We start from the raw sequence: 288,358 nt of genomic DNA, 5'->3' as shown, positions 1-288,358 counted from the left end.
AATTATAGACGAGTATAATTTTGAAAAAAGTAAAGTTTGTTCACAATGTAAGCCTTTTTTCTAATAGAAAGGAAACATACACTAACAAATAGGTAGTCGAATGACAGGTGGTACAAACATGAGGTACAAAGATCATAGATATTCGTGCAATTAACCAACCAAAAACTTAACTCATTCTTCTAGATCAATGACAAGTTTTCCAACTTTGTTACAGGTAAACCCATTTTGAAAGCGACTGTTGAAAGTCGCAAAGATTTATACAACATCATCACTCGATCTGTGCAGTGAAATAAAAATATTAAAATTGTTTTTGTGCCTTAAGATCTAAATTTATAAGCTAAGGGTGTGTTTCGGCGATGACACAAATTGGCTAAATTCCAAGCGATGTAGAAACGACCGAGATTAAAAGGATTAGGCTGAAAGGTTGGAAATCCACTTTACAGCGGGTAACATTTTAATTTTTGTTTTACTTGGTTAGCCTGTAACAATGAACTAGACTGCAATACAGTACCGTAAGTAAGTTTTCAAATGATTAAAAATTTCCACGTTTGTAAGTATTTAATATGAAATAAATTCATCAAATTGGGCCATATTGTACGTTTGATCACGTTTGGCTTTTGATTTTATTGATTTTTAATTGTTATATTTTTGTTGTTGTGGTTCAAAATGTTATTATATTGTTTGCTAAAGGTTGCCGTTTCAATTTTTTGACGTTATCTCATGCTTTATTTAAATTTTGTCACTTTATTATAGATAATTTGTTATCCATCCACTTAGTTAATTTGTTCTTTGTTACCGATCTTATCATGTTATAATTTAATTTAATAGTCATCATTGATACCAATTGTTACTATTGTGAATCTTGTCAATTTGACCGTCAATTATATTTTTTTTTTGCCATGTCATAACTCAAAAGATTTATTGTGAATTTGTATAAATTTTAGTACAGTATAGTATGTATATGTTATTGTAAAAAGGTGTTGTCCGTGCGTATGAATAAAATAAACCCCTGATATATTAAAAAAATATTGTCCTTTACAAAACAATATCAAACAGTTGGACGGTTAATTAGTGCAAGGAATTGGGAAACGGTGGCTGCAAAGTCGTGGGTTCATGACCCGGTAAAACGTAAGATTTATTTATCAGTACGAGTCTCTCTCGTACTACACAAGGCCTTGTATTGCTTGATAAGTTCCATGAGCAGGCCTTGTTGTTATTTTGTTACAAGGATATGTTGATGTTAATCTCATATGATCTCCTCTCTGTGTGCTGAGTCCAAGGCTAAGCCAGGATAAGACAGTGCTGCAGCTGCTAGGCCGGCCTCTTAGTAACATTCCACGTACGTCGTCTCCTGACCACAAGATCCAAGAGATTAAGAATCTTGCTAACCCAGCCAAGTAAAACTACCCTTGCTTAATCTTAGCTATCTTAGAGGATCCTGGCCCTAACTGTTGATTGAATCACTAATACCTAATTATTCTCTAGGGGATTCCAAGATTGTATACAGCACCAATTTTTTTTTTTTTTTAGAGGTTTGTGGCCTTTTATTCTTACATTTGCCCGTCCACATAGACTAAGCACCCGTGCGTGGATCGTTTACAGCAAAGCAAGGAGTGAGCCGGTACAGTACAATGGTGAACTGTACTGATAGATTTTAGTGGCAGTGACCAGGATCCGAACCCACGACATCGCTGCCTTGGGCCCGAAGTCCGCGACGCTACCGACTGAGCCACCAACTCACATTAAATGTTGGATAGCTCGAGTTTCTTAATCTTTGTAATGTTTTTATTCGGACGAGATAACAATAATTTCTACGTTTAATCAAATTTAAAAGCTATGCTAGGCGAAGTGGCACTTTTATCTAAGTAATTGGATGTTGGACGAGATAACACTGGGGCGAGACAAAACTGTAACGTGCAATCTAGCCAGCCAAGCAATATAATATTTATTTGTTTTACCTGGAATACAGGGTGTTTCGTAACTTTCTACTAATCTTTTGATGTATTAGTCCTGGGTTCATAACAATTTAAAAATCACATTTAAATCATCTGTAAATCAATGTTTAATCTACAAAGCTATAAGTTAACACTTTTCAATCATTGCGTTTTATGTCAAAAACCGTAATAAATTTACTTAGAACTTTAAAATATTGCACATATCTCAATAATAGGGTCGCTAACTTATTTAATAACAAAATAATCCTACTTATAGACATTTTAGAGACAAACTTAAAAACACCTCAACACCGGATATCCAAAAAGAAACCCCGAGGTATGATATTTATAGTGGTACACTCCTATTAATGTGAGTCAATTACATCTAAATTTAATGCAATGTGTAAATTAACTTTGCAAACAACTTTAATCAAGGACTGAAATTGATATTATAAAATCACTATTATAACCGTCATTCATCCGAAATTTGTCATACATAGCAACAGAACTTTTAACAATTTAATAGTAAACACCTGTTAAGTAAAGCTTGCTATATCAATTCCATTTGCAACAACAAACACAATTCACTCAGCTTGTCAGCTACAGCCCTAGAGACATATCGTGGCGATATGTAGCTTGTATGTGGATAAGTAATACGAATTTTTGTATACTCGTTCGTTACATTTTTTCCTTAGACCTCTATATTCTATAGTTTGACTGTTTAAGTTACACCATTAAATGAAATGAACAACACTAAATGGGGTCGTTAATTAATTGAAGATAATATTTAAAAAAAAACTAAAGAGACGAAAAATGCATTTTTCATTCTCTTCTGGAAGTGCATATAATTTATAATATTTACTATCGTTGGTATAAACTGTACGATATCATTGTTTAAACATTTATTGTAGTTTGAGCGTTTTGAGCCATCCGTTGATTTTGAACACTGAGAAAAACTTGAATACCACCCTATAGAGTTAAGTTACCAAAGTTCACTTTTTATTGCAGATTTGAGTTTCAAGCCACGTTCCAATTGCTTGGACAACTCCTGAATAACACAAACGTTTACATTTGTTATGCCCAAGAAGTTCTTAAAGCTCCTCGTTCAATGCTTTCAATTACTTAAGGTATATTTATTTCCTACTTGATCTATTCTAAGGGGAAGGTAATCAAAATTAATATAGCACCTAATTGCACCTCTTTTATTGTAAGATACGTGTTAAGGATTAGATTACGTGATTACAAATCGCAATGAATTTTAAGGATCCATTCTTCAGTTTTATTGAAGATGCATTTACAATAAATAAACCCTCAGACTACTTAATGAAATCGGGAAATATAGATTTACTAATAAGTATTTATTTATAGGTTTACTTTAACAAAGTACCTGTCTATCGTGATATCTTTAACCAACTGTTTCCTTGACTCTTGATATAATCAACGGATTGCCATCTGGATTGTGCAGCTGTCCGTAAAATTGTGTTCTTTGACGCGTTGGATGACCGAGCGAGCCACACGCTGAAATGTACTGCAGAAATTCGAGCTTGGACTTGTTTAAACTTGAGCATGAAGTATTTAGCTGACAACTAACAAAGATTTGTTATACTTATTCAAGTCTCAACCAATAAAAAAGTCCTTTATATATTATCCAACTAATCGTGTAATGACATTCATTATTTGGGTTCAATGAATGAAAAATCATTTTTGATCATTTTCACAAGCTTAAATAGCTCAGATTGGTCGATTATATTGTCCGAGACCTGTAACAATCATTCTCTTAGAATATGAGGAAGTTGATATTGTCAGGTTGTAAAGATAATATTATTAGCCTAATTTCCATGTAAAAGTCTATTATAATCTGACATTGTTTTCACTGAAAAAGCTACCTATTCAAAGCGAATATGACAGGTAAGATAGTAATGATGGATGTGTTTTATCAGCCCTTCGGCTTAGCTGTCTACCCTTATCATTATCTATTTTATACCGTTATTGATTATTCTGACCAAAAGTGAAATAGACTAACATTAAAAATACCCCTAATTCATGTTTAAAGAATATATTTTCCAAAATTAGAGTATTGACAACGTCCTATATAAAAGCGATTATCGACATTTATAACACATTTTTACTCTAACGTGGGTACAATTGTCCATTTTCTCATATAATCTCATATTGGACCACGCAATAAAACGTACTGAAGAAGCGTGTTTTTTTATCCTTATATAAATGCATATTGTTTTCACGTAAAATATTAAATGGAACATCAAATGAAACTCACTCGGCCCGCCATAAACCCTGGAGACCATTGCCAATATGAGTGAAAATGTCAATTAAATTTATATAAGTCTGTCTGGCCTACATATATCCTTTCTACAAACCACAATCCATCTTAAATATAAACAAATGTTAGTTTAACATCAATTAAAGGCAGTTTTGAATATGATACAGGTGTGTTTATTAAATTTTGTTAACGATATGTGTACATAAAGTTGTGCTTAAATATTTGGAAAAGGGGAATGAAAAAGCAATTAATTGTGTTTACATATCAAACGACATCAGTTAATGAAGAAACCCGATGGTGGTTTTTGAATGACACGCGGATGTGATTTATTTTTGAAATCGTAATAATTACTAAAGAATAATGCCACTTTTATATATTTAAAACAATATAGGTAATTGTTAAACTGAAACTTCTCTAAGCTTTCAGTGATTTAGAGATTTTTTTTAAGTTTTGACATAACACAAACGTAGAATTTAAGGGAATTTTTTTACACTTTTCACTATTTTAGTGATGGTTTTAAAAGGGAATGGAAGCCAATAAATCCATACCCTATGTATGGATACACACATAGGTTTACATATGTTTACATTTATAACAGTCATTTTAACTAAAATAAATTATTAAGGTGAAAATTGAGGAACTACTGACATGATGCCAGGTTGAAAACATGTCAACTATATGGCTAAAGATCCATCTCTATATACATGATAGAACCCCAAGATAAGTGAGAGTGATGTGAGATTTAAGTGAGATAATATTGGTCGGTTATACATGTTTAAACTTATCGTAATTGTCAAATAAGGATTTGTTTGAAATAAATAATAAAACCATGGATTGTTGCTAATTAGAAAGTGTCGAATCAGTATTCTAATTAATTTTTAAACTTAATGACCACCTTATTTCGTTTGGCTATGTATTATTAGAATATTAGACGATTAGTCACTGACCTTAAACGTATGCTGAAATCCTAAAAGCTAAAGAAATCATCTTAAACTAAAATGGTTATTTCTAATGTGATATTGTAGCACTGTAAGTAAAGGTGTAATTGGATAGGTTACCAGAGTCATGCTGCTGAGGCAACTACTGTCGTAGTTCGTAGTCATCAATGAACCTTTTGTACGCGAGTTGAAACTACATGGTCTGAAAGTTGCCAACTTGTCTTTACTTAAATGAGTCAATCTTTGTTCTATTCTTTGGATATCATAATTAAATTTAAATAAAATTATATATTACTGTTTGCAGTGCCCTAGAGTTTGCAGTATACATTTTTACCTTTGTCTAAGGTTATCGTGCATGGTATTTTATATTTATTCATAAGTAAGTCATAAGTCGTTTATTCAGCAAAATTACCATAAAATGGATTAGCTACGTCAAAACATAATAAAATACTGTATTTACATTAAAAAAATCTCTTTACCTTACAATATCCTTGGTGTTGGTAAAAAACTACATGTTTCGTGACAACTGCCACATTATCATGTAGTTTGTTTGAAACATGTAGTTTGTCTAACAACACCAAACAAGGATATTGTAAGGTAAAGAATTTATTTTATTAACTTAAAGAAATATCCAGAAGTAGGGTGATGAATTCTAGTTTTATAAATTTATGCGTGGTAAATTATACACAAAGCAAAAATGCCAGATTTGTATAATACAATGCTAAGGTACAAATTCCGTTATAATGCTGAAATATACATATTAAAATTAAGTGTAAACAAACAGCCCTTTATTCCGTACGCGTCTGTAGGTAGGTAGAGAACTAGAGGTCAAACAATTACGATTAGAATCGATCAACTTGTTCACGAAACCCAACTGACCGAATTTGTTTATTAATGAAAATAATATTCAGGAACTTAAACATTATTAGATTCACATGAACAAAAATAGGCTACATGAAACGACTTTCAGAATCTTTTATTTTATTTGTCTTGATTTTGTTTTATTGCCATCTGATAGAATCAAATGTCGTACCATCGTAAGTCTTTAGTTTAGATTCATGTTCTCTAAATCTTAGAAGTAACTGTGAAAGAGTTTGGATTTCTATAGAGACAAACTGATGCACCTTACAGCCAAAGTTTAACATTTTATCACTAACTTTCTGTGTCTGGGGAAAACTTGAGAGTTTTACACAGATTTACGCTATAACGAATTTTAATTTTTACTCAAAATGTCATGGATGACGTGCTTAGTCGAATTATATAATAAAAATGCGCTATGTAATATTTTCCCTTATTTAAGAAGTTTTTTTTTCTCGTAAGTTAAAAACAAAGCACGCCATTACAATTATTACATTTTACATATAAAAGTTTATATAGTATAGGTGTTATGTCCTTGCCAGATAAATGTTTACTAAAATCACATTGTTGAGAAACGTAATTAAGTGTTTTTTAATGAATAGATTATTTTATAAACTAAAAGATTACACTCCCAACAATAGTTTTATTTATTTTGTTACATAAAATCAACCAATACCGTTGGTAGGTCACCGATACGTGATTTGCTTGGTCTAAAGACATGTCGAATCAATATTACCAAATCCCTTGTATCTGACCCAATCTCCTAGAGTAAATATATTCTGGCAGTAACTTACATTGTATTGGATTGATTGGCAATGATTGTGAAGGTGTGGTTGGTTTCGGACTTTACAGTAATGTCTAATTTACAAATCTCTATTACTATCATATTATACATCAAGTTTGCCTTTTCCTACCAAGACGATGTAATACCTACTAACAGATCGAAATAAATTCCAAACCTCAAATCAAACAATCCCTCAAAATTATCTATGTTTTTCCTTTAAACTATTTATTTCGTATGAGCCTTGCTTGTAATTTAGGTTTCAATCCCGTTTCAGGTGACGTTGGTAAAACAAAATTTGGTCAGTAGCAAATGATTAATTCTTTGGTCAAGAATCCCTTTGCTATGGATTTATAAATCCTCTGACAGAGCTGGTAGAGTGGATTTATATATAATCGGTTGCAAATCTTTTGTTACAAAAAAATAAATAACCAACAAGTAACTGTAAACTTGTTCACTAACCAAAAAAATGTTATTGCATGAGACTTCAATCGCGTCATATGTGGTTGTGGCTCCGTTGAATATGCTTTGGGGCTTCACCTGACCACGAACATGTGGTAAGCCCGGTGTTATTTACCTACTCGAATAGAGATGTCGGTTATATATAAATACCAATACTTTTTATTACTGTGACATCAAAGCTAAGTAGGTTTTTGATGTATATGTTTCTATAAACGCTTTTGAAAATGTATAATCATTAGTAGGCTACCCAGCTCTTGCGGGGACCAATCAGAGAGCAGCATTTCATCCCCACCCCTCCCCCTAGGCCACGCCCCCTTTTGCCCCACGTGGTCTAACCTCTGGTGTCCCACGTGGTCTAACCTCACTTTTGTTTTCGCGCCAAACATCTAACCTCACTTTACGTATTGCATACGTAGGTTCCCGCCAAACGAAAAAAACTTCACCTTCCCGCCAAGTAACATAACCTCACTTTCGTGCCAAACGAAAAAAACTTCACCTTCCCGCCAAGTAACATAACCTCACATTTATTTTCGCGCCAAACGAAAAAAATCACCTTCCCGCCAAGTAACATAACCTCACTTTTGTTTTCGCGCCAAACGAAAAAAAATCACCTTCCCGCCAAGTAACATAACCTCACTTTTATTTTCGCGCCAAACAACATAACCTTACTTTCCCGCCAAACGAAAAAAAAACACTCACCTTCCCGCCAAGTAACATAACCTAACTTTTGCACCGAACGAAAAAAATCACCTTCCCGCCAAGTGACATAACCTCACTTTCGCGCCAATTTCCGTTAAGTAACATAACCTCACTTTCGCGCCAAACAAAAAAACCTCACCTTCTCGCCAAACGAAAAAACTTCTCTCCATGTCCCTAGCAAAGAAAACTTGTTGTGCACCCTTTAGGACAGGGTTTGGGACTGTCCGAGTGTCTGAAGGACACCCCCAGGTTCAGGTATTATATCGTATCGTACTTGTATCCAGAGGAACTGGCTTAGTATTATACCATATAATACCCCCCTCCCTTATTTTGAGGGTGCATATGGAATTGAAAACGCAGTTATAATGTTACAAATATTTATTCTACAAGCAAGACACATTACTAATTTATAAAGAATTGAGTGAAGTGTTAAAACTACTGACCACTACTACTACTGAACTACATGCCAAAAACTAATGTTTATAAATAAGCACATTTGGGGAATTCCCCACCATCCCCGTACATTTAACACTATACAATTTAGAGTTTGTGAAACATTCTAGATCTTCGTCTGTGAGGAGGCTGGTGAACCTCGAGGGTAAAAATGTCACCCTCTCCTCGCCGGCAGATGTGGTGATGTGTAGTACGATCACCATAGTTCCGAATCTCGTGTTGATTCGTCTAGCAGACTGAATTTTTGCCGGCTCGGTCAGATCTTTGATGGGGAAGAGAGCACCTCGCAAGACGACAGCTTTGCAGAAAGATCCATCTAAAACCAAATAATATTGTCCTAATAATATTTGTCTGGATAGCCGAGTGGTTATAGTGTTTGCCTTCAAATCTGGAGGTTGCTGGTTCGATCCCCAGTCGATCCCTAAAAACTATGGGAACTATGTAAATATGATAGCAAAGAGGACCCATGCTGTTATTTTTATACTACAAGCTACATTAGTAAACCACAGCAGCGATATTTACCTTGTTGTAGGGGATGTGAAGAGTGTCTACCCCTCGTCAGATGCCTCTGGTTTTATACCGGGGTAGTGGGGAGCGCAAGGGCGGGGCTTAGAAAAATAATTCTTTCCTGCCGAGGACGGCCTTTCTACAGAATGGACACCTAACAATACGATTAGCACAATTTTTACAAAGAGTGTGCCAGCAAGTCATTAATACTATAGTCGGTAGATTTTCAAAACAAATACGACAACTGATTGTTCCTGCAGAGGGTAATTCTTCATTAGAACTGGTATCGCTATCGATATCTCTGGTTCTGTTTATTCGCTCTCCAGTGGAAACTAGTATTGCTTCCAACGAGTCTCGGATGTCTTCCCAAATTGCGGGTGCTGTACGGATCATTTCTGGGACATTTGTATCCTCCATAAAGTGGTTAGTTAGCCATAGTGTGTCCTGCAATTCCACTCTGACAGTCTGAACTACTGTCAAGATATCAATTAGATCGTAACCTTCCGGTCGGCTACCACTCCATCTTTGTAAAAAGTCGGCCAGCCTAAACTCTCGAATTTGTTGACGGTCGGCTTCAACTTGGCACGATACACACCGAGCAGCAGACCGTCGCATCTGGAAACATAGGTAAGTGTTTATTGTATGCCTAAATGTATACTTATATGTATTTTCCCCAATCCCGATCTCCTTACCCTAGTTCTTCCTGTGGATGTTGATGGTTCAGGGTGAGCTCGCATCCATTGTGGAAGGACTCTTGGCACCCCTAAAGATGTTGATGGTTGGGGTTCTTGAGATCTTTGTACAGGGGTCAACGTAATGTAGACTGGTGGAGGCTGGTCTAAGCTCACGCGTGAATTATTAGCCGCATCCTCGGCTTCCACAAGAGCTCTGTCAATCGGAGATGTACGGTCTTCAGCTATCTAAATAAAAACATGGACATGTTGTAAATGCAGCTTAAATGGTGAATAAAAGTTTAACAAAAATCATACAAATAAACCCACCGCTTGGATAACGGATGTAGCTCGCTCGTCACTTAAAAATGTTGTACTTGTTAAAATATAATTTCTGTCTCTTGTCCTAGGAGGGGTTTCTTCCTGAAAAGAAACTCAAATCAGTTTACATTTTAATGTGTGTTTTGTTTAGTACTTTATGTTACTAGTACTTACTCTTGGGCGTTTTTCTGGAGCAGCGTCAGAAGTGAACACTAGCATCAGTAGGAAAACACATACGTTGAGACGAGCCATGGCTTTGAGAAGCTTGCACGTGTTTTGTGCTTAAATAGGCACCCTTGTTCTAAATATAAAATCACAAGGGGAGATCCCCCCTTAGGTACTTTTGACAGGAGGGAGAGAACCCTCTAGGTACTTCCGCCGCGTGGACTATGGAGTACGGACAGTGTTTAGTGAAATTCTGGTACTATCCGATATTCAATAGATTCATTTGCTGTAGAGTGTGTAATTCTTTTTTGATTGATGGTGCTGATGAAGAATGTGGTTGGTTTGTTACAAATATCTGTGATTTGGACTTTGACAAACTCAAATGTTTTGTTTGTGGAGAGATTCTACCTGTTCTTTGGAGTTTAGACAAGTGACCCAGTTTCCACACCACGGTAAGCTGTTAGGCTAGGCCGTAGGGTCCCAGCGCGTTCTTTTTGTTAACCCAGAGCTTCACCAAGAGTCCTAACCTCTGGGGTAGGCTGCCCCAACCATCGCAGCCTACGGTGATGGCCACTCCATAACAGATTTGCCACCTCCCATTTTTTTGGTCCTTTGACAAATGTAAAGGGTTATTTACTCGGTGAAGCCTTTCAATTAACCCTTTTTTACCATTGACAAAGGATATTTTACTTTTATATGTTTTTTTTGTCTCTGTCAACCCGTTCATTTTGAAAGTCATCAGGCCATTTACTAGGCGAACCGTTCATTTTAGCCTACGACATTTTATTTACTAAGAATGACAGAGATTTTAAAGTTTTTGTTATTTTTTTTGTCAGATTATAGTCCGAGGTGAGAGGGAAATTAGGTGACATGGAGGATAACGCAATGTTTTAAGGTTTTTAGGCCAACCTCCGGCCCCTGGACTTATGGGTTTTAAGCCTGCCTGTTGGGCATCACACACACACACACACATGGAGAGGATAACGCAATGTTTTACGGTTTTTAGGCCAACCTCTGGCCCCTGGACTTATGGATTTTAAGCCTGCCTGTTGGGCGCACATACTCACACACACACACACACACAAGGAAACACCTCGAACTATAATCTGTTTTTTAATAAGGAACATCTCTATCCATGTACATTAAATGATTATCTACAAAATTACTACTTACATCTTGATATAAAACTACATTGTCCCAATCTACTTTATTTGCAAAGTCGTGGATAAAAGATTCCGACAACTTTTGATATTTACATACAATACTCCAACATCCGTCAAAGTTTACAGCCATTTCCCGAAGAAAGTATTCGGGGAATTTCTGGCGCTTTAAAATTGGAGCCCAGTTCACTCTGTGAAAGTATATTCTGAGCATTTCAATGGAAAAATCATAATGGGACGATAAAATTTCCCAATCTAAAAATCTACTAAATTTCATGACAAATTTGTCTGTTAGAACCCCGTGGGGCTCTTTGCTCTCCTGAGACAACAGTGACCAGGCGTTCTCCATCTCCAAGCTCATACTGACCGTTTTCATGGAGGGACAGGTTTAAGTAGTACTGTAGAGTGTAGGCTGCGCTGAAAGCGCACCTTTTATGGTCACCGGTGACACAGCTTATTCCTGGTAGGCAGAAATTGTAAATAGACGGGCCAGAGATTTCCCGTACGTTGGGATGAAAACCTCGCAAAAACTCTGCCTTTTCCCTGCCTTTTGTGTAAATAATTTTAAAAGGAATGCAAAGTGCTGTAATTAAACCTTCATTGTATGGTACAGACCCTTCATTCCAACGGATACCATGATGCCGAGTTAACCAGCGAGCGGTTCTTTGCATTTTTTCATTTAAATTTGTGATACTATAAGGTGGTTTGAAAATAATTTGGCAGTTCAAAGAGCCACCGACAACGGCCAACTCTTTAATTATAAATTTGTTATCGTTATCTGTGAAGGCTTGAAACTCAACTACTGCAAACGCCATTTGGCCACCTTTTGTACAGTGATATCTCGTTAAACAAACGTTCGGCTATTAAAGTAGGCAACTGATCTGTACACTCGTTCACACCGGAAAGGACTTGATTGATACACTCTTTGATTAAATCGTCCCGGTAAAAAAGCTCCCTAAGTGAAATGTAAATTAGAGGGAGGTTATTAATAAACATGCACCATTCATTCTGGTTGAGAGTTATAGAGTGCTCGCCGTCAGAGACGTAAGCATACTGATGCCCAAAGACCATGTTTATCCTAATATCCTCCCCCGTATCTACTTTGAACGAGTATTGGTTCTTACCCTCGAGTGCTAGGGTGACGTCATTAAAGTGAGTTGCAAGCTGACAAAATGCATCGTACGACCAATAAACGCAACCTTTTCTACCTTTAAATAATATTCCGAGCCCTCTATTTAGAAAAATCCCCGTCACGACACATTTTGTTAGGTCATTATCCAAATGATAGTCTGATTTCAAGAAAACCCCGGTTAGTAAATTTATAGGTTCCTTGCTCTTGGGAATGAGCATCGGCTCTATACTTACATCCGCTCCCTGCGACGTCATCGCTCATACTAAATTTTCTTTAAACGGTTACTTTATTAACAGTACCTGTCAGTAATGAATATGTCATGTGAGTATCATGTAAAAGTAAACAGTACGCGGACGTATTTGCTGTAAAGGCTGTACCCGACTCAAACTCTACTCGCACATCAATAGGGCCTGATTTTATAGAATCATTTTGCTTTGAACAGTCAATAACGTACAGGGGTGCTTTGTCTTTGTATTTTTCTTTGTCCACTGCTGGATAGCTTTGTTTCCCGTAGTACGAAGAATGGAAACGGAAAAACATTTCATAGAAGATAGACCAATCACCGTGAATGTTATCATATGGATAGTACTGCGAATTTAAATAAACTTTAATATTTTTTAGATCGCAAGCATCAAAACATGACATGTCCTTTTTTATATCATTTTTGCGACTAGTCTGAAATCCTACTATTACGTAACGGGGTTTTTCAAGCTGACTGGAGGTCTTTACAGTCCACGATTGTAAAGTGGTCTGTGGTACTGATGGATACTCGTGTAGTTCCCACGATCTAAACGGTAAATGTACCTTTGTATCTTTTTCAATCATCTTTAGTAGTTTCAAACGGTAAGGATCAGATACGGTAACGTGTGGCACCCTCCAGTATACCCCTGTAATTTCTAAAACTACTTCAGAAGCATTTGTACTGTGCACTGCGTTTAAATCGGTCGATGACCGCAAAAGAATCAATTCTTGTCTGACATTAGCAATTACACGCTTATAGTCCTCGGCAAAACCCAGCAACATGTGCAAAGGAACACTGAATGAAAACTCTGTAATTTTCTCCGTTTTCCCAGAACCTAACCAACAAGCGTTTTTTAAACTTTCCAGTTCACCCTGTTGTACCGATAACAGGTTTTTAATGGTGGTTGTTATACCTACATTTTTTATTCGATCGACCTCGACACCCCCGATTTCATATCTAATATCGTCAAAAAGAAACGCCACAGCATTATTGACAAAATGAACTTCTGCAGCGGTTCCATCCTGTTTCTTTCCGCTAACCCTGCCCACGATATGGAGAGTACTGTCAAACGGTGCAGTTATTATGTCCTGTTGACTGATTGGTATACGTATTTCATCGTTATTCTTAAAGGTCGATGAAGCGTACGGTTTATGAGTGTGAAACTCAATACCTGTGATTACATCACTGTACTCTGCTTTATTTTCTATGTCCAGCATTTTGAACTTTAAATCCTAATGAACGCAAAAACTTTGTGTTGGTTGATGTTAACCGTACAATGTCTTGACGCTTACTGATGGGTAAAGATTTTGTGACCTCCCTAAATACCAAACCCATTTTTCCTCCTTATATGCAGTCTGATGGATATATTTTCGTTTCTCAAGTTGATTCTCTCACCGTTTTGATCTTTGAGAGTGATTGTAACGTTGTTTATCCTCTTGACGTTCACAGGCAAATAAATGATTGTGTTGGGTACCTCCACTATTTTATAGCCCGGACCCACGTTTGGGTAGAACTCGTGTATAACATGGCCCTCAGCTCCATTGTCATACGAACCTCGAACTATATTACACTCTACGCGTATTACGTTTACATTAATGATGCTTACTGTTCTGTCGGAAGCGTGTTTTTCACCTGCTTTCAAAATTTTACTATCAAAACCCAGTAGAGGAGCAAGCGTGTTACTTTGTGTAAAATCAATAGCTTGGCTACACTTTATTTCCGATTTTAGCGTATTGTTATTTGCTTTTAATTCCAATTCCACATCCTTCCCTACTTTTTCTTTTAGAGCAGTTTCTAAATCTTCAATCTCATATGCCCCTTCAGCTATTTCAATCATTCTACCATCGCCGTAATAAAATTTATTATTTTTACCCGCTTCAATATTTGGGATCGAGTGAAACGTCATCAAGTCTATAAGACCAATCTCCCATTCTCCTTCACTAACGTCAACAGGTGGGAAGTAATCTTTTGAAACATAGGAACCCCTTCCACTCAAGCTAAACATTGTTGAGAAACTGTAAGCACAAGTGTCCGCATACAACTGAATTGAAAGTTTGCTTCCGCTCGTAGTTATAGTAGATGTCGCAGCTACCAAAATACTGTAAAAGTTCACGTGGTGGCTTGAGATTACCAAAACTATCGAAATAGTACACGATATCTTTTACCTTTTTATAACACACCCAGTGAGTGCCGTTGCCGAAACTAGAATCCAAGTTTACAATAGCCGATTCATTTTCTTTTGGTGCGCTAGGGAGAGTGTCTCTCATATAAACTCCTCTAAAGTGTGGTATACGTAGTTCTTTTGCATAGTGTAATAAATCGTAATTTGTCAAAGGCCTTATCGGGATCGAGCTTTTTTTTTACCAACTCTTTTCTTTGTCTTTTTCTTACCGGCCCCTTGTTTTGGGTAAGGTCTTAGGTACAAACCTTTACCCTTTGGGTACGGTCTAAGGTACAACCCGTTTCCCTTGGTGGGAGATTTACGCTTAACTGGGCTTTTCTTCTTCTTTTTACCACCCCCTAACTTTGTTTTAGTCTTCATGGCTGTAGTAACAGCCCAAGCAGCTGCTTTTTCAGCCAAAGATGCGTCTGAGGATTTAAATCGTCGCCACGCGCGCTCGGCCAACTCAGCGTCGGCCTGCCGTCTGTTCTCGGAATCTTTGTATTGCGAGTACGCAATGTCGTGCTGTTTGCAAGCTTCGTCTAATCCGTTGATTCCTTTGTCACCTCTAGCTAATCTTTTGGCTAATTTTGTACCTGGCCCACAGTAATTATAACCAGGTAAGTGAGCTTCAAATGGTAACAAATCTACAGCCTTGTTTACAACGGAGGATATAATACCTCTTCCTGTGACTGCTCGTCTGCGTCTAACCGATGTTTTCCTCTTCCCTGCCATTTTATAACTGATGACTGACACGTACTACAATGTTTTAAATAGATCGTCCCATGTAGACTGCTCTCGGACAACCTGTGTATTCCAATCTTCAAAACTAGGGTAACTAGCCCTCCCCCTGTTTATCTGTTTGTACAGTGTAAAGGCCAGATCTGCCACCACTTCCTTGACGTACTCTTTATTTACGGCATCGTTTAACCACCGTGGTTTACCTACGTTTGTCAGCCGTTTACTTTTAACGTCCCAATGTTTATCTTTATCGGGTAAAATTGAATTATTTTGTAGATATTGCAAGGTAACTGCATCGTGAATGTGGGAAGGATCGGAGACCTGTCCTAACCGTTTATTCTTGAAATTCCATGCTAGTCCGCCTTGTAAAGGTGTGTGATTGTCCAAGTATTGTTTATTTACGGCATCTCCCCCTTTACTGGGGGGTGCTACATTCTGAATAACTGTATTTTTAACATCAAAAGCTCCATTTTTATTTTTTTGCAACGTGTTTTTATTGAAATACTCGAGATTTACAGCGTCTTTGTTGCCAACTGGGGAGGCAACATTCTGTATGATCAACTGTTTTGCATCAAAAGACCCCACACCTCGTGTTATAGTGTTTTCCTTGAGAAATGATAGGTTAACGGCATCTCCATCTGCCTTTGGTGGAGCAACATCTTGCAGCCGGTAATGGTGTATCGAGTATGCGGTGGCGTCAGAGAACTTAAGCGGGGTATGAAGATCCATATATTGTTTTGTTACCGCATCTTTAACATCAACTGGATCAGCTATATTACATACACGTGTGTTTTGAGCATCAAAATGACCACTTTGCAGTGTCATACAGTTTAAAAGTGAATTCGCATGCGATCTAAAATTCATCGCATCAAGATTGTCTTTTGGATCGTCGACATTGCACAGACGTTTACCTTGCATATCATAGCTACCATCCTGTGACAATGCAAAGCCTACGCCTTTGGGTCCAACAAGACCCTTCTCCTTCTTAGTATAACGTCCAAACTTGTCTATGCCCATCGTGAGACTGACTTGTATCGACTGTTTCCGCTACCTTTTATGTATCCTGCTTCGTGCAGTTCCTCTACAATGTTTACAATCTCGTTACCGTGTGAAGTATTTCCCGTTTCAGCTGATGCTACCAACAGTTTTAGTCTATCGACCAACTCGTTGGGATTATCCCAATGCACTATATCGCGAGACTTTGTACTTTTCCACGACATTCCTCTACCCTGTCTGACGGGAAACAGATCTTTGATCACGTGTCTGTATTTCAAACTACTATCACGTCTGATTTGATTGTCAAAATTATAACCCTTTTTGTGAGCATTTGACGCAATCAATATACTTTTGTAAGCATTTAGATCGTCCTCTGCATACACATCGCTGTTTGGCAGTCTTTTAAATATAAGCTCATAGAGCCCCTCGGAAGGTGGGTATCTCGTGTTGTTAACAATAATGGTACCGTCAGTGTCAAATTCCATCACCTTGTTTCCAATCATTAAAGTTTTTCCTCTTTCATCAAACCTTGGACCATAGTCGTGGTCAATAGTTCTATGTTTTCCACCGGCGTCTCGTATAAACTGGGTCATGTATTTTCTAGTTAAAGGGTTCTCAAACTGTTCTTCAATGTACTTAGATGCTGTTTGAAAGCCTAATGGAGACGAAACAACCTCTTCCAATTGACTAGTTTCAGCTCTAGGTGTTGATATGGCCTCTGGTTTAAACGGTTGACCAATGTTATCATCGTCATCGGTCTCATAGTCCATTGGCTCTTCTTTAGAAAGCTGTTCAATTTTAACATCTGTTTTTGGTTCGCCTTTTTTCAGTTCTCTAATTAACGGTTTGTATTGCTGCTCCAGAAGTTTTTCACTCTCCACACTACCATCTTTAAACTGTCTAAATTTACGCCTAACTGCTTCTTTCAACTCTGCTATTTGCAGAGTGAGATGTTTATTCTTCCGCGTCATCTTTGATAATGAGCCTGAAACACCACAGCTAGCCTCTTAAGGCAATTCAATCTGTCGAAAAAATAGTGCACGTTTCTTATGTTTACGTAGGTAGTGCACTACTTCTTTCAAAGATATGCCCGAGGTAATATCTATATCTCGGTAGTATCTTTTTGTCACTAGATCAAATTGCGGAATAGTGTACCTTTTTGACCAATTCCGAAAACCAAACGTTCTTTTCCAATTATCTCTCCATTTTGGTATTTCCGCTACGGTATACCGCTCACTAACGTCACTTTTTTCCATATACCTCTGCAAAAAAGACATTGGACGCTTCATCTCATTGTGGTGTAACAGAAACGAGTTCAATAACCAAAATTCACTTGGATTCGCTCCAGTGAACTCACGCCATTGGTCAAACAGTTGACGATCAGTTATCGTATACACGCCATTATTGAAACCTATTCCAAAACTTTCGCTATATTGTTGTAAAGTTGGCAACGCAGCCTTTAGAAATTCTGTTGTAAACAGTCCTTGGCACAAGTTGTTTACCCCGGCATAAGGTTTACCACGAGATCTCGGTAATCCCGGAGGTACCGGACCATATGCTACATTATAACTCACATCGATATGGCATTTCGACGCCATCGCAGTTTTATAAATCGTCAGAGGTGATCTTATTGGTAGAGTCCGTTCAGTCAATACTATACATCTTGCTGCATAGGGAATATTGCAACCATATTCGAGCATTCGGAGGTAGATCTGGGTAAAGTTTATGCTACCATGAAGGTTGCGCAATGGTAAAACCTTACCAAAAATATCCGGAAACGGTCTAAATCTCGAAATAATATTATGGGACTCTCTAACTGTGCAGTTGTTCATATCTTCGTGATAGACCACCAGTTCAAGTGGAACTTTCTTTTCTTCGCATTTTTCCAAAAATCTAATCCAAATTTCACGGTTGTATGTACGTTCACTCGCAGATATCATTAACAAGATAACCGGGGGTAGTACAGCGCTCTGTTTTGGCACTTTATGTCTCCAACACCGCCTATTGCACTTGTGACCATGACGTCCTTTTCTGCTACAGTAGTTTCCACAAAACTTTTTCTTATCGGAATAGTAATATGTGCAAAGATTAGATTTAACATTATGAAGTTTGGTATCGTAACCTCTAAGGTCGTTGTAGGTGTAGATGTTAACCATTATAACTCCTCAATGAAACTGTCAAATCCTATACGGTATCTTCCTTTATTAGTGTCTCGAGTCTTGTCGATAACTAAGAACCCATGATTGTCTTTCCACGCCAGTGAACACAACTGTTTGAATTTATCAAATGGCATGTCGGTAGTGACATGGTCGCTATATACATGTCGTAAATTCATATCATCCTGTTTGAATAGTATTAAAAGGTTTGCGTTGTCTCTAATAAGCTGCTTTGGTATAGCACTATACGTCTGACCCAAATAAAAGGTGTCAATATTGTTATGCCTACCCATAGTGAAATAGTTTGTAATGTTGTTGTGTTTCTCACAGGATATATCGTCAAATATCATTATTGAATGTTGTTTGGCCTTATTTGGATGAACTACCAAGTTGTTGTCACCATATGCAAAATAACCAATTTCCTTAGGTAGAGCCAATGGTAAATACCCCCGCCGCAGCAAACCTGCAGACTAAGCGAATTTCAACTTGTCTGATTACATTTTTACTAAAATATTTCCATAAATAAGACATATTTATTCCCTATTTAAATAACATTATATTTAACGAGTGCTTAGGTTTGCTGCTACGGGGAAGGTAAAAAGTGTTTTTTGACTATACGTCAATAGTATAGGATGAAATAAATAAATTTGCCAAATTTTATCAATATATATCCATAAACAAGTAAACTACAACGATTTTCATTTTCTCCATAAGAATAACATGGGAATTTTAAATTACACTATATTTGAATTTTCTCCGTGACCGTTAGGCGTACAACAGCGCTTCAATATACTAAATTATTTCTTTTTTTAAGCTCTACAAAACGGTTTAGGAAGAAATTGTAAAATGTTTTGTTTTTAGGGTCAAAAATGGGAAAAACCCATTTTTACCCCATAAAACCCCCCATAAACCCCCGTTCCCATGGTCCGATTATGCTGGATCGCGAACTCGTTCGAATAAACGTAGGATTACACGTTTGTACCAAATTTCATCAAAATCGGATCATTTTTGCTCGAGTTATCGCGCTAACGGACACATATATAAATATATATATATATATATATATATATATATATATAAATATTTATATATATATGAATTTAAACGGATGGTGTTTTTGGTCTCTAGGGACCTCAAAACGAAAAAGTAAATCGGTCCCGGGTCCAGGTCTTACCATGAGTACTACGGTAATAGCTTATTCCCTATATGGGAAATTCGCTAAAACTGGTATTTGGGCTGATTCAGGGATTTACAGAAAATGTAGATATTTTCAAAAACAAGACCATTTGGATCGAATAATAAATTAAACACAACATTTGTTTTACCCGAGTTGCTGGGGCCTGAAAGGATGCCGCGAATTGAGTCTGGTAGCAGATGGCCATGTTTATTTTTAGATGCCAGACCCTCGCCGAGATACTCGTCATAGTTTTTTACCGTCAAAGGGGGACTCTGCTGCGCCACACGCATCGTAGTCGACTGATTGTAGCACACTCACCCTATCGTTTATAAATACGCCCGGATGCAGCTGCTTGATCCACACGTAGCCGTCACCGGATGCTCTAAATAAGAATGTCGCTTTTACTAAGCCACGTGTCGCTTCTCTTGTCAAAGCCAAGCCATCTGACTTTTATTTTATCTCCTTTCCGCTGTAACACTCTTTCAACTAAATATACATCTCCGGTCTTTGATTTATTTAGCTCCTGTTCATAAAACCCTCCCTTTAGTATTTCACCGTTATGGTCTTTGAGTACATATGTAGGTGGTTTTGTCGGTTTGATGGCGTAAATGGTGAAAACCTCGTTTGTCCAGTTTGGCAGATAGCCTTTAGTAAAAACTCTTTTGTACTTGCTAATCCTAACACTATCCCCCAGTTTAAATTTTGGTGTCACCCTTTTCCCCTTCTTGTTTATCCTTTTTAATATTTCCTTTACATTCTTTTGTTTCACGTCTTTTGGTTTCATACCAATTGTTTTATGTACCGAGTTATTATATCGTTTGAGAATATCAGGAAGTAATGACAACCATTCATATGTACCCTTTGCGGTAAACTCTTTCCACATCCACTGTTTCAAAGTTCTGTTATATCTTTCCACGATACTAGCTTTTAAATCAGAAAACGTAGAATAATGGTTAATTTTATACTTTTTCATGAGAGCACCAATATGTTTATTAAACCATTCGGTTCCTTGATCGGTTTGAAAGTGTTTCATCTAATGTTTTATCAAAATAGGTTCAAGTGCCTTGGCAACTGCCGGACCTGTCTTATCTTTTAACGGGACTGCAAACCCGAGTTTTGAAAAACAATTGATCATAGTCATGATGTACCGATTACCTTTATTTAGCTTTGCATAAGGCTGCATCTCTACGAGATCGGCCTGGTACAAATCATTCAACCCTTTAAGAGTCACTTTCCGTCTAGTGTAATTTTTTCTAGCAGGTTTGTGTAGCTCTTCAGCTATAGCACGTCTGACATCCATTGTTAAAATGATACAACTTGACAGTGTATTGATAATTTATTAGGTTTTTAGAAATGCTGCGGCCCCTCCACCGCCGCAGCTCGTGATGGCCTCCAAAAACAAACTAGTTGCCACCTCCGTTTATTTTTTTTGTTTTACAAACATTTAGTTTTTACAATATTTACAAGTTACTTTATGGAAGATAAATAAAGGAGCCATGCAAATGCTGCATGTTTCTTTAGGGACTTTAAACTTTGGATACATGTAGTTACCTCTTCGCTTTAAGCGAGAAGGAAGATCAACCATTCTTCCACAGTCAATACATAACCTACTAGAGCCTCTAAAAGACTCGTAGTAGTTTAGGGTTACATAACCACAGTTTTCTCTATGACAGTTCAAAATGTCCTGCCTTAGCGTTGATGGAAGATCAACACTTTCTTTTACATAAGGGAAAAGGATAACGTTTGTGCAAATTTCCCTAATTGAAAGCTCAGACAAGGACAACATGATGGCAAGAAGGTTCCAAATAGAATAGTCTTTTTATTTGCCCCCCAGAAAAGCTGCGGCCCCTCCGACGCCGCAGCTCGTGACGGCCTCCAAAAACAAACTAGTTGCCGTCTCCGATCCCCAAAATTTTTCTTACCACCTTCTCAAGGATGGGATCAAAGATTGTAGACAGGAACATCTTCTCAATCTGGTCCAATTGTATAGACCATATGGTGCATCTATCTCTTGGAGTCTTAAATTTTGCTACACATACAATTGTTCCAAACCGTCGAAAAGAAATATTCGCTGCCTCTCCACAATCCTTACAAAACTCTTCATTGTCGAGAAAACAAATATGGTAGTAGACATAGCCACAGTTTTCATGGTGGTAATTGAATATGTAATCTTTAATCACAGGTGGGATTGCTGCTTGCTTTACAGCATTTAAAAGAAACATGTTATCAGTAATTGTTCTAGTTGAGAGCTCAAGTAGGGACAACATGGTGGCGAGAAGGTTCCAAGTGGAATGACACTCACCCCTCCACACATGGTTTACGGGCCTTTCGGCCGCGCCAGTGACCTTCATACATGGTTTACAGGCTTTTTAGTCAGCCGTGCCAGTGACCTTCACACATGGTTTACGGGCTTTTTAGTCAGCCGCGCCAGTGACCATCATTCACACATGCACAAAGAGTAGCTCAAGTCCCTCCAGATTTGAGCGCCTCAATGTACAAACACATTCAAAAATAGCCCCACTCCATTTGGATCTCAGCCACCATGTGTTTCGCATCGTGTTTCGGCTGGATATTCTCCATCAAGCGCGACGAGCCGTCGCCATTTATCGTCAAGACAAGGGTGGTATTTCTTAAACCAGTGGAGCCAATCTACGAAGAACTTCGACCCTTGGATCTCAGGCCACCACCGTTACCACCAAGAAACACAGAATATGCCACTATAAAGGTATGTAGTGATAGTAGAGAGGGGAGCGCAACACATGTGCAGCATGTGCAACATGTGTTCAGTGTCCAACATGATCTCTCTGATGCTGTTTAGTGATTTTGTTCAACATTATTTATATCGCAGAGTATGTGAATTTTTAAATTTGATTGAAGAAGACAACGATTCAGACACAGATTCGGAATTTGAGGTCAATTGGGGACCGGGAGGGTGGAACGGGTGGAACGAGGTGGATATTGGGGACTGGGAGGAGTTAAGTGACAGTGATAGTAGTGATTCAGGAGTTGAGATTTTGGTGAGTTTTTTGAATTTTAAACCCATATGGAAGTGTATCATAATTGCTACCATGTTTCCTTTTTGGTCCAGTAATTTTAAACTGTTTGACCTCACTGATTGTAACTATATTCCTATCCTTTGTTCGTCTGATTCTATTTTCCTCAATGTCCATTGTTTGTGCAGCATCACCAAGGACCATCTCTTTCAAACTGTCAAATCCAATCTTTTTAGAAGTTTTCATGTTTAATGTAAGCCCTTTTACTTTACAAACGGGAATCAATTTTTGTTTGTTTGTTGACCACACGAGGTATGCATAGGTTTTTGGCCCTCCAGATACAAACTCTGTTATGTATGAACCTGGTCCATACTCGGCCAACTCATCGGTCATTTCCCCTAGATAATCTCCCGTGGGAACTCTGTACAAACCACCCTTGTATACATACAATACAGAATCAGTATCATAATACAACACTTGACCACCCAAAGCATCTAGATGCTCATAGAGCTTCAATCTCGCTTGGGCAGTAGTGTAAGCTGCCAACACAACATTTACATTTTGCAATGGTTCCCCAACCTCCTCAATGTACTCCCAGCTAACAACAAGAACCTCATCATTGACAATCTGTACTCTATTTACATCAATTTCAGAGCTAGTTAACATTTTGAAAAGTGTTTTTGGGTCCCTGACAATTGTAGCTTTGGTCTGATTTTCACGCTGTCCAAATTTTCCCCAAAACGAGTTCAACATCAGTTTAGCCAACGACCTCAAACCACCATTCTTGATAATTTTGTCTTTTTCTAGTTGGACACCCTCTTTCTTAAAATAGTCGTCAATGTACTTGTTTTTGTCCTCGTCTGTTTCACACCAACCCGGGTACCCAGATGCTTCCTGTTTCATTTTTAAAAATTTATTTATAAAATCAGTAAACAATCCCCCATTTTCATATGTGGCTACCTTATACTCCCAAAGTTCATACATGTCGAGTACAACATAACCCTTTTCTACAGCTTTACGAACTTCGTCCATGGTCCAGGTCCCAATAAGTGCTCTGTCACCACTTTCGTGGTCGCAATCATTTTGAATCTGACCATCTCCACAAGTCGCGCACAAAACAAACATTAACTTGTCATTCATTTTGGCTGGGAGAACGGGGTGATAGAGGTCACGAGGTGGAAGTATTTTACACTTTAATAGACCCTCAACATTGAGACCTCTCTGTCTACACTCTTTGTCTCCTACATAGATCGTTGGATGGCCTACAGGGTACTTGCCATATTTACATACCCAGGGATAGAGAGAGCATACATCCACGTACTCAATGGTTTCCCCTTCGGCGCATTTGTGATAGGTTTTGGCATTCCCGGTTCGGCCCCCAAAAAATGCTTGCCTCGGATTCAGAGGTAAATTGTTGAGGATCGGCAACTTTTCTAGGTGTTTCAGGTTTTCTGTCTTTTTTAACTTTCTAAACTCACATTCCCACATTTGTACAACGTTATCACCCAACTTTGCTATTTTAGATTTAGTCCGTTCATATCGCAAATGGAGTGAGTCAGAGGGGTCCTCTTTCAAAGCAAGTTCACGGTCATAGAGAAAGCATTTAGGGCATCCGTGCCAGTAACAGCCTTGAAATTCGTAAATATTCTGACCGTCAAACCCATCTACTTTCAGTTTATTGATCCTAACTTCTTTTCCACGACCAGCGTGTTCAATTCTAACTCCACGTTTCTCCTCTTCCCATGATAGCCACTGTAACGCGATTGCCGATTGAGCGTCTGTAAGCCTATATCCGTTTTTAGGAACGATGCCGATGGTATTTTTCTTCAAAAAGTTCCGACGGAAGGCCAAATTGCATGCGCTGGCAATGGTTACAGCTTCAAGAAACGGGTCAACATTACACTCTTGCAGGAAAATTGAACGGAACTTTAAGCAAGCTTGGGCCAAGATATCAACGTCCGACATACAGTACTCTAGGATTTCTTTTTTAAAGTCAAATGTGAAGTGGTTTGCAACCTGATCATTATACCAATTTTCAAAATCTTTGTGTGATTTTTTAAACATAGATTCTGGACAGTAAAACTCCTTTGGCGGCATAGGGCCCACATAATTTTGATTCTTAAGGGTGTTGAAGAGGTGGGGGAAATAGCCTTTCTTCTTTTCCGGGGGCAAGTCAAAGGCTTTGGGCAGTGCAGCAAGAGGCATAGGGAAATAACTAAGTGAATCAACAAACCTCACATTGTCAATCTCCATCAAAATGACCTTAGTTCCCCGCATTACAAGTTTCGGAGTGAACTTTGTATCCTCCAGCACATATTTGAGCAAAAACTGGAAATCAAAGCCCTGCCCATTGTGTGCAATGACACAGACATCTTTAAAATTTCTACGGACTTGCATCACATAGTCCATGAACTGAGTGACTGGTTCAGAACTAAACACTCGTGTACGATTTTTACAAGCCATACAAAATTCAGCCTCAATACACTGATAGCAAAACTGTTGTGACACACACAAGTTCACTTGATGCAATTTAGACTCAGGATCTGAGGGCAGGGACTCGTCTTGACGGGTTTCCAAGTCAAAGAAAATAAACAAAAAGTCTTTGGATTTAGGCTTTCTTGTGTCTGGTTTCATATAGCATTTGTGGTTAGGTTCTTCAAATGAACTGCAAGGTTTGCAATATACTTCACCACATTTATGAGGCTTAGATCGATCTCTAATCCAAACCAATTTCCCACAGTCTAGACATTTCTTTACATTTTTACATCTATCAGCTTGATGCGCGATAAAACATCTCTGATTTTTATAAGTCATGTTACATTTAAGGCACAGAACACCACCACTCTCCACTACACAGGGAGGTGAGATAGTTTGACACTGTGGGCAAATGTTTGAGCAACGATGCTCTCTTTTATGGTCGTAGGGTACATGACAGGCTTCACAGAAATAATTACAAACAAAAGCAGCAGTCAAGCAATTAATCACATTGTAGTGTCCATTGTGAAACAACAAGTTAATTTTGAACTTTGGGTTCTCTACATTTCCCTCAAAGTAGACATCACGTCCTTTCCTGTCATAGTTATACACAACAATTTTGTAGTCCCTCAAAAACCCCTGAAATTTTTCAAGTTCTGGGATGCCAGCTCCACCTTCTGGCATTTCAACCCTAGCTCGACACACAAGTTCTTGAGCCCTAACAGTCTGTCTTTTTCCATCATCTTTCCTTACTGCGTTGTAAAGGGGGTCTTTGGTTACATTGGCCATAGCCACTACAATTGCACGGGGAAGACACAATTTATCTTTATTATTAATGACAACAATTCCCCGTCTTGCCTTGCATTCCTCGTCAAACGTATTGTAAAACCCTGGTCTTACCCTTCCAGAACCTACAGGAAGGTTAATTCTAGTGCATTCTACTTTAAAGGTGTCGGTAGATTTGATGGATTCAGAGTTTGATTGCACAATACCGCCAAAGATTTGCTACAAAACGTTTTCATCAATTTCAGTAGCCGGACGAAAATTTACATAGCCTGGTGCTTTTGATTTCAAGTTGAGACTCTCCAAAGTAAACCCAAGTTGATCATTTTCAAAAGCTTGTTCTTTCATACTATTTACAATTTGTGCAAACCCCTGTCTCAACCAATCAATCTCATTAGTCTCTGGAGGCGGATTGGTGAATTTAAATACAGTTTTACTCCCATACAATCTAAATTTATTTACATAAGTTTGATCAGTACTAATCAAATTAACAGGCTCAACTACTTTTACGGGTTCAACTACTTCATCAGATACGTTATCAGCCATACTAACATCCATCGTCGTCAAACGCCTAGAGCAAAGTAAAAGGGACGCGGAGACACAAGATCTAGAGGGGGCACAGTCTGCGCGCGCACACAGCTAAATATAGCACACCGATTGCACACTACAACACAGAGACACAAGATGTGGTGGGGACAAAGCTGCGCGCACACAAAGCTAAATATAGCACACCGATTGCGCAATACGTTACACTAAAGAAACAAAGTTCACTTACCACTGATTCTCCTCTTCCCATGATAGCCACTGTAACGCGATTGCCGATTGAGCGTCTGTAAGCCTATATCCGTTTTTAGGAACGATGCCGATGGTATTTTTCTTCAAAAAGTTCCGACGGAAGGCCAAATTGCATGCGCTGGCAATGGTTACAGCTTCAAGAAACGGGTCAACATTACACCCTAGGGCTAGTTTGAAAGCTAATAACAAAACATGTCTAGTATGTAGCTTCTTTAATTATCATTAATTATGTGTAAATAAAACCTTTTTACGTTTTAAATATGTAACCATTGAATTTTTTTTTTATTTGTTTCATGTCACTAGGTTATACAAGTTATTCTATTGGTAATCATTATGCAATACAGTATTAGATCATAGTTAGATGTATATCTAGAGACTTAAATTGTATCACAAACTACTATTGTGGGTTTAATGTATGTATGGAGTTTGTTGGATATATGTTGGGATTGGGTCAAATTACCAACAGTTCTAGTCCTAACTATGCAAATATTATGTATTGTAACGTTATTTTTGTACTGCGTTAATTGGTAATTTTTTTTTTGCAGTGAAATATGTTAAGGAATAGTATTATTATAATGTTTTATTTAAAGGGAACAGTGTTCAATCACTTTTTCACTTGTTCCTTTTTGTCCTGAATACAGCGTTAGGCCACATCTAACTCAAATCTCACTGTCACAGCAATAATTCACATATGACTAAAAACGATTAAAAATTTATAATTATCACTTTAATTACCAAATTAAAACGGTTTTCGTTTCGGTCCAGCTCTTACCATAAGACCTACGGTAGATGCTTATTTCTTATATGGGAAATTCGCAAAAACTAGGTTTAGCAGAAAAAACATCGGCAATTAATTCTAACTAGTAATGAAAATATTATAACGAATTGTTTAACGTAAAACTTTTCTTAAAGGTAGGTGAGCTTAAAATTAAAAGAATACAATTTTAAAAGGGTTATCAGCAATAGTCCATATTACACCCTTCGTCATGTTAATGAGTGGTAAAGGAAGCATCAGTGTGACCGTAATACTGTTAATGGTTAACGCTTTGCCAGACGCCATTCCATTCTCACCCGGACATTGGCAGGAGGAAATTAACACAACATGTAAAGAAATTTTGGCTAAGTAATTTTTCACTAGATCCTTTATAAGGCACATTAACTACCATATAAAGCATATATAGGCATATATAGGATATGGTAGGCATTTGACTACCAGTGACTTTAAGACTTTTAGTGGCATGGAAAAAATTTCTATTTCAATTGGTTAAACAAATATATTAAAAAATACTGCTTTCTTCGTTCCACACTTTACTGAGATAAAACTGTTGAAATTCCACTATTTAAAGGAACTATCCAGTTTAAATTAAAATATTACAAAAACCATAGATACAAGCATCTATTATAATAACATAAAAATAAATGTTATAAACTTTACCTTACCTTACTTTTCAAACAAAAACGGGTAAATATAAAAGTAAAAAAAAACAATTTGAACAATTGATTTTTTAAGCCACACCTAGTAGCACCTACTAGTTTCGGTCATACCATAAAGAATCCATCGAAGATACATGGTATACAACAAGTTTAATATAAAATATAATGCGAGGGTTTCATTGGAGCGACTGAACATCAAAAGGGATTTCGCTCTTTTATAACATAGATGGATATAACTCAAATAGCTCTCTGGCTTAAAAATACAATAACGCTATATGAATTTCTCTATAAACCAATTTGCACTGTGTATAAGGATATGTCTAAATTGCTTAATGCAGTAATCTACTGAAATAGTATCAAATTCGTTCAAACCTAAAAAGTTGGTTAAATTTAAAAGATATATTAAAAAGATATATTTAAGATGCTTGATTTTATATTACCTTTTAAGGACAATGAAATATAAATAAATACTTATGGTCAAAAAGTACTTTTTAACCATAAGTATTTATTTATATTTCATTGTCCTTAAAAGGTAATATAAAATCAAGCATCTCTTGAGCCTCACTTATTGAAGCTATTTAGAAATAAGCTCGGAGCTAAATGTAAGTTAAAAGGCTCTTCCGCGCCATTAGCAAAATGGGTGAATTGGAAAAGGTTTAAATTGAACTGATAACGAGTGAATTGGCTTACTTTAAATACTTTTGTTGCTTTACACTGTTGGAGTTTGTCTTATTTATTAAATTATCTTGTCAAGTGTATTAGTAAATATACTTCCATAAATGTGGTAACTACTAATTTTAAACTCTATTGAAAGAGTGTAGTTCTAGTGTAACTCTAGTGAAAGATAGTACAATTTGTATTTAGTTATATAAGAAAGCAGATACTACCTTATAATTATGAACAAGTAGTCGAACTTAAAATAGTTCTCTATTTGAATTTACTACTTACAGTATTCTGTCGAGGACAAATATTTGTATTCTAGTAAATCAGCATCTTTAAGGTTGTGTGAAAAACTATTTTATTCATTTTATAACATATTTCATATCTGAGCGTTATTTTCCAGTTTTACAGCCCGCATCAAAATCCTATATTTCATATTTGATTTCACTTAGCTTTATTTAAGGTTATTTCCAAAACTCTATATTTAACGTATTGTTAAATATTATCAATATTTAACAGTTTAAATATTATATATAGTGCACTGTTTAAATATTATCAATATTTAGACAGTGCATGAGGTCATCGGTCAATGGCACTTTGAATGAAGAGCTTACCTTGCTTAACTTAGATGCGGTTTGCGTAGATGTTGACTTTAACTTGTACAGCCGGTTCTTATGTTCAGTTATATTTAAATGCGACTTTGATATCTGTTTGAAAATACAATTTTGTAAAACTTATAAAAACCGTATAAGTTTTCAAAAATAACGTCAAGGTTTTAAACACTTAATTCATATTTAGATAATACACATAATCGTAATAATTAATTAATTAAGGCTATTAATTAACATCTGTGTCTAAGGAATGTCGGCCTTAGTCACTAACAAGACTACAAGATCGCAACACTCATCCCCATTCATTATGTATGGTCGCCATTTCATCAAACAGTATTAACAGTATTAAAAGTACTTACCTTTGTTTGCATATGATACTGAAGTGGTGTTAGGTGAATGCCCTTTTATAGACATACTTATCCAAAGATTACTCATTTTTCAAAGACAAATATTATACATTTTCAAAGGCGTTTATAAAAACATATACATCAAAAACCTACTTAGCTTTGATGAAACAGTAACAAAAAGTATTGGTATTTATATATAACCGACATCTCTATTCGAGTAGGTAAATAACACCGGGCTTACCACATGTTCGTGGTCACGTGAAGCCCCAAAGCATATTCAACGGAGCCACAACCACATATGACGCGATTGAAGTCTCATGCAATAACATATGTTTGGTTAGTGAACAAGTTTACAGTTACTTGTTGGTTATTTATTTTTTGTAACAAAAAATTTGTAACCGATTATATAAAAATTTACCCTACCAGCTCTGTCAGAGGATTTATAAATACATAGCAAGGGATACAAAGAATTGATCCAACAAGTCCAACCTCAGGAGAGGAAAAACGACAGATAGGAGGCAGTCTTTTAAGTTCCTAATAAAAAACGTCTTTTTTAAGAGGTTAGCGGTCTCTTTTAACCTTGCATTTGCCCGTCCACATAGACTAGGCGCCCGTGAGTGGATCGTTTACAGAAAAGCAAGGAGTGAGCCGGTACAATACAAGGGTGAACACTGTACTGATAAAATGTTATCGGCAGTGACCAGGATCCGAACCCACAACATCGCTGCCTTGTCTGAAGTCCGCGACGCTACCAACTGAGCCACCGACTCACTACTGAGCCATCGACTCACTAACCGGTCTAATACCGGTCATACATTTTCATACATTTTAGGATAGTAAGAGAGGGCATGGATGTACACCATCAAGTAGGACAGAATATTGGTGGTCATGGTTGTAATTAAAGATCAAAACGAGTTAAGATTATTCGTTTCTTTATTGTAACTGTTTGTCCTAGGTATTAACGTAGGAAGTATTCACGTAAATAACCTGTGAGGTATGATGACTTCATGCGTGATGAGCGTAGGTTTCATGTTGACATAAACTTAAGGAAGGTGACAAAATACCTGGGGTGTTTTCAACAGACGGGGGTAGGATTTTAGTGGGTTATCTGAAAAACACGAGTCTCCCGTTATAAGCTCCTTGAGTGCGGAAGTGCATATTTTTTACTTCTCTTATCAATAAGAAAAATCAAAGCTGATGGATTGTTAATTGCTTTTTGACTTAACCGATAAAAGTGATGCGAAAAGGACTTGTTTGCCCAAGGGCAAAGTTCTAAAGATTTTTCGAATGATAATAGAATTTCCTTACCTTATGTAAAATGTCTGAGGAGAGTTGTTTGAAACTATTGTTAAGGATACATGTTAAAGAAGGGCGTGTTCACTGGATGCAATTCAAAGTCCAACTTTATGTCACATCTTTATGTTTAATTATAACGTATGTTGAACTGAGCTAGAATATAATAAAATGTAGAACGTAGGGAACATTATAAAATGTGTGCACTCTAAATTAATGAGTTCAATATGGATGCATTTGGTTACAAAAGTGTCTGTCGATATGGAACAGAAATTAAAGATAAAATATAAAACAAATTATAAAAACCGGTACAAACTGAATTTGCAATGGAATTAGTTTTAGTCAGAGCTTTAGAAAGTTTGTTACCGACTCACGCTGAAATTGAATTATATTCCAAAACAATTAGCAAAGCGGGTTTATTTTAGTAAACTTTTTGGATTAAATACGTAGGTATTACAGAAGTTGAAATATACGTCTATAAGCTTTGGTCGTGAGGGTTAAAATGTTTATATTTATTTTATCAATAAAAAGGCTTCATTCTTTCATGTAAAATAATAATTAAAGCAGTATAGAATTACAATCACTCAGTTTTCCCTGCTGTTGAAGAACAACTGCACACGTGGTCAGATTACAATTCTTTCGTTTAGTTTTTATTTAATCAGTTGTTTTAGTAAACAAAATTTGCCCTTAAAAAAAATCATCTCCAAGTGTAAAACGTGGTCTGATAAGTATCTAAATTTTCTGCAACAAGAAGCAACAAACAATTTTTTTTTAAATTTGGACAGAAAAGATAGCATATAAAAATAAATGTTCTAAGTAATAATCTATTTTTAATAGAATATATTATATATTTTAAACTATAGAGCAAAATAGGGATATCTACAAAGACAAAGCTGTATGTGACAGCCAAATTGTATAATATTTAAATATAAAATATGTAGAAAATATTTTATTTCAGGTCTCTCACTGCCTCCTTTAAGAACCACAGTTTGCAAATCTGGATATAGCTGGTTTACAAACTCATTACGTTTGTATTTTATCTCATGACAAATTACGGTACAAATACAAATTGTAGGTTATTAGAAAGGGGCTCCAAATGGAGGTTAGAGGTACCTGGTTAGAATTTTTCTAAATGTTCAAAAAACCATTCTTTAATATTAATGTGAATGCCTATTGGTATTTTATTTTAATATAATTGGTCATTTCATACTTAATACGGCTTCTCCGAGGATCAAAATACTCCACGGAATCTTAAAATTAAAATAAAAGCTTTAAAAATCGCTTACAATTGTATATGCTGTCAGAAAAGGTAATCTAAAATTTCATAATCCTCCTGTTTGAAGTAAACGTGAAAACCATTTTAAATAACGGTATTAAAATGCACAAAACGCAGTATTCAAAATGGTGTCAAGAAGTTAAAGAAATCTGTCACGTCAAATGAAATACTGTTTCTACAAATCCATAATGTGTTATACAAGCAAGGCAGAAGAAGTCAGTTGAAACCTAATATTATCATTCAAATTAATGTAAGTTAGATTGTCAAGAGACAATAGAAATGCTGGATTATCCTTAATTACATTGTCTGCGTAATAACACAAGGCACTAATGTTGAGAATTTATGCAAGATTTGTTTACGCATTATTGCATTTTTCTAATCAGTGAGCTCATATTTAAAGATTGTTTCAATAGGGATCAATTTGAAAGAAAAAGTTAGGTAATAGTTTTCCAATCCTCTTTGGTGCATTTGCATTTATAAAATTTTTCATCGTTGGATGAAATATTGTAAAATTTAGTACTACGAGAATAATGCTATTTATACCGAATTGTGGTGGGCATGAAGTTCCTTTAGTCATTCGATTTTGAACCAGTATGAATTCCGGTTTAGTAGTGTTCCTGGCAATTATTATGCCTTTTGGTGTAAAAGGAGTATTGTTTTACATAGTTTTTTTACACAGAACGGTGTTCACAATAAACATGTATAAAATTAAAAGAGGACATTATAAGTTTAAAAGTTAACGATTCAATTTGATCAGAGGTAAACTTTCAAAAATCTTGTTTTTAGTCCCAACAAGTTTAATTAGTTTAGGAATAACAAGCCGGGAACAGGGATTACCTTTAACCAGTAGAAAGTTTTTTGTTAATTATAAAACCAAATTAATTAAAAACTTCCCTTGATAAATAAAATGTCATTCTGTAAAATAAGTTGTATTTGTTATACATTTTTGGCTATTTTATTTTAATCAATCAAAATAATAAAACATTTTTCTACAGTTACCTGACAAAGCAGGCTCTCTTGCACTGAATATAGCACGCAAAGTAGCTAATTGCTCCATTTACTTACTTTTACCGCACTCATTTTATTTTTCTGTACTCCCTTAATCAGGTCAAACAACACACAACTTTTTGTTCTTATTAGGCACGTAATACGTGTACGCTTGAAAATAAGTTTGCAAAACTTTATTAAAACTTGTATACTACGACTACAATCAGCCGGTGCATAGTTTCATAGCATTTTCAAAGAATTATTCAATGAATAATACTACGACTTAACCTTTTGTTTCCTTATAATATTCTATTTTAGTTCAATGCCTTGATTTTACCTAACCTAAAACGTGTTGTACAGTGCTTTGAAAGACTAATTATTTATGTACGTCTTATAACATCCGTAGGACAAATATAAAGTGTAACCTGAGCGCAAAGTGCCATTTCCCGCATTAGTTACACCTACAACTATTTAAATACATAAATTGACATTTACAAGTTAAATATTATAAACGATCAACTTTATTGTAACATTAATCGGATTACTATGTTATTGTAAAAGCCCAACTGGATGCCTTATGTTTGGCTCAGGCATCATAGGGTCATAGGTCACCGGTCTTTAATTATTGCATACTAATTTTCACATGCGAAAATAAATAGCATTTTGTGAAAATTTACAACCTTAAACAGTCATTTAAAATAATTTATTGTAAACAAAGGTTTCTATTTTGAGGTCAGATTAACTTTAATATTCAATAATGATTTTATTTGATCTGTTGTCATCATCACATCGCCTGATAGATTACACCGATTAAAAAACTTATAGATTAAAAATATATATATAGGCCTATATATAATATAACTTATCCACGTCTTTCTGTTAATCGTTTAGGTAGCACTTTTACCTTATTGTGCGGGAATCTTCCGTGTGAGTGTAAGTTATCAGTTTCAATTTAGTCTTAATACAGTGTTTTTTTTACTATTTTTTTAAATTACATAATTCACTTTTACATTTATATACGTCAACCAAGCATGTACAAAATTTGTACACACAACTTTTGAAAAGAAATCTAAATTACTTGAGTTGTAAAGGACTAATCCCGAGATTCTATTGAAACTTTGTAAGTAAATTAGGCTTACTATGAAATTTAATTACAGTATTTTGGGTTTTTAAAACTAAACTTTGATTTTAAAACTAAAAATAGAAATGCGAGTTTTTAAACACAATGAGTGTTAATTCCTTTCCAACTTTATAATTCTCTTGGATATTCTCCGAGTACCAAACATCCGCTTGAGGTAAGTAGCTTATATCCCGCTGGCTTAGCTAAGTTACGATCTCCATATCCCTTTCATTTAGCATCATAGGGTACCCCGACAAAATTATTGCACTTAAAATTGTGTACCTCATTTTAAAATTACATACATTTATTTCGTACCCCTTCTTTAAAATATATTCACTCAAAACAAGAGCCGGGACTCAGGAAACCAAACACACAAGTTGTATATTTACCAAACAAACTATATAATCATTTTGTACTATTATTTCACTGAGATGTAAAAAAAAGTTGAGCCTATAGTATTTCTTTGATGGCATTTCTGAGTGGTACAAAGGTTCTGAGGTTGAGGTGATTTAGCAAGTCTCTGAGGTGATACAGTTAATGACGTAAGCATCTTCGCCTTGGTGTCTGGTCCAGGGTAGAGGTTAGCAACAAAGGAAAGTTTAATTCAAGCTTGTCCTAGGTTACACCAAGGAAAAACAGCTGATACCCTTGCAATAAGAAATAAACATTACAACAATATAGCTGACACCAATGGTATTGACGGTTTAAGAAAAGCTTTAGAACTTCGCCATTTTGGATAGTCAACCTTCAGAGGTAGGGTTTGTGGCGCTGTATAAAGTAAGTCAAGTCTAAAGTCAGTTATGTTAACTGCCAGAACCCGTACATGAATTAGGAAGTATTGCTTTAACCTTTTATTTACTAAGTAGGGGGGTTCGATCAGGATACTTTTTATCTTGACACAAATAAGTAAGAGTAAAGAATTTTGTAGAAATAATCCACAATATGTACCAATGAATTACTTTAAATTAGTATGGGATGCGTTAAAAAGGGTGTTTTATTATATAAAACAGTCCGCCACGTAATTGAAGTATCCCAAGGCATTGAGGCTAGATAAGCGTTCTTTGATACATAAGTAGCTCTTTTGTAAGAGAGAAGATTACATCTGCCGTATGAAGTCAACAGGCTGTTCTCGCTTATTAATTTCAAGCTCTATAGCTTTTTTCATTCGTGTGCCCACTGCATAATATGTTAATAAGGAAAAACACAATTTCGTTATATTTTAAAAACCATATTAGCTTCATGAATTTTTCATTTTGGTTTAGAGGTTTTTTTTCTGAAGGTTTAGTTTTTCAGCAAAAAAAAAAAAAAAAACACGGATTGGCAGTTGTAATCCAAAATGGTTACTTCTACCATTGACTATTAGATACAGAAGTAGACATCCATTTATATGTACGATCTGTCACCAATTTGTTACAAGAAAATGATGTTGTGTGAGCCAGTCACAGAATGCGCTTTTGTCTAAAATTACATTATCTACCTAATTTATTGTTGCTGACGTAGTTGATGGGTCATAACAGTTGATATAACTCATAATAAGTCGTTCCATCAGTGTGACTTGGTAAAAAACATTATGTATTTGACTGAAATTAGTAATTTAGATCAGTGCAATCTGTTGGTGGCTCACATCAACTACGACATATTTGATAAAAATTGGTAATTTCACATGTGAATGGAATGGAATGTCAAGTTGAAGTCATTGCTTATACTTAGGGCTAAGTATTTATTTTTGTTATGGGTGTCTCTAAATGTGTTGATTAATTTATTTAACTATTAAAATTACGGATATCAATGATATTTAATTGGTCAGTGTCGTAATCAATTGTGGTAGCTAATTACTACGAATATAAAGTAATTTAACTGATAAACGAAGATGTCCAATTGAAATTAACTATTCAAGTCAATCAACACTGCAGTTGTAAAGATGCAAACAACTTGCTGCAGAGTTTACTCTTTGGACTTGGAAACAACGAAACTGATTGCATAACTTGCAGAAACAATATTCTGCTTAATGACTGAGAGACTAAGAGTACCATCTCGTGTTTTAATGAAAAATCTAAATAACATTTTTAAAGTTGTGTTTGCATTTTTTATTAGTGTGTGTTATTATGTTTAAAATAATGTTTAAATCCATAAGAAACTTTTACACATAAATTAGTAGAGTTTATCACATTTAGTATAGTATCATCACATATAATTTGTTATGTTGGATGATTAATACATATCCTCAGTAAAATGTATGTGCTTAACTACCGCTTAATTCAAAGATGGTTACATCAAATGTAACTATAGGAGTTGCTGAGCAAGAATAAAATATTACATTTACTCATAATTTATAAAGTCGTATTCCAATAATATATGTATACGAGATGAATATAAACATTTTATCTTTTTATAACTAGTTTTGTATGCTATATAAATCCTTTTATTACCTTATTCTTGTCTAAAAAATTTGTTGTAAATAATATACTCTTTCAATATTGATCTCCAACGGCAAGCTAATTCAAGTTCATTGTCGTTTGTTTCGTATGTATATTAATAAATTCACACAGGATAGTTTGCCATTGCTAATTTTAACTACTAAACTCCATTTCTTACATTTTTAAACTATCAATAAACTATTAATTATTGCAAACATTAATATTTTTACAATTTTGGACAATACAATTTACTATTCTTACCAAATATGTAAGCCAAAAGCTTGAAAGTACATGTTTATTTTTTTTTTTTTTACCGGTAACAATTACTTATAATGTTAGTAGATTGCTCAGACAAATCGTGTTTGCCAAAACATTCAAATCATAAAAGGGACGTCATTTTAGCTTATCATTGACAGTTGCATCATCAGTTTATGCAGTCTATTGTTAGGTTTCCATTGTAGCCAATTGAATGTAAAGGTAAATGTCAATAGTTTCAAATGTGCTTGTAGATAAAAGCTTTAGGATTTCCTTAACTTATCTTCGCTACCAAAATACATAGATAAATTAATCATTTTGTGGAAATTTACAATTAATTACTTGCATTAACATTACTTTAAATTAAATCAGAGAACAAACCTATGGCTGATGATATAGGGATACATTGCATGACGTCCAACGATATGTCAGTGTCACGACGTCCAATATCAAATATTTGACCAATTGCTTCACGTCCAAATCCCATCATGTTCAAAACTACAGTAACTGTAATAAATATAGTCTTTCTACAAGCTCTGGACGTAAAGAGATTGGTCATCATGAAATATTTCCTTTTGCACTTTTAAAAAAGTGGCAGTTGCACAAAAGCGTCCAAAGCCGCTGCCAATTGCACGACGTCCAATAGCTTAGCGCAGCCTCTTGACGTCCAGAGCACCTGCAGACGGTGAATACTGTTTTACCGACAGTAGTGCATTACGTTACCTAACCTACTAGTTCCACATGTATTAGCTCTGCACGTCATGCAACAGCTGAGCTATCAATTGGACGTTTTACTACTAGCATTTATTGCTTATAACTTGCATTTATTTGTGAATCAAGAGATGGACTATTTATTATTTACTTTGTATTGTAAGTGACTCAGCCTATTGCTAATAATAAATGTATGTACCTATATTATAATCTTTAGATTATAATTCCATTTATGTACCAATATGCAAAAATATTCTTGAGTAAAATAGAAGAAAACTCAAAAATTTGATTCAAAATGTGTAACAAAACTAATCTTTATTGGAATATGCTTATATTTTAACCTTCCGTCATACTGTAGGTATTTCAAATTTTAGGTTTTTAAAGCGTATTTTTTACTTTTACCTTCAAAAATATATCTTACAAATAATTAACAAATTGATGAACATCATTAGGATACAATTCTTATATAATATGAAGAATAAATTACTTCTACGTCATTTCATTAATCAATAAATAAATTAAACTAGTTTTAGTTACTTCAAGAGCTAACCATATAAATAAATTTGCTGTTTTGAAAGTGTTATGACATTTCCAGAAGAATATTGAATTTCTATATTAATATTTTCATATCGTAGCATCATTTAGCAATATTCACGCCTATAAAGTATAAATTTACGACACTAGGGTATGCAGATAAGCAATATAAGGTATTAAAGTAATGTGCCCCTGAACTGTCATTTTAACACAAGCTCGTCACAAAGTCATGTTATGTTATTGTTAGTGTTATTGCTAACAGTTAAAGTAGCTGAAACAGCTATAACAATAAACATGTGTTTAGATTAATACATTTAATTTTAAAGGGTTACTACGAATCTCCTGTAGGCATATTAATCAAAACAAATTACAAGCACACAACAGTATTTAGGTATCCCTTCTGTATTCTTGAAATTGATTACAGTATTTCAGATAGTACTGCTGTTAGGTTTCAGTATATTTTTCCACGAAAAAATAAATGCTGGAAAAACGAAACAGTTAAATCTAATGTTTTATGATTCAAGAATATTTAGATACGTTTCATATTTAAAAATGTTGTATGTAAAGAGGCCAGTGTGATAATCCTTTTTTTATCATATTTTGTTAATCCACTAAACCAAGGATAAATCACATTGGATATGATAAACTGTGGTCTCATGAAACTAAGAGAAGACTCATTACTCCCAAAGATCTTGATTTAAATAGTTTATATTGTATATCTGGTTTTTGCCGAGAAATGAGTTTTAAATAAAATAATAAATTAAATAGCAAATAGAGCTCACGTGGTGCTCTATATTCAGAATACGAAAATAAACCATGCCAATAATACAATGATAATCAATTACAAATTGTAAATAACAGTAAAACAAGGGTATTGATACCTAGTGTACTACTTGATTAAACACATTCAAATCAATATAACTTCAATAACAAAACCATGCTAAATGAAAAACTACACTAGTCCTAATGTTAAATTGCTTATACCACTTTAACGGTATGATAACGTATAATTATGGAATTGAATTATAGAGATTCATAAAAACATATGCAACATAAATCATTTCGTGTGGCAATGCAGATTACAAATTTCTTTTACAATATATAAGACATATGTAAATTAAAACTTGTATCTTTTCATGAGAACCAAGATACATGATGATACAAAAATGAAATTATATCATTATAAATGTTTATTACAAATCTTGTTCAAGGAGAACAAGAGAACATGGAGTACAATTATCATTTAGCTATAATTAAGTCTGAGGGACAATCCACGCTCACAACAATGAGACAATCAGTGATTCCGTTGTCAAGTATGCAGTCTTTGAATATTTGCTAGTTAGTCAGTAATTTATACTTCAACTGTAATTGCATTATTATAATATGTTTTGTCATGGCGTCATATAAATCCATTCCATACTTTTAAGAGGTGTTGTATGATGTGGGATAGGTTATAATTTGTTTAAAATATAAAAAACTATATATTGGTGATTTACTAAACAAGATTATGTGCTTCACCGGTATCAATTATCAATTATCAATTATCAATCATTAAGATGGGGACGCCACTTAGGTGCGTATTTTAACCCAAATATGAGTGAAGGATGAGTGTAGAATGGTGTGAGATGATCTGTGTAGCTTTGTTAGTGACTAAGATCAGCTGTTTCATTAGCCAGGATCATTTATTTAAAGCCCAATGATCAGGAAAAGCTGGGTCCAGTTTCGATCTATCAAGAAGCTACTGACTTTTCTCAGGATCGAACCGGCGACCTTTTGATTAGTAGGCGAGCACTATAACCACTCAGCTACCCAGCCAGTTTTATATTTTAATAATTTGAAAGGTATCCTTGAAGGGGATTTTGTACCAATATAATGTCTTCAATTATTATATTTGAATTGTTTTAGGTCTTGTGTTTGTGTTTAGTTATTTCTCATATGTTTATTGGTGGATAATTTTTTACGAGGATTGATATTAAATAATGTTTTATAAGGCTAACTTCATAAAACTAGTAATTTGAACTCGTGGAGAGGAGGATATTTAAGCTGTAATACAATTACACAAAATTCTTTTTAAAGATGTTTTAGTTAGTTTTTTGACACATGCGCGTTTTTAAATAGCGCATGTCACATGTTTACAGATACAGTTACATGCTACTTTACACTGCAAAGATAATTTTTATTTAACCTTAACAAGATAAACACTTTTTTTTAGGTATTTTAATGAAATTCAAGGAAGTAAGGTGCTTAGAATTTTCAGCTATCAATAATATGTAAAATGTTGAATTTTATACAATAATTAGTATTAAATATGTTTTATTAAGACCAAATTTTATAATACTAAAAAGTTAAATTCTCTAAGAAGAGGATGCATAAGTGGGCTAAGCGAATATTCTATCGTACCAGGAGTCAGGAAAGTTATTAGATATAAATATGAGAAAAGGCAAGACTATCAGAACACATAAAATTTTAAAAATACGTTTACTGTAAGGAAGTAAAATGCTCGCATGGACTAATGCAGTTTGCTAAAAATAATTTATGACAGATACAATAATGGGTCTGAATGTTAAAATGAATAAATACACTTATCTGTTATGCATTACAATCAATGATACTGCTTTACATTAAAAGCACTAATGCACTGTCTGTGTCTAGGAATCGGTTTATTCACCAATAAATGCGAATGGTCATGTTTGATTGAGAACGAAAATTACCCTGCTAAGGGATTTTTATTTTATTTAGGAAGAGGAAGTAGTAGGCATCATTATGGTAATACAATTCAAAATATTACCCTTACTTTGATTGTATGAGGGCTTTAAGCGATAAAGAAATTATGAATTTGTAAATGTAAACACTTCCAAGTCCTAATTTGGAGCTAGATAAGGCTGGGGGATGATATAAGTACAGTATAACCAAAGGTAAACTGATTTTCCATTTATACGGTTCTAAGTGCAGATGCGATAAGGGCCATTGACGTAATGGATGGCCATTCGGAAGCTGTTTTGTTCTTTGTAGAGTAAATTTTGTGTAGGATGGAAAACTTTATTTAGAATTATTATAAATATTTCACAGTTAGCAAAGTATCTTCAGTCAGGATCATCATTAATTAAACAATGTAAAATGTTTTTACTAGTTAATATAAAAGGAAATTGTTTTGGGGTTTCATCAGTATAAATAAGCCCATACTACTTTTTCAGGGATTTAAATAGGCCTAAATAATATTATAACATTGGTTGTTTCGCCTTTAGTTTTATAATTTATGAGAGTGTTACAGTAACGAAATGCCTCTAAATAATTGTTCAATAAGTATAATTGTAAATAATAATTGTTGCAAATAAACTTTGTCACAAATGTTACAAATTGTTAAAAATAAGGCAAACCTGAGTATCTTAGCTTTGTCAAGCATCATTTACAACTAAAAAATGTGATATTTCAGTTATTTTTTATTCGATCTTTTCGAAATTGGTGTCGTTTGATAGGCAATTTTAAATTCTTATAAAAGTGTTCTTGGACTTTTTTTACATTAGCAATTTTTTTTGCAATTTCATAAAAAAAATAAGTTGGCTCCCATTTTATTCTTTTTTAATGGAGACAACATTTTTTTTTGGGTGGTTCTGCTTTAATTTATCATCCATACCAAGTTTCATAATGATTGGTTAAAAAACTTCAAAGATTAAAATGTTTATGCGAAAAAAATGTGGACATGTGGTTAACGAAGAGATTATGGAAAAAATGTTATTCTTGATTTTCTCTTTATTTTGACCCATAGATTCATTTCCCGTAGTTTCTTACGTGACACCGTGTATAACCTAAAGTAGATTCTCGTCGAAAAATAAGCTAATAATGAAAAAAAAAACAGACACAAAAACCTAATGATACTAATGACATGAAGTTTGCGAATGAGAAGACCAGGTGTGGATACCGAGATGATGTTGATGATATGAGTGGACATGAAACCTCGCTCTGACACTTTACTTTATGAAATTGCAACTCAGTTACGCTATAGTACCATCATTGCGTTTTGTAATGTGTAGCCACATAGAATAAGTATCGTTTTAGTAAATACTAGGCTACTTCTTTTGAAAAGTCTCTAAGCATTTTAGCATACTTTTTCCACAAAGATTAAATATAGATTCCTCCATGTCCAGCTGTATAATTTGTGTAAGAAATATATTTTACAAGTCAATGTAATGAATGTCATTAATAAATTAAGCAATGAAAATGCTACTTACATTTCACAATTTTAATGTTCCAGGTATAGCACGTAATAAAATAATTACAACAATAAATATCCAAGATTTATTTTATTATGTTGTATAAATAGTAAGAAAAGTCTGACGTTGTAGCCGTTAATGGGTTAAATATGTAGGTTTCTATCATAAAACAACCAGTAGGCTATTTTGTGGTTATTTATTTAATTTATGAAAAATGACATTATTAAATAAATAAACCAAAATGAACCATTTATTTGTAAACAACAATGAGGTTTGCCGGATGTCAAAGTCACCGGGTGGAAGAGATAACAAGTACAATGTCGTCGCTCAGTCAGGTGTGGGACTAACAACAATGACATTGTGTCACTTTCTGGGGCAACAGATAAAGTGACCCTTAGACATCTTCTGAAAAGATACTTGTAACAATATACAGAAGTCATTTTGAATTTTCAGTAAACAAACTGTGACATTAATTTTCTTAAAATTTTCTTATCGAATGTTAGGTTATATAATTGACTTTTGGATACCTACTGAAGTAGACATCCCATCTTTATGGACCAGCTGTAGCCATTTTTATGTTAATTTTATGTTGTTTAATTTTTTTGTTTTGTTTTAATTTTTATGTTGTTTTTATGTTAACTGTAGTTTCTACTTAATTTTTTGTTGCTGGCCAAGTTGATGGGTCATAACAGTTGCTATAGCTCATAATAAGTCATTACATTAGTTTGAATTGGTAAAAAAGATTGTGTATTTAACAGTAATCAGTAATTTAGATCATCACAATCTGTTCGTGGCTAACATCAACTACGACGATTTTGGTAAAACTGGCAACAACTTTAACCTGAGATGGAATGTCTAGTTGTCAATGGTTTTGTTCTACAGGATTTTGTAGTAATCTCTATTTTAGTAATATATTTTTTATACAGTCATTAAGTTCACTGTTTATATAATTCGAGCGAAATCTAAGCTAAGCATATTTTTTAGAATCCTCCTTAAATTATTTTGGACAGTGATAAAGTTAAATCATTTCTGTTGATATCCAGCTATAGTAGTTTATTGCCAAAATTGCAACAAGATCCGCAGATAAAAATTAACAGTCATCGACTTCAAACAACGATTTCAACTGTTAAAGTTTGCCTTCCAATGTTGGCTGTTGCGAATCGTTCTACCGGTAAGCGATTCAGCTTTCAGTTTATGTTGCTATAATGGAATATTCCTAGCCCCTTCAATTGTAAGTCAGCAAAATGTAAACGCAACTGATATATTTTGGTATCACAAAACTACAGGCGAGTGCGTCTGAGGAATATTCGTCCACAAACAGGTTACACATCTGTATATTATCTAATAGCCTAATTTGAATCCGTTGTAAACAATATATTTTAACAGTTTCTTTAAATATTCTAAAATTAATTTAACAAGCTGTAAATTTTAAACGTGCTCTGTTAAAAAGAGTCATATTGATGATCATATTTTGAACAGGTAAAAAGATACTACTATACTTCAAATGGAATTTCACGATACCTTTGAAATGACATACGGTATAATGAAAATAGCCCTACATCTGGCCAAAGTAATTCATTCTGATTTATTTGATTTGCGTTTTTTTTCCATTCAAAGGGATCCAAGAATAATCAATCATTGGACAGATGTAGTCGAATAAAGATAGTCTAAAAGTAATTATTCATTTTATTTTTTCAGTTTTTTTTTATGGAAATTCGCTAAGTCTGCAGGTTTGCTGCAGCGGGGGTATTATTTTTTCAGTTATTTTTTGTCAGGTATCTCCTGTTGGGGACGAATGAAATAAAATACGTTTATTGTGCTTGTTTTATTTAAATACTTATTCCCTTTATGGAAAATTCGATAAAAATTTTAAGAATAACAGAAAGTTGTACGATACATCTGAAATGTAGCAATTTATTTGCGATGCTTCAAGAAATGTAGGCGATCGGGAGAAGTTGATGTATGCACTGGCAAGGTGACAAGGAATACAATAACTGGGTTGAACCACATTCGCACAAGTTTAATTGGATATGCAAAGCTATCCAGACACCACTGCCACCAGGATCAGCTGGGAGAACATAGAGGAATCAAAACTTTGTATATTGTATCCATTTATAACATAAATTAAGGTTTTATCATTATAGTTATGGTTCAGTAAACATGTGTAGAGGTTATTATAAATGATTACATAGTTTTAAGTTTTCAATAATGTAATTTCTGTATTCCTATAAAATAATGTTCAAAATTACCTAAACCGATTACAATTTAAATTCCTAAGAGGTGATAAAAAACTAAAAACTAAATATTTTTTTATATAATCGTACTCAATGTAAGAAGGAATGGAGTATTTTATTTGATTAGAAGAATTTCCATCTGTGCTATGCAACATGAGTATGAATCCTGATTGGAAAGTTATTTTTAGTAGAAAGTGAAAGTTATTACCATTGACTAAAGGACATTACTTGTTTTCCGTAATCACTCTTTAATGATTCGCATAACATTTGGACATCATTTTGTTAGGCAAAATTGCTTATGTATTTGGTCGTTTTTAAATCTTAAGGTTTGATTTTTTATTGCTACTTCTACAGAAACTGAAACAAATTCTCATTACAAATCTCTGTCTAAAATCATTGATCAGAACATCATTGGCCATTAAGTACAATATATATATACAAACATTTAGTATTACCACACACTAGGCGTCCTATTTTTTTCTTTAATAGCCTACAACAGAATATATTTATATCTTATAACGTAAAAAGCAACAATATAAAACAAGACCGGATTGATGTATCACAAAAAATATATTTTTCAACGGAAAACAATACATTGCATTTTAGGCAATATGACTAACCAAGTTTTGAAATATTTTGAAATTAATATTCTTATGTGTGATGGTAACTTATTGAACAACATGTATTGCTGGTATTGGTTTTGCACGATTTTGTAGTAGAATATAAGATGTTGCAGATTTTTGATGCCTATAAAAAATATTTAAAAAATATTAAAACTGCAATTAAGTGAACAAAGTGTAGGTTTATTGCTAACAATAAATGTTTTTTACACATTTTATTCGGTAAATCTGTTGTGCAACATTTAAGATTATAGGGTATATTTCTTTATTTTGCACGTTGGAAAGGGAAACATTGCAAGTTATTGTTAAGGATATTCCAGATTATTTATAAAAAAAAAAAAAACATTCCCCACAAAATACACGTTTGTTTTAGTGGCGCAGTAAAAAGTAAATTAATCAGTAACATTGCCATAAATGTGAACTAAGTTTGTATAACCATTTAATTGTACAAACCCTGATTGGTTGGAGGGTTGCATGAGTCTAAAGGAGCCCTAAGATATACAAGAGGGTAGGAAGGTGCACAGCTCTTGTACTAAACTAATTGACTCAAGTTCATTAATTATTGAAGCTGCCTCTTTCGTTGAAGCCCCACGTGGTTAATGATTCAACCACTTGACTTAACGTCTGCTGTATACATTGGTAAGAAGTCGTCTGTTTCTTAGGATATCAGAAAATAAAATGTACGGGATGAATTTATATTTAAACCCCTAATAAAACTATCATTGGTTTAAACAATGTTATCTGTGTTACCCTATTCATACACATGATTTAATGTTTGAATTGAATAAACACCCATAAGCCTATACAATAAAAATCCATACAGCATGTTTAAGTCGCTAATGTTTAATATTATATGATAGAACGATAGGCCAATATTTACATATTTTAATTGCTAAGCACAAACAATACTGTTGTTATACAGAATTGACGGTACATTAATAAACAGCTTGACAACACGATAAACGATGGATTTAATTTCCATTGGAGTTTAGGATGAACAAATTTATAACTTATATATCAATTCAAACTAAAGTAATTTTTGGCTCACTTTACGTTACCTACAGCGAAAGGATAAATTTATCCAGCGACAGTAGGCAGAAATAATCTTTCTTTAAATAGCAATATAATTTGATAGATGTCATGGACTATGCTTTAAACCTTGAGGGATAATGTGTGCAATATAGCACATAACTGAGTATTTATAGTTATAATTTTACTAAGAAATAAGAAGGTTTAAATATGCAAGTTAAATCCCAACAGTTCGGTTAACAGGATTTTTTTGTTATTAAGGGAGTCCAATTACGTCAATAGAGCCAGCAACGTAAATAGCCATATTGGGTGTCACCACCGACACACAAGTAAATAGACAAACAGCCAAACATGAAAATAAAACTTCTATCGACCTTACTTGGATAAATGAGTTTAAACTCATAAAAAACATCCTGATTCCACTCAATTTAAGGGAAACTCTATTTTATTATTTATATTAAGTCTCCATACCGGTTATTAATCGATAAGTGCAAAGTCATTATTTATTTTATGAGCCAGCACACAAATGAAGTTAATCCACAGCACACAGTAGTTAGTGTGGTGGGCGTGTCGTGGCAGAGAAGTTTGTGTCTGCGGTTTAACCGCATTCACTCTGCTGTAATTGGATTTGTGACACACTGACACTCCTCCAACAGTTCAGTGGCATCTTCCATCTTATGATAGGCCTACCTAGAGACGTGGCCTGTCATGCGAGGTAAGAGAGGTTTTACCACACATGTTATTAGTTAGCTGTTACGTGATGCAGGGTTGTTCGGAAAACTAACAAACAGTTCTCAGTTCAAAGGTTAGGTCAAGTAGTCGAGCATGTCCTAGCTTTGCCTCGTTCATATGAGTGATATTTTTAGTTGTTTTGATTTATTCGCCTAAATAGAATTTTATTTAATTTCAGAACCAATCGTGTAGGTAATTTCAAATCACTACAAACCAGGTAAGCAATTAATTACCTTTGAGTAGGTAATTTAAAGTTTTTGATAAGTCAACAATAAAATGATACAGAAAATTTGACTTGAAACACTAAGGGTAGAAAACCTTTTGCAGAGGGATTTAGTGTTAGAATTTTTGAAGGGGTAGAGACTTTAAAATATTCTGATGGTGGGACCCAGTAGGAGTATACGATAGATGAAGTAGGTCTTGAGATGGGATGAAAGGGGAAGTGAAAGTAAAATAAGGATGATTTAAACCAGAATCTGGGTGGTAATTATTTCTTGATTTTATATACCTACTTACTTTGGAATGATTTATTTCAGGCATAACTAAACTTATAGGTGATTTTGTTTTGAATTACACTTTAGGAATATCATATGATTAAATATAATATTGATAATGTACTTGTATCATGATTTTTTTCATAAGTGTCATTTTCAAATAATTTTCTTTCTATTCAATTTTACTACTGTACTAGAATTCTACTCAAAGTATTTTTTACTTAACCTATACCTTGGTAAGTAGAAGGGTTTAATGGTCTAATGGTATTTTAATGGTGGCTGATGGAATATACCATACCTTCCTCTTGAAGATCAATAAGCTTCCAGCTTACAAGCTGCTCCAACTCAAACCCCAAACTTCATACAAACCTATCCAGTTCTTTCTTATACCACCTCTGTTATCCTATCTTATTTCATTCTAGATTCACTTTAGGCCTTGGCCAACCTTTTTTTGTAGTGATGGTAGCAGGCCTCCAGTTCACAATGGGTTCTTAAGTTTTCAGCACTGTGATTCCTACCAGTATCAGAGAACTGAATACAGAATCAGTTTTTCTCTGAGTTACAAATCAGAGAACTAAATATGGATGGCTAAGGAGGAATAATTATTTCAGTAAATGAATTATTCAAGTAGAAATAATTTATATGTTGTTTTCACTTATATGGTAGTAAATCCACTTTAAAAAACAAATGTAACTAAAAAAGCTTGTGATATGTTCAATTTTAGACCTTTAATTTTTAGTACTGAAAATTACAGCCTACTTTTTGTACCCAACAAACATAATATGAATTCTACACCAAATATAACAACTGTTATCTGTAAAGGATTGGAGAGTTTAACAAGTTTGATGTAACAGGGATGAAGTTACATTGGACTGATAATACCAGACCAGGTCGAGTAGGGGATTGTATTGAAGGGGTGTTATTGGAAGAGGTGGGAGAATGTTGGTGTGGTCTGATCATGTTCTGTTCTCTTCAACTTTAATTGAATTGGTGGTCAGATACACTGCGAACCATCTGTTTACCTCCCTTGTTTGTCTCTGTCTGATTTCACCATCAATTTTAAATTCATAAACAAATTCAAAATAACTAAGAAACTGTTTTTCCTGAAAGGTTCTGTACTGTGAGTTCAAATATATGTTTTTTGATCAGCTTACATAAAATTTTTTTTTTTTCATAGTACCTAAAACCACAATGAAAAAAAGTGCCTGTTCATGGTACTTTTGAATTGTACCGTAAAATATGTTTTGTTTCAGTAGTATCCGAAGTTATAATTTATTTTCATTTGGTTCTGCTGGTGAATTAACAGTACAAACTATTAGAAAATAATATAGTTAAGTTGTTTGATAGAACCACATTTTAAAAATAAACTGGCTTTAAATCCTAAAATGTCTATTATATTTACTACAGTTATTGATCTACATTTTAAATATAAATATATGTTTAACTAGCTGTACCCGCGGGCTTTGCCCCGTTTAACTTCTTAATTTTCAAGATGAGCTCGTTCGCATGACTCAAACGCGAACGTCCTGGTTGAAGTGCGTTCGCTATGCTCACTCACCTTTAGGTTGGAGCTCGTTCGCTGCGCTCACTTGCCTTCAGGTTAGCTCGTTCGCTACGCTAACTCGCCTCCAGGTTGAAGTTCGTTCGCTACGCTCACTCACCTTTTGGTTGCAAATTAGCTGTTGTCATAAATTAAAAAAATAATAATAGTGCTGCACCCTGTTGGCAATCCTTGTAACTTTAAAGCTATTGAACATCATAGAACAGAACCAACTTGTTTAATTGAAACAGCTGATAAGATTCATTAATTCCTTTTAAATATGAAAAATCATAAGGTTAACATGGGAAACTCCAGAGCCACTGGGGCGGAGCCCGAGAGTCCGATCAGAATAAAAACAACTTAGTTTTCCTATTTAATGCCTAAAGAATCGGTGTACCAAATTTCAGCCTCCTAGGTAAATGGGAAGTGGGAGAATTAGTGATGAGTGAGTGAGTGAGTGTGTCAGTGAGGGCTTTGCCTTTTATATATTTAGATTATTTTGTTTTTAATTGACAGCGTGGGAGGTACTCCAATTAAAACTAATTGTAATTATCTTACATCTACTTAAAAGATAGATTTTTTTGAATCCTAGTCAAATTGACCAAAAGTTCAAAGTGGCTCAGAACTTGTTGATTGTGGCATTAATTCAGAGGTGAAATATTTTGGAGTCTACAGGAATTTGTACCTTGGCCTCAACAACAAGGAGGGTTCTCTACAACTAGTATATCAGCCCAACCCAATAATTAAATACAAATACATGTCAATAATTATTATTAATCAAATGTAGGATTAGAAGTTAGCAAAAAACTTAATATTACTATGAAATTTTGTGTGGACTAGATATATTTTAAATATGAAAATAATTTTTCAGTTCAGTAAAAAGTGCTATACATACTAGTAGCTAAAAACTAACTTAGAAGTAGTGCATTATATTGTTTAGAGAATAACTAATCTGAGGAAAAACATACACTGTCTGATAGAGTTCCATATTTATTACAAATTCAAGACATTTTCAACATTAAAAAACAAATGTTTCAAAATATAAATCTAAAACAAGAAGACAGTAAAGTATTTACAGAAATATATTTATTGATCACAACATACTGTATATTACATAATCGATACAAAATGGGCCGTGTTTGCGAATGATCGCATCATCATCAAGTCTGTACATACACAATATACGATCATTCGTACAATAATTTTGTACAGGAGTACATTAATCAGTTCTTTAAACTGTTGATCCCTGTACAGGAAGTATTTAACACACAATTGTATGTACAATGTACATAGATACAAATAAACCTTTGACATTTAAGCAAAACTAAATCATTTTTCTAACAGTCTAAGTACTAAAGTTTACCTTAAAACTAAATTATATATTCCATGTATTATGTGAGCAGGTGAAACATCTTCAATTTAAGTGTTTTTGAGCTTAAACTCTTTATGTGACTACATGGACAGTGGAAGTTAACTATAAAGAAATCTTTGAAATCAGCGAGAAGATTTGCAAATTTTTTTTAAACAAAGTAAAATTTTACCACTGAAGGAATTGCTGGTAAAATATGTTTCTAAATAAAACCTGTTTAAAAGATATATTTAAATGTAAGATGTTCCATGAAATTAGTCAACCATTACCATGCTAAGGTATGACTTTGTATTTTTATTAGTTTTTTACTTTCAGAAAATGTAATATTTCACATGTTTAATGTTTTAAAAGTCTAATTACACGTAAATATTTTAGTCAACAACACAAATAAAAGTTTTAATAAGCATAACCAATAACAAAACAGTGTCTATAATCTCATTGTGCCTTTATTTACATTTGATAATAAAAATCATATTCATCTTTTTCATTGAAAATAGAAGTATTATAACTTATCACATAAATATTTTGAGATTTAAAACTTTTTAACAGTGATATAGCAACAATTTCTACGAAAACATTTACTTTTATCATAATAACTTTATGGTAACAAATACTTACAATAAATCATCTATGAAACTAAGTTTAGTTCTATGTTTTTAAAAATAAATACAAATTTACAAAATAATATACAGTTGTGTCAAGCATGCTCACTAAGGCAATTCATATAAACAATTTCAATTTGAGTATTTACAAATAATAAGTTAATATACAAATATCATTGTGTGTAGATTCATTTTTTAGAATTTAGCAAAGCATACAAGAGAACCAAATGCAGTAGGCCTACAGTATTGTGGTTAGGAATATTATGTTTTTTATGACTAATTTTTCTCAATATTATTTTTTACCAATTAACTGTTAGTTGAATTATCGCAGTTGAAAGAATACATTTTATTCCTGGACTCTTAAAAGTATTAGGTAACATTTTGATCAAAAACTGAGATCGAAAAACCTAAAATCACATCAACAAACATTACTCGTATCATATTTCAGCCTTATCAATGCTATGAGGCTGGTACTGGTAGTGTCTTAAAGGCATGGTCCTAGGAGTGAACAGGTCACGGTGAGGTCGCACCAACACAGTGTTGCAATCATGGTACGACCTTTGGTCACCTCGGCCACTGTCCAGGTCGAACCTGTGTTTGAGGTTGGGCGCCGGACAGAAGTAGGACGGGGGGGTTGTGTCCGTAGGGAACGCCTTGTTGTAGTAGGACATTCTGTTGATAGTGGCCCCATGAGCGCTCACACTCGGCACCTGCAGCTCCTTGAAAGTGTCCTCCTTGGACCTGCGTCTGGCGCCCGTACTGCGCCGGTGACTATGGCTCGCACCTCGCTAGCCCCACACACATACATCACTACAACATCAACTGTCTGCCTAGCTTAGCAAAATCACGCGGTGGCATTCAAGTGCGCTTGGTAATTCTGAAAACAAACATCCTGTCACCACCCCAGTGCTAAAGGTGCTATGCAGTTGTGAGATTTGGAAAATGTAAGTTTGAGAAAGAATTTAGAAAAGTTAGAGAATCCTTTAGTGAATATAAGAAGATGTTTAGGTATTATGTGTATTTAGTTAAAATTTACAGAAATTATCATGTTTTTAAATAATTAAACTGAGATATTTCTCTTGCCATAGAAGGACTACTTTGGCTAATCTTAAGAGTTACAACTTAATTTAATACAAGAAATACAACAGTCAAACGTATAACAGTAATGCAGTGAGGCAGTGCTTAAACGTGCTAGATGCAGGTGCTTGAGCTTTACCCGAGTGCTTGTCGATCATGCAGCCTTTGTAAAAAAGTATGAAAACTAAAGTGGAAATATTTACAAAAATATACATTAACTATCGCTTTATTGTCTTAATTATTGTCAATGTCTTTGGTGATGACTAGCGAAATCATAAGTGCTAAGACTAATCTACAGATTCAGTCCGGTGCAGTGCAATCGCTAGTGTCCATATCACATGCTGGAGATCACACACAGTCACTGATGCAAACACTGATGCATGGCGCGGCGGTTTACACTCTGGTGGGGGGCTGCAGAACCATGGCGGCAAGCCTCACCTTCATGGCCTCTGGCGAGCCCCCCGCAGTGATGGTGTGGGGGGGCCGTCTTGTGGGGGTGCTGCAGTACATAGCCTCCGCTGCATTGTGCAGCACACTGTGTCCGTCTATCTTGGGCGTCTTCCTCCCTGTGCTGTCCAACTCGGACTTCTCGCTGTAAAAGATCACACTGGGGATGGTTATTGAGACACAAACGTTGGGGACTGATACACAACTACTGTTACAGCCAGAGGCGGATCCAGGGCATGATTTTGGGGGGGGAGTTGGATTGTAAGGGTAAACTTCCGGGGTGTATGAAGTAAAAGAAGGGTCTGAGGGCCCACCCCCTAGAAATATTGGAAAATTTGAACTGAAAACTCGGGTTTTTAGACAATCTAGATAAAAAAACTTGTCATCATTTTTTGTAATTTAAAACTATAGTATTTCAACTAGATTTATTTACCAAAGTCTCGGGGTGGGGGGGGAATTGCCTCTTTGCAACCCCCCCCCCCTTGGATCTGCCACTGATTACAGCTAAGGATTTGCTTTTGATTAGATTAGATTTATATGACACTGATCAGTGGTGTAGTCGTAAATTTTCCGGTGCAGGAACGCTACGGAAAAATATCATAGGTACTACCATTCTCACGGGAAAATACAGGCCGTTTAACAATATAAAAGATCTTTGGGAAACCCAGTGGGATACTCCTGTCCTGCTACTCTACTGATACTGGGACACATCAATGTGCATATTATAAGGCGAAGAAGAGTGCAGAATAAGTGTTGAATGAAAGATATAGCAGCTTTGTTCTGACTATGATCCACTGATTCTCTAGCCTCAACCATATGTAGCAAAAGCCTAATGATTAAGAACTAAACTGCTAAGTCAACTTTTGAACTATCAAAATATGTACTTGTCTCAGGATCAAACCAGCAAACTTATGATTACTATAGCCAAGCACTAACCGCACAAATCTAAATCAAACAATCTGGGACTAAAGAAAATGCATTTTAAAAACTATCAGAACCACACCTCTACAATGATTGGATCCAAGGGAGGGAAACAAGTGCAAGACACATGGGAGAATAAGAACTGAAACTTGTAAGAGCTGCCAACTAATTACCGAAATTTACCAAGGTTTATCTACTTTCTATCTACAGTTTTATTTTGTATTTAAATGATAACCAGTTTCAGGTCATTTGACCCACTATTCAATTAACTGCTAAAAAGAAGGGTGTGATGGATCTTATAACCTGATAAAAGCTATTCTTTGAGTACACTATAATATAACACTATATTAACACTAATATAATGTAACACTATATTATGTAATGGCAGATAGAGATGAAAGATTAACCTTTATACATTTTAATATCTCAGTACTGGTGGCAGAATATTTAAAGAATTCACATACTGTTAACTTTTTCAATCGGCCTTAGTCACTAACAAGACTACAAGATCCTACACTCATTTTCATTCATACTTGGCTTAAAATACCTACTATGTATGGTTGCCATTTCATTGAACAGTATCTAACAGTATCAAAAAATCATACGTTTAAACCCTTATGTTGATAAGATAACCGTAAATATTCAAAATCAGTAACCAAAAACAATTTTTTTTACATTTCACTGTAATTACGACATAATGTTGAGTTTGAACATATGAAACATGGTAAGCACAGCCTCGTGTATCTAATAACCGAGTTGCAATGGAGTTTAAAACAATATTGAGTATGCAGTTCTCTGGAAACATATTGTGTTTCTCTCTATTTTTTTTATTTTTTTTTACTGAAAGCATTGCATGGTCATTTGTGCACCTGAGCAAACAGTAAACCTATATATAATAATGTATCTGACAAATAATAATATATATTTAACTTCTTATAAATTTTAAGTATAATGTATTTTCATGACTAACAGTAACATGTTAATCTTCATATTCCTCATTGAATGGTTATCTAGATTGAAATAAAATTTACTATTTATATTTACCTTTCCAAATCTGTTGGTCTAAAGTCACCTCTTCCTGAAAAAACAACACACACTGATTATGAATCAAATTTCTATTTATCAACAGTTAACCAGTTTTTTTCTCAAATCTTTTGGAATATTTCTTGATTGTGTTTAGTTGTCTAAAACATTGAACCCGATCTTAATGAGCATCTTAATGACTCAGTTCATTTGAAAAAAACCTCATTTAGGAAACTTTCTGCAGACAAAGATTGTTCTAATAGGGGGGTTGCACTTTGTTAAAGACATCAAATTTTTCTATACATATTGTTTTTTTATCTTTAATTTGTAATATTACCTTTTTTCCTGTAGACTAACACCTTTGACTATAAATACAAATTCAGTATCCAATAGTCGAGTCTCTCCGCCTGCTACTTCTGATAGATCAATTCTTGCTCTTGTGAGGTACTATATTGAGTTGTTCAGGATAGGATAGTGTACAAGTACAATCATGCTATCCTTGGGGGTTGACACCATTACATTTTAGACTGGTCCCTTTGCAAACTGGTATTATTGGATAAGACCCTCTTAGGAAGAGCCTTGGAGGATTCATGGAAAACTCCTTTAGAAAAAAATTTTTCATGTCCATCCATGCCTTAGCTACCCAAGGTTGCCCTACTATTTTAATATGACTGAAAATCCAATTGATGATGCTTATTTGTGATTGTCCCCCCATAAAATGTTAATTACCCCATCTTAATATCTAATTGTTCTTCTATATTTTACAATTACTCTGCCATAGTCTCATCTGATACAAGGCTGTGGCGTTGATGTCAGGGCCGCTTATGTAAAAGGGCCCAGACCCAGGGGCACAAGAGTGTTTAGGTTTCTTAGAAGTGTAAGGAAGAGAAAAATTCCCCCACAATGTAAGTGGAGAGAGGCACAATTAATTATCTCTTGGGCCCATGTTGCATCACATGCCAACCGCAGTTCTGGCTGGTGTGCCACAAGGTCGCACAGGGCGATTTTTGCCATATGGTTGAAAGAAGGGAATTTATGTATTTATTTATTTTTAGTAGTAACACAAACTTGTAAACATAAACAGTGGATAGCGCATCACATGCAAACCACAGGTATGGTTGGTGTGCGGCAAGGTCTCTCGGGGGGGCTCATTGCTATGGTTGAAAGCAGGGAAATGTATTTACTTACTTTGAATAGCAACAACAAACTTGTAAACATAAACATTGCGCAGATGTAATCAGTGGAACAGCTGTTTCGGTAGGCCGTTACTGTGGCATTGCCACTTATTAGAGAAGGTAATGCCTCCGTGGTATTTCTCGATAAAAGTTTTCATTTGTCTGTAACACACTGTAGTTTGAAAACTTAAATTTATTAGCGACTTTAGTATACTTACTATTGAAGCAGCACTTTTCTGCTCTGACACAATAGACAGCACAGAGTATACACAGGAGGAAGACTACGAAACAAGCTCCAGCTAGGCTGATCAAGGTAGTCATGGCAATAGGTTCTGTGACAGAATAAATTGTGAGAACAATGGTAACATATGACATTTTCTGAGGAACTACTTAAGATCTCTTAGGAGCCGCAATGCAGTACCAGTATGTGTAGTAAAAGTTAATAGGGTTTGTTGGTTATTTTGCTGGTTTTGAATTTACGACACGTAAATAGCTTTCAGAAAAATGCGTAACTGTTACTGTGAATGAATTCAGATGATAGTGAAAATTAATAAAACAATCCCAAAACAAACATAATTAATTATTGTTTAATCAGTTATGAAATTCCAAAGTAAATTGTTTCCTCCCAAATATTTAATATTAATAATAATGTACTAATTAAAGTTTGCAAGTTCGTATGCAATTCATTGTATCTCAAAATAAATTTTATATTGCTTATTGTGTATATAAGAATGTAATTGGATGATCATAAATTACTATAGTTGGGTATTTTCAAAATACACTATTTAAATGAAAACTGAAATTTAATTACAAAATTCATTAATATAATATTTCAAACATTTACAAGAACTTTTCATGACTCCCACATTTCATGAATTCTATTTTTACTTGACTATAAGTAATATGTTAACTAGCTTATCCCTTGAAACAAAGGTATATTTAAATCACAACACTTGAAAGCTTTTTTTATTTCCAAGTACAAGTAAGCTTTCCATCTACTAAAATGTCTTTTCAACAATCTAAGCTGATGTATTCAGGCTGGAAAATATACCAGAGCAGGCAGGTTATCCGCCTCTAGTGTGCGTAGCCTGCCTACCAACTGAATTCATGGATACAGGCTTTAAACAACTCAGAGGTCGTCCAAGCCTTCATGGCTTTTCTCTGCCATCCAGATTCATTTGAAAGTAAGTGTAATTATTCATCTTTGATTACTTATATTAACTTACTGACTAAGCAGAACCAAACAAAACTACATGCAGTGCTAGTGTTAGTAAGCCTTATGCTAGGGTGAGCAAAACAAAAGGTGAAAGACTTGCCAGCATACGAACCACGGACGGCCAGCCGCACAGAGTGCCGGTCGTTGCCGCGGTCATTCTCTACGAACATGAAGTAGTTCCTGGAGTCCGCGGGTTCCACATCCTGAATCACAAGACGAGCCTCATAGCAGTCCTCCCTCTCATCCTGGGAACAGGAATAAAAGTTGGTGATGAGTGACAGAAAATTGGAAGACATTTATCTTGAAGAAATAGTCATAAATAGTGTTTTATTTCATTGGAAAACCTTATGTGAGAAAGTTTTCCAACAGAGTTAGTTCTACTTGAATTAGAGACTAATTTAATTAACTTCATAAAACTTACATCTTACCTAAATGTTCAATTAGACCCTCAATCCATCACAATACCGTAAGGCACGAACGGAGACTCGTATTGCAAATAAACAAGGAAACTTTTAAAGTTCATCTAGATTGAAATAAAGGTAACATTTATGACTGAGTTCCTCCTATCAACTAAGCTATTTAGCAGCTTGTTTATTACTTCAAAGTCTTTGGTTCAGCTTACCAACCAGGGATGAGTATGAATTAGGTGTTTAGAAAAAATGAAGAACATAATTTGAGTGCAGTACTGTAAGGTTTAAAATAATAAGGAATTTTTAAGTTGTAATGTTTTTTTTTATATTTTAAATCAGTAATTTCTGTTCCATTAAATGTAGATTAATTCTTGTAACAGAGTTTCATCAAAACAATTTTGAATGGGAATTGATATCAAACATGAACTTCTAGACTTCTTTTTTACCTCACTTTGCCAAAATAAAATAAAACATCAGTCAATACCATAAGTAAAATAAAACAGAAGCATCAAGAAAAACAATTTTAAAGTTGTATTTTTTTACTGGAAAAGGTATGCAAAATTACAGTATATGCCTGACCACAAATTTCTAGGACACCTACCAGATCTTTACATTTGTAAAAAGGCTACTATAACTATGCAAGAGTAATAAGTGTAAGTTAAGTATGCTGGAATTATATTCATTATAAAACAAAGGTTTAAGTTTCCCTTATAGGAAGAACCATTTTAACTGATATGCATTAGAAGAATTTATCATAGAGAAAAATATTGCATACATGCCTAGAAATTGTCTGGAAATTTATTATTGTAAGAAGAAAATGTTAACACAAAGTAATATTATGAGTGGGAACTGTCTTATTAAGACAGTTTACCTATTTAAAGGAATTATTTGGCCTAAGCTTATTAAATGAGACACGTTGAACAATGAACTTTGAAGATAAGCCTCTGTTGTGGACACCTGTTGATGTTTAAGTTTGCTGCTTTGGTAACAGATATTGATTGTGACATCAAGTTCTCCCATAAAGGTTACAACTTTGCAAGTTTACTGAAAGATAATGGCTACCCAGAGTAATTTAATGATGATGAGATAATTAAGAATGCTTTATACAAATTGAAAAGTTCCAGCTGATAAGTGAAAACATCAAATGAAAAGCACTGACAAAGAATGTGTCACTGGTTGTTGCAACTTAAATGTGTTTTTCTTTAACTTCATGGTAGTTTTGTTTATTCAACAAGTTTTTTTTTATTTATTTATTCAATAACAATTGAATTTAAACAAAATCTTTGAGGATAAGTCAAAAATCTTGTCTTGCAACCAATGACCTTTTGTTATTTAGTTAGCATTAATTCGGCCAATTTTAATCACATTGACAAATAGGATAACCTAGGTTCTGTATTGATTGTTATGACTTTTTCCATAGTTTTTTGAAAATGGATTTTAAAAATCATACATCTGGAATATGAACCTTACCTAATTGTTTACGACTTTTTGTTCCCTTCTATTTAATTGGTTTCATTTTGCAAGTGGATTTTGCTCATAACCCTTAGGCCCCTCGCCCACTATACGATTTCGGTCGTACGACACTGTGTCGGAACGACAACATTTCAACAGTGAACCATTGGATCTTATGAGAGCTCGCCCACTATACGATAATCTCACGACTACGACAAACTGTCGTGAAGCAGTCGTCCACTGCCACTGTGATACACGACTGTCGTACGACTGTCTAACTCGCAGTGGCGTGTACGATCAAATGGGCGCTCGCCCACTATACGATTTTTATCGTATGTCGTGCGTTCTCCCCAAGTCCTCCTAATCCTAGTTCTAGTTGAGCCTTCTCGCTGTTCACTTCCCATGACTTTTGCTAATTTAAGTTTTGTCATTTAAAATGGTGTTTTCGTCTATTTAAATCGTTTTTTGCATAATTTTGATCATGCATATATTTTTTACAATTATTTCATAGGTACTTGTTTATTATAATGTTTGATATATCGCTTAGTTTTTGTCTTTTTCAACTAACATTTTGCGTGATTTTGATCTTGTCTGTATTTCTGACAGTTCGTTCATATTTTTTCTTCACAATATTTTAATGTACTGCATTACTTATAAGTAAATATTAAAAAAATAATAATAAAACAATGTGACTTGTATTATTCCTTAATTTTTGTATACCGGTAACCATTGTTATTAATTAAGTTATATTGTGTTAAATAGTTTGTCTAAAATACCTAAGTATTACTTTTTGCAGATTATATACAAATAGTATTAAAATTTAAAAACAATACAAAACATGTTCGAACATACAAACCTTTGACCAAGACCATCCTAAGACCTATGAAAGTTATATAACAAACATTAGTAAAGTTAAAAACTTGTTAAATGGCACGGACTCGTATAATTTTAAAATGTCTTTAAATACTGTAGGAACATTAACATAACAATAACCTACATTAACTTAAGAAATAATCCACACATAAAAAATAATTACTTTTTTAATGATGTAGCCCCACATTGACCACTTAAAGTACGCAGCAGACATTCTGAAGTAATTTAAAAACTTGTTATCATCAAGCCGAAGTTCATCAAAAAGAGTTTGAAATGATCCTGTGTGTTCCCTACTTTAATTAATAGGGTGAATCCAATACTTCCGCTTAATCCTACGACGCTTAATTCTGCGCCATAGCAGAAACATAGCGTCCACACGTAACTGATTCATTGATTGACACAAAAAACCATTGTTAAGATATTGCGCAACACACTCACTCCTCCACGGCTACCGAGCAACTGGTCATTTATCCGATAAAGTGTCGTATAGTGGGCGAGGACCACACATACGATAAGAATATCGTACGACACAGTGTCGTACGACTGAAATCGTATAGTGGGCGAGAGGCCTTATCTGCAAATACTCTGTTCCCTTCTTTATTCTTTTCCTCTTGCCTCTTCAGAAAAAACCAGAATTTATCCTAGGTAATCTGTGTATTCTCTCTGCCCTCCTCAAGGCATTCTCTCTTGCCTCCATTTCGCATCTTCCCCCTGCCTTCCCTTGCCGCTCACCTGTATAAGGTCCTCCGCATGGTATCTGCCCAGCCCCTGTCCAGCTGATAGCTGCAGACTGCCCCACTCCCACATTAGTCGCCGAGGTCGAGGGTCAGCACACACTACCTGCCTCAGCACTGCAGTCTGCCCTCGCATCATCACCACCTCTACCAGCGCATCATCCCCGCCTTCTCTGAGGATCTGTGGCGCTCCTGTAACGAAATAAGTGTAGTATAAGAAAATTTAGTAATCTGAAAACTTAAAAATAGGATATTCATGGACCTGGAAGATCAGGGAAAGTATTTTAGTCAGGAGAAATTTTTCAAATAATGTAAGTCCGGAAAAAATATGAAAATCTTATATGTACATCCTGTTAATTATTTGAATGATTTACTATGTTGAAATGAGATAGTTGCTAAAGAGTTTAGTAAAGTTATGAAAAACCTTCTGTTAAAATGGCAAGAAGCAAGTTTGTACATTATTGGGGGAAACAAAAAGAATAAGTCTAAAGATAAAGACTCTTCTTAAGAAAGCCAAATCGAGAGCTGACTTCAACAAACTTCAAAATGTAAGAAAAGTATCAAGAATGAAACAGCAAATTGAAGCATTCAAGCATTAATATATGCAAAAGGTCATAGCATTAAAAACTGCAAGCTGGTAGAAGCATTAAAGTTAATGTTTTTGTTTGAGTATAATATAGATAAGTTATAGCAAACTACAAAAAGTTTAAATTTATCTCTTGTAGTGTGTGGTATTTATATTAGTTTTATCTCTGGTAAACATAACATTGTATCTTCAACACAAATCCAATTGTATTGTTAACTCAATACTGACTCAAACAAACGAAGCCATTGTAAGAAAAGTCTTTATGTTTTTAAAAACTACAGTTATTATTGGACATGATATTTCTTAGAATGAACATTATTAACATTAATCATTTGTGCAATTGATATTTATAATGACAAACCCCTCATTTTACAGGCAAGCTGAAATTATACTGCACATTAGCTTTGGATATTGATACAACTATACATTCCATCCCATTATATAAATTTGTCACCATTTTTAAAATCATAATCATAGTAGTTGATATGAGCTACTGATCGTGCTGATCTAAATTACAATTTTCTGTCAAATACACAAACCTTTTTTACCAAGTTAAGCCAATGGATTGCGTTATTAAGAGCTTTAGCAACTGTTATGACACATAACATATGCCAGCAAAAAAAGGTATAAAATATAATTTTATACTCCATGGCATTATGTGGCTGGCTCACAGAACTATTTTCTTTTTGAATAAGAAATTTTCTGACAGCTGGTCCGTATGGATGGGGCTTTAATATCCTGGAATTAGTAGTTCTGGATGGTGCTGATCAAGAAGTTATTTATCCAAAAGTCTAATGATATTAGTTTTTCAAATCTACACTTGCAGTATAGGCAAAAACTACACGTTTTCTAAGATACAAGTGAAAATCACCAATACACAGTAAAACGAATACCAGGTTCATCTAATAACATTTTACATAACTAAACTTACCGACAACTTGCAAACTGACTGCCTCGCTCTGAGTCATCCTCTCCTTGCCTCCGATGAAGTTGACTACTCTACAGACGTACTCTCCCTGGTGGTCGTAGGTGACGTTACGCAGCAGAAGTTGACGCTCCGAGCCCCGGACCATGGCGTCCTGGGATGCAGTGGCCGACAGTTTCTGTAGCCACTGGTACTGCGGGGGAGGATGACTCTCGGCCTCACAGTTGAACAGAGCCTGGGAGTAGAGGGAGGCTGTGGTCAAACGGTCAGGACCCACGGACTTGACCACTGGGGCATCTGGAGAAGAAATGTGTGAAATAGATTAATAATGTGTTATATAATGTAAGATGTATATTTTCAAAACTAAATTCTTCTGGTAGGACAGACGACTTCTTTTATGAATATTCAGTCTACCTCACCCCATATTTCTAAATTTCTTCAAAGAGTATAGGTGAAATCAAAACATACCACAACTATGTTGCTTTTAAAATGATCAAGTGTTTTGGTTGGTATATCCTCAGTTACAGCATTGAATCTGATGATGAACACTATTTAAAACACATTGAGCATGGTTCTTTAGTGCCAATAACTAAAATTTCCAAAATGAGAACAAGACTATTCACTCTTTAACTTCCTAACTCACAACCAAACCGAATATCACCATTGATATTGATATAAAAATACAACATAAATGGTAACTGGCACTTTACATGATGAAGTTGGATGGACAAAGAGCTATGTAGAAGAAGGCCCAAGTAAAGAAATGTGAATTCTGTAAAAGAAAGTTTGGTGTTACAAAGGAAATAAAATACATTTTGAGGAAGATGTTGCTGAAGTGAAGTGATTAGCTACAGAAGTACAAAATACAAAGAACAGGAATTTGTCTTTGTGATAGTTACCCATATGGACAGGCAACTATCTCGGACGAGTGAAAAATGATTAGTTAAAGGATTATGAGTGGTTTTAGCACAAGGATGTATAAACATAGCCCTGTGATATTTGAAAAGGATTTGGTTTAGGAATGTTGAATAAATTAAAATTATTGCCCTAGAGATAGAGATTGTACAAGGCTAAGCGTATGATAATTTCTGTAAAAGGAATTGAGAGAGAATAACAAGAACTTATAACATAGTACATAGTTGGTATCCTACAAAGAGAATCATGAGGAGAGCATGAAACATAGTGTAAATTTTAGTAAAAAAGCTAGATATTCAATATTTATATTATGTTTAAATCTCTTGTGAAGAGTTGGAGATTTATGTTTAGATCTCCAAACATTTGCAAACTTGTAATAAACAGGGGATCCCTGTTTTTTTTAAGAATCAGTGGTATTAATATTAGGTCTGATGCAAAACTTACAAATTAACTTAAAAATAAACTCTTGGAATTAATTTATTTGAAGAGCATAAGGGAACTGCTTAGACAAAAGGTGTATTGACAGTGGAAACTGTACAACTCATATGCTACTGTGAACCAAATGTTGGTATGAATACTGGTATTCATAATCTATGTTAATTAACTTCTTATAGTAACAAGTAAACATGGGGTAATAAAGGTCAACAGCAATATCGCAATAAAAAGCTTGAAGCAGTCAAATAAAAGAGTAAACAGTTATAATTTTCTGGAGGTGAGTTTTAATTAAACAATTATGATTCCACCTTCAAATGGAAATTCACTGTTTTATTTCCCACTTTAATATATCTGGGGCTTTAAGATGGCGATAAAACATTTAATGGAAGCCTGCAAAGTTAATAATAAACACAATCAACCAGTTCTCATCAAGTTAGGAGTTCTTAGTCGTAAAGTTATCTTTATTTGTGATTTCTCTGATATTTAATTTCTTAATGCATAATCCAACTGTCTTTTTAACAGTTATAATTTACTTAGTAAACTAACTTTTATTAGTGGTAATTAAACACTTATTGTTCTTGGCTATGCTAAATTTAAGGCGCTACATTATATTTATGTTTAGTATAATTTTGGTCTTTTCACAACGCTTGCTGTTCTCATATGCCTTTCCTTGTAACAATATGCTTAATCTGACCAGGGTGGAAATATAGTCTTTACCTAATAACAACCACATTTTTATTTTTTATCTTCCAAACCTGATGGATTTGTTGTCAACACAAAACCATGGAACCCAACAAGTTTGTGGTTTAAAACAATTCCAAACCATTATAACCAATATTATTAAAAATATGATTCGATACTGCCAAAAACATAGAAAAAAATTAAGTTTGTCGTTATGATGACCTGACTAAAATTCAATACTAAAAGACTTGCGAATTTCCAAAGACCAGATTTTGCAGTGTCATGATCTGGTGAAACCTTTTGGCAAAGACTAGAAGCGGTCTCGAGGCATTGACCTAACACCATAAGTAAGGGTGAGTGTGAATTCAAGCCTTTGTATATTATAGTAATTGCTTTGACTGTATAGGTGAAAACCATGGCAATAATTGGCAATCGTTAAGTGAGAGATAGGACTGTCAAAACCATGATAATCAGTAATAGTAATTAATTGTGATTACGATCTTTGACTTGACTATAGACTAAAGACAGACCCTCCATAAAAGACATGGCCAGTATTTTTTTTTTTTACCAGAACCCTAGTGAATTTCCAAAGGTACTTTGGTATTATACCGACCAAACTGATAAATCTACTTCCAAATAAGATTTTAATTATTTTAATTTTTTTAACATAGTTTTATTTACAATCTGTTTTACATTAAACAATAAGTAAATATGATGGCATTTTTAACAATCAAATACAAATTGGAAAGCATGAGTTAGCAGCTAAACAGCTTTAGCATAAAAAAAAACAAAAAAAAAACAAAGAAAATACATTTCAGAGCTGCTGTACAAATCGAGTCGGAAGGTCTAAAACATTTTTCTTTTTAGTCTGTAGACATGTTGACTGTTGTCTAGGAGGTTGAGGGCCAAATGGTTCGGATGATAACCAAGCTTAAAGATGTATTTTTTACTGCAGCTCGTAGCTTCTTCAGTAAGGAATTTTGCAATCATTGTGAATGGTGACGTTGGATACATACCAAGGGGCTTTCAGGATAGCAAAATATTCCTAGACTAACCAAACCTAAAACGTAGTCCACCCTTAGGTTAGGTTAGGTTATAATTATTAGGTGTGGTCGGTACCAAAATCCTTTCCAAATACTACATTTGGCGCTCACCCCACTTACAACTAGCAGAAGTGTACAAACAAATAGGTACTCACACTTGACGTCTAACTGGACGGTAAGAGGGTCGCTAGAACCCCATTTGTTGCTAGCTTGACACGTGTAAGTCCCAGAATCTCTTCTGGTGACTGGACGGAACTGGAGCGACTCCTCGGCACTGACGACCTCCTGGCGGTCCGAGCGTCGCCAGGTGATGGTCGCCGGGGGGTTGGCATCCGTCACGCACCTCAGGACCACCGTGTCTACCCCCTCCTCCACGTCTGACCCGGGGGTGCCGACCAACCGCGTCTCTGGAGGATCTGCAACAAATGTTGAGTTAGGAGCTGGGTCTTTGCTAATAAGTACCTGCTAATAAGCGATTTTATTTCAATGCAGTAGGTGGTATTAGGGTGCTAACCACCGTTTATCCATAAAACTATGAAATATATTTCTTTTTTTTTAATAACTCAAATGGGGCTGACAAAAATTTACAAAGTTAATAATAACAAGAAACTAACGAAAAATCGTAGTTTGAATGTAAGGAAGATTTTACTTCTAGTTAATTTGTAATTGAATTTTAATTTAAGTACTTATAGCCTACATAAATTGATGTTTGGATAGTTTCTAGGTGTATAAAAATTTATTTTAATATATTTTTTTATTTTTGTTTTTGTTTTTTTTTTTAAGTTAAATAACAGTCAAAATATCTTATAATCTATCATCAACCTTTTGTTACAAGCCATCATTTATTGGTAGTTAAATAACAATGAGGTCTGGGTACATAACTGATTAACTGAGGATGGAACCATCGACTCACAGGGTCGGAGACTACCATTTGGTCAGACAATTATTGTCAACATACCTACTTCATTGATTTGTTTGGTAGATTGCGTCGAATAACTGAATATGTACCGAATTGAAATCCATCTACAATGATCACACATATACCCACACTTCACATAATGCTCATTGTATGCTTCGACTGCACATCATGCTTATGCACCGCATGCTTCATTCAGCTGCACAACACATGCACCGCCTCCAGTGCGAGACAAATCGATAAAGACCGGTCTGCATAATCCAGCTATTAGGCTGCCATCATCGCTATTAAATGTATATCGGGTTCCACCTCAGACATTAATTATACTGTCTTCGTAAGAAATTGATTTCGGTATAATACGCTAATTTAATTTTTATCGTTGCATATTCAACAGGCCATTACGTTTTGGATATTGTAAACATTTGGGCGAATTAGGCAAATTCGCAAATTGTTCCCGAAGTAGGCGGGCTGGCGGTCTGACTGGTTTTTGTGGCAGCCTGAACCCTCTTGCGTTCTTCGTCTCTTCGGCTCATTCCCATTCCTCTCTCGGTATCACAATTCTGTGGGCAATTTGTGCAAATTAACCGTGGGATGTTTTGTGGACGCGGGAAAATATTTGGTTTAATTTCGTTCCGAGTAACCACTGCTGCCCAAATTAAACTTTGTGGTTGAACATTTAAAAACTAATATTCTCAGAATGTTTTACCTTTGCTCCAATATGTAAAGTTTGCGTTACAAAATCAATAATTCATTATTCCTCTTAATATGAGAATCTAAATAAATAGCTACTAGAGGACCCATGCTGTTCCTCAGCGTTAAATCAGTTATAATATCTGAGCAATAATCAAATTTATGATTTTTGATTGAGTAATATCTTTAGCTTGACTGATTCAAACGATCAACACTCAAATTAAAGCCTAATTTACCGCTTTTTTTAAGTCTAAATAGAAAAACATTAACAATACTGGAGCTATTGATTTTTAATCATAGAAAAACCTTATGAAAAATAATGTTTATTTTGGTTGTTGAACTTGCGCTTACTTGAAACTCGTCCGATATGAATAACAAATAGGCCTAGCTTAAATGAAAGCCGGTATTTCGCTGGAGGTTCTTAGACTAAAATATATAGGATTATATAATTATAAATGGTGAAATACATCTTAAATTGATGTAAGAATTCGAAAATAAATCAAATTATGTGTTTTGGTCGGGTAATACAGTAGGTAAATATTTGCCGATGCTTGATGTGAAATCTTGGCCTTCAATTTGAGACCTCAATCATGAAAATCGGTCAAGTAGAAGAGCCAAAGGAATTCGGAAACGAAATACCAAATTTAAATATTTAAGATTATGTGAGCCCTGTTATAGGCCTAATTTAGGAGATTACCTAGTACACGTTTTGGGATAAGGTACCATAATTTCAATAAAAATTAAACACAATGCCTTACCTAAATTCATGTTTCTTCTAAATGCCATGCTTATTAGTCCCATATCATTAAATACCACCCCACCCTCACAATATTTATTATGCTTGTATTTGTAGTTTATGTATTGTGTTTAAAGTTAACGTATTAACAAGTAAAGCAAACCCTTTGAATATTCTACATGTTAATTCGTAAAGTTACCTTAATTTTACTTCCACAACAATGTACAACATAATGTAAAAGATAACTTTAAGCACAAAAAATAAAGAATTGGACCCTCGTTAGTTTTTCAATGTTTCTGAACTGTGTAGTAATATTTAGTGTAAATTATTATCGATTGTTAAATTTCATCGATAACTAAATGATTTAAAAACTAGCTTTTCCCCCCTTTGTAGGACATCTTATTAGCAATGTATTATTTTAATAACACAGCAAAACAGGACTTATTCTGTATCGAACATTACATTTAATAAAAGTCACACCGCTCTGCTTGAAAAATACGTTACGTATTTGGAACAAAAAAACCTTCTATGAAAAGCTTCAAAGCAATTACCAAAAATAATATTAACGAAAACGAGGCAAAATTCCGAGAAGAAATGCGTCCAGATTTCCATCACCATTAAAATCTTATTAAGCCTGTTTTTATCGGATCGAAATTAATACAGTTTTAACACTTGTAATTAGTTTAAACGCTTTTAGATTTATTTATAGAGAATGATTATTAGAAGTAAATTATAGCGATATTCAATTAATATTTATTCGGTGTAAAACTTTAACAGATCGCTCTTCTGTGAGTTCTTCACTTCAAAAGCGATCTTAATTATATCAATTTCCAGTCTCAAACTTGTGGGATTAGACGGGTATATTTTGAAAGATCTTTTTCTCGGTAGGTCGTCATCGGTTTAAGGTTATAAAAGTGTTAGCTACAAACAAAAAATAAAACTTATGCTTATAAAGTATCTTACGCTATTACTGTTGTTTATGTTTATTAAAGCAACTGTCCTAAACCTTTTTTTGTTGCCATTGTAACGTCGACCATTAATTAGATTGAATTAATTGATCGTCCATTTATGAAAATGGTATCTAGGTCTTAAATTGAACCCACTTGGAACCATCGTCCCCAAATGTAAAGCCTATAAAATGAAAAGCTTTCTTTGTTTCTTACAGAAAATCATATTTTTAAATTTAGGCTCTTAGTAAAATAAAATAGTTTGTTACGACCTGATTATTTTCATTATTGTAATTGTATTGTGTTGTCGTGCATCACAAATTTTTTTGTATGCATACTATTTATTTATATAACTAGGTAATTTTTTTACCCGGGTGTATAAATAGTTACACGATTGCCACCTGGTTCTGTAGGATGGTAAAATGTTGCATTTTATTTATTTGTTAGTTTGGATTTAATTTAAATATCTAATCTTTAAATTTATTTTGTAAAATATTTATTTTTGTCATCAGTTTATTTACTCTTTTATTTCTACGTTCATTTGCTCATTCCTTTATTTGTTCTTTCAAAAGTTCGTGTTCATAGGAAATTAAACTTTTGACCTAGTTTTGTTAACGCTTGTTCATTCCTTGTACGTTTATGATTTATTTTTTATTAGTCCATTAGTCAAATTATTGAAAATTTGTTTGAACCATTAATTTATCTACCCAGGGATAGCGCCATAATCTGTATTTCCATACTCAAGCTTATGAGGCACTCGTACCTAGTAGTTTCCCAATCACACTCAGGTAGGACAGGCTTTATAGCCAATTAAAGGCCATTAGCTGCTATTCAGTGCTTAGGGCGAGGAGTTGAAACCGCTGAAATGGCCTGCAACTGAGTTATGAGATGGGCCAAACTATCATTACAAACTATTAAAAGCGATTGTAGTGTGTGTACGGAAATAAAAACTGTTTTAATTTTAGATTTTTTAATTTTTAAAGAATTTAATTGGTTATTATATAAAAGATTTACTACTTCATTCGAGAGGGTGATTTAACACCCAGAATAAATTGTTTTGCATTCGTATAGTTTTCTAGTTCAATTTTGTATACATTTCTAAATGACACGGAACTGATAATGTATGCTTAAAACACAGACCATTAGGTATTAAAATTTGTACTTCATCTTATTTAAAAGGTAGATAAACTAAGTCATTTCCTAAGTAAAACTAAGGTACAGTAAATTAGTTCATGCATGATGCTTTTCTATATAACTATAGATAAATCGTAGCAAATTTATTCGAGTATACTTCATAAAGCGATATATAATTTGACATGTGACACATTTCAACTACATATGACACAACACGGTTGAAATGTGGTATACGTACTATTTGATGCATTGTCCTAGTTCTACTGCTGTATAATAGCAATAATAGTCGAGCTGCTGAATACAAATCATATTGTACAATGTTCCAATTTAGATGCCACATTCTGTTGAGTTTTCGTTTGCATACTAAATGAAGCAATGTCTTCGTTAAACGTAGAGTATACGTATATTAAATGAAGCAATCTCTCTTTTAGCTACTTCGCAGGGGAAACGTTCACGGTCACCTCTGTTTATGAACAGGTCCATTTAGCGGTCTCCTGATGTGTTTTAAAGCTCTCATAATGTCTCTCATATGATACTGCAGAGGCATTAGAGCGAGACGATGTGTTGCACTGTAACAGCTGTGCGACTGAATCGGCAATTAGTGTTGGGGAAAGACAGAGAGGGTGGCAATCGTATTTTGGCTTTAAACGTTATTACCAAATATTTATTTGGTGTAAGATTGATTTGTATAATTACTTTATGTCAAATTAGGAGGAATATAATTTAAATGAGTGTGTAGGCTTATATATCGGTGAATTTATTTTTAAATGGCTTGAAATAAATGCTAGCATAGAAGGGGTTTTTACTGTAAGTGAAAACGTTTAATTGATTTTTATATTCCAGTAACTACCTTACTGAACTACACTTTCTCATGTCTCACTTTTAGTTTTAGGTCGCAATGCTCTAGTTGTGGAAACTTTTTACAGATAAATTCATCTAAAATTGGCGACAGGCTGGATTTGAACCCGGGGCCTCGGGTAAAAGTCCCACGCAAGACCATTTGACCAACTCACTACAATTATTAAGTTACACTAACAATCGTCATCATATTCTGTCATCAGTTTTTATGCTGTTGTATCTTTTACCATTATTTACAATTGTATTTTAGGTAATGTTTCTATTTCAACGTAAACTTACAAAATTCCTTATGTCATTTACGTAATACCTCATCGTATTAGAATTGAAGAATAGTTAGGAACTAAAAGCTTGCCTGATACATTGTGCAGCCGATGTTGGTTTCTTGGAACTGGTAATCTTCTACTTCAAAGACTCTTCTGTTAAGAAAATGAATTAAAAGGGGATTCTTTTTAATTCTTTTCGTTTGTAACTGATGTAATTAAGAACCCTTTGGAAGATGCGGATTCGAGTGCAGAAAAGCAGTCATCCGTTATATCTTCTTAGTCCTAGTTTTAGAAAGCTGTGAGTGGTATTTTTTGTATTAAAACTTATTTCGTTATTTATGGACGTGTCATTCAAAATATAAAAGTAATAAAATGTTAAATCCATAATATTAAATTTATAACAGAACTCAATATTATTATTCATATTTTCAAATGGTTAGAAACAATTTGGTTGAACTTTACATTAGTATTATTGATTGTTCATAATTTATTAAGCCTTGCATCCGCAATGAGAAAGTATAGGAATTAATATAAAACACATTACATTGGAAACTTATAATTGGCCTAAACTAAATTTCTAATCCTCATAGAGACAGTTTAAAAACACAGCTAAACAGTTCTCTTTTGATAGCTGAGCTTTGTGAAAAGCGTGGCTCGCGATTTGGCACTGAATGTTTTTTATGTAAAAAAAAACTTACTGTATGATTTCTAAAGGACTTAAATTTTCCACTGACCAAGCTTTTTAATACATATGCTTGCTATGTTATGCTAACTAGTTATTTATTAACACGGGAACACAAATGGGAATTTAGGTTAATTGTTAAATACGATTTGTAATTTTTAATCACAATCAATGGCCGACAAAACATATTTGAGTAAATAGTATCATAGATAAAACATAAGTATCTATATTAATCATTAATTTGTGAGACAATTTCCTGATTATTTATTTGCAAGTATTATGGTTTATAGACGAACTGCCATCCGAATATCATGTAACACACAATATAAAATAATACATTCTCATCCAAAATAAAGCAGTTAACTGTTACTTAACATACATAATTAATATTAATTCACAAATGTCATGTTTATAAATTATTATAAAACAACATGATTATTACTTACAATGAAAACCTTAATTAAAATAAGCTAAGTAGGTGTTGACGAAACCCCTAAATGAACATTAGTCCCAATAATTTCCATCCAATTTTGTGTTTGATGCGTATAAGCTTCTTACAATATAATGCAAGATTGTTGAGATTTCAATTAGTTTATCCAGGTACAGTATAAAGTAAAAGGTGGTGCATATATTGGCCTTGATATTACCACCCGTATTGGCCCATCATCAGCCGTGTGAGCAACAGATTATAAACGTACATCTAGTATGGTAGCCAGCAGGTTGTCTTTAACTGTAGTAATTTTATCGAATTTTTAATTTATTGCGTAACTTAATTTATTGTAGTTACGTTGAACAATTTTTTTTTCATATATCCCCTGCACAACTAAGTAGCATTGTCTTTTAAACGCATTTATTTAATGTTTTGTTCATAAATTAATGGAAAACACTTTATATTAGAAACACAATCTTGACCATATATAGTAGTATATCTAAGGCTCAAAACTGGAGCCAGCTATTCTTGATTATTGGGAATTCAATAGGTTATTCTAAAGGAAAAACCACCGCTAGTTTTATACATTTACAAGGCTCATTAAAAAAAATCATGTTAATCTCATAATTCACTTTTCACTCAGTTCCATAAAAATATGCACCCTAATTTGAATACATCTGATGAATCCAAAACAAAATAATTTTAAGATTATATGGTATTTTCATTTCCTTGCAAGCCCTAGTAAAGCGGTCAACTTACATAATATCTCTGAAAAAGATATAAAAGTTGAAACAAGTACCATCGATGAATACGCTTCAATTACCATATATTTTCTCCTTTAATTTAAGATTCTCAGTTAAGTCTCGCAGTTTTATTTAGCAAGATGTAATTAAGCTCGTCTTTGAAGCAGCGGCGCCGATCTCTCAAGAGCTCTGATAATGACGAGAACTGATTACTTCAACTCTCGACTGAGAACTGCTCTTGCTAATAGTCTTTATTGAATATCGTTTACATTTTATTGTTAATTAATTTTCTCTTTGATTTCGATATCGTTAGCTTGAAAATTAAAGAGATCCAGTAACTTGTTAGGTTTGCGAAATTGTTAATAATTCTTTTATTTCAACGCTTGGATACGTTTTTAAAACAATTTACATTCTTATAGCAGAAACTCCAGTGGAACCTACTGACGCACAGCTGACGGTCTACATTTTATTCTTTTTACCTATGCTATTATGTATGTGCTGTGTTATGACATCTATAATCTATTTGCGTCGTGCGATTTGCGTTGGATTTAAAAGTAATCTTTATTATTATTCGCAGCGAGAAAGTTAGGACACAATATACTATTCCTTTCAATATTATTAAATTTCATCCATTTATTTTGGCAATACTAGCTGATAACTATGTAAAACCTGTTAAACATATGGTGTAAAGTTAACTTTGATGTGCTCAAAATGTTTAAAATGGTCAGCATTCATAAAAAATCTTAAAAACTGTATACATTCAAAAATATCAATGGATTGTGTTGTTCTTTGTGTGCTTTTTCATTAGAAAGGATAATATTAGTTAACTCGTTTTCCATTGAAAATTTGTTTTTGTTCCACTTCCAAGCAACAATTCGGTCATTAAACAATATCCACTCTTTAATTTAAGATTCGCAGTTAAGTCTCGCAGTTTTATTTAGCAAGATGTAATTAAGCTCGCCTTTGAAGCAGCGGCGCCGATCTCTCAAGAGCTCTGATAATGACGAGAACTGATTACTTCAACTCACTGCTCTTGCTAATAGTCTTTATTGAATATCGTTTACATCTTATTGTCAATTAATTTTCTCTTTGATTTCGATATTCGTTGTTAGCTTGAAAATTAAGAGAAAGCTTGTAAATAAGTGAGCTTGAGATTTCTTTACGAGTCTTTGATATCTTTTTCTTTCAATATTCGGAATGTTACATTAATGATTTGACGATTACAGTTCGTAAACGAAAAGAAAAACTAAGACAATTTTTAATATGTGAAAAGAATCAACTCAATAAGGCTCTTTATTGTTCTAGGCTCATGCCATTGATTTAAAACCCTACATTGAGTATATTTTCAATTTCTGTGTTAGATTTTCCCCCGTTTTTAAATAATGTAATCATCAACGTTAATTATTTAATCAATGTAAATATAATTTGTTGATACTGAAGCAAAGAGTCATTTGACAGTACTACAGTATTTTTATTTCTCAACTAATAATGTGTTTTATAATAATGTTTGTGGAATTTCAACAGTCGCACCATTTTTTTGTGTAGAAGTTTGTATGTTAATATTTGTATGTTTGTATGTTGTAAGTTTGTATGTATGATAAAAGTGATCAAGTATAAAAAAGCTATAAACAATTTTTAATCGCAAAAAGTAACTTCATTTGCCACAATATTGTTTATTCGATGGGGCGAAGCGATAAGTAATTTGATAAGCAATAAAACGCAAGCAATATGCAGTAAACATTATTATCAGATCTTAAATTTTAGCCAAGTCTTTAACAAAGAGTTCTATTTGAAATTCTAATACCACTTTAACACAGTGATTAGTGTAAGATAAAAATGTTTATCGTCATATTAGAATGAGTATTGTATCCGCTCATAAAATGTTGTTAAATTAAGTAATATTTTGTCATTTTGTGTAATTTAGCAATATAGTGAGAGTATCTGTATTTTAACTGTCGTAATTTTATAAATTAAGAGTTTATCATGATTTGTTTTTATAGGAACTAATTTGAGATCTACTGCCTTAGCCGAACTTAATTTCTTCAAGTAAGAATGCGACTTAGTTTGAATCAAAATAAACGTAACAGTTTATTATGATGACTTTATGACATAGACGCTCTTTACTAGGAGGTTAGACCCTATTATATCTTCATGTGCCTAAATGCGTTTGTAGTGTTGACCCTTTATTTCAAAGACCAGAGTTCTGATGATTTTCATTTTAGATTACAACAGCAACCATCCTTTACTTCGTATCTGCGTAAACAGAATGAGCTTAGTAGGTTCCATTGGATTTTCGGTTATAAGACTGTAAATTGTTCTAAAAACCTTTCCAAACGTTGAAATAAAATAATAAACAATTTCGCAAACACAACAACTTACTTGATCTCTTTAATTTTCAAGCTAACGATATCGAAATCAAAGGGTAAATTAATTAACAATAAAATGTAAACGATATTCAATAAAGACTATTAGCAAGAGCAGTTCTCAGTCGAGAGTTGAAGTAATCAGTTCTCGTCATTATCAGAGCTCTTGAGAGATCGGCGCCGCTGCTTCAAAGGCGAGCTTAATTACATCTTGCTAAATAAAACTGCGAATCTTAAATTAAAGAGTGGATATTGTTTAATGACCGAATTGTTGCTTGGAAGTGGAACAAAAATACATTTGCAACGTTTCAAGGGAAAACGAGTTAACTAATATTATCCTACATAAAGAACAACACAAACCTTTGATATTTTGGAATGCACATAGTTTAAGATTTGTTTTATGAAAGCTGACCGGTTTGAACATGTTGAGCTTATCAAAGTTAACTTATGTTCAACAGGTTTTATATAGTTATCAGCTGGTATTGCCAAAATAAATTGAAGAAATGTAATAACATTGAAAGAAACAGTATATCGTGTTCTAATTAGCATATCTCGCAGTGAATAATAATACGGATTGGTTTAAAATATAACGTTAATCACACGACGCATATAGATTATTGATGTCAGAACACAGTACATACATAGTACCATATGCAAAACGAATTAAATATAGACCGTCAGCTGTGTTGTGGTTACCATACGTTCTGGCGCACACCGCTGGGAGCGCCATGTGATTGCGGCGTACGCGCTACGTAACTACACGGCGCTCCCAGCGGTTTGCGCAAGAACCTATGGTAACCGCAGCACGGCTGACAGTCTATATTTAATTATTTTTGTCTATGATAATACCTAGATAAATAAAACCCACTTTGCAGTATTATGATATGAAGATCTATAATTGTAATGTATAATTGTAATCCATTGCACACACGGCTGATAATGGCCTAATATAGGCGGTAATATCAGGGCCAATAAATGAACCGCCTTGTACTTTATACCTGGATTAACCTAATTGAAATCTCAACAGTCTTACATTATATTGTAAGAAGCTTATACGCATCGAACGCGAAATTGGCAGGAACTGATTGGGACTGATGTTCATTATTTAGGGGTTTCGTTCAGACTTTGCTGACTATAATCAAGACTTTCATTAAAAGGAAATAAATCTTTTTGTACTTAATGAAAGAGCCGTATAATTTGGACTTGAAATTGAATCTGCAAGTAAATCTTTAACTACATAACCATATATACATAATTTGACGTTATGTAGTAACAAAATTAGCGTTGGATATTAAAAAAAAAACCGTAAATAATGGTGTAAAATCTCAGACCTTTAAATATAATTTTAAACAGTTAGTTTTCCGCGAGTTTATTATTTTTAAAATAATATATTTACAGGAACTAATTAATTTCTAAAAATTGACAAACATTTGATTAACAAGTTAGATAATCCAACAAGTAGGTTTACAGCATGTCTTAAAAGCATTTTATTTGCTCGAAAGTTTAAGTTTTATTAATATTACTTAAATTAAATGTATTAATCACATTAGACCTCAACCATCCTCAATTGTCATTCTCTTTGCTGCTTTTGCCATCTCAGATAAGGAAATATGAACTACAGGGTTTTAGAAGCTACTCAATTGTATCCTATCATTGTAGTAAGAAATAGAATAGAACATGAAATGTTGGTTTGTGTCAAACAAATCCTTGAAACTGTATTTTCGTACTAAGGTGGATTAAGGAATCACTTCTTTATTCGAATTTTACTTATTAATCAGCGCTCCTACACAAATATCAATTTTTTTCTTCTGACACTTTTCTATTTACATTTACTAATAATTAAAACATTTACGGAACCTCAAATTGGGGCTGATGATGACTGATTGTTCGTAATCAGTCACCATTGTAAACTGTAAGGCCTAGACGAATATACCGTTATGTAAATTGTATAGATGTATACATGTAGTCGTACACCTATACATTTTTTCTCAAAGACGAATTGTATTACTAACCTTTTACGGTAGAAAACTGTCAAACTGGAAATAAAGCTGTTTAGTTATATTTTTATTATTTATAAAATATAAAATCCTAGATTTAAATTAATTTTCGCAAAAAATACTGCAATTTCATTACATTTTCAAAGACCAGTAATTTTTCAAGTAATCTTTAATGGTGACACTGCACGAAAATATTGTCAAAAATGCGTGGTGTATGCCTTGGTCACAAAGAAACCCAAAGAGTATCCATTTATGGACAACAATCCCTAAGAAGGGAAGTAGGCCTTATCGAAATGAAAATCTAGGCCAGCGCCCGAGGGCTAAGACATAAGTCACTTCAATATCAACCACTTTAGCCCATTCAATGGACGGCGCTCGTTCGCTCCGCTCTTTCCATTGTTCAGGTGGTGCATCGCTCACTATCAGGGCCCTTCGCCTACAATCTGGCCCTTTCATTGTGGAATGCTTTCTACAGGACTACGCCCATTGTGACTGGGACGGTTTGGAACCTTTTGAGATGTTTATAGACTCGCCAGAGTTGTGGTGTGAGAAGTCAAGCTTAACAAGGGTGTAATGTCTTGACCCTTTTCAAATGGGCACCACATGTTTACCTTCGAAAGTTAAAGTATTCTGTTTTTAAGGTATTTTATTTCTAAAAAAAGGAAACTCTTTGATTACGGATGCTGACATAGCAAATCAAGTTTTAGTAAAATATGCATGTATTAGTTTGAGGATACAAATATATGTATAATGATTAAATTATTCATTTGAAGATTAGTTTTTCGCCACAATAACATGAAAGATAATATTATATTTTCATATCATACTGTATTAAATCCTCTAATTATTTCGGAGGAAAATTAAGTGTACAACGCCTATTTATTTAAATAACAAGCAAAAACGTGGCGTTATCGTTTCACACAAAATACATTTATGTGCTTGTATCACAATATGCATTACATATTTAAGACTTCGTAGGTAATACTTTTTTAATTATACATAATTTTCTATGTTAGATCAACGGGGAAAATGTTTCGTCAATATACATTTACTAAAACATACCCAACATGAAACATTGGTAAAACGAAGCTTTAGTTTGCTACTGGATGATAAGTTTGAATTGATGTTGATTGTACATTAGATAATTATATACTAAGCCAGCTCAACAGAGTGCGTATTTTAATCTAAGTAAATAACGAAAGAGTGTTGAAAAAACGAGTCGACAGCTTTAAGAAATAAGTCAGTTCTTTTTCCAAAGCCATTTATTACACTATGATGATCAAGGACGCCCCGTTTCAATTCGTAGCCTTCAAAAAACTTCTTAATTTGTTTTAAATTCAAATCAACAACCTTTTAATTATGTGAGGACTAAATCCAGCTACCTATTACTGTGAAACATTCAGGATAAGGTACTCACAGGTGATGTCCAGGCGAACCTCGGCACTCTGACTCTTGGCAGGATAGCTCTCATGCACCGCGACACACCGAAGACTCCTCTGGTGGTGGTCCTTGTCCAAGGATATCTCCAGGACAGAGCTGGCCACCCAGGTCCTCGGATTGTCCATCTCAGGACTGTTGCTCTGACTGCTCATGTTGGTGACGTCAACTTCACCTGGAACAACAGTGACGTAATGACAACGCAAATGTTAGCCACATCCACGAGTAACGTCAATATTTTTTTGTCCTAGGACGCTAGGAGTCCAGAATTGTTTTTCACATTACTTCAGGCTAGACCTAGGGGTTACGGCATTATCAGATAAAATCCATTGGTGATTTGGCGGGATTTGAACCCGGGACCCCAGGAACCGGAGTCCCGCACTCTAACCACTAGACCAGCTCGCTCCCCATTGTAGTAACGTCAACATTTAACGTGTGGAAGTTATAACAGATGTTAGCCAAATATGAGTGACGTCATGCAAGTGTAAATATACAATGCATGGTGGTTACATCTGTGAATGACGTCATAGTAGGTCTAACAATCAGAAGAACACGTGGTATATAAGAGGTGTCATAGTTACACGTCTGAAATGAATAGTAATCGGTGCTGTTTAAAATAAATGAACAATAGGCAACAGTGTCTTAAAAGTACATCTTTAGAAGTGAGGCACGATAAAAACGTCAATCAATTACAGTTACTATATAAATGACACAGAACTTGACACTTTCAACTTTTTTAGCTATAACTGGGATTTATTTACACATCAAATATATCAAGAAATGCATTCAATTTAACCACTATCAATAAATACATTGTCTTTATGTACAGTACATCAATCGCTATTATAATCCACACAACGCAGGGAAGAATAAAGCTATACCCAAAACAAATTTAAGAAATGCTACATAAAGTTACCTCACAAAAGTAAATGTACACAATCACTACTAATAACAAGAAACGACTCAGCGATTCTGCTTCTTTATGCGCCCTTAAATGCTTGGCGCCCGTTTCCTTTCTTTTATTTTACTTAAAACGTATTTTCTGCCTTAAACGGATTTTGGATCTAAAACGGGTTAGTTAGAAACAAATATTATAGATGGAATATATTTCTTAATATTTAATGTATAAAATTATAATAGTTTGATTGTTTGCAAAACAGAGTGCAATATGGGGTATAGATTGGTGGAGATTGCAAAGAAATTATTTTAAAATAAATTTAAATATTTTCATCAAACCGTTTACGAAAACGGTAGACAAGTTCGTTCAATAATGAACCAAAAATGTCAATACGTTTTTATAGTATCACTCTTTTTATTTTTCACTATATTATTATTATTACTGTTTTAAAAATGTATTTACAAGAAAGTACAGTTGAGCATACGTTTCATTAAGCATTAATCTACACACGGAAAGCGTTCCTGATACAACTAATCAACGAACACTTAACTCCTCTACGATATCAAGTTAATGAGAAATTTCTAAGTAGAACAAACTATTTAAAACTCTTCAAAGTTTCTTGAGGACATGAGATAAAGTGGATTGATAGAGACACTCTTGTATATCTTGAGTAGTTTAGTCTCGGACTGTACAATAACTTAGCTGATAACCCAGCTCAGCGACACACAACCCTGATAACAGGGTGGCATTACCCTTATCAATGGACTGGCACCAGGGTCCGACGCCAGTACTTTTAAACTTCCTGTTAGTGGGTAGTGGGTTAAATGGGGCTGTAAACATTTATGTTTTACACGATTTTGTAGTTTTATTTTTGGGTAAAGAATGATAGTATAGTATTCTTTTCTGTTATAGCTGGGGATTTAGTTTGTTACAATATATGTACAACATTTAGAATATATGGATGCAAACATGAACGATATATTTTTTGAGAAACTATTTTGATTTTTCGATTGCATGAAATTGAGTTTCTTTTGTATTATGTATTATATTTAAGAAAGAGTTGGTGTGTGTATTTGTCTGTTTGTTCCTACTGAATGCTAACACCACAATGTGATTTATGGTATTAGCCCCCCCCCCCCCCAAAGGGGAAATGCGTAAAAAGAGCATATAGATTTGTAAGGTATTTATTTTTTAAAGATTTTTAAACGCAGGAGAATTATTCAATCCACCCCTCACGTTTGAGTGCATGCTATGTGTTTTGAAAAGCGTTTACCGCGATTATCAACTTACACATAAGATATTTCTAGCCAAAAGTAAGATATTTCTAAAATCAGACTACTTACCCAAAAACCACATAAGCTTTGCTGGAGGGTTTCCATACTTGCTGAGGCACTTGACCGTGGCTTTGTCCCCAGACTTGACCGTGACGTTGTGTCCAGGCAGGACGACGTTGCTGCGGTGTTCTATCCTGGGCCGCTGTGGTTGGACTGAAAAGGAGACAAAGACTTTACTTTAGTGATACAGCAAAGCAGTTAGGAAATAAAAAGATTCGCGTATAGAATCAGTTAAATGTATCACTAAAAGAAGACACGCTAAACATACCATAAACAATCATCCCTAACAATCCTTTAGGACGTTTTTCGCGCCACTCAGTAGCGTTAAAAGCATTCCGTTGGCGTAGAAGATTGAAGCGTCCCAAAATGTGGGAGACTGGAGAAAAGTGATAACAATCTACCACTTGAGCCGCAGCGGGACGTCCGCAGGTCTCGTACATTGGCCTGACGCCTGACAGACGACGGGCGACGGGGAAGACCAGTGTCGCCGGAATGTGGAGAATCGCGGAGAGGTGACGGAACGAAACGTGTCTACAGTCGCCATAACTTGGAACTAATTGGGGTTGTGACAAGGGCTCTTACACATAGCGAATCGGAAATTCAAATGTGGAATAAGAAAAGGGAAATCTGGATTGGAGAAACCGATGCTGATATATCCTGCGTATCCTGATTCGGAAAAGTTTGCCTTGGCAGAATCCTTAACTCTCGGAGCCTAGAGTCTAAATTTTCCATCTTAACTTAACTATATAAAATTGACACATTCCAAGGACATCCAAGTAATTTTCATTTAATCCACCAAGCATTCCTCAGAGAAGATATACTTGGCTAAATCTCGAGATCCTCGAGCATAGGACCCATACTACTAACACTGGGCCCCACTACCTCCCCCATGCTCGCTTCGCTCTTAAAACTTGTCTAGTGCTTTACCTCTCACCTTCAAAAATAATTTAATCCCCCTTCTTCAATCTTCCTGCTACAAAAATTTAGTTTCTATTCCTCTGCTCCTCCCCGATACAGTTTTTCTCCATTTGATATTTTTTCTAGGTGTCGCTTGATTATTTTAATTACATATTTTTCAAAGGCGAAATAGTGTTGTTTCGTGTAAAGAACTATATGTTTCAAACCTCAAAGTTGTATTTATTTGTATAATTGTAACTATAAGGAGTGCCCTAATTTGAGGACTTATTTATTAAGTCCTAAGTTTCTAAGTCCTAGTTTATTAAGTGAGGAGTTATTTATTAAGTTTATTAAGTCGTTATATGGTATTTATTAAGGACTTAATATTAATTCTTATATTTAAACATTTTATTAATAAAGTATTGTTTAATAAATCGTTATTACTGTCATGCAAAATGTACCTGGAAAAAATCTTTTAAATAGTAAATGTAAAAACTTTTTTCTGCGTTTCATATTACATGTATCACTAAGGTAATCAATTGTTAATAAAAGTAATCAAAATAACTATATCTTTACTAATTCAAATTTTACATTGCTCTTCGTTAGGTGGATATTTTGTTATATAATTCTGTTACAATATTTTAGAGGAGAGAAAAGGTTAAATTTAATCCATGACATGTATGATTGCCGATGTTTTCTAATCATATTAATTTATGTTATTTAAATAAATTAGAATCACACTTCGCCTACTGCAGATCCAAATCAACGAAACATGAATTTTTATTATTTTTGGATGAAGTTAGGGTAATATATCAACAGAAGCGACGTTATTAAACTCTAATTCACGACCGAAGGTAATTCCCATCTCACCGAGTGACTCACTCAGGCGATTTCTGGTTATTATTTTCCACCCTGCTACGCATTATGTCCCTCCTACGGCTCACTATCTTCGCCTGTTCTAGTGAAGCGTGAAGAACAATTCCAAGAGATTTCCAAGTCGAATTGAAAAATTACTCTTCCATTAAAATGCTCTTTGTAATTTTTACATTTATGCAAACAGTTATAAGAAATCGAACAGCCGAAGTGCAAAAGTTATTTTGTTATTTCAACATTAATTTGCTAGAAGAAAAGTGTATTAAAAATTTTAAAAATGTGGATTTCTAGAGTTAAGTATTTACTTGAGCATTAACGTTGATTTAATGTGCATGTAAGCATAAATTGTTTTATATACGTTTCAATTCAACTCCCTATTGTAAATGTATTAAAACAGCACATCAATACATACTAGTAGACGCACACCATATTTAGATTTAGAACGTATTTATTGAGATCACCGTTTATTTATTTTATATTTAGATCACAACTATCAATATAAATAAAATTTTTGTGAGCACCCCTAAAAAAAGAAATTCTATAGTTAAACTTCGAGTACAATTTTATGGGGTATAAAAGTATCACATGGATTTAAATTATCATATATCACATACTGAAAACAAATGCTTTTACATTTTGATTTACATGTGCTAATATTTCAAATGTAGATTTGCTTTTATTATAATGCAGTTATAGTACAAATATTACATTACATATGCAAACATTAGACAAATGTTTAAGCCATTATGATAAAAACTAGTATTGTTAAAATGTTAAATATATTATGTACTTTTGTCTGATTTTGAGACCTATCCAGCATAAATTTATACTGTAAGTTTTACAGATGAAACTAGTGTCTTATGATGGTTACTACAGGAAAACTTCCTATATGGCTAGATCAAAAGTTGCATTTTTCTTTCGACTTAAGTGTTTTGTTAGACAACTGTTAATATTTTAACACAATAAAAGGAAATAATACATACATTCCATAAAGCTCAAACTGGGATGGGGAGGGATGGAAAAACTTTCATAGGAATCATATATATTAAAAATATACGATGAGGAAAATAATATACGTCATAGAGTTTAGTACTTAGGAAGTAGTTTTTTTTTTCTTAGGACGCTAGGCAGGAGTTTGGAATTTTTTTCACATTACTTCACGCTAGACCTAGGGGTTGCGGCATTATCACATAGATCAAATCAAATCAAATCAAATCAAATCATTTATTTAGTCAAAATTTTAACAAAACAAGTTGCATTAGCTAAGTCACATTATTTTTAAAAGATGCCTTACATAGATCTACAATATATACAGGTATTTACAAAATGGCTTACATTATACTACAAATTGCATCAAAGACTTATAAATCAACATTTACAATGGCATTCCTAGAGCTGATATGATTTATGAATTCCTGGACGCTGTAAGAGGTAAAATTTATCAAAAGAGATTTTAATCGTTTTTTTAAATTTTGGAAGGTTTGGTTCTAGCTTAAGAGAAAGTGGAAGAGAATTGAAAAGTTTTATTCCATTGTACTGTAAGTGTCTTTTGAAAAATGTCGTAGAATGTTTAGGGATTGGTAATGTGTGTGAGTTTCGCAGATAAGATCCATTGGTGATTTGGCGGGATTTGAACCCTCTGGAACCGAAGTCACGCGCTCTAACCACTAGGCCAGCTCGGTCCCCCAACTTAGGATATAGTAGGCAGGACATAAGTTACACGATATATATTATACGTATACATAGTCTACTGTCAGCACTGACCTCTAACCACAAGTCGTACAGGTGAACTTGTCAGCGCGTCCTGAGTGGTGAAGTCACTCGCTGTCACCTGACACTCCCACTCGCCGTCGTCGAATTCGAGCGTCGCTGCTCGAATCCAGAGACTGCAGTCGCCGCTCTCCTGGTTGCCCGCCCACTCGTACTTTTTGAGGTAGATGCCGACGGGCTGCAACAGAAAAAGAAGTTGTAAGTTTCCAAAAAAATCCTAATGAGTTGTGTTCTATGGAAGTATGTACAGTAATCGTTTCACTGAATAAAGGAAAACTTATAAAATACAGGAATAGTTTATCCATTCGAGCTCGATTATCATAACAGTGGTGTTATTTTAGGTGTAAGCTATACCTTATGGTAAAATATCCACAGTAAAAGGGTTACAGTGATTTAAGACACATAGACTAGTTGAATAGAATAATTGAACTTGAAACAAGATTTTTCCCTATAAAAGCTGTGTTATCTTCAGTTACAGGTAATTCTGTAAGTTAAAGTAGCAATCTGTTGTAGCATTGGCTATATAGTCAATCGTAGTAGTCATTATTGTTCAATTGTTGTGGTCTGTAACCCAAACTACCCCTATAACTATAATAGTCACTGGTAACGTAATGTGGGTTGTACTAATAGATACGTACAGCATAACCGTTGAAAGCTTTATTATTCTCTAGTAAAATTAGTTCGAAAAAAATTTGATTTTTATGATAAATTATGGTATTGAATTAACTTTTCAACAATTGAATATACATAGTGGGTGAATATGTAGGATCTAGAACATCGGATGGAATAGAATTGGATGTTGCTATTACCAGCATTTAAACCATACAATCTCAAAATAAACTACGACTGTAATTTGTTTGTTGTAGTGCTGAAACGTAACACTATCAATTAGGTGTTGAACATTGCGTACAAACTAACAAAAATTCTCCAGAGAATTCGCCTTACCTTTGGTACAAATAAATAAAAAAAAAAAATTTATATGCTGCATTTCCAACTAAGCTACCTAAAAATGATCAAACTGTACATTCCACAATTGGCGAACTATTACGAAACCAGCGTTTGGATAATCTCAAAATATTAAATTAACTAAAACTACTGAAACACCCAAAATAGTTGTATTTTCGCACATAAAACAGCCGAGCCTAAAAGAACCGTCTTAGCCTTAAGTTAATGAAATCAGATAGCCCAGCTCCCCGTAGTTTTTAATTAGGAAGATTTAGAGGTAGTGCGGTTGTTGTTTATTTCAAGCAGGATCTACGCTGTTCTGACACGGCACCCGGGGCTCGACCTGGGAAATAGAGCCATTTGGATTCTTCTCGGGAACAAACGACGTGTACAACGTAGCTCGTGTCATGTTTGCTACGCGTGTGTGCTTGTGTGCGTCTGTGTGTGATCATACGTGTTGTGCCCCCTGTATCACATATCTACCGTCCCCCAGCGCACGCCCCCCTCTAATTACGAGTTGTCCCCCGTTGAGCCAAATGACGCCACATTTCTCCTAGAAGCACCTAGCTTCGTTACGCGAGAGACAGACTGAGATCGTTATCGTTATCGTTTAATCTGCCTGAGGAGCAACGTTAATTTTATCGTTAACGGCGAGGAAGGCGCTTAGAAGATTATGGTGAGAGTGGTGATGTTAGTTTGCAGTTGATGTTTTAATTTAAATGAAAATAGTGAGGCAAAGTAAATGTTTCTGATTGTATTACAACGTAAAAACTATTTGGAGTCTATATAGCTGACTATTTGGTGTGAATAGTATTTTACATTTAAATATCAAAGGTGAGGGGGAGAGGATTTGAGAGAATGTCTGTGCGTTAAAGTCAATAGATTATATCTGGGCACCTAAGTGGTCATTGCACTCGTCAGATAATCTAAAGGTCACTGGTTCGTTCCTGAAAAAGTCAGTTGCTTTCAATGTTAAAAAAACGTCCGGTATTAGACAGTGACAAAGGTAAAAACGAATCTTGTTAGGTTGTACAGATATCATTCATTCTCATGGTGAGGTAGCCTCTGGATCACTAAATTTAAGCTAAATGGTTTATGTTACATGGCTTCGTCAAGTGATCCTGCTTCAGTAGTGTACTACTATAGTTTCTACTACTATAGTACTACTATAGTGTACAACTATAGTCATGACTCATCTTCCGGCGTCGCCACACGTGTCTCCCGTGATTAATTACACTGGCCAGTTATACAGTATTATATTCGTTTTCTGTGTTTTTCGTGTTCGCCTATGTGTTCTCAGTGTTAACGCCGAATCTAACCAAATTGGTTAGATGACTTATTGATGTTTTTGTATTTTACCTGAAGGTGGCCTTTAAGTCCGGAACAATAGTAGTACACTACTGAAGCAGGATCACTTGACGAAGCCAGGTAACATAGACCATTTAACCTATAATTCATTGATAGTGTCATTGTTATAATTATTATAATGGTTTTTATATGCCATAATGTGATGTTTTGGTACCCATATGTCTATACAACAAAAGTATAGATCCCAGAGTTCAGGAAAAACTTAATCTTAATTTTAGAGCGACTCCAGCTAAAAGCCATACTATAGTTACCAAAAACGATTCATCTTATACATTTTTACCAAATTTACTATTAAAAAACGACGAACTCCGATTTTATCCATGGACAGTGTTCGCAAATTCAAAAATGCAACGTAAATTTCGATACTACTGGAGATTATATCCGATAAGATCACTGGGTAATGTCAGCTCTACGGCAATGAACCAATGAACGGGTGGGATCACGACTCTTCATGTCGACTCAAATGATTCGAATCATATCCGTCACACTCCATTGGGCTGGAGATTAAGCCTGTTTGATTTTTCGAATAATCGGAAGCGGTGGGGCCTGACGAATCATTCGCCGCTGAGGGATTCCACATTCTCTACACCTGAACTTAAAACTTGCAAAACTTGAAAGTTGTGGAACCAGATTGGAAATTACTTTTGGGTTTGACATCGGCCTGGTAGTAGGGTTCATGACAGACAACAAAAGTAGTGTTAAGATATACTTCTTAAAGTCTACTTTGTGTACAAAGGGCTGATCTACTGTTTAGAGCCCAGAACTTCATTCTAGGAGGCTCAGGTTTAAATCTTAGCGATAACCAATATAGATTTGTGTCAGAGCCCATGAAAATCAAAAAGGTGCCTTTAGGAGAAAGCTCTCTGCAATAATGATATCCTACTAAAGTTTATCTTTAGTGGAGCTATTTGAAATTTTTATTTTTTGTGTGCAATACATTTTTGAATCAAATGATAAAAATATGTAAACAAAATGTATAGTTTAAACTGGTTGTTTCAAACATCCTTCACTATTAAAATTGTAACCATGTTTGTTATATAAAATATTATAATATAAAGTACTACAAAAACTACCTGGCTCATGGTTTTCTTTCAAAGCATGATAATTTGTTTGAGGGAAAATAAAAATATATAAACAATTGGCTTACTTTGGTTAAAAACCTAATTGTTTCCATTGCCCTTACTGAGAACTCATTAGTATATTTTGTAATTATCTAGTAAAATAGGAAACTAGACAAACTCAACAAAATCAATTCAGCTAATTAACAATTATTACTGAAGTGTCATTACTTTTATAGACGAATCAATGGTTCAGTCACCCAGGAAAAGTACTTAGATAAAGATTTTTTAATCGCCAATGTTAATGAAACCGTATGTTTGTGCTAGCTTAGTTTTTTACATGTTGGAGTACTTCATTATTCCTTGTTGCAAGCTCGTTTGTTGTATTATATTAATTTGATTTTATTTACACATGCTTTTTGTGGATTATATACATCACAAAGTTTCAAGGTTGGTTTTGATATAGAAACTATGTTTTATATAACACTGTTTTTTACCTTCCATTACATCGTTTTGTATATACATTTTCTGGCGTCGTTGGCCATTAGAACTACAATTCGTGAACACCAATATAGTTTGTAATTTAAAAATAGAACATTAATATTACAAATAAATAATCATCCAATGTCAGTAATGAAAATATTACAGGAAAATATGTCTTTATACAAATATTTCCAGATTTAACAATTAAAACAATGAGTGTTGCTTTAGTCAACATTAATTTGACCAACATCAACAGTAAACAAATGTGTAGTTTATTCATAACTGCACAAATATCTCTTTCCGCCTATTTTTGTTCTGACCTAACCAAATACTACATCTTGATTTTGGGACTATGTAATATTCCACGATTACAGGCTGTGCCAAAATTAATTTTGTTCTTGGAAAGTAAGTTTTCCACTTTCACACCCTACCAAAAGCTCCACTGAATCTTATCGTTGACGCAATATCAGGGGGATAAGCCAGTTTATGTGTCTCATCAGGTGACGAACACCGCCACAAATCCTGTATAACGTGGCACAGACACAACGCTAACTGAGTTAGAAGATTGGGATTTGGAGAGGCAACTTTGGTCTGAGATGTTGGCAACTTGGGCAACAAAACTAACCTAACTCCGGCGTCGAATTGGATTGACTTCACAGTAAAAGTTGTCTGATGGAGTTTGCACAAACAGAAGGTCTGATGAATCTCGGCATTGGTTGAGGAAAGTCGTTACAGCATTAGAACTGCGGTAGATCGGTCGATACTATGTGGCGCTTTCAATTCAATCGGATAACTATTGAAATGCCACTTTGAAATACAGCGCTATTGAAATATTGATTTGAAATATTGCTTGTGGTTACGGTTTGGACTTGCACGTTTAAGGAATATCTGTGTTGTAGAATAGGTATTTTACAGTGTTGAACATACATGAAAATGTGTACAAATATGTAGGTAGTTTTTTGTAAACATCTAACCTACTCAAGATATAAATCATGTGTTATTACTAAATATCAGTGTATTATTTAGACTGGGTGGCCTCAGAGAATCTAGTATAGCATTTAAGGTGAAACACTTCTGCTCCATCTACAGTACTAATGGATTTTGCTGAATCCCACAACCCATTAGTTGGTAGCCGACCTTTAGCTGTAGACTCGCAAAAAAAAACGCCTATGTATCAGGCGTAGACATCAAGGAAGAGAAGGTTTTAGTGAATAGTCTGCTTAGCTGTGGTCTCACTGCAGGCTAACACCTGTGTGCTTAGAACATTTTCATCCTCTCTGTAAACATTATCGTTCCTAACACTTCAATGCACAAAGATAATTTCCTCCTGATATAACAGCAGGATTTAAGATATTTTTTATTGCAGGATTTTATCTCCTGAACCATAATAATGATCAAGGTATGACCCCATCTTTGTAATTTACACAATTATGAGAGTATCACTTGTGTTTACATTGGTGGAAACTTGTCCTCGGCCACATATCAGAATCAGTTCCCAACAATCGCTTCGGTCGTTGAACTTGGGTTAAAACATTTTCTCTTGAGGCCCTAGCGACTTTTCCCTTCATATTCCAAAAAGAATTCCATCCACTTGGATGGATACAGATTGTGATTCATACAAAGTAATACCAGTTTGTCAACATTATTTTTCACTAATGTTTTCATAGCTAAAGTTGTTCTTCAACCTCATCCGTGGTAAAGGTTTAGTTTCTAGCCAGCACCGTATATAACTACTAATGTGGGAAGTTGCTCCACGAATCACAAATTTTAAATAACATTACTATACCAATTTGATGGTTTTATGAATACTATTTTCGCCCCATGCTGTAAATAGAACATGCGATTGGAATTTCTTCCATTTATTTTGATTTATGTTTACATTTAGTTGTTATTTCGTCACCAGCATGACAACCCATTAGACCCATGTTAATTCTTTTAAATTTAAAATTCATTTTTTGTGCTTATTTTTTAGCCTATTTTAATTTATAAAGTCATTCTGCACATCTACAGGAAAATATCTTTCTAACAGTATGCGTAGATTTTCATGTGATGCACACGAGCTGAGAAAACAAGGTTTTAAAGAAACATGCTTGCCTATAAATATATAGATATTACTTATGTTTCCATATCTCAAACCGTTCCTCAACCGTTCCGTGGTGAAGGTATACTCGTAGCCCAGCACCGTATGCTAAGGTCGGTTTGCATGATGCTCTATTACCCAACCACATAATAACACAGAAGCCAGACTACCCTGGGGCCACACTCGCTGTTCAGGCCGAGGCATTCTGGGCTAATTGTTGTCCTCTACCTCACTCGAGTCACGCACTTTATTTCTGTAAATTGGATTTCCAAATGACGGCCGTCGCTGGCGGTTACTCCACGGCTGTCTGTAGCGGTTATGCAGCGGCTAGCGGCTAGCGGACGAGTGCGGTCATTGTAATCAGTCGTCACGCTGATGATTTTTACTAGCTAATGTTTTCTTTGTCCTGCTTTCCCTATTTCCTGTCCCCGTTGTGGAGATTGCGGTAAGTATTTATTTCCCTTATTTTATTGTAATTAAATCCACTTTAAGGGAAAGCTGGAATAGTTGAAAATTTGTTGCGGTGGTAAAATAAACCATTGTGAAATGTAAATAAAATGTATTGGAGAAGACATAGCTTTACGATGTCAATTTTTTGTGACCACATTTATAACAATTATATTAGTGCTCATAATATACGGTATTCACCTACATTCCATTTTTAAATTGAACCACTTGGATGGAGCTGCCTGTCAGCTAAACTAACAAATCGTAAATATTTGAATATGTAAAGTTATTAGTTTAAACAAAATAATCTATGGTTGAGGTGCCTGTTCTTTGAGTAATGTTATGAGTAAATTTTTTAGTTTCATCAGTTTATTTGTTCTCTTGTTACGCCACTAAGTAAAATAAATACTTAAAACTCTGCAAACATTTTTATAATGCTAAAAAAGTTTTTAGAAGCTCCTAAGGGCGCTAGAAGCTCATTTGTGTTACATGATGGTCATGCCCCGTTGCACAGCACAAGTAACCATTTACTACTTAACTAATTAGCCACTAAACAATACTGTGATCACTGTTGTGACTGACCTTATTGTCCTTCTGCCAAGAGCACGTGCCTCTCTTGTTGAATATCTTACAGTCAAGTCTGATGTCTTCCCCGGGGTTGACCTCGGAGTAATGAGGCTGCTTGTCAAACTTCTGCAACGTTGCCGCATCTGGAACAATGACACCACCTTCAGTTACTTCATAAATAGTTTAAAATAACACTCTATCTGTGAATTGGCCATAACATCGTCTAGAGACACTTCTGTTTGTGTTGGAGATGTCATGAATCGGCGTCCTCTAGCGAAATGGACAAGGTTTGTAAGAATGTACACATAATGATTGCAGATTGCAAAAAAATCTTCTGTTATCAATGCATGAGTTGCCTCAGGCTGCAAGGTGTCAGCTAGAGTCAAAGATATAATATGTCCATCTATGCAAACTTCGATTGTAAATATTCGAATGTAACGAGGGTAGTTAATTGTTGGTGAATATCCGAATTGTTCATTGTTGTATTAGCTCCTATTGTGGATTGAATATTTGAAACAATGTTATAACTGACTTAGGAATCGTTATTAGTTGGATATTTCGCTTCCTGGGTAACGGCTGCTTATTAGGTAATGATGAAGAATGTTTCCCGAATGTATAAATGCATTCACTCAATGTTCTTTTATTAATTATAGTTTTTGGTTGAGCTAGGCCTTTTGACCCACTCTAAAAAACTTTTTACCGTAACATTTTTATGGTAAAATTTTACTAGGACTATTAATTGCATATACATGTTTACATGTAGCATGGGTAAAATATTTTCCGTTAGTACAGAGGTAAAAGGGAGATTGTGGAACAGAGTTTTACCTATGCAACCCATTTAGCTTACCTTCTACTTGAAAAAGTACCAAGAAAAATCTAACCTCTTTGAGTACTGAGCACTAATTATGTCCCTTCACACACAAATTATGTAAGTACTCTGACACAATAGGTAACGTATCATGTTTACAGCTTAAGAGGTAAATTTCAATTAGATTAACGTCCTAATTCCGTAAGGCGGGTCAGCGATGTCCTGAGGGAATTACCGGGACAATGGGCAATCAACCCGACTAATCGGTTTATGGGCAATCTACGCATGTTGGGCAAGCAGGAAGGGGGGTTAAGTGATTTGTATTAGTCTTGATAGCTTCCGTGTAGTTGGAAGCGGTCTTAATGACATCGATGGCAGATCCGATGCGATTACTCGATCTACTCATTCGAAGTGATACGTAATTGAATCTTCCGTGTCGGTAGAAGCTGTCAAAATGACTTCGGTGGTAGACAATTGAATCTTAAGTTTCGGTGAAAGTGGTTGTGACGACAACGATAGATCGATAACACTCAATGTACTCGTCCTAAGTGACACGTAATCAAAGGTAGAGGTATCTATAGTAAGATAAATAGGAAATCCTTTGTGATTACTCGATGTACTCATTCTAAGTCATTAACGATATAATCTTCAGTGCTGGTAAAATTGGTCATAATGATTTAGATAGCAAATTCGATGCGATTAATCGATGTTCTCGTGTTGCTAATATAATTTTAATATTATAAATTTTTTATAGATGTCTAGCTGAGTGGTTATAGTAGGTATCTAAGCTAGACCTAGTTGACCCAAAAGATGTTTGGGCTCTAATATATGCTTGTGGCTAAATCATCAGCTGGTCGTAGTCAATTAAAAACTTTCTTAACCAATGTTCGTGGCAAATGTAATGTACCTATCGGCACAAATAAATCAGGCAGATACATAATTTTGTGAGGCTAGAAGGAAGGTTTTAATATCCAAAACAAAAGATTTTAATTTAAAAAATCTTTTTTTTTAAAGTAACTCGTTTGACTTTTGATACTGGATTAGACATTATAAAGACCAGCTGTAGAAAATTCTTGAAATTAGATTTTACCTAAGGAATACATAGTGATTAAGAATGAGCCGCTCATATAGATGGCTCTGATTGTTCCATTTTGATTTTCTATTTTGTTTATAGTATTATTCAATAATGATTTCATTTCAATATTAAAATCAAACAATCATAATTAAATATTGTTAATCAAAAGTGACACAGTAAATCCTATCAACACTTATCCATCAAAAACAAAAAGTTGTAATATCTCATAAAAATATCGAATGTCAGCCGGTGTCAAAAGCTGAAGTAGTGAAAGATTCGTTAAATGTTGCCATCAAGTGTCAAACGCAGTGAAAAATTAATCTCGTTACTGATTTTATCAATCGCTCTTGCATCAGCGTTCACCCGCTTCGAACACCACGTCACTAACAATTCATTCGATTGTTTACCTAATCGAATGGGCCTTTGGAAAATATAATGTGAAACGTTACATGAATGACATGTTGACGTGTTTTCGCTTCTTTCAAAGCTTCAACTGAAAAACAGTTTTTGCAGTCATTTCAGAAACGCGGATTATGAAATTAGATATTCAAAAGATATTTTTCATTCTCTTTGTCTTCTTATACTTTTATAATTGACAAGAAATATAAAACCTTTGATATGCACTCAGATGTTTTGTGCTCTATTAAATTACATTATCAGGCTTTGTTTTGCAATTGATATTTTTCAAACATTTGTAACAATTACAGTATGTGTAATATGTCAGAAATGTTATAAGTAATTTTATTTTCTAAGTTATACAAAATATGATCGATTACCCGAAAGATTCAGGTTTTTTTTGCGAGACCCAAATAAAATACTGACACTAATTTAAACAATACATAGTAATATGATGGCACCTCATGGCAGTTATAACAAATCTGGACCACACTCATATCTGATGTGTTACTATGTCCAAAAAGCCATGTAAATACATTTTAAATCATGAAAATATGTTCCGGAGCAGCCATATGTTAATGCAGTTGAACCAATAATTGTTTAATAATATGTTTTGACTTAACAATAACTCACAAATATTTTGCTCCAACATCAACAGTATTGGATTTCATTTAGATGTCAGATAAGATTGCAATCAACAGAGCTAAATCATCTTCCACAAAAAACACTACTCACAAACTCTTAGCCGATTAGCTGAGAATAATTGACCATTGTTTTGTTAATTCTCTCAAACCATCCGCCACGCCCAGAGAATGAGGTTGTTAAATTAATTGATGCTCATTTACAGCTTGGATGTTCTTTGCACAGGTTGGATATTCCAAAGTCATATGGGGTAGTATGAGGAGATTTCTGTTATCATTAAGGTAAATACATTCGTTGATTGCTTCATTGGTTGATTTTATTGGTTAGTTGAAGAAAAGAAAGCGATATTAAGGTGGTCGTTTAAACAAATCTGAACAAAGACCAAAAGTTCATCATTTTAGTTACACAGTGATTTAAATTTATGTGAATTTAGCGGACACAATTAATTTGTTAACAAATCTATGTTAGGTTTTGTTACGTTTTTATATTACCTAAGTAATAGCATAATAGGGAATAGTTAAGAGTAGGAGGTTGAGATGGATGGGCCATATTAACCGTAGAAGTGAGAGAGAGATGGTAAAGATGGTACTCAGAGGTATACCAGAAGGAAGGAGACCATTAGGTAGACCAAGAATGAGATGGGTTGATGAGGTGACGAAGTACTTGAGAGGAATGGGAGCAGACTTGGAGCTGGCAGAGGATAGAAGAGCTTGGAGGCACATGGTTGGCGAGGCCAAAAACCACCTAGGACCACAGGAGTAAAAGTAAGTAAGTAATAGCATAAAAAACTATATTTCAACCAATATTACAGACAAATTGATAAAAATAAAGCATCATTAACAAGTTAAAAAGGATTGTTGACCATTCTTTCAACAAACCTGGGACAGTAAATATATTGCTGAAACTAATTCGTAAATTTATTGCGTAAAAATCAGTTTTAATTATGTATTGATAGAAAAATTAGGTACATACAATAGATTAAACCTAGAGGGTTCATTAATATTTATGAATAAAAAATATCTCCAATACCCATTACAGATAGGTAAAATCATAAACACGATAGGTAGGCCTACATGAACACATAAATAGTATGAAATTACCCTACCTCACTCACGAATAAAATAACCGTACCTTTGTACAACTGTGGGATAAATTAAATTACATGGAACTTTCAAGAGTGAAATGAATGAAACTGACATGAGCCTGAGTGTTCAGTAGTTATTGTTTGAAAAGTTGTTAAAACGTGTTGACAGAGGATATTTAAGTTAAGATAGCTTTGCCATCAGAATCGATCATTGGATTAAGGTCCTACCTGTCAGAAGTCGTTGGGACTTAGCCGCGCGAAACTGTCAAAGCTCCAGCTGTTCGGGGATTTTCACTTGACAATGAACTACTCTGTGAACTACGACTTTATTTAATATTATGTTATTACAGATATTTTTGTAATTTCAATTTTTTTTACATTATTCAAGTGAAAAATATTTGTTGTTTGGCGTTCGCCCATCAATACAGTGGTCAAATTTTTTTGACCTTATACATAATAATCAATAGTTTGGATTTTCAGCATTTTGATGTAGTTGTTGATGAGTATAAATAAATAATATATGTATTTTTATTTTAGTACAACTTAAAACTAAAACTGTAGACTGATATTATTTTCAAATATTTTTCGGATTGTATTTAGGTTTACAATAAATCAATATTATTGTTAGTTATTCAAGGTTATAGGTTCGACAATTATTCATTGAAAATTGATATAGTGAAAAGTTCCGAAGTTTATATAGGCTATCATTACATTATGCATTAGTAGACAAAATATAATTCCATTGAATACAATATGAATTACAGCATACTATAAAAACTCATTAAATGGTCACTTAAACAATCTTAAATGAAATCGTGATTTTAAATCGTAGTGCATAATTTTAAAAATTTCCAGATCTGGATGAAAGGAATTATTGTTTCAACTAAATAGTCGTTGAACTGTTTTGTTTTGTTTTATTCTTTACACATAAGTTTTCAATTCATCAACTCCAGTACAATACAAAACAAAGTGGTGTATTTAACAAATACATGTGTTTAAGAGACCGACATCAGCAATATTCGCACCAAAACAAACATCCCGCTATGAAAAGCCTTACCAAAGCCTGAATCCCGAAACTCGTTTCGACGATATAAAGCCGTAATCCACATACATTTTGGATCAGGCGAGGCCATAGAGACAATACGGCTTTGGCGTTGTCCACTTTCGATAAATATGGAAATGGCCTTTGCCACCCGTACACATAAATTCACTCTCGATTTCGACCGAATACAAGGGTTTTCTTGTCTGGTGCGTGAGTGTGAGACTCGTGATAGGATACATATGCATGAGGTCGAGTAAGCCCACCCGGGCTGACCGTGGGTGGTCTGGACAAGTCAATCTACCTTTGTCTTGCGCGCTCACACACACACACACACGTGTACTGTACACACCCACACACACACACACGCACACCTGCCAAACTTGTAGATAGCTGCTACCGTGGCACGCACCGACCCCACGGAGATGATCTTTTTATGATCCCATCTCACAGTCTGATGCCTCTGGAAAGAGAAAGGGACCGAGAAGTGATCCTTGGGGACACCCAAAGTGTTTGTGCTCAACGTCATCCTTGAGGGGAACAGGTTTTGAATTCAATGCTTTTTGTTTTGCGCTTGGTTTTTTTTTCATTTGTGCAATTGAACATTTATGTTATGATTGATTTGTTGGATTTTATAGAATTATTTAGTCTGAAGAGGATGATTATTATTTGAAATAATTTTACATTACTCAGCTTTGCTGGGTTTGCGTACTTAACTTGTTACGTTTTAGATTTTTGCTCACTTGAGGATGAATACGATCGTATTTTTCATCTCAAAACTTATGTGTTTGTACTTATCATGCGTCGGAATAGAACTTGTGCCAATTAAATAATAATATCACTGTCCTTCCAAAAGTTCTGCAACTGACTAATAAACTACTATATAAAGTAAACAAAAACTGAAGTAAAATCAAAATCAATTTTTACAATTAAAATATTTAGTTTCAAAGGAAGGGTAAGTAATAATTGTGGTATATTGTACGAGGATTAACCAGCAAACAGGTGAAAATAATCTATCCGGTACTAATAAAATCTGAGGGACACAATGCATTTCAACGTGATAGGTGGGACACTAATTTTGCTTTTGTAATAAAAACAATCTCACCTCCACCCACTTTTGTGAAATTCCAATCGAGGAATGTGGAAATAATCAAATAACAAACCCATCAAACGGCTGATTAGAATCGTTGACGAAACAGGAATTCAATTTTGCAGCGGTCAGACCGGTGATGTTGAGGTTAGGGTGCAATATTGGCGGGAACGAACACTCAGCAACCAATCACAGTGCTGGAATCGCGCGCCAATTTGAGACAGTTGGAAGCGTCGCGGCCTGGAACATGGCATATAGTCACGTGATATATGTCTTGTTATGGGTCGTTTACAAAGGTTTATGATCACTTTGGAGTAAATACAAGTCTGTAAACTGAAGTTCTGTTTGTCCTTCTAGCAGCTTTACATCTTTTCCCAAGCTCTTAAACATTGTTAAATCATTAAATCACTATACCATTTTTAAAGATGTCATTGCTCATAACCTTTCATACGAAGTAGATTTTTTAACATACTCCAACGTTGCCGTGTGATTCATCTAATGTAAACATTATATAGCATAAAGATTTTCCAGTTTAAGGATTCGTAAAATTTTAAGACTAGTTTAGTTCTCAAACAGCTTATCTCCACGTTAAATTCTTATCACCAGGTAAATGATTGATTCTAAAATAATTAGGTACTAAAGACTATGATTTTTACCAGTCCCTTGAAAAATCCTAAAAGCGCTTATGAGGTAAGTTGCACTAAAACATATTCAGTTTGCAAATATTTAATACTAGCAGAGTACCCGTCCTTCATACGGGGTTAGCATATAAGTATAAAATGATAATTGCAGTTATGGTAGAGAATACGGTTTAAGAAAATTTGGTTCTTTTAATTTATATGGTATGCTATAGTATAGCATATCTACCATAGCCATAATGGTCTACCACTGCACCAGAGTGCACCTATATCATAGAAAAAAGTAAAGTTCTCATTGTGTACCACAGCTTTTTGTTGCTAGTTGGTTCAAATTAGCTGTTGTCATAAATGCAAAAAAATCGTGCTGCATCCTTTAGTTAACTCTTTAGTGCTCTTTATCATAGAACCAACTTGTGCAATTGAAACAGCAAAAAAATGCTTTAATTCATTTTAAATATGAATATTCATAAGGTTAACATGGGAAACTCCAGAGCCACTGGGGCGGAACCCGACAATTTTTGAGATAAGAGTATGTCTATATGTTAATCGGGAATGTGAACTATCATCATACAACATTTCAACCCTGTCGGTTTAGTATTTTTCACGTTTACTTGTCACAAACATACATACATCCATCCATCCATCCATCCATCCATTCATCCATCCATCCATACATCCAAACTTTCTCACTTATAATATTAGTAGGATTATTGTGCGCAAGTTAATTTTTAAGTTAGCAAAAATACATCACCTATCCAACAAAGTGTTTTTATTCAAATAAATACACATATACTAAATACAAAATGCAACGTAGGTCAGCATATAAAGGATGTAATTCTGTGCTTGGGGAGCTGACACGAAAGGATGATTACGAAATTATCATATTAATGACGTCAACACCTGGTATGAGACAGAAGAGTTTCTAGGTGAATTTCGATGAATCAGGAGTCTTAAACCTACAGGAATAACAGTATTCATCACATGGCATTTTTGTCTTTTCTATTAACAACTCTCTTGTACGTGTATTGAAACAGGTATATTTTGTCTGCAAAGTAAAATTACTTGATTTAATCATAAATCTAACTTTGGTAGCTTCATTTTGACCGTTTCCGTTAAATTTAATGACTCTAGAATTATTTAAACTAGTCTCGTGTATAGATAAGCTTTTGATTGGTTTATAAAGTAACATAATATAGTATAACCAACTTTCATTACATTGGCAGAATAAATGTTAGAAACTGTAAAATTATAATAATTAAACTTTTATTTAATAGACCAACAGAATATCTGCTGAAGTAACATGTAAAGAGAAGCCATTCAGTGCAACGTAATAATAAAAAAATTAAGAAATGATTACGTCAATTTGCGGTTTCCTAAAAGTTACGTCACTGTCCATCGCAGTTGTTTTAATTCAGTGAAACCCATATGCAATTAAAGTGTCAACCACAAAAACTACTCTCTCCGCTCTTATCAAATCTTTCGTAACCGTTTCAAAATTAAAGCTAGGTCCAGAAACTTATTTTATAATTATAGTGGCGAAGATTGTTCAATATGCCTGATTGCTTTATTACTCGAGAAAACACAGGAATTAATAAAAGGTAAACAACCTACGACCCTGACCTGGCCTGTAATGACCCATGATTGGACCATCCAACCGGTCCACTAATGGACTAATGGGGCCCAGTAATCAATCTGTTATGGGGCGTCGCTGTCTTAGAGGATAATCAAACGGGGAACTGGACATGGTAAACATTGTAAAATGCAAATCACTACAGCGGTTTCGTAATTTCAATCAAGAATTCACTTGCCAGAGTCGGGTTCATGCACATGTAACAGTAATAGATGCAAACGCGATATAAGACTGGAGTTAGTGAAGGATGAATTGATTTGTAAGAACAAAATACTTCGGTCTCAAGCTCTAGATTTGCTTAATCTAAAAGACGCCAAAAAGTTATGTTTTCATTCTTCAACAAATATACAGGGTGTTGAAAATGTCTGGAACCAACATTATATCTGGTGAGTGGTTAAAGAAAAACAACTAATATTTTGTGTACGGATATACTATAGTTTTACCTATCTTTTGGTGCCTTATGAAATTTTTTACCACTTATAGGGAACGTCCTGTGGAGGATGCAGTAAAAAGTTTTAATGGAAGCCTATGGTAAATGATACATCATTTTAAAGGCCATGTTTTTCTGAGTAGGGAGCCACAAGTTTCATCTCAAAAGGACCACCCTAGCAAAAATGGCGACTGTTTGAAATTTAAAAAACCCACTTATAGGGAACGTCCTGAGGAGGATGCAGTAAAAAGTTTTAATGGAAGCCTATGGTAAATGATACATCATTTTAAAGGCCATTTTTTTCTGAGTAAGGAGCCACAATTTTCATCTCAAAAGGACCACCCTAGCAAAAATGGCGACTGTTTGAAGTTTTTGAAAATAGAAAGCTTAATTGGTATTTCGGTTAAAAATAAGTTTAGTAAAACAACACAAACAATTTAGTTAAATGTGTTTTTTTTAGTAAGTGTTTAGTAAATGTACAGCAAGACAATTATGTTTTATAACTGTATTATTTGTTTAAAAATACTTTTTACATTAACACTTTTTACTGCATCCTCCACAGGACGTTCCATATGAGTGGGGTTTTAAATTTCAAACAGTCGCCATTTTTGCTAGGGTGGTCCTTTTGAGATGAAACTTGTGGCTCCTTACTCAGAAAAACATGGCCTTTAAAATGATGTATCGTTTACCATAGGCTTCCATTAAAACTTTTTACTGCATCCTCCACAGGACGTTCCCTATAAGTGGTAAAAAATTTCATAAGGCACCAAAAGATAGGTAAAACCATAGTATATCCGTACACAAAATATCATTTGTTTTTCTTTAACCACTCACCAGATATAATGTTGGTTCCAGACATTTTCAACACCCTGTATAATATTCTTTATCTTTAGCTATAGTCTGAGCGTCAGCTAGGGGGGCCTGGAAATTTGGGTGGACAAAGGTGTTTTGACTGATTTTAACTGATAAAACTATGAGGTCTACGAAAATTACTGTAGACATATTTTATGTGTAACATTTTACGCTCTTTATATCACGTCTCTTCACAAAAATCTCTAAAACTAACGGTTTTCAAGTATTTAGAGAAAAACCAGTTTTGGCATTTGCGCCAAAGTGCCACCCGGCATATTCGTTGACAACGCAAAAAACCGAGTCAGAATAAGTTAAAAAACCTTTGTCCAGCCTAATTTCCAGGTCATCGTAAATTATAATGGGTCGGCATCCAGACTACTGAGGGAGTTTTTCTAAATCTAACTTTTACTAAGTGCACAGTTACTGGACGTACATTAAAACCAAACACATATGTCATAATGAGGCTAATAATTTATAGTCTATGATTTTGACACCAATTCGGTAAAATAAATCTGAAATCTCACAAGGTAATCTTAGGAGGTACTAGAGTATGTTTTGGGTTTTTATCTCGTGAATGTTTCTTGAATTAACCAAATATATTCTGTTTTCGTTAATTTAAAATTTCCTGGATATTTTTACTTATTTTTATGTTTCGCACACCTACAACATACTAAAACGCATAGACTAATTTTAGTATTAATCAACTTAAATGGTAGTTGGTTCGAACACCCAACTGCTAAAAAAAATACCAATAACTAGAATCATAATAATATTAATGCAAAGCTATCAAGGCTAACATGATATAAAATTTAATATAGTATGAAATAAAAAATCATAACTCCTCTCCTAATAATCTATTCTACAACAATCCACGATGATAACGTTGCTCATGAATACATACAGTAGCGTCGTACTTATACAATTCCAACAGTCACACAATAGTATTTCAATTGGCGCACTGATTATGGTGTTCAGGTGGGAATGATTCCGATAATGTGTTACCACTGCGGTCGCTTGGTCACGTGGTCGTATTATCTGTAATGCTATTGGTCGGTCGTCCTAACAGCTTCCACCCGTCGTTTGGCCCCTTTCACCCTTGAAACACGTACCTTAATAAATCGGTTGGTCGTTTTACACACTAAGTGCAGGTTTGGCTGATATAGTTGAGAGGCTGATTGGATAGAACGTTTTCCAACATTTCGAAAGTTTATCATAATTTAATTAATCTCGAATCTGTATCGTAAAATCGATAGGCAATAAAACACCGTTTTTGTTATTAATATAATAAGTAAGTTTTTTTTGCTATTCTCCATGTTTAAGTTTTAATTTTGTTTTTAAACGACACCTAAGACAATTATAGGTTATTTCATTGTCTGAAACTCACTATTGCTTAGTTCGTTAAAATGTTGTTTATTATTTAATTCAGTCTCTGAGCAGACATCACCAGAAGTTGGTCGAAGTAACAATGATTTTGGCGGTAGTTTTAATAATCAGTGTCAACTAAAAAATATCAAACATACTTCCTTTGCTATTCATCATCTCTATGAATCCCGTGAAGAACATTTTGAGGTTAGTTCCAAGTTTATGGAATTGCCGTTTTGCTGTTTACAATATGTTTTTTGTGACCTAACCAATTATTAGAACTGAATATGCCAATATAATTGTAAACTGTGTTTGTGCTCTATTGAATAATTTATTAATTGTTTAACCAACGATCAAAGTGTAAATATTAAAAATACAAACCTACAGTAACAGAGCAAATGTCAACAACAGTGCACTCAAACATTATCACCACAAATCATACGGGTTACAAATTTAACAATAGGTAAAACTCCGAGTATTATTCAAATGCATTATTGATTCTCAAATTGAAAATTCATGTTTTAATAGGTACTGTAATAAAAAATCCATTGTGTAAACCAATCAATTTTAAGTACTACCAATGCAAAAACGGGTGGTTAGGAAATAGATTTTCGTAACAAGACAAGATTTCCCCGTGGTGATAAAGGGAGACTAAGTGTAGTCAACAAGTGTAGGGAAGGCAGTCATATGTCAGTCTACAAGGACATTATAACAAGAATGTCGCTATGTCCTCCAACCGGCGAATAACTCCAACTCTCCTCAGGGACCGTAATTTAGTACTTCCCCGAGCATTACCTGTCATGCCTGTCCATGTATGTAATATAGAATATCTAAAACTGTTCAAAAATATATTGTTATCCTAATATTATTATTTATTCTTCCAATAGCCAAATGCCAGTGCATACAAAAATACAGATATAGAGTTGTGTTACAAATATAATGTTTTAGGAAAAAAGATTTTTACTCGTAGTGTTATTTTTCTTGATAAAATAAAATTATTACCTAATGCAACCACAGTAGTTGGTATGACGACTAGTTTTTTCTCTTAGAACTTCATCAGGTCATTTTGTATTCAACCACATCATTTATGTATTAACAAATTGTGGCATGTCTTTAAGAACATGTCACAACCAAAAAATTGAAACTTTTCTTGTTAAAATTGTTAAAATGAAATAAAAATTGATAACACTATTAAAACTGTGTGGGCTGGACAGCACTGTGTTATCACTGTCACTGGCTAAATAAAACTGACTGAATCATGATTCTTCTTCTTCTCTCCAGTGCCACCTGCATTTCAGCACAGAAAACATATTACTATAACCTTAGATTATTATTATAGTATGGTTATTGTAATATGTTATAGTATGGTTATAGTAATATGTTTTCTGTGATTTCAGTTCGTTTCGTTATTCATATTTTATACTTATTTATTTTGATCTTGTTAATACGGGACAGTTATTTTTCTGTATGTTTTAACGTGTTTGTTTGACAATTACAGAAACAATATTTTAGAGTAATAAGGGATTAAATAAAATAGTAATATAACTTTTAGATACGATATAGGCCTACGACTAAAACGACGATGGTTGACGATGGGTTTACACTGTTATAGGAAAACACATATTTCAACACGAATTTATATACAGTATTAACGTCTTCAATACAGGCCACTAGTATTTCATAATGTATGTTTCTTGTTGTAAAAATATATGTAATGGCTACCAATTTTGACCAGTACTACCAAAGTAATTGAACAATTTATTCAGCATTGCCTCCAGGATTGATTTAAGACAATATAAAATAGGTTACTTTGGTTAGTGTTAATTGGTAGTGTTTGGTTAGGTTACACGTTAGTGTGGCTTTTGAAATCTTTGCCATTGCCCCATCTTACTTAGAAGCTGGAACCTTGGTTCCAAGTTGTGTTAGGTAAATAATTCGTACTTATGATTCAAAACCAAACTTAAACGATACCATTTGGTTAGTTAAATTTTCAAACCTAACATTGTTAAAACTTGGAAATGCAATAGTTGAATTGAAATATATATTTTAATAAAATGAAAAGCATTATTTAAAATTAGAAGTAGTTGGTTTAGGCAATCATTCATACTTTCGATCTTAACCGAAAATCCACCTAAGTAAGCTATTTCGACGAAACAGGTTCAAAACTTCGACCACAGTCGTTAGAGGAGAAATATCGAATCGTAAAAGTGAAAAACACGGCCCAAGATGGGTAGACTGATTAGACCGGTTAGAACACGACCAATTATGTGGATAGAATGTCTTCATCCTCCAATTAGTCAGACCTGAAAAACCAAGACCTTCTTAATCATCGTCTCTTTGGTCCAAACAAAAAACATCTTTTGATATCTCGTTGAAAAGCTTCCCGATGTTCAAAGGGCACAGAAAACATCAATCGCGACAAAAAAAATACCTTGAAATAAAAACATTTAATTATCTTTATTTGATAAGGTATTAATTTATTGCCACATGTGTTCATAACTTTAAAGTTTTATGTAATTAATGATACATCATGTTAGTATTTACACGAAATGATTAATGGATTTTTAAAATTTTACAGTTATGCGCATTTACATTGATTAGAATGAATTTAGATAGTTCAATGTAAACCAAAACATCGTGTTTTTATCATCCTAAAAGTTAGACAATATATATACGACGATTTGTATTTTACAGAGTAATATTTGCTGAAACATTGTGTTTGTAAATCTTAATTAAAATGTCAGTTTTCATTAACGTTCCACCTGTTTACGCAATGATTAAAATTAACTTTGCAAACATTGGTCTACTGATTGGCAACCATGTAAGAGTGGGGGAATATAATTAACGATTTATCCATTGTAAAATAACTGAAAAATCAAATAATTCTTGCGATTTATAACTATTGATTATTTAACCGTTGTAAAATAATTCCATAAAGCATCAAAACTGCTGTCTTGATAAAGTAGGTAAAATTATACATTTCACAAAAATAAATAAACGTATAATTTATGGTACTATTTTGTAAAATCTATAAGCTATAAATAATATTAACTATACTTGGATAAAATTAAGTTAGTTGGCGTCTAATATCCAAAATTAAACAAAACTCGTTATCAACCTCTTTAAAATTTCCTACTAATTTTACAAATTACTGCGCAGCATTCCAATTAAATCCATTTTGAAACAGTAATAATGATTGTATCCTAAGTCCCCCGTTATAATCTAAATTTCAAACGTAGTTATAAACTAAACTAATAACAAAATCGATAATAAGTTGTAATGTAATCACTGCACTAATAACTGTAGTTTTGCTAATAAACTAAATTGCAATATTTATATTTTAGTGATATTAACCAATTGAATAACGCATAATAACAGGTCTACCAACATTTCGAAGCACGTACTCTTGTGGTGGAACAAGCCACATCCCATCACGAACCTATCAATTTTCGAATCTTGAGGTTGGTATGATTGATTTGATTTTAATCGGATTCTTGTCACCCTTTGCAATTGCATTTGGTAAGCTTCGGGTAATATTTTATGCTGAATAAACTACATAGTTTGAGAATTAAGATCAACAAGATTTCGTTAGTGTTTAAAGAATAATTGAAGAGAATATTATACATACAATTTTAGTTTATTATAATCTAGAATAATATTTAGTTTAAATATTTTTATTTCGTTTAGTTTTATATTTAAAGATGTAGTTTACAAGAGTTATTAATCTATTCAGGAACTTTAATTTTATCATCTTAAATCACAGTTAAATTATATTATTTTATAGTTTACAAGGAAACGTATACTAGATACTTATATTTATGTTTATTCCAATTCTCATGCACAATGTAACAATTGTATTTTGATAATTAATAATCCCTGATAATGTGGGTTGGATTACTTTTCACTTACAGTATTCCGGCTTTTATCAAAAGCATCAAATATTAAAAACCTTTAACTGTCCCAGCTCTTCTAAATACAAGTTAGGCCTGGAACGAGTTGGGGCAAGGTTAATTATTTGTTATTAATAAAATTTTTGTAAAATTAGGTAATTAAATGTTCAAGATATAAAACAATTTTTATTAAAATACATACAAAACTAAATCAATATAATAACTTAATCCATCCAAATGCAATTTGCAATAAAGTGAGCTACAAAAAAATCTACACATTACTAATTGTATAACGTAAAATAAATTTATTCTGCTCTAGTATCAATCAATATAGTTCAAAATATATGTTCGACATTCCGAATAATTCGTACCATAATTGATTATCTATTACATAATAAATAAAGTAACAAGAAAATAATAATATACTCATGCTATACGCAGACAAATACTCTAATTGGTTAACAAAGGGGCTTCTAAAGACAAGTGAATAGTAATGGAAGTGCATTAAGGCAGGTACAACTTTGTGTAATGTAGCTTTTAACCTAAACCCTTGATGTACGTTGCAGTCAACCGTGCAGCTGTAGCCAATGCGGATCATGTTTTGCAGTCTAAGTTGTTGCAAAATAGTTGCAAACATAGTATAGCTTGCAGTCTACTCTACGTCTTCTGATGTATTTCTTAAACGTTTGGGTAAAATGTGGTAAGTATCATTTTAGAAGCAGTTCTCTTTGGTTTTATTAGGGTACAGAATTTTAAAACAGAAGAAAACTACTCTATTTCTTCAACGTTGATTCCTTGTTTAGCTTGGTTTCGAACCACAGCTTATTTTTATATAACCACATTATGGGGTGTAAACGTACATTGTATAAAGAAGTAGTTTTTCCCCAATTTAATTAGGTTTATCACTTACTGAAATATTTTTGAATATTATGTTTTGTGTTCTGTAAAATAGGTGACATTGGATATTGCATTTCATGAGTATAATTATTACAAGTAAAATTTCTTGATTTCAATTGCCCATGTAGGGGCTAGTCTTCCAACACAGTTTGATTAAGTTAAAAATACACCAAGTCACCCAAAATTGAATCTGATATAAAACTGGCGTAACTTCAGAATCGCTCACCATCGAAATAAAATAATTATAACATAATTATAACATTTGGCCCACAGTACATGGAGTTGTTTTAAAGAAGTATGTTATCCGTATATAATATTCTGATAAAGTTTTTATGAAACTTAAATGTTTAGGGCACAAAATTCATAATGAATAGGGACGCAACCAAATACTATGGTGATTCAAATGCCTTTTAATTTCAAAAGATAACGATGAACAAAAGGAAGAAAGCGTTTTCTCGCATTAATGAAGAGGGAATCATTTAATTATTCCAGCCTATAGTACTTAGGTAAGCGACTCATTTAGCAGAAACCCAACCGTAATAAAGAGTCTAAATAATGTTCATTCATTACACTGATAGTCACTACCTCCCTACACAATCCCTTTCAATATCTCTCGGTTAAAATTGTAAACATTTTCTCCAAATTAGGATTCTGAAAGTAACAAAGCGGCTGTAGGCGTTACATATTTGCCTGAAATTAATTAAAATGAGCTTAATGTGTCAGAACACCGATATGCTGTCTACAGAGAAAATAAATTGCAAAGCTGTTATATAATCAAGTAGCTGTATTCCCAAATGATTTACTTGTCTTTACCAACGTAAAAACGACAATTAAAGTTTTTTCGAAATTTTCGGGTTGTGTTTTTTAGAATAAGTTTCTATTTGAAATGTTAAACATATTATGCGATTGAGTTTTATTTATATGATTGCATGAACAACCTTTACTAGTATTTACAAAAACATTGCTAGAGAATACATAAAACTCAATTATCATTTATAGTGTGTATATGTATTTATAAAAATATTCTAATTTCCTATCATTATTACCGGTGGCAATTTTACATTGCGAACACTAAATGCTTTGAACTGAGGTCTAAACTGTTTTCAAAAACAGATATGATTTAAATGTTGTTTGTTTGCCGGGGATTGAACCTGTATCTCTCACACCAAAGTTCCATCACGATAAAAATATTGGCGACCAATAAACTATTTCATAGTGCATGAATCTTTCTTTAATCTCAAATAATTAAACATGAAAATATATTATCAATCATCAAACATGCATAAGCCCATTTACTTTATACTGCTTACTTTTACAAAAACACATCTATAGCAAACCTAACAATGCTAAACAGGTAAACTGTTAGGCTTCAAAAATATTTACAAGAACTCAGTAGCATTTCCATAGTAATTGTGCGTTCAAACACTTCTACTTGTTTCAACAACTGTGGTTACCGCAATTTACTAGTTTGCCTGCATCCGTACGTAAACAAGTTTTATGTTGTGTTGTAACTTACACAGTCTATCTCACTCAGTTGAGGTGTGAAAATTGCAGTGGTAAAGGTAATTTGGAGAGTTTAGGTATGGCTGGTATGAGCAGCCGGCAATACCATAACGTAAACAAACTAAAGTATGATTTACATAATACCTCAGTGCAAAGAGAAACTCAATGCCTGTTAACATTAGTACATTTTTTGTAACCCTGAGGATTTTTGCTGCATGTAATTGAGATCTTTAATTAAATCGAAGTCTCATTTTACATCTGAGAAAATCACATAAAAAAAATACATCAGTAAAATCGTTTAACACCCAAAATTTACTTTTACAGTACAAACATTGTCACGGCTATTACTATTTGATTTTTGTATAGAGCCAAATTACTCTAACCTATCAACCGATGGAAGTAAGCACAAAATGTGAGATTGCAGAAACTAGAATTATGAATAAATTGGTTTATTGCGTTTTAGGATGGATTCAAACAACTCTTCATCAGTTATTCTTAAAGTATATAAAGAGTATAAGGTTTCTCAATTGTGTCTTCGAGAAGGTAGTAAAATAAGTTATTAGGCCACTTTTAACATTTATTAAATACCTATAAGCTAATTAGAAATAATAATAAGCCAATAAGCCTTTTACCTAAACCACACAGAACCAACCTCAAAACAATCTTTAGCTGATAAGAATGATACACTTATACAGAAATGTAATAAACGAATTAGAAGAACTAAAAAAACCCCAGATGAACAGCTGCAAGTTTTACACAAATAAACGATTAAATTTGGATCATGTTTCGTGAATCAAGTCGTAATTACATTAGTAATGAATTAAACATGAAAATGGTTCTGAATAATTGAAATGTAGGAACCGGTCAGTAACAAAGAAGCAGGAAGCTACCTTCCTCGCGGCGACGCTAGGGCGATGAATGTTCTCAAATGATGTACAACTGAAACTACTCAAGCCAACTATATGTAGCAAAAAAATAACATCTATTGAAGATACAGTATTAGGAAATATCAAAAGAAAACATTATATTGGTCTATTACTAAGCTGTTCAAATTTGTGCTTTGAAAAGTAGTACAGTTTTCAATTGCCTTTTTTTATAATTTGTAAGTTTAAACACATTTTTTATTTGGAACTAAATTGCTCACGGGTCGAGGTAGTGTAACGTAGAGATGAGCTGGTTTCTGTTTAAGGATACCCTGTATTGATAAAATTAAGAGGTTGAAAGGGCGCGAACCATACCAAATCGCTGTCAAGTACTTATAATATTCAATGAACTCGTAACTCAACTCTTAGGTATAAATTGGGGTTTAATTTAATTTAATTTAAGCAGTGTAAATCACGCCTGTAAAAATGCAAATTCAAATAACAAAATCATAACAACATTTTGTTACTAAATTTTTGTAACATAATTTTTAATTAAAAAAAACACTTATATTTGTAGAAATAAACTGTAACATAGAATACATTCTCTGAGATTGGTCAAGGTCCAATTGTCCAACTAAATACGGAATGAGATCTTGACTGCTAATTGTGTTAGGAATACCAAGAACAGGGACAACCCTGACTATGCTGACTTAATGTTTAATTTTGAACGAATGCGAGGATCATTTATTCAAACGGAGGGTCTACATCGGGCAGTACGACATTATTCTGAGGGATAAACAAGTTTCATACAAAGTTTTATATTACTGTGTAAATATTTTTCCTACGACAAAAAGACTTTTTGTGGAGGATAAAACTCGAGAAATAAATATGAAGAGTATTTTATTAATATTTACAGCTTGGTTCCAAAATAATTTAAATTAATTTTAACTTATGTGAATTTTCATTGACAGTTTTATTTGTCTTTAAAATGGTTGTAGTTCTAAAAATACACACAACACGATAGTTAATGGAGAAGAACAAGTTTTCAATGCGATGCTTCAAGGAAAGTACAAGAATAATGTGCGACATACATATCAACATAATGACAACCTTGTTACTGTTATTATGCTTTGTTGCAACAAGGAAAATATTTCAGTTTTTTTTTTTTTAAGATGCAAATTGAAGATTCAGAACAAGCACTTGGCATATGAAGCAGTTATTATTCCGAAGAAACAATGTTCTGTTACCTGAAAGAATTGTATTTAAATAAAAATTTAAAGTTTTGGTGGATCATTTGTAAAATCACATGGTCCTAAAAGATTACAGTCTGATTTAGATTTTATGTTACTGTGAATTCATCCCTATAACATCTCCTAATTTTTTTTTTTTTTTGTAGGTCCCAAAATAAAACAGGTCTTAACGAAAAGCTAGTAATACCAAGTTTTAATGAATTTCTGTTTAAGCTCTGTATATTATGAGGTGGAAATATATCTAAGCCTAATGGCATTGCATCCAATCATTCAAAAAAAAATTCTAATAAAAAAATTACTAATACATTGGTTACAAAAGTGCAAAATCCACAAATGGTTTGTCTACTTAAAAATAGTGTTACTTATATACAGTTTTGTTAGTTTAAAGCATACAGTTTATGATTTATTCGCCGTATCCTGAGAATATTAGGATAATAAGAAGGAAAAACACAAGACTGACATAAACCTCTTTAACAATTTAACGATGACAATAATAAATTCCGGATATGAATATATGTCAATAATAAACCTAATACAATAAACCAAAGAACAATAAATACCAGAAACCTGCTAGTTTCCAGTAATGGGCAGAAAGCCCCGGCCCTAGTTACGGAGTTGTGCAGATTGTTAAGCTACAATTTTCTCGGAATCCCTTCTAACAACCTCTATACAGCCTGACACTCATCCGCTGACAAGGATCGGATAAAACAGCAAAGGAAACAAGTGAGCAGTTGAAATGGATACACGTTGACAAAGATTTAGGATATACACAAGTCTCTGTTAGGCAACGAAGAATAATCGAAAGATTTTAGGTGCTTATACTCATTTAAAAATATTGATACTAATTTACATAGCAAAGAAATTATGACAGTTTACACACAATACAATTTTATTTAATGATAAATATTTTGGCGTGACAACTTTGTGACAAAATAAGTTGTAAAATTACTGAAAGAGTATGCCTGATTTATTCTAAAATGTGAACTTATAAAACATAGCAAACATTACTTTTTTGAGGTAATTTAGCAATGAGATGAATAAAATTAGCTACCTGAGAGAAATCGGAAAATCGTTAGAATTAAAAATAATCCCAAATAAATTGATGGTTTTATACCAGCTTTTTTAAAATTTTCATTTAAGAGATAATTGCAAACTTAAAGAAATTTAATGTGATGTGTTTGAATTACAAAAAACCAATCGAATAAGGTACATCGAATAACTGTGTAATAGTTTTTGACACGTAATAGTGTAACGCACAAAATATATCGTATTTTAAGATTCGTTCCAAAAATTGAAAAGACAATACAAAAATAGACCCATAATATCATGATGGTCATGATTCGTGTTTACTTTGGCAAATCGAATGTGTATTGACGATGTCAGATACTTTTTTAAAACTACTTTAGCTTATATATTTCTCCAAAACAAACTAATCACAATAATGTTTTCTTTAGTTCTAGAGCCATGGTGTACTAGCAATCCGTGAATTGCACTGAGAAATCTTTAATTACACCGCGTTTTACCTGCTACAGTTCATTCCCATTGTTCGTTATACGCTTATTACCTTGCGATGATTTTCACGCACCAATTTCACAGCCGATTTACTTCAATTTGCCTCGTTTCTACTGCTACAATTGCAGACGTCTTGTGCGGTACGTGGACGGTTGACCCCTACGCTCTACTGACTTTAACTGGCAACTGTTTCAGACTCAGGGAATTCTTAGAAAAGAAAAAATCTATTATGTGTTAGAATTATTTTCTGGATATTTTCGAAACTCAAGCAGCTCCTACTATACCGTAGGTCTTGGGGCGTCACAAAAGGAGTTAGATTTAGTCAGCTTGGTTCTATGACGAGTTTTTAAGATGAAGGCGACGATCACCTAATTGTCTGAATGTAGAATTTGACTTGAGTTATTTCATTATAACTCGAGGAGAAAGAGGGAAATGACAAAACAGAGACATTTTGGAAGACCTCGGAAGGAATTGAATTACGTACGAAAGATTGGAACCGGTTTTACTTAGCCCTTGTGTGGTAAAAAACTAGAATTTGTAAAGCGAACAAAATTTAACTTTGTAATGTCACATTTTCATAAATTCTTTTTCGCCGCAACCTTATAAGTACATGAAGAAATAATGTAAAACATTAAACCATTCGTTAAGCAAAATGTAGGCTACCAACCTGCATGGACATTGCATGTTTGTAAAAATAGTATGAAACAAATATATTAGGCATTTGTTGGCCATGGTAGTAAGTAGCTAAGGTTGCCAATACTCATATTAGTTATATATTTTAGTCATGCGAATAGAACCAGTAAATCTTTTCAAAACTTGTTTGAGTAAATTCCAGTAATGCATCTACTATTGATAAAATACCTTCAACTCTGTTGTATTAGGGCAGGTAATGGAAATTTACACGTAAAATTAAATTTTAAGTTACATATTTTATCCAGTGACAGTACTAATTTATTATTATGTTGAAATTGTTACTTCAACTTATGGAAAACTAATATTTTAATTCTGTTACTAAATGTAAAGACTTAAAACATATCTTAGAGTTATACGCATATTGTTGTATGTTAATTGATGAAATAACATAATAAAAAAAAAAATCTTAATGTGCTATATAAGAGTGATACAAGTTATTTTCAGAGATTAAATCATAGATACTACCCTAAAATAAATCAAATCGTTTACTCACTCATACAGTAGTTGTGGCATACTTTACCTAAAATAAAAACAACAAATTAACACAAAATGCTTTATAAACACAAATAAAACATACCCTTGAAGCTACACATATCTATCATTTTAATAAGTATCATCTTACAACTCTTTGTAAATAAATACTTCTTTATCAAAACGTCGAACATTTTTTTCAAGTGGACAAATATTTGAAAGCCCTTCAGTATAATTCTGAAATCAAATCGAAATGACAAAAACGATTTGTAAGTGTTTGCCAAGCAGACTGTTTATTTCAATTTTAAACGGGTTTTTACAGCGTTTTACTAAAATAGGGAGAGATTTTATCCAGGATCTGAAGTGCTGTGCAAACTAACAGCAAGTTAATTGGTTTCGGTTTAGAATCTGTTTCATTCACGCTCATGCTCCATCGCGTTGAACAATGGACCACCAAACTTGAACAAACGGTTGGCAAATAATGAACTTCTTCTATCTGTCTATGTACTCTCACTTTCCTTGCCCTTTGATTTTTGAAAGATTTTTGTTGTTGATAAAATACCTAAGTTGATTATTTTGTTGATAAATTTGGACATCAAATTAAAACAAAGGATGAATTTAAGAATTCCCCTCGGTGAGTAAGCCTTAATAGTACAACAAATAAGATTCGTCAAGTTATTTTATCAAAAAGCTTGGACATGTCAATGAAGTGAGGATGTACTCTAGTCAAAAATGTGTCAAAAGGCATCTAGGATACAAAAAAAAAAAAAAAAAAACTGTTTTAGAGGTTCTATATTTTTTACCGTGAAGTTTTTTTACCTGCATTGCTTTGCTTATAAAGCAGAAAAACTTGTTATTTTAACAAATTATGTATTTTTATGCAAGAAAATAAGAAAATTAGACCTTTTTGAAAAGAGGAATAATTTATGGTATAGTCATAATCTTCATTACAAAAAAGAACAGTTACTAGAAAATCTCATTTATACGAGCAAGTTAGTTACATTTATTTTATTTTAGGAATATAATATTTTTGTTTTACCACTACCTGTTTTTACTGAGAAATAAAGACAGATTTTTAATACGCCCAATCAAAAGAGGTTTGGTGTCATAAAAATATGAATTTATATCTTAAAAAATATTATTATTAATGTATCTGGCATTTTCACGTTGACACCATATGAAGCAGATTGACTATTTATTTATTTGACCCGAATGTAACTAGTTCATTAAAATAAATGAGGTAAAGTATTTCAATAAATCCTAATCACATACTGCCAAGCGCAAAAGCCTTTTTTGTTTAATGAGAGAGTTGAAAAATCTATAAAACGCTCCCTTTGATGTACCGGAGGCCAATATTGCTTTGGCTGTCCTTTTTACAGCCCGGCAACTCCACACATGCATCCTAAAATCATACCTTGTATGCCGTAGGCTAGGATAGTGTTGTACATGCTGAAATATCTTAACCGTTAGGGATGATTTACATAGAATAGAAATGTTTCCCAATTGTAAGCATGGAGTCTCTGTATATTTTATTTATTGTGCACACTGTAGCCAAAATGAAGAACCGTGCAAATTTATTCTCGAAGGTAAAAGGTTGTACAAAGTATTGACCCATTTTAAGTTTTGTAATCCATAGACACATAAAAGACATTAACACAAAAATAACATTTAGAATAAACATTTTAAATGATATTGCTGCAATTTTTAGAACATAATAGTAGAAAAATAGCATTTTTATAAATATTGTAAGTTACTGTATTTGATCTGACATTTTTTAAATATTTAAAGGAGGTGTATAAACATGATAGAATATGTGCACTAAATGGTTATTTAAGAAATACTACATTGGAAATAAACGTTTTTTCACACAATTATTTTCAGTTTAACATTTATCGTTTTTATATAAAATATTTTTTTAATAATACTTTCATAGACATTTGTTTAAGTTAATATTTAAATTGCATCTAGCTTAGGCTGTCCTGAATATTTTTATCCTTTGAATCAAATGAATTCATAATTTTGTTTATTACTTACATCAAATATAGCCTTGACTAAATATAATAAAAAATACAATTATTTTTCAGGTTTTCTAACACATTATTTTGTTTTAAGACCGCTTTCACTGATTATCAATCAAATTTTACTTCAACAAACAAGAATTCAGAGCGTCAATATTATTTTGAATTGCTTGTTCAAATATTACCACGAAGACTCGTATAGCATGCGTAAGTAACTAAAATTAAAACAAATGAACTGAATTATCTACATTAATCAAAACCTTTTTATTTCATATAAAACATCTATAACAAGAAAAGTAATTGTTCGATTGACACTCATTACCATATTGAGTGTAAACATGCAATCCAAAGTGTAGCCCCATTGTGTGCCAGGTGAAAGGCTGTTGGAAATATTTGGAATTGGCAAAGCAAAAAAGGCTAACACAGGTAGTTCGGCCCGTTATAAATTCAGGGAAAGTAATAAAGCCAATGGACTGGACAGTGCACGGCTGGTCCGATGTGGACTTTTCCAATTTCGTGTGTTTATGGCTAACGTTGGCCCTCTGATGCACCCTTTTGATCAAATATAGGCAGTAGAAATTCAAAAGCATACGTAAAATTAAATTGAACATTATTACTGAAATGAGCAATGAGATATGACATTAAAACACATCAAGGTAGTATTTAGGAGGTTTAAGTTTCGCTATATAGCTTTTTATTATCTTCCCTGTAAAGCCGGGTTGATGTTTTATGTTTTGTGTATTGTGTACAATTTCTTCTTTTGTAAAATTGCAATATTATGAAATCGAACATTTATAAGCTAAGGTTAGTGATTTTTTTTATATTACTTTATACATCGTGCGATGTTCAATGTAGTTTTTTCTCAGTGCCAACACAAAGTTTAAGAAAACCTTAAGTTGAATACTTTCGCGTGATTAAAAATTTTTATCAAAAGACATGATTTATTACATTGCCTAGCCATTATTCGAACCATTACTTATAAAAATGATAACAGGAGTTAAGAGTTACTCCATTGCACCTATACCTTCTATTTTGTTTGTTTTATCATATAATTAAGATAATTCATTATAGTATTAACATATCAGTGTAAAATTGAATTGAAAAATACAGGAGCTTTTTGCGGTAGTTCAGATCCATAAATGATTGTTTTACCATACTCCCTTTCTCTACTTAAAACATGTAGCGACCCCAAGATATTGGTCTAGTGGTTAGAGCACGAGACTTCGGTTCCAGAGGTCCCGGGTTCAAATCCCGCTAAATCACCAATGCATTTTATCTATATCTATGTGATAATGCCGCAACCCCTAGGTCTAGCCTGAAGTAATATGAAAAACAACTCCGGATCATGCCTAACATCCTAAGACAAAAAAATATACCTATTACATCTACATCCCGATACAAACTCATTTCTTTACACCCAAACTCACTAACTATTACAATTCATTTTTATATTCTCAAAATAATGTTAACAGATATTTTTAGAAAACTATTATCTGATGACAATTTAATGAACCCCAAGTACGAAGCACCCGCTGTGCCAGCAGACGACAGGATTGGTGTAATAGCATTATGATGCTTCCTGTCGCCAAGTAATTTCCCTAGTGGCTTTATTAGTGTTGTCCCTAAATTACTCTCCTAGTAGTAAACAAATTTAATTTTTCATTATTTGATACCCTTATAACTGTATTATGTTTAACTTCTACAATATTTACAAATTTTATTTGTACCATTGGGATGTTTAAAAACATTAACTGAAACATGAAATAGGCTCTTAAAATTAAGTATATGACTTGTTCATTAGTCGAATACTCTTATTTTACATTTTCTTATGTTACGAAATTAGTATTTTATTTTACTCATGACATGTATTATTATTATTATTACAATTATTATTATATAGAGGTTAACTGTAAGAAAGGATCATGTGGGCCTAAGTTCACCTCAATAAAGAATCATTTTAATTTTCATTACATTTCATATTTTATTTAGTCTGGCACAGTGGGTCAGTTAAATGGTGGGTATATAATGTAGAATCACTAAAAACGACCTAAAGAATTTCATTAATCATAAATGGTACTGAAAACTAGCAAGTATACTCTACTATCGATCAATTTAATATAGGGTATCAGAAGTGGTTTTAAAATAGGTTTTATACAATTTCTTTTTTTAATGGATATTTCAAAACACTTATATTGTTATAGTGAATGGAAAATAGAAATTCGTAATATTAAAAAAGATTTACACTTATTTCTTACACCAATATTCATTAATAATTCTTTTTCTATGTGTTTATCAAAACTTTTAATAAAACGAAGATTTTCATATTTTCTCGTCTTACAAACCCCTCTATTAAGATGCAGAATAGCTTTATGTAGGGTTTAAAAGAAGCGTATTATGATAGCTAGCTAGCATATCGGCGAGTGCACAAGTTTAATTTCAGTCCCCAAACTTCACCGGAAATATTTAAAAACTAATGTTAAAGATGGAATCTTAAATGGAACTTAGTTATTGCATGAACTACAGTGTATGGTTAATACAACTAAATAAAGTATAAGAAATGAAATCCAACAACTTTTAAATTTTGAAACCAATAAATATACGCCTCTGAAACCACATAAAAAACTTACATTTCCTGTTACAGAATTGTACGTGTTAAGAGAGCCCAGATCTGGTTCTACCCACTCCAAGGTGGGTAATGATTATAGATGCCCGGGCGAACATGTGCGTATTTTCCATAATCTACATCATGTCCAGCCCATGTAGGTTGAATTATAATCAAGTTTATCTAAATTAAGTTCTTGTAAAGTGGGTTTGTCCGGTGATTGTCGTTTGGAAATTAGTGATATTAATCTATTTTTACCTACAACATTAAATTATACAAGTGTATCAATAAACGACAGAGTTGTATTAAACGAAAGGAAAAGACAAACTAATTTGTATGTGTATGTGTTGTATGTGTGGTGTATGTGTTGTATGTGTAGTTTGTTGTATTGTGTTACGGTTATTTATTATTAACGATTTATTTTACTAACCATTACAATTGTGAAATACATGTGGATAATAAAATAATTGATATTAAAAGGATGTAACTTCTATAATATGAGGTGAAACATGCATTTAATGGTTCAGTTGAATAGAGATTGAAGTTATTTGCTGTCAACAAACAGATTGATTACTTATTAGTTTATTAAATGATATTTTAACAAATAGTCCTTATTTGTATTGGCTATCATAGTATACAGTATACTATGTTTATGTGTACCAAGGCTATGTCATACTAAGTTAAAAATTACTTTCGTTTGATATAGAAAGGGATTATAGAGGAATACCAATCCTAAAACCGTAAATTAACTTGTTAAAATTAAATTTGTAAGTGTTTCGAAATTAAAATTGAAAGATAAATCCATCTCTAGTGAGATGGTTACCGGTAATGTATTTCTGTACAATATATAAAAAAACGACATTATTAGTTAACTTTTTATCTTCCATATGGATGTTTCAACCAAGATTATAAGATATGGATCTCAACGTGTGTCTCGTATTCTAGCAGTGAGTAAAAGCAAACCCAGAAGGAGGATATGAGTAGAATAACAAATCGCAGCATCCCTGCTTGGAGAAGGGTGAACAAAAACGTTCCTTCCACTGTGTGCTTTGGATTGAATGGTTTGAGATTTTATTATTTCGGCTGAGAAAATCTTGAGAATCCTAAGGGATAAAAATTCCTAATACTCAAAATTTTATTGGTGTGTATTTTATAAATTAAGTGCTTCAATAACAACCATCAAAACGAATGTAACGTAGTGTGTAAAGATGCAACCTCTTTATGTATATTTTTTCCAGTATACATAAAGAAAGTTTTGGCACTTTCAAAGACCTTTGGCCAGCTTATCGTTACTTAAATCAACAATGTTGAAACAAAAGGTGATTAACCTACTCAAATCCTTCTGGTAAATCCTATAGTCTTTGTTTATAGAGTAACATCACTGAAAATACAGGGTAGCATAGTAGATGAAAAAAATACCACTTATGTATTGATATAAACGAAAACCTCTAGAAAGAACAAGGCGTAATAATTTTAATCTCATACAAAATGAAAATTTAAAAATGTAATTTTCAATTAACTCCCCCGTGTTTCTAATTAAAAACGGCGTATGAAAAAACCCAGAACGGTATAACAAGTAGAGAACAGAAGGCCGTTATTCACTGGTAGCCGATTCTAATACTGGTGGAATTCGCAACTCATAAATCCTTGGGTAGATATATTTTTGGAACTAAATCGTTCGACGAAGCGAAATGAACTCTTTTATCCGGTTTATAGAATTATGGCCCGATTTATCGTTTCGATATCAACTTTTTCTTTTAATTTATGTGTTGCGTAAATTGTACATGAACATGTTTAAAACACAAGAAAGTTACATACAACTTCTTTACACCAATTAATAGTTTATTTACTATTCTATACCCAAAAGAACAAATAATAGTATAGTAGTAGTGACGATGTCAGGATTTGACGTTGACACAAGTACAATATGTAGGATATGTATAAAAACCCATCACAAATAGCTTAACATCCAAATTATATTATAATATGGTCCCCATTAATACTTAAATACTTACTTTATTTGGTACCAAACCGTAAATCAAGTTTTCGAGCCAACCATAGGCGAGAGAGAGGGAAGTGATTATCTAACAAGTATTTTTTTTTGTCCGGTGGAATTACTTGAGCTATGTTTAAATTGAGTTGTGTATAATCAAATAATAATAAGGATTGTTCTATTATATGTATATTCAAGAAAAAGAAATTAACATTAAAAATTAAAATTTTAAATATATTATTTACTACCTACAAATAAATACACGAATTATAATCTAAATTCAAAATACATATTGTACACGTCTGAAAACAAAACCTTACAAGTGTATTGAAATATCAAGTTGAACACTAAGCATCCGAGAAATAAAATAAAATAACTTGAACTAACTGATTAACTAATAACTTCATTAGCAGGATATAACAACACAAAAGATACTCATGACAAGTAATTAAAATAACACACCCACCACTGGTATCAATGTTAATTAAAAGAGCATTATCCCTCTTGTTTGCTGGCACTTGAATGATCATTAATGAAGAAGTGAATAGCTCTTGGATGGTGTTTGAATTACAGTCAACGCCTCCTCATTCACTTTATTCAATAACGAAAATGCTTTCGTTAAATAAACTCGACTGCAACGAAACTCTTGCTTTCTTCACCTCATTAACCCTTCTCAAATGTAATTCAGGATGAAAACACTCGACACAACTTTCCCATTCATTTTATTCATTAAATTTTGATACAATGTTGTGAAAGTTAAATCTAAGAGCTCTAGTTCAAGCAGGATGAACAAGAAAATGTTTTTCGTAATACTCCAGTGAGAGAAAATGTTTTTCGTAATGCCCCAGCGAGAAAATGTTTTTATTGAAGAACATCTGAAGTTAAATGAACTATTTTTACCCCTAGCGTTCGTAGGAGTCGAGGAGATTGGCTGCATATTTTTCCTATTGAACTTTTTTCCCACATACTTGTTTTACCAAAAACCAAAACACTTGTTTGCATTTTCTAGATTTTTTAAGTTTTACACAAAATATATTTTCTATTTTACTATTGCATGCTGTTCCTTTGAATTATTTTAGTCAATTTGGTATATTGGCACTTCAATAGCTGAGTATTCAACAAATACATAATGCAATTGTAACCATATTATTGAATAATTCGCGCGTTACAGCATCGTTACTAATGCCAAATTCGCACTCGTAATCAAATGATCAAATATAATGGCAGGAATAGTACAATAGACAAAAGGCCATTGTTCAATTCATCCATTGTAACCCATACAATCATATGAATTGTAAGTTTGCGCTGTCACCTGGCTCCATACATTTGTCTTAGGTTGGGACTCAACTCCTTACGTAAACAATAGAGTTTATTGAGTATGTCTAAGGACTTACGCAATTGGAGGAAAAACTTTATTTTCAAATAATAGATTTCGATTGATTCACAATAATAAGAAATTATGTTATTTATTGCTCTATATGGAGCGAGTAGTGGTGCTGCTTTCTGAATAGTGGTTACGCTTTCTAAAGAAACAAATTTTTAAAAATGTGTCTATTCCACACAATTTTATAATCAATTTCAATGCCAATTCAAGACATTTTAGTTTTGATTGACAGTAAGAAGTATACATAAAGTTTTACAATTCTTATCGCTTTTTAAGGAAACTTCACGGAAACAATTTCAATCTAGAACCTATTCTATAGTAGAATTTTAAAAACTATTGTTGAATAGGAAAGTATGAATTATACCTAATGTCATACATTCGCAGCAGCATAACTTATAAATGTTTCCATTACTTAAGATAGCCTATGTTGCGTCTAGTGTTAAATTGAATTAAGTTATTATCGTACTACCTCAATAGGGTGGATGCCTTTAAACGGTTATCTAGCCTTTTTGATAATTATAATGTGATAATCGTGTATGTATATTTTGATATTTAGGAGGTCTAAAAAGAATTTATTCCAAAAATAGAGATTTTAGTATTCCAAAAGTGTCTTTTGTGTACACTATTATAGCACATAGAGACTCTTAAACTTAGGGATTTCTCTACAATGAAAAAACACACTTCCTGGGAAGAAAAAAAGTGAAATGAACTACTATTATGTTGAAAGAGCTAGGATTTCTTTAGTTTCGTAAATCGTACCGTTTTGTCACGTCAGACTGGTGATTCTTCCGATTAAACGGAACAAACAGAATTAAATCGAGGGTAAAATCCTCAGAGAGGCTGTGAAGCATCAACCTGTCGCCTGGAATTGAACTCTTCTTCGGTGTTTAATTTGAACCGAAATGAGCCTTAGATATGTAGAGCATACATACCGTGGCCAACATATATGTCAGACAGGATTGTAAAATATTTCACGCAATTTTGACGAAATTTTGGAGATTGTTAGGTATTGAAATAGACTTTCTATTTCGGAATTCTTTAGACACTTCAAAAATAAATGCAACTTATAATTATTTTTGTAAAATAACTAGAGTAGAGAACTTATTTTACCGTAAATGTAACGCTTCAACTAAAGTTTTATCTTTAAAAAGTCAAAATTTAATGATGATTTCAAGAGGGAGAAATATATTAAATTATATTAAATTGAATTCATTAATATTAATTTCCGAATAATGATAATAATAGTATTGGCAAAATAGTATAAAATTATAGTTTAGTAATAGTAGGTAATGATCGAATATCATTTTAAGAAAAATATTAATTAAAAAAAAATCAGGCAAATTTACTTTTTAACATAAAACTTTATAACTCAGTATGAAATCGGTAAATTTAACCTCTGTAATTCAACTTAAGTTAAAACAAGTGAAATGTTTGCAATATTTGTAGAGTAAGAATGTCTGATATGTTTAACGAGGCAACATGTTTGCAAAACATTGCATGGATTCCGTGCATACATTCACCTGTCGTTTTGAGTATCAAAATTGGCCAAGAAATGTAAAATTTAATTTTTGCAATGTTTTGTCTATTGAAAAATTAATTTAATTTACGAAATATAAATGTTGTTAATGAATGTAAATTTACACCTGTAGTTAGATTAACTACGTAGTTTGAGATAATGGTTAATTATAGAATAGTATGATTTTTTTAGTAACGAACCTTTTCTGAAGGTTTTAATATAGCGTTTTTTCTCTAAGATAACAAAATATTTCACTATATTACGACAAATGTAATGACAATGTACTATATATTTGTCTTAACCTTATACTATAATTTCTAAAAATTACATTCAAGAAAGACAGTTTCTAATGATTGGTGATTGACTGCATATTTATGAAAACTGGTAAAACTTGAAAACAAAACCATTTGAACAATCCCAAATGTAGGCGTACTGCCTTGACGAGCTACTTAATATAAGCCATAACTTAATAAGCCGTAGCTTAGTATATAAGTTAACCTGGTAAAGTATTTCCTGTTAAGTGCCTCGAAGCAAAAGTTGAGTTTAGTTTGTCTGGAATGTTGACTTTGAACAAGTTAAGAAACTTTGAAATTAAATCCAAGTTCCGCACCAACCCCTGGATTACATAGTTTTCACCTTTACCTACTTTAGGTTAACTTTGTCACTGCACAGCATCTGTAAACTTTTCTTTTTTAAGTTAAAGTTTTAAAATTGTTTGTACAAATTATTGGCAAATTTGAGTTAAACGTTAGATTTAGGTTGAGGATTTCATAAAAAGGTTTTCTTTGGTATTCAAAATTTAAAGAATATCAGGTCTTCGATAGGGCTTTTCGCGAGTTTGTATATGTTAAATTAGCTTACAATGATTCAATGATAAGCATTTAAGAGAGCATAACATTTAAGTCAAATTGATTTATTGTTTTCTTTTAACCCTTAAATGTTTCTTTACGGGTAAAAATGCAAGTTGTTACGTATCAAATATTTATACATTTGACAGTCCATATCTATACTTATAAAAGGCAAAGCCCTCACTGACTCACTCACTCACTCACTCACTAATCACTAATTCTCCCACTTCCCATTTACCAAGGAGGCTGAAATTTGGCACATTGATTCTTTAGGCATTAAATAGGAAAACTAAGTTGTTTTTATTCTGATCGGACTCTCTGGCTCCACCCCAGTGGCTCTGGAGGTTTCCATGTTAACCTTATGATTTTTCATATTTAAAAGGAATTAATGAATCTTAACAGCTGTTTCAATTAAACAAGTTGGTTTTGTTCTATGATGTTCAATAGCATTTAAGTTACAAGGATTACCAACAGGGTGCAGCACTATTATTTTTTTTTATTTGTGACAAGAGCTAATTTGCAACTAAAAGGTGAGTGAGCGTAGCGAACGAACTTCAACCAGGACGTGATTGAGCCATGCGAACGAGATAATCTTAAAAATTAAGAAGTTAAACTGGGCAAAGCCCGCGGGTACAGCTGGTTTATTTATAAATCGTTTTCTAGTTTGAATAAACCTGTGTATGGTAGAGTTATTTTTACTGTGTAAATATCTTAATTCCATCAGTAAAATCAAGATAATTCTAAGTTAAACCCTTTATTCATGCAAGAGTTGGAAATAGGAAACAAAAGGCCTACAAATTAGAATATTTTTGATGCCACAAAGAGAGCAAAAAATAGGCCTAGTCACAAAATTGAGTTTAATTATCGTCAACAAACTAATTAGCTCCCCTTTCCATTAAGTGGACAATTAACTGGGCGGATACAATAACTGCTTAATATGGCCCGGCAATGTAATTAATATTATGAAAAGCCTCATTCCTAGTTAGTTAATGGTAATAGTTATTTTAATGTCCAACGATAATTTAGAGAATGATTAAAGTATTGATTACCAAGTTACTATTTCTAATGCTGAATATTGTATGAACGATTTAGGAATTATTCGAGTAGAAAGCATATTACTTTATTAATTTTTGTACTAAATTTTTATTTTTCCTCTTTGTGTGGCTGGTAGTTTATTTGAAACTTATTCTAGTAAAAAGCATATTACTTAAATAATTATTAAACTAACTTTGTTTATTTTTCTCCATGGGTGGCTGGTAGGTATTTGAAAACACACTCCTTATGTTTGTTGAAGTATTACTTGAAGGAAAATTTTTATTTACTAGTAAAATATCACTAATGTTAAGTATAGAAATTTCATAACTATCCAATCTACATTGTGTTGTGTTTCTAAATTTTATGTGACTTTATAGATTCATACATAACTTTTTGTGTTTAAATTAAACAATGTTTTAAATATTTTTTTTTAAATAGTTGAATAAATTCATTTAAAAATGTACACTGTTTATTGCTAGAGATCATAATTTAATTTTAACGTTAATTTAAAACATCGCTATCATAAAAACCCTAATTGATTAGAAAAATAAAACTACAGTAATAGCCTTACATTTAAGACAATGTTTGTCTTTTTATTAAAATTATACTGTGAAAGAACATAATAGACTAAACGTTACATCGTGCTATAAGTTTTCTTCTCCTAAAAGAAGTAATTCCAGTTTTGACGCTATCTTCTAACAAATAACCGTTTGAGGGAAATGAAAGAACCCGTTTCATAGCGATAAGCATTTAAAAAGGACGAGAAATACAGTAAGAGATGAAATAGTGAGTGAAGATAAGTTTGTGATGAATGAAGTCGAAGAAGTACATTAAAACATGATAGCTTGGTCTAGATACATTAAGTACTATCATTCTTGAAAATCTAATTATACAAAACCAATAGTAATCGCTAGTTTGGCTATTCTTTCTCACAATATAGGCCTAACCACTTAAATAAAATCTTGTATTTAAAGTACATTTATTACGATTTATAACTAATAAGATTAATATAAATTTTTTGGTATAACATTTTCATGAATATTCTATAATAATAATGTTTAGGATATCAGCATCACTGTTTATCAAAAAGTAAAAAATAACAATCCACAAAATGGTCTCTGCAGGAATGCCAATATTCTAGTGTTATATTAGGAAAAAAAATCCAGGACAAAATGAAAAGTGGTTTACTCTGCCTTTTCTTTATAACAATGATTCATAAAACTATTCCTATACTACTGGAATGACATCTAATTCATATAATATATAAATAAATACGAACTTATACACATATTTGGTATTTCTAGCATAACCGGCGGTGTGTCATAAAGAAAACATGTGATTAAAACCTATGATTCCCGGTAAAAGAAAATAATGTAATAATATGAAACAAACATTTTGTTATAATTTTTATTTCTCCTGCTATAACCCTTGTTTTTTACGGTTTCCAAGGAATCAACCAGAATTCTATTTAGGGGTTTCTTTTGTTGGATAGTATTATAAAATGATAGCCTATCGACATATATATCTGGATCTAGATCAATCTTGATTGCGATTAAATCTTCTAAACCAACCCCTAGAGGCCTAGAATGAACCATTCGAACCAAAGGCGAGCACTATAACCACTAAACTAACTAGTCAATCAATCTTTCAAATATGTTCAAGCCAATATTAGAGTATTGACCTTTGTGTTCATCAGTCAATATTTTGCGGATAAAAGTTTAGAATTCTTCAAATAATTTTGCGATTGGACATGACGACAAATGAAAACTAGCCAACATGTGTCACATTCAGAACTTTTCTCTTTGGCTAATTAAATTTATTTCCAGTTAATGAAACCGTCAAAGTAAGTGGAGTTGTCACAGATTGTTGTGTTATTACAGTTGAGCCTAATTACTTCTGTAACATTTCGTTTGCACAAAGTCCATTATTGTTGTCAGGTTATTTGGTATTAATAATTATTCAGTGGCACCTGAGGGTAATTATTGTAGTAAATAAGGTTTGTCGAAATGATTTGACCCTGATGTCATATAATGTTGGATACATTAATTACTTAATGCACAGAATAGGCCTCAGAACTGCAACTTAAAGAGAAAATCAATCCGTGAACTAGGACAGCGACAAAATAACTTAATTGATTGGTTTTAAGTGTCCTCATTAGGAAACGAGCTAATGACACGTTGGTTTTAAGTTCCGTTTATCTACTGAGTTTTGACTCACCAATGGTTTGTAAGAGCAGATAATTATGTTGTTTTAATGGTTCACATGCAGCAACAGAAATAACATTTTATCGGATTTTACTATAATATTTCACACAAAAATACGTTAAACTTAAGTCTCTCAATATAGCAGATAACACAAACCAATGCAATGACATGACTGAATATATCTAGTATGAGTAGTGTATTAGTATGTGATAGTGATATTTAAATGCAATAATAACACTTCACAGTTTTTGTGAGCATAATTAACTTAAGTTATTGGACCTTTTTACATGTTGCGTTTGTGTAATAAAATAACTGGGTTAGTAAAACAATGAATATTGGTAATCGAGTAGTTACGGTGCTCACCTTCAAATATATAAACCGCTGGTTCGACTCCAAGAGATATCGTTTCCTAATCAATAATAATGGTCAACGTAATTTAAGAACAAGACCAGGGTTTGAACCATTCAATTACAAAGAACTTAAATACTTTTCCGTATGGTGCGAAAACAGAAACAGAAAACTGATCAGAGCATGATTATTATATAACCGAATGACAAATGGTTTCTTGGTCTAGAGTTAAGCCAACAATTTCAGATTTGAAGGCGACCACTACAACCACTCAAAGTATAAAGCTTTTATTTCACAAACTCTACTGACGTTATAAAACCAAACTGGATGAAATCCAAATAGAAATTCAAACTTTCCAAAAAGAAAATGCTATAAAAGGCAGTTATATACAAAATCAACATTTCCCTGGTACGATGACGTATGAAACAATTCCAACGTTCGTAGATCTCACCAATCCACTGAATCAACCACTGATAGAAAACTGCCAATTGCTGGATGTGTACCTGATTAGGACATTTGACTGATTTGATTGCCCAAACGCTATGCACTTATTGCTTGGATAAATTGGTGGAATGGTTTATGAAATTGCCTAATCGGCATTGAAACAAGCCTGTCGTAGGTTTGTAATGAAATACTATTTCGATTTTGCATCACCAATGTGTATGAAGATTGTGTGAAAATATTACATTGCATGAAAGACGAACAACGGCTGCCTTTCTAACTATTAGATGCGTTTATACTGTAATTAATTGTAAACTGGTTTGGTTTAGATGTTTATGATATAGTTTATCATGCGTTATGATTTCCTAATTTACTTCCTGTGTTTGTATAAATGGCGATTTTAGAAAGGTCGTGCTCCTAGTGCTCAACAATTGCATATATCTGTATGCATATGAATAACCCCAATATTAATTTAACTCAACAAATTCTTCCTCAGCTAGTACTAAAAAGGAAACTTTTTAGAAATTGCAAGCAATATGATGATTAACTTATTATTTTAGCTTAGCCTTTTCCTAAAGGCCAACATTTGAGAGCTAAACTCAAAGTAAACAAATTCAAATTAATAAAGTTATTTGTAAACATTACCTGAATCGTCCACCGGATTTTCCACCCTCAGCCATCCGATAGCGGAATTTAATCTAAAAGTTTCAAAAGTCTGATAAAAGTCAATATCAACAAACAACTTCCGTTTAGATTGGTTCAAATTTGCTGGACAAACAACATTTCAAGAGATTCCAGCATGAATATATACATATATTTATATAACAATAACTGCTTTTAATTTAAGGTTAAGGTGTTCAGTTTAAGGGACTTATCTAAATCACTTAAATGTTCATGCAATTTCATATCTTAAACTTCTGTAATCTTTGTGGTAATATTTATCGTCTAATATGATTGTGTATTCTGTTATCTATTTCCCGGAATAATTGGTTTCACATTTTCAATGAGTTCTGTTGGGGAGATTCCCACGAGTTTTGTCACTATAATGTTATAAATTGATAATTACATTAACTGAATCCAAATAATAATTATTGACATCCGTCTCCAGGGTGGACCATGCTTGGGACCGAACCAGCAACCTTTAGGGTTTAGAGGTGAGCTCTATACAGCCTTTTGGCCAACCTAACAAAATTACGTGAACATACCGTAAAGTCCAAATTATGTAATTAAATTTAAACATTTGACATTTTTATAAACAATTGTGAACACATTTAAGGTAATGTTAATTTCGTTACAATTAATTTGACATACTTGAAATGGTTATACAGTACATATTAAAACTATCAAAATAATCACTAAACAATATCCTATATTATTACAAGACACTGTTGGAAAAATACGACAAAAAAGCTGTAAATGTGAATAGTTTTATTACAAAATACTCCTAATCCATCACAATCCAAATCAGAAATTATTGTTATAGCATTTAAAGCGAAATGCCCTTAGTTTAACTGGGCTGTTTAGGTTCTGGTGTACAAACTTTACCATAATTTATACATGTAATACTCGAAACTGTAGCCCCTAATTACCAAGTTTTGGTCTGATAGTACGTTATGATACTCATATAACAGGCTTTGCCCTGGAGTTTCAGTAACTATGGTCACATTCTCTTGTTTATTTGACTCGCTAAACTACACTGCAATTTCGTTTTGTCATAATATTTTATGTTACTAGTGATATAAATTTTTTTAACAGCCTATTTATATAAGTTGAACTATTTTTAAATGTTTATTTTATTTCGTCATACAAGTTTCAAGCCTTTTAATTACCAAACTGACAACATTAAATTTTGAACTCTAATTATAACGATTTTTAATATTTATAGAGATTTTTTAGTTTGCTGTTTATCTTTGGAAATATCATGATTCTTGGTTCAAACTCTGATCAATAATATTTACTCTAAACTCACTAAATACCAACTTTTTCATCAGCTGGAAATCTTTAGTTAAATTACAAGTGATATGCCTACACATAGACATAGTATTAAATAATCTGGTATATTCAAGAATATTTTTAAATACTGCATCATATAATTAACTAATTATATTTATTAGATTATAACATTTAAACCAAATTATAAATATTCAAATACACTTATTTTGTACACACACAGCAATCTAGTGTAGTAATAGTGTGAATTAAAATCTATCAATACCAAAGCATTGATAGCATTGATCTCTTAAGTCCTAGATTCAAATCCCGCATATGACCAATTGTTTACAACCACGTGAAAATATCACAGTCCTCATTTAGCTTGAAGTAAATCGTAAAACTGTTTTGGACTAGAGCATAGAGTGACGGAAAGTGTATGTAGGACAAAGAACATTTTCGTACTTATTATACACTTCTGATAATTTTATTTTAAATTCAAAGCTAAACCTCTAACTGTCTCGATTTTAGGACGTCTGGCAGTCCACCAGTGACACCCTGCTGTCCGGAATGTCCTGACCTAGCGTTTGTTTTAAGGTCAAGTGACGACGAAAGTGGAAAGTGTGACGACTGCTAAGTGCGTGATGGTCATCAGCTGTCTCGCCACGTACAACGGTCAGCAGCACACTTGGAGGAGTAGCCGGTATCGCACCAGGATCGGGGCCACTTTCATGGCTCATTTGGAGCTAACCGATCATGGCCGATGTCGGTGACCGCTGTATGAAACGATACTTCCGAGAGCCTCGGGGGAACTTTGTCGAATGTTGGTGTAAAATAGTGTTTTGTAAGGAATTATATTGGTCACACATAAATGTTTAAAGCATCATGTTTAGTGTGTTCTAGTCTTTAATGTATTTAGAATATAAGTATAGCAATATTAGGTGACAAAACCTTCAGAAGTAACAATAATTGAAGGATAAGCATTTATTATGAGAATATCTACCTGTCCTTTCTAGTCGAATAAAAAGAAAGTGTGATCATATACTATAAATATAATTGGTGGAACAGTTTCTTGTAAAATTTTAACTTAACTTAACGTATAATTCGTTGAATTTAACTTACGAATTACGTTGGATATTCTCATATAAAATTATATCATCGACAAGGTGCAAATAAAATTTAAATTTAAAGTGTGCCAAGTGAGGATACAGAGGTATTACCGTAAATTAGTAATGTTATCAGAAACTCGTTAACATCAGGGAAATGTAAATATATAGCTTTAGATTGGTGGCATAAAACTGTTGAAATACTGGAGCTTTATGCATTGCTCATAGGTAAGGATAAGCGGGTCTGAAATATGGGTATGACCTTCGTCAAAACTTAAAATGACAAAGTGTACCGTCTCTTATAATATTGATTCAATTCAATGTCAATGTAATAAATGAAACAACAATATTTCAAAAGGGTCCCTTCAACAAACCACAAAATATCAAAATTTGATTAACATGTCAATATAATAGAGTATAACTTAATATTTTAGCTGATCAGAGTGTGTTGTATTCTTCAGTGGTTGGTTAGTTAGCTGCAAAGTTAACGTAAAGCCAACATCTCTTTACTTCTGTTTTATTTTTGTGTTTACCTACACCAATACCTTTATATCGAAAGGAGCTTTTTTTAAGTAAAATACACCCAGGAACCATGACAACAACATAAGATTTATATTCGAAATTTTAATAATTCCAATAATACATTGCATTTTATCAATACCAATGCAGTAAATTTAATCGTATTTCTTCCACACCGATTGCGTTATTTATGGTTTTATAAGGAACCAATCAAATACTCGTCTTGCTACTAAATATCGCCAAATTTGTAAATAGCACTATTTAACTAACCTAACGACAAATTGCATTTCGATCTAGAATCAATCATATTTTACGTGACCTTCAGGATTCAAAAAGAGCACAATAATCAACAGATAATTTCCAGTCGCGTTGTACACCACTTGAAAAGAATTTTAACTAAGTTTAAAAAATTGCACATCACCTCGAGCTATTTTCTAGATCGTTAGCCATCCGGTAGTTTCTAGTAATTGACAAGACACATCAGTGACGAACGTTAATCAGGATAGCTAAGGTACGATCTTTGCTTCGACTGCATTCTATGGCAAACAAGAGTAAATTGGCGGCGTTTTTCACTTTGCAAAATAATGATCGCATTATCTCAAAGCAACCACCTGTCGAGGAAGGAACTGGAGATTCTAGAGATTCATCTTATTTGACGGTTGAAAGATCTTCTGGTTTAAAGTGTGTAATAACTTTAAGTATAGTGAACATAGACAATTACCGAATTAATTAAATATGACGGTGAAGTATACCGGTATCATATTTCATAATATTTTGCCTCTTGAACTATCTAAGTTAGATTATGTATTTACTGTCTACAAGATACTTTTCAAATACCTGAAAGGATCTAATTAATTATAGACGACTTTAATATTGTAAATTAAATAATTAACACATGTTAGCAATAAGAAAGATAAAATTTATTCTATGGAAGTCGAATTTGTATTTCCAACGTACATCTATTTACGCTTTTTGCTCTATAACTAAAAAATACATCGAAGTGTTTTTTAAATAGTACGAATAGTTAAACGAGTTGTTTGTTTCTTTAAATTACACGCTTACCTACTGAATTTTAAACAAGTAATGGACTAAATTAATTAAAACTAAAAAGATGTATCTACTATTTTAAGGATTAAACCAATAAAACCCAAGATAACTGAGGTAGCCAAATGTTATATCACTTTCGTGCTAAAAACTATGTATAACATCACACATAGGTTATCGTATTTTTTACTGTTACTCAGATTATGAAAATGCTATATATAAAAAGTTTTCTCCTTTGAATCTTCAGTAAATATAAATACAGCCAATAATAATCGACTCAGATGATTAGTTCAATATCAATACCCACATAACGACCGAAGACAGGCAATATATTATTTAGAATCCATTGCCTCATATAAAACGAATCACAAATTCAAATCATGGCCTCAGCCTATTTGTAAGTTAAATACGGACCCGTTTAATTTGAATAAAAGAGTGATTATAGAAGACATTGGCCACAGAAGTGGGGGAAGGAGAGAGCGGGGGGAGAGGAGAGAATAATGGAATATTAGGTTATTCGGTATGTTTATTCGTTTACTGTGCCGAAATAAATATAACTTGTATTCTTTCTTCAAAACATTGTACTAAATAACCTAAAGTCTACTGGTTTACAATAAAGAAATATAAATTTGATTCACCTGCGTCTTATAATATATCCGTGAAAATCTAAAATCAATGTTTGTTTATTAGCAAATGTTTTTCAATTCGTTTTATTATTTGCTGTTTATTCACAACTATGACAAAAATTTGTAAAGAAACTAGTCAATCTTTATAATAACATTTAAATATACATTTAAAATGGTGTATTTTCTCTTCAAAATAGAATATTTCACAAACTACAGAAATGATATAAATACAGTGAATACTATTTAACATTCATTGTAAAACGATTTTATACTTATAGTAGATTATTTTTATACTAGTTTATGTTGACGATTTTGCCTAAGCGTTTAATAATAGCCCAAAAAACATTTGTATACCTTTAATCATGTATCATGGAGCAGTTTCCGCATGTTAAAAAAACTATAAACTTCAATTAACATTTCTATTAAGAAAAAAATCAATAAAAAACCATCCAGACTTTTTACAATTGTAAACATCGAAAAAATAAGTGCTCAAGCTTAATGTCACATAATAAATTCCACCTAGCAAACAACTAAAGAAAATCGATCAGCCTTTGTTTGATCAGGCTATAACTCAAAATACGATAACTGCAACTCAACCCTATTCCATTAAACCTAAACATAGATTTGTTGACATTTAATCCCCAAACCTGCCAAAGTGTCGAATATAAAACGGCATTAATTGACAGGTGTTTCATTTTAGATTATAGAAACGATCTCCTTGGATGTGATCCCTTCCGCGGCGAGGAATCAAGAAACCTACTTAGTTAGGCCATTCCGCTGTAATCGGCTTACTGGCTAGCTGAGCCGAAGGCCTTGGGCTTAGACACATACCTTGCCTCGCTTGGATGTATTTTATCCTATAGGACACTCTTTTAAGATTAGGATGAATGTCTTACAAAAAATATCCTACATAGGGATCACCAAGGTAGTGAAGTAGGCTTAAGAAAATGCTAGAAAAAAGTAGTGTTGAAAAAGTCTTGCTCTAAATTGCAGTGAATTAAATTTTTACTCCTGATAGTGGTTATCGAAATTAGTTTGCATCTTGACTCGGTGATTGAAAATCAACAGCAGTTTATGGTATAAGGTACAATAACTATTGGTCCAATTGAATTTTCAGTTTTCCCAGAAAGCAGGCCTAAAATATAAAAACTCTTGATAGCTCGTCATATAAAAATATAAAAGTTGTGACAAGTATGGTTTAAGTGTCTTTCCGGAGTGTAGACAGATTTTACGTATCTAGACGTTTTTTATTGCATAGAAGTTGTTTACGAGATGTTTGTGTAATGATTGTGAACACAATCTTACAATGGGCCTTTACAATTCATTTACCTTAGTTATTATATGAATTATTATAAAAATCATCCTAAAACCTATTCAAATAAGAACCTTTATCAAACTGAACTTTTTCGTTCAATTACACATTATTTGTGAAATAAAGTATGTGTTGCCATTGCAGACTAAGAGTAAGCGGTACATCAGCTGTCTACGTATCATGGTGTTATGTAGGCACAGGCCTTTGCGACTAAAATCTATATTTTTACACTATCAACAAGAGCAGCTTTGCCGAGGTAAACATATAAATATATATTATAAAAGTGGATTTATATTAGTTCGAATCAGAATTTACCCACACACACTTTATCAACTCGACTACTTTTATAAATAACTCATAACTCGAAACAATCCCACACCGGCCAAATTCATCAAACGTCCAACAATCGAGCGTAGATTAAGCGTATAAACGACCGGTGACGTGTTATAAGCGATAAATCGAGCAAAATAAACAACTGTGATAAACGCCGTTGTCAATTACAGCTGCGACGAGCTCCAGTCAGCTGATATTTATCGCACTCGTCACCTAATCCTCGTATGGAGATTTCTATAATGAAGACACAGATGCCAGCTGATATATCTTTGTGTCTCTGTAATAGGCGTACATTCGTCTTCCATTCTGAAACGCTCGCTATCCTCTCTCACACGTAGGGGGTTCTGTTTTATTGTTGCTATTGTGTTCTTGTAGTTATGTAGAGTCTAGGATTCTTACAGAATGGTTTTGAGTATAAGGTTCTGTATTTTAACGTCAACAAGTTGATTTACCTTAATACTTTGTTAAAACATTTTTTTTTAATTTTCCTTTCATTATGATATTAATTTAGAACCTTCGATCTCGCTAATACAATTGACAAAAGGGGGGCGAGCTGATAATAATTAAAGCATGGGACTTTGGTCCAAGAGGTCCCCGGTTCAAATCCCGCCAAATCAATGGATTTTATATGAGTGATAATAATCAATTATATAGTGATACAATAATCAATTATCTATTCATTTTTCAACCATCGTAAAGAATTTTTAAAGTTCTCATATATATTCGGATAATGGATTTATGTAGCTTAGGTAATGAGGGCCAAGAATAAATTATAAAGGAATTTCTATGTGATTTTAGAGACTGTTAGAGTATAAAGTAATAAATTTCTAAAAAAGCTTAAATAGCTACTAACTGTATTCTGAGTGTAAAAAAGTAAAATACTGAAACACTGTGAACTGTACTACCAATCCACGTAGTTTTTAGTGGCAAGCTATGTGTATAAAACTTGTACAAATAGCTGTCAAATGGTTGTCCGGAAATAGTGATGTCTGTGTTATTCCTATCTGGATTAGTTGGTAGTTATTGATATCTGTATTGGTTGGTAGTAATTGCTATCTGTATTGGTTGGTAGTTATTGAAATCTGTATTGGTTGGTAGTTATTGTTATCTGTATTGGTTGGTAGTTATTGTTATCTGTATTGGTTGGTAGTTATTGCTATATGTATTGGTTGGTAGTTATTGCTATCTGTATTGGTTGGTAGTTATTGTTATCTGTATTGGTTGGTAGTTATTGCTATATGTATTGGTTGGTAGTTATTGCTATCTGTAATCGTTGGTAGTTATTGCCATCTGAATTGGTTGGTAGTTATTGCTATATGTATTGGTTGGTAGTTATTGCTATCTGTAATCGTTGGTAGTTATTGCCATCTGAATTGGTTGGTAGTTATTGCTATATGTATTGGTTGGTAGTTATTGCTATCTGTAATCGTTGGTAGTTATTGCCATCTGTATTGATTGGTAGTTATTTCGTAATTCTTTTTCACGTCTAGGAACTATACAGCAAACACTCCAATGCTAATATACTCTGAGAAAACTTTTATATAAAATCGTGTAAACAACTTGGTATTGTGGACTTAAAATGAGTTGAATGAAAAATCAAATAAGACTTTGCTTTTTTATATAAAACTGCCATTGAACCTGATTTTTCTTTCACCAAAAATGCCTACGGACGAAATAAACATTATGAATTTGTAATCAATGCTATAAGTTGGTGAAGCCAACTCTCGTATTAGCATACGAAGGCTTCTGCATCATTTGCATTTATATGAGGGTGGTCATAGATCTGATTGCATGAGATTAAAATATCAGTGTGAAGTTGTGATTTGATTAACTAATATATTTTTGAACAGCTGGTACTTCTGAAGGGTGTCTCTATTATAACGTCCAAGATATAAAACGGGTTATTGTTTATTTTTCGTAGTGTTATAGAGCACAGAATTACATTAAACTAGTAGTAATCTGGCTATGGTGATCCAAATATGGTACTTTGCAACTAGTTTTTGGGTAAAGTTTAGGCTATTTTAATGCAGTATTTTGAGATAATCATCCCCAAATTAAAAGTGAATCTTTATTTCTCAATCCCAGGATCGCACATTTGTATTCTCATACAAGCTATTTGACAAGAGTTTGACACTAATAATGTCCCAGAACCAGATAAAATATGTGTATTTCTAGACCTGTGATTTGTAGACCAAGATAACCAAATAAATGATTTATTTTACATTTTAATCCTTTTTTTGAATATAGCTGTCCAATGATAAATTATCTGCAGGAAAAATGAATCTATATCCTCAAACCATTTCATATACCTTCTTCAGTCCTATAGTATTTTGTGATAGAAAACATAGTTTTTCATAAGAAAAACGACAGAAATACATTTTTACTGTGATATCCAAAACCCGTGGGTTCCTATTACAAACTAATACGACTAATTGTTTGAGCAATTTCCCTTGGGGAAACGCACAGCAAAGACAATTTTGGCCCTAAGCAGAGAGGCAAGATTCACAAACTGTTTGCATTATATTCCAAGTCATTGTTCGTATTAATCGAAGCACATCAAAGTGATCGTGTTCTGTAAATGATTTTGGATACACAATGAGCCCCACTCTGGGGGAATCAAGTTACAACTGTTGGAAGCTGTTAATGGGTCTTCTAAGACGCCAGAGGATTAGGTGTTTCACTAAATACAATCCTGTTACAAGCCTGCGAATGGCATTGTGTTCAATATGGTACATAATCCATGGTGTGAACTGACAGAGCGGGTTTCTTATTATATTATAAGATTTTGTATTTTAATTTTACTTAATGTGACTCTCAAAATGTTTTGTGAGAAAAGTATACAAGGTCATCTCCTAAATTCTACAAAACGTTACTTCACCTATAACAACTCACTAAATATAAACTTTTCTTAAGCACAAGATGATACATATTGATCCCAATGAAAACTCAAAACTCCAGCCCGGATTTACTCAAGGAAATTTTAATTCAACCCTTCAAACAAAGTCAGCATTTATGTTCTGAAAATAAAATGTTTCTAAAGTTGTCATTAAAATGACAAATCTTTTCTTAACAATGTCTTTGAAGTAATCCAAAGAAATATCATTCTAAGAAAGATTAAACCTTTGATCTGGGGAAAACATAAAGAAGAATAAGAATAATAATGACGGTAGGATTGTAGGAGTTCAAGAGTCAAAGGGTTTTAAACTAAACCTGATCTTTAAACAAAGATTTTTTTCTGTATAACGAGCTCTACAATTGTATCGTGATCTTTAGAATGTATAATTATGTGTAGACATTCTTTAGCTTATAAGACGAATACTTATTTTGACAAATAACAATTTTTATATCCGCCCATCTGTAATCTTGAGTTCATAGACAACATTCTGACTCCATTGAAACTTAAGCATTATGGTATTATCAAAGCTTTCAACCCTCAAAAAGTCCAAAAAACGAGAAATGAAACGAACAACTGACACGTTATCGTAATGAACGGTCCCGGAGGCCACGGTGGGGTGACATTATGGTCTGCGGGCGGGAATAAGAAAGCCTATTTCGTAACATTATGATTTTTGGGGCTACAAAATAAATCTAAACTTATTATTATTTTTTTTAGTTTGGCGACTCATGTACCTTGAATGTAATCGTCCATATGAGCGTCAGTAGTCTTAGCTTAGATGAATTTAGCTACGTAAGATGAGAGCCGATACAGTTCAAGAATAAACCTTATGGGTAAGTTTTAAGTTGAGCCCCAAAGACGCAAACCCAAGAGACATCGTTACCTTGGTTTCCCAGTTCTCGCTTTACCAACCGAGCCAGGTATTCTTAAAAATTTAAATCTATTTATATAGTATATTACGAGGACCCAGCCGCACTTAATTTACATAACGCTTCAGTGAGGTCTAATAGACTTTAGAAAAGTAACAAACAAATTGTAAAATGTTCTTTATCCGTTCTTAATTTTAAATGTATATACTTAAAACTAATGATATATGTAGAAATCCCCTCATATAATTTTTATTTTACATTCTAATTCGCACCGAATAAATGTAATGAAGACAAAAAACAACGAATAACTATAAAAGTGTAGCTGGAATGTTAGATAAAATTTGTTTTGTAGCTAGAGGTCATGTAATACACAAAACAAGGTTGCACGGTGAATTAAGGAGAGAGCACGATACAAACAAGCTCGAATGTTGCCAATTTGTAAAATGTTCCTGGGATGAAAAACCTGATAAACCACGATTAGATTACCTTCGTCGTGAATTCTGCTTTACTATCTAGCTTTCCCGCTCTCTTGACCAGTTTCGTTAATCCGATATTTAACGTTAAATTGCATTTGATGTAATGTTGTCAATTCAATTTATTTTGTGAGCAGTTATGCTATTAAATATTATAATTTGATTGCTGAAAAAGTTTAAATACCAATGTAGCTGTCAGAATTTTTAGAATTTAGGAGTGATAGTTTAGTACAATGAAAATTAAGTACACAATTTTATCAACTATTACATTTAGTCACAGTAAAAATAAATCAATAATATCGCAGCTTTATATCTTTTTACCTTAACTCACTTTTAATTGCAGTCCACGAATAATTTACAGAAAAATGTAGTCGTTCTCGTAGCCGTTTTTTTTGCCGTGTTCATGTCCATAGTAGTCCATAGTAACACATAGTAGTCCATAGTAATAATTTTCTAAGTAATGAATTAACTAAGCGACTAAAACGGTACCTAAATTAAACACATTATGAATACGTTAAGCATAACAATTCCACCCAAACAAGTTTCGAAAGAGTTTAGTTTTATATCAGGTTAATTAGGATAGCAAATGTATCTTTTCACGATGGTTTACATCACAGTGGCGAAAGAATGAAACCCAATCGTACATTCAAACAGTACGAGAATGAATATTGTTTTCAATCATACAATAGGGGGAAGTTGTTGGAGGCCAGAATCAACATGTTTCATTGAGGACAATAGACAATAAAACCGTTCAATCCGTCAGAGAAAGGTTCAAAAGAGTGTTTTCAGATCGACAACGAACCGAAGGTTCATTTTATGTACACAACAGATGCAAAGTTTGCACCTCTTTTTTATTACGTTGGTAGTTAAGTAATTGTATTATGAATTGTCAACATTTTATATCAATCACCCTCTAAACAAATTCGCATAGTTTGATTATGAAGTGTTTTCATTAATAAACAATAACAAGAAAAACTAATTTCTACTCCTAGGTTTTAATCTTTAAGCTAGTTTCCACTTTGGAACAAAATAAAACATTCATTCTGATTTCGCAGTTATTGTAAATTATACAATAGGAGAATTATACATCTAATTATGCTTATAAGTTTTTTATCTGATTTTCTAATTAATAACTTTTAGTTTTAAAACTTTTATTATTAGCTAAGTCAAGTAAGAAATGAAAAAAAAACATTTATTTATTCTTCTATAGATATAAACATGGAGATTCATAGTTATATATAAGAAAAACTGTTTAACACTTTGAATCTCATAAACAGTTTGTATTTTTATGGAAAATGTTCGATTCTGATTAATCTAACAAGAAAAAATAAACAATTTATAATGACGACTATTTCATATGAATTTGCAGCAACCAAACAAAAATTAGGTCAGATAGAACAGATGCATTTTAAGTAAGAAAGCGCCTAATAAAATAGGAGGTTGTAGTATGGCCTAGTAACTGTTCCGAATTCTTAAATATAACAAACTTAAATTACTGTATCTTTTATGCAATTCAAGATCAATTATCTATACAAACCTAAAGAATAATCATACAAATCAAACTAACCACGGAAAGTGTATCAATTCACTAGTTAATTAAATGGGTCGAGACCTATAAGAGGTAATTCAATTCCAGCTAGTTAAAAAGCTAGCTAATTAAATGGTTCAGGAGTCATGCGTTCGTAATTAAAAGTGAATAATGATTGGACTCTAGCAATGGCTTAGAACATGCGATGGCATTGCATGGCAGGAATTAACACACGGCAAATGTGATTAAAACGGGTTGACGCTGAATATAATGGTGGTAATTAATTAGACCATTTTCCCGTTAAGAGCTTCTTTCAAACGAGAGGTGAAATAATATGTGTTTAAATATCCTGCTGGTAAATTAGTAAGGGTTGTACATCAAATAGCTTTTGCAACAAACAAACACAACTAAATACCCTAATTTCAGAAACTATTTAAACTAAGTGAATTTTAAATGTGTTTTGTGTATTTACAATGGAAAAAACCGTAAGAAATGCATTATAGTTCTAGTAACTGCTAGCAGATGGTAGAAATATATTTTTAGATTCACGTCAAGTATAAATAAAATTGGTAAAGTGAGTAATTCAGTCATTTGTTGCAAGGGACCATAAAAAATAGGCTTTTACAAAATTTCAAGTCGTTGCTATATATAGGTATTATCTTTTAATGTATTCCAATTAATTTTACCATAAAAAGTTCTTCCCAGAAGCAACTTACTGTTTCAGAGATTAATATATCTTAATATCCAGATGGAGTAAATACTTATGTATTACTAAATCTTTCGTGGTTAAAAACAATTTGAGCAGGGACAGAAATTTTTGAAACATTGAACACTTGAACGTTTAACTAAAACAGACTTCTGCTATACACAAACACTAGGTGCAAATTGATTTTATTTTCAATATCATGTTTATATAAGTTTTTATTTTAAATATTGAAAATAATTAACATGAGTTCATAATGGTTGAAATTAGATGGAACATGGGAGGACGAGAGACCAGCCCCTCTCTAACATAGGGGTAATTTACATCTGTTCCGAACTATCATAATTAAGATCTACAGGAGGTTAATGGGGCTGTAGTAGTCAGTTATGGGCCATTAGTGGACCACGCTAATTAAGTGGAATATAATACTTTTCTCTAATATTTTATTTATAACACATGCTAGGACATTTCATTTTATATAGCCTATTAAAAAATTGGTTTTTCTTTTCTGAGTTCGTTTGGCTGTTCTACTTGACAGATTTTAAAGATTGAGGTCTCAAATTGAAGGTATGCACGCAGATTTCACATCAAGTATCGGCGTATATTTATCTGTAGACCCACTCGGATGATACGTAAACGAAATTTGCTCCCCATGTATTACTCATGGGAGTTAAATTTGGTTTTCTTTTCTGAGTTCGTTTAGCTCTTCTACCCAACCAATTTTTAAGATTGAGGTCTCAAATTGAAGGTATGCACGCACAGATTTTACTCAGCATATATTTATCTACTGTATAACTCAACAAAAATTAAAAATCAATAGCTCGGGGTATTGTTATTGTTATTTTATACGTGTTAGGCTAAAAATAATCAAGAAGTTATAGGCTTTGATTTCAGCTTTTGATTGTTTGAATCAATTAAGTTCAAAATACTGTATAACTCAATCAAAAATCACAAATTTGTTTATTTCTCGGATATGATATTTATATCTACGGAGCAGCATGGGTCCTCAAGGTTTGTATTATTAGTTGTGTAAATAAAAAACTTTATTAACCATACTATTTGTTTGAATAACTATCAGCTATAATACTCCACCTAGTAGTCACCAATGAAGCTAAGTATTTGGACCGACTAACTATTGATTTTATTGCATGAACCTTCACTGTAATATTTCATCTTATTAGTAAATGCATTATAAGAATAATAAAAAAAAATATTCTTGAACTATTTAGCATTTTCCTCTATATTATCCTAAACCAATAATTCAATGATTACTTATCTGCTTTATTTTTAATTTTTTTTTTATAAAACTTAAATCTTTTATACCTAACCTCAGTTGACGCACAGGCCCATGTTGGTTGGCTTATTTCAGCTATTGTACATATTGTGTTAAACCACAAAGTCTTTTACTGTTATTGAAAACATGTATGTTATGATTCAGGCCAAATCTTAATTATTTTTAGTTTACTTGCATGTACATGTGTATTAAATATATTTCTGTGATTTTTTCCATTCGTATCTCTTGCGCAAAAATACATTTTATTAGATTATATGATGTGTCTTTCATCTAGTAAGTTCATTAGGATTTGGATTAACTCCAAGAAGCTCCGGTTCCAACTCTAGTCCCTTACCCTTGGCAAACTCATTAGTAAGATATGCGAGATACGCCCTGGCAAATAGAACAACCCTATGGTTATTTTAATGAATTTAGAAAATACCATATAAATTCATAAAATAACTTGTATAAAACATTGATGAAAAAATTAAAAGTGCCTTATTCGAGATGTTGTGTATTAATATTACGATAATATTTGTTTGAATATTTAACAAACTTATTTTACGTAGTCCTCCCTATGACCTCTAGGGAATAATAGTATTATGTTGAATGTAAAATGATTTCCAAATTTGCAATTATCAAAGCTATGATCAAACATAAATACTTACGATTACAGATGAATCAGACAATTACCTATAACAAAATACAAATGCATTAAAATAAAATAAAAAATGACATAAATTAAAAAAAATAAAAAATTATATCGTAATAAAACGTAAATAAACTTACAATAATTCGTATGATCAATTATAGCAAACATATTATACATATTATTATAGCAAACATAGCAAACATATATAGGCCTACATTGTTGGCAGTAAACGTCAAATAGTTGATATTGTGTTATAAAAAAAATAATATGAGTAATAAATATAGAAATTAAAAGAAAAAAATGTATTTCTACATTTTCCCCTCTTTTGCTATGCTTAGCATGAATTTTATTATTTATCCGTCTATAAAGGGGAGAAGAATTAAAAAAATACATTAATCCAAAATTGTTTTATTAGGAACTTTATAACTTAAGTTAACTTCCACCATACCATGTACAAGCAATTCAATTTTAGTCGTGCTTTTTTTATGAAAAATAAAATGTTAAGTTTCTACGTCATACATGGAATTAATTAGTTGTGTTGAAAAATCAAGTTGATGCAACTAAAGGAGAAAACTCATTTAGGTTATTAATAGCATTTTAAAAGGAATTACATAAATTTGAAGAACAAGCAAAACAATCTGAACAGGATTAATTTAATAAAATCCAATCTTCATTATCTGTAATTGGAAGCTCGGAATTCTCCTTTTTTTAATTACAACTTGTCATGTCTAATTTGCAACTAATTAACGTCAATCTGTATTTAATTAAAACAGTCTGCCTTTCATAATAATTTATTGAAGAAGGCCAAATAAAAAGATAAATGGTTTATAAAAAATAAAACATGTAAGTGAAGAAAGCTATGTACAATTAATTTTTAAAAATCTGCATTTTCCTTCGATTAGAAAAACACGGTCAAGTTTTCTCTATATAGAATAAAATAAGTATATCATATTTGCCATAACCGAAAATAAAATTATATAAATAAGATATTAAATAGCATTAATACAGCTGGTCGTTTTTTTATAGATATAATTAAATTCGGATTTCATCACCGTACGATAATTACCCAACATTAATCACATTTTCACCCTCACTATATGGTCTCAATATGTTTTACATTTTCTTTAGCACCTACGAAAAAAGTTTCAATATAGTTGCAAATACATAAAGTTGCGTCAAAAGGCTTATTATATTACACGTATATTAATTTGTCCTGTTGTAAAAATAGCCTCTGTAAAAGCAAAAGAACGTTAACAATTCAGACAAAATATCATATAAACTAAGGTCAATAAAATTTAAATAAAAATTAATAAATTAATAAATAATTTAATAAAAATAACCTGTATTAAAATTTAATACAGGTTTGCTAATTAACTATTTTTTAACAAGCGAATCGCTCTGTTTGAAAGATCACAGTCAATTTACAAGGTTGTAAATCCTATCGACGAACTCGGACCGTCTAGACAGCTGTGACAGTAGATAAATTTCCCGAATAATAAAATGCCATCGAACAAATTTACCCGGTTCCGGACAACATCGATTGAAACGGACTTCAACCCAATTTGGTGTCGTGAAATGTATCCCAGCCCACTCACGGAATAAATTTGAATTTTACAATCTTACAAAACCTTTGTAAAAATAAACATGTTAACGTTGTTTTAACAGTTTTTATAACGTCTCAATGTACTCAATAATGCTATAGAATGTAATTGAGTACACTAATGGCCGTTGTACTCCATTGTAGTTTGGTTTGTTTGATTAGAGTGTTTTTTTTTCTTGTAAGCTGATGACGTCTGATAGTTCTGAGCCCAATTTTCCTCCAAAAAGGCGGACAGAGCGAGTAAAAATGTGATTTTATTATAGATTTAATTTATATTCAGGCAAAGATTAATTTATTACCACAATGTCACGTAAAATAAAACAAAAATTCGTCAAATAAAACTCTTGAAACATATAATTACACCTATACTGTTAAGACGTAATACATACAATAGTAAGTGGTGATCGATTTCGATAGGCGCACCAACTATCAGCAGATGGGCGAATGATACGTCCGATCGAAATGTATCACCATTTATATTTTTTTATGTATTTATAGTCTAGTGAGTTAACATTATTAGTCAAAATACATTTGTTAAGAGTTTTGGTGGATTTATTTTTATTCATTTCCCATAACTGATCAAGAAGTTATTTGATAAAATGTTCCATCTACTTTTCCAGATTTAAACATAAAAATAAATAATCTTCTCGAAAATTTGTACGTATATTTATTTGTTCCTTAGGAAACGATTGAACTGTTGTTTACTCGACTCGGGTAATTATCTTCTCATTATCCGGGATATAAAAAAATTGATTTTGAAACGTTGACAAATATAATACCTGCGCTTATTTTGAACTGACTTGAAAAGGGAGGGATGGAGATGTAAAGTGTATACCAATCTTGAGAGGCGATTAGGAAAACGAGCTGCAATCCATCGTATAATCCCCAATCGGCTCTCACCCTACGTAAAAATACGTATCAATCTGAAAATCACCTTTAGCGAGTTGCTTTCTATATTCGTCCACGATGTCGATAAGAACTTTCAGTTTTTTTACGTTAATTGTATTGTATAATTTGTTAATTTTTTTGTCCTAGGACTCTAGGCACTAGCTTGGAATTGTTTTTCCCATTACTTCAGGCTAGGGTATACCTACGGGTACGACATTATCACTTAGATTAAATCCATTAGTGATTTGGCGGGATTTGAAACTGGGACCTCAGTTACTGAAGTCCCGCGCTCTAACCGCTACTAGTAGTCCAGCTCGTTCCCCTATAGTTTGTTCGTGGGCATAATGTATTTACAACAAGGACATTAACAAGGACAATTTATTAGGAGTCCAATGATAAAAGACATAACGTCAATACCTCACTAGTCATTAATGTCCGTGTAAATCTTAGACATATTTGAAATCCACTTCTGCCTTGATCATTTAAAAGTCTACTACCCTTCTTTCAGTAAGTAAATATCAAAGAATAGTTTTTTTTAATTCTCAATTTTACTTTTGAACTTTCAAATGTATTGTTTTTTTTATGAGGAATTTGGAATTTGAGGAATGAAATATTCGTCGGAAAAAGATATTTTCTATTACTACCGATGTTATCTAGTTACAAGAACACAAGGAAAATTTTCCCACTACAGAGTATCAAAGTGACTTGTTAGAGTTTCGATTTCCAATTCAAGTTTAACGAAGAACTATTTCTAAGACAAAAGGTGTTATGTTTCCAATAGGAGTTTCGTTAATGTACTTGATGTAGCGTCATGTATTGCCGTGTCATTATGTTTAGATTGTTTTTTAACTAATAGCAAATATTTTAATTATTTAATTATCAAAATTCTAATACATTTTGAGTGCAGGCTTAAAACATAAATTTCAATCACAAGGTTTAGCTACTTCTAATAGACGGAATAAAATTCCAATGGAAGAAGTTAATTACAATTCCAACTCTGATTTAGAGAATTAAAGTTTCAAACTCAGATTAACCCGGATGTTGGCAACTTATAACGAGTTTCTATTAGATCAGGAGTCGGTTAAACATCAAATCTGCTACAACTGGATAAGTGAGTTTGTTTGGGTACATAATTGTTATTAACTGCTCCTCAAACTCAAATTTAAGTTTAGTTGTCTAACTTGAAATGTCACATTTGTCAGTTTATGAACAAAGACAATCCAATGTTGGTTTTTACATAAATATGTTTTTCTGGTTTGGCAGCAGATCGGATTATGTAATTAAAAATGTTTTGGAATGATGTTTATTGGAGTAATTTGATAACAGGGAGGTCAATATTGTGTTCAAACTGTAACTTATAAAGGACATTACAAAAAATAATTTGTTGTGTGGATATAGCCTATTCCTTATCCATTAATTTAAACTGCTTATGTACAGCAACCTTTTCCTATGAGTGAGGTGCCATACTTAATGCAATAACCTTTTCAAATACAAATATGTTATATGAATCACCAAGGGAGTGTGTTTACATTTGCGACATTTCTGTTCTTAAAAGCATATTAAAAATGTATTTTCGTTCTTCACCGAATTTGGTTTTAACGTTTGTTGAAAAACAACACAGAGATCCAAGTAAAAAATTATTAATCATCATCTAAATTAGATTGTGTTAGATAATTGACTGAAAATTGATAATAAATTGGTTAGGTTAAAACGTGTTTGTTATAACCAGTATTCCTCAATCAGCGATGCTCTCGCTAATTAGGTACAAACCCGGTGTTTTGTAGGAACGAACTCCTCAATGTTCCAGCGGTCCCGCTTAGTTCCTTTCCTTAGGTATTTGCATTTTAATTGCATTTACATAAAAATAGCGTCGTAATACATGATTCTTGAATATGCAACATCATTCATACATCTTTATTGCAAAATAAAACTTTGTAAAAACTACTTTTCTGTCATATTCATTTTATACTGTGTGTCTCCGAAATTTATACTGACCTCTTAAAGTACAAATCTAGAACCAAGAGACATAGAAATATTTTAAACATTTCTTTAGGTCAATAGTAACCTATAAAGCAGTTTTTTTTTTGTTTACAAAACTATTTGTTATTTTGTCAACGGCTTTGTGTAGTAAATTGACACTTCGTACACCGATTATTAATACAAAGACCTAATTGGAGATTACGTTAAAAAATCAGCTTTTTTTTATTTACACATTGAGCGCAAACTATTTTTGTACACGATATATTAAAAATAAGTTTTCTCTCATAATTATGAACCAATTCCCTTATGTTTGAGAGATGTTTTAATTTTGTTCTACAAGATACCTTGCAACAAAAGTATCGTGTACAGCGAAGTTCACTTGTGCATTACTACAAATAGAACCGATCGGATGGGTGATTCTGGTTATCTGACATGTGAAAGAACAGCTGTTTTGGGGGAAACCACGAAGCGCTGAACAAAACCACCCTGTCCGATCACTGACTGCTGATTTATATTTTCTATACACACGCAAACTTTAATGGTATAAAAACCATTTTTAGCTGAGGATGCGGTTGTTTTTGTTCCACATATGTCGAGGTTGGGTTAGGGTTTGTATTGCCAATATTACTTAATAAATAAAGTCACATACATTGGTTACGTATTTTAAGTTAAATATTAGTGTAGTTTGAATGTAGATTGGGGAGATGATAAGTAGCTTTTTTAGAGGCTACGATTGTATTTTCTTCAGGTTTAGGACCATTTTTACTACACAGTGATTTTTTGATTGGCAACCTTAAAGAAGAACTTCCCTTTTGTGAGATTCAAACTTGTGAGTGGATCCCTTAGAACAAGGGAAGATCCTATGGGGCGCGAGAATGAACTGATAAGTTTTATGTGAAGACACTAGGGCGCTATTGGACCTTGAGAAATCGGGAGCTAAACATGTATTTCCACGTAAGAAAGACAATACATTTTTTTCGGGTTTCAGCTTCCATTAATTAAATTTAAGTACACTTTTTTCTACAAAAACTTAATACAACTTGACTCTTGGTTTTCTTATAAATATTTCTGGAATAAACTAAGTTTAGGTAAATATTTACGTTCAAGATGGTTCGTGATCTATGTAAGTAAGGTCAATAAGTGCCTAATTACTCTTGAACACGATCTTAAGGCTCTTATCAACTTTGTTTTACCTTACTGCATTATATTTTATAAAGCCCCTTGTCATGCAAAGCTTGTTTTGAACTTAATTTATCTTTTATTATCAAAAATATGTGAAATTCCAAAATATTAAGCTAGTTATTTGATTTGCTATCGTAAAAGTAAGATAGTGGTTATTTTTATTATTGTGTTTACGTAATGGTTTGTTAAAAAATAATAAACAACTCCACAATCACGTTATATAATTTAATTTACAATTAAATAAATATATAAGCAGAGATTTTAACTGAAACTACAATATGCTGTTTTAAAGGTTTATGCTTAAAACGCTAATATGTAAAAACTGTATTCAAGAGTTAAGGGATTGCAATAATCTTTTACAATTTAGATAAGGGCTAAAATTAATTATTTGCAAACTTCTTTTTTTTAATGTTATATTTTCGTTAGAAATATTTTCAGTACATAGATATCTAGTATTTGTTGCTAATTGTTTACTTTAACTATCTAAATTGCTCATTAACATCTCTGTTGTGTTTTAAAAGTGGGGACTTAACACAATCCCAAGTAAGTCGTGTTTTCTTGAAACTCAATACAGAAGTTTATAGATAGCATCCATCACAAACAACGTTAGTTTTTTATAGTTGAACATCTTATTAAACATAGTCCAAACAGTTTGGAAACTCGGTGAAGCTAATTGGTCGAGAAGTTTTCTGTTAGTCTAGAGTTGAAAGGAAGAGCTAAAGTTCAAACAAAGTTGGTTAAGATCCAAGCTTAAGAAGTAAAGCAGCCATTGTTAAAACAACAATGCTTTTCTGGACGTTTGTAAACTGTTTCTGAGGTCGAACTTTTAGGCTTCATTAATTTACTAAAAGGAAACGTCGGAAAGGTCATTGAAGTCAGAAGGTTTTCGAAACATGTGTCCTGTAGATAGATGTAAGGTTATATTGTACTCCAGTGGTAGGGAGGGGGTTGTCTAAGATGTGGCGGGTGAGGGGGGGGGGCTGAAAGAGAGAAGGAAAAGACAAATGTGACACTTCATTTCAAAGTAGATCCAACTCGACATCGAGATGCGTGTAATAAATTTGTTTGCCATCGGCCAAACTTCTACGAGTGTCGTTAACACTATTTACGTGAGTTGCGTACACTACTTTACCTACGACGGTGTTTTAATTACTAAATATCACTACTCATAACTTTTAAGAGAGGTTATGTTTTTGTTTATAACCTCTAATTGCCACTGCCATTGATGCAACGAAACATTGTATCAAATCCTAATTGCACCAATCAACAATTAAATTGGCCTGAACAGCTGATTAGTTGAATTTCGAATCATTAGGCTACAATTTTTTGCTTCTCCTCTCTCAATCCTTGAACCGCATTGGTCCGTTACCCTTTGTTATGAGAAAAACTATGCTGTTATAAATGTAAACAATGCTGTTATGAGATACTTTTTAATTCTAAGAACTGTACTGAAACGGCTACTTTAAAAAACGGTCGTAGGTAAACTAATTAATGCTAGATTATGACTCGTATTACTTCATAGTATAGTAGAGGGCCTAATGTTTGATATTGAAAAATTGGTAGAGAAATATTTATTAAGACAAATTAGGTTTTGTAATTTACTCGTAAACACATGGCTTTTCTGTACCTTTACCAGACCAAGCTAGTTCAAATCAAAAACATTGGAGTCACGATTATCTGATTAGGTTAAGGTATAGGTGTTTTTTTTTCTAAAAAATATATTTCTTAACGATTGGAATAATTAGGTTTATAAACCTAACCTCGACTGTTCAAAACTGGATGGGTTGGGACAACTAATCGCATATTTCCCTCATTTAGGTAAGAATATTGACAGTTTGGAATTGTTTTTTTATAATCCAAACATAAAAATGTAGGTTAGCTTCTTAGTAAAGTATAATTTAAATTGTATACATAAAAATGTGAATCACTATACAGCTATAGTACAAAATATAGCTTTGACGATCTTCAACCCTTAATCTTTCTGAGTAAGTTAAAATGTGAATCAATATAAAATAACTTAATACAATAGGCTACAATACGATAGTAAATTACCAATTTACTGAGCTTAGCGTGAAACCATTATTCGGGGAAAAGCATTCTATAACATCAAAAATCTGTATTTGAATATTTAGGCATACACAGCTGCGACACCAAAACAGTGTATAAACAACGTTGAAGTATCATGACGCAGTAATTAAGTACAACATTGGCTGCAAACCTGTTACAGCAAAGTCACGCACCCTAGCGACACAAACATTTATCAAAATATGATTTAACTTTTAATAACATTCTCTCCAAGGCAAAACAATATTTATCAACTGTTGTTTCGATGCCTATTTACGCAACGGTCTCTACTAAAGTTTAACAAACAAAACAAAAAAAACACATGTAAAATGACCCGGCCTACACACACCTAGTATCAAAGTCCATGCATAAATTGCGTCAAAAAGTTACTTAATTGCACCAAGCCCTCAAAAAGTCCCTAAAAATGTTCCTCAGATGCGCTAAGCCCAAGCCAGGTAGGGGTGAGTTGCCGGCAGAAGGAATGACCTTGCTTACGTGTCATCCTAACATATCCTAACCTTACCTATCCTAACCTTACCTAACCTAACCTAGCCTAACCTACTCAATCATACAGTCAAAGAAGACCGCACATTGCTGCAGTTAATGAACGTATCGGGTGGCTCCCTAGAGTAGTTGGCGCAATTAAGGAATCTGAGACTACCTACCTGACTCAGGTCAGTTGGCGCAGTTAATGCCCGTCCTTATCAAACACCTAACAGCTATACATTCTCAGAAGACACTTATTGATCACGCTATTGTCATGGATTAAATCTCTTGATCGTTTTCAATTGTTTCAAGCCTCTAAACCAAATTTATGTGACAACACATTTGAACATCGTTATATATTTTATTTAACCCCAAAACATCTCTTTTATCTCTTAAATATCTCTTAAAAAGTCTTTCACTCTGAATATACTAATGTTAACAGATTCCATTTTCCTAAGCAATGTTTATAGAGAGCAAAGCAGTATATTCTAATCAGCAACCAGCCCGGCAATAAATTCTCCGTTTAGATTTGGCTGCATTCTCGTTTCTCTGATGAATTTATGGTTGGCTGAATCCCATGCTCGACAACAAAATATTCATCGGAAACATAGTGTTTATTACTTCTTTTGTGGATGTATGGATATAATCGAGAAAATGATCAATTAGATTCCATGATTCGTGAGTTGTCATTATGTTGGTAATGATGCTTAAAAAAAAAACCTAATACACCCTTCTGCTTGCCTAGCCATTAGAAGATTCATAATGCTTTTTGTTCAATCCTGAGGAGTTTTGAAGAGTTTAATGGTTTGAAATTGGTTTTAACTGTCACTGTTTACCAGAAATAAAAAAGGGTCTGGCTCAAGCACCCGCTGATCTTAGTATGTAAAGCTTTTATCAAATTCATAGAACTCACCTTAAATTAAGCATCTTAACGATTCAGCGTCGTGTGAATCTAACTACTTAAAATATTAAATACTATTACTAAATAATAGATCTTTCGAGCGAGGAGAACCTTCTCAGCATTAAACGACATTCTTTGGATAATAAATTATATTAATGTAATAAAAATTACTTTCGCGCCGAAACAGTGAGTATTAGCATGAACGCTGGTATTTTTTTTTTTTAAATTATAAAATACTTTCCATAATTTTGCTAAGGTAACGACGTTTGGCTGGATTGCTGGTTATAGCGCAGGACCTCTGTCCTAAGGGTGCGGGTTCGAATCCCACAATTTGCGAATCACTCTTAGCAACGGTATGTGAAAAAGCGTAACCCGATCGGTTGTAGCCACGTCAAGTTGTAGGTTAACTTCAATAATTGTAGGGTAGTATTGTTTCAATGATCTAGTGTTCAGCTCAAAAATAAACTCACATGCTTGAAACCAGTGAAGGAAAACAGAATCACTTAGTAAACAAGGGACATAGTTTTTGTCGATTACACGTGATCCAGAGGCCAATGTTTGAACAAAAAACTAATTTCAGTGTGAACATTTGAGAAATTATGAACGTTTGGAACAGCAATTACCAGTTACATTTCAATTCAGAAGATCTTTTGGAGCGACTCGGCTAGCCTGTAACGTGAGATCCGTCGCGCATTTGTAAGGCTCCGGTTCACATTACTCCTCCACCGGCTTCTCACATCGGCTTCCTTCCTTAGAAGGATAAGACAACACTGGATACACTGTGAACATACCTAGAGAGTCAGGGGCTTCCGTTTAATACTGTGTGAAAACGGTTACAGGAGTGGATACTTGATAGGTCAGTCGATAGGTTGGCGACCATGTTTATGAGAAATGTGTCGGTGCAAAAAGTAACCTTTAAACTTTATTTATAAATTTTTATTTGCACCCTAGACAGTTTTTGTTGTTATAAACCTAAAACTTCTATATTGATATCAAGGTCCTTACAAAAAAAATAAAACAACGTCACAGAAAGGTTTTAATCCGTCTTTTTTATGTGCTTACAAATAATAAGTTGGGTTAGGAATATTTATTGAAGGGGGAGGGAAACTGATAGTTACAGAATAAAACCAGATATTACCCAAGAATCAACAATTTACTTGTTACTTACTTAGAACATCCAAAGCATTGATATTATACAAAAAATATGGAGAAATTTGTACAATGTTTTTTGTACGTTGACCATTGTGAGCAATTTAATTAAAATAACACTTCCGTGCAAAACCTCGTGATCTGGCCTGATGTTCTCCAGTATAAGGATTTCACCTTTAATATCAATATTATTTGCGCATAATTAAATCAAAATTGAAGGAAATGTTAAACGGGAAATTTATTTCAGTGTATAATTTTAGTGAACAATACAACTCTATAGGGTTAAACCTTAAATTTAAAAAAAATGTTTCTCTACTAAGGTCTATGAGTTATTATATTTCAAATAAAAACATAAAACAACGTATTTACAACCAAATATCTTGACGTATACAAATAAACAGGATATATCCTGCAAAGGCGAGGAAATGGCAGCGAACACAATTAGAGGAAGATCGAGGCAGAGGAGGATAGTTTCTCTCACTTCGACTCGCAAGGGACCAAGTTGGTGTTTAATTAATTGTAAAGCTTTGAAACTTCACTCATTCCCAAGTCAATATGTTCCTACCTTCTCCATTCTCATGTAATAGTTAACTAGTGGGTTTATGTTTAATTTAAGCTTAGTACTGTGTGAGTAAAACTGTAATTTAAATTAGTATATTTTTTATTTTATGCCTATTAGGCTTTCTAATTTTTAATTGCATACAACAAAGATTTAATTCGTTTAACTTTGTAAAGATTTATAATCCTAACTAGTAATAGTGGCTTAAGAATTAGTTAAGTTATTTATGGTTTTTCCAAAAATGTTAATAACATCAGGAGAACAACATGCGTTAATAAAACCTTTGACTCCTTATTTTTCACTGACGAACAATACTAATAAAAAGAATGCATCAGATAACTAAGATTAATATAGTATGCATATGTATGGAATACAGTATGGATATGTATCCATTGCTGAATGGCGTAGAGGAAATCATTTTGAATATTTTGTTACCTAGGACTTACCTAGTTATCTAAACCATTAAAATATCTTAAGCGCAAACAAATATTGTTGTGAAATGACATCAATGTATTTTATCATTGTTTGACATAACCTATATAGTGGGGTCGTATAGCTGCATATAGTGGCAGAATAATTCAGTTCTGGCAGACAGGCTGCAATTTTAGGTGGTTATAGTATACAAGTTTCTGAACCTAAAACCGCCCAGACCCCAATTTTTAAGGACCTCGGTCGTCCGTAATGACGTCATCAAAATGGCGGCCGTAAGAGGATGCTGGGTCCCCATGAATTGGCTATAACGACCGAATGCCTAAACCGATTTTCATGAAATTTGGCACACAAGTGCTTGAATACATTATCTCGGCCTGGGTTGAAAATGGTCAAGTTTCATCAAGTCATTTCAAAATGGCGGCTGATCAAAACTATAAAAAATTATGAGGAAAATAATTGTGAATTGTTTTATACAGGGAGAGTTTTAAAAGAGTTCCCCCCCTACTTTTTTATACATTTCTTAAGATATGAACTTTGAACCATGTCAGATCATTGTAGAGTAGCAAGAACTTCATTTTGACTGGGTTTACATTTTTGGCCGCCATCTTGGATCCACCATTTTGGAAACAAAGTTATTTTTTCAACTGTAAAGATAGGGTTGTGACCCACCGTTTCAAACAAAACCTTTACGCTGAATACGATGTTGCAATCCGTTTAAAAAAATGTTGATCCATTCTAAAGTTATGAGAACTTTTTATAACTTTATTTTTAGTCCATTATAACATTGTGCATTTACAAACTAAGGCCATAATATCAAAATAGTGCTAGATAAAGATAAGTGGACACCACCATTCATTGTTGACCTATTTTAACTCGGTTATGACGGATGTATTTTTTTCAGCCGCCATCTTGGATCCACCATTTTGAAATGTGATAAATTATTTTAAATATGAAGGTGGTGTTGTGACCCATCATTTTGAACTACATTTTTATGTTGAATTCAATGCCGCAATCCGTTTTTCATTGTCATGTTTGGTTTTTGAAATATTGACATTTTAAATAAAAATAATTGTTATATTTTATCAAGAAAGCTTGATAACAAAAAAACGGATACAATAAAAACTAGTCGAAATGAAGTAATCGCTACTCTACAATTATCTGACGTGGTTTGGAGTTGATATCTTCAGAAAAGTGTAAAAAAGTAGGAGGGGGAACTCATTTAATACTCACCCTGTATAAAACAATTCACAATTATTTTCCTCATATTTTTTTAGTTTTGAATGGCCGCCATTTTGAAATGACTTGATGAAACTTGACCATTTTCAACCCAGGCTGACATAATGTATTCAAGCACTTGTGTGCCAAATTTCATGAAAATCGGTTCAGGCATTCGGTCGTTATAGCCAATTCATGGGGACCCAGCATCCTCTTATGGCCGCCATTTTGATGACGTCATTACGGACGACCGAGGTCCTTAAAAATTGGGGTCTGGGCGGTTTTAGGTTCAGAAACTTGTATACTATAACCACCTAAAATTGCAGCCTGTCTGCCAGAACTGAAATATTTTCCTGCTACCCAACCTGACTATAATACAATTAATTGTTCATATATCACCCACCTCGTTTTCAGTCAAAGCATATCTAAGTAATAACCAAATGGAAAATAAAACTTCTTTAGAAACATAAATGGAAACACATTTGCAAATTAACAGCAGAACAAAGCAAACGTACTCAAACTCTTTGACCGTAATATATTTCTATTTCACTCATTTTCTCGTGTATTTTTAGAGGAAACAACATGATTCAACATCGAGTCTTCGAGCAACAAGTGCAAGGCAGCGTGGTCACTCATCAGAGGAAGCGTTCGTAAACCAGATACCAGCCCCTCCCATAGTATTTCTCCGGATGACTTCAACAACTTCTTCATCTCTTCAGTGGAACGGACGGCGACCTCGGTGTCGGCATCAGCAGCAGCATCCAGCAGACTCGTGGGGAATAGGCCTGCCCCTCCAGCTTCATTTGTGTTCAGTGAAGTTTCATGTGATGATGTCTTCCATGTGGTGCAAAGGATGAAACCTTCTACGAGTGTCGATGCTTATGGTATGTCATCTCACCTACTTAAGATAATATTAGCACATATCCTGTTACCACTCACTGATTGTATCAACTACTGTCTGCTTTCTGGCATCTTTCCTCCAAATTTAAAGCTTTCAAAAGTTGTCCCCGTTTATAAGAAGGGCCCGAGGGACAGTCCTGGTAGTTACCGCCCTATATCTCTGGTTTCTGTTGTGGGAAAAGTGCTCGAGTCAGTTGTCAAAGTGCAATTAATGAATTATTTAGAATCGTTTGGGTTACTTTCAAATTGGCAATTTGGGTTTAGAGCCGGCAGATGCGCCACGGATGCCGTTAGGTGTCTAGTACAGTCTGTCTTAAACTCATTTGAAGGAGGAGCCCTTACTCAGGCGACCTTAGTTGACTTGAGTAAGGCATTTGATTGTGTTCCACACTCCTTACTCTTCAACAAGCTTGACTACTACGGTATTCGTGGCGCAGAGCTGGAATTTTTCAGGTCATATATGTCAGAGCGCAGACAGTTCGTTGAGATTGGAGGGATGAAGTCCTCTGTGAGGAATGTCACCTCAGGAGTTCCTCAGGGCTCGGTCCTGGGACCTGTGCTCTTCCTAATAATGATAAATGATCTGGACGATAACTTGAGCTGTAGATCCCTGATGTATGCTGATGATTCAACTTTCATAACTAGTCATTGTAGTATAAAGGAACTCACTCAATTATCTTCATTAGTTTTGAATGACGCAAAGCACTGGTTTAATGTAAATGGGTTTAACATGAACTCAGACAAAACACAGTCAATTGTTTTTAGGCTAGGTGCAATTCCCGACAATGAGAAACCAATGTCTGTAAGCGTCAACCTTTTAGGTATAGATCTAGATTGTGGTTTAACTTGGGAGAATCACATAAAAAGTGTCAGTCGTAAGTTGTCCAGAGTATTGTTTCTGATTAGGAGGCTAAGAGATTTTGTACCACCGCAGTATGTAAGATGTGCCTATTTTGCATTTTTTCAAAGCCATTTGCTGTATGGAATATTGCTGTGGGGAAATTCAACTCATATTAATAGTGTATTAAAGATTCAGAAGAAGGCAATTAGGCTTTTAACTAACTCTAGGCGGCACGCACATTGTAAACCTCTTTTTAGGTCAAAACAAATCCTTACAGTTGTAAATCTGTACATACTTGAATGTGTAATGTTTGTAACGAGCAACCCAAATCTGTTTGCACAAAGAGGTGTTTTTCATACTCATCAGACAAGAGGCAGGATGGCACTTGATAGGCCCTATACTAGATTAGCAACTGTTCAGAGGAGTTTCTGCAGTGTATCTATTAAAATTGTAAACGCCCTTCCTAACACCTGGCTAGGCCTATCAAGCAAACAAATCAAACATAAGTTGTTAGAATGGCTTATGGACCATCCCTGTTATGACTTGAATGAGTTTTTTGTAGAAAGTGCCAACATGATATTCTAGTCATTATATTTATTCTGACTGTCATTATATTTATTTAGTATTACTGTAATCTTATAACTCTATGCATGTTTTTTTCTATCTATTTAACTGTACAGCTTTTTATTTATTGTAGCGTCTGTGATATGCAAGCCTTTCTATTTTGTATGCTAAAATGTGACTGTGATAATGTATCGCTATTGTTTTATATATGTGTCTCTGACGAGGTCTATTGTAATCAATGATTATTTAATGACCAATAAAGTACTTGATTACTTGATTACTTGATTACTTGATTTGTTTTAATACATTGTGCAGTTCTGAAGGAAATATTTCATGGCCTGATTTTGTGGTTTGATCATTTATGTACTAGAAACTTATGAATCATTTTACTTACAACTATCAAAGAAACTCAAGTCCCTGTCGCTGATACGTAGTAAAGCAATTAATTGTATTATAACCTTGTAGTAGTAACTTAATTAAACTTCATAAAATTTATTTTCAGATAAATTTGTGTGTCGTTTTCTTTATTCTACCTAAACATGATTGTATCCAATACGCAATTAGTAGCCCTTTCAAGCCACAGTAATTTAAATTCATCAAATCGCATTTATCAATTTTATATTCATGCTTCGTTTCATAGAATAGTGGAAAGCACCAGAAGCTTCTAAGCTTAATGGAATGTTTATTTATTTACTTACTGACATTACTGATACTTTCTATTTATCTACTGCTAATTGGACTGTATACAACGAATTAAGCAGATACAGTATTTAAATGTTGGTAATTAATTATCAATTTTTGACTGAACGTAGTTTAACATAAGCGTTTTCCTCTATGAACTCATTATTTTTATCCATGAGCGATACATTAGGGATTACACAAACCTTATTAATTTTAATTAAATTATTTTATTTACATTATCTATGTACATATAAATCGTATGCGCATATCTAGATAGCTGAAATGTAGTCCGTATCTAAATCTGGTATGGACTCCGATAAACCATTGAAAAGATCAATTAAGAATTAGTTTATCCGTCTTTCATTAAGCACGGAGATTTATAAATAGAAAACAATAATAATCCATGTGTTAACATTAATCTGTATCTGCCCGGTTTGCATGTTTTGTGATTAACTGTCACAATATATCAAGAGGGATCTTTTGTTCTGCTTTTGTTTTAGAGGTTTGCCAGCCTGATTGAGGTCATGTGTCACAAAAACAATGACAGCTGATCGACATTTGCATATAGAAACAGCTGACGAGTTAGGTTGGAAAACATACTCTTTTAGTGGGATTATAACAATAATATATAGGGAGTTTAACAATAAATTTAAAATTTTACATAGGATGGTTGTATGCCTGTTTTTGCTATTTTTTGTCAAAATATGTAAGTTTATTTGTTTATTGCTGCACAGTAAACTAATTTTGTAAAACCAGTTTTGTTCTTTTCCAATTTAAATATTACTTTTTTACATTGCTGTTGATTTGACAAAATAATGTTACAAAATTTCTATTCATATCAAATTCAGTTTCAGACCCATTCCATTATCAGTTTGCAGTTTAGGGAGGTTTTTGTGGTTTTGTGGCAGTATTAATAAATACAGTGAGGAGGAAATAAGATATTGTAAAAAAAACTGTGGAACTTATGAGGAAAATAAAATTTAATCATTAAATCTATCTTAGTTATATACATGTTTAATACATGGGCCAATAATGAAAAGAAAAATGTTTTAAAATGTTGTTTTAGCAATAAAGTTATTTTTTTCATTAATAATTTAATTATGCTTTAATTTTTTAACATATTTTTAAAAGGTATTATCATGCAATACTTTACGTCAGCTTATTTCCACTTAGTCCATTCACCTGAAAAAAAACACAACAAATAATTAATAGAGCACTTTTAGCAAAATTACCAAGAGTAAAAACGTACTTTAGTAAAAAATTACATTATAAATACATTTTTTAAAGTTGAGAATAAAAATAAGCTTTATCGATACATATTTCGTACTGTTCAAATACAGATTTAACAACCACCTTAGCACCGAGTTTCATTGCTACATTCACGTAGCCATTATATGGAAATTGCCCTTCTAACTGGCCTTTCTAAGCGTAGAAACTATTTGATATTCTGTAGGTAATACCATATTGAGGCCATAATCCATGCTATTGTAACTGCAGGATAGTAATTGAAAAGTGTTAAACGTTACGTACTAAAATTTTAATAAAAGTTATAATAGGCATAGAGGTTGTTACAGTGTTCAAATGATTTCTGAAAAATAGCTCGTCAGAAATTTGTGTCATTCATAATTTAAATCACGATATTCTTATAAAATTTGCACATGTAAGAGGCTTTAAATTATTACGTAATGATTACACCAAAGTAATCAAATTTAAAGTGGATTTAATTGAGACAGTTGTTATTACAAAAAATGTTCTCTACACCTCAAAAACTTTTTAAGATAGCAAAATATTTTGCTTAATGTAGACTCTGAGCATTTAGTTGATTATCACGTCATGACTTCAAATCACATGTGGTTGGTTGGACTCGAACCTGTACTTTCAGGACAAAAGTATCGTGCTTCAACTAAAGACTAGTCGTATCCCTGTTTTACGAAAATAGCCTAAATCTAGGAAACTAAAGACTACAACCCCTATAAATGTCTATCGTAAAACATTCCAATAAAAAGAACGATTTTTGTAAATTCCGAATGCTTGCGGCGTGCTTTCGTAAAATTAATTATTCCCTGATTGCACAAAGGGTTTGAGTTCCAAAGTGTAAAACCCTTCCAACCTCCAGGCATTGTTAGGAGGATAGGAGCTTACTCAACTTTTATATAAAAAAAAATGTTTCATAATCTTTCCCATCAACACCAAACACTAAAAAATGTTTAAGTATTGTAAAAAATTACACTTATGATACCGGTACAATGGTGGGAGATTTTGTGCAGTATTTAGTGAATGTTTAATTTCATATAGGGGTTGTAATATTCCACTCAATTTAATACAAAACTACAAAAAAACTACACGTTAAAGTACAATCCGTGAATTAAAATAAATATAAAAATCTTTATTTACTAACCAAACTTATAGTAAATCATTTTCTGGTTTAGGAGTTATTTTATCAACAATAATTAATTATTCGTACGTCATTTTTTTATAGTTACCGAAATTGTAAATTATACCTATTTTATTACTGTACCTAATATAACAAAGTTGTCAACTAGATAATAATTAAACTACAACCAAAACCGTATTTATACATACACTATATATACTAAGATACTTTCATCCGATTTTACTAGATTCTCTAATAATAAGCAAAAAAAAAGAAAAAATAACTGTATAAACGGGGATTTCATTGTAAGTGAAACTAAAAAATATATTAAAATTAAAACCCTGTAAGCTACGCATAACTGCATTTTAGTGATGGGATTCAGTAAGGTTAGGAAGGTAAAACTAAAATCTATTTGGTTAAAATTTGCATCTCTTTTATGTCGATTTTCAGACAACATGATTCTCAATGTAGCTTTTAGTTGAACAAGTTCTTCAGTTCAGATAAATTTATCGTCATTTGGGGGTCTTCTGTTTTCATAAGTATGCCTGGTTAAAGTGAGCTACAAGCAAGTAAGTCAGTGTATTGTAATGGGTCAAAACTATAGAGGGGTTAAGTTTTTATATTTATTATTTAATTATCAGTAGGCCTATTCCTTACCTGGTTGGTGATAGTGGTAAACCTATCATGGTAAGGTAAATAGGCTGTTCTAGGCCTATCCTAGGGTTGAAGTAGGGATAACCTCACTTTTGGCAAAATCACTAACGACACTATTTTTGAGATTCACAAGTCACAGTATTGCATCGTTGTGTACAAAACGAGTGATAAACCGTTTCCGGGTAACCCCCATACCTAATATACACCTTTGGGAAGTACGGTCAAAGTTGTTGTTTAGGTTAGGGTGGTGAACCGCGATCACGAATACAATATCACGTACATAACATGCATACACTTTGTCGCACACTAAGCTACACGTCACGGGTGGAAATTATACTTTTTGTTTAAACCAGCAATGATATTAAAGTTCCGCGTATAATTTCACAGTCGGCGTAGGTAAATAACAACATAACCTGTACCACTAGTCGGCTGTCTTGGCGTTGTGTTGCAACAGCGCCAAGTTTGAACTCGTGACGTCACCGATCAGCTGGGAGTCGAATCAGCTGATTCTCCATCCCTAGAGGATTAGGGAGGGGGGAAAGAGGAGATCCCTTGTGGGCTAGGGATGCGACGACCATTCTAATCCTGCGATTGCGAGAGTTAGGACGTTAGAGTGATTACTTTAGTGATTTTGCTAAACGCGTTACTTAGTGTATCAGTGAAGATCCCTGGAGTATACAGGTAATTCTTCGGCTTTATCTTAATAGTGTGTACTATTATTTTTTATTATTTAGCGGTAAACCCTCATTTTATTCTTTTAGACGTAAAACTCACGGTAGGATCTTTGTCGGGTGTTAGAACTTGTATAAGTCCGCTTTAGCGTATGCTAGGGCTCCCGTGGGTGGCAATAAAGAGTTTTAGGGATACAAATTTCGTTTAATATTGTGTTTACAATATATATTGAGGGTGACGGGGTTATAGCGGATATTTTGCCGGGATATCCAGTAGGTGTTGAACTGCTGCGGCAAAGCGGGCAAAGTTGAACCCGTCTCTGCAGGTCGTGCAAACACGAGGTCGGGTGGAGCACGCTAAGTATATTCAGAAGTAACATTCTAAGTGTTGAGGTTGACGAAACTGCAATATTAAGTTGTTACAAAATTTCGTTGAATGGTTTTTTTCATTATTTTTAAATTTAATTTAATTAGCTGTTCCCAGGTGTGAACGATGATGATGGTACAGTAGCGTTGTTGATTACCGGTACTGAGTTCACACCTGATTCACACTACATTTTTGCGTAAATACAAATCTGTACCTGTGCTAGGTTGTTGAGTTAATTAATTAAATTATTTTTATCTGAACCCTGGAAACTTCCCAGCACGCCGACTTGAGCGATCCGCTGGCGAGAGTTGGTGACGTCTTTCCCGCTTTAACTACGGAATAGCGCATATATTCCGAGCGGGAAAAACGGCACGTTACAGTATTATTGGTGATATAGCCAATTATGTACCAATAAGGCAGACCAATAAGAAATAAGTCCAGCTGTCTAGTCAAAGCCCCTCAAGGTATTGCAAAACTACAGTCCTACATAGAACGACAACCTTAAACCTAGCTAAGCTTTTAGGGATTGAGTTTTCAATTAAGTTGGAAACGTACAACTACAAATTAATGTTTGAAGGCAACCGAACACCATTGGATTATCGAAACAGTGTTGCTACACGAGTAACCAAATCTACGCCGGTCAGTTTATTACAACCGGAGATTTACGAAGGTTCAGGCTGTCCGCACAAATTAAACCCCCTCCAGACCCCCCTCCACCAGTTGAGATTTATTGACTGGAAACCCCGTTTCTGTAGATTTGACGGCCTGACTTTTTATGAGTTTTAGTTTAAAAGTGTTGGTTCGAGAATCAGACCTTATCTATTGATGAGGTATAAATCGGACTTATCTTTACGTTTCCTTCTGGCTGGTTCGCTTTTCATTTGGTTTATACAGTGTACAATGCTTGTATGTTTCTATATACAAATAGCATCGAAAATCAGTTTATAGTAGTAAAAAAACATGGTTAAGGAAACACCGCTTAGTCATTACTTTTTAATTTAATTAGGGAAAATTAATTGTGATAGATGATACTTGTGGTAAAATGGAAGCACCTTAAATTTAGATGGAATAGTGAATTTAATGGATAAGTTTTGAATACAAAATGGCAAAAATTAAAATTAATAATAATTTCAAACTAATGAAATTCTGTACGTGTAAAAAACATGTTCTAGATAAGACTCTATATAGTATTTTACAATTCTTGATTCTATGGATTAGTTTTTTAAATGATTAAAGGAACATAATCTAATTACAAGAGAAGGAGGAGAAGAGTTTGCAACTATAAACTTGGACTGTAACTGGAAACGTGTGATGGGTTCCTCTAGCTCTCCATTTCATCTCATTTTGTAATTAAAGGTAGTGCAAACGTGGGGTATGTGATACTTTTGTAAGAAGGATACGGCTTCTAAAAATATTACTTAATTTATACTTCATTTATAAAAATAATCAAGTCTGATGCATGCACAAAAACTATAAGTAAGCATTCACAAATACAATCACACATTCAGCAAATAAAAAATTCAAACCGTAACAGTACTTAATACTTATAAGAAATTGTTATATAGGCCTAATAACTATTACTGTTTTTTAATCAACTAATGCTAACACTTACATCTTAATGGAATGGTTTTTTTTATTGCCATCATCTTAAACCCCCTTAATTCCAGTGGTAATTTTATGAGTACTATTTACAAACCTTAAAGTTATACTTCACACTTAACGTCAACAAAAAAAAAACACACAAATACTTTATAAACGATTGCAAAACATTGGAATTACGAATGAAACCGGGAAAGGTTGGACATATGTTAGGCGGTCCAATGTACATCTTCACAACAACGTACGAAGCTGATATATTCCTCCCAAAGGGACGTTTACCAACCCTGTTACAAACGGTTTTTTTAAACACATTGTTACTTGGTTTTACGCTTTTGAACATGTTTATATAAAAACCGTTTACTCATTATTAATCATTATTGAATGATTATAGGTCTGTATTAATACAAAAAAGCTTTACTTCATTCGAATCAACAAAGCAGTTTTATTTCATTGCTGTATTTAAACAATTAAATATCAATCGTGCAAGTTAAACACTTCGAAATTTTTATTCATCGTTCGGTAAAAGCAAATAACTGTAAACAACGCAAGTCAAATACAGCTATTGTTTCAATTGAAGCATTGAAACAAACAAATATCAGCAAGGGAAACACCACTATAGTTTGTTTACTGAACAATTCAAACAAAAAAAATACACGTAACATAAGTGATACACCAAAACTGTTTGATTTTATTGTATACAAAACTGGATAGAGCCAAAACATACATGATACAACGATTATTTTATTGTTGGAACAAATATAAAAAAAAACTTCAGGGAATTCCACAAGGACCATTTAGTTGTTACATTGAAGGATATAAATATAAAAAATGTAAGTTTAAAACACATAAGTTGTTTTTAAATGCATTTAAAAGTCATAACAACCAACAAATCTTAGAGAATATCATTATTTTTTAATCGTTATAATATGACTAGGGCACAGTTGTATCCTTGCCACTTCCCACAATAGATTGTCGTCAGGATCTGAGGTTTCATTCAATAAATCTCCGGGTTCGGTGTTGAGTTTAATTTGCGTTGACAGTTCGGACATCGGTAAATCTCCAATGACAGGTGACAGACCGGTCCCAAATACGGGAACTCGCCCACGGCCTTTGTAATAGACATGTTCCACAGCCTTCGAATAAAACACTTTACATTCGGTCTGAACAATAGAAATTGGTTTGTTTATCATGATTAATTCTGGATTTTCAACAAACGAAGAAAAATACATTAAACTTAACAATCTGTGTTGTAAAAAAAGGTAACAAACAATCAATTGTTGTAGTAGGCTAACACAACTGAAAAATATAATAAGCCAGAGGATTAAAAAATTAATTTGTTAGAAAATAGTCAGTTTTGCTTGCATTTAAATTTATGCTTGAACTTAGTTGCACTTGTATTTAATACGTTTAAAACAATGCCTTAAAAGTAGGTTAACTCATCCACTAGGGTTTTTTTACGGTTTAAGCTCATACGAATATTTACAGTATGTTAAACCTCAGGTCGGATTTTTCAACCACATTATTGTAACACTTTTCGAAAAATTACTTGGTGTAATTCCAATAAAATACTTCGGTGTTGTAGTGTTACTAATAACTCCGACCTTCTAACTGCCAAGATGAATTTGTTAAAAAACCGTAGCATTGTTTGTAATAGTTCTTGAGTACAGTTATGCATGAGATGTTAAACTTCCGATCAGAGGCTTTTTAAACCCTCAAGTTTTGTTTTCGGGGTATTATAAAATTATTATGATCATAATTATTGTGATAATAAGAGATTGAAACTGATACACATTCTAGGTAGTCAAAAGGTATTAACCTAACAACCACATTTGTAAAGTATATATAAGAACAATATTAACGTTCTTCGCAAACAATTAAGCATTTAATGCTTAGCGAAACTGTTAATTAATTATCAGCAGCAGGAGCGAGAGGGAAATTCGCAAGAACAATATTGACTCCAGAAACAGTTAGGGGTTTTACATTAGGAATGAATGACGCAGATCTTTCAACAGTGTCTTTAGAGCAGTGTCGTGTTTTGCCACCAGGTTAATATGCTTGCTGAGTGCACTTTCAATATCCATTATGCAGTTTAGTGACAGTAATTCTTTGTCGTATAAACGACAAACAAGTCTTTCTTCTCTGTGCTTTTGTGAAATTTGTGACCTGTTATTTGGGATACCATTTTATATAAAATTTAAATACAACTATTTTACATAATGTATGTACAGTACTGTATAAAAAATATGTTTCACAAAACATAGCCTAACCCATATTTGTCCGTGTCTAATTTTCATTTTTTTTTAAATATTTTTTATTGCTATTGTTTATTTTTTTACAAAATCTGTTGAGTAATTGTTTAAATCTTACAAAAACTTGTTTTCAAAACCACGAAGTATACTTTTAAAATACCATGTCAAACTCATTGGTATCCTATCAACCCAGAAATATAAAACACGGGATTAAATTTGGATATTAAACTCAAGCTTTATACTGCAATTTTATGAAACACATATTTTGTAATTTCTAGGCAAACAATTTTGTAGAGTTTAAAACACAAACTAATTAGTATATTGAAAAACTGTAGTGGCTATGAAGAAAGCCCTTAACAACTGTATATTTAAATATTTAAAAATATTAAATCTATAAACTGGGGCAGTTTTCGTGTTTGTATTACCTTCCATGAAGCAGCAAAACAAAGGCTACTGAATTAAATCTTATTTTATTTAAAAAGGGAATAAATCTAAAATGCTTGTGGAAATATTTAAGTTAAAATACAAACAGACAAATATGAATTCACCTACCCTGAAGGATGGAGAAATGCTGCGGCGGTGTATTTTTTATATGTTTCTAGATAATTTTGATAGGCGTTGGTAAGTAGCTTTAAATTAGCTAGATCTCACTCAAGATTTCCAGGTTCCAGTACTAGGCCTCTACCATCTAGTCTAGCATCACTTTATAAGTGCAACCCTTTAAGAGGATAAGTTAAAAATAAATTTAGGCCACTGTAAACAAACAGAGGAAGGGGAATTTGACTAAGGTACGTAGGGACCTACACGTTCAAATTAAACTCTAACTTCCTCCCCGAAACATCTGCACAACTTCCCTTATGTATTCCGCTTCTCTAATTTGGCGAAACTACCGAGCCTTTGACATAGTCCCGGCCTAGCGTGTTTGTTTAAATTACCTGATGTTAGAAAGTCTAGACTTTATTGAAACTATCTTACTTGAATACTATAGAAAATGAAGTTATTTACATTCTGTAAAGGATTGTTTAGGATGGAAGTGCTTATCGTTGAAATTGATAAAGAAAATTAATTATTTTTCTATATAGATCATTTTTGGGTTGCATTGAGGAGATTTAGTCCAAGTAACTTTAAAAATCACAAGTTTTTTGCTTGGTTTGTCAAATTACAAACAAATTGGGAAACGGTTATTTTTGTGAAAATCTTCTGTAAGCATTTATTTCGAACGATTACAGGCTGAATAAAAATTATGAGTACCAACGTTTTTGTTTAATCCTCTTACTTAGCTTGCACCGGCCACCGAGACTCTAAATAAAGTAAAATTTAAAGATACCTATATGACATTAAACTAATTTAAACATCTTAAATCAAAATAAAGTTTTTTTAATATTCTAGATTTTAAATAGTATTGCTTAAAATTGTAATTGATATGATAAACGTGGTAAATATTTTAAAACCAATTCAAATAGTAGAATATTTAATAACAAACCTTAATTAATGTATTATTTTACCACATTTATTTTCCTTATCACCAAATGATCACTAGATCTTATAAGCTTGCTCATGTCTCACCAGGAACAAACACAAGAACAGATGTATATCGATCAGCTAAATTACACCCATACACCCTGTGTTATGATGAAATGCAAATGCGACTGGCTGCATGTAAAGGAAGTACTTGATATTCTATAAGCAAACCTCTGACAAGTACAATCAGCCCATCCTTCGCACCAAATATGTTGTAAAATTTATCGTTCCTAACAAACTCAAATAGAAAAGATTTTTCTGTCATTTTCATAAGCTAACAACATTTAATGAGAGAACTATCCAATTTAAGTCAGAAGAAGATAACCCAGCTTAAAGTAAAATTTATGTTTTATTGGTTTAAATTTTTTTGGCATGGTTCAAAACCACCAAAAATTAAGAAATATATTTAATTCTACAGTCTACGTCAGAGAGGTTTTAACAAAAACTTTACCAGAATGTAAGCATACTGCATGTATCATTCAAGACTCTTCTTCCTATTAATTTTAAAAACAATATTTACGCTATAACCTTTATTGTCATCCAGTTTCACATTTTGTATAAACCTTTTCTTCAAGACATAATCCCTAAAAAAACTTCTTAAAGCTTAGGTATGTTTTCAATCTAACTATCCTTTATGAGAGTAAAAGAACTTTGAAGTGATTAGAGGATTTAAAAGCTTTCAAGGAACATTAAACTAGGCAATAATAAGCAGCTAGCACGAGGCTGCTTAATGGCATATTAAAAAGCACCGCTTCAACTATTACGTCGGCGTTGCGTTTGAAAATACTCTCATTTGATTTTACACAGAGATTAGTCAAGCTTTGATATTTTCTAGTTAATAACGTATTTAGGTTAGTATTTATACAGTAAAGTACTCTAAATAATTTATTTTCCGTTTTCAACGGATTTAGATTTCCAACACGATATTTTCAAAGCAGCTCCTGGAATTTCTAAAATCGGTTATTCCAAAGCTGCTTGAGTACTGATTGCATCGGTTCAGGCCTGAACACTAATCTCCAGCGTTTATGTTTCATGAAAAATCATGTTTTGTAAAGAGTTGAAATATTGCAACTAAAATACTAAACCAAATCTTTTAACGAGCAATTTTGTTGTGGATTATGTAACCTTGGAGGCAATAAGTGTGTGTGAATTTATAACCAGCATAAATTCGTATGCAAAGAAATCGTATCCGTATGTAATAATCGTAATTTTAACATAAGATAGGTATGAAAACATTATTTACTTTATATTGATGGTAAATAGTAGATTAGCTACTTAAAAGTGAAGTAACAGATGTTTATAATGTTGTCTTCTAATAAGTAAATTTTAAATCTGACCCTGAGACAACCGTAGCATTTTGATAGATCAATCAGATTGTTCCAGATCCTACAAGTGATACACAATCTTGTCTCAGTCAGTAACAAAGCTACACACAATATTCTACTGCATTGCACTTTAGCCTTATTTATATTTTACAACATGTATACACACATTGCATTGCTGTCTTGAAGCGAAGTGATTAAAAATGTTCAGTAATAACTGAATGTGTCTTCAAAGGTTTATGTGAAGGATTTGAAACAGATTTGTATCCGGAATCGAAATAATGACCACATGTTTATGTTTTAGGTTGTCAAAGGCAGTGACTGTGCCGGCTACACTTAAAACAGTTTTTATTTATTTTAGGAAACCTTTGAATATAAAATAATTGATTGAATACCAAACTAAACAAGATGGTATAAATATTGGCAAGCTTTGAATACATTACAGGTTACATATTCAGTTTAACTTTCCTCCTGGGATGTTAGTAGTGTTGATCTTTTGAATTGTAGAAGTTTCGTGGATAATTAATTGACTGAACACATAACTCTGCTTCCATCAGTCATTTACTAAGCTATAGGTTTTGGAAACTGCAAAATTTGCATACAGTTCTGAACCCTGAAGGAAGGAATATTTGGAATTTAAGTAAAGGGTTTTACGTTAGATATAAAACTAATCAACTTAAGGAAATCAGGATGTATACAAATCAGTCACGGTGTAACATCTTTAGTATTCTAACATGAAAAATCAAATATGTTGAACGTAGAAAAGTATGATTTTTTGTTATATTAGTAGGTTAGGGTATAAATATTTCCAATGTGAATTCAGATTTTATCTAAAGCTATTGTAAAAATCTTCCAATTATTATATCATTTAAATACAACAATAATGTTTTTTTTATAAACATATTTCCATTATTCTATTTGAAAAGAGTACAATGTGTAGGCCTAATATTATTTTATATCCTATTTAATAGCATATCCCTAAAAGTATATTAAGAAACTTATTGACAAATATCTTTTGCACTTTGCTGAGATGTATTTTTATATTATTTTTTACACAATTTTTATAAAAAAATAAAGTGTAAAAATATGTCAGTACCATTACGCAACGAATCATACATTCACTTTTCACAAACACTCCACTAATTTTCAACCAAGGAGATAAATCCAAATACAAATCCCAGCAAGAGCTTTCTGTGGAATTTTCATAAAGTAATACCTTTTCTCATCAAAAGAGTTAGAAGCAGTTGCAATCTGCAAAAGTTTTTGAGACGGGGATTTCACAGAAGTGAACCCCGCGCTTGATTGCACAAAGGCTGTAAAGTTCCCAACACCTGACCATTGTGAGTGAAGTGCCCTCCAGGGAGAGGCTTTGAAGAGGGAAAAGGATCCAAATCAGGCCCACCTCTGTTTATATACCTAATCAATTGTTTTTGATCATGATCATATTTTATGAAAAGGTTTTCTCACAAAGTTTTATTGAACCTCATACGGAGAAAGATGAAAACTATGTTCATATTGTATTAAAAAGTATCTTTAATAAAATAGGAATAAATATTCACTATCATTTACCATCTTATTTTGGATATTATGGTTAATAGGCCTGATTCACAGCAAATTACGTATGTCATTGTATTTATGCTTGAAAACACATCAAGTGTCGTAGATATATGTGTTTAGTGAGGTAGATTACTAAACGTTTTTTTTAATTAGTTTGAGATTGATTTGTTTTGTTTATACAGACTTTTATTTGGTTATACAGTATCTGGGTTAATTATTTATCATTGTTATCGCTTGTTAGGGGTCTGGTGTTACATTGCACACAGATGCCTTTAATATTTTTTTTTTTTTTAATAATTATTCTGGTTACAGAAACAACCGGTTTTATATTGAAAATTTACATTACCATACGGATAATATAACTTAACAGTACACTCAGCTATGACCGAAATCGTTACAAAAAATTGCATTTACTAAGGGCATGTTTTAATGTAATAAACTAACGATAGTGATCTTATTTAGAAATATATAATTATTAAAACGCAATGTTTTTTCTGCTGTGTCTCTTAGCTATATATTGGATAGCAGTAGGGCCTACGTATTATTTTAATCTGTTCCATAAAATAGCCAACTTTAAAAATAATATATTTCAATTGATTAAATAAAAAACACATTATCTCAATAACCCACCCAACGAACTAGATATTCCCTAGTTCATGAATACTGTGTACATATAATATTATGAAGAAGAAACCCAAAACTAGATCGATCCAATGTACTCGTTCATTTTATTTGTTTGAGTGTGATTCCATGGAAACACAACAAATGTGATGGTATTGTAGGGTGGTGGGTCAAATGTATGACTACTACATGACCCACGGGACTATAACCATCACTTGTAGCTTCGAACACACAAACACATGCTAGCTCAAACCTTGGTCAGGCAAAAACAAAAATATTTCAGGGAAAGATGAGTGTTAACTTTAGTTAATTAATCAAAAGGTTAAACCACTATAAAGCATTATAGTTTCTGCTTATAGTTCAACTTGTTACTTAGTTTTTGTTTATTCTTTTATTTATGCAACGGCTTGTAAAAATATTTATACATTTCTTTATTGGATAAAATCGGCAATTTAAGTGGATAGATTAAACTAAAATAGGTTTTTGAGTATAGCTGCCATGATTTGATAGGAAATTTCCACCTGTTTTAAATACATTTTGAATATATAGCATTTTAAGATAAAAGATATAGACATTAGTCACTTTAACATGGAAGTTGCTAATTATATTTAATATCATTTTACTAACAAGGATTAAATATAACAACTTAAAAGATTTATCAGTCTTCTAGTTAAGCTGAAGAAAGCTTCAATTGATGCCTTTGTCTGAAATATATGGAAGGGTGTTGTGTAAGATTTCGACTTCATGATTTAGTAGTTTAAAACCACTTTAATAGTATAAGATGATAAATTTATAATTGTTGATTGTGTTTTGGAATTTTAATTAAATAAAGAAAAGATAAATAGTAAAGATTTCCTTAAAATAAGAATGAACTTCGAAATCAGCGCACTAACCGGACACAAAACCCATCAGAACAATCTTCAAATGTTCAGCAAAATAATAAGACTAATTTTGACTAACCTCAATGATTTAAGTATAATAAACTTCTTCTTAAGTATTTTTAAAGTTATAATGTTAGTTCAGGTCATAATTGTGTCCTACAGTAATAATAATACTGGAATTAAATTAAAATCAACACGTCTAAAATATATAAACTGAAGACGACGATTCTACTTATAAATAGCCAACCAAGTGGCAGGAGGTGTTTTAAGTTTGCCTTCCCAACAGTACCGTAAGTCAATATTTCTCTTGCGAATTTCCCCTTGCAAAGTGGATGGATAATTAATTGAGTGCAAGCCAACGCTTTCGGGAACTCAAATAGGTATTGTAATATACACTATCAGTTCATCGAAGGTTAAATATAGACCCATTGTTACATTACATTAATCTTTTTAGATTGTATTTTATATAAATATTTTTGTCTTGCATAACTGAACATTTGGCCTTAGACATTCTTTATTATAATAATATTTTACTGTTACATTTAGAAATTCATAACATTATTAGGAAATTTATAAAATTGTTTGAAGGTTATGTAAATTACTGTCAATTATCCATTTTAGACTTTTGAAAAAAAGATTCAGGTTAAGTTGGAATCTTTCCCTTTCAGACCCGGGAATCTTAGTCATCTCGACCGCTTTAAGTCCTGAGCAAATTTTGAATAAATGTTGGTTTTTAACCTAAATTTTAAATACTAAAATTATTGATTAGGTTTGTTTTAAAGACAAAACATTCATAATGCCATATTAACCATTTCAGTTTCAGCAATAATTAGCATTATATACGTTTAAAAACATAAATAAAACAGTCATTAACCTTAACAGTTGCCTCTTTCTCCTATCTTATCGTGACATTGCAACAAAACAATCAGTGTTACCATAAGACATGAAGGCAGATTGCAAAACGAAAATTCCCAGCTGATCTCCATAACCTACACAATCGATGCGTACAGGTCTGAGCAACAGAAAGATCCAGAAACTTTAAAAAACAAATAAACATCTAACCTACACAATCGTGTTGGTTAGGTTGTCAGGACTTAAAAATTTACCTACACAAATGAGTGTGCTGGGTCTGAAATGTTCTAAATGAAAGTAAATGAACACTAATTTAATAATAATTTAGATTGATTTGAAGCTAAAACATATAATTTAATGTTTTAAGCGTCGGGTACCCGTTAGTTATTTTACACAATATGTAGCAGAAACAATTTACCCGCCTGATGTACAAGATTGAAGTACTTTGAATTACAAATTCACATTTCAGAGACTGGTCGTGTTTGATAGGTTTTGATGTATTTATACATTTTTCACTTTTCTCTGGTGTCTGTTACTTGCAAACTTGATTTAAATAAGATGTAAAATTTAATAGTCGCTTAATTATTCTAGCAATACATATTTAAATTCTCTATTGATTCTTCACGATTGGATCCAACAGGACGTCTTATAGATTAAATGGCGTTAGGGTTAGGCGTTTACTTACAAAAACGTCCAAAAGCTAATGTAGTTGACAAAAACGAGAAAAATATCAATCAATATCATAAAATTTGGATATCTAAATTTCGTTTAACAATTCACAAGTGCTCTGGGAGATTTTACCACCAAAACGTATGTCAATAAACCCACAAGGGAGTTGAGTCCCAGACCCTCAGTCCCGGTGACAAATGGTCTCCTACAGGATCCATCCACAAAGACCTATATTTTAAACGTTGTGTAAATAGTGGTACTTTGCTGAATTTACCACCATAAATTCGTAAATATTTTTTAATTACTCTTGGTATTCTATCTTGCTGGGAACATAATAATACAGGGTGATTCAAAATGACCCAGTTTTAACGCTTTATAGCTTTTTACTATTAAACTTACCGCTATAAAATACACATCAAACGAAAAAGCACTGAAAGAGTTTATTCCTTCCAAAGACACCTCATTTAACAAAATCGATCCAGCAGAACTGTAGATTTAATTGTACAAAGTTAAAAAGTAATCTCCAACTTTTTTACCACTAGAAATTTGGAGGTTACTTGAAGTTTTTGCAAATAACTTTTAAATGGTGGGGAAATCAACCAAAGTGGAAGGTAATATTCCGAAAGATAATAAAATTTCCTACAATCTACTACTATGCATTTTTTGAAAATATTCAAGAAAAGTACCAAACATTGCCTCAAAATGAAAAAAAAAAATTGAAAATCCTCGTCTTCAATGCAGACAATAAACATAGCAAACATTAAGTTTCACACTTTTTTATTTGTAGGAAATTTTATTCTCTTTCGGAATATTAGCTTCCACTTTGGTCAATTTCCTCACCATTTAAAAGTTATTTGCAAAAACGTCAAGTAACCTCCAAATTTCTAGTGGTAAGTAAAGTTGGAGATTACTTTTTAACTTTGTACAATTAAATCTACAGTTCTGCATGATAGATTTCGTAAAATTATGTGTCATTGAAAGGCATAAACTCTTTGAGTTGCTTTTCGTTTGATGTGCATTTTATAGCGGCAAATTTAATAGTATAAAAGTTATAAAGCGTTAAAACTGGGTCATTCATTTTAAGTCTCCCTGTATAATAGGATCCAAATAGTTTAAACACTAACATCCAAATATAATGACAAGTGCATTTTAGATATAATAGAAGTTAAGTATAATTGACCTGGAATAACGTTTTCAGAAAGTTTTCAATAAAGATATAAACATCACTGTAGTTTCCACTGTAAGACCTTGACCTGAAATACCATATTCAAACGCATTAAATAAACACTACTTATGCAGAGGTCCATAGTGAAAAAGAGTTTTGACCTCACATATAAAAAAATTGAATTGAATTAATCAAGTAATTTTGGTAAGTGTACAGAATAAGTAAACATGAGTACTATGTTTTAGGTTGGTTTACATTATTTTGTCTGTGTGTTTAACTCCCTTTTCTCAATATTTTTTAGTATTATACTATTATCTGCATTCTTACCCTCTACGAAAAATGGCAAAGCAACTTGCATTATAAATATTTTGCTCTTTCACGATCTTTTAACCATCTGTGATGTAGCACGTGTGGACTGCTCTTTTCAAATTGTGTCATGTTAACTAGTGCCCCTCTTTCTCTCCCTCTCCCTATAAACATTTCAACCCCCCTTACCCTACATCCACCACCAAACACGGTACCGTGTTCTCGCATACTAACACAGGGTTTGCTTTGTCAACAGCATATGACAGTAGGATAATGCAGTATGACGTACAACGCAACGTGAATCTTAGTAACCGGCGCGAATGGTTACAGGCAAGCAATTGTAATTTAAGGAATTGTGAATCTAGCTTTTATATTATATATTGATACAATTTATATTTACTCTAAGAAAATATTGTTTTTCTAGTGATCTTTCAATGTGTGTTTATGTTTACGTATTCAATTATATATTTCAACATGGTTGGCTAGGTCTTCAAACTAATTACATATACATTTCTTTATCTAAGTTAGCAAACACAGTTAAGGAAGGAGGAATGCTTACGATACAGGTAGGTCTTCAGGTAGGAATTTCAGCTACATTACCTGAAAAAAAGAAAGGACAATATTAAAAAAATACAAATATTGTTTACAATTAATCTACCTCAACGGAAAAATAATAATATCCAGCCATACAATACGTAACCGTAAAAAGACATAATGAATTCCGAATAGAACATTTGAATGGGGTTTAAACGACTCCTCATATAGTTTATCTTATAAGAACTGTTTTAACTGTCCTTTTAAATGTTACACATTATTTAATGATAATGGAATAAAACGCAGACATCGAAGCGCATGCATGTAACGCAATAAAAAATATTATTACTGCAAGCTAAAACATTTTGATTTAGTAACAAGGACTTACTAACCCGTGCCACAGATGAAAGTTCGCATTGAAAACATAGTGCCTGATGGGCTATTATATCATTAGATGAGCTATGGAGAAGTTTTAAACCCTCGCGTTAGAGTTCGTACCCTGCAAGGTGTGATTACTGTTAACTATATCCACAGAAAGATGCTTCCCATTTCTACTCCTACATTTCTGGTATATTCTTTAAAAATATACTACGAATAAAGTTTTAATATTGTACAACTAGAGTTGAACATTACAAATAACATGAAACATCTTTTTTTCATGAAGTCATAATTATTTAATACTTTATTTGAACATAACACAGGGATTTATTTGAGTTCTGTAAGATCCGGCTTAAAAACCATTAAATCCAATCAAAACACGTAAATTTAAAAAATCCCAATAAAAACAACCCTGTTAATAAAGGTTTTATCCAAATACATATATTTAAACCGTAACAAAAGCGTTAAGGCTAAATCAACAATTAATTCACTTATTTACTGAATACAACAAACAATTTCAACTCTCGAATAACCAGTGCTACAATAATTAACCACATTCAAGTTTGAAACAGTAATAAAGTTTCGCAGCAGGGACTTGCTAAGTTTATATCAACCACAGTACACAGAGTAAGCTAAACAAGTTGGCTGTTGATAATAAGTTAGATGTGTTTGGTGTTATCAGAGTACACACATCCAGCATTCGTGCGGTTGTACAGCATATCCGAGTACTAATAACACAAACTTTGATATTGTAGCAGTCACGTGAGGTGGGTAAACTTTATGTGGTCAACCTATGCTACCAGGAAAATAAACGGTCAATATATACATAGTTTGTTGTCAGCATATTGTATCTTGTGGGATAAATAATTTTTTCGTTTGAAAATTCTATATGCAATATTCTTTTAATTTCAATAATGTTTTTGATTAGGAGATAGTAATGTGCTCTTGTAAATTACACCGAGTATATTTCGCACTTCCATGTACCACACTTGGAAGTTTATTGTTTTTTGAAGTTTAGTGCAACGTATACAACTTTTTTGGGAATTTACAATGTACCTAGTATGATTTAAAGTAGTACTGTATAGGACTTGTATCTCGTAAGATTAATAATTATTTTGTTAAAAACTCTAGATGCACAATATTGAATTTCAATATTTTTTTATTGGGAGATACTAATATGATCTAGTTACACAAAATATCTTTCGCACGTTCATATACCAAAATTAAGAACGTATACAACGTCCATTTTGGAAATTTACAATGTACCTAAAGATTTAAAATAGTACTGTATAAGACAACATTTCTTTCTAGCTACGAGATTTAGATTTTCTGCAAAAATCCTAACTAGGAATTAAATTGAATAGTATTTTGAGTAACCTAAACTATATGGCACGAGTTTATTCGTATATGCTTTATATGATATATTATTTCATATATGATTTATGTCAACATGTGACGAAAAGCAATAATTTTTAGTATATCTTTTATACTCATAACATTAGTATTAAACCCTTTGACATCCAGACATAACACACAGACATACTACACACTTGTTGAGCAGACAGACATTTTTCTCGTCGTCAGTAATGTCGTCATATTTAACCAGAAAATATTCCTCAGTGAATAAATATATTACCACCTTTTCAACAAATAACTATCCTGTTAAAGATTTTAAATTTAAACCATTAAACGAATATTTATTAATAAAAGAATTTCCTTTCTGCAAAAGTACCTATAGGCCTACTTGAAGAATTGTACATTTTTCGGAGTATCTTCCATATAAATTAAAATATTTGGAGATTTGTTTTTAATTAGAAGTTTATCTCCTTTTAATTATACTGTGAATGATATTTTACATCAGTAGATACCCAAGTTATAACCACATTTCCCACAATTAATTATTTACCAGTTGGTAAACATCCAATACCTTTTACCTTAGAGCTGAGTTTCTTAATGTAAATAAAACTGAAGAATATGCAGAGAGAAAAAGATCTGAATCAACATTTGCATAACAAAAACAACAAGTTGAAGAAAAGTCACATTCTCTGTTTATCTTTCCTTTTGAATTTTATATGATTCTTCAGCAATCTGGGCTCGATCATCAATTATTAATTTATATCCTGAAGAAATTTTTTGTTTTCGTATAAACATTGTGCCTTCACATTCTGTTTTGGGTAGAGATACAACTCACGGATGCTACTTAATGTTAATACTTGTTAACCGACTTATATCTTTTATTTTCTCAAAGATAAAAATTCTGACGATTTAAAACTTACTACTTTTTTGTTGTACCCATTCGAAAGCCTTTTAATACCAATATAAATATGGTCGATTTTATGAAACAATATGATATGTTTAAATAGGTTTTATATGTTTGGTTATTGTTTGGTAGTTTTTCTCTGGAACCCCCAAATAAAAGGTCCATCGCTTAGTCAGCAACATACCTGTCTAAATCATATCTATATATTTTGTACTAACCTTACATTTGTACATCGAAAAAGAATTGTCCATTGAGAACGTTATCTAAATTTAAATTAACAACAAAACAACTATCCTAAGAAATTTTAAATGGAAAAACGGGATTTTTCGCATTGCAAGAGCACATTATCTGTGTTTCTATTGATAACACATTCAAATGTACTGAAACACGTACAGCCCTGAAGCATGGTTCCAGACCATGTGCACACCAGAGAACATGTGCTGAAAACAGCGGCGAAGCAAGGTCTTGCATATTAAGATGCTTATATTTGCTCTAGCAGCAAGCATTATAGCGGGCTATTATTATTATTATTATTATTATTATTATTATTATTATTTGTTGTCATGAGAGCCGAAGCCCCCTGACTGCTTACCCGGTACCTATCCTACAGGACATACCCGGGCCCCATGATGTAGGCCGAAGCTTACGCATCAACCTTTAGCACATCATGGGCGGATGACTTAAGGTCATCAGGCTCGCCGGCTGCCGAAGCAGACCCTTCGGAAAGAGGGTTGCCCCTCAATCCTAACCAGGGATTCCGGCTGCTTGTTTAAGCGTCACTCCACCTGGGTTCCACTAGGTCGGAACCTAGAGGTCCATAGTAGAGCGCCCCGACGCATTTAGTGCAAGCAACACTCGGGACCTATCTCATCCCTGACAGGCAGAACCCGCCATCAATAGCCAGGAGGAAGGGGACCATCAGCACGCTGACGGGGGGAACCCCAACCTCCCATTTACACCGCTGCCCGATCGAGGCCTGACCCATTGCTGGGAACCAGAGATATCCAGAGCGATAGATCCCCAGATACCCCTGGCGGGCTCGGACCCAGCACCCGATCTACTTCGTTTGCCCGTCAGACCCAACATCACTGCCAGGCCATCAGGGTTTCCCAAAAGGAGGCAGGTATAGAAGTGGGACCCACCCGGATGAACCTATCCACCAGAGGTGGCGACACCCTTGACTCAATTGAGGTTCCGGGAAGAACCCCCCACACTCAAGATAACCATACCGTCCGTGCTCAGAGACAGGGATAGGTTTGCATAAGTACCTACAAACCGTTGCCCTCACACTGCGGAAAGTTACGTTGCCCTTGAGTGTCCCCGTGAGCTGCGGGTACTTGCCCGTTTTCACCTCCAGGAAAGGTTACTTCCAAAGTCGAGGATTTGCCCACTGAATGCTGGTCGCACACCACAAGCAGGCCGAAGCCCAAAGTACCACAGACACAGGTAGGTTAGAGATTATGATGTACTTCCATCTCTCCTAGAGCTAAACACCCCTCCATCCTGGATAAAGGAATGTCACTGGGACCCGATGCCCAGTCGACCATGTCTGTGGCCAACTTGAAATGCCGATACCAACACGGAGCATTTACCTCCCCTCTGGGGGCTAGGTATTTCACCTCCCAGGACGAGGCTACTTCCAAAGTCGAGGATATGCCTCACAAAATGTCAGTCGAACACAACAGGTAGGACTCAGTCACAACCACAGTTACAGGTAGTTGAGGAGAGGCGGAATTAACGGCGTCACTGAGAGCTAAACACCCCCCCCCACCCTGAATGGAGGGAATGTCACTGGAGGCTCCCCCTAAGGGGCTGGCGCTTACCAGTCGTCCATAACTGTGGTCTACCTGAGTGCCGGGTCTGACACCGGGCAGTTACCTCCCCTCTGGGAGAGCTAGGGTCCGCGTGGTCGCCCAGGCCACGAACCCACGCAAGCGTGAGCCCCCTGTGGTTCATTATAGCGGGCTGCCGAAGTATCATGATTTGTGCTTTGTCGATTTCGAGCATATTTAAACTTTCTGGTTCAATCGAGGAAGAATAAATGCAGTATCGGCCAGTTCAACGTGTCGGTTAAATGGTGTCACAGTTTGATCGAATCGATGTATTTAAACTTTTTCAGTCCACACTATGAAGTGTCATATCATTATAAATTTAAAATAAACAGGCTAATGAATCTTAACTATTACTACAAACTGTCCTTAATATTCTAAAAAATAATTAGTTTCATTGATTGAACAATTTTTGACGATAAATTTTTTACCAAATATTTGATATTTTTATTTGACTTGTCCTGAAATGATTTAGGGAAGGATTATAACGGTGTGTCAATGCGTCAAGATTTTAGAATAACAGTCTAGGTGATTTCATGAATATTTTGGGTTTGTATGTAGAGTAATGTTTTGAAGAATCAGTTCAGTGCTAATTCTAGTCACTAGCCTTAAAAAGGTTTTACTTTCAATGTCATAGAGAAATTTATAATCTTAAAGTGTAGGAAATAAAACGTATAATATTTCCTAAACTAATGCTAGTATTAATGTTATGTATGTATTACAGTTTTTATAAATCATCAGCTAATAATTAAAACTTTGTTCTTTTTTGTGCTGGGTGTTGACTTCATAACTTTTCAACATGTAAATACAACCTTAACAATCTTTTTTGTCCGTCAACGATATTTGAAATGTTGGATGTACAGTTGTTGATATTAATATGAATATTTATGTTAAAACGTTACAGTTTTGAGTTATTTACGTATGGATCTGTATTCTCCCAAAGATTTGTATTAGTTGATTATGAATATATACTATTTTTTGTGTGTTTACTCATTCCCAACTGTAATGAATATAAATATAGGCTACTATGACAATAATAATTATGTTAGCTTTTGTGTCAAAGTCACATATATAATGTACCAATATTATAGTTGTGTTTTTTATTTTATTCGTTTTTATATCGGCCACAATATCACAATATAAACATGGTGATTATTGTAGTGTCCAACGATATTTATTACACGAAAGATTAATGCTGTGCTTATTTACAGTAAAATACGAGCCTGTAATATGTCGAAATAAAATATAACCCTATTACTATTTCGAAAGACTAGGAGATATTTTCCCGCGTTTCTTTGTTCCAGAAACCCCGCCCTCGAGTAGTAATTTACGATATAACAAGTTAATTACGAGTGAGCCGAACGTATTTCTCTAAAACCTGTTGTAAATCTCTATTTGGAACTCCAATATTATACCCCCAAGTCTCCGCAAGTCAAGTATTTCGCCCGAACATTTTAATTTTAATTAACTGCTTAATTTGTTATTCAATTATTCATCTCATTAAATAAAAATTACCAAGAAAATTTGGGGGTTATTTGAGTTAATAAGCAAGCAATTTTTATGGCTGTCAGCAATAATTTTTTTTAAAGTAGCTTTTGACTACGTAATGCAGAATGGGTGTAATAGTTGCGAAATATGTTACTAAACGTTACCCAAAAATAAAAAGTTCTAATAAAATAAATCAAACTAATTAAATTACAAGAAGATAAAAATCAAACATTGTTGAAAACAAATCAAAATTATATTAATCTATATACACATTTATCATTCTATTTATTTAAAAAATTTCATGCACCGAACATAAATATTTTGTTACAATTATAAGTATATGAAGGAGATACATCGACTAACCAACAAAACTTCTTCTCACAATATGTTAAAGAAAACTAAAATATAGGGTGTTCAAAAAGGTGGGGACATATTTTACCTAGTGATTCATTGGGTAAAAATAAAGAGAAAATAAAGGATATCACTTTTTCCAAAATCGCTTCGTTAACCAGATATCCACCATTTTGTATTTTTAAATAAAAATTGTTTAATAGGTAAAATATTACGATGTTCAGTGTTCAGTTGTAAAATGGGGTAGAATAAGGCAGAAGCAAGTCAGGTTTGTCCCATTTTACAACTAAAAATCGTAATATTTCAGCTATTTCTTATTCGACCTATGTTGAACTTGGTATAGTTTGATAGATAATTAAAAATGCTAAATAAAAGGTATTGCAATTTTTTCATAAAATCCATTTTTAACTAATTTAGGTTTAACATTTTTCAAAGGCCGCTATTTTCAAATTTCAGTTTGAACCAAGATGATTTTATTCTAACACGGGTTTCTTCAACCTTAATATACATACAAAGTTTCATAAAGATCGGCTTAAAATATCAAAAGATAGAAATATTTATGTAAAGAATTCAAACTGGCGGATATCTGGTTAACGAAGCGATTTTGGAATAAAATGTTAATCTTGATTTTCTCTTTATTTTGACCCAAGGAATCACTAGGGGAAAAATATGTCTCCACGTTTTTTGAACACCCTGTTTATGTTCAATTAAAACATAATATTTACTGAATTATGATGTTATGTTGCCACCAACAAAGTAGACTTAATACAAGACTTTGTCGAATCTTTGCATCCAACAAAAATATCGCTCAATATTTCCTTCATTGAGATACTCGATCATATTTCAAACACAAAAATTGTATAACAATAATTTTAATTAGATAATAATAATACACCAGATCATATTGATAGTAAGAAAACGTGTTTTGTGTTGTATAAATAAAATACTAAAAGGAATTAGCTTATTTAATATTAAATTGTTTGATGAAAAAAAAAAACTATTATGACTACACATGGTGGCAAATAATGTAAGGAAACCATTTTATTGTTAAAACAAGAGCGACATAAAAAGTACCCATCGCCCTACATAGACTCATTGTTATTCCAGTGAATATTTGTCTTCTACTATGAATTAATTAGAATAATATCCGCGAGGGATGGAGCAAAAACTTGGTTAGCGTCACTAAACAAAACTTTATTGTTGCTAGAAATAATATCATAGATAAAACATACTCCCTTTCCACACTTAACTTTATGACGTATTCATAATCACGTTGTATGTTTATTCGTTGTCAAACATGTAAGAAAATTCATTCGGAATTGGTTTTTAAATAAGTTTTAAAGAATTATTTGCAAAAAAATGAACATGTTGATGTATTATTGTTGTACTCTTATTTGGTGTAGCCTTTAGACAACTAACTGACAATTAACTAATTTAATCTTAGGTAAACATTCATACTTTATATGTATGTTATGTATTATTTACGTATTGTTATATAATTATTAGTGTACATATTATGCTTTTTGAAATACCGTGTCGCACTTAAAATCTCTCACTAACAACATACATAATATATTTACCTATGTATATTTTAGACATCAGTTATTAAAAACAAAACTAAAAAAAATATATTTTTGGTTCAAAATTGATGTAAGACAAAAAAACTACCTTTTTTTAGACAAACTAAACATGCACACAATATTTAGTACAAAAAAAACTTGAATTCAATAATAAATGTTGAAAGGAATATTACAGCAAGCTAACTAATACATTTGTCGTATTTTTACTGCGTAACAACCTTGGTGATAAACGCAATCTTAATGGCTGGAGTAAAATGAGCAATGTTCAACCATGCGTTACATAAAACTTAAGGTGCAATGAAGACACGAAAATGTCGTTTTATGTTCCATCAAAGGTTTAGTCCGTGCTGGGTAATATTGCACGCCTTTTAATTGCCTTTGTGAGCTACTTTGCATATAAATTTGCATCTCAATTGCAACGTTACGGTTAATTTCGTTTCATTTGAGAAATATTTATATTTAGATTAGTTTAGTTTATGTACATGACAAAATATAACAAGCTTATCTCCTAAATTATTTAAATTTGAATACTTTGAATAGACAGCGATTAAAGAGGTTGAATGCAGGCTAAATGTTTTGCTACAGTTATATTCTAAGATGTTGGGTGGATTTTTAGGGTCAGATTGAAACCCTTTGGTATTGTACATTGACTAATTTCGTAAATGTGTCATTAATTTTGTAGCAATAGGATGAACTAAACTCAACTCAAAATAAAAACTCCGACGACTTACTATACAGGAATAACGTTTTCATTCGTTAAAATAAAAGAAATAAATATTTCCAGCATCGTAAAACAAATAAATCTGTTAATTTACTGATTAACATTTTAACTAGAGCTGTTTGATCACACAACAAACAGATACGAAGATTGAAATACGTTTCCAGACGATGCCATCATTCTGCGTTATGTGCAATAAAATGTTATCAATTTGTCTTTTGAAAATTATTTGACGAATATTCAATTAATGTTGGTTTAATTATCAAATGTATTAATTGTTTGAAATGGAATCCTACCAGTAACCTTTGTAGACAAGTAATTATTTCGAGCGTACCTTTTAAATTATCAAACACTTTTGTAAGACGTATTTTATTGTATATTATTGAATACATAAATTAAACCCAATAAAAAGGTAGATGCAATAAAGTGTCTGTATTTTGTAAGAGTTTCTCTGATACCTCATTTAAAAATAAATATTGTACAATCCTATCCACAATATAACCGTAAAACAAAAACCTAAATAATTCTTGATAATGTTTGTGACGAAACCGATTTTACATTGATAATTTTCCTCGTTTACGGAATTGTACTAAATCTTCCTCCTCAATTTCGCTCTTCTAAGAAGTTTAATCTACCCAAGAGCTCTTCATTGAAGGCTCAATCACTAGAGTACAGATTGGACTCTGTGAAGATCAGAGTGTTCAACAAGTCTTTGTCTATAGCAGTGAGCATCGAGCACTGAGCAGTGTCTAGGTACAAAGCTACGGCGGCCGCTCAGAGGTGGTCCAGGATTAAGACATAATTGCGTACCCTGTGCCGCCCACGACTGTGATATACCTGACCACCAACCTTGCCGCCCCCCCCCCCCCTCCCCCCCCCAATCAGGGGGCTCCGGGCTGTCTGAGCGCTCCGTAGCTGTTAACATGCAAGACGATAATTGCTTTGAGTGTTGAATTGGTAATGGATTACTGCATTTTGCGTGTTTGCATTGCACTGTTTTATTTTTTTATTCTATTTTGTAAAAGGGATTTCAATACCATTGGCTTTTTACGAAAATCATTTTTATGCTTGTGAGGGAACGGTACGTTAGTAACGTGAAACTTTACGCATGGAATGCATGATTAATTCATATGTCGATCACAAAATGTCATGCGGATCAAGAATCGGGCCTGCCTGTAATTAAAATCTCATGGTGTTTATGAAAAAATGTTAATAGTTGAAAAATTTGTAAAAAAAAAAATAAATTAAATTCCCGAAGTGGTGTTGGAGGTAAGTATTTCTTTTACTTTGTACGACTATTGTTATTAAAGTTTGTTAGTGTGTTTTTCAACATAATTGTAGTTTCTTTATGTTTTTATGAGTTGTATCTGCAACTGTTATCAGTATAAAAGTTCGAACAATAAAAAGGGTGACTTGGTGTGGTTGTATTTTTTACTTCAATACTTATAACTATTAAATGGTATGTTTTATGTGTTTATATGTCCATAGTCATGTTATTATTTTGAATTCGAATGGTAATATCTCCTTCAATCATAAAATATAACAAGCTTCACAAACTAAAAAAGGGCAAACATCGAAGAGTTAACACTCACAGAATTAAAATTGTTCAAATTTGCAGCATCGTGGATTTCTATACTTTTGCGATACAATGTATATATTGTATTTTTGTGAAAAGCAGAAATGGAAACTGAATAGTTGGGAGGTATCGTTAGAGATAATGCAGGACATTGTATTCTAATACAACGACGACAGCGTCCTCACTATCCCGACCCTATAATTCTGCTAAACGTTCTCCATTAGACCATTTACTAATTTACCAAGGCAATTTGGACCCATTGTTGAAATACTACGAGGAAAAATATAATAGACAAACTGTATAATATGCCTTATTGTTCTTTACATTGTTCTTATCAAGACAGCATTCAATACCAAAAATATTTTTTTTTTTATTTAGGAAATAAATCTATTATACTTTTAAACAACTACAAATTCAAAGCGTGTTGTGGGAAGGTGCTTAAATCGGTACAGGAAATTAAATATATATTAGTATACCGGAATACCATATATTCCTTTTCTGAAATGAAATAAATTTACGTGGAGGGATAGAAACAAGTTTTAAGTAAGCAAAAAATTAAAACGAGCTTGCTTAGAATCGTTTATCAATAGCCACACTTGAGCATTGGTAACAAAATAATAAAGCAAGTTTTAAGGTCGGAGACTGCATTTAGATGACAATAAGTTCAAAGGTACACAAAGATCCCCCACTTTGTATACCAGTTGCGAGGCCAAATTAATGGTGTCTTTCAGTGAAAGCCACTTGCCCTTTGTTCTGTTTTTCGTTTTGTTTTGAAGTATTTACCTCGTGAGGGTTGAGCGCGCCACAAATTAACAACGCTTCACAGCCTTTTTATTCAGTCCGTGTTTCTTTTCACGCTATATTAGGGAGTCGTTTACATGTTTTGTAACCCTTTACGCTTCTCATCCAGGTGAAACCCTTTTTTTGACTGGGTTATTCTTTGTAAGTGAATAGGATTTTTTATGTAAATTTAATTAGTCTTCCAGAACGTGTTGGGTGTTCGAGTAGTGGAGTATGAACAATTCTTGCCATCGTAATTAATTTGAGGGTTGCTAGCTTACACCCAAATCGTAGACATAGATGCATTTGTATAGGGCCAACAATAAAGACAGGTATCTGGCACATTGCCAAATAACAAAAAGAATTCCTGTAGGACAAACAAATACAATTTACCTTTACAAGTGTAGAGATTTTTTATTATTTTCTAACTCAAAACTAAATGTTTACACCTACATCTCTTTAATCTACGTTTGAGTTCATCAATATCAAGAAGTGGTATTTTGCAATCAATGGTGGAAGAAGCATGAATACGTATATTTCTTGTGTTGTGTGTTAAACCCTTGCAGATCTGTGGTGTGGAATAGGTTACGTTTTACAAGTAATTGGTAAACAAAAACTTTACTATACAATAGTTCTTTTTCAATTAACATACCCATACATTTAGTTAAACAAAATATGTTCAACGAAAATGCAACTTAGTGTCTAATGAAATTTTTAAGCAGAAACTAGTTTTAAAATAATCAATGGTGAATAAACAGATGAGGTGAATATGATACGCATAATAAACATACTGAATGTTTACTGGAAATCTATATATATAAAATCCAATGTATGTATGTTTGTTTGTCCTTTATGGAATCCGAAACCGCTCGACAGATTGTAATGAAACTTTGAGGCATTATTGAGCATTATTCAAGGATGGTTTTGTGAAGTTTGGTGCAGATCCGTCAAAATGGCTCCGCCCCAGTGGCTCTGGAGTTTCCCATGTTAACCTTATGAGTACTCACCAACAGGGTGCAGCACTATTATTTCTTTTACATTTATGACAACAGCTAATTTGCAATCAAAAGGTGAGTGAGCGTAGCGAACGATCTTCAACCTGGAGGCGAGTTAGCGTAGCGAACGAGCTAACCTGAAGCAAGTGAGCGCAGCGAACGAGCTCTAACCTAAAAATGAGTGAGCGAGAACGAACTTCAACCAGGACGTCAGGACGTGATTGAGCCATTCGAGATCATCTTGAAAATTAAGAAGTTAAACGGGACAAAGCCCGCGGGTTACAGCTAGTATAATAATAAAGACGTTTGCAAACCTTTAATAGATGTTGAATAACTTAATCATCTGTTTCGAGTCAATCTGAGTGTGTTTACCTTTGACAGTTTGAATGTGAAGGAATTAACCAACCATTGATGGAGCAAGCGAAGGACAAGCTTTGCACAATCTCACAGACAGATGGCCAAAGGTATTGCCTAATCTAGAGGCAAAGGTCTTTAGGTTTGTATCAATCACACAGCTGATTAGTTCTAAACTACAATCTAGCATGTTTATTGCTTTGTTGCTTGGCTATTAAAATACAAAATGCGATCTCAACCTGTGTCACACTGCAGCAAAAGTGGTTCTTTTCAAGTGCTTTGATGTATTTTTTATTGCTCTTTTCTTGTTTGAGTGAAAAGGAATCAGCCGGAGATGAGGACATCAGCTCAACATGTTTTAAACCTTAAAATTTGCACTAAAGTCTGTTTCAAAGACTATCTTATATGTCATCGTGCTGCATTAATTGACCAGCAACAATGTACAATTTTAATATTTTTGTAGCAAATTTAAAATGTCCATAGGTTAATTTTTTTGTGGTAGTGGATGAATACAGTACAGGTTATTAATAAATATAACAGCTGTTCCCAAATTAGCAAAACCAGACAGAACCCATTTGAAAGCTAAATTTATATTAACAATGCACGAAATTTATTTTGACCGCCAACCTCTTTATAGTCTGTAAGATAGTACATGTACCCTGTCCTCCGTTTACCAAGAACTGGTTTGAGACCCCATTGGTCAGTACCTAGGTAGGTGGATAGTCAAGAGACAGGTTCCATCATACAGACCACAAAACAAATTGTAGTAGAACGAACAATCATTACACAGGCCAAAAATGTCTTTATGATACTCGCTCATGTTTTTAAACTTATTCTCGTGTCTAAAAGAATCACTTTATACCCTATTGGTAAAATTTACGATTTACGATTTACGTCAATAATCGTCAATTGTATAAGTTTCTTACCCAGTCCGGTTTGATGTATTATGGTGCTAGAAGCATGTCAAGAGTATTTTACTGGCCTCTATGTGTTTCCACGAAGGGATTAGTAGCATAATATCAGACATGTTGTGTAGTATAGACAATAGATCCATGTCATGTATCTACATATAGCTATAATACAATATGTTGCAGCAAGAGGCTGATGTGCACAAGCCGAATATATTCATCACAATTTTATTTTGAAAACATCGATTTAATTGTGTATTACATAATAACAGGTAATAGCTCGATTGCAAATTGTATTAACAATCGTACTGTGATATGGCATACATTCTAATGTAATTTAACAGTTACTTTATATTCTTGAGTGTATTATATGACTTCATTTACAAAAAAACTTTTGTCAACTGAAATATACACTAAAACTCGTCCGCACGTTCTTCTCTAACAAAACTAAATAAAAAATAACAAGGAAAACCAAAAAAATTGTACAGTCAAATTTAAAAGAAGTTTTTAAGAAATTAACTGGGTGAACACGTTTAAATAAATTCATAGAAAAATGCAATTCACTAATAACAAATAATACAACCAGCGTAGAATCTAAAATTTCTAACCTCATTTAATTATTTTCCAATTTTTTTACCTAAATTTTTACATCACTTTCATGGTCATAGAATTTTTAAACAATACAGCATGATCATACGATACTTGAAATCCAAAAATAATTAACAGGATGATTATCTTTTTTCACCTAACTATTTAATTATTTAGTTCCACTTTGCGTTTATTTTACGCAGTAAATCTTTATAAATAATGTCTATTAAAATTACATTTCAGCATCACGACTTGGTCTAAAAAAAACCCTTACATTCCCAACCCATGCGAGTTTGCTAGAGTTTATTTGGATCATTTGTTCCGTCGGCAAGATGGAGCGTATCGGTGGTAAACTGCTCGGTTTTCCGTGTTTTCCTTTCTCGCAAGAGTAAATTGGTTCTCGCTTTCCCTCACAAAGGTGGGTTTTGTAAAAGCAAACAACAGTGTCGAGGAATGGACATTGGCCATCATGACGTCGTCTTCAGCACTGGACAATGGGGCTATCAGTGACACCTTTACTTTTATACAAACTTTCTTGTGAACTGGTTTATTTTTTTATTAGGGTTTTTTGTTTGACGACTATGTATAAAAAGTACCAATAAATGGTGGTATTTAAGTACAAGGTAAGTCTCCGAGTTTATGAAGAAACCTTTTTTTCATCACAGGTACGAATGAAATAGCCACCCAATAGTACAAGAATTTAAATAATTTTTACACGTAAATCCGAATAATGTATTGCAACATATATTTTACCATCCAATCAGTCTAAGAACATTTCTTCTGCTGAAACCTGTTGAGTTAATGATGAAAAGTGAATTTGTTGACAAGTGAGTGAGTGTGCATATTTAATAAGTTTAGGAAACTGCCCATCAGCTTATAAGAAACCTTTTATCGTCCAACAAGACGTGATTAACCTCTGGATATACGTAAATCATCAGGTCCTTCGATCCATCTCTGATTGAAAAGCAGTAGGTGGCATGCGCAATCATATGGAGTGAACCTTGTTAAACCGCTTTTGCACAAATGTTGGAAGGGAATTCAAGGGAAATAAATCCTAGATCTTGTGACTGGGAGCTTATACTCAGCAGAAGCGTCAGAGGGAACGATTACCCTTTAGAGCTCAAATTCATATCTAAGTATCTTTCCCTTAGGATGCTAGAGACGAGCCCGGAATTTTGTTCACATTACTTCAGGCTAGACCTAGGTGTTGTGGCAAGTTCACTACGATAAAATCCATTGGTGACTTGGCGGGATTTAAACCCGGGACCAGGGACCGAAGTCGCATGCTCTAACCAAATGACCATTACCAGCTCGCTCCCCGAGTACTTCTTAGTTTAAACAGCGTTAACTTAGGATCGAAGAAGTTAATTAGGATGTTAACCAACGACGAAAACGTTTCTGAAAGTAGTTGTAGCTATTTTATCTTTAAATTTACACAGGCCCCTTAGCCTGATTTAAATTATTATCGGCCAAATGGGCTTCGGCTAATATTTTAAGATTGCCATGTGCCGTAGGGAGTGGAATTTATCGTAATCCTCAATGTTTAGCCCAAGTTAAATTCCACACAACCAATGGTTGGGGTTTCCATCTTCTCAGTGTTAATACACTTAAAAGAATTGTATATAGTACTATGAATTAATTAACTTAACCATAGCCAAGTGGCATGGTAAGGTTTTGTTCTTTAATTTCTCAGTCAGCCAGATTCGAGTTGGATATAACTTAATTAACTAATTATAAGCTATAAAGGTGCACACTAATTGTTACTAATCCATGGTAGTATACTGATAGTATGAGAGTGGTTTCTATGGTAGTATTCTACTGGACAAAAATGTATATCCGTTGAAACTATTACGTTTATCTCTGGAAAACGATAAACCAACAATAGACTTGCAGTCCAGGAGGGATGTCTATAAAAAGCAACGGACCACACTGATCCAGACAGCACATGTGGTACAACATATGACTACAAGACTGAAAACCTTGCACTCATACTCATAGATAAACACACATGTACAACACCATGTTAGTCGTCATCATTCTCAGCACACATGTACAAAACCAGGTTAGCTGTTAACATTTCAACATATGTTAACGTTCACATGCCAAAGGTTACAGATATTGTTTGTTTTTTGGCGACCTCTAAAGTTTGAAATTATATTTTGAAATTAAAATACATTTGCATGACCTTACCGCCTGCATGGGAAACTGGCAGATGGCAACCGGAGGTAAATATGAATTAGCAGTAATATTTTATATTTTTACATATATTTTATTATTCATTATTATTATAATTTAATTATACGTATCAACAAACTTTTTGTAGCATCATGGATGGAATTTATGTAAATTTCGTCTATTAATCTCACATAACATTATATTTATATTATTAACTATACAAAGATTATCATGCGTTTCCCAACAAATTATTATTCTAAGTAACATAGACATGGTAGTATTTCATTCAGCCAATTTTCCTTTTTTTATAAACACAACACTGTAAAAAGCGTTCTTAAATCTTATACAATAACATTGAACCACGTCATTCCAGTGAAAAAGTCGTCTAATATAAAACAAATACACAAATATGTAATTTTCATAGAGAATGAGTGAGAATCGTTGCATATGAAATTCATTGCCATGAATAAACCAGCTTGGCTCGTACGAGTTTCTAAAACAAATAGTCAATATGGTTGACTCATGATCGCATTGATATTCATAAAAATAATGAATAATATTCTATTATTTTCATTTCTTCAGTGTTTTTTTTTATCATCAAATAAGTGAAATTCTAAGAGTTTTTTTAGAGACAGACGAAGTCCTGAGTTCAATTATACCCTATTAGCTTTCGTTTTGAAGCGGCAAATTGCGGAGCCCGAAGACCCTAGGGGAAATAAGCGTATCAGCCTTGACAGCGGAAATTATGTAATTGGGGACAAAACCTATTGTGATCTACTGGAAACCGTGGCGAATAGGGCTCGGGACAAAGAACAACCTCTCGGCATATCCAAAAATAATACTATGGTAAAACACACACAAGGAATGTTCTACAATATTTCCATTCGTTACTACGAAAATATTTCTGAAATTCGTTTTGGATCATTATTAGGTAAAAGTCTATATCCATACTGACTCTAAAGAAAATAGAGATTTTCAATAGTCTATTAACTAGTTTCTGTATCGGAGGCTTAAATTGGACGCTAAATTATAGGGCTACTCACCCCTATCATAGCAACCTGAGCAACTAGCCTTTTTTGTTTTAAGACAGGTTAATCTGCACAAGATGTGAACAGAGAAACCATCGATGCTCGGTATTATCTCAACTTAAACCATTTGTTATCAGCAGGATTTTAACTTTTGGCTCCTGGAGAGAAGTTCCGCGCCAAAACCACTATCAATAGTGGGAGTCTATGTAAAATTTAAATTGGTAGTTGGATAATGAGAATGGTTAATACTGAGTACAGAGTCATAGTTCACACAAGAAGTGAAGAAAATGTTGCTTATAAACAATTAAAATTTTAATCCTTAAATCCCTGAAAAAAAAACTATATTTGAAACCATGTGACTGAAGTAAGACAATACAATTTATTTACACTAACATCCTAACACATGTAGGTCAAACTGGAATATTTTTACCTTGTGTTTTCTACAGTGCGTGCCCAGAGCAGTTGGGGTTTCGACAACTTTTGCAATTATTCACTTAACAAAGGGAGAACGCTGCGTTCTTCATCGCTTTACAACCCCTTTGTCAAGACTAGCGGTGTCTGAATTAATGGTGTACTCTAGCTGGGCTACTTGACCTACCCCTTTGTATTGTGTTTTGTTTTAAGCATTTATTTCTGTCATCGTTTATTTGATACAATTATACGAGCTTTCTGAATTTAATTTTTGTCTTTTGTGTATTTCGGAGCTGTTGGTTTTACCAAGATTTATACTACAGAGCGTTATATTTTGTAGATTCAGTACATTAGGTTTTCAGTTTCAAATATATTAGTATTGTGACATCTTATGTGGTACATGTTAAGATAATCGTTGCAAGTGAATTCGTAATGTTGTAAAAAAGTGATTGTTCAACAAATGTTATATGACACTTTTGAAAAATTATTTAAGACACTAAAAATAACCACTTACTTTACCCCTTGCTCTATTACATTAATCTCTCTATATACGAACGAAATATCGTAAATAGTTAGTTTTTAAAATTTTAAAAACATTCACAATGTTTCATGAATCAAATTTTATATAGGTTATTTTCATTTCATAATAACCCAGTCTACTTGGCAAACGGAAGAACTTTTATTAGGCAAAAGTTACTACAGTGAGAAGTTAAAAACTGTTTATGTTATTAGATCAGGAATTAATAATATATTTATAATATTTGCAGGATATAATATTCCGGTGAAAAAATAACTCACTGACCGAATATTGTAATATACTAGAGGAAACATTGGTCCGCAGAATAAAATAACTATATAACGTACTAAAAATAAATATATATATATTCATATTTTTTGCCATTAGGCAACTTTAAAAATATAAAAAAAAATAGCAAAGCAAGGTATTACTATTAGTTACTTAATGAAAGCGTAGCTCAGTATTCTTTTTAGAATAAAATAACTAATAAATATTTTAACAACATTTTTTTATAAAATAACAACTTTATAAATTGGTAAATAAATTTACACAGACTTATGTTTGTGTTATAAGTTTGAGAGCTTATGATTTCACAAAAGATTGTAAAACAATTTAGCTATCAATAACTAATTATTAAAACCATTAAAACTTGCATGTTGTAATATTGTAAAGAATTGCACATTCATTATACATCTCAAGAATAAACAATTATACTGTATTACTCTTGTAAAAATGAGATGGACAGTAGAGAAAACACGAGACTTAACGAGAAAAACTCTAACTAACTTGGTTTCGTACTTCTTTGTTTAAAGCGAGAAAATTGGATTAACTGCGAAACTGTCTCCTTTTGAAAGGACTCCTCGAAGTGCCTTTTATCGATAATGGATTGTAAACGTAATTAATTTAACTATCCACTCACTTCTTACAGGAAACCGCTAAACAATGGATATTGTTTGTCCCTTTTATATCTTAAGCTATTTGTTTTAAGTTTTCTAAATACTATATAACTATTTGGTGTTTTGGCCTATTTCGGTTTAAATTGGAAAGTTTTGGGCAAATGTTTTCACTTGGCTCATTATTTTGTACGTAAATATTTTATTCTGAAACAATTTTATTGTTGCCAAAGTGTGGCTAATGAAACCTTTTTTTATTCATCTTTATTGAAAGAGGCATTCTTACTATTGTTGTACGGTCACACTTCACTCAAATTCAGGTTAAAATTGTAGGAATCTTTCCCTTCTTGAATTATGATATAAGAAACGTATATAATTGTGTTTACGTATTTTGTCTCTGGTATCCAGCTCGATAAGCGCTGTAGCTTGTGAACTGGTTATATTAGATCTTGAGGAACTTAATATGTGAACAAAGTACAAAGTGATCTGTCATCAAGATTGGATAAAACCCTCAAAAAGTATTTTCTTTTCGTTATATGTTTTTTCTACGTAACTAAGACATTTTATGCATATTCACAACAGACCTTTCTAACATTTATGTAATTAGTTTAATTCCTTTTTAATGTTTCCTTTGAATATACTTTTGAAAAAAATAATTTCCTCGTAATACAGTTGATGGCCACAACGTTGCGTCAAAAGTTATTTACAGATGTTGTTGTCATTCACAGGCTCACGGTGTAAATATTTCCTTTGTTTTCCAATGTCGGTGCTTAACTTTGTTTACAGTTTAGAATTAGAATAAATTTGCATGATTTTTCCATCGCCTGTGCTCTCTGTAGGCGGTGAAATAACATAAAACAGTTTATGATTTAACACAACAAGCAAACAAATTAGTTATGGACGATTGAATCGTCATAAAGTGGCTTAGTGTTATTGTTACAATATAATTATTTGAGTTGGAATTATTCTGACAACTGTTTATACGAAATTAATATCTGGTGAAATGTTTTGTAACAATTTGTAATAGGCTGTAAATATGATATACTAAAAGAATATAACATTATTTTATGAAAACACAGATCTAACTTATCATCAATAGTAGTGCAGTAGGGCGAAGTAATATTACAGTTCTAGCTCAATTTGCGTAGTTCAAAACACAGAATAATGGTATTTGTTTTCGAATAATGATTAAAAGGTTATGTATGTAGGTGAGTATGTAATAACACAATTAATTGATAATGTTTGGATTTCAGCTAACTTATATCATCACTACAGTTTAATATCATACAGTAACCAAATTAGCCTGCATTTTGGGCTCCGGTTTTGAAACAGTTACCTAATACCAATGATTTGTGAAACACTAGTATTATAATAAAACACTGAATTTAAAATTAATTAATATTTTAATGCTAATAAATTCATTTGATAGTTTTCACTTCAACGTTAAACCAGCAATTGAGTTACGAGATCTTGATATCAAATAAAGATATTTGTGTATGTTTTAGGTGTGTCAGGTGAATTTATTGGAATAAGTCGAATCACTGTTCGAATTTTCAGTTAAATTTCCTCTTCTTTACGCCATTCTGTGTAGGGAATAAAACATGTACTAATAAAAACCGTGTCGCATTGCTCTCGTACACACTAATAGAAGCATCCTCATTAACAGTGTGATGTTTTGACAACGCACATGCGTTACGGAGAATTGCGTGCACAACTTCAAACAAAAGACATAAAAAGGAACTACCGACATTTGTACACAAACATGGACTGAATGCAAAACTCGCCGGAACGTTTCTAATTTGTGGCGAGCGCAGGCCCGCGGAGTAAATACTTGAAAACAAAAACAAAGGACTTTGAACAAAGAGGCTGCTTTTGGTGGAGCTGTCGTTAATTTAACCTGCAACTGGTTTGTAAAGGCTTGCAAAACTGTGGCGTTTGATGGTGGAGTGTGAATTTGTCAAGGGCTTGTCACAGCTGTTTACGTTCAAACTTGAGATAATTTATCTATGACAAAATGTTATTTAAACTAATAAATAAATATAAGGTGAATATGTGTCCATCTAGTATATGGAAGGTGAACAAATTTCAAATTTTTATTCTTCACTTATCTATATAAAAACAATTGGGATAATTTTATCAAAACAACATTGCAGAAGTGAACGCACGTGGTATATATTTAGACATTCGTTACGATTAAACTTTAAACCATAACAGGAAAAGTTGTGTTTGCTGTTTAAAATCCTTTTGTGTACTGGAAACCGACTTATATTGCAAGTAAGAGTTACGCCATTATAAATTTTGAAGTATGCGGTTTTTAAGTATTCTAATTCGTATCAGTTGCAAAACTCACGATCCAAATTAAAGGTGTTTAAGTTCCAATACAAATTATGGTGATGATTCAAATGTGACTGACTGGTCATAGATACCTAACAAAATACCTTCACGGGATAGGTAAAGTATCTCGTTGTTAGTTCTTCTCAAATGAGGTAAAAAGTCGAAAAACTAATTTTGCGGCCTCAAAGACTATCTAGAGAGATCAATAAGAATGTTTTACCACCAAACTTTTAACTTCTTACACTTACGAGTGCATTATAAAACAGACTATAACACTTTTACCTAAGTCAGTAATTTTATGAACCGGAAACGATGAGTGTCTTCGACTTTTCACATTACTCGTTGACGTTGTCTCTTTGTGTAATATGTAACTCGATTTTCAAACATTTCGATCTTACAAAGTCGTATAAACTTCGATAACGTTACAAGTCGTTTGCCCTTCTGCCTTTACAGCCCTGTGGATCCTTCAGTGTCTATATATATGCAGCAGAGATACAGACTTAAGGTTTGTACTGACGTAACAGCATTGGTGGGACGTGCATTGTTTGGAATACAAAATTATATAACACTAATGGTATAAACCAATAAATCAGTGTTTAAATGCATTAGTTGCTAAATGTAGATTTATTTGATATAGGAAGACAAAAATCAAACGTATCCATTATATTATACTGTATATTAATATATTGAATATGGTTCTGTTTTCGGTAGATTCTTTCGGAATTCAAAACGTAGAATAATCGGTTCCTTGTGAATTCGTAAAATGTAAAAACGGTGTGTTGTTTCGTCAATCATCCTATTAAAATTTTGTATTTACTACTAAGTTTATATTCATTATGAAATTAAATTTCCGTTATGAGTGTACATAGATTAACACGATGGCCCATAACATATGCACTCAAAACTTAGAAATATAGCAAAATGTAGCACTGTCTATAATATAAAGTTACAGATGAGTAACAATAGTTAGGTTTGAGTAAGTAAATTGGCCGCGTATGTAAAATAAAACAACGCCTTCATTAAATATGTTTAAACATGTTACTTACCAGTGTATGTATAGGCTAAACTATCAAGTATATTTTGTGTAAATGAGTACGGTAGGATGACGCAGAACTAAAGTTATTTTGAGTAATACAAAAATTATGGTTACTAACCAAAACTATGAATCGTTTATGTACGTTATATCTGATGCAGGTTTGTAATCCATACTATAATACAAAGTAAATAATCTAATTTAAACACATAACTTAGGAATGTCAAACGTAACCAGCAAATATTGTGGTGATTATTCTACACACACACACACACACACACACACACGCACACAGCATTGCTTGTGATCTACGGGACACTTTCCACAACAGCTGACACTTTTACAAGACCGGGTCGAATGTTTGTTTCGCGACTGCCGCGGTCAGAATTGTTTACAGTTTCAAATTAGAATGAATTTGCATGATTACTTTGTTCCACGAAACGTGTGACAGCTGCGGCTCTAGCGTGAATGTACACAAAATATTATGTAAATAGCACGGACAACACGTTGTAAAGGCCGAGTTGTAACTGTTGTGTAAAAGTGTGAGCGTTCTGTAACTAGTTACAAGTGGATGTAAATATTCATGCTGTTTTGTGCTTGAGAGTGATTTCCAATATAATTGGTGTTTTTACGTTTTTTGAATAGTCCGAATCAACTGTTTGTCATGTAATATCCCCAATTGGTAGCAAATTACGAATATGAATCGTGTGCAAATGGACTGCAGTTGGGATCACAGCAATGATTAAAGGAGGTAAATATTTCGAATCCCTAGAAAATATAATAAAGCCAAGTTTGATCGACTTCATTTCCCAAAACATGACCAACAAAAAACCACCATAAGCACTACTTAGGACTTAAAGTAGGCTGGCTGTAGGACAAAATCTACTTGCAATATTTACAGTCAATACTAATATTTAAGGTCGACCAGTTTTTAGATAGCCAAATTTATTACCAGCAAAAGCCACAACAAAAGCAATACTTAATTATATACTCTGAGCATACTCACTGAACAGGCGTAGGAGTAGTAGTATCACAATACTTGAAATACATACCTGAAAAAGAAAAAAAACACTAAAATACAAATGCATATCTTAACAAAATAAAACCTTGACCATATTACTTTGTAATTACTCAAATTGTCGTTATTCCTACCTAAATTTAGTGTAAAATTGAAAAACATTTTAAATTTTTGATTGAAAGTAAAATTTAAAATGTCTGTTGTTAAAATATTTGTTCTAAAAGCTACAGACGTCCCATAAATCGTAAAGAACAAGTATTGTACATTTATTTTAATTGAGACATGTTTTTGGAAATTTGAGTAGTGAAATGTATGATTTTTAAGTAATTTCCCACAAATCCGCTTTATGCTTAACACATGCAACACCCCCACCCCTCACTGTAGGGTGTGTACCAACATCTTCGTGTTCTCGTATAAGCTTCTTACCACCAAAGTTTGATCCGGCGTTGTGCTACAGGCTTACCTATTCCAACCACATGTCTGGGTTTTATTTTTCAGCGTTTTTGAAGTTTTGTCACGGAAACATTAAAGAAGCTGTTTGAAACAGCTCGACGAATTCAAGTGTATGGATTTTAATTTTTTAATAACTTCTCAACCAGTAATTTGAAGTAAACTGAAACTAAATATATGATATATAAGTAGTACACTCCTTATCACCAAGACATTTATCGAAATCAATTTTTTTACAAGATTTTGTAAATTTAAAATAGTGTACTGTACGCACATTTTCTAATATTTAACATAATTAAATTAGCTTACTTTATATATTGCTATAACGACAAGGCTATTGTAAGGCTGCTATAACGAATGACCAAAATATACGCCCATCTTATAAGGGTGTTTAGAGGTAAAACTAGGGTCTTTCTACCAAACTGCACTAATGTAGAGGATTTGGAATACAGTACATTACAGAGCTTTAAAAGACAGTGTGAAGTCTTTTACATTTGGAAAATGTTGAACGGTAACCAAATTGTATTTAATTAATTGATGTTTCTTGATAATTTTCATTTCCTTTTAACACGTACCATGCTAGTAATCCATTATAAAACAAATAATTTACACAAGTAACAAGTTAACAAACATGATTAGTCAAGACTTTAATAAACGTCGAAGTCCTCTTTTACGAAGGTTTATAGACTGTCGAACGTTGTGCTTTAGAAGATGACCAACGAACACTGACCGACGTGCCAGAAGATCCTTAGCTTAAAAATACATCCTCGAACAAATCTGCAATCAAACTCTTAAAATGGCAGATTTGTATCTTGCACGATGATGGATGTCTGCACTATATCATAGTCCACACGTACCTTCGCCCCTTCCCGATCATCTCTTAAACACCAATTCGAAGAGTGTGAAGAGTAGTCCTCATATGGTGTTAACGATGGTTTTCCCCAATTTTTGTTCGCACAAAATTATCTGAATAGTTCTTGCTTTACTGCTTCTTAGGTGTAGGTAGGTCTTACGATTTACTTATCGATCTGCTCCGCACCGTTAAGTACAAGATAGTATTAAGTCCTAGAGCCGCTCCCTCTGCGGTCTGTCGACGGGGGGCTCCGCCTAGTCACACTCTGTGGGCACCGCAGGCGACCCTCGACACCGGAACTGCTACATCACGCACCGCCGCTACCGGAAGTAGACGGTGACGCTACCAGTGCGCATATCCTCTGGGCCTGTTGCTCGCGTTACTTGTTGGACCACAGAGTAAACTGTTGATTATACTCATTGGGAGAAAGGTTTGAGAAAATAAGTGTTTAGAAGAAAGTTTCTTTCGAAAGCTTTATGTTTTTGGACAATGAGAGGTAAGGGATGAGATGAGAGCAGGTTTGTTGGATGAATGTTTTAACATATACAAACTCACACATTCCTGGGGGTTCCTACAAGGGTTCTCTATAGATTTAATGAAGGGTGTATGCAATCAATTGGCAACTTTTAAGAAACCTAAGAGGAGCGGAAGCATATTTGAGGAAAGTGAAAAAAAAAACAGTGAGACAAAACGAAAATCAACATTCAACCTCTTAATCAATAGAGTTCTTTTAATTTAGAACTTCAGAACTCATAATTTGGTTCTGGCGATTCATTGTTTGATCGAACAAGTCTTAGTGTTAGCTGATTTTCTCCCTGAATAGTGATATTTTTTGTCCCTCTAGGTACGAAGGATGTCTTTATAAGTCAGCATTCAACCTACTGGACTTTTAATCAATAGAGTTCTTTTAATTCAGAACTTCAGAACTTTTAATTTGGTTCTGGTGATTCATTGTTTGATCGAACAAGTGTTAGCTGAATTTTCTCCCTGAATAGTGATATTTTTTGTCCCTCTAGGTACGAAGAATGTCATTATAAGAATCATTTTGGGAAAGCGAAAGGAAAATCTTAAGTATGACGCTGGGATATATATTGGGAATGTTGGACTTGTACCATAACAGTTCCAAAGACACTGCTGAAATATCTTTATTTTTATTAAGTGGTTTTATTGAAACCCTAAATAAAGCTTAATCAATTGACTAAAAGTCAACACTAGCACAAGATAAATTGATTTTCATCCACTACATGATGACGAAAGCTTTTCCTCCTTGGATGAATTAACAATGTATGTTATGATTATTCGCTAACTATGGATGATAACAAAAAGCATTCTGTTCATTCAGTAAACACATTTATTATCCTATCCACTCATTTTAGTTTGATACTTTTGATTCCCTGAAACTTCTTTCAGACTCATAGATCAGGGACTTTTTAAGTGATAGGTCCCACTAGTTCATTTGTTTGTTTTCATTTGAATATGTAAATGTTAACCCCAATCACGTTATTTGGTACATATAAACATCATTTTCAACACTTCCTTGCATTTTTGTTTAATAAAATACCTGGATGTACATTTATTCTGTAAAATCAGGATGACTTAACAGTACTTCTATCGTTAGTTAACAAACAGTTACAACAGCATCTATTCTCAGTCTGGCTAGCAGATAGTTCCAGCAATTAACCTTTTTACGGTACACCCGAGTAGCGGAGTGAGGCTAAACTTCCTACAATTGCCCAAGACACAATACTCTCTAGCGGTCCTTCTGTTTGATCTGTCTGCAAATCTTCATGCAACAATAGTTTGACAACCGTGCCTTGGAATAATTTGATTCAGACCTCAGACTATTATGTCTTTTGTTATGTAACCTAGTTTTTCTACGGTTTTCTAAATGAGTAAACTACCAGTATAATAATATCAAATTTATTAGGATGAACAAAGAAAAGATAATGCATTTTTAATGTTACACGTTCACCGTTTGATTGCCCTTGGGGGAAAATGGCCTGAAGCAGTTTTCGTGGTAAGACGAAATCTGTCTTTTGGAATATCGTATTATAAATGGCTTTCAAAAGACAACAACTTCTAAAAATTATGAAATGTTTTTAAGTTGGATCCGAATGTGTTAATTGACCCAGATGTCTAATAAATGTTTATTTTACATAAATCAAACGTGTAAACAAAGATTATATTTAAATTAATTCATAACCAGCCTAATGAGTGGAGATAGAGATAGTCCTGTAGTGATGTTATTGACCCTGAAACTAAAATTAATGACCTTCTAAACCATGTACAAGAAGCGGAATACAATATAAGCACTTTGTTGTAGTCTGTAGATAACTTGAATGATAGCTTACTTTTTGCATTTCCTAAAACATTTTCGGATTATAAACCCTTTCACAACCTCTTTATAACATAACTTCAATAAATTGTAAATAATGTGTATTACCTAACGTGTAGCTGTACTAACATAATATGATTGATAAAAAAAAGGCGATTGGCTGGATTTTAACATGTGTTCCCACTGTTCCCAGATCCTAGTGCAACGTCAACCACTAGAACAGTCCCAACATGATAGTATCCACTGCACATCTATGGCATACGGTAATACACAATCAAAATCCGTTAGTAAACATTAAAAGAAACCTCAGAAAAACTTAACACCCCATTCAATGTGTTTCTATCCTCAACATAAAAAGATAATTGAAACCCCTTGTAGACTTGATTAGTCCTTGTCACTTTCGCTATCACGTTACAAAGCAGAATGCAAGTAACAGTGACTTCCTAAAAACAGTTTCTTTCAACAAAGTGTAATCGACTTTCTCTGTAAGGGAAAGTTAACCAAGCATGTTGAGATAGAGGTGTCGAGGTGCTCCTTTGTCTAGTATCAGAAATATCCGCGAACTGGCGAAAGTGTATGGTTCAATGTTTGATAGTGATATATAGGCGATATTTTCTTTGGCGGTGTAGGTGTAAGTAGTTTCGCCACCTTTTAATTTTTTATTTGTTTCAACCATGTATACTAGCATTGTGTTGATCTTGGTTATTCTTTCAAAAAGTCACCACGTTAAAAATCTTTTGCTAACTCAACATTCTCAAGACATGGCTGCACTTTACTTTAGGTCCTACACTCATTCGAATGAAAATATCGATTGTTCGATTGTTTCATTCGATATATCGTTTGGTTAGTTAGGTTAGGTTAATATTACCTAACTAACCAAACGATATATCGAATGAAACAATCGATTAATCGATATATCGATCGATATTTTCATTCGAATGAAAGTAGGACCTAAAGTAAAGTGCAGCCCAAGACATTATAGATAAATATATTGGTGACGATTTGAAGATATTTTTACGAATACCAACTAACAAACACTAATGTAATTGATAACAAAGTAGTTTATCGAATTTGTTACTTCAGGTATAGTAGTATTTTTATACCTACTATACCTTGACATGTTAATAGTACTGTAGTCAGTACTATTAGTGTTTTTAGGTACTGTTGTTAGTACCTGTACTGTTGTCAACATCATATGGGTTTAGTGATAGGCTTTTATCACTAAACCTTTACCAGCTTCAGCCATGTTCTCAATGAAGGAAATCACATTTACCCCCTTCTAATTTATTCATACACTTTTATATTATTTCTTGACAGACGTACCAATCATGATTTTTTTTGTAACTAACTGTACTTTCCTCATACCCTTCTACCTCTGTGTTGTCAGTTTAATCACCTACCACTCCCGACTTCCCTTTGATATCCATCGCCCGTGACTCCTCATCACCCATGTGGGGCGTAGCCCTAGAACCTTCGGCCCCACGTCAGGTATAAGTGGACACTTCCTTCGTAAAATCAGGAACAATCATCTTTTAGCCTCGTGTCTTACGATACTTTTTGTTGACTTTCAAACAAATGATTCTTTGGTCTTATGAAGAAGACCAAAACATAAAATGATTTTTAAAGGTTGTATACCATCGTTACATATGTGTTTACTAGTTGCTATTGTTTACAGTGAAAATGTGATTCTTTAAGTACCTAGCTGCAAACAGTTTACACCAATCATTGATTATAGAAACAAAATTATTGATCAACTTAGTTTTCCTAAATTCTCTTTGGTTTGATTAAGAAGCTGGAAGAAATGTTGACAAGGTAAGTGAATAGTGTGAATGAACATTTTAAATTACTTTGTGTTGTTATACTTCCAATGGGTCAACCTCTAAACTATTGTCGGTGGCAACTATTGTGGGACCTCACAAAACTAACAAATTTCATGTAAGTGTATGTGTTTACACTCATAGAGGGGTAAAGAGTGTAGAAAACTAAAAAAATAACTAATAAGTAATGTTTTTACCAAATCTGTATATACATTTTTTTGTGAAATACTGGTATAAAAAAACAGTCCTGAACTTAGTCTGAATATCTACCACCTACTTCTGTAAAGTACACAATATTGTTTTCTTTAAACAGTAAATACAGTTTTAAACTGCATATACTTAGAAGATGCTTATATCTCGATAAATAATGTAGTGCTGCAACATCACGTGCACCCTATTTTAAGGGATTTCCGTTAAACCTGGATAAAGTATAGTGTAATGTAGGTTAAAGGTGCATCGAATTTGTAACCCTGTGACCCGCTCGCCTGTCCTACTTTGCTGTATATCCCTACAGTTCCGGATAAATGTTATACGGTCTGTATGATTTCTGTTCTATCCGAGCTTTAGGATACAGCAAAGCACTAAAATATTTATGTACGACTGGCTTCCTGAAAGTGTAATATTTCATGTAGTTCGGGGAGAGCGTTTAGTTTACTCTAGTGTTACTAACAATTTTGATTAAATTAGGAGTTTACATTTTACGAAAAATAGAGACATTAAAGCTAACTACTATCACTATGACAATATTCTTCGTTTTAACAACCACCTAACAAGAAACCTTAACCAGCAACAACAAAGTTGTGACAGGTAGTCAATACGGTAGTCCATTTTCAATATTTCACCGATTTCCCTTGATTAGCGTTAAACATACACCTGTCATGGGAGTTGTCGATCGTTCAAGTGTTGTGTTTAAGTTTATACGTGGGTTGTTATTGACTGACTTGGTATTTTTAAGTAGCATGAGGAAAATAAATATCATTGGCAAAAAGAACTATTGTCAGCTAGTGTGTTTTTCTCATTAAACAGCTTTATTTATCTTAAGATTTGTAGCGAAGCTCAGGAACAAGGTTGTACGTACTTTTCATTTTTATGGGTCAGATGAATATGTTTTCATTTAACTTGGAAGGAACCAATTTAATTTACAGGATAGGAAACCTTAGTTAGATTTGTACCTACTAGTACCTAATAATTGTATTTTTAAACGTAATACTGTTTTAATTACTTTAAGAACTTAAAGAGGAACTTACGTGCGAAAAAGGTAGATGATTTAAATAAATGTAGCCTATTCTATCGGATTACACACTACATAAAATTCTTTCACATTCGTGGTCGAGGTATAACTAATACATCATGTTACACAAAATAAAAAAAAAACCATCTTTACCAAGCAAACTGTACTAAAACATACAATTCATACCATGATAATTAGTGCAAGACCTAACAAGAGGGCGATTATTTCAACTGTCTCCAAAACCGTACTTGTTTACAAAAGAACCAATTTTTTAGTATTTAATAATAACTTGAGCTGCAATTGTACAAGTTATACTTACAAATATAAGTTCATCCAAGGCAGATTTGAGTCTCTCTAACGTTCCAGCCGAGGTTTTAAGAAATACATTTCACATTGTAAGTATAATGGATTTGAAAAGTTCACTCCCTTAAGAGGATAACTAGGAGGATGTTGAGAGCAAAGTTTCGGTCGCACCTTTGGTATAAGGAGCTTATAGCTTTTGATGTCTTATCTCAGGAATAGTATATATGTCCTTTATGACATTCATAAAAATAAAATATTTGGGATTGGTACAGTTTTGACATTAGATGTTGTGCAAAATATGTTTCATACTACTGATTAAAAATCATAAAAGTATATTACGTTACTAGTCCGGAAAATATACGAGAACCATTCGAGTACGGACGTACGGGTAACACTTTTTGTAAGCTAACCTAAAAATTAAAAAAAAAACTGTATAAAACTGTATAAATCCCACAGAAATTTGTAATATAAATTATTAATGGTTATATGCATTGTTATTTTTATCATATTGTTACTTTAGTTTTTCGCAAACCGTGGCTTGATGATTATATATTTTAACTCCGTTTGATGAGCATATTAAATAACGCACTGAATACAACTTACGGTCGTTTTGTAAGTGGGTCAAACTTTGGCAGTAATAATAAATAATAATGACAAAGCGAGTTTACGGGAAAACACAAAAGTTTCGGCAGTCATCAATCAAAATGTCGTGACATAACGTTGTAAAGAGACATCACCTGGAGCCAGCGGGAATAGGACACTAAAATAAACTCGCAAATCAGAAATGTATGAAATGTTAAATATGGTTTTATTCAGTTTAAGCGTTCAATTTTAACTGGTTTTGACCTAGCAATTTTTGTGTTCTAGTAGTTAACAGAACACCAAAACATGCCTTTTAAATATACCATTAAAATCCTGATTTTTCCATTTTGTTGTGTAAAGTAATAAAATGTCATGATAACCGCTTGACCATTCGATAAATGGCTTAACAAAACATTTTTTTCTGCAACAAAGTTAAACTTTTCAACTTACTCTTGCTCTCATAACTCAACTAAACACGTCAGTTGCGTCCCAGCGTCAATTCCAATTGGTAATATAACTGACTGTGTAATAACGATATAATATTATTTGTATCATGGATAATGACATCCAGATACAGATTGACCACATCAACACAGCTGTTAAACTAAAAATGCTGATATACCTAATCAACTAAACGATGTCAAGAACTAAAAGGTTTTTAACGAAAATTTTAGCACACCAATTAACTCAACAAAACACTAATTAGAAGGTCTAAAATGAAGTTAAAATGCGCATTACGAGGTTTGTTTACGATGTGTTACTGTGGAAACTATTACCGTGGACCAACTCAGAAAGACTTTAAAAACCTAATAACATTCTTTAACATGTTGAAATAGCATCAATTACCGACAATAACTTATATAACACAACAATCTACTTTACCAACGAATACCCTGATCAATTTGTTCCCAATCAACACCACACAGCTTTAAGACACATAACAATCTGTTACCACGTACTAATTAACAAGGGAATAACAAGACAGGCTGGGATAAGGGTGCCACGACTCGCGTCTCAGAAATATTTCAGCCTTACACTCTGGCGCATAAACTGGCGTTAACAAGGCAGTTAATCTTCAGGCCGACACTGAATCTTAATGCGAGCTGATTAACTCTTCAAGCACGCGATTGCTTTCATTTTCACAAATCACGGCGCGATCGCCTCCCGATAGGATCCTACTCAACCTGCACGAAGTTTACACGTGACGTAAACAAACTATTTCACCTCAGTTAATTACTAGATAGGTTAAATATTGTGTATGAATTGGCTGAAGTAAGATTAAAGGTTTACCATGCTTGTGTTTTGATGTAATTTTTGGATATTGAGTATTGAGGGAAAATTTTTATTAAAACTAAATTAATCATTGTATATCACTCAAAAATGGTTGTCACCTCTTTTCAACAAGATTAGGATAGTTCTATGAGCACTGGTAATCGTGTGCATAATGTTTTTACGTTGAGCCGTACTCCTATAGTCACTAATTACAGTGTAAACGTTTAGTTGTAATTTTATTTATTGTTGTTTGTATAGGTAAATTAGATTTTAGTGATTAAAAGTAATTTACATTACCCACGTAATAATTTATATTGTTAGTCTATAACGATCACAGGCTTGCAAAGAACAAGGTAGCTAACCTATAAAACATGCTTTTGTAAACTACATGGTACAAAAAGTACGTATTGTTATCAACTACAGTACCGGACTTTCAGGTCAACTTAGATGAAAAATTTTAGTCCTTTGTATGATTATACGTAAGAAAATGCTAATTAACTAAAAAATACAAAAATACATAAAACGACGGGAAATGTGATTTATAAAAGAAAATATTAACAATTGTTATAGAAAAGAATTATCGAAAACTGTGCAAAACTAACTTGCAATTCAACACGTGAACTGATCCCTTATATAATTATTCATATTTCTAAACCAATTTTAATAATAAATTGAAAGTAAACGCAAAATAATCCAGGAAAATATGAATCGGGTTTATTAAAAGTAACAGGGAATTAAATTGTATTGTTTGTAGAGATTATACATTTTCAGGAAAATCGGAAACGAAAATATTCAACTGTGAACAGCTGGCATCGAACACGTGCGATGGTGTGAAGGGGAGAAAGCCTGAGCTATAACGACGGTTCGAGACCAATAACGTAGACAATTTATTGCTACGTTTGTCAGAACCAATAAGTTAAGCAGTTTTGTTTAGCTTATAGCCGCTGCATTCTAGACCAGTCATTTCTTATGATTTACTGAAACCTCTACAGTCAAATCTGACTCTGAAACAATCACGTCTTTGATGGTCTAGAACAAGAAGTCTAAACTGAGAGAGGGGGTATTAAGCTTTTTTTCGTTTTGAAAGAATGATTCTGTTCATGAGTAGCACTCTGTACTCACTGTCCAATTGGAAGAGAACAAAAAGTAAATTTAGGTTAGCCTTTACAATTAATTAATTGTGCAGTCTTGTAACAAAGATATGAAAATTAATTATTTGAATCTAAACAAATAAAAGAAATGTTCAACTACGGATGCAAGAGTATAATATATATTATTATAGTGAAATATATTACATTTCAAACTAAATTTATAACATTGTAATGTCAATTTGAGTATAACACTTAAAAACTCAATTTAATTACACATTCTCAGTTGAATTCTGTAGCAAATGTCGGTCTTAATTTAATTGTGATGTAAATAAATACATGACTGGTCACTTGAGTATTTTGTTTTATACAATGTATACTGCATATTGTTTATTTACAAATCAAATTAATTGATTGAAATATAGTGTAAAAATATTGATAGATACCGGTAGCTACTGTACTGAAAATTGGGGACGAAGCTTGATTGGTGCATGAGCGTTGGGCTTTGGTTCCCGAGGTCACGGGTTCAAATCCAGCCAATCAGAAATGTCTTTATCCCTATGTTAATATCATCCAATGCACAAAATAGAAGTGATATAAACATTTCAGGGCGTGACATGATGATAAATCTAAGGAGTGAAGGAAGGACATAATAAAAACTCTTGAATAGAACGAATGACTGCACTCTGCTTTGCACAAAGTAATTAATTTATCTTAAAAGAACCCCGCAGTCTTTGAAGAGAGCGAATTGAACATTAGGACTGGACAATAGTTCAAGCGGACAAACTGAACATGTAGTGTAAGTAGGGTTTGTATAGTTATATTTTTTAATATTTTTTTGACATAAATATTCAAAAATAAATACTTCCTAAATAAACTCAACAGAGGTAACACTTGTATCCAGAAAGTTTCTCATTATATTTTGATGGATGACAAACTTCTTTCAATAGGTAATGGTAGTAAACGGAAGAGTCATTAAGTAAACGATAAAAGTTAGCACGATCATCGTCAGAAAGTAATTTTACAAGAAACTATATTAAGAAAGCAGTAGTAACAGTTGGTTGGAAACACTAACTGCAAACTAAATTATTAATAGTCCAAGTAAAATAATGCTTTGATTTTTTAAGTTCGATTAATAATAATATGCTCGGACCAAATTATAACCATAAATACAAAATTGTCGTCAATATTTAGTTTGATAAGTTATAATTTAACCATTACAACCATTTGCATTATCAATTTCGCATAGATTGTTGAATTTATACCCTCAATATTTCCTTTCAATTAGCAAATAGATTAGCATGTTTATTTGTAATTCACAATGATAAGATATCTGTGGATACTGTAACTAGAAGTAGAAAAACGGGTTGGTTAGTGTATCGTAAAGAGATAGTACAGTAAATAAAAGCAAAATAATGTATTGGAATGTGTGTAAATTGAAAAATACACGTGTAAAAAAATTCAAGAATGATTAAGAATCGTGTTTTGTTTGGTTACCTATTTGCTATTCAACTTTATCTCACAACTAACATTTTAAAAGCTTGGATAAAAAACCAAATAACATTTTCAAACGAGAAGGTGAAATGATCAGATTGGATCATGTTCTTGGAAGGATCCTTGACATTAGTGGAGCAACTAAAGTTTACAAATTGTGATACGGTGTGGCCGAGGAGATGAAGTAGTTTGGGAAAGTTCGAAGTTTATATCTCGCAATAAGTCTCAATTCGCTGCTATCCTAACTTTTAGGTGAGTTGTGTAGAGAAAACACATTTATTTATACACTTTAGTATAGTACTAAAAGGTATTATGTAATTGTATGTGATTGGCTGCGAACTTCACACCAAAATATACAGTACTTAATATACTTGCAAGCTAATGTATGTTCACATCAAAAATTCAATAAACCAAAACCCTACTTTGGTCAGGCCATTCATTCAACTACGGATTTAATGGGTGAGGTTCATAATGTCCAAATTTCACAAACTCCAACGTCTAAAATATTAAATAAACAGTGTGTTTCATAACCTCCAAACTTCATAAACTCCAAAACTATAACTTTCAAATAAGCACAGTTTCACAATGTCCAAATTTCACAAACTCCAACTTTTAAATATCAAATAAACAGAGCGGTTCATAACCTCCAAGTTTCATAAGCTCCAACGGTACAGTCTCTGCCATAAGTCAATCGAATTGGCGGGATACCGAGGCGGACGGGCCGAATGAACCTCTCTGTTTTACACAAACATACATTCACTCAACCTGCTCTGCTACACTTATTTGTTAACATACAAATTTCAAATTGATATATTATTTTTCTGGAAAAACCAGTGCTCATTACTATGTAGCTAGTTTTTACCTTAACATAATTTTTATAAATTATTTAGGCAAATTAAAACAGATGATTGTTTTTTAACACCATAAGAAACATGAAAAATGTAGTAAGCGAGGAACTTTTTTATTTTTTGGTCAGGAAAAAAATTCCTGCGGCAAAGTTTTAGATCAAAGTATGAATTTTATTTTTTATTTGAAGCTTTTTTTGATACGGAGCCTGCTTGTATCATTTTTAAGCGATTAAAAATAGGCATAAAATCGCTTGGCGCGGCATTGGCGCTAGGAGTTTGGCCGGCTCAGCATCAGTTTACGGGATATAGAAACTGAGTTTCTAGCATTTAATTATCATTATACTGTATTACATCAAATATGTCATTACATTACGAAGAATGGTAACTTAATTTACAGGCGTATGTTTGTGCATTTTAATGCTTACCGGTAGTCTATAGTTAACAAAATTCTTTGATACAAATGCTTCCCCGATTGTAATTTCGGAAATTGTCTTCGTGAAATATGAAAAGGCATATAAAGATGTGGAGATAATTTAAGTTCTTGGTAAAACCCACTGAATTAGCGACCTGGCCCAGTTATTATTTCTACTTTTATTCTCCTTTCGTTAAGGTAAACTAAATTAGTGTAAATGCATCCCATTGACTAAACTTTACCCTAGATTTGGTTCTGGTCAAAATAATATAAACGAAAATAGAAACTACTCTTATTCTAAGTTTATGTGGTGGAATTCTTGCTAAAAGTGCGATTGACTTTACATTCTATCGAAATAGGCCTATTTAAAACGTTCAGCGGGTTCTCAGTTGAGACCATGGTTGAGACCACATTACAATACCTATTTATTTGCTTCTTCATCCTCTTTAGCCATTTAGTTGTTAGATAGTATTACATGTTATATTCAATGGATATATTATGATTTTATTTTAAAACATTTAACGAGTTTATATTCATCTATATTTGAAAAAGCTAATCAACGGCTCACGTCTAACATTTTTGCCACTGCAGTGCATGGTTAGGGTTTGATTACCCATTTGTCGAAACCAATCACGAAATTACGTTTCTCCAGCATTGACAAGCATATAAAGAAAAGGAAACTACCTCAAAATATTACTGTTATAGGTTTTCCCTGTACTTTATTCATACTATGCATGCTAGTCTATATGATTTTAACCCCTTTTCCTTTGAGAAACAGAATGTACCTAGTTAAAACCTTCTCCAAACAAAATTAATAAATCCCGCTCACTGGAACTTGTCATAGTAATTGCTTTAGTGAAAAAATATATTGTCTCTACGAACTTTTTTAGTTTAATTCTCAGGTTAGTTCCAGAGTAGCCGTTGAGGTCATTCCACTTTAAACAAAATATTGATTAAACACTAAAGTAAGCGTCAAATGTTTACAGAAACGTTTAGAATATATCATCTCATTATAATGTTTTTGAAATAAAAACAAAGCAGGAGTTTTCCATTTAATATTGAATCCATAATTAATTAGTGAAATTAGTGATTTGTGTTAAAATTTTATTTGGCGTTTTCTGGTATCTTGGTTTTGTTGTTAAAGTTAGTGATGGTAAAAGGCCTAATTGAGTTCGCAGTTTACATGCCGATTTTGCAGTTTTTTTTTTAAAGTCAGTAAAAGATAAATTAATTTTTATTTTGTCCTTAGGTAATTAAACATTAGTCCATACGGCACGCGTACGATTGTAGTTTCTTTCTACACGTTGCAAAATGCTAAATTGCCCTACCTGTTTAAGCAATCTACAGAAACATTGTTTGTAAAAAATTAAAAAATACAGGCTATTTTATGCATTAAACTATTGGCTACAATTTAGCCACAGGCAGAACCTCTCTGACCAAAACAAAAAATAGGCCTATATATTTTTTTGCAAAGTATGGTGTTTCCTCTTGACGATAGCTTCCCTCTTGACTGCAACGCCAGCAAGGCCGTGGTGCGAAGTTTTTGCTGGACTGTACTTTTTCTTATCCAACCTAAACCCCTAATCATTTCGAGCTAAGTGCTGCATACATTTTAATTTATATTCACTGAAAAATTGAGATTCAGACTAGTTAAAGTTAAACTGTGTAATGAAATGTAAGTGATAATTTAAGGTAACATATTATAAATAATATTACAGAAACCCTTACAGTTAATAAAACACTATTCTACAAATTCTCTCCAGAAAGTAAATCTCATGAATAATTAACCTGTAAGAATATATTACTTACGTCAATCAGCTCATTAAGTCGTGAGTTTCACCTCAGTACATGTTTCGACACATTGTCATCATCAGCTGAGTTAGTACTTGTGAAGGTTTAATTCACCAGATGGCTTCGTCATGTTAAATAAATTAACACGTAACATGTAACACGAATACGACACGACACATAACATTTATAACACGTAAAACTTGAAGACATGCAGGCCTGCTCGAACAAAACATGACGTAAGTAATATATTCTCACAATAATATCCACAGCTCAGGGGCTTAACAATGAATTTAAATAATTAACCACTACGGAAATCTATATATATAATACGCTAAGCCGATTTTTGTAAACAGACCTCCTCCCTCATTTTTGGACCGATTTCGATGATTAAAGTGCCAAAAGAATGGCCCTGATCTGTAGTTTTGCAAAGTCTTTGTCATTATTTGAAATCTTTATTAGTTTGGGCAGGATCTTCCATCAAAGTTGGATTTTCTTCCATAGGATTAACATGGAGGAATCTAAATATTTAATTGGAAACTTTGTCTCCGCTAATTTGAGAGAACGACTACTAGTAGTCGTAGAAACTTGGTAGAGGTGTAAAAAGAAAGGTCTTGGTCTCTAGATGAGTTACCAAAAGAAAAAACGAAGTGAATCCCGTTAGGGCTCTGCCCCAGAAGCCCTTAAAGCTTCCTCCACAGATTTGTTTACATTTTCATGATGTGGATAATACTTTTGAATTAAACAGCTGTTAATTCTTAAATTGTATTTTAAACAACACACGTTTATTGGGAGTTATTGAACTGTCCAAAAGAAGTATTTGCAATACTATTTACTGATTTTAAAATATACTAGTTAACCACCCGTGCTCTGCCACGGGAATATTGTCAGCAATAAGAGACATAATAATTAACAAATACTGGTTATCTTTGTATTTTATTTAGGGGCAGCTTATTTTTTTACATAAAATAGAACTGATAGTTGGCCTATATAAACTATTTTATGTTAATCAAACCCATTTTATTAGTTTAACGAAATGAATGTTTTATTTTAATTTGAGTTTCATTTGAAAAATAAATAATGTACGAACTGCGCAATGCTGATAACCTAATAAGCTACTTATTCTATGGAGATAATTTGTTTATGTATACTCCTACATTCCCTGATTTCTGTTCATTATATTTGTTTTGTGGAATAAAGTTAGTCACTTAAATCACGCATCAGCACTTGGTCGCATCTTTGACCTATTCTGTGAGCAACAGCTGTGTTTACGTCGTATATAAAGTTGAGCATACTTTGGTACAATGTTAGAGGGTATTAACGGTCCAATCAGATGGTAAAAGTAGTAGTCCCAGATCTTAAGATTAAATAGACTACCAGAATGATGTTGATTCATCTAAGTGAGACTTATAACTCACCATTGCAAATGTATTATTCAAATAGTTTTTTGAAAGTTTTTGGTTTCTTTTGATACTTAATATTTTCTTTATAGTCGATGTATGTAGCCCCGTTGATAAGATGTTCCATTAACTCAGAATGTTGATAAGGAGCTAATTTTACCTTCCCATTGTGACAACATCAGGAGAGTATATTTGTGTCCCTGTTAGTCTATTCTGACTCGAAATTCATAGATTTTAAGTAGTGACAAATCTAATTTAACGACCCAATTCAAAAGAGTCAGTGTTTTTTGTAGGGACTTCCAGAGCACGTTTAACTGCAATTTACTTTTTTTTAGTTTGATGGTTCCTCTACGTGTTTTTTTCAATCTGGTTGTCTCTTTACGCACAGTTAATGACTTTTTACCTTTTCTCTTTCTTTTTGTACTTTTCACACCCTGTGTAAGCAACTTCCCTGTGTACAAAAAAAAAAAAAAATATTTGGGTATAGTTTACTGATAAATTGTAGTTCCACGTATCCAGTACTCGCCATCTCGAAAGGTAAATTTTGGTACTGCTGGACGTCTAACACTGAACTTGAGTAAGATTCATCACCTACGATAAAATGTTTGCATGTTTCCCACTCATTAGCAATTATCAGCACAACTTGCAAGTGGATTTCCCCATTATTGTTCTGGTGGCCGTAGAGAATAAATGATTTTGATCAGAACAAACGGTTTACGTCCCCTACTATGGGTATTATTACACGTTCCATACTTAAACTTAAACTCAATTACCTCATTTTTCAATAATACAAAATTTACATTGTAGTTCAACGTATCCAGCGTACTCGCCATCTCGAGAAAGTAAATTTTGGTACTGCTGAACATCAAACACTCACCTTGAGTAAGATTCATCACCTATGTTAAATTGTGTATATGTTTTCCTCTCATTAGCAATTAATTATCTGTACAACTTGATTGTTCTGGTGGCCGTAGAGACGAATATTCCATACTCAAAACATAAACTCAATTACCACTTTCCTTCAGATCACTTTGCAGGAAAACTAAAACATTTCAAAAATATAAAATTTACACCAAAACATTAAAAAATAATGTTTAAATACATTTATAAATAATACTGTTACTGTTAACACGCATAGATTTTTTACTAAACTCTGTACTACATTAACATTTCACTTCATGACGGTTACCCCTATTGTAATAAAAATACTAAACGGCCCAATCCACTGTCACCTTTCGTATGTTGTATAATACCGATAATATATGTAATACATGGGATGGAATACATGGGATGGATTGGGCCGTTTAGTATTTTTAATACAATAGGGGTAACCGTCATGAAGTGAAATGTTAATGTAGTACAGAGTTTAGTAAAAAATCTATGCGTGTTAACAGTAACAATTTTGGTGAAAACGACTCTTTGACATATAAAAAACTAACAGTAAACCGTATATCGATCTTATTTAGTCCACGCAAAAACTACTCGGATTAAGGATCACCCTACTAAAACAAAGGTTCTACTTACAATTTTATCATTTGTAATCGTTAGTGGTTATTGAAGAATATATTTCCCTCGGAAAAACATAATATGTTACACCGAGTAGTAACTATGTTACATATACTTTTTATACATCGAGTTAAAAGTCGTCCAAAACCCGAAAGGTAAATCACAGAATATATATAAATTCACAGTAGGCCTATAAATAACTTGACGTAATGTTTAGTGTTACGTAACCATTAAAAATATTAGCAGATCATAGTACATGTATACATATTGTCATTTTTTGTGTAATTTAAAACAGATTCTAAGCAATGCGTTCACCTACGATGAAACTTAGCAGCATTTAATTATTGCAATGGTTCTACGCATCATCGACTGTTTTTACTTATCCTAAAATCGACGCACGGCTCGAGTAAATACGGAGTGAGGAACTGCTACCAGTGCTACCCGGCCTCGAACGCCGGAAGTGGCGCGGAGGGGGGACGGTCGGTAGTGATATCACTGAATCTAAATATCAAGTAGCATTATCCCTCCGTACATCGTTAGTTATATATAAACATCGAAAAATAAACAATTCTATTTTAAGGAGTTTATTAACAATCTGTTTTCAATTAGCCAATTTGATATCTTGTCTAAATCTTTTCTTATTTTTAGTTTCAGCGACCTTTTATTGAAAGCTGAGCACACAAGAGCTGTGTCATCAGCATAGGCAAATATTTTTGAACATAAATCAAGCTCCAGCAAATCGTTTATATATATCAAAAAATAATGGGGCCCAAAACCACTCCTTGAGGGTTGTCAAATTGCAAATCAAGCACTTCACTCAAAACATTACAATCAATCACGAGAAAATTTACAAAATGAATTTAATTTATTGTACCGTAAACACCCTTGTTTGTATAATTGTTCTTGCAGTTGTATTGAAGTAGTAGAATATGTTAAATATCTAGGATTGTTTGTTGATCATCATTTAAAGTGGGAGCAGCATGTAAAACAACTTTCAATTAAATTAAGGAAAATAAATTATGCTTTATATCACTTAAGAGACAACATTAAGAGTGAGCATTTAAAAAAGGTATACATCTCCTGATTTGAAAGTGTGATGAGATATGGAATAGTACATTATGGGGGTACTTATCCTACCATATTACAACCTGTCATCACGAACCAAAGACATGCACTGAGGGCTGTTTTTGGATTAAAAAAATATGATAGAGTAAGTTATCTTTTTGAACATGAAGAGCTTTTAACCTTCAATCAATTGCACGTAAACTCTTTGATTATGTTTGTTTTTTAATATCCGTTTCCGTACATGTTTAAAATGAAACCTGTCAATAGAATATCTCGATCAGCACAATATTACTTGTTAGCAGAAAGGAAACTAGTAGACATCAGTTTTGTTGTCTTGGTCCAAAAATGTTTAATGCGTTTGTAAAAATGTTCGGTAATGAAGTTTATAATGATAAAAGGTCTGTGATAAAGTCAAAAGCTTTGTTGTTTTCTATCAATCATAATATAGCATAACTAATCTGTAACTTATTTTTAGCTTTGTTTTAGATAAATAAATATTTATATTTGCATGTAGAGTTTATTGTCTTTCTAAAAACCGTGTTCTTATTAAATTATTCTAATTTGTCTAAGTGTTATTTATATGATTAAAGCTGTTGCAATAGGAAATGTCTACTCACTGTTCTGTTTAAGTGACAAAAAGGAAAAATGAGCTTTTTTCTGCCAGAAACAAGAAAATGAAATGTATTAAGAAAAATATGTTTTTCATCCCGCGCGTGCTTTGCATGTCACAAGGGATTATGTATTTAATAAAAAAATTGCATTAATTAAAATTGTTTGAATTGAATTGAATATATACATATATAAAAATTTTAACGAATGGTGTTTTTGGCCTCTGGGGACATCAAAATGAAAGAGTAAATCCATCCCGGGTTTTAGGTCTTACCATGCCACCTACGGTAATAGCTTATTTCCCTATAAGGAAATTCGCTAAAAATGACACCAAAAATGATTGAAGCAAAAGTTATCAGTGGTAAGTTTAAAGGAGAAATAGTCATAATCCAAAGAATAATGATGATTTCATCCGAATTACCCTCTGAATTTAAGAAACTAAAATTTCCTTTTTGTCTTGCTTTCGCAATAACCATTTTAAGACACCAGGGCAATCCCTGACTGTCATCGGTTTAAATTTAGAAAATGCATGCTTTCACAAGGACAGCTGTACACATATATATACAAATATAACAATTTTAACGAATTGTGTTTTTGGCCTCTGGGGACATCAAAATCAAAAAGTAAATCGGTCCCGGACCTAGTCTTACCATGCCACCTACGGTAATAGCTACTGTACTTTCTTATAGGGAAATTTGCTAAATAGAATCTAAAAACTTTAAAAGGTACCTATCTAATAACTTGTTGAATTATTTACATTGAACACTATTTTTAAATAGAATATGCAATAATCGTTACAACAACAACAACTTCATACCTTAATATTTTATACGACAGTCAAAGACTCCACTGTTTGTGATTACGCATTTTTATTGGTAAATAAAAGGTATACAATGCTTAGCTCTCCACTGAAAAGTCAATCAAAATATAAATTATCACCTTGTCAAAACTTTAACATTATTGAACTAGCCACATTAAGTTGCAAAGAGAAAACGAGACTGCTGTCGAGTAAAAAAGTGTAAATACTCGAGTATGAGCTTTTATTGAAACGTGACCAGTATACCTACAATATGATGTATAAGTTAAATCCTACTTATAAAAATGTATTTCTGCGTTTATGTATGTTAGTTTCTACCTTTTTATGTAGTTTAAACTCATCCTTTTAGTGGGTTGAATGAATAAAGTACAAGGTTTTCGGCACTTTTCTAACAAAGGGCTATTTTTACACATAACAAAAAAACAACTGATGTAATCATTATGAAATTTTAACAGCTATTAGAAAATATACTTATAAAACATATTTATATGTTTTAAAATTTTTCATCGGTAAAAAAATCTCTTACGATATTTGTAATGTAATAATTGGCTTTTTAATTGAGAGACGGAACAGTTAAGAAACTCAGCTTGAATTAAAGGTATTAAAAATGTAAATTTGATTTGCACATTGTGTGCTAACACATATTTGAGTCACACAGCTGAGTGGTCTTCAATCATAAAATGCACGTATTATCAGTAGTTGAGCGCTGGCGAACGGTGCCTGCTATCTGACTGTGGCAACCACTGTAGAGACTTCTGGCCCAGACTGTACCGTTGGAGGTTATGAAATTTGGACATTATGAACCGCACTGTTTATTTGGTATCTTATCGTTGGAGTTTGTGAAATTTGGACATTGTGAAACAGTGATTATTTGTATGTTATAGATTTGGAGCTTATGAAAATTGGAGGTTATGAACCACTCTGTTTATTTAATATTTTAAGCGTTGGAGTTTGTGAAATTTGGAGTTTATGAAACGCTCCCGATTTAATGTCTCTGTCAAGATTCTTACATTCTTACAAAAACTATGAATACTCTATTAGTGTTTCTTACAAAATAAAACAAACAACAAAATACTACAGAGGACTGTATCTTTGTAGCATTAACTCAAATGTCAAATTATTATCTTAGTTTAAGTCTTAGGAAATTTCAAGTTCACCATTTTAAAATTACAACGGTTTTGCAAGAGTATAACAAAGGATTTAAAGGAATAAATATCATAATATTGAAATATGTTTGGTAACAGTTACAAATTACAAAGGGATTGCAAACAATCAACTGACATTGGGAATTTCAACCGTAAATAGCCGTATTGTACAGTCTGATGGCGTTTTGATGTCAGCAATCCCATCACCAACAATAATATAACTGGGTTGGTTTTGATTTGATATTTCACATTGGATTTGAACTCAACTATGACCCTATAAATCCAGCTAACTGCTATACTCAGGAAGATTTTTTTATAGGTTGGTGGCCTCTTTTAACCTTGCATTTGCCCGTACACATGGACTACAGATCTGTGTGTGGAGCATATCCAGCAAAGCAAGGAGTGAGCCGGTACAGTACAAAGGTGAACTGTACTGATAAAATGTTTGCGGCAGTGACCAGGATCCAAACCCACATCGCTGCCTGGGCCCGAAGTCCGTGACGCTACCAACTAGGCTTAAACCACCTTGTCAAACCTCGTTCTCATTTCTTCTCATTTGTCATATAACACCTCTTAGTTTTCCTATTGCCCTTTTATCTTTAAATAACAAGGTTGTTTTGTATTGTTTATATCAAATCAATTATTCTAGGAACAGGTGGTTTATGTAGTCTATGTATATATGTCCAGATGAATAAAAATAAACCAGTTGCGCTAAACATTTGCTAGAACGTAAAGCATGAACAAAACCAACACGTAGACATCACATACTTAAACATCTTTTCGGGCTACGCCACGTCGACGTACAATACATTTGAAAATATTTGTTTTCATCAGCGCTTTTTATATTTCGGTTTTAAAATAACCACAAATGAGAATTTTATATAGCTTTTGATTCAGTTAAATATACATACATGTTCATACAGTAGCTTCTGAATCTAGACAGTAGATAATTTAACTCAATAACCAGTAAAATAAGGAAAATTATACCTATTCATCATTTTGAATTATTGGTAATGGATCTTTACCTATATATTGTAATTAATATATATTGTATTTAATTTAATTACCTAATGTAATATTGTCAAAAATTTAAATTACAATTATATTTGGTGTGAATACATCTTACAGTTTAATAACACAGATTAATCAATGGCTAAGGACGGTTTAAATGTCTGGCATAATCTATAAACATCTCTACTTACCTTTAAAAATACAATTGCAAACTGCGAAGCGACTAAAAACATTCATATGAACTTACAAAGTACGCAATATTCGAAATTTAAGGTTGTTCATGAAGAGAAAATTCAAAAGAGGCATATAGACAAAACACCGTTGTAAGCACACACCTATTTATAATATTCCGTGACCTTTTATTTTCCTAACACCTTCATAGAGCGCAGGTATAACCCTTAGCGATGAGATCCAAAGTTACTTTCCCAGTAAGTTTGCAGAGCGCCCGTATCTCAACTTGAGTTAACAAACATCGTAAGTTCTGCCATAAACGAGACAAGAAAGCTGCTAGGATCTGTTAGAGCTAGAAGCATATTTTACTATATTGAAAATTATTAAGCTGAAAGAGCATTTATATGTTTCGTTTTTGTAATAAAATAGATATTTCGAAAATAATTTGTGCTTGATTTATTATGGGCACAAAATAGTAGTGTTTATATTTACTAAAATACTATTATTTCTATGGGTATGAAATATAATGGGTCTAAAAAATAGCCCTAAATATTATTCATTAACCATTTACATTGACTTTAGCTTCTAAAGTAGACATCCTATTTGAATGGAGTTACGGGGTTTTTAATATCGTAAGGGTTCGTTTATTAAGCCTCTTATAAAATGTGCTACGTTTAAAAGTTACGTTTTTACATTTCATTTTGATGATATTTCATAAGGGTGTAGAAAATTCAACATTTCCCATCTGCTTTTTGAGTGATGAAAAAATTGTATTGTACATAAAACTGTATTTTTCATTATCATATTTTGTCGTATGCACAATTATAAGAGGAGTTTACATTATTTGACTTATGTTGATAGTTAAGATGAAAATCATATGTCAGACTATAGTCGCTTATCTATAGTTAAAGAATTAATTCAAAAAGTTTACCATTAGGGTTGCTAAAAGATAATCAATGACCACATTTACATGAGCTCTTTGAGTTGAATTATTGTTGGTTTGCGCTTCACCCTGCCATAACTTATATCTGAGTCCTGCGTTAGCACATAAACTGGCCTTAACAAGTCCATTAATGTTCCTTGCGATTCTTGTTTTAATGGGCTCTGATTACCTTTCGGAATGATTAATGACTTCATTTATGTAATTGCTTGGCGTGGTACTACAGAATGATTGTACTATTGCCATGTAGTGTTATTGATTGTAGACAATGAAGTAGATATTTTACGTCATTGAGTATACACGTGTTGACAGGTACAAAGCATTTTCCTACAGTTACCTAACAATGTACATGTTCTCGCACTGATTTGAGAAAGCAAACTGGTCAATTCGCTCATCAGTAGGACAATGAACATTGTCTCACTCTAATTACTTTGTCTCACTCACTCCAGATTTGCAACGTGAAGGCACGAAATAGTGAGCGAGTAACATGCAGACAAGGTCGTATGCGCGCGAAATACGTTGGCAGCACTGGCTGTAAATCAGCTGGTCAGCTGGTACTGATGTATCATTAAACTTCATAATAAAAGTTCACTTCTGTGTATAAATATGTCACGATTCTTTACCAATTTATTTGTTTTATAGTAACTGTAGGAAAAATATAATGTTCAACTCGAGTGCAAAGTGCAATTGCTCACTAGTTGCACAAATAACTATTACTCAACAAGAACATATTTCTGGACGAAATTCTTAAAGAGTTTGCTACCGTGTATAGTTTCTCTGCAAGCCGCTCATTTAGCTTGGCACTATTAAAAATCTTATGCGATTAATTCAAATTTGTTCTTACAGACCTCAAAACATCAGTCAAAGCCCCTTGGTGTAAGTTGGTAGCCTATTGTCAGCGTTTTAAATTTTCTTATTATATATGGATAAGTAGATTACATAAATGCCAAAAACTAAAAATCATAAAAAACATTTGTTCCAACGACATAATTTTATGTTTATGGCTTAGTACTGTAACTGTTATTGAAAGAGTTACCATGAGTTAATACCTGCTATGCATGTTGTATATCAGACACCCCCTAGATTACATCCCTTAACACCCTTCAAGGGTATCCATGTCAGTATTCAGCTTCATCTTACCACAACAAACAGACACCATCACTATGTGTCTATCAACACGGGACGGAAGAGAAAACAATTTAATGCGGATAGCGAGACATTTGAAACGTACTAAAACTGGTCAACATTTGAATTGCGTGAATTGAATATTTTTATAAATTTTCTTCTGAAAATCTTTTACCGTTAGGTACTTAATCCGGTTTTGAACTTTTCAAATGTCCGGATAAATCAGTAATATATCAGAAATATATTAATACAAGGGTTTTAGGAGGTAAGGGAAGATTGATACATAGTTCTCCTCGATTCAGCCCCACCTCTGGATTTACTTAGAGCCTCCGAACAATGGGTTTAAAATTATAACGCAAATAAGATTGTTTACTGAATACCGAAATTTGAACCCGGCAAGCTTAAAGGTTCACACTTTAATTACTAGTCAAGCCGCACCTATACGGTTATTGTTCAAATTGCTTTAAGCAAAAGAGAAAAGCGCTAAATCAATAAGTTAATTGCGATTCTTAAAATTCGAGGTCAAACATTGTAAATAATATAGTATGCATTATTTGAATTTCAGTGTAAAAAATTTATAAAAAGTAAGGTAACAGGGGTATGAGCAATAAGTACTAAATGAGTAAACAAATTAATCAATTGTATGTTGTATGTTGTGTTGTATGTGTGTCATTGTTGTGATGTGTTTAATCAATTGGTATGTTTGCATACTGAAAGTAGTATTTTAAATCGATCAAGTGTTATAACATCTTGATGTGTACAATGAAAATATATATTTATAACAAGGAGTAGTAAGTTACTTCAATAACATTATCCACAATGGGTGTAGAAGTAATTTTTAGTTAATTGTTAAATGCTCGGAGTGATTTAACAAGCAAAGTTTGATTGGATGTGTTTAATCTAATCCTAATGTGTGCTTCATACCGTGATTCGACGATTCTTGGCAGAAGACTATAACATAACGTATGATATTAGTGAGAGTATCATTGCCCCTTTTATTTACTTAAATTTACTTATCTTTTGTAACTTAAAAAACCAAGAGTTTTTAACAGTATTTAAAGACTAAAAAACCTTATAAAAAAATTTATAATATGTCAACAAGTATTTTTTAACCTGATAACATATTAGACATTCATTAGACTTTCATCCTACTTCAAAAAATTAATATATGTAAAGTAAAAAAAACTCGCAAATTTTCAAGTCAAAAAAGTTTGTTATAATAAATTAATCACAACCCTAAAAGACCGAATATTGAAACCATTAGATTTTAACTTCAAAACAGGGTTAACTTATTATGTTAAATAGAATTAATGCAAATCGTAATACAATCGTTTAGTACGAATTTTGAATTTAATAAAAAAAAAAAAAAAAAAAAACATAAATAAGGCAAAAGCATTCGTTATCATCGTGTATAGTTAATAATATTGACAAATGTTCAGTAAACACAATCTAGCAAATACAAATATAGTTTACCCTTCTTTTACTACAATGTGAAGAAAAAAACATTATTTATCTTAATACAAATAAACGCAGTACCAAGACTTTGTTTAGTATTTGGAAAGGACCTCGATCAGAAGTCCCTTAAAACATAGAACCTTCAGTGATTCAATTTTATCTACCGAAGTTTCTCTACACAAGTTACTTACGGTGATAAATGTTAGCAGTTGTAAAGTTCTAAGTCTTGCTAGAACTACAAAACACACTAAGACTAATAGTTCCCTTGCAAGCCTTCCTAGAAAAGGAAGATAGTTTTAGCTCTTTGGGTATAACACCCTGAAAGTATATGAATATAAGTTTTCTAGTAACTGAATATTTTCTGTACGCTCATTATAAGAATCAAACGCAATTTTTTTTATAGTCTCTTTATTAGAATGGTTGTTTCACGTGCTAAATCTTTAGTATGTAAGTTTATTTTAAGTTAAGTGTAGCCTAATATAAGAATCGTAATAATTGTATTTTATCATACATGAACAGTATAGCAAATTAATATTACAAGTATTGACAAATATTTAACTTGAGAGAGTTTAAGTATTGATACATAGTACCAAAGTAGTTATTAAACAATGCAATAAAAATTAGGTCGATGTCCTTAGAACTTAAAATATAATATTGCAAATCAAACATATTGTCGCTTTCTAAACATTATACTGTTATAAATTAGCTCTTTTGAAAATTGAAAATTTATGATTTAAACATTGTTATTTACCAACTTCTTTAGTGTATACACAAACCTGCATACAATAAACCACTCGTATATTTCCATAGAAGAAAAATAAACGTAAACATTCCTTAAGTTCACAAGTTGAAAATACAAGTAAGAGCAAAACTCGAAAGTAAAATCACAACCGAACGCGTGACTTCCATTCCAAATGAACGGTAAAGTAATGAAAGGGTCGCCTCCCTAATTAACTTCACTGAATCTACATTCTTCAGAGAATCGTTCATTGCCGTCAGTCATACCAACTGTAGGTTAGAGTCAATTATATTTCCGCATGACTTGAAACACAGAATGGTATATTCGGCTTACACATTCAAGTTGGCAATCACAGTATCCAATTCTCAGTTGCATCACTGTCGTTGCAATCCATACTTGAATTACCTTTCTATTGAAATATCCCCCATTATGTGAATCCTTGTTAAAAGGTAATTCCTTCAGATGGAGTTTTCGTAATTGTTCATAGTTAATTCATCTAACGAACTGAGTAAGAAAACATACTCTTACATTACACTAGGTAATTTTACTGTTATGGTAACTGACTGTTACCCACGGGCTTCACCCCGTTTGACTTCATAAGGATTAATAAAACTATTGATTGGTTAAGTTAAGCTGAAATAAACAAAACAGAATACAGTTATGCAAAGAAATAATCACGCCTTATTTTAAAGGTAATAAATAGAATGAAAATCATAAAGTAGTAGTATAGCTGAGTTACTTTTAACATTAGGTATATGGAAAGTTACTTTTGGAAAGGAATTACGACCTTAAAGGGCAATTGATGAAATAATGGATAGTTTCGCCGGAGGTTTCTCGTCATGAAGAACATTTTAGGCATATGGGGGTGGACTTGTAGTGTTCTCAAAAGTTAAAAGACTTTATGGCTATTTCAATTGGGGCTTTTATGCACGTTTAGAAAGAAAACACAGCTCAAATGTTCAGACGAATGAAAAATATAATGAGATAGTACGAATATACCCGGAATATGTAAAACCTTAAATGCCACACGTGACAACGTAACGTTCAGAAAATCTTCTATACTTTTTACATAAGATTTTTCAATATTATAATGGAATTATTTTCACAATCGTAATATACTCGTAGTTTGTATAGGGGCCTGGCAAATATATTCACCTACCTCGACCAATTGGTTACTCAAGGAGTTATAGTTACTTTGAATATACAATAAACAAAGCTGTCACAGCATAGACGACCCATAAATGAAGGGACTATTGTGTTGTTGATCTCTGTCAAACACAAGTCCTAATCTGATATACTGGACTGTATGTGGCTATGAATCAAACTGTTTATTCCATTACTATGTGGGGATTGATTGTGGTCCACAATGAAGCTTATTGTTATTTGTATTTCCTTTCAACACTGTCCATCCGGCCCCAGGTCACTTAGAAGGGTCAGGCTTAAAGAGTTACTAAATAATCTATATTTACATTGATATTTTACTAGCTGTGGATACGTAAATTGTGATAAAAAGGCGGTTAAAATAAAATTCTAACTGGAACTTGAGACTTGATCAAGAGTTTTAAGAATATTTCAAAGTTAAATTTAATTGAAAACTGGCAAGGAAGGTGTGTTTGTTTGACAAAATACACAAATGTCGTATAGCGTTCCTTAGTTTGCTAGCAAAGCAATGTTTTAATTAGAATTAATTACATTTCCCCAAAACTCGCCAGAGTCGTGTACACGGAGTCTTCTCAACCGCAAGGTTTCTCTTTGGTTACTCTTCAAGTGCGTGACTGCTATTTCTATGTAAATTTCAGGTGGTTTATTCAGGTGGAAGAACGTTGAAAACACCACGTTTGTACAATTAAAATATTGTTAAGTTACAACAAACTTTTTTAATTGTGACGATACTTACACATATACTTTTCACCACATAGCTTGTGTATTTTTATAGCGATAAAACTGTCATCATATTCATGTGCAATCTCCTATTTATAGTGGAATTTGCATATTTTTTTAGGTTTCTACAATCGGTGAAAAATTAATGGAATGTAAAAAAATTGCTTTTTATGCAACTATATATTTAACGTTATTACATAAAAAGTATTTCCAAAATATGCCATTTCAATGTAAAACATACGGAGTCACTTATAGTTTACTCTGGAATATAGTATATCCTTAAGTAAATAATAGTGGTATACGACACGATTGCGTAAAGTTAGTGTTAACGGAACGAGTAAAATATTTATGGAGCGAGCCTTGGCAAGTGCCTTAAAAACTTCTACAAGTGTCGTTAACACTATTTACGTGAGTTGCGTACACGACTTTACCTACGACAGTGTTTTAATTACAAAAAATCACTACTCATAACTTCTAAGAGAGGATGTTTTCGCTTCAAAAACCTCTCATTGCCACGGACAATTATGCAACGAAACATCGTACCAAACACTAATTGCACCAATCAACAATTAAATCGGCCAACAGCTGATTAGTTGATGATCGAATCATTTAAATTTTTCTTCTTCTCTCTCAATCCTTGGACGTCATTGGTCCGTGTTATGAATAAAACTATGCTGTCATGAAAGCAAACAATGCTGTTATGTGAAACTTTTCAGCTGAATTAAAAGAGAGCTACAAAAAAAAAACGGTGGTAGGTAAAATAATTAAAATTATAGAAAGAAAATAAACACAACTTTTCTTTACTTACTTGAATAAACGAGTTTTCTTCCATGTAAATCAAAGATAATTTCATATTACAAAATTACGGATTACAAGGGACGAATCCAGAACAAAGGTAGTTTATATAATGACCTCCTACATTTATCATTTCTTGTTTACCTTATCATTCTCAGTGGGCTTGACACGGAACCGTTTTGCCATAATGACCAGGTTCTGTAATAGAAGTCTCGGAAGCAAAAAATGTATTATGTTACGTAAAAGTTGCTATAGATAAAGCTAAACTGTGGTGTGCTGTTAAATTTGATACCATTGACTGTTTACTAACTTAAACCCGTTATTCAATTTTAAATAAAATATATCATTTTTAACGAAATGTAGGATATGTTTTCAGTTGTAAAAGGTGAATACAAAAAGATATGTTATTTACCAAAGGTACTTGCCTAAGAACATTATGGCCAAGAGACCATCAACAAGAAAGTTATCCAGTTTGTCAAAACAATGTTGAGTAACGGAGGACGACTTTGTTGATGCTTCAAAACTTAAACTTGGACAATGGTTACGACTTGTCAGCACCTTTACATTTGATTTACAGAAATTGCATGGTAGAGTTGTATTATTAATACATAGTCTGCGTATCGTAACTTTCAATAAAGCTTTCTTTGAACAACCAAATGAGACTTACTCTACATATTGTATAGATTGAACAGAATCAGGATTCGTAATCACTGTAAGTTTCTTTTACGCCCGATTCTTGAACGTTGATCGGCGAGTAAGTTTGTATCTTTACGTAAAATAAATTCTGCAAGCCTTAGTTTAGATCTTCACGTTTTCATGAACACAAATCTTCGATAACACACATTTTAAATAATGAAGTTTCCATCCTCAATCTTTTAGTTAGGTTAATATTCGGTGTAACTGGTAAAATGTTTATTTTTTTACGTTTTAATTACGTTTCAATAGACAGGTACGTGATTTTTGCTACTTGTTGGAGCTGTATATTAATAGTTGCATACAATGAAGGAGATGCATCATTAGATATTTGAATTTGGTTGTTTACATAAAACTAAACTTCTAAATGCATAACTCTTAATGTCACACCAAGAACTGGAAATAGGTAGGGATCCAAAGCAGTGTTTATGTTTTCAATAGGCTTAAAGTACATAAATATAAAAAAGTAACAACGATATTGAGTTGTTTAAAATATTTAGAAAATATCTTTTAGAACTATTGTCCGAATAAATCATTTACATGGAATTACAAACTAGTTCGTTGTTGTACTCTGTGCCAAAGCTGATGAAAATATTATTGTTTCATAAAAGCAATTAGATACAAGATTGGTTACATGGCTTTGTAAACGCGTTGGTGCACCTCAGGGACCTAAACTCAAACACCATTAATGGACCGATATATTTGCCATGACAACAAATATCGATTAAAACTTGTAAATCAATACAAACGAGTATGCGATTTCCTAAGCTAAACATGTTTATTAAAGATGAAGCTGACTTTCTTCTATAACTTTTGAGGTTTTTTTTTTATGTCAACCCTATTTAACTTTATATAACCACATAATCAATTAGACAATGGGATGTGATAAGAAAAACTTGAATTACTATTCATCTACTTTATATACCATCAGTAAAGGAATTAACAATATTTTTGGGTAGAATTTTAATTTGTTTCGAGGAATAGTTCAGGGAATATTCGCTCCGGCTAAACAACTCATTTCTCTTGACAATAAAACTGTTTATTAAATCAATCGAACTCGTTAGCTTTTCCCATAAAGCCTAAAGAAAAACATTTTATGACGACAGTACAAGTTTTTTACTTGCAATCGCTGTAACTTAATCTCAAAGCAAAGCAAACTTTGTAGTTAGAATTTTAAAATTTGACTAAATGTATCTATATAAATTATAATATTTTATTAAAATTACCAGTGTACCCTAAGGTCGAATAAGAATAATTCTCCCTGGCAACTTGAAACATCAAATAAAAAAGTTAAAAGTCATTCAGTAAATTTACTGGTCGGGAGGACGCAATAGAGGCTATTAATATATTACAAAAAGTTACATCAAATTTATTTGCGTTCCAAAAATAGTAAACCACGAAATCGACGAAATAACCTACAAAAAACTACTATTCACATTTTATTTAAACCACTATTATTTATGTCCGAGACTGTAGCTGAAATAAAAATTGTGCCTCCAAACCGTATCGTTGCGGTAATGGTGTTCCCTCAGCCAATAGAATGCTCTCATTTTGTCTGTATTAAAAAAAACTGTAGCTGAAATAAAAATTGTGCAAACCGGCAAAACACCTGAACACAAACATAGTGAATGGACAAAATCTGATTAAAACGCACAAAGTACTCATTATGGTCTTTAATAACCTCATTACATATTGTAATGTTGATCCGTTTGTAAACGTTTGGAGCCAGTGGCTTATTAGGAATGATTGTTTTAATTACTAATCTCTTGTTAAATCGTGTTGATTAAGTCTACAAAGGTGGCAATCCAATTATAATGTGTTCTATAGTTATATGTATTGTGTTCAAACACAAATATGTAACTGGAATTGGTGTTCAATCTTTTTATCGTTTAAACAAACAAAAGTGTCGAGACTGTGCCTTACAGTGGCACGATTGAATTTGGAAGCACAACTTTATCGTGCGTTGCTGTCCGGTGACCGCCCTTTAAAAATTTATCACTTTGGAATTTTCTTCTACGGTCCCAACTCAAACCTTGCATTGCTGGTAAGTTAGTTCAATGCACCTAAAATCCAAGACTAGGAGGAAAAGGCAACCTTACTCTTAAGTAAAAGCTGCTAGTAATAAATAAGGATCCAGAGTCACAATTTAAGATACAACACCTAAAGGTGAAAAAGTGTAAATATCTGCAGTTATATCGGAACTGTTTTCCGTTTATCTCCAAAATCGTATTGAAAATCACATATGTATAAGAATTACGTTACATTTTTCATGAGACATTATTCTTGGATCGACGGAGCAGGTGATATATTCTGCCTCAATTCTATAAAAACGTCAAACTTTCGTATGCTTTTATATAGCAGTTAGCTGCTAATTACATAATAAATTAAAATAAAAGCTACGATATAAAAAAAACGGCATAAAACTATAAATGGAATGTTGAAAGCGTACGAAGAATGAGGTCGCGAGCAATATTGTTACGTAAATTGACCGTTATGATGTCGGCATTGGCGAAAACAATCGGAAAATAGAATTTATTGGGTCGTTTATGAAGATACTTGATTTACTTGGCCGTTTTGAGTAGCCTCTTCATAAAAAAAATTAAAAACATTTATAGAATCAAAATATTGTTTCACAATTATGGATCGTTTTAGCAACCAAGTACTGTACTACGATTAGTGTTTAAAATACAATACTACCATTTCTTGTATTGGAACAATAAAATTATAAATCCGTTTAGATGTTCTACTACCTTTAGTATCTTTTGAAACCCGTTCTGATATTAAAATACCTGACGGTAAAAAAATATATTTATCCTGCTTTTACTCCATAAAAGTAAACATCACAAAATATCAGAACATGAAATAAGGTTTGTTACACTTAACTTACCTGCGTTTATTCTGCTTGAATTAGGTCAACATGAGATTTGGCTTACCTGTAAAAAATTAACTAAATGAATTTCACAAACTTATACAACTTACAAAAATATACTAATAAAGACTTGGAATATTTCACCTGAAGCATTCTATAATAAATTCAGTCAATCAAATAAAAATTCTTCTGATTGAAGGTATTTATTTTTGAGAACAAATGAAAAACAGCCGGGCCTTACAAGGTGATTTGGGGAATAGTCTACATTTGTTTTTCGTCGACGACATTGGAAATTTATCTGATGACACACAATTTTTTTAGTCTAAAAAAGTCTGCCTCATACACTGCACAGTCTCTATGTCTATATGTGTCTTCAGCCTACTATATAGAGTATTTTATTACGTTTTCTATAAAAATTTTAATTTATCTTAGTATCAACATTCAAGACACATTTTTGTTTTTAATGTCCCACTTCCACATCCTATGACGCTAGGTTCTTGCACGAAATTGTTTACACATTACTTCAAGCTAGTAGAGGGTCGCGGCATTATCACATGGATAAACTCCATTAGTGGTTGGCGGGATTTGAACCCGGGACCTCGTGGACCCCGTGCTCTACCACTAGACCTGCTCGCTTCCCTACCATTCAAGACACTAAATTAGTTTAATTTCGGTCATTTATATTCATTTATATAAAACGTTCCTTGATTGTATCTATCATTTAATTACTACTAGTGGCCTGTAGGGGCCATAGCCCCTAATTTAGACTACAATAAATAAAAACATATATAAAAAGACAAATATTCTAAAATATGTTTCTAAACCTATCAATTTTATGTTACTTTAAATTAACAGTGTTTCTTGTATTATATCTTGGGTTTCCTTCCGTTGGAGTCGTATATTAGTTGCTTCTAATGTGTCAATGAAATAGCCTACAATTGTAAAATGATTAAATCAATAACACAACATATTACAAATGGAAACGTGCACACGGTTGGCCTGAGCCCGGAGAGCGACGAATAAGAGCTGAAATCATACAGCCAAACATTGCACATCTTTTCTAGTTTAAAATTGAAGATTTGTTTTGTAATCTTACGAATTCTGTTATAGTTTCCATTTTGAGAACCAAATGTAAAGGTTAAAATTATTATTAATTATTATGAAGGCAACTCCCCATTTGGTGGTGGTAAGTCAGAAATTTATCTATAAATTTGTCCCTGAATCTTAAGACAGTGAGGCCCATTTCCCGGAATTTCTTTTTGTGTAGTGGAAAGCGACGCAATTGCCATTGCACTGTTGTATTGCCTTATGTGTTTTATGAAGTTCGAATCATGTAAAAACAGTTAGTTCGTAATTTACTTGTGGTTGTGGCATGTCCATTGTGGCAACATGCGTTGAAATGTCCATTTGTGGCCTTTTTCCGGGGATGCGGAATACTATCCCCCGGAAAACTACCCCCCCCCCCCAGGTGAAACGTGACGTCACACGTGTAGTGGAAAGCGACGCAATTGCCATTGCACTGTTGTATTGCCTTATGTGTTTTATGAAGTTCGAATCATGTTAAAACAGTTAGTTCGTAATTTACTTGTGGTTGTGGCATGTCCATTGTGGCAACATGCGTTGAAATGTCCATTTGTGGCCTTTTTCCGGGGATGCGGAATACTATCCCCCGGAAAACTACCCCCCCCCCAGGTGAAACGTGACGTCACAAAATCTGCCAACCAACCAATATGGAAGCCGTGTCCGTGACTGGAATACTACGCCCCTATACAAATCATGCTATGTAATTTTAATTCGAGTAATTCCATTGGATAATAGAAAAGTCATGTGGTGAATATAAAACAGAATTTCGAAATGTTACAGCAAGTTTGGTTGGTTAGGTTAGGTTAGATTAGAACTGTTTGACAACTAAATTTGAGTATCCGTGACTGGAAAACTGCCCGCCCCGGTCTCTGACGTCAATATGACGTAGGCACCTGTTTGGGGGGGGGGGTAGTTTTCCGGGGGCAGTCTTCCGGCGACCCCTTTTTCCAGCGTTCTTCTAAAGACAGCTTCTGGATATCTTTCACAGTTAGGCCCTACATGACGTTCTCTTTTGCATTTCTTAAGTCTGTTGAATTCCTGGACACTCTTCCACGTCTTGCAGGCCTTCCCTACCCTGTCTAGTTACGTCACTCATTATAAAAACGGAAAACAAAAAAATTAAAGGCAATTCATTTGGAAACATTATTTACCAACATTTACTTTCGGAATAAATGTAAACAATGCAAATAAATAAGTAACAGCTGATAGAATGCAGACGTTTTTCAGTCCCCATGCATTTCTTATGGTGGATATTTTACGTTATATCTCGTTTTCTGGTAATTTTATGGGAATTCTGCTATTTTTCCCGAGTCCCTGGGGTCAAGACCTTTAATTTAAGACCTCTCCCACTTTTCTGCGACTTACCGGATGTCCACAATTTTCTGGTAAAAATTTGGTCTTACAGAATTATATATATAGATAGGTTTAGAAGAAAATACATATTCTCTGTTTTATTTTTTTTTTAATTAAATTAACGTTACGTTAGGACATTTTTCTCACTAAGCCACTACACGATTTGAAAACTTTTACCCAAATATTAACAATAATTCATTGCCCTGATTTATATATTGACAACGTCTACTGTTAACCATTTAATTTTATTTCATATTATTAAGACAATCCAAAAATAATTCATTATTTTTCTTTTTTGTCGATGTAAAATTGACATTCATGACATTTATTTATTTACACATTGACTTTACATGGTCAAACGCTTATATTAAGGACTAACTAAACCAGGCCCAAAGGAAAATGAGTAATTCCTACCATTAAAAAAAACTATTTAAAATAACACTTATTGATGCTGATATTGTTATAAAGTGTCTTCAGGTGCGCGTCTAGTCAAAATTATGCATCACGAGAACGAGTATTAAACTATGTTTACCGAAATAGCTAATCCATACTTCACTTGAAATACTAAAAAAATAATACCCACAAGTAATCTATTTGGCATGGAAGTAAAAGTAATCATCTATTAACAGCAATTCAGTAATAATCAACAGCAATACTATTACGTTTCCCGGCGTGAAATTTCGTTTGGTTTGATGACAATGTATGTTTGCAATCCAAACACTCCCTCCATTTTAACGAAGTTATGTTTGATTGGAAATGTTTGAATTGCCACAAACAAACACGTTGGTTGTGCCGTCGTGTAGGTTTGCAGGGATGCGTATATAGGATGAATATTGTTGGTCTGAACTGTATTGTGTCGTTCGTTTTGGCTATTTTATACTCTGTTTTAAACTGTTGAACTACAACGATAAAAACTTAAAGATACACTACGTTATACCAGTTAATATAGCTGCATCAATTATGTGGTTGGTTTAAGTAGTCCTAGCGATTGAATCCTTTGATCAATGCTCCTAATCCTGAGGTGTAGGCTGCCTTTGGTTTTGATGGTTTACCCTCCTTTGAGTAACATGCCCTGAGCTTAGATTGGCTTTGACTGGTAAAATACACGGTTTATAGTTGCATTCAAACGAAATATATCATGATTTATTTTTGGTTCAGTGATTTCCAAAAGCAAATTTAACTCCTCCGAGCTGCGAAAAGCCCCTTAAGGTTTAGCCTTAATCAATATATTGTTATTAGTGTTTATAAATTATTTTGGATATAGGTATTAAAGAGAGCCTTAATTAGAAAAACTCATTTTTGACCTCTTAATCATGTATATTATTATGACGAAAGTGACAAGTGCGTTACTAATTTAACTTTACGTGTATTTGTCTAATGCTTAAATGCAGTGTAGCAATACAATTATAGAGTCTCTCTAAAGAATAACTTTTTCAGCATTTTTAAAACTAAACCTTTCCAACGTTTTGACGTTGTTTAAAACATAGAAGTTATATAATGTATAGATATACTCAATTCAACTCCCTACGGTGACTAGATTTACGATGATTCTAAAACACCAATCGGTTAAATTTGCACTCCAATAAGACAACTAATAATATTTCGTTGAAACGTTTTCATGGTCATTTTAGCTGTTACATTAAACAAATCATAATACTGTACAACATTTAACTTTCTTTTCAATTTCATTTGCTTTTGGAATGTAACAACTATGAATACAATGCCAAACAGTATAATAAATAATCTTGATAAACATACCATATAATCAAACTAACAAATAACTAAGCTCGTCCTTAAAAATCTATTCAGTAGTGATTAACAGTATAATACCCGTTAAACTATAATAATTCAATCCAATACACGTAATTGGTATTATAACAACCAGTAGCCTAATTATAATTGATTGCATCATGTGGACAGACGGGTAATTAGCTTAATTAGATTCTTTCCCGTAATATTGCTATAACACACATACTAAGTGTAAATTAATTTTAAAGACTTACGTATCGTTTATATAGGCATTGAAGTAAAACATATACCGGAGAATCTATGTAATTATTGTTTTCCTAAAACCATGAGTTAACCGATCTACTTCCACATAAAGTAAAAAAAAAAAAATTAAACTAATTTAAAAAGATAAAACCTGGAGTTCTAAAAATAGAGATTTCAATCCCCACTGCTTGAAATTGCATAACAGTTAAACCAATAGTGGTGAAAATTAGTTCGAGTGAAACGTATGGATTATTTTTGTAATTGAATTCAAATGTGTTCATAATTGACTTAAGAGTATTTTATTTGGCTTTCAATGAGGTTTATGTTTTAAGATTACATTTTAAAAGAACACATGCAACATACATGTTTAACAGACGAATATAGTTAGATTAAACTGTAACTGTAGTACTGTTGTAAGTGTAGATTAAACTGTGTGATGTAGTTAGATATAATTCTAGAGTCTAAATAGAACATCTAGGCTGTAAAGGTACGATAGACAACTCCACGTTGTAGAACAAACCGATATGAATTACTTGCTTTCCAAACAACCTTCAGAGATCTTCAACAAATATTAAAATGGAATACGAAATAAAAACCATACTAAACAACTTGAACGGTATAATTGATTATACTTTTGTAGTACAAAGTTGAAAATGTAAACATGTAACATCGGAACTTTCGAAAATTACTTTTTCATTTACGAAGGTAATTTAATTCTTGAAACGCTCTTCTTAATCACATCTGACCGTAAACCACACGAGCAAAAGTTAATTACGTTTCCACATGAGCTGAATGTGCCAGCTCAAATATAATTACCAATTAAAATGCTCATTGTGGTTCATATTGTTGAAAAATACTCGGCGAGTTGAAAATACCCACTCGTTGATTTAAATGGGCACTTTCACTCAATAGCATAATAAGTAGTGCTTACATTTAGCAGACTTTAATCAATTTTTTTTTTACAAATAGATCCTCAACATAGAAAACAATATTTTGATTTGAAGGCAGATGGAACTTTCAAGGATACAAACGAACATGTTGCAATGTAGGTGAGAGAACTGCTATTTTAAAATTTTGTGGGATATACTACAGAGCGTTACAAAAATGACTATGAAAGTTTGAGGTTTGCAGGAGTTTTTACGATTAATAAGGGTGAAACGGTTTATTTTTCATTTTAACTTAAAATATACAACCCGGCTTCATTAGTGATGTAGTTTAAAATTTAAAACATAATGTAATCCAAGAACAGAGCTTCATTAAACTAGCATGGTCAATAATACTTTTATACTTTTTTACTTTAATACTTTTAAGTACGAGTATATGGTATAAATAAAGTAATGTGGCCCTTACCACCTTTAACCTTTTACCTTTACCTTTTACCTTTAATTTCTATTCCGTTTAATCACTATCAGAATTATTACATAATCAGCAAGTTTGGTTGGTTAGGTTAGTTTAGATTAGTTTCATTTTGTAATTGATACATTCAAAGACTAGGCGAACTGTTAAACAAATTTGGATTGCAACAAAAAAAGTAGTGCTACCGAATTAAATTAAAAGAACCAAAGATTATAAATAAACTGAGATAAATTTTAGTTGAATGAAGATGATAAATCTTTTTTTCCTAAGATTTGTAATCAATAGCACTTAAAAAATTCTACATGAGTTCAAACCTTTCCCTTTACACCTCTCAGTAACTAAATTGTGTCACATCCCCAGTAAAGTCATATTGCAAATGTAAGTTCTAAGGTAAACATTTCGAAAGATTCTGGCACTTTCTTCCACGAAAACTGTGTCTGTAAGATTGATTATTACAGCTCCCATAAGCTGTTTCAAGTTATTTTTAAAGCACAATGTACACAGGAAAAAGGTCCAGAGAGCAACGTAAGAGTTATGTGAGCAAAATACACCAGCAGCAGCTGACCAGCAGTGAATAACCAACTGGACCAAGTTATCTCTGCACGTATTACACAACGATCAATTTTAATTGACAGTTTACAACTTCAAGGTAACTTAAAGAACTTTTAAATTGAAATCGACGACTCAATAATGGTGTACGGTACAGAGGTATTCGAATATCATAACATTTAACCAGTGAATTCAAAACATACAGTACATACAGACACAGGTACAGGTACAGTAGATGCTTCGGACATAATCCTTCAACTGTCAAGTGATCAGGTCAACCTCCAATACAATCTTTTGATCCTACATCTGAATACACTTTCTATTCTTGCCGTATACTTATAAACGTATTGCGTCCTACGGTAGCAATAAGAAGCTTTAGATAGTAATAGGTTGGTTATTTATAGGAACGTTATATTAATATCTAACTTCAATATTTACAACATAAAATTTCCTTATGATTTGTACATAGACATGTTTAGTTAAAAATAGGCCTAAGAATTACATAATTTCTTTGCATTTTCATACCCTAATGTTATATGGCTATATCTGGTTTACTGCATGCTTGACTACCGATGCTTGATGCTTGAGTTTTGTGCAAGTATTAAATTGTATTATAACAATTTCCTGAAATCGTATAGCTTTATACCTTAAATTTACTTTTTAATTAGCTTAAACAATTTTTACTAAAAACTATTTACACTTTTATTTAACGAAGCACAAAAATACATTCTTAAGAATTTAAATAATCTATTTTTTCATCATTTAATCGCAGCAGAAAATATAAAAAGATACTTACTGTGATGTATAATAGACGACTGTTAGAACACTTATAGAATTCACAGTCCATTATCATTATAACTTCAAAAGTCGAAAGTTAACCCATAAATTAATTATAACACCAAGGTAAAGGAGTCGTGGAAAATTAAGTTCGCAGCTTTATAAAGGAGAGTAGAAGGAATGTCGGCGATGAAGTTTATATCTTGGAAAATGAGGGAGAATTTGGTCCTATCTAACTCTGTTTTGACCTAGAACGTACGTTTCTCGTGGAAAACCGGAATCCTTTCCAAGCTGAAAACAGTTTATGTTCTACTTAACTGTTATAAAATGGGTTTCTCCAGAAAATCTTTCTCAGCAAAAGCATAGAACAGTAGACTTTATAATCAACACGTTTTGAACCCCTAAATTATAGTTATTTTGTAGAAAGCTTCCCTACTATTTAAGCACTTATTCAACTTATCAAAATTTATAATAATTTTAAAACCCGATGTATTATATGCAATATGTTATGCTACTAAATAATATATTATTGTAAAATGCTTTGATACAAAAACTAAAGTTTTGGTTTAGCTTTCTTTGGGTTTCAGGTACTTACCATGTGATTGGTTACTTATGAAAATGTTGGATTATACATGGGTATTTTACTTTCTTCATATTATTTCATATTAATGTCTTGAGACGGATAAATAGTAGTTTTTGGTAAAGGTAAAAATAAATATCTAATAACATTTAACTTTAACAATAACTGACACGTAAAAATTCTAAATGAAATTTTTTAAGTTTTAAAATTTAAATTTTCTACGCAATATTAAAGGCAGCAAAATTATTATACATTCGATAATGCCACTCGTGCTGTAATTATATACACACCAATAATAAATACATGAGAAAAGTTAGTTTTCCTATGGTGGGAACTTAATGTTCAATAGAATGTCCTATCACAAAACAAACTGCTAACAAAAAACATGACTTTTGTGCTACTCCTATGACTTTAATCATGTATATATTAAAATTTCTACCATACAAATTTAAATAAACAGCAACAACCTCTTAAGTCACACTTGATATTATTGAGTTCACTCTTTTAACACATTAAATCAAATAACGTATTAAAATAATGCGTGGTGGAAATGATGCAATCTCGAAGACTCTTCATTGTGAAATTAATCTTTCCTTATGAATCTTTACAGCTTCCTCACCTTAAGGTGACAAAGGTCGTTTTGTAAGGTAAGGAGAACAAAAAGGAGCCAAGTCCCCGAACTGTTGATAATCGCATTAGAGAGCAGCGCCTCTTCTTATGTCACATACTTTGGGTTTTATTCAAGAAAATCGGCTTTTACCACGGTCTGGAGTTTTAAAACACTCCGCTGAATCCTGAGTTACCTGATGGAAGGTTTGTATCGTGATTTATCACAAAGGGTGATATTGTAAACAATTAATTTGTCATGATAGTTATATAGTTTTAAAATGCATACATGGAAACCCTGCCAAAAATCATGCCTAGATTTAATAAGAGTTAAAACTTAGTAATTGAAACAAATAATTTTATTTTTCACAACCGTGTCTTAAAATTAAATTAAAATGAAAATTCATTTGTTCTGAATTTAAGATGGCTATCCAGTACAATTTCAATCTAGAGAGGTGTCCGAATATCATACCATTAGTCCATAAAACTGCTTTATTCAGGCATTTCAGACTTTATCCTTCAATTTCAAGCGATTCAGCCAATCTTTAGCACAATCCTTTGATCTTTAAATTGAATGCACCTGGTATTCTTACTGTGTAAAATGTATGGAACTCCTCATTGGAAATAAATTCATCGCTAAATAATAAATATATATTACAAACTTATGGTTAATTAAGTTTGATTGATCTGACATTGGACATTAAAATGCTAATTATATTTATTATTTTCATATTAGTCTTTAAAATCGATAAAAATAATCATTTTCGTTTTTTTACCCAGCTATTAGGCAATTGGAAAAGGTCGATATACACAGGATCAAACATTTTAAACAGCCAGTATTTGAATTGGAATATATTTGCTTGGAAAATTGTGATAAATTTACGATTTATCAATAATATTATGGCAATAATGTAATATTTAAATAACATACCTGAGTACTTTCAAAATGTACATAAAAATTACAAAAGAAACTTTTATGGCGTTTGAGTTCAAATTACCACGTAAACTCTTGATCTCCCACCACACTATCGATATACCTAAACAAAAAAAACTATCAGGTATGTGAAGTTACCCCAATATACATTAAACTCATGGCTACGGGTAGACAAACGCAGCTATGAATTTACATACCCTCACACAAAAGATTATTAGAAAACGAAATGTCAGTTAGAAAGAAGCCCGTCATGAATAAGTTATTATAATGACAAAGCAAAGTTTTGAGCAAATAATCAAAGTTTGCCTTGAACATCAATCATGTTTCCGTGACTGTCGTCGGCTCAGTTCCGGCCTACACCTGCTTCATAGGCAGGAAGCAGTTGTACCACCCGACAAAAATGGATAACTGTATAATAATGTTACATATCACAACATTTTTTTGGTCATTCACAAAAAAAAAAAAAAAAAACAATGGCTAAATCGTAGACTCTAATAAACAGGCCTACTCACTTTAGTATCATCCCCCGTTTTAATGGTTCTATCAATTAATAATCTCTACTAATCAGTACTTTCTTTATTAGTTTCGACTAATCCTTATGGGATGTAACTGGTCTCTATTAGTTTATTTGTGTTTGAATTGGCCTTTTTCCTATACATATTTATCAGAATAATATAGTATATAGATGAGTAGCTCAGTGGTTAGGGTTATTTCCTAACAATTTAAACGTCGTCCAAACTAGACCCAGTTCATCTTGGTACTTGGCTTGATAATGGATTTTTAGTCAATAATGATACAACTAAAGAAGCAGCATTGACAAGCAACATAGCAAGCGTAGGTAACAAAGCAACAAAAATCATCTAGCAAAATTTTAGACGTACTTTAAATTTATCTGTTGGATCAATTAAATAAATATTGTACGTCATTGTCTTACTACTTAATCACTGTGAAGTAATTAAGTGATACAATGTAATCCAATTACGCTTCAATTAAGCTTGTTAATACATTACACAATGCACCTAATTGAAAGTAAGCTGAGTACATTATTACATGGAAATAATTTAGTGGTTGTATATTTCCAATGATACTTCAATTAGTTATGCTGTTATATTAATTTACTGCGTTTTGTACTTATTAATTAGTTATCCGTACTTGATGTTGATCATGAATCACATTTCCTGCTTGTGGACCTGTTGTACCAATATTCTTTGGCAACCGTAAATAAAAAAAATAGTTATGAGGCATATTAAGAAGAACTTAAAGGATATTATCCAGTAGATAACTCATGTATCTAATATATGCTGGCTATATAGATCTGTTCTGTTATTAATCCAAACAGACAATTGTACTTTTAAAATAAATCTGTTATAAAAATTGTAGCCATAGCATAAACTCATTGGACGTTAACGATAACAATTTGTATAACTATCTAGCTATGTTTAGAAAGGACTAAAGCAACAGCATACACAACAATTTGTGAGTTTTATGGGTTTTTACCTTTTAACTCAACTCTTTTGCATATCTTTTCCATGAATATGTTTTAACACAGACCAATTCTAGAAATGTAGTTGATTTCACTTCTAAAATATATTTTTCTGCTTAAAAATCGGAAACATTTTCAAAATAAATAGCTAAAGGGAAAATACATTTCTCGGCGACCGGAGGGGAAAACTAACATTTGTCATTTGTTGTTGACTCTGATGTCTTTTGTTCGTGGCGTTCTGAGACATCATTAATATAATCCGATGGCGTTTCCACACATGAAACAAAATTCGGAAACGGCAAAGGAAATATATTGTTAGGAATTTTAGGGAAAATATTATGTATATTTTCTTTTTAAGAGAGTTGTATTTCAAACTAACGACCCACACATTCTCCTTTTGATGGTATTCTCAAGATAATTAATTTTATAAGACTCGGTAAAAAAAAATTCTTTATTTAAGATAATATTCCTATTGAATATATATTTGACACTAAATATAATATCCCCGTAGTTTTAATGTATATATATAATGAAGTCTATCAATTACGTTTTCAGCTCGTAATGTCAACCTTTGTTTTGTACAAATCGTTCTAAAAAAAATTACTTCACCGTTTCTATAACCTTAATACAATAGGATCATATTTTAGGCTGTTTCAGTTAGTACGCATTCAAAAACTCCTTTAACTCCATAGCCTTATATCTGATTTAGGCTATTCACGTACAATAAAATATTTTAGCTCTAAAGTTATGTTTAAAGATATAAGATAAATTTTAAATTAAGTTGAATGTTGTTAGCCTTTTTGTTTATGCTATAAATTATACAACACTTTAGTTTAATGATCAATAAAGCGTTAGAAGAAAAGTGATCCCACAATTCTTCTGGGTATGCTGGGTAGCAAACTCGTTACTTCACATGTTTTTTGGCCATGAGCCAGCTCCTTTGGACTTATACAATGTAATTGTTATTTAGAAAGTAGCAGACCCGTAATTAATGTTTCTTAAAAGATCCGTGATAAGCAATACTAGTTAATGTATTTTCTTGTTACTTGTTAAATGCTACCCTCCTAATAAGTTATAGTTATACAATTAATCAGTCAATAATAAACATCTCAGACCTACAAAATCCACTTTTACAAAAAAAAAAAATAAATAAATAATAGCATTTTGTAAAATTAGTATTTCTGGTCTGCACAGTTCTTACGAGCGAACTTTGTTTAGTATGTAAAGCTCTGAGGTAGGTAGAACTTTCCACGAAAATTGAATTTCTTGTTGTCCTTAACTTAACTTTGTTTCGACGTAATTAATTCTCTTCGTAAAAGGTCTAGAGGCTATAACAGCCCCGGGAAAAGTTTTTACGTTGCTCTCATGACTTTACACCTTGCTATTGTAGTTTCACGAATCATAAAAGTTATGTCTTAATTCAATACTGCAACGTGCGCGTGGGCTTTATGTTTATCCTTTAGGAATAAACTATAATGCATCAACAAATTTCATGTAAGTTAATATCATCACTAATCTGTTAAGTGTTGAGAACAACTCATGTTAGTTACTTATGGAACGTAATTTTGAAAAAAAAAGTTTCTTTATATGATGTTTGAATACAAATTAATACAGCCTTAAATGTGGTATACAGTGTATTGCACGTTGTTGTGGAGTAGAACTACATAAATGCGTTTTAGTGTTTTTGCTACAAAAACGTTACTAACATAAAAAAAAACGTTTAGAACGTATCACTGTTAGTTAACATGCACACATTTCGTTTGCCATTTGATGTTACTGTATGTACGACTCAAGAACCTGTATGAAACTTAATTCCAAAACATGTTTGCAGTCCTGAGGGAACGTCTGTCCAGAGATCCTACACCTGAAACACACGCTGGGGAGTAATCTAATTTTGTCTAAGAAAGTTAACGCATAACTCGCTTTGAAAGTGATAAATGTGCGCAGCTTGCAACTTTGAAATCGCACCTTCAGATGGAAACTTAGTTGAACTCAAGGGTCACCTTTCTTACCTTGACTTCCTCGTGGAATACTAATGCATGAGAGGAATTATATGAAAAGGAGAAATAGTTTTTGTCCCTTAGATGAGTTGATGTTGTATTAGCTCAAGGTCCAAGTAGTTGAGAATGTTTTAAAGGTAAGAAATTTAAATCATATACTTTCCAAGTCAAATTGATAATACTTTTAGCCTATGTTTGTTTTTAGAACAACTTTTATACTATTTTACTTACTTATATTTTCTGAATGAAAAATATACTTTTTATTTTGTTTAACTAGAAGTAAATGTTACTCTAACTGTAAAACTTCGAAAAAGATCTCAATCTAATATCTCATGAAAGTTAATCTAATATTACTATCAACTATAAAATATTTTGCTATTATTTGTGTTTAAATATTTCCTATTTGTTGCAAAATATAATCACTAGTGTGGTACTGACACCATTTATTACCTGTTATCTTACTAGAAGCATTGGCTCCTTAATTAAGGAGTATATATGTCAAAGGGGATTTATAAAAAATCATATTTGGACAAATCAACTTTACAGTTTGTGATATATGAATATATAAACGCTATTAAACCGCAATAAATATAAGCTCTACAATTCACATAAAGCAATCAATAAAGTCAATAGGTATTTCAACAAATAAATAAAAATGAGTTTACCTACGACCGTTTTTTAAAGTAGCCGTTTCAGTATAGTTCTTAGAATTGAAAAGTATCTCATAACAGCATTGTTTACTTTCATAACAGCATAGTTTTACTCATAACAAAACGGGTAACGGACCAATGAGGTTCAAGGATTGAGAGAGGAGAAGCAAAATTGTAAAATTCAACTAATCAGCTGATCAGGCCAATTTAATTGTTGATTGGTGCAATTAGTTTGATACAATGTTTCGTTGCTTCACTGTCAGTGGCAATTAGAGGTTATATACAAAAACATAACCTCTCTTAGAAGTTATGAGTAGTGATTTTTAGTAATTAAAACACCGTTGTCGGTAAAGTAGTGTACGCAGCTCGCGTAAATAGTGTTAACGACACTCGTAGAAGTTTTTAAAGCCAAGGCTCGTACCTTAAATTTTCTACTCGTGTCGTCAACACTATCTTTACGCAATCGTTGCGTAAACTACTATAAGGAAACATACTCATTTAAAACATAACAGCCACAAGTAAAATGAAATAATGCAAAAGACTCTTCAAAAATGCATGAGGTAAAGTGATACATTGAGAAAAATGTTTACAAAGTTTAAGTAGTTGCATTAAATATAGATCAAGTCAAAACGAAAATGACACAAAGTAAAGTGATTGTCGCGAAGGTTCTGCTCCAAAACATGATAATGTTCTGCCTCAAAAGCGTCGTACAAACTTTGCCAGCTGTATCCAGGCGCCAAGTTCATATTCATTGTTGTTCATTAAACCAAACGGCAGATGATATAAAGTTTGTTTGCCATTATTGACTTAACCTTAGACAAACGATGTAACTTCTCCTCTTGTTTTGAACTGTGGCTCATTTGCTGCTTTCAAACAACGTTAGAAGCCGGTATTTTACCGTTAAATATATAATAATAATGTATTTAAAATTGTCATTCTTTTTATTGTTGAATAAGACAAGAAGAATGAGCTGTCGACTTACTATGTATTTATTACCTCTTTACATTTGACTTGTTGTGTTTCTTTAGCATCATTAAGTAGACTCACGAACGTCCTACAGACACATTGATAGAGAACCTAATGACAAAAATGGCATCTGGGTACAAAATCTACCATTTGGTGAATGAAAGTAGTGGCAATATGATGGTCCTATGACACTTTAGGCACGTTTTCCCCATAAGAATAACATGGTGAGCTTTTTTTGACCACTTTTTTAAAAATCCAGCTCTCGGCCTATACAAGCCTATATAAATGTTCAATACCATTGTATAACACTATTACTATTTCAAATCCACATCCATTCACAAAATCGAGCGAGGTTTGCACGCGAACTCGTGCGCGCTCCCCCATATAAAATGCATGCTACACATATAAAATAATGTTAAATTTTTTTCTTACTTTTTGATTTTTTTATGTTGTAATATTGTTTATAATCAAAAGTTGACACCCACTACGTTTGCCAGAATTTCAACCGTTTTGCCGTATCTCAAGCCGTTTTCGAGATATAAGCGTTTTTAGACAGTTTTACGGACTTAGACGATTTTTCATGGTAAATTTTATTTGTACCCATATAAAATAATGTTAAATTTTTTTCTTACTTTTTGATTTTTTTATGTTGTAATATTGTTTATAATCAAAAGTTGACACCCACTACGTTTGCCAGAATTTCAACCGTTTTGCCGTATCTCAAGCCGTTTTCGAGATATAAGCGTTTTTAGATAGTTTTACGGACTTAGACGATTTTTCATGGTAAATTTTATTTGTACCCATATAAAATAATGTTAAATTTTTTTCTTACTTTTTGATTTTTTTATGTTGTAATATTGTTTATAATCAAAAGTTGACACCCACTACGTTTGCCAGAATTTCAACCGTTTTGCCGTATCTCAAGCCGTTTTCGAGATATAAGCGTTTTTAGATAGTTTTACGGACTTAGACGATTTTTCATGGTAAATTTTATTTGTACCCATATAAAATAATGTTAAATTTTTTTCTTACTTTTTGATTTTTTTATGTTGTAATATTGTTTATAATCAAAAGTTGACACCCACTACGTTTGCCAGAATTTCAACCGTTTTGCCGTATCTCAAGCCGTTTTCGAGATATAAGCGTTTTTAGATAGTTTTACGGACTTAGACGATTTTTCATGGTAAATTTTATTTGTACCCATATAAAATAATGTTAAATTTTTTTCTTACTTTTTGATTTTTTTATGTTGTAATATTGTTTATAATCAAAAGTTGACACCCACTACGTTTGCCAGAATTTCAACCGTTTTGCCGTATCTCAAGCCGTTTTCGAGATATAAGCGTTTTTAGATAGTTTTACGGGCACTGTCACAAGGGCCAAGTGAAGCGGTCATGCGACTGGGGAATCCCCAGGTTGTGACGTCACCGGGGATGAGCCTATATATAGAAGTGGCATCTGGGTGATATTTCATTCTCGTGCGTGATGCCGACCTGTCAACACTGCTCCGCCTCGCTGTCCAAGAAGAGCAATTTGGTCCGCCACTACAAGCTAGTACATCAAATGAAGGTGAAACTGTGCAAGGTATGTGATTTAATCTGTGATGATAATGTGGTTCTAAAATCGCATATATTACAAAGTCATAAGAATTGTAATTTTTGTAAGAAAAATGTGGTTGGTCATTTTAAAAGACATGTCAATTTTTGCAATAATTGTCCATATACAATGATTGAATTTGTTGGTGAATCGATTAGAACTGAACTTAAAAATACTCTTCAGTCTTGTCCTCTTCCGATAAAATGGACTTTAGTAAGGAGAATTAAATTTATAAAATATTCAATGGATCAAAATGGGCAATTAGTTAATGAAAAAGAATGTATTGCAGATTTTAGAAGCCTTACCACCTTAACTATTGAGAAAAGAGATTTAATACACCAAATTGAAAATGCACTTTTAAAGATTGATGCATCCATGCACAAATATCAAGCCCAAGGCAGTGGATGGATATATGATCATACTAAATATTGGCAACTGCATGTTTATAAGTATAAGCCCCTAACTCCAAAGTCATATATCCCCACACCAGAAAGTATTAAATTGACAAAAGCAGTTCTAAATATAAAAAATTCAGACAATAAATGCTTCCTTTGGTCAATTTTAGCAGCTTTATATCCAATGAATAATACACATCAAAATGTTAAAAGAGTCTCTAGCTATGCACCCTATGAAACACAGTTGAATATGACAAATATAAAATATCCCGTAAAAATATCTGATATAGATAAATTCGAAAGACAGAATAATATAAGTGTTAATGTATTTGGAGTTGAAGACCAGAAATGTATATATCCATTAAGAACGACCAAACTAAATAGTAATACTCATGTAGATTTATTATTATTACAAGAAGGTCGTAAATCACATTACTGTTTAATTTGTGATTTTAATAAGTTAATGTTCCACTCTACAAAACATATGAATAAGAAACATTTTTGCAAGTTGTGTTTGCAACATTTTTACACTAATGATAAATTAGAACGTCATATAACATATTGTAAAAACTTTGATGCCCAACGAGTGGAAATGTCGAAACAAGATACATTACAATTTAAAAATTATAAATATCAACTTAAAGCCCCATTTGTAATTTATGCTGATTTTGAGTGCTTTATAAACTCTAACAACCATATTCCATCTGGATTTGCATTTGTTGTAGTGAGAGATTCTAAGATTATTTCTGAAGAGTTATATAGTGGTGCAAATGTTATGGATGTATTTTTCAAAAGGTTATTTGAGACTTATGACTTCATTAAACGTCAAATGTCGATATATATTCCTCTTGTAATGACTCCTGAACAAGAGGCATCTTTCCAAAACTCAACGCATTGTCATATTTGTGAAAAACCCCTATATTTTGATAGGGTGCGAGATCATTGTCATTCATCTGGCCGATACCGTGGAGCTGCCCACAATGATTGTAATTTAAACTATAAAGTAACAAAGAAAATCCCAGTATTCTGCCATAACTTGAAAAATTACGATGGACATTTAATAATGCAACACTTGGGAAAATATGATCGTAAATTAAATTGCATAGCCAAAGATATGGAAAAGTACATTTCATTCTCTGTTGATGATTTAATATTTTTAGATTCCTATAACTTTCTGTCACTTCCATTATATAAATTGGCTTCCAATTTAAATACATTTAGATTCATAGACAATCCTCTACTACAGCGTAAAGGTGTATTTCCCTATGAATATATGACGGGACCAGATAAGTTTGCAGAGTCTCTACCCCCAATTGAAGCATTTTACAGTACTCTAACTAAAGAACATATCTCTCCCATTGAATATGAACATGCTAAAAATGTCTGGACCCATTTTAATATAAATAATTTACAAGAATATCATGATTTATATCTTAAAACAGATGTATTGCTACTGGCTGATGTCTTTGAGACTTTTAGAGACCTGTGTTTAAAGGATTATAAACTTGACCCCGTACATATGTATTCACTTCCTGGATTAACATGGGAGGCCTGTCTTAGAATGACTGGTATAAAATTACAATTATTTCAAGATATTGACATGCATTTGTTCATAGAAAGTGCAATCAGAGGAGGAGTCAGTATGATTTCCACACGTTATGCTAAAGCCAATAATAGATATATGGGTGAACACTATGATCCCAATCAAGAGAGTGTGTATTTAATATATTTAGATTGTAACTCGCTATACTCTACAGCAATGTGCGAGCCACTGCCTGTGGATGAATTCCGTTGGACTAATGAGATAGACTACAAATACAATCAAAATTATGAGTTTGGTTACATTTTAGAAGTTGATTTAAAATATGATAAAAGCTTACATGATTTACATAATGACTATCCATTGGCACCAGAGAAAATGAATGGGAAATTAATACCAAATTTAAATGACAAAACTAAATATATTTTACATTATAAAGCATTACAAAAATATGAGGAATTGGGGTTGGTTGTTACAAAATACCATAGAATTTTAAAATTTAGACAATCAAAATGGCTTGCACCCTATATTAATTTTAATATTGAAAAACGAAAAAGTGCTAATAATGATTTCGAAAAAGACTTTTACAAATTGTTAAATAATAGTCTCTTTGGTCGAACAATTATGAATCAACGAAAGTTTCGTGATATATATCTCAAGGATGAGTCACTATTAACAAAATATGTCACTAATCCAAGGTTTGATTGTAGCAAAAAGTTTGATAACAATTTACATGCTATACATTTAAATAAATTAGTTGTAAAGTTTAATAAACCAATATATTTGGGAATGACCATTTTGGATATTAGTAAAGTAATAATGTATGATTTCCACTATAATTATATGTCAAAATTTAAGAATAAAAGATTTCTAATGACAGATACAGATTCTTTAATGTATGCTATAGTTACAGAGGACTTTTACAAGGAAATAGAATGTGACTTGCACTATTTTGATACCTCTGGATATAGTAAAGACCATTTCTTATACTCTGATAAAAATAAAAAAGTCACTGGAAAGTTTAAAGACGAATTGGATGGTCATATTATGTATGAATATTGTGGTTTAAGACCAAAGTTATACTCTTACATTCCTCTAAAATGGTTATATGAAGAAGACAAGCAAGCTTTAGAGGTGAAGAAAGCTAAGGGAGCTGATGGTGCTACAGTAAAACATCTCCTCAGACATCAACATTATTTGAACTGTCTTGCAACTGGGCAAGATTACTACGAGAATGTGACGAGAATTAAATCTACAAATCATCATCTTCAAACCTTGACCATGAACAAGAAAGTACTATCATTTGACGATGACAAGAGGTTTATTCTGGAAGATGGCATCAATACTCTTGCTCTTGGTCATTATAAAATTGATCAAACATAAATTGTATGTGTAGATATAAAATAAATGCAAATGTTAAAAAACTTTCATAGATAAAAGTCTTTTATTTATTTACCCTTACCATCCTCTTGATAGAATTGGTCAAACATAAATCTATATTTGCCATTATTCTTTGACCTTTCTTTGTCTATTACGAAAAAGCCATATTTAGTTTTATCCCAACATTGATGACAGAGATTTTTAAATTGGTCAAATGAAAAGTCATTACCAACATGATTGTGATATACATGTTTTAAATTTAAATCATCTTGTTTGAATAATATTAGGAAATTTACATTATCACGTAAATGTTTGTGTACTTTGCTGTAAGATTGACACAAGTAAAAACAGTTAATATTTTTGTGTCGACCCATTGAGAAAAATTGTGTAATATTTGGACTATTTATGTCATCAAATACAACAACTGACTGTGATTTTACATCATTTGGTGTGATTTCACAGTCAGTAAACGTGTGTAATTTCACTTCGTCACACAAACTAAATATTTCAATTATTTTTTTATATTTTTCTTGTTCTAAAGATTTAGATATTAAATATAAGTTTGTAAATTTTAATCCTTCCTTTCTTACAATTAAATTGTAAATTACAACCGTCTTCCCACTTCCACTTGGACCACAAATAACACATCGAATATTGGTAGGAAATAGACCCAACTTCTTTGGTATATTTTCCTTAGTATGTACTATTTTAAATTTATGTTTTTGTTGAATAAAAGACATTTTTTATATAATAAAAATGGTAAAAAATGATAATAAGAAAACATGTAAAAAGGGCAAAGGTTTATTCCTAAAGCCTTACAGGGGTCGAGGGTTATTGAATACTCTTATAAATAACCTTCCATTCCCACTTCACATACCATCATATCAGTACTGTGGACCTGGAACGAATATACGTGGGAATCTAGCCAAAAATGTACCTCCAAAAAATAAACTAGACTCTTATTGTAAAGAGCATGACATATTCTACATGAATAATCCCGATACCGCTGCTCGGAACAAAGCAGACATGAGATTAGCAGACTTAGCTTGGACTAGAGTTACGGCCAAGGACGCAAGTCTTGCTGAAAAAGCTGCTGCTTATGCCGTGACAAATTTGATGAAGGCAAAAGCAAAAATGGGAATGGGATTAAAATTTAATAAAAAAGATGGACAACTACCAGCTGTTAGAGGCCGCAAAAGACGTGCCTCACTTCAGGGGGGTGTACCTAAAAAACGAGCTAAAAAATCTAAAACCAAGAGTAAAAGAGTGCGGAATAGTTAATTTAGATAGCTCATCTGGCACACATTGGACAGCATATCGTAAAAATAAAGATATTGTAATTTATTTTGACCCATTTGGAATCCAACCTCCAAAAGAAGTAATTAAATATTTTGAGGGATATAAAATCTTCTATACAACCGATCAAATACAAGATTTAAATAGTTCTATTTGTGGAATTTTATGTTTATCATTCATAAAAAATTTTTGTTTATAAAAATGGATTCATTTACTATAACATTTTCGGGTACAGAGCCAGAGCTTAAGTCAGTGTTCTTTCCTCCCATAGAATTAAATGATGATTATGTAATTGGATTAGTAGATTTTCAAAGTTATAATTCTATATTTAATGTTAAAAAACCTCTAAATACTTTAACATATTATAAAGTAGAGAAAAAAACATTACCAAAAGGAGATATCTCAGTTGATGATTTAAACCAGTTATTAGATGGTAAACTTAAAGTTATAATAGATAAAAATGGAGACGCATTAATTAATACTAAATCCAAACTTTTATTCAAAGGGCTTATTCCAAAATTAAATCAACTTAAAGGCAACAAATTAACCATTGGAGAAGGTGATGATGTTTTCTATTATGATCACAATGCTCCAGTTACAATAGAAATTTCTGAAGGAACATATGAGGTGGTTGAGCTTGCAAAGGAAATTCAAAAGCAAATCCCAGACTTTTTCCTTACAGCTAATAATAAAACTATGAAAGCGACATTACTTTCTAGCCATGTGTTTGATTTTACAAAACCATGTTTAGGGTCTGTCTTATTGGGATTTAAAGGTGTTTCTACTCCTGGTGTTCAGTTTGAATCTACAAATAAAATAAACATTAATAATGTAAATGTGATTAGAGTAAAATGTAATATTGCAAACGGGTCCTATTTAAATGGCAACAAATCACACACCATACATAGCTTTTATCCAGAAGCTCCTCCTGGCTACAAAATTATTGAAGTTCCAAGAAATATTATATATTTTCCTGTAAATAAGAGAAGTTTAGATGTTGTCAGTATTACATTTGCCGATCAACATGACAAGGCAATTGACTTTAACGGAGAAGAAACTACAATTACTTGTCATATAAAAAAGATATGAGAATTTATAAGAATTTATCTATAAGTGTACAAAATGCTAGGTTCCTAAAGTCAATAGGACTAAAGTTAAAATTTTCTATTAATAAAAATGGAAGATTTTCTAGACGTTACAGGGAAATCCCAATTCGACGATAGTGTGGTTAAAATTACAAATCACTCCTATGTTCCCCACAACACTTTGGCAATAAATAATTCTGATGAAATTCGAATATGTATTAATAATCAAGATTTGCTAACTCTCCCATGTAGGAGTTATCTGTATATTAAGGGAGAAATTGAAAATAATGATAAAGGTCATTTTATAAATAATGCATTTGCGTTCTTATTTGATGAAATTAGATACGAAGTTGCAGGTAAAGAAATAGACATTGTAAGAAACCCAGGAATTTCTAGTCTTATGAAAATATTGAGCTCTTACAATAAAACTACTAAATTGTCAAATGTAGCATTTGATTCTGACACGAATTTAAAAGAGTTCCATAAAGGTGGCAAGTTCAGTACTTGTTTGCCATTAGAGTTGTTAATGGGTGTATTCGAGGATTTTAATAAGGTATTAGTAAATGTCAAACAAGAATTGGTGTTGAAAAGATCCAAAAATGATTTGAATTGTATATTAACAACCACTAGTGCTCCAGCCAGTGGCACTGCTGATACAATTCCCAAAATTACACTTAACTCTATTCAATGGGTCATGCCACATGTGATACCATCAGATGGGGAGAAGTTACAATTACAAAAGATGTTATTGCAAAATAAAAATTTGCAAATTGCATTTAGAAGTTTAGAGTTGCATGAACTTCCATCATATCCCAATACAACAAGACATACATGGTCAGTAAAGACATCTTCAAGTTTGGAGAAGCCTAGGTATATTATATTTGGTTTCCAAACAGCTAGGGATAATAGTGCACGAAAAAGAACTGACGAATTTGATCACTGTAAATTAAAAAATCTCAAAGTATTTCTAAACTCTGAATATTATCCTTATAGTGATTTAAATCTTGACTTTGAAAATGGAGATGTCTCTAAAGCTTATGAGATGTTTATGAGGTTTAGAGAGACTTACTATAATACTATCCCAGATCCTATGATTAGTAGGGCTGAGTTTATGAAGAAATATCCACTAATTATAATAGACTGTTCTAGACAGAATGAAACAGTGAAGGAAGGAATTGTTGATATTAAATTAGAGATTGAAACTGCAGACAATGTGCCAGCAAATACATCTGCATATTGTTTGATAATACATGATAAAGTGTTTGAGTACAATCCTTTGTCAAATGAGATAAATAAAATGTAAATAAAAGATGAAAAACATTCAACAAGAATTGATTGACTCTGCAAATCAAATACGAGAGAAATATAGAGCTTTAAAACGTGGCAAGTTTCTAGAGGCTGAAGAGAGGTTCCAAACATTCCAACCTTTAATAGAGCCATTACAAGAATTAAAAAAAATCACAGCTATTGGCAAAACAGAGAGGCCTCAAATGGAGATACTCCCAATGACTCCATCTAGAATATCAATGATACCAAGATTACAACCATTACAACCATTACAGCAATCCACTCCACAGAAATTAGATTTTGGTCTTTTAGCATCAGACTATTTAGGAAATTACCTCAGTAAAAGTAGTATGACAGACACTACATATGGTATTAGACGAGAAGCAAATAAATTTTTTATTGGAAATAAGGAAGTTGATATTGCCAATGATGATGTCACAGTTGCAAATAAAACCTACAAGGGGACAAAAGGCTTGTGGCAGTTGTTAACTTTAAAAGAACCTGAGGATTATACTCAGGTTGATTTGCAAAATTATAAAGAGATTTTGGAAGCCACAAATGGACATTTAAAGAGTTACAAAGATGGTGCACCAATTTCAAGTAATAGACATACTAAATATCTTAATATAATTAAACCTCTTTTTAAATCTGTTGGTGAAGGTTTGAGACAAGTGACTGGTAATAAAATAGACTATATTTATTGGGATGATCCTAATGAGCTTGTAGATAGGTTAAGACTTCTTTGGCTAAGTCGCCAAGCCGGTAACTCAGGAGTGGATAATGAAATAGATTCCATTATTGAGGAATTAAGAGAAAGTGGAATTATTTATTAAATAAAAATATGTTTATAGATAAATTTTATCGTTTATATAATCCATATAATAAGCCTACAGAACCCAGGGCTAGTAATGAACCTACTTTAAATTTACAAGACGATAGTTGGAATTGTTTAAACCGTAAAATTGGTAATGTTAAAGATGGGGAGTTTGTAGATGATGTATCAACTTTGGGTCAGACATTAACTAGAAAAGGTGATGTATTTTTACAAGGTAAAACTAAATATGAGTTTTTAGAATCTAAGAATAAAAATTGGAATGCTAAAAAACAGAAAATTACTAATGTGGAAAAGGGTGAAAGTTTAGATGATGTGCCCACTTTACAACAGACTTTAATACGAACAGATGGTGGTACATTTGTACAACACAATAAAAATTATGAATTTTTAGAATCAGAGAATGGTGTTTGGAATGCTAAGAAACGGAAAATTACTAATGTAGAAAAGGGTGAAAGTTTAAATGATGTGCCCACTTTACAACAGGCTTTAATACGAAAAGAAGATGGTAAATTTGTACAAGACGATAATAATTATGAATTTTTAGAATCAGAGAATGGTGTTTGGAATGCTAAGAAACAGAAACTTAGCAATTTGATAGAAGGTACAGATAGTAAGGATGCTGTGAATGTTTCACAAGTTCCAAAAATGGAAGCAGGCTATTGGGATTTTAATAATAAAAGGTTAGTACGTGTTAAACCTGCCGTTGATGACACTGACTGTGTTACAAAAGAACAGACTATAACTTTTGATAAAAAAGAAAAATGTTGGGATGCCAAAAAACAATATATAAGAAATCTGCCAATGGGGGAATATTTAGATGATATTTGTTTAATGTCACAAGCTATGTATTATGATGGATCAAAATTTGTATATGGAGGAAGAAAATTTAATTTGATGGAATACAATCCTGATTTATTAGTTGCCGACCCCACATCTTTGAGTGGATTTAAGTATATAGATAATAGACCATATATACCAGAAAACTATGTATTTAAAAGAATGGAAGATAATCTATTGATTGGGGCTAATGGTAATATATTTACAGTACAAGGAAAGAGTGATGTTATAAAAAATGAATGAAATTGCATACGAACTCCATAAGCCTGCAAGAAAGAATTTCATTAGAAGGTCTTTTAAAGTATTAGGTATAAACGAAACTGTACAAATAGATTTAATTGATATGCAAAACTATGCTAGAGAGAATTCTGGCAATAAATATATTTTAACTTTAATAGATACATTTTCTAAAAAAGCTTATGCTGCTCCGCTAAAGAATAAGACGGGTTTGGTGGTTACAGAAGCCATTAAAACCATTCTACCAAAGGGGGTTAAAAACATTCAATCTGACAATGGAAAAGAATTTTTTAATCAATATTTTAGCAAACTAATGAAACAATTAAATATTAATCACTATCACACATTTTCTACAACTAAGGCTGCAATTGTGGAGAGGTTTCAGAGAACTTTAAAGAATTGGTTATATAGGGAATTTAGTGCTCAGGGGAGTTATAAATGGTTGGATTTACTTCCAAAGTTAATTCGAAAATATAATAATAAGGTGCATAGATCTATAGGAATGAAGCCTAACCAAGTGAATATTAAGAACAGTAAATATGTGCATGAGAGGTTGACTTCTAAAGTAGTGCAAGTTAAAAAGCCAAGATATAAGGTAGGTGATAGTGTGAGAATTTCCAAGTATAAACATGTTTTTAGTAAAGGATATACCCCGAATTGGACAGGGGAGCTATTTACAATAGCAGAAGTAAAGAATACAAAGCCTGTGACTTATATCTTGAAAGATGAAAATGGTAATATAATCAGGGGAGGCTTCTATACAGAGGAATTGTTAAAGACCAAATATAAAGACATGTACTTGATAGAAAAGGTTATTAGGAGAAAAGGTGATTTATTATATGTCAAATGGCTTGGGTTCCCAAGTAGCCAGAACTCATGGATTTCCACTAAGGATGTCCAAGGGAGCATGCCATGAGCCGGGAGCGCGCACGAGTTCGCGTGCAAACCTCGCTCGATTTTGTGAATGGATGTGGATTTGAAATAGTAATAGTGTTATACAATGGTATTGAACATTTATATAGGCTTGTATAGGCCGAGAGCTGGATTTTTAAAAAAGTGGTCAAAAAAAGCTCACCATGTTATTCTTATGGGGAAAACGTGCCTAAAGTGTCATAGGACCATCATATTGCCACTACTAATGAAACTATTCAAATTTTAATACGTCTACTACTGTGGTACATACTTAGTTTTTGGTGGTTTTTATGGTTTTAGAAATGATACAGTTTACAAAAAGTTGCCCTTAATTAAGCTTGATGTACACAACGGGAATGGGTAATTCATGTCAGCGCACTCTATCTGATACTGGATTCAACAACAATTGTGTATCTAAATATCGAAATAACTAACAACTAAAAGGGCACGAGTGCTTTTAATTGTTAAACATATTACATAAATGCCCGTCTATGGTATACAACAGCATTCTTTAACTGTACGAGAATCAATATCCAACACAATTTTACGAATATTTTGAATTACTTAATGGCTTTTGTAATATTGTACAACAAATCTTGTTGATGTTGATTTGCTAAGACCTTTAGATGATACTTCTTTTTCAATTGCGTGTTTCTGAACCATTATGGAAAAATAAACTAATCTCTTGGCTCCAAGTTGTTCCATAATCGCAGTGAAAATAAAAACATATGGAAATAAAAACTCCCTTATTACCTAGTTAAATGTCCCTAAGGGAAGAGTAAATCAGCTTCGTGTTTTCACATGTAAACATGAAATGAACCACCTATGTCCAGCCCCACGGTGTAAATAATCCCTTTGTTCTACATCAGTTGCAACTTATTAATTTGCGTAATAACTGTTTTCTATTCATTCTAACACATATTAGAAAATCTAACACATATTAGTCCATATTATACAACACCCGTTTGTTAACATAACAAGACATCTGATAAAAATACGATTCTCGCCTTGAGTTCTGAGTGTAGTATTTCCCTGGTGGAGTGACGGGTTCAAATCCCGACTATCGCCGATGGATTTAAGCGTATTTAGTCCATAATATTGTAAATTTGTTTACAAAAACAGTGAGATTAACATTCGATATAATAGAAAGTTCACTGGCAGATGCACAACTGAGCTTTGTGGATGAGGTGTAAGGTGTATTTTATGTGAAGTATTTGATTCTTCTTCTGTATGAATTGCATAACCTTTTTAAGCCGGGTTTTTTGGGAAGACGATTCACAGTGCAGTATCCGTTACGAAACCCCTCCCCCTCTCCCTTCCCCAAGAGAGCTACGAATAATAAGGATGTCACATTTACGGGGAAAATCTAATTTCCTAGTGAAACACACAGTGCACTACAACAAAACACCTACAGTAGTTAATACAAGGAATTTCAATTTTTTCGTACCTCTATATAGTTATTGTGTATGTTTCTGCGTAGAGTCTTATGACGGGAATTCTTTAAAACAGTAATTTTAGCGAGAAACACTTAAATGAACAATGAAGACATAATATAAATTTAGCCTATGATTAAGATACATGGGAATCTTGATTTAATCTTGTTTTAATTTAATTTAAATTTTCTCTTTCAGTTCGTTATAAATGACAGGTTATGATTACACACGCCATATAAATTTTCATATAAATGACTCCCTCGAAGTAATTTATATACTTACGTCACATTATATTTTGGTAATTTCATAATACATTTTGGTCAAGCAGAACTCCAATTAACTATAAAAATATATTGTTTTGTTATTTATTATTAACAATCACAATTTTGACCAAAAAAGTCAAACGCAGGCTAAATCACATTCCAATATTGTTGGAAGTATGTAACTAGTTACATAACCCAAGTCTTATACCAGTTTCATGATAAATGCAGCACAAGGTGTGGTGGCAACATATGTATAAGATTTCCAATACATTTTTCATGAGACGCCTCCACGCACGCAGGTGAAATGGTGACATTTTTCCTTTCCTCGTGAAATATAACGTCTTATGTGAACCAAATAAATGTTTTGTTGGTGGAATCCATTAGAAAACTCACGGTACGTAGAGCTTATTGCAAACTTATGGTAAGTGTAAACATGGTGATATTGTTTTTTAGTCTTTTTATTAAGTACCATGTTATTAGTTATATGTTATTTGCATGTAAAAGTATCATTTCGTTTTTTTCATACAGGTTCTTTAGTATTTCTATAAAATATCCAAGTAGCCTAATAGTTTTAAATTAATGTAAAAATACCATTTGCTAAAATACAGTAAGGTTTATGATTCTATTTCGAAAAGGCATATGGCTCAGCTCAATATCAATAATCAGCTACACATTCAATTGTTCCTTCAACAAAGAACTATGTTTTACTGCATTTAGTTATCGTGAAACGTTTTTCAGATTTTTTTTTTAATAGGCACGGGCCCGGAATTTTTGTTCACATTACTTCAGGCTGGACCTAGGGGTTACGGCATAATCACTTAGATAAAATCCATTGGTGATTTAGCGGGATTTTAACCCGGGATCTCAGGAACCGGAGTCCCGCACTCTAACCACTAGACCAGCTCGCTTATAGGATGGTGTTGGTAAATTACTTCGAATATTAACATCGACAAGAGAAACCTAAGCCAATTTGCACGACAACTAAATGCAGTACTACGTTACTAGTCCAAATTCACTATCTAATAGCCGAAGTTTCCTGAACTAAGGTATAATAGGTTATAACATCTCAATAATTTTGTCATTCTCATCGTCATCCATTGGCCGAAATTTATTGTTGCTCTTATTCTCATATACATATATCAAAACCAAATACCATATTTATGGAAAATTCGGTTGCGCATACCTAAAAAACTTAATATTTAGCCATTAAATCGGGGAACCTTCAATGAAACTTAAATTAAAGCTCCTGTATAACATTTTAACATTTTAAACCAAAGGCAACTACAATTAAGTAGGATTTCTATACTTTCCATGACTTACATAATTGCAATCATCCTCCCACCTACAACTGTTAGATACAATCCTGAAATATAGTTGCGCTGGGCGGCTCTTATCTGTTGAAAGTAAATAAATCTGCGAACTACTTCGAGCGGAACGGCAGCGAGTATTGAAGATTTCATTCTTGTCGATAAAAAGCTTGTCACGCGCCAGTAGTGGATGCACTCGACAGTGACCCATCATGGCCGACTGTTTACTGTGTTTAATTACCCATTGGGCCAACAAACCCATGACTACCCATTACCCATTAGCCCACGGCGAGATTGGTGGAAAGTTGGCCTACGCTTAGAATGGGCGTTGTGGACAAATTAGAGACGACAAAGGATCTAAAACTTACATATTAGGATTTATTTATCGAAAAAAAAAAATTGGTGATAGTTAAGCGTTATGCTAAGAAAATATTCAAAAGGTCGATGGACATTTCTCACCTTGAATTTGCCTGTCTTAGCAGACTCAAAAGACTATCGTAGGACCATTGACCAACGATGACTTATTTTTTTTTTATATGTGATGACTGTGTGACTGAATGGTTGCGGTGTACAAATCTAGAATACAAAAAAAAAAAAACTGAAAGAACTAAAATTTCTTCGGTCTTTTTTTATGTATTGGTAAATAATAAATATTGGTAAATTTGTAATTTTGTCCAACGGTCTGTTCCAGAATTGAACTTTACTGTTTGAACAGGCCCAAAGTCTGGTTATAGGATAAAATACAACTAGATTTTGTGTAAGGAATTAGGAAAAGGAGTGAGCCGGAACAATATAAACATAGGCCTTCTCGTAAGTATTAAGTGGCATTGGGAACTTAGACTCATCACAACCTTGGTTTTAGTCCTGCGTTACTGTAGCCTCTAACTCATCTTATTATTTTAATCGAACAATTAATATAATAACGAGATTTATGAACGAAAGGTTAAACATTAATAATTATAATTTATATAAGAAATTTGACGTATAATACGATGGGATTTGCAGTGCTTGATGTCAGTTGATTTTCTCTCCAACAAAACATAAATTGAAACATTTACGTAGGTCAATAACAAAGTCAATGTTTTACCGACAACACTTTACTATGACATTTCCACCTAAACCTAATATCTAAACTGAGCATTTTAACATGTAGCCTTAACAATTGTTACCTACAATTGTAACAATGCTATAGAAAAAGGAACATCAACTCTTAACTTAACCGGTCATTGACAACAATCTTCAAAGACTATTTAACAAGTCATCATTGTTTAACGTTTTCTCAAGATGATATCGCTTTGAAATAACAATTTAAAGGCGTGAAAACAGCTTTGGTCCACACAACAACGTCAATAAGGAAACGAATAAACCCTGTTTACTTACAAACTGAGATAATGTTAGCAGTAGGATAACACAATTAAACTAGGCTGTAACATAGAAAAAATAGGTAATTCAAAATCTCAACATTCTTTGTATTTTCAAAAGGTACTAGTATATAACTTGTCCAAAATAACTGTAGTCTATATTTTAAAGAAACATTATACACTTGTTTTATTTTTCGTACACGATGAAACACTATTATAGGATTTAACCAATTCATATTTATAAAACTGTGCTTTGCAGTAACACAAGCAATGGATTAATGAATACGATAATAATTAATGACAATAAATCAGGATAATGTTATGATAAATACCTAACTTGGGAACACCAATTTATATTAGTTTAAACAAACCCTTTAAATTGGTATGGTTGATAATGTTTATGTTGATTAACTAAGGTATCGTACTTTTATCATACTTTGATGGGTTTCACGTTGTTATATGGAATGCTACAACTTTTGAAAGTATTTTTGATGATTGTTTTTACAAATACTAGGATATTATGGACAAATTAGTATGGAGCAGCTTTTAGAACAACTAACTCTAACTAAGATAACGAAAGCTATAAATATATAAACAAAACACATGATATATTTTCTTGTTACTAAACCCCTTTGAATTGTTGTATGTTTTAATCAAAACAATAAGTTAATGTTGTTTGAACCCAGTGACAAGTAAGTAAATTAAATTATTGTAAAATATAAGTTATTATAACTAAGTAAATACAAGAAATTGTAGGAAAACTTTATCTGAATGTTTACAAATTGGTGATAGTGTTTTTACAGTCTATAATAAATTAATGTACCTTGATTGTTAATACCCTAACCTAACCCGTACAATAGAGATAACAATAACCAAACTTAAGAATTTAGTTAGATAATTTATACGAATCTGAGCACTACCCTAGTAGTTGTTTATTTAATAGTTTTCAAAAGTCGTTGATACATTGTACTATATTGTTATAATTTGTTAGTTAAGGTCCTCAGAACACGTATTTTTTATCGTTATCACTTTTTAATTTTTAAATCAACTAAGTATTTTGCTTTATACGTACTGCATGTAGTTTGTGGTAATTCCCATCAAATTGGTTATACTGATTACATTTTTTTCTCAGCTTTTTGGTTATATTGGCTTAACACAGAAATATGATTTCCACTTCAATCAGGTAGTTACCTAGTTGATTACCATAGTTAAAAGTGATTAAATGTTGGTTTAGGATAATATTGTTTTTATCAAACTAGGCCTATTTTATAAATTTGGTTGAGTCTTACTATGCTAGAGCAACAATGATAACTATTCCTTAACAAGGAATTAATCTTCTGTATTTGTAGTGGCATAATGCTATTACTTTTCAATTTGTAAACTGGTTTGTCTATAATGGTTTGTTATTGTTCATTAGCTTAAAAGGAGTTTATAGTTTTCACATTTACATTTTTATGAATAATATAAACTTTCTGTCTAGAACAGTATGATTAAAACTACACTAAGGTTATGAAATGTTTTTTTTCTAATTTATTCATTTTCAATTAATTAATGTAGGTTAATTAAAAGTGACGATCCCATAACTATATGAATATCAGTTTGCTTCGGAGCTAAAGTACAAGACGACGAACATTGAAAATTCAATTACGGTACCTACTTATTGCTTGGATAAAATTAGCCATTTAATACTATTATAGCTGCTGATCTTCATGCTATTTGTTTAAGTTTGTTTGCAAGTAAATATAAAATATAATTGCATAAGTTATAAGTTAACTGCGTATTAATAATTAGGCTACGTATCTTTAATGAATGCATGGAGTGTTGCAGGAACAACAACCCTTTTTTTATGTTGTGTTGTGTGTTTATGTTGTGTGTGTGTGTGTTTTTTTTTATGTGGTGATTCATGTAATTTTTTCAATTTTTTAGTACTCTTACTTAGTTTTAGTTTTTTTGACTTTTTCCATACATGTATCATGCACGGAAATAAAGCATTTCATTTCAATGAAATTCTAATGATTAGGTATTTTTATCCTGACAAATTTAAATAATTTGCAAATACTCGGAATATCTAACGATTAATAAGCTTAACTAATTCACTGCTGTTCAAAATTATAAATATTTGTTTACAAGCTCTTTATATGATAATTTTTACACGGAATTCCATGAAACGCTACGTTAATTTACGAAGGCCATAATATAATATTATGACCTTCGTAAATTAAGCTCTTTCTGTTGATATGTGAGTGATATTGTGCAATGTATCATTAAAATTGTCTAAACTAAATTTAAAACTGTATTATGGCACACGACAAGATACAGGTGTTTTAATTCCCTCTATATCAACAAAGATCCCCAAAAAATCCAAGAAACTCAATATATAAGTATATCACCATTACATAACAATATAACTTGTAAATCATACTGTTTCATGACAAGCTATGTTATAAAAATCTATGTGAAAAAAGTACTAACATAGCTAAAACAAGAAATTGTTTATCGTCTATACAATGTCGTACAATGTCTATAGGCTACTATATCGTCTGTACATTGTTACTTACATATGCATAGTATTTAAAACAAACACAATTTAAATTACAAACCTTTGATCAAGTAGAACAAATTAACCAAAGCGATCACAGCAGCTCCTGTTGGCTTCATTACAAATTTGATCACTTCACTTTTATCCGAACGAAATCCACTAATTCAAATAGGTCATCACTCTCCACACCGGGTGGAATACATACGTCAAATCCGAACACGAATACGTATCAAAGCCGGTTGGAAAAGCAACATAACCTCAACTGTCTTGCTCTAGCGCACGCAGGCAACTGGAGGTTTCCGCTCAGCTGATAGCGCGTTCCGAACTGGACTCACGTTTCCCCCTCCCCCACACAACCTCCCCTACTGCCCCACCCAACAATGCTCCGCGTCGTACAGTTTCGGCGTTCCAGCTCCAGGCTTCGCCCGCGGCGGAGGTCAATCCGACCGAATCTTCGCACGACTGGTTACGTTCACGATACAAAATAAATACCGCCGATTTAATAATGATTACATCCCACTGGATTTCTCCGGGGTATTAGCGCATTTGTTATGTATGAGAAACACGCGCTGAGTCCCGTTGGCCCTTTGTTGTGTTTTATGAATAAATTACCTTCATATGGGGATACTGTATTGGTTTGAATGTTTCAGTCAAGTTGGTATGTGTTATAACTTGCTGATATGTATTTCATATGTGGGATTGTGTTTGGAACTTATGTTCGAAACTTATAATTTAAACTATTAAACTAGACAATGGCTTTATGTACCTATCATGAACAAATATACGTTAAGAGTATTATTATATCCTATAATTTTACATCTTTTGTAAGTTATATCAGTGTTGGTTCTATGTGTGCAACTTGCATTTTGACATATTTGTTATGATGATGTGAGTTATGATAGTTTTCCAAAAATTAAAAATGTGATGTGCTTTAAACTATTACTTACGACAATTTTGCTGACAATGTGTTTTATTAATAATCAATTGATATTACATATTGATCGATGTCGATGTTGATGTTGAATTCCTTTCCTAAGAAACGACCAACCAAAAATATAGTCGCGTAGATAAGCTAGTTAACTTTTGTCACCTAATAATTATATGTAGGCTATATTTTTCAACGGTTACTAAACACATATAAATTTTTTACCCGTTCATGATCTTCTTTCATTTTGTTAAAACCTTCGTTTAAAGTATGTTGATGATATATGATATGCACTTTCTAGATACTTTTAACAAACAAAGAACAATACAGGGTGATTGATATAAGTGTGCCAGCCGTTTTATTCGAAAACTATAAGAGATATCAAAAAAAGTTATATGGTAAGTGCCTTGGATTTTTTATTTAAAAAATTGTAGTCAAGTCAAAAAAATTATTTTATCCGCCATTTTTCCAATATGGCCGCCAACTTTGATTTTTCTTACGGAACACCCTGTATTTTATGATGTATTCTGGTAGAAAAAGTAATTTTAAGACGATTTTATTCTTGTGATTTTTTTCATAAACCTAACCGTTTCAAAAATAATAATGGTTAAAGTTTTGAAATTTCTGCATGAGAAAGAGTTTCGATAAAGGCCTAAGCAAGCATGCCAGCTGTTTTGTTCGAAAACCATTCAAAATTTCACAACTTAAACCATTATTATCTTTGAAACGGTTAGGTTTATGAAAAAAATCACAAGAATAAAATCGTCTCAAAATTACTTTTTCTACCAGATTACATCATAAAATACAGGGTGTTCTATAAGAAAAATCAATGTTGGCGGCCATATTGGAAAAATGGCGGCTAAAATAATTTTTTTGACTTTACTATAATTTTTTAAATAAAAAATCCAAGGCACTTACCATTTAACTTTTTTTGATATCTCTTATAGTTTTCGAATAAAACGGCTGGCACACTTATATCAATCACCCTGTATATCCAGCGTAATTTATGTAAACTAAACAATTAAAAGGTTGTTATTAACATTGTGTGTGAAGTTTTTACTTTAATAAGTCTATGTGAGGAAACAAAACATAATGATCCAAAGCCCCTTTAAAACATATAATGTAAATAAAATAAATGTGTTTGTTTAATTTAACTCTTACACACGAAATATAAATGGAAATATATTTAAGTTTTATAGATTACCCATACTGTATTTCAATAACTGGCACATATTAACGGTTTTTTCTGGATTAAAATATCATTCTATCACTTCGCCAGTGACATATTTTCTATTCGTATTTTCTGCAGGATGTGAATACAGGGTTGGTGTAGAATGGAGTAACTTACCGAAATATGCCGCTTCCCTGATCAGAACCATTTACTATGAGCACTAGAAGAAAGGGAATTTTTGTCCAGTTTTTACAAAAAAATTACATTTCTTCACAATTTCGCTCAGCTATATATGTATATACTAAATACAAGCCTTTAAATGCATATTTTCAAACCCAAAGAGTTTTTCTATTAGCTCTTTGTGTTAAAAAATTTACGATAATCGGAACTCATAATAATTATGCAAATTAGTTTGAGATGTTAATAAAGAGAAGCTTTATTTTATTCGAGCTTATTTCCACTAATAATAGAACATTTAGCAGTAGTCTCACCACAGTGCTAACGTTCAAAATCGCGCCAACTGCGATGGACTTAATTGAATTTTCAAGAGGCCAATTCAATTATTTTATGGTAATGACTGTGGTATGAGTGTTTATTAGTTTCGTTTCGCCCGTTTATAATCAACGTTATGGGTAATTTTCGTTTCAATTTGAATTGATTTGTTATTTGATACTTAACTGCAATCGTATTCATTAGCTTCGTTTACAATGTGTTTGATAACTTTAATGTCTATTTATTTATCTTATACTGATATTTTATAATATATCCTGCTTAATTCAATTACAATGATTTAGAATGTTGTTCTGTGTTGGGAAAATGAAATTCTTTGCTTGATTTAATTCAAAGAAATTTGTAGATACAAATTCGTAATTTGTGTATTGTCATAGATTGTGTTAAATTTATTTATCCTATATTTTCATTGTATAGTCTCAGTTTAACTCTTAAGTCATAAAGTATTTAGGCCTATTTTGTAATGTTGTAAATTAAAGTATAGAAGTTAAAACATGATTATACATTCCTACAAATCGTTTCATATATTCATTCTACATCACTTCCCCTAACATTAAGCCAATATTTTATTTTACTAATTTATTTATATATTTAAAATGTATGCAACAATCATTTGTAGAGTAGTTTGTGTAGTCCATAAACAAAGAGCACATATGATATGTTGCACCATCAATGAAGAGAAAATTTACATCTCGTCTATGAAACACAATAAGAAATAAATACACCCCAAATTCATTGTAATAATAGTCGACGACTAAAACTTCAACCCCACCAGAACTAACAAGGTTTCTAAAATAGTCGCAAATCCTGCTTTCCAAAGTCAAGTGTATTTCCCGTCGGTGACTAATAGACTGCTTACCTGAAAGCTTTATCAGAGAGAATCAGAAGAACAAAGGAGAGTTTCAAAATAGCGTCACGGACAATGCTAGTCACTTAGCCGTTCGCAGAACTGTCTGTCGTCCGCGCGGCAACACGCACTCAGTATTTGCGAGCCTGTCCACGTCGCTGCGGTAAGCTGGCGTCAAGTCAAAATGTGACAAGTTCTTCAATGTGTCTATGAGTAAGTCAGGTGGTTTTGGTCTAAATCCGTTAGTCCCCGATGCCTACTTACTATAGCAATAAGGAGGTTAAGTGGTTAGAGCGCGGGACTTCAGTCCTGGGTTCAAATCCCGCCGAATCACCAATGGATTTTATCTAAGTGATATTGCTGCAACTCCTAGGTCCAGCCTGAAGTAATGTAAAAAAACAATTCAAGCGTCATAGGACAAAAAAACCTAGTATAGCTATAGTGATAAAAAAAACTGCCCTAAATCACTGTACAATAAAATAGATAACAACTGCACTGATATAGTTTTTCTTATACAGTAATTATTCAAAATTAACTACTAAGAAGCTTGAATTTAATGCTTTTAATAAAATAAAAACTCCTTAAAATGGTACGTATTAATGTTAACGCAAATTGGCCTAGTTGGGTCAGAATAGTAATTTTATCTTTGTAATTTATGATCCTAAAATTGTATATCATAAACTAAATCATAACACCGAATGAAATAACTATCCTAAAATGACCAAAACTGGAGCCTCGTGTGTAGCATATACTCTTATTATAGAAGTAGAAGTAGCTTACCAACAATTGTTTTATAAAATAAAAATACATTTAACTACCTGTATTGAATTTATACCTAAGTTGAATGTCTAGTGCCGGATATTTAAATATGTATGACATTTATTTAATTTAACTGATAACACAAAATTTATAACGAATCGAATTTATAACCTGTTTTGTTAACTAATAGCCACTTATTTTTATCTAAAATCAACAATACATATTAGTCTTTTGAGGGCAGAACGTATATAGGCTACTTTAAAAACACTGTGATCATCAGAAATTAGCACTTAAGGCTTGTGATTAAAGATTTTAATTGATTATTTGACATTGATATGGTAGTCTGATGTTCACCTTAGGTGTTAATCCACAGGAAAACTAAAAAACGTAAAAAAGAATTAAGGACTAAGTTTATTACAGATACTAATCATGTATTTTTACTACATTTTCTACATAACCGTAAACGTCACACAATCTTATTTTCTGAATCACTTCTACTGGACTAAACTACCGCATACAACGCTGTTATTACGGCTGAAAAGTGCCGGGTACAACCCCAACACCATTGAATCAATTTAAGAATTGCAATAAAACATGAATACAAACAGGCAAGCGACACAGAGTTAGTTGCGTGGTTTTGTGGGAATATGTAGCCTTCAAAAATTATACAAAAACACGCAATATTCCCGGGAACCACTACAACGCACTTCTATTCCTTGTTCTTCTTATTCTTATTATTCTCATTATTCTTATTGTCCTTCTATTATGTTTATGTTGATGTGAAACTTAATTTTGAATAGCAATCTTCAGTAGTTCGATTTCAGAATTAAAATATTATGTAGTAGCCGTAACAAATGCGTCTAAACGGATTTAAAAAAATTTTAATCTCAAGTAGGTACTTCCACACAGTTGATCTTGAACTATACATTTTAGTAGTGATCATATAATTTTTAATTTACGAAACTATTTTTTTTGCAGTTAACAGTAAAAAATCGTATTTTTATGAATTTACGAGGTGCATTATCATGTACTGTATGCCTACATCATTAATCCATATGTTTTATTTTTTTTTTCATTGTTACTAAATAATCTTTAATAACAGGAAGTTGTCAGCGTATTCTGAGATGGTTAAGGTTTTACCCCTAAAGATTAACTTTTAATACTTGGTATATCAGAAAAAATCACTGAGACATGCTGATTTACGCGATTATCTCTTCTTATCCAACCGAGCGAGTTATAGATAATAACCACCAAGGAATAGGGTATATCTATGTCATTATAGGATAATGCTTAGGAAATTAAATCGTGATCTTAAAATGTATATTACCAAAATGTATATTTTATGCCAGAAAATGGTTCCTCCAATATAGCGCATATACACGATATACCAATACGATATATGTCCCTGAAACGTGTGAACCAGCTTGTTTATTCATATTCACATACAAGATTTTACGACCCTTGAAAAATATAGTGATCTTGTTAAACTAACAATACATTAAGGGTAATGTCCGCCAGACTATGAAATATTTCCATAGTCAGCACTTTGGTTTTATTCCCCGGCCTAATGTTGTTTTACCCATAAATCAAAACTTGGTGACGCAGCGCCGGAAAAGTGGACCTTCCTTGCCCACCTTTTAAAATAATTATTTCCATGGCTTTTATCCAAATAGAACTTATTTTATTAGTTGCTATGCAGTAGCTTCGTAATTTATATATTTTTTCTTTTAACTAAATCTTCTCTAATAATGAAATACTGATAAATATACGTTAAAAGTCATTCCTTGAAAAATACTAGTTTTACTAAAAATATAATTAAATAAAGACACTTTTACTTCCCAAGGAATACTTTTACATTAATGATGTTTTTTTATCAAAAACGTTGACAGTAATAGTATTTCGGCTTTATTTACCTTTAAAAATGTATTATTTATAGATTTGAAATACAATATGTTTTCGGAACCATGGAAGAATATATTTAATGCTTATTGGGTGAATATATATATATTTTATATTCATCGTCCTGTGTTAGAACAATGTAAACTGAAAAATCAGTTGTCGTAAAGGAATAACTTAATTAGTAGATATCCGAGCTAAATAATTGTGTGTGTAATGACTGTGTTATTTCAGTGTCTGTACAGCATAGCTGGACATATTGATCCGGTTTAGCAAATTCAGAACACAATGTAAATGTTCAGTGTGCTTATAGTTGGTATATGCGTATCCAGACCATCTTTATTATCTGTCTATCTGTCTGTCTGTCTACGTGTCTGTGTGTCTATCTGCCTATCTGTTTACGTGTCTGTGTGTCTTTCTGTCTGTGTGCATATGTGTCTACATGCTGCAGCTGTGCTGGCGGATGTGGTTTAGCACATTCAGCACACAAACCACACAAACTCCACACTTCTGCTTACTTCCTGTTTAAAACAGCAACGCTTTGCGGCAGTGTACAACAATGCGCCTAAACGCTGATTCAAAGTGGTTGGTTGGTGTTTATGAAGAAAACGCTAATGTAACTTCTACTACCTTGTGTATATCGTTTATGGATACAAATATACAAACTGATTGTAGCCTATATTTATTATTGTTTCAGTACCTTAGTAGAACATACTGTACGCACTTAATAGTTTCATAAAGTTATTTCTTGGTAGGAAAGCAAAATAACATCCCGTACGGTATAAACATTTAAAATATTTACTTGGCAAAAAAAAATTAGGAATATGTATAAGCTTGAAACTCAGCCCTTAAGTTAATGATTTCATAAACTAAAATATTACCCTTAATATACATAATAAGTTTGATTTATTTAAAACTTTCGACTGTACGCAGGCTAATTCATAATATTAATCTGTCGACGAAATATATACGACAACTGTGTCTTATCACAACCGTGTTCGCATTAAATGAAATTACAGTACGGTAATATTTTAATTTTCGAACTAAACTTTAAGAAATTAATATCTTAGTTCGAAATTAAAAGAGTTCATTTCATTACAAATGAGGTCATCTAGGGTTTTGAAATTATTATATAAAGTGGATGGCTAGTTAGACTTTTCTCTTCATCATAGATCTGCATTTTCCCCGCTCTCCCATGCCTGTGCTGAATTTAGGCAATTTCCAAGAGTGCTTCCTTTTAGAGTTATTGTTTTGAATGCTAGCTCTTATAACACACTTTTAGAAATTAGTTCCATCAAAATATTAAACACACAAATTTAAGCTCAATGTTGGGATAACGTAAAATATCTCTAATGTTTCCAAAGCATAATTAATTTTGAATTAATGCTTCGGTTTACATCTCACTAAACTTACACTACGTCTTATTACATTTTTATTTTATTCATTACCTTTTTACCGGTGATATAATTTATTTGTTATTTCGTTTAACACAATTTTGTGTCTTTTTGTGTACCAATCACAGTGTTAATAATATTTTATTCTAGAAACTACCAACAAAAATATCCAGATACAATAAAACGAAATAAATCTTAGTTAGCCGTAATTATTTAAAAAAAAATTAAATATCTCAACAATTCTTATAATAATAATAAAATACAACGCCGTACAATCCATTGGTCAACCGTGGTATTTAATCAATTACGTTTGACCAATATAACTTAACATTGTTACATGCTCCAGCTGCATTAAAAAGGAATAAACTTCGAAGGCCACATTGGAAAAAACATTTTTGCCTTTCAATCCTTTGAGGTGGAATAAGTAAAATGCTTCATGTATTAACATTGGTAGTATAACCGATCTTCTCTCAGTTAATTCTTACTTACAAAATGTTTATTTTATTTTTTAGAACCTTTAGAATATTTTATACGTGAAACATTTTCTCCACCGGATACCACACATTTCCCGCTGAATGTATCCTCAATACAGAGAGTGATGGATGGAGTATTCATGAGACTTTAGATCGATGGACCAAACTCTTTAGTCTTCTGGATATTGATTGTCAGATACATTCGCTGTGTTATAGAATAAAATACAAGCAAAGCACATAAGAAGGGATATGCAATAGAAAATGTGTGTATAACAATGTATTTACAATTGTTATTTTGAAAATTGTTATATATGGTAGGCTATAAACGTTACAAATGTCTACATTTTTCCTATCTGAAATTAAGAATCCATCTATGGATTCTTAATTTCAGGTAGGAAAAATGAAACGAAATAAAGTTACGATAGGCATAATCAATGGCTCCGATTTAATAGGATTAAGATCCAGTCTGTTTTTTACTGACATTTCAACAAAGTTATGCAAAAAAAGTAACAAGTAGGAAAGTTCAACAAGTATTGTGGTTCATTAAATTTACAGTGTTATTCAAAGGACTGGCTCTGAAATTGGTTACTTAAAGTCAGTATATTAATAAAACGTTTTGTAGTTGAAATAGTACTAGAAAACTAATGCAAATGCAAAGCAGTAAACCAAGTACCAAATCTTGAGGAACGCCGTTGGTAACTTCTCCTCAATAAGATGTAGATTGTATTGATAAACACCGCTTTGGATTTTATAGACATGATCATATCCACCTTAACGTCCAGGAAAACAGTAAAATTTTAATTTCGAACAGAATATCCTCCGATGTATAAAAGTCATTGCAGAATTAAACAAATCATAAACAATAGCATTGGCTTCGATTTATGGCAAATCTACTCATGAGTTGAAGTTTTCATCCATTAAAAATGAATACACATTTTTACGAATAAAAGAAAAAACCCTGTTTGAAGAATGTATACGATATGGTTTTGTGACTGCAATGCAGATGCTACTGTATACAGGGTGTGCAATAAGAAAGTGAAAAACACTTTGGAATAGGTTTTATAAGTCTAAATAAAACCAAAAATAAAAACAATTAAGCTTTGCAAAGACCAACAGAACTAAGATATCTGCCTTTTTTTAATTTGCATCTTAAACCTATGTAAGATATCGTTATTGCATTTGGTATATAAATTAAAAAAAAATAATTTAGCATTTAAAATCGTCAGTCAAGCAACATTGTGATGAGAAAATAAATATTAATAAATACGCTAACTGAAAAATATGGATTTTTAATGGAAAAGACACCCAACCAAGAGCTTGGCGTTTGTCTGACCAGTGCAACTAAAAATCGTTATTTAGCAGATAATTATTAATCAGTATCCTTGTTTGATATATGACTAAATAAGTTAAATAAGAAAGTTCTTGACATCTTTGTATAAAATTATTAATTTTTCATCATTTAAGTTACAAAAATCAAAACGACCTCCATCTGGACACCAACGAATAAAACATAACACAAAAATTATAAAGTTAAATATTAATAATTGAATAACATTGTAATACAATATTTCATTTTATTGTAGAATGAACTCTCACTTAATCGATTATTACTTCTAAAAACATTGTATATTTTATTTATTCTTTACCGATGTAAAACCATCATTAGCACGTTTTACTTATTATATGAAAATTGTCATATACGCAGGTTCCTTTTATTGGACATGGGGACCATGTCTAACTAGGCAGGGGAGATGTGACGGGTAGTCACCAAAAATTATTTTCTAAATTTTGGGATTATATTTCAAAAGTAAAAGACCTGGTAAATGGATTTCACAATGCATATACCAGTGTCAGAACATTGGCATTTAGTAGACAGAATTCTTGATGACACGTAGCTTGCTCAATCGACCGACCCACAAAAACCGTAGACTTAGCAATTGTACTTTGGAGAGACTGAGGTCGGAGTTGACCGAAAGGAAGACTTGGCCCCAGGAATCTCACGGGGACACTTCGCCGGTCTCCGGGTTTTTGGTAAGGCGATTACTTTATTAATATTTAACTTTATAATTTTTGTGATTGTCCAGGCTAACTTAACTTTTTAAAGTCAGTGATTGATTGATGTTAATCGTAATCATTTTTATAATAATTGATTTCATTTATAATTTGTGTGAATAAATATAGTTACTATTAAATTCCTGTTTGAATATAATAACGTGTCAAAAAGAATTATAATTATTAGAGTTTTATATAAATTTCATTTGCTTAGGCCTACTTGAATAAAAGGAGCCTGTAATTATTTTATCATCCATTTTTATTATTGTCTTTATTATTATCTTTATCATATTGTCCATCAATTTTATTTGAATAGTGATTAAACATTCTTTTACCTCTCACTAAAGTATTCTTCTTATTTTAAATCGATCCCGGTTACGCCCCCGGTCACAATTCCAATCGTGGCAATATCTTTAATATATCTTTATTAGTGTTTAAGATGTAAATAATCTATTTATTTAAATTACTTAAACATCAAAACATAACAACGGATATCTTGCTAAAGATGCTGTTTTGAAAACAAATATTCTTGATTTTTGTTTTAGATTGATTAATTAAACCTATTCCTAAATTAACTTTACTTTCATACGAAACACTCTGTATGCAAACTTCACAAGAAAGGATATAACAAGTGTATCCCATGTATTTTGTTTGAACTGTAAGTTTTAAGCTTTAATTTGAAAGTCATTCAAAAAAGACGAAATTAACGTTTGAATCAATGTTTACAAGTACTTTTGTCAGTAATGCTATCCTCTTTTAATCATCATTCTCTTCTGTCAGTGCAGCATATACAAACGGTACCATCCTCAGCAACTCATTAGTCAGCCAACAAAGATTGATTACATGAGACTCAATAGCGGTGATGGTAAGAGTCGACGTGGTTCATATTCCTAAGATTACGTTGTATACTTGCATTCAATCAGGCATTTACTTGACAAAAGTAATAAGAAATAGTAAGAAATTTTGAGATTAAAGGGGCTCTACTCCATTAATTGATGGTAATTTGTAAAAAATAAACTTTTGAAAAGTATGGCATGTCACTAGGTTTTCGATTGAGAACTTGGTTTATTAAGTGATGTACTAGTTGGTTTCACTAGAATAGAAAAGTGAAAAATTAAGGAAGGATTTGAAAATCTTCATTTCAACTTTTACGTTAGTTACTAATTTAAAAATATATAAAATATCTGATATTTTACAATAGAATAGCATGTAAAAATCAAAAGCCCTCACTGACATTGACTCATTTATTCATAACTAATCCATAGATTTCTAGACTGGCTATAAGGCTTAAAGTTATACTATTAAAAGAGGTTAATATATGCTGTGATACTACAAATCGCATTAAAATTAGTTTCATTTATTTACACGAAATAAAACGATTATTTCGATTATTTATTTAAAAGAAGATATTTTTCTTCCACTTTTCCTTTTTATTTTAACCTTATTTTAGATGCATGGTAAAAGTTTCTGCCTACTTTTTACCCTAGAAAGTTGAATCTGTAAATTAGAGTGTAAGGGACTTTTAACACTCTTACTCTCTATGAACGTCCCTGATACGAATATCAGCTGATTGAAGTCCTGTGTAGTTACGACACTCACTTCCGCCAGAGGACAATAGCTTCCTTCAATTGGAAAATTTCTGAGCCCATTATTTATCCCTGCTTAAAAAAAATAAATTAATGCCAGATTCAAAGTTAGAGTTCCATTTGTGATTATCAATAATCTCCTTATGACATGTAAAAAAAAATAAAATAAAACATAATAGTGGATCTTTAAACTAGTAATATTGTAACGATTACATTAGGTTATACTGTTCAGTATAAAATAATGTTCTGCAACCTATTCGTATAACTGTTAGGTTGAATAATTTTTTTATTGGCTTATTATTGTTGTACAAACACAACCATTTTTATAAAAAATTAAATTACAAATTCTTGAAACTTTTCAGATGACATATTCAATTTTTTTCAAAATTATTTATTACTCTGTCAAGTGGGGTATTCAGTAAAGCGTGACTAAAGAGAATTACTTGCGGTGCCAGCCCAGCCTTTTCCTGTTCTACTTCTGCAGTTATGAAGCTTAGCTTGACTTTACCTGAGAGAGGATTTAGTGTTTTGTTGGTGATCCAGGGTTGTAGGGTTTCCAGAGTAGGGGATTCGGTCGATTAGTACACAAGACATCTGGTCCAGGTAACGATGGCTTTTACCAAATAACATCGTGAAACCATTCACATTCCAGTATCTAGTTCAGTGATTGTATTGTAGCGATAAATTCTTTTCCCTTCAAGTCTCACACAGCTTTTCCTAGACACATTTTGATTTATATTTGAACTAATCAATTTAGTTAACGGAATGAATTTATTTAAATTAAAAAGTATTTATGGATTTTTATAGCATTTTTCATAAAAATATTGCAAAAATAATCCCAAGCAACAATTATCTAATTGGGAAAATATAATTACTATCTAAATCACACAGGAGGAATTCCTGGCGTACCTTTAAACTGGATTTGTTAAAAATATCATAATTGATCCATACGCATACAACTAATATGATATAGAATAGATTAACAATCACAAACGCTACAGACAAAAAATTTGAACAACTCGCGAACAAAGTGTTTAAATAATACGTTCACAGTAAAAATTTTAATATTTTACTCAAAAGAAACACTACTTTTAATACACCTTTCTCAGAAAGTATCATAAATATAAAGATGAATAAATTACCATCTATGTCTAAAGCACAATTATATTTTCGTTTGTTGTCAAACAAATCCTACTAGCACTCGAATATCTAATAGGTTGTTATTTTTGGAACTGAAGATTGGTGTGAATTTGATTTTTGCGTGCAAATGAATGCGATTCAGAGAAGAGATTGGTGTTTGTACTGATAAAATTGATAGAGTCTGGGCCAATACATATTTGTGTTTCTGTTTCACCCGTTGAATTCCCTTTTTTAAAATACTAGGAAATAGATGCAAAACTAATGACTAATTTTGTAGTTTGTGATTATCTTATTTGTGATAAAAAATTTACCTTTTCATCATCACCTTAAACTTCTCTATAATGTAATTTAGTGATGTTAGTTTCAAATCGGTTAGGATCGTAAAGGGTATAAAACCACTTACCACTTAATTTGTATGTATATTATGTTTTGGCTTCCTACTTTATTAAGATATATTTAACAGACTATTTTGTAGTGGTCTGTATTAATTTAGTATGAGATAAGTATTGAAACACCTTGATAGAAGATAAAAATTCAAGTACAGTAGTTGCAGGTAAGTTAACACTAAAAACACGCATTTCAGCAAAAGATTTATATTCCTAGCCAGATAGTTTTTTTTTTTTTTTACAAAAAACTGATGGTTTTCACAGTAAAATATGCATTCAAAAGTGCATACAAAACCATTATTCAATGCTCATCTTAATAATCACAACCATATTTCATTCAATCTAAAGAGACAACTCTGGCCCCGGCGTCTTAACTATTATTTGTATAAACTTCAGCATTCGTATGCGATAAAAAATAAAGTTAAAGTAATAAATTACAGTTGAATAGTCTGCTTGGCAACCTAGAAACGTGAAACCTTTCCTGTCTGAGGAAGACATAGAAAAGTATAAGATTGTGTATCATTTTATTTTAAACTGCTAATTTTGGTATTTTATGTTAAGTTAGGAGATATTTGGTACCCACTATGAGTTGCACCTTGTACCAGACGTTAACTCAGGTCAATCTGTTAGGCCAAAGTAAATTTTATTAATACTTTTACTTGTTCAGATTCTGTATAGTTCTAGATATCTGTCCTTTTACTCACGATTTTTGGGGTCGTACTTTTTCCATTCAAAGAATATATTTTCGACGGTATCAATGTTGTTAAATCCATAAGACACTGAAAATGTCACCTTCTCACTCAAATAATGAAATATTAATTAAAGTAAAGATGCAGGACTGTGTTAGAACTTTGTACACCCTAAATGCATCTTATTCATTGATTAATGAGTTGATATCCTCTTAAAATTTTACACTTCTTCGCTTATACAAAACTAGGTTTATAAAATATATTTTTTGTTGTACAATACATCATTTGTAATATTTTATACACAAAAGAAAGATATTTTTTTATAATTCTTTTATATATTTTTTTTTTATAAAAAATATCTTTCTTTTGTGTATAAAATATTACAAATTATGTATTGTACAACAAAAAATATATTTTATAAACCTAGTTTTGTATTCATAAGCTGCGTAACACACTTGCTAATTTAACAAAAACATTAGTCTTGTTAAAACTTCCAACATGGGTTTTCAATTCATTTAAATCACTCCATCTAAAATACAAAGCAGCAACATATTAAAAATATATCTTTCACATTTCTAAAGTGTTATTTAGTGACACTTAGTAGGTGGTTAATGTAAACTTACTTGGATCTGTTATGCGAAGCTGTAATAATTTACGAACGCAAAACAAAATTTTCTTCGAAGTTTTATCACCGTGAAAAGTTTCTACTCGTAAAAGTTAATAGTTGTTTGAAAAGCTTACATATGTGGGCCATTAACCTCAAGGCAGCTATTATGCATGGTTGTGCTACACAACTAAAACTATATTGCCAATTATAAATAATTAAACAAAGTAATAAAATAAAAAAATGTAATATTTTATATGAATTGAGTACTTTAGTTTACGATGGAATAGTATAAAATATAGTGTTTATTGCACGCTTTATGTTTGAGGAATGCTATTTTTCCTTAAAAGAGTTTTTTTTGTTTTATTTACAGCACCAAAAAACCACAGTTACACCCGTTATGGACAAACGTCACAGTAATATATTTATATAAATTATTTCTGAGAAAAATAATAATACGCTAATAAAATAAACATAAAGAATGAAATTAGCGTCTCAAAAATAATTTTTTTTTTTAATATCTGTAAAACTTAGGTTTTAATTAGATCTTACCATTTACAACAACCACGAACATAAAACAAAAATAGTAATAAATGAAAAATCAACTGTAAAATAAATTTAATCCGAGAAAAAAATACAAGGTTGGAATACGTTGTTATTTTTCAATTAAATGAAACTGAAGGTCGTGTGAATTTGTTTTTGGTGGGCAAATAAATCCGATTCTTTGGGGATTGACGGCTTGATTGAAAACTGTGATAACGTCTGACCAGCTAACGTTGTGGCTGTTTTGTGGTTTGAAATAAAAATACCAGTTTAAAATAAAAAAAGGTTTGTTATAAAAATAAGTTTATAAAAAACATATTTTAAAGGTTTTTATGACAATGGAAATAAAAAAAAATTATGTCAAGAAATACCAATACGTGTGATTTAGTTATTTGTATAACTAGTTGCAGTAATAATTGTTTGACTTATTCCCTCTTATCTCTTTCCTTCTATGTAGCCTAGATCTTTTAAATAGATGGGCGGTGTTCTGGTTTTTACTAAATTCTACCAGTGCAGTTCAACTGAACCGGCTGGCCCCTTCCTTACTTACCTATAACACTCATAGTCTTGAGGGCAAAGCAATATTAACATTAGCTAATCAATGAAAGTTCTCTTAAAAAGCGTTGTTAATCAAGTATAGCACACCTTGAATATGTTTTATTCTTTCAAAGGAAGTATTACACTTTAACTGAATCAATTTGGCCAAGGACCAAAAGGATCAATTCTTTATTCAGCAGTAATGCTGTTTTGCCAGTAAATCATATTTTGACGATTCGCTCCTTTTGTCAGCGCTGTATTTTGACAATTTCCCTGAGTGTTAACATATATATTTGCTTTTACCCGTGTGTTTTGTCACAACAAAGATATGTGTGGGTAAAAACCAAGTTGCATAAAGCTCTAGTGCAGTGGTCCTGATTGAATAAATAGAGCCACTTAACTGTGCAAGAAATATATATACAAACTTTAGACATTGTACTATCCAAAAACAGACGAAGGAAAGACAGTTTTTTTTATTTAGGGGGAAGTGCAAAAGTTGACATTTGATGATGCCTTCTTCTACACATTTTATGTTAGTAAACGATGGATAGCTCAATTTTGCATTTTCATCTATACCCAGCTTATACACATATAAGGCAACCAAAGAAACTTGCATACAGGTCCCCGGAAGAATATGAAACCTTAGATAATAGCATATTTATCACTGGTATGGATGGTAGATATTTGTTTTTAAAGTGCCTTTAAGTTGTTTTTTAATACCTTTATTATAACTTGAACCAAAAACAAGTTTTAATCAAAAGCAAGGAAAACGACAGAAAAGGGAATTATTGTTATGAAAAGGAGTACAGCTTAATTAACGGAAGTAAATGTCACATTAGTCACTGGACTGTCAGCCGATATTTATATTAATTTATGTCTAGGATACAAATCAAAGAAACTATTGGACTACCTTCTATAAGTATAATGAATTAAAGTTTTCTTTCAAAAGTAAAATGGAGTTACAAAAAGAAAGCCAATAAATTTTTTATAAGCAAGATTTAGCAAAGATAATTTTAATGAAAGTCTAAAATCTTGTTTGTTGTAATTATTGTAATAGATGGTTACTGTTGAGTTTTATATGTAGGACTAATGGTGTAAACCTACGATTATTTGAACTAGTTCGCGAACCAGCATGATCGGACTTTGGGAAAGGGGGTTAATTGGGGGTTTTATGGGGTAAAAATTGGTTTTTCCCATTTTTGACCCTTAAAACACAAATTTCACCATTTCTTTTCAGACCATTTTGTAGAGCTTAAAAAAAGAAGTAATTTAGTATATTCAAGCGTTGTTATATGCCTAACGATTACGGAGATAATTAAACATCTTTAAATTTAAAATTCTTATGTTATTCTTATGGCGAATAAAAAACTGATGCACACTTACTTGTGTATGGATGTATTTTTATCAAATTTGGCAATTTTGTTTATTTTATACTAAGCTATCAACATTTGAAATAAAAACACACCTCAATACCCTCCCTTTAGCAGCAAGCCTAGGTACTCATTAAAATTAATTTTATTTAAATAGGATATAAATCTGACAATTTTCAGGGTATATTTTAGTAGAAATCCAGCCAGGTTAATAGAAATTCATTTAGTCTGCAGGTTTGCTGCGGCGGGTATTTTATTTTCATAAAGAAATTTTTGCGTGTTAGTTTCATAATCTATTTATTCTGAAGTAAACATAAAATGCAAGTACATACTTCTTATAATAAAAAAAAACAGTGAATATGTTTTTTATATATTTATGTTATCCAGCTATGTTTCATTGATTTTCAAAATACACTCCCTATCCTTTAATTTATTTATATTTGCAGTGACAGCCGCGCCGACTTGAAATACGTGAGCTTGACTATTACAAAAGTTTACTTTATTAAAATTATTTTGTTCTTTTTAGAGCGTTTGAAGTAGGTTTTTTACAAAAAAATATTATTTAATGCTTTTTAGTAACTGTTTAATTTGTTATATTGTATTATTGAGCGGAGCGAAGCGAAGCTCTTTGGGATCAACTTCAATGCAAACTTTCTAACACAAAAACTCAATAACAGCTGAATATATTTTATTCAAACTTACAACGGTTTTTTTATCAAATGTTTGGATGGTTTAGACTAACATTACGAGTACGATGATTAATGACACACTTGTGTATGAAACACTTGCGCAAAAATGCTGCTAGCTCACTTTATCTGTCGAACGTTTCACTAAGCATTTCGCGATGTTTCGTGTTGTTTTGTATGTGTTGCTGACGTGTTTTGTTCTAGTTACGTCTAACAGAGAAGAATACGAGACTTACACCAATCCTACACCTATTGTTTTGTGGCATGGTATTTATGATACCGCTCGATCAAAAGAAAACATGGAAAGTATTATTCGATATATAAGAGCGGAAATACCAGATGCCCACATCCATTCTTTGGTGATCGGTTCGTGTCCTTTTACGGAAAAGATGAATTCGCTGTTTATGGATGTGAACAAACAAGTAAAGCTAGCTTGCAGGATGATCCTCGATGACAAGAAATTAGAAAATGGCTACCACGGCTTGGGAATCTCGCAGGGAGGGCAGTTTTTGAGAGCAGTAGCACAAAGATGTCCTCACCCTCCTATGTTTAACCTAATAACCTTAGGATCACAACACCAAGGATATTATGGTGTAGGGCAAATCAAGTATCATGATATGGCGTTATACCTTGCAAAACACATCTCATACTGGGGTATCATTCGGAGCAACACTGTAGTTGCGCAAAACTGGCACGACCCGATTGACTACAAGACTTACGCCAAGAAGAACACGTTTATCGCAGACATTAACAATGAGAAGAAGAAAAAGAAGGAGGAGTACAAGACGCATCTACTGCGATTTAAAAACTTGGTGCTTTTCAAGTTTACACGTGATGAAAGAGTGGTTCCACCAGACTCTTCTTGGTTTGGGTTTTACACTAATGGACAAGATAAGGAGATAACACAAATGAGAGAATCGCAACTTTACAAAGAGGACTGGATAGGTTTGAAAGAGTTGGACGAAAAAGGAAGACTTCACCTACTTGAAACTGATAATGTGCATCTTCGGTTTTCGAGAGAATGGTTTATAGATAACGTAGTGACACCATGGTTGACTCCGACCTACTGGAAGAAAGAAGAAGAGGAGAACCCCCAGAGTTGAAATGCTATCAGTGACAAGCAAGTATATGAACATTGAATAATTTACTTCTTCTTGTGAATACAAAGTGTATGTCATTTTACAAAAAAAAGGCTTTATGTGAAATAAGCCGATTAACCCTTTAAACACGTTAATCTGTAAGTAACATACCTTATTCAAATTATTTAAACAACTTTGAGAATGGTGTCGTGTGTATCAACTCAATTAATCAATTTACGAGTATTTCAATTTATTAATTTTACGGAAAGTAAATAAAAGGCACGTCTTATAACACTTAAAACATATATTTACTACTATACTGTTACTCACAAAACGGTAAATATAATTACAAAAAATGGTAAGTGGTGATCGATTTCGGTGATTGTTCTTTTATTTACTTTCTGTAAATTTAATAACACGTACCATGCTGATCAAGAAGTCATTTATTTATTTTAGAAATACAACATTACATACATTATGTATAACAAACATTCCAAAATTTGTTGAACAGTTAACTGAACAGATCAGATAAAGTGAACGAATTACAATTTTCAGATTTATCTCGGATCAAACTCAGAGCATTTGGAGACATCTATTGTATTTTCTTTTCTTTTTAAAATATTCTCTAATAAACCAATTCATTATTCCTTTTGTAATATATATCTTCGTGTTGTACGATTTTTTGTCCATTATAAGAGAAATAACAAAATGGTATAAACCAGCTAACACCTCTATACAAGGCAATTTTCTTTACTTTAGTTTATAATTCTCAAAAGTTTTGTCAATTTCTTAGTATAAAATATCCAAATTAAAAACTGTATATTTGGCCCCTGTCTCATTGAAGGTAAACATGTTTGTGTTATGGTTTGCTTGGTCATCTGTATACACTTCTCTTGATTGGAATTATTGATTGAAGTAGCCTGAACTGTTTCATCCATGCATTCCTAAATCTAACCAGATATTTTCTAAACAAATTTTGTTTCAAACAATCATCGATAGAGACTGGTTTTTAGTGATATTTAATTTCATATGTAAAAACATTTAGCTGGTATATTGTTAAAAAATTGATTTCATAAACAGCTTGAAATGTGAATGGTTTTAGCTATCAAAAGTTCGCTGGTTTCATATTGTTAATATTAAATCGCGTTAGGAATTTAAATCAAGCTGTCAAGAGTACAGCAACCTCAAAATACACAACTAAAGCTAGGCGCCCACCGGGCAACTCAGCGGGTGACGCGGCGCGGCGCGGCGCGGCGCGACGCCGTGGAAAAAAGTTGCCACGTATCCGTGCCATGTTATCTTATGGACTGACGCCCACCTAGCAACCCAGCGGGTGGCGCAACGCGGCGCGGAAAAAAAACTTCTTCTCGAATCCGGCAGTGAGAATTCGGTGGAGAATTTCTTCCTCTCGTGTTGCCGCGCCTCCGTTGAGTTGCCTGGTGGGCGCGGGGTAGAGGCACGGAAACGGCGTCTGCCCCTCGTCTGCCGCTCATTCGGGTGTTTTCGGAAAGTATCGCGAGCCCTTCGGGAGTGTTCGGGTCCGAATCGAAGTGCACTGTGCATCCCCTCCAAAAGAATAATTCTCCGCGCTGCCCCGCGCTTCCACTAGAGTTGCTTGGTGGGCGCGAACCCTGGAGAAGCGGACGGAAGTTTTTCTCCGCGTCGCGCCGTGCCGCGCCGCGCCGCGTCACCCGCTGAGTTGCCCGGTGGGCGCCTAGCTTATTTCATAAATATTATGAAAAAGTGCCACTTCACTTGTGTGTGCATTGACCAATTTGTTTACATGGGGACGCGAGGAACGGACATCTGGGGAGGGCGGCCGCTTCGGCGACCCTCGTGGCGTATCGGAAGTGGCATGTCCGTAGCGCGCCCGGTGTTCGGACTGCAAATATTGTACTGTACTTACCAACCTTCTTGTGTATAGCGTGCTTTTACTTACCAACCTTCTTGTGTAGAGTTGTTTTCGTGTGTAGATTGTGAGTTGTTTCTTCACTATGCGAGACGGCATTGAATCTAATATCAAATTTTGTGAGGAAGGAGAACAATTCCCTTGTTTGTACTAATTAAGTTGACAGAAATTAACTAACACCATTGACATTAATAGAAATAAGCAAAAACCAAAGCGTCTAGTCAACATACAGGTTGTCTCGACACTGTACCGTCCCTTCACCGCCACTTCGGTGTGCATTCAACACGCCACGTCACTGCCACGTCTGTGCTTCGTCCGTGCCACGTCTCCGCCCGACGTCCGTTCGGTGTGAATATGTCGGAGCCAACGATTTTGTCACTATTTTTTGTTTAAACCACCTACTCGTAAACTCAAGATGTCTTCCTTTTTCATCTAACTCTTTCAGCCCCATCCAGTCCTCTTTATGTTGCGATTCTCTCATTTATGTTATCTCCTTATCTTGCCCATTAGTGTAAAATCCAAACCAAGAAGAGTCTGGTGGAACCACTCTTTCATCACGTGTAAACTTGAAAAGCACCAAGTTTTTAAGCCGCAGTAGATGCGTCTTGTACTCCTCCTTCTTTTTCTTCTTTTCATTGTTAATGTCTGCGATAAACGTGTTCTTCTTGGCGTAAGTCTCGTAGTTAATCGGGTCGTGCCAGTTTTGCGCAACTACAGTGTTGCTCCGAATGATAACCAAGTATGAGATGTGTTTTGCAAGGTATAACGCCATATCATGATTCTTGATTTGCCCTACACCATAATATCCTTGGTGTTGTGATCCTATGGTTATTAGGTTAAACATAGGAGGGTGAGGACATCTTTGTGCTACTGCTCTCAAAAACTGCCCTCCCTGCGAGATCCCTAAGCCGTGGTAGCCATTTTCTAATTTCTTGTCATCGAGGATCATCCTGCAAGCTAGATTTACTTGTTTGTTCACATCCATAAACAGCGAATTCATCTTTTCCGTAAAAGGACACGAACCGATCACCAAAGAATGGATGTGGGCATCTGGTATTTCAGCTCTTATATATCGAATTATACTTTCCATATTTTCTTTTGATCGAGCGGTATCATAAATACCATGCCACAAAACAATCGGTGTAGGATTGGTGTAAGTCTCGTATTCTTCTTTGTTAGACGTAACTAGAACAAAACACGTCAGCAACACATACAAAACAACACGAAACATCGCGAGATGCTTAGTGAAACGTTCGACAGATAAAGTGAGCTAGCAGCATTTTTGCGCAAGTGTTTCATACACAAGTGTGTCATTAATCATCGTACTCGTAATGTTAGTCTAAACCATCCAAACATTTGACAAAACAACCGTAGTAAGTTTGAATAAAATATATTCAGCTGTTATTGAGTTTATGTGTTAGAAAGTTTACATTGAAGTTGATCCCAAAGAGCTTCGCTTCGCTCCGCTCAAATAATATAATAAACAAATTAAACAGTTACTAAAAAGCATTAAATAATAATCTTTTTCAAAAAACCTACTTCAAACGCTCTAAAAAGAACGAAATAATTTTAATAAAGTAAACTTTTGTAATAGTCAAGCTCACGTATTTCAAATCGGCACGGCTCTCACTGCAAATATAAATATAGTAAAGGATAGGGAGTGTATTTTGAAAATCAATGAAACATAGCTGGATAACATAAATATATAAAAACCTATGCACTGTTTTTTTTTATTATAGGAAGTATTTACTTGCATTTTATGTTTACTTCAGAATAAATAGATTATGAAACTAACACGCAAACATTTCTATATGAAAATAAAATACCCCGCCGCAGCAAACCTGCAGACTAAGTGAATTTCTATTAACCTGGCTAGATTTCTACTAAAATATACCCTGAAAATTGTCAGATTTATTTCCTATTGAAATAAAATTAATTTTAATGAGTACCTAGGCTTGCTGCTAAAGGAAGGGTATTGAGGTGTGTTTTTATTTCAAATGTTGATAGCTCAGTATAAAATAAACAAAATTGCCAAATTTGATAAAAATACATCCATACACAAGTAAGTGTGCATCAGTTTTTTATTCCCCATAAGAATAACATAAGAATTTTAAATTTAATGTTTTTTAATTATCTCCGTAACAGTTAGGCATATAACAACGCTTTAATATACTACATTACTTCTTTTTTTAAGCTCTACAAAATGGTCTGAAAAGAAATGGTGAAATTTGTGTTGTTAGGGTCAAAAGTGGGAAAAACCAATTTTTACCCCATAAAACCCCCAATTAACCCCCTTTACCAAAGTCCGATCATGCTGGTTCGCGAACTAGTCCGAATAAACGTAGGTTTACACCATTAGTCCTACATATAAAACTCAACAGTAACCATCTATTACAATAATTATAACAACCAAGATTTTAGACTTTCATTAAAATTATCTTTGCTGATACTTGCTTATAAAAAAATGTATTGGCTTTCTTTTTGTAACTACATTTTACTTTTGAAAGAAAACTTTAATTTAATATACTTAAAGAAGGTAGTCCAATAGTTTCTTTGATTTGCATCCTAAACTTAAATTAATATAAATATTGGCTGACAGTCCAGTGACTAATGTGACATTTACTTCCGTTAATTAAGCTGTACTCCTTTTCATAACAATAATTCCCTTTTCTACCGTTTTCCTTGCTATTGATTAAAACTTATTTTCAAGTTCAAGTTGTAATAAAGGTATTGCTTTTTAAAAACAAATATCTGCCATCCATATTGGTGATACATATGCTATTGTCTAAGGTTTCATATTCTTCCGGGGACCTGTATGCAAGTTTCTTTGGTTGCCTTATATTTCTATAAGCTAGGTGTAGATGAAAATGCAAAATTGAGCTACCCATCGCTTACTAACATAAAATGTGTATAAGAGGGCATCATCTAATGTCAACTTTTGCACTTCCCCCTAAACAAAAAAATCTGTCTTTTCTTCGTCTGTAACAGATAGTAAAATAACTATAATTTTTACTTATTTTTCTTGCACAGTTAAGTGGCTCCATTTATTTAAACAGGACCACTGCACTAGAGCTTTTTGCAACTTGGTTTTTACCCACATATATCTTTGTTGTAACAAAACACATGGGTAAAAACAAATGTATATGTGGAAAACTCAGGGAAATTGCCAAAATACAGCGCTGACAAAAGGAGCGTATCGCCAAGTTATGATTTACTGGCAAAACAGCATTACTGCTGAATAGAGAATTGATCCTTTTGGTCCTTGGCCAAATTGATTCAGTTAAAGAGTAATACTTCCTTTTGAAAGAATAAAACATAATCAAGGTGAGCTTTACTTGATTAAAAACGCTTTTTAAGAGAGATTTCATTAATTATATACTGTTAATATTGCTTTGCCCTCAAGACTATGAGTGTTAGGTAAGTAAGGAAGGGGCCAGCCGGTTCAGTTGAACTGCACTGGTAGAATTTAGTAAAAACTATGAACACCGCCTATTTAAAACGATCTAGGCTACAGAG

General features: G+C 32.9%; 4 protein-coding genes across 7 annotated transcripts; 1 reads left to right on the top strand and 3 right to left on the bottom strand.

The window, feature by feature from the left end:
- Positions 1-21,720: 21,720 nt before the first annotated feature.
- LOC129000621 (uncharacterized) lies at positions 21,721-25,461 on the bottom strand. Its single transcript, XM_054427582.1, has 2 exons — positions 23,137-25,461; positions 21,721-21,807 (listed from the first exon to the last, which is right to left on the bottom strand). Exons 1-2 carry the CDS (start codon positions 25,459-25,461, stop codon positions 21,721-21,723), a joined length of 2,412 nt encoding a protein of 803 aa, XP_054283557.1.
- Positions 25,462-50,372: 24,911 nt separating this feature from the next.
- LOC129000999 (irregular chiasm C-roughest protein-like) lies at positions 50,373-264,576 on the bottom strand. 4 transcript variants are annotated; one of them, XM_054428118.1, is made up of 13 exons: positions 264,348-264,576; positions 91,201-91,328; positions 84,232-84,415; positions 80,707-80,850; positions 78,446-78,640; positions 65,425-65,685; positions 62,202-62,492; positions 60,683-60,876; positions 57,316-57,460; positions 56,218-56,331; positions 54,846-54,879; positions 52,872-53,040; positions 50,373-52,144 (listed from the first exon to the last, which is right to left on the bottom strand). In XM_054428118.1, exons 1-13 carry the CDS (start codon positions 264,403-264,405, stop codon positions 51,794-51,796), a joined length of 2,268 nt encoding a protein of 755 aa, XP_054284093.1. In that variant the 5' UTR covers positions 264,406-264,576; the 3' UTR covers positions 50,373-51,793. The 4 variants fall into 4 exon arrangements, with proteins under 4 accessions (XP_054284093.1, XP_054284095.1, XP_054284094.1 ...); XM_054428120.1 differs by having other exon boundaries at positions 52,872-53,025; XM_054428119.1 differs by having other exon boundaries at positions 57,328-57,460.
- Positions 264,577-282,243: 17,667 nt separating this feature from the next.
- On the top strand, positions 282,244-282,957 carry LOC129000620 (palmitoyl-protein thioesterase 1-like). The gene has a single exon (XM_054427581.1). It carries the CDS (start codon positions 282,244-282,246, stop codon positions 282,955-282,957), a length of 714 nt encoding a protein of 237 aa, XP_054283556.1.
- Positions 282,958-285,323: 2,366 nt separating this feature from the next.
- LOC129000618 (palmitoyl-protein thioesterase 1-like) lies at positions 285,324-285,791 on the bottom strand. The gene has a single exon (XM_054427580.1). The coding sequence runs from the start codon at positions 285,789-285,791 to the stop codon at positions 285,324-285,326; it is 468 nt and encodes a 155-aa protein (XP_054283555.1).
- Between the last annotated feature and the right edge of the window lie 2,567 nt (positions 285,792-288,358).

Source organism: Macrosteles quadrilineatus, unplaced genomic scaffold (assembly GCF_028750875.1).
Source record: "Macrosteles quadrilineatus isolate MER2022 unplaced genomic scaffold, UCM_ALF_1.0 Scaffold_8__2_contigs__length_117827958, whole genome shotgun sequence".
Lineage (NCBI taxonomy): Eukaryota > Metazoa > Arthropoda > Insecta > Hemiptera > Cicadellidae > Macrosteles > Macrosteles quadrilineatus.
Note: the sequence above shows the minus strand (reverse complement) of the source record. Positions and strands in the feature narration are given on the sequence as shown.

Bases quoted from the DNA above. Each gene is read 5' to 3' on its own strand.
- LOC129000999 (XM_054428118.1), bottom strand. From the start codon at position 264,405: ATGAAGCCAACAGGAGCTGCTGTGATCGCTTTGGTTAATTTGTTCTAC. The intron at 91,329-264,347 runs GTTTGTAATTTA...TCATTGTTCCAG, and splicing joins TTTGTTCTACTTGATCAAAG to ATGCGGCAACGTTGCAGAAG. The intron at 52,145-52,871 runs GTGAGGCTTGCC...GTGTGGGGCTAG, and splicing joins GCTCGCCAGAGGCCATGAAG to CGAGGTGCGAGCCATAGTCA.
- LOC129000621 (XM_054427582.1), bottom strand. From the start codon at position 25,461: ATGAAACCAGACACAAGAAAGCCTAAATCCAAAGACTTTTTGTTTATT. The intron at 21,808-23,136 runs GTGTGGTCAACA...CAATTGGACCAG, and splicing joins CAAAAACCTATGCATACCTC to ATTGAGAAGATGTTCCTGTC.
- LOC129000620 (XM_054427581.1), top strand. From the start codon at position 282,244: ATGAATTCGCTGTTTATGGATGTGAACAAACAAGTAAAGCTAGCTTGC.
- LOC129000618 (XM_054427580.1), bottom strand. From the start codon at position 285,791: ATGATCCTCGATGACAAGAAATTAGAAAATGGCTACCACGGCTTAGGG.